The sequence below is a fragment of the Ranitomeya variabilis genome, chromosome 3, assembly GCF_051348905.1.
Source record: "Ranitomeya variabilis isolate aRanVar5 chromosome 3, aRanVar5.hap1, whole genome shotgun sequence".
NCBI lineage: Eukaryota > Metazoa > Chordata > Amphibia > Anura > Dendrobatidae > Ranitomeya > Ranitomeya variabilis.
In genome coordinates, this window is record NC_135234.1 from 768,377,589 (window position 1) to 768,665,946 (window position 288,358).

At 46.5% G+C, this 288,358-nt stretch overlaps 3 protein-coding genes, 1 long non-coding RNA gene and 1 other non-coding gene across 11 annotated transcripts; all 5 read right to left on the bottom strand.

Annotated features, from left to right (window-relative positions):
- Window positions 1-14,722: 14,722 nt before the first annotated feature.
- LOC143817818 (odorant receptor 131-2-like) lies at window positions 14,723-15,888 on the bottom strand. Its single transcript, XM_077299283.1, has one exon. The coding sequence runs from the start codon at window positions 15,662-15,664 to the stop codon at window positions 14,723-14,725; it is 942 nt and encodes a 313-aa protein (XP_077155398.1). The 5' UTR covers window positions 15,665-15,888.
- Window positions 15,889-95,108: 79,220 nt separating this feature from the next.
- LOC143817819 (piwi-like protein 1) lies at window positions 95,109-187,808 on the bottom strand (the record flags this gene model as incomplete). The annotated part of the gene is made up of 19 exons (XM_077299284.1): window positions 95,109-95,435; window positions 95,514-95,661; window positions 97,606-97,731; window positions 105,813-105,969; window positions 106,177-106,247; window positions 106,549-106,652; window positions 132,681-132,881; window positions 132,962-133,034; window positions 133,118-133,305; window positions 134,037-134,151; window positions 134,839-134,956; window positions 135,834-135,954; window positions 151,826-151,937; window positions 158,492-158,689; window positions 159,195-159,275; window positions 163,144-163,265; window positions 163,484-163,695; window positions 175,427-175,552; window positions 187,589-187,808. Coding segments are annotated over 19 exons (2,610 nt in total), but the record flags the coding sequence as incomplete, so codon positions are not given.
- A 69-nt stretch (window positions 187,809-187,877) lies between these two features.
- LOC143817418 (uncharacterized) lies at window positions 187,878-196,882 on the bottom strand. Of its 6 annotated transcripts, none has more exons than XR_013224140.1 (4): window positions 196,638-196,882; window positions 188,946-189,110; window positions 188,198-188,284; window positions 187,878-188,003 (listed from the first exon to the last, which is right to left on the bottom strand). It is a non-coding gene; the product is annotated as an uncharacterized LOC143817418 (long non-coding RNA). The 6 variants fall into 6 exon arrangements; XR_013224141.1 differs by lacking the exon at window positions 196,638-196,882 and adding an exon at window positions 196,332-196,591; XR_013224143.1 differs by lacking the exon at window positions 196,638-196,882 and adding an exon at window positions 196,206-196,226.
- Window positions 195,514-195,620, bottom strand: LOC143764016 (U6 spliceosomal RNA). The gene has a single exon (XR_013213004.1). It is a non-coding gene; the product is annotated as a U6 spliceosomal RNA (small nuclear RNA).
- An 18,132-nt stretch (window positions 196,883-215,014) lies between the features above and the next one.
- On the bottom strand, window positions 215,015-219,940 carry LOC143817419 (uncharacterized). Of its 2 annotated transcripts, XM_077298812.1 has the most exons (6): window positions 219,769-219,940; window positions 218,801-218,957; window positions 217,479-217,603; window positions 217,263-217,397; window positions 216,414-216,588; window positions 215,015-215,999 (listed from the first exon to the last, which is right to left on the bottom strand). In XM_077298812.1, exons 5-6 carry the CDS (start codon window positions 216,481-216,483, stop codon window positions 215,104-215,106), a joined length of 966 nt encoding a protein of 321 aa, XP_077154927.1. In that variant the 5' UTR covers window positions 216,484-216,588; window positions 217,263-217,397; window positions 217,479-217,603; window positions 218,801-218,957; window positions 219,769-219,940; the 3' UTR covers window positions 215,015-215,103. The 2 variants fall into 2 exon arrangements, with proteins under 2 accessions (XP_077154927.1, XP_077154928.1); XM_077298813.1 differs by lacking the exon at window positions 218,801-218,957.
- Between the last annotated feature and the right edge of the window lie 68,418 nt (window positions 219,941-288,358).

Genomic DNA, 288,358 nt, shown 5'->3' on the forward strand with positions numbered 1-288,358 from the left:
TACGTAATAAAATTAATTTTTTTGTCTGAAAGGGGATGTCCAGGCTTGAGGTCAATGTCAGACTTTTGAATCCTAACAGCAACAGCAGTGTGCGCTGTGAAGATTCTCCAGTGTCGATAGCGGGTGGGTGGTCAGGTGCTGACTAGATGAGCGCGTCCTTGCTCAATGCAAGCGTACTGAGCGAGAGCGAACACGTCTAGTTGGAATGTTGCTGGGAGTATGCAAATCGTATACTCGAAGTCGCATGAGCGCCCCCTGCCGACACTGGAGAATCATCACAGCCCTTTCCACCCTGATATATATATATGAGTCGCCCGCCAGGGCCGTGGGGTACTCGGTACCGGGTCCGGTACTTAAATGGGATGTCACGGTGGCTGCAACCCGGTCCGTGGCCCTGGGTGCCCATTTCAGTAGGGAACATTTCGGATTTTGCAATCATTTTTCAAGCTGGTGTTATAAAGTATTCTAATTTACTGAGATAATGATTTTTGGGTTTTCATTGGCTGTAATCCATAATCATCAACATTAACAGAAATAAACCCGTGAAATAGATCACTCTGTGTGTAATGACTCTATAGAATATATGAGTATCACTTTTTGTATTGAAGAACTGAAATATAGTTACTTTTTGATAATATTCTAATTTAGTGAGAAGCAGTTGTAGATATCAGGATGGGGGATATATACACCAGGATAAGGAACATCGACCAGGCCAGGATGGGTTATATGCATATGTCCCTTATCCTGGGTCCCATTCTGGTACATATGTCCTCCATTCTGATGTTCTTTCATGTATCAAAAAAAACCCTAATTCTACCCACCTTCTCTCCTCTCCCTCGCCGTGCGGCGTCCTCTTCTGAAGCGGGCAGCTGATCTCAATGTGCAAGCGACAGGAGCACATGACGTCTCTGCCATGCGCCCACAGTCATGTGCACACTGAAGTCAGCTGCTGGCCTTTGATTGGCCGGCAGTATGTATTGCCGGCATGGACCCAACGGGTCTCTGTGCAGCAAAACACCCAAAGTATTTGCTGGCATCAGCTGGCCTGGTGGTGACCTCTGTGAAAAGGATCGGACTGGGCCACCAGAGAACCGGAGGATTTTCCGGTGGACCCAGGCCCTGACACCTTCTGGCATGCAGGGCCAACAGCTGCCTAGGGCCCCCACTGCTCCAGGGGCCCCCAGGCAGTGGGGTGTTGCTAATAACGGCACACCACGCAGCTGCCATGGGGCCCCCGGTGCCAGTGGAGCAGCAGCGGGTGGCAGGAAGCCTAAGCCTGTTCCAACTACTAAAGTGAAATGAATATTCACGCTTCTCCACGCCCCCATGGGCATGGAGAGAAGTGACTTCATTTCACTTTAATAGGGGGTAGTGTTTGCCGCAGGCTGCAGCTAACACTGCCAGCTATCAGGGCCCCTGCTCCCACAGGGACCCTCAGCCCATGCGGCTGCTATGGGGCCATAAGCCAGGAGCTGCAGTTTCCTGGAAATGTCACTAGCAGAGATGTAGCTAGGACCTGGCAGCTGTCTGCGAGCGATGCTTCTGTCATGTCACTGACCCAATGCTGTGCCTGCAAAAGAGGAGACAATCCTGTCTTCTGTCCCCGTGTGCCTGCAGCAGACACAGCAGTGAAGAAGCAGCAGACACAAGGGGACTCGGAGGAAGCAGCCAGAGCAGAGCACACAGGCACTTCTACTACTACTACTACTACTACTACTGCTGGTGCTGGTGCTGGTGCTGGTGGTTTCATTTTTGCTCTCACTGCTGAAATTACCTGAATCTAGGAGGAGAAGGGAAGGACATGATATGACTGCTAGATAAGAAGAGGGGCAGACAGAGGGGGCTTAGCCTGATACAAGAGGGGCGCCGGCTGCTCCTCACTGCAGAGTGGGAGAGGGAGATCCCGGCCGGGACTGCGGGGCAAAGTGTCCAAATCAAGACTGTCCTGCTGTATCCGGGACGGTTGGGAGCTATAGTATAACCCTTAAAAACCTGTTAAAAATTTTAGGCTGTGTGCACACATCGCAGATTTGGTGCATTTTTATCTCTTTTTTCGGCGAGGATTTGTCACAAAACCTGATGCCAGCAAAGTGAATTAGAAACCTGACGCGTCCTGCACACGTTATGTATTGTTGACTTGGAAATTTGGTGCAGAAAATAATCTGCTGAATGTTAATTCTCTGTGCGTTTTTTTAACTTCACTCAAATCAATTAAAAACGCACAGAAAAATGTATGAGAAAACCACCGTCCCCATCCAGGTAGTCACCCAAATCAGTGTATAGGTCAGAATGAGGATGAAGACGTGTGATCTACATGGTAACCCCCCCCCCCCCCCCGGTAGTCAATAAAGACAAATCACGTCCAGAGAATCCAGACAACCTACAGGAGAGGTGAAGGGGTTGTCCACATGAAATGATCACTTTTCGTGAGTAGGGTCCATAATACACCCATTGAAGGGTCTCTAGCTACTAGGACTCCAGTCAACCAGCTGTGGACAGAGATCTGATCTCCCTGCAGCACCTCCACAGGGGACGCAGAGTATTGCATGGTGGGCAGTAATATCAATAACCTGTCTATGTCATATATATACATTTTTTGGGTCCTCAATATTTTTAAGAAATGAGTAGAATCTAGACTTTTCAGCCAACAAATACTGTACATGAATAAAGGAACCTGCTGATAGTTTCCATTCTCTGCCAGCACCTCCCACTTACCATACGTCCAGTCCTGTAATCCTCTTTCCATCTGATGATAATCACTTCCGGACTCCACATATTTATACCCTTCCGGCTCTCAGGAGCGCTCTGAATCCTTCACACCCAAATAACCACACTGCACAGAATCCAGTCCAAAGGGACCTGAGCTGCGGTGATAATAAAGTCTGGAAATATCCTGTATATAATTATATATCTACAGCCGGTATAACCTGGGCATCTCCTGTATATAATTATATATGTACAGCCGGTATAACCTGGGCATCTCCTGTATATAATTATATATGTACAGCCGGTATAACATGGGCATCTCCTGTATATATTTATATATGTACAGCTGGTATAACCTGGGCATCTCCTGTATATAATTATATATGTACAGCTGGTATAACCTGGGCATCTCCTGTATATAATTATATATCTACAGCCGGTATAACCTGGGCATCTCCTGTATATAATTATATATGTACAGCCGGTATAACCTGGGCATCTCCTGTATATAATTATATATGTACAGCCGGTATAACATGGGCATCTCCTGTATATATTTATATATGTACAGCTGGTATAACCTGGGCATCTCCTGTATATAATTATATATGTACAGCTGGTATAACCTGGGCATCTCCTGTATATAATTATATATGTACAGCTGGTATAATCTGGACATCTCCTGTATATAATTATATATGTACAGCCGGTATAACCTGGGCATCTCCTGTATATAATTATATATGTACAGCCGGTATAACCTGGGTATCTCCTGTATATAATTATACTGTATATGTACAGCCTGTATAACCTGGGCATCTCCTGTATATAATTATATATGTACAGCCGGTATAACCTGGGCATCTCCTGTATATAATTATATATGTACAGCCGGTATAGCCTGGGCATCTCCTGTATATAATTATATATTTACAGCCGGTATAATCTGGGTATATCCTGTATATAATAATATATGTCCAGCTGGTATAACCTGGGCATCTCCTGTATATAATTATATATGTACAGCTGGTATAACCTGGGCATCTCCTGTATATAATTATATATGTACAGCTGGTATAACCTGGGCATCTCCTGTATATAATTATATATGTACAGCCGGTATAACCTGGGCATCTCCTGTATATAATTATATATGTACAGCCGGTATAATCTGGGTATATCCTGTATATAATAATATATGTCCAGCTGGTATAACCTGGGCATCTCCTGTATATAATTATATATGTACAGCCGGTATAACCTGGGCATCTCCTGTATATAATTATATATGTACAGCCGGTATAATCTGGGTATATCCTGTATATAATAATATATGTCCAGCTGGTATAACCTGGGCATCTCCTGTATATAATTATATATGTACAGCTGGTATAATCTGGGCATCTCCTGTATATAATTATATATGTACAGCTAGTATAATCTGGGTATCTCCTGTATATAATAATATATGTACAGCTGGTATAACCTGGGTGTAACGGGGTCTACCAAGCTGGGGTACCTCTTTCAGTACCAACCTGTGTTTCAGGAGGTCCACTGTGCTTTTGCTGGAGTCTGAATGAAGGACGCTGGCTGGAATTCCTTGATTACATGAGAGCATATAAAAGTTCACTGCTTCTCTAAGTATTTCTAGTCTGACAACACTTTATTCACAGGACACAGAATATATCACGCAGATATAGAGGGCAGGCCAATAGAAAAGCGGCAGGCCAGACATACAATACAATAGCCGCAGGGGGCCGGAGACTGCCGACATTTACTGTGGGAATTACAAAGGTGGGGAGGACAGAAGGGGGATATCTTGTCCCCTCTGCCCAGGGGCACAGCCTGTGGGCTGATGCATCTCACATGGAACCGATTATACATACATATAACTGCACACATATTCTGGGTGCTGAGTGGTTCCGTAACACGTAACATGGCTCCACTTTTCAGCGACGCGATCGGCATACACAGTCTGATCCTTAACGGATCGGTTTGGGGATGACCGAAGTTCATGGGGTTGGTACAAGTTCCGTTTGTCGACTTAGTCCATCGGCGTTACCGTTTTGTTTGCCGGGTCTGTAGTGGATGGTGAAGTCCAGAGGTTGTAGGGCTAAACTCCACCGCAGTAATCTGGCGTTGTCTCCGGAGACCCGATTAAGCCAGACTAGGGGATTATGGCCCGTTAGGAGGGAAAACTGTCATCCATACAAATATGGTTGCAACTTTTTGAGTGCCCATACTACCGCCAGGCACTCCTTCTTGATGGCCGCATAGCTTACTTCACGGGGCAGTAGTTTCCGACTCAGGTAAGCTACCGGGTGTTCTTGGCCGTCCGGCCAGACTTGGCTCAGTACTACCCCCAATCCAAACATAGAAGCGTCTCTGTGAACAAGGAAATGTTTAGTTGGATCGGGTGCGGCCAATACAGGGGTATTGGTCAGGGCGTCCTTTAGCTGGCGGAAGGCTTCCTCACACTCTGGGGTCCAGGTTACCTGGCGGGGTTTGTTCTTACGGGTCAGATCAGTGAGGGGCTTTGCTACGCTGCTGTAATTGGGAACGAATTTCCTGTAATACCCCGCTGTCCCTAGAAACACCATGACCTGGGTTTTAGTGTGAGGGGTGGGCCATTTGGCTATGGCCTCAATCTTGGCTGGTTCTGGTCTCTGTTTCTCACTTCCCACCCAATGCCCTAAATACTGAACCTCTGCTTTGCCCACGTGACCCTTGTTTGGGATCAGGGTGATTCCAGCCTTGTGGATCCTGTCCAATACTGTCTCTAGGTGATTTAGATGCTCTTCCCATGTTGCGCTGTAGATGGCGATGTCGTCCAGATAGGCACAAGCACAGTCCTGGAGACCATCCAGAAGCCGGTCAGCCAGCCTCTGGAAGGTCGCCGGGGCAGTCTTCATCCCGAATGGCATAACTCGAAACTGGAATAAGCCAAACGGGGTGACAAATGCCAACTTGGGAATAGCGTCAGGACTAAGGGGAATCTGCCAGTAGCCTTTGCATAGATCGATGGTGGTCAAATACTTTGCCCCCGCCAGCCGGTCTAACAACTCATCCACACGCAGCATGGGATACGCATCCGTCACTGTTTTCTCATTGAGCTTACGATAGTCTACACAAAACCGTGTAGTCCCATCCTTCTTGGGCACTAACACTACGAGGGATGCCCAGGGACTATCTGACTTTCCAATGACCCCTAAACGCAACATCTCTTGTATCTCTTGTCGCATCCCTTCTCGTACAGACTCAGGGACGCGGAAGGGGGGTTGTCGCAGGGGGGTCTAATCCCGGGTCCCAACCTTGTGTTGTGCCAGGCGAGTGTAACCTGGTTTCCCCGAAAACATCCTCTGTCGCTGCCTCAACAACTCCTCCACCTTCTGTCTCTCCCGGGGCCTAGGTCTTCACCCAAGTGTACCTGGTCCCATGTTTTAGACTGAGTCCTTTCCCCTAAAACATCAGGCAAGGGAAGTCCGGCTAAATCCTCTGCTTCAGGTGCACAGATGGCCACTACCTCTTCAGGGCGCTCCCGGTAGGGCTTCAGCATATTCACGTGGAACATGCGGATAACCCTGGGGTCATCACAATCGGCGACATTACAGGTTGTGTTGGCTATTTTCCCCACTACCTGGTAGGGCCCCTGCCATGCAGCTTGGAACTTGTTCTGCCTGGTGGGCTCTAACACCAGGACCTTCTGTCCTATTTCCAAAGTGCGCTCTCTGGCCCTCCGATCGTACCATACGCGCTGGCGCCACTGGGCCACCTGCATGTTCCCATGTACAACTTGGGTCAGCTCCTGTAGGTGGTCCCAGAATTCCAGCACATAGGGTACAATAGGTACCCCTTCTATGAGGCCCTCCCCTTCCCAGTGTTCTAGCACTAAGTCTAGGGGTCCCCTTACCCGTCTCCCATATAGCAGTTCGAACGGGGAGAACCCCGTGGATTCTTGGGGCATCTCCCGATAGGCAAGCAGGAGGTGAGGCAAGAATTTCTCCCAGTCCCTGTAGGTCCTGGTAAAAGTCCCAATGAGTTGTTTTAACGTCCTGTTAAAGCGTTCACACAACCCATTGGTTTGCAGGTGGTACGGGGCACTTCTAATGGACTTTACGCCGCACAGCTTCCACAGTTGGTTGGTCACCTCTGCTGTAAACTGGGTACCCTTGTCCGAGATAATCTCCCGGGGAAATCCAACCTGTGAGAAAACCTGGAGCAGGGCAGCCGCCACCGTCTCTGCCAGTATGTTAGGTAACGCAACCACCTCTGGATACCGTGTGGCATAATCTACCACTGTCAATATATACCTTTTCTGACGGACTGGGTTTGGCTAATGGCCCTATCAGATCGACTGCTACTCGGCTAAATGGTTCCTCCACAATGGGGAGGGGGCGTAATTTGGCCTTGCATCGATCTCCCCTCTTGCCAATGCACTGGCAATTGTCACAGGTCTGGTAGTAGTGACGAACATCATAGGTTACCCCCGGCCAAAAGAAGTTTTGTGTCAGACGATGCCTGGTGCGACTGACGCCGAAGTGCCCGGCCAAGGGTATGTCATGAGAGATTCGCAGTAACTCCTGCCTATACTTCTTGGGAACTACCAGTTGTCGTTTTATAGTGGGGCTTGTCCCTGTGTGGTGCTGCTCTGTGATCCGGTAGAGGAGTCCCTGCTTCCATATAAACTGTTCCCCTTCCAGTACCCCTCTCCCCTCTTGTGCCTTCCCACGATATCCCTCCAATGAAGGATCCTCAAGTAACTCCCTCTTAAATTCATCTGGGGTGGCCCAAGAAATGTGCCTGGCTATGGGAATACGTGTAGGGCTGGGATGTCTTACCTGAGCCTCTTCTGAGTGTGATTCCGCCTCCGCAGCTCGAGCTTGTCTCCGGGTGGTTACAGGATATGTCTCAGCCAGAGGGGCAACCAAGAAGGCACACAACATGGGCCCCAAGTCATTTCCCAGCAAGACGTCTGCAGGCAAATCCTCCATCAAGCCGACCTCAACAAGGCCATCCCCGACTCCCCAGTTCAGGTGAATCCTAGCAGTGGGCAGTCGATGTATGGCTCCCCCTGCTACACGGACTGCCACTGTCCGGTCCATCTTCTCTTGGTCCTGAACGAGATGAGGCTTCACAAGGGTCAAAGTTGCCCCTGAATCTCTTAGTCCCTGCGTACGTTTCCCATTAACCCACACGATCTGTCGATGCTGTTGTTGATTATCTGCCCAGGCTGCCTGCACGGGGTCCACTTCACTCAGCACTTCCTCCATCTCTTCCCCCCCTTGGTTAGTCGTAGCCCCCAATGTTGGGTCAGCTTCGCCTTGGTAGCAGTGTACAGCGGCCCGGCTGAAGGTAGCTGTTCCCACCTTTGGCCACTGGGTATACTGAGTCCGGTTGGGACATTGTCTTTGCAGGTGGCCCAGCTGACGGCAGGTGTGGCATCATGCCCCAGGGGAACTGTGGTAGGCCGGGTTTCTAGCTGGTCCCCTTACAATCTTCGGTGGTTTGGGGCCCTCCAGGTCTGTGGGCGGACCCCTAGTGACCATCTTTGATCCGGACAACTGAGGCCTCCTGGCATCATGATGTTCATCGGCCAGACGAGCGGCTTCCTCAAGAGTCGTTGGCCGCCTGTCGCGAAGCCATTCCTGTGTCTCGGGGGTTAGTCCATTAAAGAATCGTTCTAACAAGACGAGCTGGAGGACATCCTCCTTAGTGGTTGCTTGGCTCCCTTGTACCCACTGTAGCTGTGACCGCCATAATTTACAGGCCCATTCAGCGTGGGTATCGATTACTCATTTTATAAGTCCGCGGAACTTTTGGCGGTATGCCTCTGGTGTCAGCGCATACCGGGCCAAGATCACTTCTTTGATCTGCTCATAGTCCATACAGTCCTCATCAGGTACCGTGCGATAGGTGTCCGCTGCCCAGCCTGTCAGCTTGCTGGCCAGAATCTGAACCCATTCCTCCGGCTTCATTTGATGAAGGGCACCCTGCCGCTCAAAGTCCTGCAGAAAGCCATCAATGTCTTCCTCTGCCTCCCCCAACTGTCGGAAGGCATTATACTGGATCTTTTTGTGGCTTACTGTTGAAGGTACCTGGTCGGAGGGCAGAGCTTCCCCTGCTCCCTGACTCTCCTCTCTCCGCTCTGCCATCTCCATCTTGGCCAGCTCCACTTTGGTCCGCTCTGCCATCTCCATCTTGGCTAGCTCTATCCTGGTCCGCTCGGCCATCTTTTCCTTCAGATCAGTACGCACATCAGCCATCACCTCTCGTATGATCTCTACTGCAGAGTTTGGGCCATAGAACGCCAGTCTGTTCTTTACCTCCCTCTGGAATTCAGTCTCCTCCACGTTCACATTGGAGGGCGCTGCACTGTCGTGTTCCATGATGGCTGCTATCAAATCCGCTTTTGTCTTGTTGCTGGCGATTAACCCTCGGGCTTCCACCAGATCTTTTAATGTAGTCCTCTTTAACTTCTGGTAGTTGTTTTCCATTCATTCCTTTCCTCCTGTAGAAGGGGTATCATATCCCGCTGTCTGCCACCAGTGTAACGGGGTCTACTGAGCTGGGGTACCTCTTTCAGTACCACCCCGTGTTTCAGGAGGTCCACTGTGCTTTTGCTGGAGTCTGAATGAAGGACGCTGGCTGGAATTCCTTGATTACATGGGCGCATATAAAAGTTCACTGCTTCTCCAAGTATTTCCAGTCTGACAACACTTTATTCACAGGACACAGAATATATCACACAGATACAGAGGGCAGGCCAATAGAAAAGCGTCAGGCATACATTACAATAGCCGCAGGGGGCCGGAGACTGCCGATATTTACTGTGGGAATTACAAAGGTGGGGGAGGACAGAAGGGGGATATCTTGTCCCCTCTGCCCAGGGGCGCAGCCTGTGGGCTGATGCATCTCACATGGAACCTATTATACATACATATAACTGCACACATATTCTGGGTGCTGAGTGGTTCCGTAACACTGGGCATCTCCTGTATATAATTATATATGCACAGCTGGTATAACCTGGGCATCTTCTGTATATAATTATATATATACAGCCGGTTTAGCCTGGGAATCTCCTGTATATAATAATATTTGTACAGCTGGTATAACCTGGGTATCTCCTGTACATAATTTTCTATGTACAGCTGGTATAACCTGGGCATGTCTTATATATCTTACAACCTGGAATTTCACTTGGTTTTTTAGGGATTTCATCAGTTCATGTAAAGATACTAAAGAATAGTGGATGAGATTGATAGTAAAGTGTCAGTCTATTCTTTGCTGACAACACCATCTATGTAAGATACTAAAATCTGACCTTGACGTTACAATATTACAGAACGATCTGGATAAGACGTCTGATTGGCAAACAATGTTTAATGTAGATAAATGTAGAGTAATGCACCCAGGACAGAGTAATCCTATGGCTGCAACTACATTAGATGGGAGGATACTCGGGACTACAGATGAGCAAATATTTCAGTGTTTAGTTCGGATTACGATCGCTGAATTTGCAATATTCACTGATTAATTAGTAGAATATTCGCCCAACATAGCCGAACGCCATTCATGACAATGGGAAGAAAGAACAAACGCACAACAAAACAACACCTCATAACGGCCCCAAATGCTGCCAACACACATCACATGAGGGACAGACACCAGGAAAGTGGCCTCAATTCACCCACAGCACAGATCGTAGGATGGCTCTGCAGCAATCAGCCAGGCATGAGGTATTGGGGTCTGGGACAGCATTTACAGCTTTCAATTGAACGTCACAGTAAGACAAGGTGGGTGTAGACCTCCTGTGCTGGGAGCCTGATACCAAATGGAACACCTCTACCTGCTTTCATGCTGAGCCACACTCAGGTGGCACAAATATCAGTTTTGTAGACTGCCATTGTCAGAAAAATCTAAGGACAGTAACAGGGCTAGTTGAGTCCAAGGAATTGGAGGCCTGACGGTCTCGGAGGCCTACTGCTACAGGCAACACGCATGAAGGAGACACAACCAGGAGTGTTCACATTTCCAAAAATTATTGGCAAACACCACAAAAGTGGCATCAATTTCACCACAGTAGAATTAGTATAATAGGGACCGACAGGTCTTCTACTACTCCCAATCCAACAGATGGACACCCATGGCAGACATAGATTTAGTCAAGGAAGGTGTGACGTTGTCGGCAACATGCTGGTGTAGTACACACACAGCTTTCTTAGAAAAGTAATGGCGACTGGGCAATTGGTACTGGGGGACTGCGACGGCCATCAGCTTTCGAAAACCGTCTGTATCTGCAAGGAAAAAAGGCAGCATTTCTGTGGCCAACAGACTGGAGATGGTGGAGTTCAACCTCCTAGCTTTGTCATGTATAGGAGGAAACAATCTTTTACGTGACCACAACTGGGAACCATGGGCTGGCTGCACTGCTGAGACGGGGTGGAGTATTGTGAACCAGACAAGCTGCTGGACTATGAGAGAGGTGCAGAAGGAGATGTTACTGTGGATTGAGAAACTAGTGGTGTGCTCATTCTCTGAGATCGGTCAAAAACAGCAGGTATGTCTGCTTCCGTTACAGCTGAAGGCGGCCTTTCAGTCAGCATGACTGGAGAGGGTAAAGAACCCGAGGTTCTGCGGTCGAAGACCTGCATCTCAATAGTTGGCACAGTAACAGAGCAGGAGGAAGAAGCAGCAGATGCGATTGATGGGGTGGCTGATGGTTGTTGAGGTCTGCTCATCTGCATTTTTGCGCAGTGGGATTCCCACAGTAACACATGTAGATTGCGCATGTGAAAGTTCATACATGTACTAGTCAAATTATATTGCACTTTTTACCTCTACTCAGTTATTTTTTTTGCAAAGCTGGCAGATTACGTGAGTTGGCTCATCCTTTGCAGTGTCAAAAAAGTCCCAGGCTAGACAACCTTTGCCACCCCTGTGAGCTGCAGACCCGTGGACACTGCTGGTCACAGAAACAGTTGTGGCTGAGGATGCATTGCTCGTTGTGGCTGCATCACTACGTGTCAGTGACATATGGCGCAACATAACCTCCTCATCTTCCTCCTCAGATGACCTACTCAGTTGTGTGCCTCTATGTTCACACCAACGGGATCTAACACCTCATCATCATCATCCTTTCTGTTATCACATTCCTCACCCTAGGATTTGCCCTCCTACTCTTCCTACCCTGACAGCAAAGTACAGTCCTCAGGAGCCTCAGATATCTGAGTCTCATCAGGATCATCTCCCCCCAGGGGTTAACATCTGATGATGAGGATCAGGATAGCGTTCAGACCCTACTTCGTCCTGCCCAGGATCCAAGCTAAAAAAAAAAGTTGTGCAGATTTCCTCCTCTTGACTCTGTGAAGCTTTTGAGTACATTTCTGATGACCATGGCATAGAATGTGTGAAAAAGCTCTTCAGACCACCGTCTGTGGTTCTGTACAGTCAGTTGTACAGTTGGAGAGCTGGGACACAGAGGGGAGCAAGGGAATTTGGGTGCCACCTCTGTGGACTGTACTGGGTGTGATGTTGAGGTGGAGGATGAGGAGAAAAGGCCACTTGAAGCTGCGATTGCTATCTACTCCAGCACATGGTCTTTCAGGGCCTCATCAACAAGGCGTACCACTGTGCATCTGCCAAAGAAAGGTAGTGAAGTAGCCCGTCCTGTAACAGAAGTTGTCAGATGTCTTTGCACAGGACGTGACGTTGGTTCACTAGTGTTTTCACTAACCTTACCATCTACCCCACATACATCTTGAACACCAAGCCTAATTCCCCTTCAACAACAGCCTCGCTTTTTCCAAGTCATGAAAAATAGATTTTAAACTCTGCACCACCTCTGCAAACAGCTGAATTTCAGTGACAGTAAATTACAAGGTGATATAAGGCGTGATGTATCGTGTTACTCACAGAAGAAAGAATTGTTTGAGTGTGGATGAGGCCTGTATGACAATGAAGATATGCTACAAAGAATTTGAAAGTCAGATGTCCCCTACTGTATGACGTTAGGAACACAAGAATTTTTTGGTGGTCTCTGGATCAGGTATCTATAACACACTAGATGCTACAAACTATTTGAAAGTCAGGTCCCCTACTGTATGACGTTTAGCAACAGAAAAACATTTTTGGTTATCTGCATGAAATCTGCAGACAGCTTAATTTACTACCCAACAACAAAGTGTGATACAGTGGGCTTTTTCCAACAGAAAAATTGTAATTTTTTTTTTAATGTGCCTTAGGTCTGCAGACAGTTTCATATCACCACAGCACTAAATGACAAGGTGGGATACAGCGGGCTGTATCACATTTAGCTAGTGAAATAACATTTATTAGAATGCTATACTCGTGCATGGAGCACACTAGAAGCAGTGCACAACACACTTGTAGGACATGTTCCCTGCTGGCTTTGTCTGTGGACCTCAGTAATGACAATAAAAAATAAAAATGCTGGAAGGTAAATTTAACAGCCACACCGGACACCATCTAGCTACACTATGTGACTGATATAGAACCGCCTAGCTAACTAGCTACAATCTTGCTGCTTATAGTGCCAGCGTCAGGAGCAGCCTCTCTGCGCTGTTACAGTGTAAAAATGGCGCTAAAACAAGATGTCCGCTATTTATATGGAGAAGGACATGTGATTTCAGCAGCCTATGACACAAGCCGTTGTGTCTGGACATTGTGGATGTTCCTGCGCCATGATTGGCTAGCCACAAAGTGCACACATAAAGTTAGGAGAAAAAACAAACAACTATTTACAAGAATGCCGCGCCTCTGAGCTCTGCAACCCCCCTCCCTCATCAAACACGTGCCAAACACTCATGATACAACACCATTATCGGTGCAAAAGTGGTGAAAATACTTTTGTGTCAACGCAAATATTTTCCTGTACTTTTACCAAATGTTACCGTGTTTCCAATCACAAAACTGAATGTGCCATATTCGTGCCGAATTTATGTTTTGTGATCGTTTTCCGAACAATTTCGGACTACGGAACAGGAGAAGGACGGGGGATTCTGGTTACAAGTAAGCTGAGCAGCAGTACTCAATGACAGACAGCAGCCGCAAAAGCAAACAAGATATTAGTACTATATGTATAAAAAGAGAGATAAAATCCCTCCACCCCAATGTATTATTACCCTTTTACAAATAACTGGTGAGGCCACATCTAGAATATGGGATCCAGTTTTGGGCTCCACATTTTAAATAGGAGATTCAGAAGTTAGAGTCAGTTCAAAGGTGTCAACTAGATTATTACAAGGATGGAGGCCGCTCATAGGATGAAAGGTTGGAAAAGTTGAACTTGTTTAGCTTAGTAAAAAAGACACCTCAGAGGGGATGACATTTACATGTATAAATATATGTGTGGTCAGTACAGAGGACGACGCATGACTTATTCCTTCCAAGGACCACAGTAAGGACCAAGGGGCACTCATTACGGGTGGAAGGAAGATAAATAGGAAAGGGTTCTTTACTGTAGATCAGTCAGACTGTGGAATGCCGACCACAAGCGGTAGTAATGGCCGACACTATAACAGCTTTTATGCAAGGGCTGGACAATATCCTCAATACACATAACATTGCAAGGTATAGATAATTTAGTGACAAAATGAACAATTGCTGGAGAAAGGGAGAACTTGATGGACTTGATGGACCGATGTCGTTTTTCAACCTATGTAACTATGAAGCATGCCTACAGCAGTAAACCTTGGTTCTCTTTTTCTTGTGAAGCAAACAAATAGGACAAAACAGCTGAAAACATCAGTGTGCATAACTATTCACCCCCTTAAAGTCTGTACTGAATTTATCCATTAAAAGGACCACTTCTGTGTACTGGCTGGATTTTGGCCTTCCTGTAGATCAGAACGTGCTCGATCAGAAGAAAGACTCCAACAAGGAGCCATCAACATCTTGCAAACCACATTTAAGGGAGTTTTTGGTAGAAATCCTTTATTTGACTATGGAAAAATCACCACAATCTCCACTTTATAATCAATATTGCCTTTTAGTTTTAAGACTTTCTAAAAGACATCTTCAGCCTGTTGCACAAAAAATATTTTTTCATGTTACTAGAGAACAGCTCATCCCTTATACCGTATATCAAAGGACTAATAAGCCTCGGAAGACACATGAAAAAGCAAAAATTGATGACGGCCAGCAGTACTATATTATCTAAGAACTGCATTTCCACAATTCTGTAGGTAAGAGACGTCATGCACAGCAGGAGCTGAAACGCGTGGAGTATGATGGTTTTCCCAGCTTTGGAGGCTGAGGCTTTACCGGAGTTCATCTTCACAGCCACCATCATGATCTTGGCATAGGTGAATATAATGATTAGACCAGCCAGGGAAAAAGTAAAAGCATTTGAAAAAACTCGAATAATTTCCTGTGCCGGGGTGAATCCGAGATTTATTCGGCCACATTTTAAATAAAGTAGGAAATAGGCTCTCTCAACTGAAAAGATGAGAATAATGACGTCCACAATGTGGGGAATCAGGACTATGGTCCACATGACCAAAATAGCGATACCGCACCTGTGCACTGTGCAGAACTCTCCGTGTCTTAGCGGGTAGCATATGGCTATGTAGCGCTCCAAGGACATGGCTGCCAGGTTGAATGGCGTGACCTTCAGAGTCGTCGAAGACATGATGACGAGAATGTAACAGAAGGGCACGGGAAAAGTGATTGGATAAAAGTAAAACGCAAAGAGAAAAATTCCAAGAGCGAGATACACAGTGTCATTAATAAGCATGTGGGCAAACAGGACATAGCGGGCACTTTCCCGAGCACTCGGACTCTTGAGGAAGATGCTCAACATCACAGCTATGAAATACAAGAAGAAAAAGAAGCAGAGGAACGTCGGGATAAAAACACTTGTTCTCAGGACCTCTAGGTTCATACTCAGCTGGGAAGACACTTTGGTTGAATTTGCTTGACTACTTGTGAAATTCATCTGAAATTCAGAAAAAAAAGAAATAAAATGAAAAAAAAAAAAAACAATACAAAAAGTTTGGAAAAATAAAAAGCATTCATAGTATAAAACAATTCTATAAATAATTCAAGGACAAGGTGTTTTGTGTTGGGCATAAGTATGAAGAAGAGTTTATGGAGGGAAACAAAGACGGACATACCATTGGTGCAACCTGTGCAGCCGCACAGGGACCCAAAAGGTATGAGGGCCACTATCACCTCAAAAGCATAGTGATGAGTTATTGTACTGTTAGTGGACCCTATATGGTTCTGCTGTCTCCCCTGGTTGGAGCCTTCTTCACTTGTGCTGATTATTCCTAACTTTACTGATGGATGCGCACAGCAGACTGTAAAAAGTGAAGAGTCCAGTTGAGAAGACTTTTGGAGACCTGATGTGGAGGAACGCAACTATTATATGTAAAGAGTCAGCATTGCTTTAACTTTTATTTCATAAATCAATAGTACGCATGCAAATATGCAACTTTGTAAATTATCTTATCAGAGAACTCCGCTTCTTTCTCCTCCTGGACTGATCCTTTGCTCACAATTCAGGGGTAAAATCTGTACTTAGGAAAGACAGACGTTCACATTACTGTGATAGTAGATGATCCTTGGTTCTTAAAAGATTCTACGTAGAGGGGAGGGGGAGGAGACGCTGACATTTTACTGCAAGTTCTCCTGAAACAAGTTACATTTCAACTTTTAGGAGAACTAGGAGCAGAATGTCAGTGTTTCCTCTAGCTCCTCCCTTCTCCTCATCCCCTTCCCTTCCATAGAATCTTATAGGCAGCAAATGTCATGTCCAATCTCAAGTTCTCCCGAAACAACAGTTACATTTCAATTTTTTTTCCTTTTTTTAAACATAGATTTTAAAGTGTAACTGTCATTTCAGGAAAACTTGCAGCAGAATGTCAGTGTCTCCTCTAGCTCCTCCATTTTCCTCCCCCTATCACTCCATAGAATCTTAAAGGCAGCAACTCTCTTGTCCGATCTCAAGTTCTCCTGAAATGACAGTTACAGTTAACTGTCATTTCAGGAGAACTTGCAGCAGAATGTCAGGGTCTCCTCCAGCTCTTCCCTTCTCTCCTCTCCTCTAGAATCTTATAGGCAGCAACTGTCAACAGCTACAGTATCTCAGTATTGTGCACATCTCTCTTCACGGAATATACATTTTACAGCTTTTACCCTTGTACTGAGATTGAAAGATCAGTCCAGGAGGAGAAAGAAGCAGATTTCTCTGAAAAGATAAATGACAAAGTTACTTATTTTCATGTGTACTATTGATTTATGAGAAACAAACAAATTAAAACAAGTTATTTTTTAATGGATCAGTAATAATATTTAAACTACTCATCTCAAAGACAAAGAAGAAAGATGAAGGGTACTGAGCACGATGCTGGACACGCTCAGAGACTGATATGAATGGCAACTCATTCTGCAGTGATACATAGAGGCTGCTGAAACCAAACGTTGTCGTTCTCTTCTATCACTTTTATTATTCTGCAGTGATAAATAGAGGCTGCTGAAACCAAACATTATCACTCTGTTATATCTGTTTTATAATTCTTCAGTGATACATAGAGGCTGCTGAAACCAAACATTGTCATTCTGTTCTATTATTTTTGTTCCTTCCTTTTTCCATTCCAAAATTTAAAAATGTCAGACTTGCAGTTTGTCCGGAGCCCAGTTTCACATTGTTCCCTGTATTTCTGCTGTCTCTAGTATCACAGGTGAGGACCTACGTGCTTTGTTAAAGGGATTTCCTCTCTCTTCTGCCTAAATGTGGAGACTTCTTGCTGTATGCAGAGGGATGTCCCATGAATTAGAACAGATGAGCTGTGCATCTGTACATCGGATGGTTCTCTCTGCAACTGTCCCATACATCACCCATTTGGGTGGAATGGATAAGTGATGGAGAATCCCTTAAAGAAATGTTCTACTGGAATAAAATAAAGTATGCAGACAGGACAGGTGTTAGGGCAGCCATCTAATCAACAGGATGAGTTAAAAAAATAACCTGTCCACCGGATAATTGTCTCATGTATCAGTGCTGGAGAAGTTTGCATTGGTCTTTTTTCAACTGAATATTTTTATATAAATTGGTTTCCTGAAAAAAAAAAAGAAAACACAGTCTTACCTTCATATGATGAACAATCACATTTTGTGAAACCTTCACGCACATTTATATCCGCTTCCAACAACAACAAAAAAGTTTGAAAGCTGAAAAAAAATCGAAACTTTTTCAATGTTTCCCTGATAAGAAAAAAATACAAACTAAAACTTTCCGTCCACATTGCGTCTTCACCAGTGTTTAGGGTCGTCCGCCTTTTGGGACTTTTTTTTTATTAAATGCATGGATTTGGGGATAACAATCATTTTTGCAATTGGGTTTCCATAAACATGTTGCACCTTTTGGCTGTTACAGACTCTTTGTGTCCCTGCACTTCTAACTTTGATGTGGTTTACGGTCCTAAATCGGATGAAAAGAGCCATAGAAGAAGACTAATCAAATAAAGCTGCAAAGTCCTCCATCAGATTGTCATGGCGAGCTGACTGACGAATTCTCAGTTAACTCATTGCAATAGACAGTGCAACCAGAGGCTGCAAAAAGTAAAAGGTGCAAAATGTTTACAGAAGCGCAATTGCAAAAAAATATATTTTTAGCCCTAATTACATGCAATTAAGTTAAAAAAAAATGTCATGTCCCCAAAGGTGAACACCCCCTTTAAGCTGGCGATACACTTTAAATAGTTGTCAGACGTTCCCCAATAAGGGGCTTTGGTAAATACTTTTAACAATTCACAATCCAAAAGGCAAAATAAAAGTTTTTCTTTTGTAGAATGATTCTTGTTTATCTTGTTATAGTGGATACAAAATGTCTGTGCCGCCTCTTCACACTCACCGCATCTCAGATCAGCAGTCACATCCCATGACTCAAGTCTATACACACATATATACATACATATACACATATATATATATACCCTCCCTGCTCTGAGGGCCGCTCCAAATCTCTTCCCACCCGGGTAATCACACTGCACAACGTCAAGCCCAGTGGGACCTGAACTGCATTCATTATACCCTTGTGATTCAGTCATTGACCTGATACCTATAATTATGAGCTAGAACGTTTGCCAAGTGTGACTTCTATATATACAGTACTGCGCAAACCTTTTAGACATGTTTGAAAAAAATGCTGCAAAATAAGAATTCTTTAAAAAATACAAGTCTGAATAGTTTATCAATTAACAAAATGCAAAGAGAAATCTAAATAAAATCAATACTTGCAGACCGCCCGTTACCTCCATCATCAGTATCTGGTGACCGCAATCACCTCCATCATTTGTTTTTGTCACTTTTTTAACGTTTGGCCACAATTCTTCCATGAACGCCACTTCTGGCCAGACTTCTCCAAACAGTAGACAAGTGTAGCTGGTTCCCACTGGTTGTTGCCGGTTCTGAGTTGATGGCGCTGCTGTGCATCTTCCCATGTTTTAGGGAAGTAACATGATGCGCTTCATCTGCTGCACTAAGTTTCATTAGCTGACCACTACGTATACAGTCGTTAATGTTGCCCATTTCTTATTGCTTCTTCAAACGAGTTTGTGAGAACCAGTCACTTGTATACAACAACACAGACTAACACAGAAATGGAGTATAGCCATAGGTATAACCAGTGGGTGAGGAAAGTATTCATACCCTCTGTGTGTCATTGCAGCCATTTGGTCAATTCAAAAAAGTTATTTTTTTCTCATTAATCTACACTCTGCACCCCATCTTTACTGAAAAGATAACAGTAACGTGGAAATTTTAGCAAATTTATTGAAAAAGAAAAAACTGAAATGTCACATGGTCATAAGTCTTCAGCCCCTTTGCTCAGTACTGATAGAAGCCCCTTTTGAGCTAGTACAGCCATGAGTCTTCTTGGGAATGATGCAACAAGTTTTTCACCCCTGGATTTGGGGATCCTCGGCCATTCTTCCTTGCAGATCCTCTCCAGTTCCGTCAGGTTGGATGGTGAACGTTGGTGGACGCCATTTTCAGGTCTCTCCAGAGATGCTCCATTGGGTTTAGGGCTCTGGCTGGGCCGGTCAAGAATGGTCACAGAGTTGTTCTGAAGCCGCTCCTTTGTTATTTTTGCTGTGTGCTTAGGGTCATTGTCTTTTTGGAATGTCAAGTTCCCATAGGCAGCCCATCTTATAATGTCCCCATAGACAGCCCCTCTTATAATGTCCCCATAGACAGCCCCTCTTATAATGTCCCCATAGACAGCCCCTCTTATAATGTCCCCATAGACAGCCCCTCTTATAATGTCCCCATAGACAGCCCCTCTTATAATTTCCCCATAGACAGCCCCTCTTATAATTTCCCCATAGACAGCCCCTCTTATAATGTCCCCATAGACAGCCCCTCTTATAATTTCCCCATAGACAGCCCCTCTTATTATGTCCCCATAGACAGCCCCTCTTATAATGTCCCCATAGACAGCCCCTCTTATAATTTCCCCATAGACAGCCCCTCTTATAATTTCCCCATAGACAGCCCCTCTTATAATGTCCCCATAGACAGCCCCTCTTATAATTTCCCCATAGACAGCCCCTCTTATAATGTCCCCATAGGCAGCCCCTCTTATAATGTCCCCATAGACAGCCCCTCTTATAATGTCGCCATAGGCAGCCCCTCTTATAATGTCCCCATAGACAGCCCCTCTTATAATGTCCCCATAGACAGCCCCTCTTATAATGTCCCCATAGACAGCCCCTCTTATAATGTCCCCATAGACAGCCCCTCTTATAATGTCCCCATAGACAGCCCCTCTTATAATTTCCCCATAGACAGCCCCTCTTATAATTTCCCCATAGACAGCCCCTCTTATAATTTCCCCATAGACAGCCCCTCTTATAATGTCCCCATAGACAGCCCCTCTTATAATTTCCCCATAGACAGCCCCTCTTATTATGTCCCCATAGGCAGCCCCTCTTATAATGTCGCCATAGACAGCCCCTCTTATAATGTCCCCATAGACAGCCCCTCTTATAATGTCCCCATAGACAGCCCCTCTTATAATGTCGCCATAGGCAGCCCCTCTTATAATGTCCCCATAGACAGCCCCTCTTATAATGTCCCCATAGACAGCCCCTCTTATAATGTCCCCATAGACAGCCCCTCTAATAATGTCCCCATAGCTAGCCCCTCTTATAATGTCCCCATAGACAGCCCCTCTTATAATGTCCCTATAGCCATCTCCTTATGTCCTCTTATCCAGCCCCTCGTGTGATGCCTCCACAGCCCCTCTTGTCTCCATACCCAGCTCCTCTTGGAATGTCCTCACCGGCCCTAGGTATAGTAACCTCCATTCTTTACAAAAATAATGAAAAAATATAAGAAAAAGCTTATACTCACCTAATCCCGGCTCACTGACCAGCGCAGCTCTGTCTCCAGATGTAACTACAATTGAGTGTGGGGACTGAACAATGGCCGGGGTACAAGCAGAGAGAGGGGTGAGCGGTGTCAGTGACTGACACTGCTACCCTGTGTGACCGCACCCTAGCCATAGCTCTGCTGAATGCCTGCGGCTGGAAGAAGGTGATGGGCAGAGGCAGGGATTCAGCAATTTCAGTTTTTTTTTTCCAAAATGAGCCCCCTCATGTAAGCAGGAGGTAGCGCCCTGGGCAGATGCCGACCCCTCGTCCCTGCCCTGCCTGTGGCGTCAATATGATCACTGAAGCCCTAGATTAATTAAGAGGTGTAGTTTGCAAAATGAGGTTCTGCTGTTCTGGCACCTCAGGGGCTCTGACAACGTGACATGGCACCCTCAAACCAGTGCAGCAAAATCTGTACTACAATATGGCGTTATTTCACTTCTGAGCTTTGTATTCTGCCTCAAAAGTCATTTTCAACCACATATGGGGTATTGGCGTACTCAGGAGAAATTTCACAATAAATTCTATTGTCCATTTTCTCCTGTTACCCTTGTGAAAATGAAAAAATAAGGGGCTAAAAAACATTTTTGTGGGAAAAATGTATTTTTTCATTTTCGAAGCTCAACATTATAAAATTCTGTGTAGCATCTGTGGGATCAAAGTGGTCACCACACCGCTAGATAAGTTCCTTGAGGGGTGTAGTTTCCAAAATGGGGTCACGTGTGGGGGTTTCCACTGCTTAGGCCCATCAGGGGCTCTGAATACTTGACATGGCACTATCTATTCCAGAAAATGTTTCCCTCCAAAAGTCAATTAGCGCTTCCTCCCTTACGAGTCCTGCCACGCAGTAGTTGTCCACCACATATGGGGTATCGACATACTCAGGAGAAATTTTACAGCAAATTGTATGGTTCATTTTCTTCTGTCATCCATGTAAAAATGAAAAATTGAGGACAAATTAACATTTCTGTAGGAAAAAAATAAAATGTTAATTTTTCCTTCCATATTGCATTAATTCCTGTGAAGCACTTGATGGGTTCAGTTTTTAGAATGTTGTCACTCTTATTTTTTTCTGGCTGATAGGCCCCTCAAAGTCACTTCATATGTGATGTGGTCTGTATAAAAAATAATTTTGTAAATTTTGTAGGAAAAGTATGAAATTGTTGATTAACTTTTAACCCTTCTAACTTCCTAACAGCAAAAATTATGTTTCAAAAATTGTGCTGATGTAAGATAGACATGTGGGAAATGTTATTTATAAATTATTTTGTACAGCATGACTAACTAGTTTAAGGATATAAAAATTTAAATTGCAAAATTTAAATTTTCACCAAAATTCTGATGTATCCAGAAATAAACGCTAAAAATTTTTACCTAAATTTACTACTAACATAAATTACAATGTGTCATGAAAAAGCATTCTCAGAATCACTGATTCGTTGCAGCATTCCAGAGTTATTACCTAATAAAGTGACAGTGGTCAGAATTGTACAATTTTGCCTGGTTCTAGTGATGTATTCACATTGTGATGATAGTTCTGATGCTGTATTCACACCTAAACCATCATCACTACATGAATACATCAGTACAAGCAAACATCACCAGAACCATCGACAGCACGTAAAAATGGCACAAGAACCATCAGTAATTAATAGGTCACTAAAATCACCATCATTACATGAATACATCACAAAACCACTGTCAGTAAATACATACAAAATCAGACCACCATCAGTACATGTATACATCACCAAGCTTCGTACAGCAATCAGTTGTAATGTCGGAAGTCAGGCCCATATACATTTGTATCTCAGAATCTACAACTCCAAGTATGTCCTTAACAACAGTAAGTAGATGCTGGGAGTTGTTGTTATCAGTCATTATCAGACTGTGGACCATACAGGAACCACCATACTGATGAGACATAGTCAGTATAAATAAGTAAACACTTACACCAGGTACCTTGATTACAGGTACAGGCAGGGTCCGGCCAGCTTGGAAGCAAGGTCAGAGTCCCCTTTACCAGGTGGAGTTGAAAGCCTTCCTACTAGCACTGTGGTGTAGTCCCTTGCTGCCTGTGGCTTCTGTCAAGGTCCTCACTGTTTTCTCTGTCCTTCTTAAAGGTGGGACACTAACCCGAATGGCATGTGGCTCAAGCCTTTTTACAGGGACTCTATCACGACCTGGGCTCTATGCGCTACTGTGTCTCCTGGGTATTATGGCGGACAGGTGACGTGTAGCCTGTTTCTGCTGTGCCTCTTAGAGTTGGAAACAACCTTGGTCTTCTGGCTACCGGTATCTGCACTCTGCAAGGAGGTAGCTGAGTCGCAGCTATTCTCCCCAGCTCTTTACTCTCCTGTGTTCCGCTCTCCTGCACACTCACTACAAGCTGTTCTTCATTCTGTGTTATCTCTGTCCAGGAGCTGCAGCACTTTCTCGTGGCTGCACGGCCCCTTTGCTTCCTTCTCCTCTGTCTCTCTGACAGGAACTAACTCACTTTCACTCCAGACCAGAATATATATATATAGGGGAGCCACCCACAAGCTGGATCAGAGCTCCCCCTTCTGGCCTGGAGTGTGAACATGTTGTATGCTTGTGTTTACCTGATAAAGAAGATCTTCCCTTGCTTCCAAGAGTGACATCACTCTCCCTGTGAGGAAAGCAAAGCCGCGGTAAGAACCAGGACCCTGTGGTTTTACAGTATAACCACCCTTCTGTCTGACATTATCAGCTATAACATCCCCAGTGTCTGCCATTTTAAATTATAACCACCACACCTTTGGCCCCTATAAACCATGGCCTACACCATGGGGGTCCCCTCTACACAGTTTTCTCTTACACTCTATAACTCCATACTGTCCCCCCACCATGCTAACCACTCTCCATTCTGTGCCCCATTGCACTCTGCCCCATCTCCATATTCATACTGTGCCCATTTCACACTATATCCTCAGCCAGCCAACTATGTTGTTCTCTCCAAACTGTGCCCCCTTCTCACACTGTCCTCCTACACAGTATGTCAGTCACCAAAGCCACCCATATGTAATGTGCCCAAGAGCGGTTGTCGCGACTGAACTGCTGTCCGATTATGCTCTGTGTTGTGAATTTGGATTCTGGGCTCCCCCGGTGGCCGCTTGTGGAATTGGACTTGTCATCCTCTTTCCTGTTTCACCTGGTTCCATCAGTAGTGGGTGTCGCTATTTAAGCTCATTTCTCTGGTGGTTTCTTGCCGGTCAACAATGTTATCTGATGCCTCTCAGTGCTTGTTCCTGCTTCTAGACAACTACTAGATAAGTTGGACTTTTGTCCATGTTTTGTTTTGCCTATTTGTTCCAGTTCACAGCTGAAGTTTTGTTACTGTGTCTGGAAAGCTCTCGTTGATCAGGGATTGCTACTCTGGCGTTATGAGTTAATGCCAGAGTTTAAGGTAATCTCTGGATGGTGTTTTGTTAGTGTTTTTCTGCTGACCATGAAAGTTTACTATCTGTCTTCTGCTATCTAGTAAGCGGACCTCAAATTTGCTAAGACTATTTTCCTGCTGCGTTTGTTGTTTCATCTGAACTCACCGTCATTATATGTGGGGGGCTACTGTCTTCTTTGGAATATTTCTCTAGAGGTGAGCCAGGTCTTATATTTCCCTCTGCTAGCTATTTAGGTCTTAGGCCAGAGCTGGGCATCTAGCGATAAATAGGAAATGCTACCTGGCTATTTCTAGTTGCGCGGCAGGCTTAGTTCATGGTCAGTATAGTTCCATCTTCCGAGAGCTTGTCCCTCTATAGGCTTGCTATGATCTCTGCCTGCAGAGATCATGACAGTTTGACCGGCCAATAAAGTGTTAAAGACCCAGGTTGAGAAAGGAGAGTTATTAGAAGTCTGCTGGAATTTTTTTTTTTTTTTTTTTTTCCTCCAGTCTGCCTTGCTGCAGTCTTTTTTCTCTCTCTCCTCCTAATCTCTGTATGGCTCTGTGTGCACCTGACAATAATGGATCTTCAGAGTGTAACTGCGGGTTTGAATAATCTCATCACGAAAGTACAAAATTTACAAGATTTTGTGGTACATGCTCCGGTATCTGAGCCGAGAATTCCTTTGCCGGAGTTCTTCACAGGGAATAGAGCTAGCTTCCAGAATTTCCGAAATAATTGTAAGCTTTATTTGTCCCTGAAGTCTCGTTCAGCTGGAGACCCTGCTCAGCAGGTTAGGATTGTGATTTCCTTGCTCAGGGGTGACCCTCAAGATTGGGCCTTCTCATTGCCAGCAGGGGATCCTGCGTTGCGCGATGTGGATGCGTTTTTTCTGGCCTTGGGCTTGCTTTATAAGGAACCTCATTTGGAACTTCAGGCAGAAAAAACTTTGATGGCACTATCTCAGGGGCAAGACGAAGCTGAAGTTTACTGCCAAAAATTCCGTAAATGGTCTGTGCTTACTCAGTGGAATGAGTGCGCCTTGGCGGCAACTTTCAGAGAAGGTCTCTCTGATGCCGTTAAGGATGTTATGGTGGGGTTCCCTGTGCCTGCAGGTCTGAATGAGTCAATGACAATGGCTATTCAGATTGATAGGCGTCTGCGGGAGCGCAAACCGGTGCACCATCTGGCGGTGTCTATGGAAAAGACGCCAGAAAGTATGCAGTGTGATAGAATTCTGTCCAGGAGCGAGCGACAGAATTTTAGACGGAAGAATGGATTGTGTTTCTATTGTGGGGATTCTACTCATGTTATATCAGCATGCTCTAGGCGTACAAAGAAGCTTGATAAGTCTGTTTCCATTGGCACCATTCAGTCTAAGTTTATTTTGTCTGTAACCCTGATTTGCTCTTTGTCATCCATTGCCACGGACGCCTATGTTGACTCTGGCGCCGCTCTGAGTCTTATGGATTGGTCCTTTGCCAATCGTTGTGGTTTTGATTTAGAGCCTTTGGAGACTCTTATTCCTCTGAAGGGGATTGACTCCACCCCATTGGCTAATAATAAACCACAATACTGGACACAAGTAACCATGCGTATCAATCCGGATCACCAGGAGATTATTCGTTTCCTGGTGCTGTATAATTTACATGACGATTTGGTACTGGGATTGCCATGGTTGCAGTCTCACAATCCAGTCTTGGACTGGAGAGCAATGTCTGTGTTGAGCTGGGGATGTAAGGGTATTCATGGGGACTTACCTTTGGTTTCTATTTCTTCGTCCATTCCCTCTGAAGTCCCTGAGTTCCTCTCTGATTATCAAGACGTCTTTGACGAACCCAAGCTTGGGTCGTTACCTCCGCACCGTGAGTGCGATTGTGCCATAGATTTGATACCGGGTTGTAAATATCCAAAGGGTCGTTTGTTTAATCTGTCTGTGCCGGAACATGCTGCTATGCGGGAATATATAAAGGAGTCTTTGGAAAAGGGACATATTCGTCCATCTTCTTCTCCCTTGGGAGCTGGGTTTTTCTTTGTCTCAAAAAAAGACGGCTCTTTGAGACCATGTATTGATTATCGGCTTCTGAATAAGATCACTGTTAAGTATCAATACCCATTGCCATTGCTTACTGATTTGTTTGCTCGTATAGAGGGGGCTAAGTGGTTCTCTAAAATTGATCTTCGTGGGGCGTATAATTTGGTGCGGATCAGGCAGGGGGATGAGTGGAAGACCGCATTTAATACGCCCGAGGGCCACTTTGAGTATTTGGTCATGCCTTTTGGTCTTTCTAATGCCCCTTCAGTTTTCCAGTCTTTTATGCATGATATTTTCCGCGATTTTCTGGATAAATTTATGATAATATATCTGGATGATATTCTGATTTTTTCTGATGACTGGGACTCTCATGTCCAGCAGGTCAGGAGAGTTTTTCAGGTTCTGCGGTCTAATTCTTTATGTGTGAAGGGGTCTAAGTGCGTTTTTGGGGTCCAGAAAATTTCCTTTTTGGGGTATATTTTTTCTCCCTCTTCCATTGAGATGGATCCCGTCAAGGTGCAAGCTATTTGTGACTGGACTCAGCCCTCCTCTCTTAAGGGTCTTCAGAGATTTTTGGGCTTTGCCAACTTTTACCGCCGATTTATTGCTGGTTTTTCGGATGTCGTTAAACCACTGACTGATTTGACCAGACAAGGCGCTGATGTTGCTAATTGGTCCCCTCATGCTGTAGAGGCCTTTCAGGAGCTTAAGCACCGTTTTGCCTCTGCCCCTGTGTTGCGTCAGCCTGATGTGAATCTGCCTTTTCAGGTTGAGGTTGACGCTTCGGAGATCGGAGCTGGGGCAGTGTTGTCGCAGAAAGGTTCCGACTGCTCCGTCATTAGGCCTTGTGCCTTCTTTTCTCGCAAATTTTCGCCCGCAGAGCGGAATTATGATGTTGGGAATCGGGAGCTTTTGGCCATGAAGTGGGCGTTTGAGGAGTGGCGCCATTGGCTCGAGGGGGCTAGGCATCAGGTGGTGGTATTGACTGACCACAAAAATTTGATTTATCTTGAGACTGCCAGGCGCCTGAATCCTAGACAGGCGCGCTGGTCTTTATTTTTTTCTCGCTTTAATTTTGTGGTGTCATACCTACCGGGTTCTAAGAATGTTAAGGCAGATGCCCTTTCTAGGAGTTTTGACCCGGACTCTCCTGGTAATTCTGAACCCACAGGTATCCTTAGGGAGGGAGTAATTTTGTCGGCCGTTTCTCCTGATCTGCGGCGGTCCTTGCAAGAGTTTCAGGCGGATAGACCGGATCGTTGTCCGCCTGATAGACTGTTTGTTCCGGATGATTGGACCAGTAGAGTCATCTCTGAGGTACATTCTTCTGCATTGGCAGGTCATCCCGGAATTTTTGGTACCAGGGATTTGGTGGCAAGATCCTTCTGGTGGCCTTCCCTGTCACGAGATGTGCGAGTCTTTGTGCAGTCATGTGACATTTGTGCTCGGGCCAAGTCTTGTAGTTCTCGGGCTAGCGGACTGCTGTTGCCCTTGCCTATTCCTAAGAGGCCTTGGACACACATCTCGATGGATTTTATTTCAGATCTGCCTGTTTCCCAGAAGATGTCTGTCATCTGGGTGGTCTGTGACCGTTTCTCTAAAATGGTCCATTTGGTTCCTCTGCCCAAGTTGCCTTCTTCTTCTGAGTTGGTTCCTCTGTTTTTTCAGAATGTTGTCCGATTGCACGGTATTCCTGAGAATATCGTTTCTGACAGAGGTACCCAATTTGTGTCTAGATTTTGGCGGGCATTCTGTGCTAGGATGGGCATAGATTTGTCTTTTTCATCTGCTTTTCACCCTCAGACTAATGGCCAGACCGAGCGGACTAATCAGACCCTGGAGACATATCTGAGGTGTTTTGTCTCTGCTGACCAGGATGATTGGGTTGCTTTTTTGCCATTGGCGGAGTTCGCCCTCAATAATCGGGCCAGCTCTTCCACCTTGGTGTCCCCGTTTTTCTGTAATTCGGGGTTTCACCCTCGATTTTCCTCCGGTCAGGTGGAATCCTCGGATTGTCCTGGAGTGGATGCGGTGGTGGAGAGATTGCATCACATCTGGGGGCAGGTTATGGACAATTTGAAGTTGTCCCAGGAGAAGACTCAGCGTTTTGCCAACCGTCATCGTCGTGTTGGTTCTCGGCTTTGTGTTGGAGATTTGGTGTGGTTGTCTTCTCGTTTTGTCCCTATGAGGGTCTCTTCTCCTAAGTTTAAACCTCGGTTCATCGGCCCTTATAGAATATTGGAGATTCTTAATCCTGTTTCTTTCCGTTTGGACCTCCCTGCGTCCTTTTCCATTCATAACGTTTTTCATCGGTCGTTATTGCGCAGGTATGAGGTACCTGTTGTACCTTCAGTTGAGCCTCCTGCTCCGGTGTTGGTTGAGGGTGAGTTGGAGTACGTTGTGGAGAAAATTTTGGACTCTCGTGTTTCCAGACGGAGACTCCAGTATCTGGTCAACTGGAAGGGTTACGGCCAGGAGGATAATTCTTGGGTCAATGCATCTGATGTTCATGCTTCTGATCTTGTTCGTGCCTTCCATAGGGCTCATCCTGGTCGCCCTGGTGGATCTGGTGAGGGTTCGGTGCCCCCTCCTTGAGGGGGGGGTACTGTTGTGAATTTGGATTCTGGGCTCCCCCGGTGGCCGCTTGTGGAATTGGACTTGTCATCCTCTTTCCTGTTTCACCTGGTTCCATCAGTAGTGGGTGTCGCTATTTAAGCTCATTTCTCTGGTGGTTTCTTGCCGGTCAACAATGTTATCTGATGCCTCTCAGTGCTTGTTCCTGCTTCTAGACAACTACTAGATAAGTTGGACTTTTGTCCATGTTTTGTTTTGCCTATTTGTTCCAGTTCACAGCTGAAGTTTTGTTACTGTGTCTGGAAAGCTCTCGTTGATCAGGGATTGCTACTCTGGCGTTATGAGTTAATGCCAGAGTTTAAGGTAATCTCTGGATGGTGTTTTGTTAGTGTTTTTCTGCTGACCATGAAAGTTTACTATCTGTCTTCTGCTATCTAGTAAGCGGACCTCAAATTTGCTAAGACTATTTTCCTGCTGCGTTTGTTGTTTCATCTGAACTCACCGTCATTATATGTGGGGGGCTACTGTCTTCTTTGGAATATTTCTCTAGAGGTGAGCCAGGTCTTATATTTCCCTCTGCTAGCTATTTAGGTCTTAGGCCAGAGCTGGGCATCTAGCGATAAATAGGAAATGCTACCTGGCTATTTCTAGTTGCGCGGCAGGCTTAGTTCATGGTCAGTATAGTTCCATCTTCCGAGAGCTTGTCCCTCTATAGGCTTGCTATGATCTCTGCCTGCAGAGATCATGACAGCTCTGGCACTTTACAGAAAAGTGGTGTAGCAGCTTCATTGTGCTGTAGGGTGTGGGGTACCTCAAACTCACTTGTAGGCCGCAGGTCTACACTGCTTCCAGGCTTCCGTCCTTAGGAGCCGCCACACACAATGCAAGGGCCACCTGGTTCTGCAACTGTCAAACTTTTACTAAACAGTCCAAGTTCAACAGGTGGATACAGGTGGGATAGACTTCCTTTCTCCTTAGTACAACTCCTCTTCTGTTCTGCCACTTGTTCATTATGGGATACCCCGAAGCCCACTGACTCCATCAGCCTCAGAGATTTGTTGTCCACTCCGTCAGTGAACCTGGGACCAGCCACCTGTACCCCATGTATCTCCATGTCCACTGACTTTGTGACGTCGGAAGACCAGGCCCGCTCCATGCTACTGGCCCAAGCCCTGGGCTCCACCAGACGCTGTTGGAATGTCCATCTGGGATCTCCATTTAGCCTCCCACTGCCTTGAACGTTTGGTCCATGCTACCCCCAGCAGCAATGCTGCCCTTCCATCTGATCTTGAACTCCACTATACACTTCTCTAGCTGACACAGAACTTCCTCTAACCAGGAAGTACCCCCCTTTTATCAGCACTAGTGCCCACCCACTGGTCTAATGCTATCCTTAACCATTTCTTATTTTCTATGCTAAACTATTATCCTTATTCTATACCCTATGCTGCCCTATCCTTAGCTTATACCATATATACTGTACATTACCATGGTACACACGTTACTATTACAAATAAAATCGCACAACGATATTCACATAGCACGTCAGTTGTCTTCAAGGGTAAGAACAGGGTAAGGCAGTCCTCATCCCTACAGCCCCAATATACACTATGATGCCCATCATAGTTTTCCATTATATAGTATTATGATCCTCACAGCACCCCATACAGTAAAATGGCCTCACAGACCCTTATATACAGTATAATGTCCCCAACAGCACCCCACACTGTATATCCATCACAGCCCCCTATACAGTATGGTAACACAACCCCCAATATAAGGTCCCCAACAGCATCCAATACAGTATGGTCAGCCTCTCATTATGCCCCGAAAGCCCCCTTCTAATGTCCCCATAGCTAGCCCCTCTTATAATGTCCCCATAGACAGCCCTTTATGTCTCCATAGCCAGTCCCACTTAAAATGTCCCCATAGCCAGCTCCTTTTGTCCCCATAGCTAGCCCCTCTTATAATGTCCCCATAGACAGCCCCTCTTATAATGTCCCTATAGCCATCTCCTTATGTCCTCTTATCCAGCCCCTCGTGTGATGCCTCCACAGCCCCTCTTGTCTCTCCATACCCAGCTCCTCTTGGAATGTCCTCACCGGCCCTAGGTATAATAACCTCCATTCTTTATGAAAATAGTGAAAAAATATAAGAAAAAGCTTATACTCACCTAATCCCGGCTCACTGTCCAGCGCAGCTCTGTCTCCAGATGTAACTACAATTGAGTGTGGGGACTGAACAATGGCCGGGGTACAAGCAGAGAGAGGGGTGAGCGCTGTCAGTGACTGACATTGCTACCCTGTGTGACCGCACCCTAGCCATAGCTCTGCTGAATGCCTGCGGCTGGAAGAAGGTGATGGGCAGAGGCAGGGATTCAGCAATTTCAGTTGTTTTTTTTTTTCAAAATGAGCCCCCTCATGTAAGCTGGAGGTAGCGCCCTGGGCAGATGCCGACCCCTCATCCCTGCCCTGCCTGTGGCATCAATATGATCACTGAAGCCCTAGATGAATTAATTAAGAGGTGTAGTTTGCAAAATGAGGTTCTGCTGTTCTGGCACCTCAGGGGCTCTGACAACGTGACATGGCACCTTCAAACCAGTGCAGCAAAATCTGCACTACAATATGGCGTTATTTCACTTCTGAGCTTTGTATTCTGCCTCAAAAGTCATTTTCAACCACATATGGGGTATTGGCGTACTCAGGAGAAATTTCACAATAAATTCTATTGTCCATTTTCTCCTGTTACCCTTGTGAAAAAGAAAAAATAAGGGGCTAAAAAACATTTTTGTGGCAAAAATGTATTTTTTCATTTTCGAAGCTCAACATTATAAAATTCTGTAGCATCTGTGAGATCAAGGTGGTCACCACACCGCTAGATAAGTTCCTTGAGGGGTGTAGTTCCAAAATGGGGTCACGTGTGGGGGGTTTCCACTGCTTATGCACATCAGGGGCTCTGAATACTTGACATGGCACTATCTATTCCAGAAAATGTTTCCCTCTAAAAGTCATATAGCGCTTCCTCCCTTACGAGTCCTGCCGCGCAGTAGTTGTCCACCACATATGGGGTATCAACATTACCAGGAGAAATTTTACAACAAATTTTCTGGTTGATTTTCTTCTGTTATCCTTGTAAAAAAATGTAAAATTGAGGACAAATGTACATTTCTGTGGGAAAACTTTATTTTTTCCTTCCATATTGCATTAATTCCTGTGAAGCACTTGATGGCTTCAGTTTTTAGAATGGTGTCACTCTTATTTTTTTCTGGCTGATAGGCCCCTCAAAGTCACTTCAAATGTGATGTGGTCCGTATAAAAAATAGTTTTGTAAATTTTGTTGGAAAAGTATGAAATTGTTGATTAACTTTTAACCCTTCTAACTTCCTAACAGCAAAAATTATGTTTCAAAAATTGTGCTGATGTAAAGTAGACATATGGGAAATGTTATTTATAAGTTATTTTGTACAGCATGACTAACTAGTTTAAGGATATAAAAATGTAAATTGCAAAATTTAATTTTCACCAAGATTCTGATGTATCCAGAAATAAACGCTAAAAATTTTTACCTAAATTTACTACTAACATAAATTACAATGTGTCATGAAAAAGCATTCTCAGAATCACTGATTCGTTGCAGCATTCCAGAGATATTACCTGATAAAGTGACAGTGGTCAGAATTGTACAATTTTGCCTGGTCAAGAAGGTGAAGACAGGTTTTGGGGTGAAGGGGTTAGTGTCCGTTATTATGCTCTGGGGTCTGAAATATGTAAAAAGAAAAATCCTTATGCTCACCTCGCTGCTCATCTCTCCTGTCCCTCTGCTTGTTACCGCCACTCGTCCGGTCATCGTCATATCTTCTGATTTCCCACCATCATATGTAAATCCTGTGAGCGGCAGGGATTAGAATATGCAACTTTGACCGGACAGGTGATGGTAAGGAGCGGAGGGCCCGGACAAGTGAGTGATTAAGTGAGTTTAAGGATTTTTTTTTACTTTTGATGGCCCTGTACAATTTAGAGAAATGGCAACCAGCAGCTGCCACTTTGTTGAATCCACATGGAAGCAAATTACAAAATAAATTCCACAAATTTTGTAAAATTCTAGTAGAATTCAACTCCAGTCTAATTTATGGACAGATCTCTAGTACTTGTCACTTTAGTAAATGGCCCAGTAGGATACAACGATACTATCTAATTATCCAAATTTGAATTTCTTGCCCCCTTAACCGGTTGTGTTTATGTTGGAGACATAAGGTGGGACGTACAATTGTCCCTTGATTTGAGATTGATGATATGTTAACAAAATAACATAAATATAATAAAATATAATAATAATATTTATTTTACTCGTTTCAATCTTTGATTCCTTTGATTGATCTTCGCCTGTTCAGTGTCTGCACATAGTAATCTCTACTGTTGTGATTTATGGGAGACTCTTCATTAATCTGATGTAAAAAAATTCTACATCTCCTGCAATGGACCAGATTGGTCATTAAATCTATGGAAATGGTGACGTATTATTCTCGCACCCCTCCAATCTATTCTAAACTTTGCTGCCCGACTAATCCACCTGTCCCCCGCTATTCCCCGGCCTCTCCTCTCTGTCAATTCCTTCACTGGCTGCCCATTGCCCAGAGACTCCAGTACAAAAGCCTAACCATGACGTACAAAACCATCCACAACCTGTCTCCTCCATACATCTGTGACCTCGTCTCCCGGTACTTACCTACACGCAACCTCTGATCCTCACAAGATCTCCTTCTCTACTCCCTTCTTATCTCCTCTTCCCACAATCGTATACAAGATTTCTCTCGCGTATCACCCCTACTCTGGAACCCTCTACCACAACACATCAGACTCTCGCCTACCATCGAAATCTTCAAAAAGAGCCTGAAGACCCACCTCTTCCGACAAGCCTACAACCTGCAGTAACCACCGATCAACCAAAACGCTGCATGACCAGCTCTATCCTCGCCTACTGTATTCTCACCCATCCCTTGTAGATTGTGAGCCTTCGCGGGCAGGGTCCTCTCTCCTCCTGTACCAGTTATGACTTGTATTGTTTAAGAATATTGTACTTGTTTTTATTATGTATACCCCTCCTCACATGTAAAGCGCCATGGAATAAATGGCGCTATAACAATAAATAATAATGATAATAGTATTACATTTTTTTAAAAATGTTGTATTTCTTGTAGAAACTTCTCCACTACAGTCGCCTTGGCTGAATAATCAACCAACCTTTCCCCACAGATCTTGTCAAAACCTTTGTAAATATCCTTATCATTACATTTAAATACAAGTTAATTATTCAAACATTTTAATCAGTAATTTTTGAAATCCAAATTAATCTTTTTATTGAGAGAAAGGAAGCTACAAGAGAATTTATGATGTCCGTAAATTTATAAAAGTTCTTAGATGTTTACAAAGCACAATTCGCTTGATGTATTTGAGGAAGGTTTCATCCCGGAAGCCGTAGATTAAGGGGCTGATGAACCTTGGAAGACACATGAAGAAGAAAAAATTGATCAATGGTAACATAAAGAAGAATTGTCTCAGGTATGTTTCGGTCAGGTTATAGGAGAAGGATGTTAAAGAAAGCAAGAGCTGAACTGCGTGGAGCATGACAGTTTTACCAGCCTTGGAAGCCACGGAATTTCCAGAGTTTATTTTCTTAGCGACCAACATGATCTTGATGTAGGTGAAGATGATGACCAACCCCACCAAAGAAAAACTCAAGCCTTGGATAACAGACCTCAAGGTACTCTGAGCTTCAATCTTCATAAATTCAGATTTTGTGCAGAGACAGTAAAGAGAGAAGTAGTCATTCTTTACGTAGAGGCACAAAATCATGAAATCAGCCAAGTTAGGCATTATCCCAATTACCCAAATGGCCACAATGGTCACAATTGTCTTCTGGCGGGTGCACCAATCTGTGTGTCGTAACGGAAAACAGATGGCCACATAACGTTCCAAAGACATCACTGCCAGGTTGTATGGTGCAATCTTAAAGGCCAAAGAAGTTATGGTCACTGCTATATAGCAAATGGGCACAGGGAAGTAAACTAGATATATTATGCTGAAGAAGAGAAGGAGTCCTGTGCTTGTGTAGATGGTGTCACTGATCAACATGTGGGCAAAAAGGATGTAGCGGGGCTCCTCGTGCATGTGGGAGGTGGTGAAATACACGCTCAGCATGATGACCATAAAGCAGAGGAACAGGATGAAGGAGACCAGCAACAATGTTAGTAATGACAAGTAGAGGATGTTAGAGTTAAACAACGCAATTTTCAATGCCAGGGCAGAAATACTAGAGTTTACCATCACGGAGCAGCCTCGAATGTAGGCTAAAAGAGAAAAAAACAGTTATCAGGGAAGTAAAGTAAACATGTCTACACTGAATGTTGGTGAGACACATCCTCATACAACTTAGATGGTTTAAATATTTATTAATCATTAAGGAAAATGGAGGAAGGAAACCTGTCCTGATGTTGAAGCCAACCTTCTCTCCTGTAATGGTTATGAAAGTTATGAAAATACAGAACTAGGCTGATGGGAACTGGTGATGCCAACCTTGTGAAAGTTGTGAAAGTTCCAAGTTCTATTGTGGTGTCTGGCATCATGGACCAGTGGTGGGGACTACATTGATTTTGATCATAATTGTCTACCTTTCCAGAAGATCTAAAAGACTTATAGAATATGGATTTCTCCAGAAGCCTGGAAAGACAAATTCATAGAAATGGCTGATATAATCAGTGATCACCAACTTCTGCCCAACTAAACATTTTACCTGCCCTGGTCTCTGCAGGAAAAGGTCAGCACCAGGTCTGACCTGTAAGCAAACACAAGTAGATAGTCATTTATCTCTTCCTGCATAGAGGAGTATGGTCTCATGTGCACCGTTGTTTGGGACTTGCTCTATTTATGGGCGCAATCTCTCAAATGCCCTTTATTTTAGACCCTATAGTGCAGCGTCAACATCGGAGTAGGAGTCAATAGAATTGCTGTGGACAAGTCAGAAAAGAAGTCACTAGATAAGGTCTTCAAATCAAGGAATATTTCACTGATGATGAAGACACGGCTCATACATAGTCTGGTATTTTCTTTAGTAACATATGGATGTGAAACCTAGACGATAAAGGAACAAGACAGAAGAAGAATCGATACCTCTGAAATGTGGTGCTGGAGAAGGATGTTATCAGTACCATGGAGGGTATGAAGAACAAACTAAACAATTTTGGAACAAATCAAGGCAGACAAGTTACTCTAAGCAAGGATCACCAGGTTATGACTTACCTGGACACATCATACAAAGAGAGCAATCACGAGAGAAGGACATCATGGTCGGAAGAATAGAAGGAACAAGGCAAAGAGGAAAACCAGCAAACCGATGGCTTGTTACTATCAAGATAATGGTGGACAGGACCCTGGTGGACCTATCTAGGCTTGGATAATATTGATCTTCCAACAGATTGTTTATCCATCAAGTAGCCATTGCTTGAGATTGAGCTGATTCTGTTAAAGGGAACCTGTCAAGTCACTTCAAGCATCTAAACTGTCCCCTGATGGTTTTTAGTGATGTAATGCGCATCACTAACGCTTGTTCAATTTAAAGCAGTGCTGTCATGAGGTCCATAAAGCACTTTGTATAGTTATATGGTACCTGCTCATTTAGTCACAGGGGTGTGCTTCATTTCCTATTCAGTCACGGGAGGCGTCGTCCACTCAACTTGATTGATTTCCCTGGTTGCACCGCCGTCACTGGAATCCCGCGCTTGTGTGGTGGTTGGAGCCATTCTTGTGCAATGTCGAGTGGACAGCTGTGCTTGTGCAGTGTGTAGTGTGGAGCTGGCCGTGCTTGCGCAGTGTCGAGCAGGGAGCCGTGTGTGCGCAGTGGCGTAGGGAGCCAAAAATGTGCCGTGACGTGACGAGAAGGTCCCCGCTACACACTGCGCAAACATGACTGGCTCCACGCTACACACTGTGCAAGTGTGGCTGCCCACTCAACACTGCGCAAGTGCGACTCCAAGTGCCACGTTACGCAAGCGCAGGATTCCAATGACGTTGGCACAACCAGGGAAAACAATCAAATTGAGTGGACGGCGACACCCATGATTGAACAAAAAATGAAGTACTCCCCTGTAATTAAACAAGCATATAACTATATAAAGTGCTTTTTGGACAACATTGCAGCACCGTTTTTAATTAAAAAAATTTGCATCACTAACAACGTACTGGGTACAGTTTAGATGCTTGAAATAACACGACAGATTCCCTTTCAATAATAAAGTGCAGGTTCTAACGGAAGGTCCACCAATTCCATCATTTCAATCGAGCAGCAATCGAGGGTGGATACTATCACTTCATTTTCCCTTTGGAGGAATCTTGAGGAATTTTTACTTGTATGTTTGCTATAATTTTTAGGTTTTTTTTTTGCATAAACCAGAAGGGAGGAGATGGAAGCTACATTCTGAATAGATCCTGAAGCCATGTGTGTGGATGATTGTACCGCAAGTACATTGTATCACGTCAGTCATTCATAATCACTGTATTGTCAGTGTGTATCTCTGTCTGTCACCCCCTGGTCCTGAGGTCTCACCTGTGCAGGTAACAGCTCTGTGTACCCCGGATTCTCTCCTGTGTGTCACACATACCACTATATATACCTGTCTGCTCCCTGTAGGACCGACCACAAGGCAATCAGTAGATGATGACATTCTGCTGTAGGATTTACAAATGGCCACAAATGACATTAACTTTGCATTTAGCATTTATTTCCCCAGGGGTCGCGAAGCATAATGAATAAGAAGAAATAAAGAATAATGACAATTCAAGGTTCACTTTCTTCTTTATTGTAACTTAAACTGAAGAAATATACAGTATATTAGGAAAAATTAATTAAAAATAATAAAATATAATATATAAGGCTACATTCACATGTGCGTTGTGCGCCGCAGCGTCGGCGCCGCAACGCACAACGCAAACAAAAACGCAGCAAAACGCATGCACAACGCTGCGTTTTGCGCCGCATGCGTCCTTTTTTTCATTGATTTTGGACACAGCAAAAATGCAACTTGCTGCGTCCTCTGCGCCCGGATGCGGGCGCCGCAGGGACGCATGCGGCGCAAAACGCAAGTGCGACGCATGTCCATGCGCCCCCATGTTAAATATAGGGGCGCATGACGCATGCGGCGACGCTGCGGTGCCGACCGCAAATGTGAACGTAGCCTAAGTTATTCCCACAATAACAATATTTTTTACAACCCACGGTATCTGCATGACAGCTGTTAATATACAGTCAGGGCCAGACCTGATGGAGATGCCGGTCCAGCCATTACCCTTTTCGTGCCTTTTTCACAATGAACTACTTCTACATCCTTTTGGATCTACTTTTCATTTCATTCCAATTTCCTTAACCAGTAGTTGCCAAGGCTCAGGGTTTTGCTCCAGTCTTTATTCTGTTAATAGCTGTGGCGGAGCACAGAGACACCCACTCTCTGCTCCTTCATTTGCTTCTTCCGGCCTATGGCCTGCTGGATGCTAGCTCTGTACAGGGAATGACGTCACTGCATCATGTCACCTGAGCCATCTCACTGCGAGACAAGACAGAGATGATGACAGAGGCTGCGGTGGTTGGGCCACAAGAATTAAGGGAGTATAAGTTTTCTTTATCTTTCTTATATTACCGGGCCTGGGAGTTGGATGGTGGGGTATAACAATGTATGGGGGGGGGGGGGTTAAGGAGGTGATCGTATTGTATGGGGGCCTATGGAGGACCTTATACTGTATGGGAGCTATGGAGGACATCATACTGCATGGGGGGCTGTGGACGACATCATTCTGTATGGGGGATTGTTATGACCCCAATGGCGAGGGTCTCAGAGGAATGTGGAAGTCTGAGGAATACAAAAAACCAGCTCATAGGGCAGTGGTAACTGGATTGACCATATATCTACTCCTAACGCCAACCCTAGAAGTAGCCGGGGATCATTCCTACGATGATTCTAGATGACACGCTCCAGCCGGAGAATCTAGCTACCCCTAGTAGAGGAAAACAAAGACCTTTCTTGCCTCCAGAGAAATGGACCCCAAAGCTGGATAGAAGCCCCCCACAAATAATAACGGTGAGGTAAGAGGAAATGACAAACACAGAAATGAATCAGATTTAGCACAGAGAGGCCCGCTAACTAATAGCAGAAAAAGGAAAGGGAACTTATATGGTCAACGAAAACCCTATTAAAATCCACACTGGAAATTCAAGAACCCCCGAACCGTCTAACGGTCCGGGGGGAGAACACCAGCCCCCCTAGAGCTTCCAGCAAAGGTCAGATGCTGACCAGGAACAAGCTGGACAAAAATGCAAAAACCAAAACAAATAGCAAAAGCAAAAAGTAGACTTAGCTGATATTTTCTGGAACCAGGATCAGTAGACAAGAGCACAGAAGACTAGCTCTGATAACTACGTTGCCAGGCACAGAACTGAAGGTCCAGGGAGCTTATATAGCTACACCCTAAACTAACGATCTCAGGTGCGGATAAAAGGAATGACAGAAAAACCAGAGTCAAAAAACTAGTAACCACTAGAGGGAGCAAAAAGCAAAATCACAACAGTACCCCCCCCTTAGTGAGGGGTCACCGAACCCTCACCACGACCACCAGGGCGATCAGGATGAGCGGCATGAAAGGCACGAACTAAATCGGCCGCATGAACATCAGAGGCGACCACCCAGGAATTATCCTCCTGACCATAGCCCTTCCACTTGACCAAGTACTGAAGCCTCCGCCTGGAGAGGCGAGAATCCAAGATCTTCTCCACCACGTACTCCAACTCGCCCTCAACCAACACCGGAGCAGGAGGCTCAGCAGAAGGAACTACAGGCACAATGTACCGCCGCAACAAGGACCTATGAAATACATTGTGAATGGCAAATGACACAGGAAGATCCAGACGAAAAGATACAGGATTAAGGATTTCCAATATCTTGTAAGGCCCAATAAAACGAGGTTTAAATTTGGGAGAGGAGACCTTCATAGGAACAAAGCGGGAAGAAAGCCATACCAAATCCCCAACGCGTAGTCGGGGACCTACACCGCGGCGGCGGTTGGCAAAGCGCTGAGCCTTCTCCTGTGACAATTTCAAGTTGTCCACCACATGATTCCAGATCCGCTGCAACCTATCCACCACAGAATCCACCCCAGGACAGTCAGAAGGTTCCACATGACCCGAAGAAAAGCGAGGATGGAAACCAGAGTTGCAGAAAAAAGGCGAAACCAAGGTGGCGGAACTAGCCCGATTATTAAGTGCAAACTCAGCCAACGGTAAGAATGTCACCCAATCGTCCTGATCAGCAGAGACAAAACACCTCAAATAAGCCTCCAAAGTCTGATTGGTTCGCTCCGTCTGTCCATTAGTCTGAGGATGGAAAGCAGACGAAAACGACAAATCAATGCCCATCCTACCACAAAAGGATCGCCAGAACCTGGAAACGAACTGGGATCCTCTGTCAGACACAATATTCTCAGGGATGCCGTGCAAACGAACCACATTCTGGAAAAACACAGGAACCAGATCGGAAGAGGAAGGCAGCTTAGGCAAAGGAACCAAATGGACCATCTTGGAGAAGCGATCACATATCACCCAGATAACGGACATGCCCTGAGATAGCGGAAGATCAGAAATGAAATCCATGGAGATATGTGTCCAAGGTCTCTTCGGGACAGGCAAGGGCAAGAGCAACCCGCTGGCACGAGAACAGCAAGGCTTAGCTCGAGCACAAATCCCACAGGACTGCACAAATGACCGCACATCCCTTGACAAGGAAGGCCACCAAAAGGACCTGGCCACCAGATCTCTGGTGCCAAAAATTCCCGGGTGACCTGCCAACACCGAGGAATGAACCTCGGAAATGACTCTGCTGGTCCACTTATCCGGGACAAACAGTCTGTCAGATGGACAAGACTCAGGCCTATCAGCCTGAAATCTCTGCAACACACGTCGCAGATCCGGAGAAATAGCTGACAAGATAACTCCATCTTTAAGAATACCAACAGGGTCAGCGACTCCAGGAGCATCAGGCACAAAGCTCCTAGAAAGAGCATCGGCCTTCACATTCTTTGATCCTGGTAAATACGAGACAACAAAATCAAAGCGGGAGAAAAACAATGACCAGCGGGCCTGTCTCGGATTAAGGCGTTTAGCAGACTCGAGATACATCAGATTTTTGTGATCAGTCAGGACCACAACACGATGCTTAGCACCCTCGAGCCAATGACGCCACTCCTCAAATGCCCATTTCATGGCCAACAACTCCCGATTGCCCACATCATAATTTCGCTCAGCAGGCGAAAACTTCCTAGAGAAAAAGGCACAAGGTTTCATAACAGAGCAACCAGGGCCTCTCTGCGACAAAACGGCCCCTGCTCCAATCTCTGAAGCATCCACCTCAACCTGAAAGGGAAGCGAGACATCAGGCTGGCACAAAACAGGCGCCGAAGTAAACCGGCGTTTCAACTCCTGGAAAGCCTCCACGGCAGCAGGAGCCCAGTTAGCTACATCGGAGCCCTTCTTGGTCATATCCGTCAAAGGTTTCACAATGCTAGAAAAATTAGCGATAAAACGACGGTAGAAGTTAGCGAAGCCCAAGAACTTCTGAAGACTCTTAACCGACGAGGGCTGAGTCCAATCAAGAATAGCTCGGACCTTGACTGGGTCCATCTCCACAGCAGAAGGGGAAAAAATGAACCCCAAAAAGGGAACCTTCTGTACACCAAAGAGACATTTAGAGCCCTTGACAAACAAAGAATTTTCACGCAAAATTTTAAAGACCAACCTGACCTGCTCCACATGCGAATCCCAATTATCAGAAAAAACCAAAATATCATCCAGATAAACAATCAAAAATGTATCCAGATACTTCCGGAACATGTCATGCATAAAGGACTGAAAAACTGAAGGCGCATTGGAGAGCCCAAAAGGCATCACCAAGTACTCAAAATGACCTTCGGGCGTATTGAATGCGGTTTTCCATTCATCACCTTGTTTAATGCGCACAAGGTTGTACGCACCACGAAGGTCTATCTTGGTGAACCACTTGGCACCTTTAATCCGGGCAAACAAGTCAGACAACAGCGGTAAAGGATACTGAAATTTGACAGTGATCTTATTTAAAAGCCGATAATCAATACAGGGTCTCAAAGATCCGTCTTTTTTTGCCACAAAAAAGAATCCCGCACCAAGAGGGGAAGAAGACGGACGAATATGTCCTTTCTCCAGAGACTCCTTGATATATGAACGCATAGCGGTATGCTCAGGTACCGACAGATTAAACAGTCTTCCCTTAGGAAATTTACTGCCTGGTATCAAATCTATAGCACAGTCACAGTCCCTATGAGGAGGCAATGCACTGGATTCAGACTCACTGAAGACATCCTGATAATCAGATAAATACTCCGGAACTTCCGAAGGCGTAGAAGAAGCAATAGACACAGGCAGGGAATCCCCATGAATACCACGACAGCCCCAACTTGAGACTGACATAGCCTTCCAGTCCAGGACTGGATTATGGGTCTGTAACCATGGCAGCCCCAAAACAACCAAATCATGCATTTTATGCAAAACCAGGAAACGTATCACCTCGCGGTGTTCAGGAGTCATGCACATGGTAACCTGAGTCCAATACTGCGGTTTATTTGCTGCCAATGGCGTAGCATCAATACCCCTAAGAGGAATAGGATTTTCCAATGGTTCAAGAGTAAAACCACAGCGCTTAGCAAATGAGAGATCCATAAGACTCAGGGCAGCACCTGAATCTACAAACGCCATGACAGGATAAGATGACAGTGAGCAAATCAGAGTTACAGACAGAATAAATTTAGGTTGCAAATTACCAATGGTGACAGGACTAACAACCTTAGCTATACGTTTAGAGCATGCTGAGATAACATGTGTAGAGTCACCACAGTAGTAGCACAAGCCATTCCGGCGTCTATGAATTTTCCGCTCATTTCTAGTCAGGATTCTATCACATTGCATTAAATCAGGTGTCTGTTCAGACAACACCATGAGGGAATTTGCGGTTTTTCTATCACATTGCACCGAGTTAGGTGTCTGTTCAGACAACACCATGAGGGAATTTGCGGTTTTGCGCTCCCGCAACCGCCGGTCAATTTGAATAGCCAGTGCCATAGTATCATTCAGACCTGTGGGAATGGGAAATCCCACCATAACATTTTTAATGGCTTCAGAAAGGCCATTTCTGAAATTAGCGGCCAGTGCACACTCGTTCCAATGTGTCAGCACGGACCACTTCCGAAATTTTTGGCAATACACTTCAGCCTCGTCCTGCCCCTGCGACATAGCCAGCAAGGCCTTTTCTGCCTGAATCTCAAGATTGGGTTCCTCATAAAGCAAACCGAGCGCCAGAAAAAACGCATCAATATCAGCCAATGCCGGATCTCCTGGCGCCAGCGAAAAAGCCCAATCCTGAGGGTCGCCCCGTAAGAACGAAATAACAATTTTTACTTGTTGAGCAGAGTCTCCAGATGAACAGGGTCTCAGGGACAAAAATAATTTACAATTATTCACGAAATTTCTAAACTTAAATCTGTCACCGGAAAACAGTTCAGGAATCGGTATTTTAGGTTCAGACCTAGGATTTCTGATAACATAGTCTTGTATGCCCTGCACACGAGTAGCCAGCTGGTCCACACTTGTAATCAAGGTCTGGACATTCATGTCTGCAGCAAGCATAGCCACTCTGAGGTAAAGGGGAAGAAGGAAGAAGAGAGAAAAAAAAAAAAAACTCAGAATCTTCTTTCTTATAATCCCTCTTTTGCAATGCACTAAACATTTAATACTGGCCTGGCAAACTGTTATGACCCCAATGGCGAGGGTCTCAGAGGAATGTGGAAGTCTGAGGAATACAAAAAACCAGCTCATAGGGCAGTGGTAACTGGATTGACCATATATCTACTCCTAACGCCAACCCTAGAAGTAGCCGGGGATCATTCCTACGATGATTCTAGATGACACGCTCCAGCCGGAGAATCTAGCTACCCCTAGTAGAGGAAAACAAAGACCTTTCTTGCCTCCAGAGAAATGGACCCCAAAGCTGGATAGAAGCCCCCCACAAATAATAACGGTGAGGTAAGAGGAAATGACAAACACAGAAATGAATCAGATTTAGCACAGAGAGGCCCGCTAACTAATAGCAGAAAAAGGAAAGGGAACTTATATGGTCAACGAAAACCCTATTAAAATCCACACTGGAAATTCAAGAACCCCCGAACCGTCTAACGGTCCGGGGGGAGAACACCAGCCCCCCTAGAGCTTCCAGCAAAGGTCAGATGCTGACCAGGAACAAGCTGGACAAAAATGCAAAAACCAAAACAAATAGCAAAAGCAAAAAGTAGACTTAGCTGATATTTTCTGGAACCAGGATCAGTAGACAAGAGCACAGAAGACTAGCTCTGATAACTACGTTGCCAGGCACAGAACTGAAGGTCCAGGGAGCTTATATAGCTACACCCTAAACTAACGATCTCAGGTGCGGATAAAAGGAATGACAGAAAAACCAGAGTCAAAAAACTAGTAACCACTAGAGGGAGCAAAAAGCAAAATCACAACAGGGGATATAGAGGACTTCATACTGTATGGGGGGCTCTGGAGGATATCATACTGTACGGGGACTATGAAAGACATCATACTGTATGGTGGGCTTTCCAGGACATCATACCGTATGGGGGGCTATAGAGGAAAACATACTAAATGAGGGTCCATGGTGGACATTATAGTGTATGAGAGACCATAGTGGACATTGTACTGTATGGAGACTGTGTAGGACATTATACTGTATGGGGGACTGCACTGGACATCATCCAGTATGAAGACTGTGGAGAACATTATGCTGTGTGGGACTATGGAGGACATAATACTATATGGGGGCTGTGGACTGCCTCATACTGTGTGGGGCTATGGAGGACATCATACTGTATGGGGACTGTGATGGATATTATATTGTACAGGAGGCTGTGCTGGACATTATACTGTATGGGGGTTAGGGAGAACATACTGTATGGGGACTGTGGGGAATATTATACTGTATGGGGTTATAGAGCACATTATACTGTATGGGGACTGTGATAGAAATCTTATATGTATGGGGGGCTATGATGGACATCATACTGTAGAGTGGGTAATGGAGGACATCATACTGTATGGGTACTGTGATGGAAATCATACTGTGCGGGGGGCTGTGATGGACACATCATACTATGGGGGAGGGGGAGGACTTAATGGGCTTTATATATGGAACAGATGTTTGGAAGGTATAATTTACCATATCCTCTGTAAATATAACAGAGGAAAAAGAGGCAAAGGCAAAATTATATAATGTTAAAATAATTTATTAAACATAAATAAGAAATAAAATTAAGCAAATTAATTTCACAAAACGCCTATTCTCCCTTAAGCATCCTCTAAAATGTAATAATGCCCCCCAAAATGTAATACTGGCCACTGAGTGCCCCCAAAATGTAATAATCCCCCCTAAGTACCCACCTTAAAATGTGACTGCTCACTTGGTGCACCACAAAAGTAATAATGACACTTGAGCACTCCACAAAATGTAATAATGCACTCAGTGCCCTACCTAAACTGTGGTACTTCTCCCTTAGTGCCTTTTTTAAAAGAAATAATGCCAGAGAAAAAAAAATATTCACCTAAAATCATGACATCATCTTGCTGCCTGGTCCTGTGTGTACCCCTGCTGTCCTGTAGGCCGAGAGCGTCATGCAGGCTTCGGCCTACAAGACGGAGCACAGTAGAGCTCTACTCTAATACTGCTCTGCTACTGGCTTTATTTGTTCAGAGAACGCTGATACAGCTGATAGTGGCCCTCGCCCAGGGATTCCCGTAGGCCTAACTCTGGGAGTAGACATAGAGCAGCTGCCCACTCTGCCCAGCTGGTAGCTTCTGCTTGTGCCCCAACTGTCATGGACCTATCACTCTGTGAGGGCTTTGTGAGACTGGTCAGATCCATAAAAGACTCCAGGGGATTGTGGTGTTGTTGTCAGACAGTGACATCCCTTTCTTCTGTGCCCATTGGTGCCCAACAATGACGATCAGACTTATCATCGATCATGTGATTTAACACTGTAGAGCAGTTGCCTGTGCCTCCCCTTGTTTCCTAGCTCCAGTGCTCTCCACAGGTCCCCGAGCACTTCCCTCCAGCTGTGCCTCCTGTGACTTGTGACTCACCAAAAGGTTATTGGGTGTGTAAAGTAATAATGTCTCCATGCCTGCACCTCCCACCGCCCCATTGTGTCACCCCAGTTCTCACCCTCCTCTGCCAGCTCATGTCCACTGCTCCCTCTGTCACTGCCCAGTAGGAACTGAACCAGTAGGTTTGGTTGTTAGTGATATGATCATCAGGATTGAGCAACCATGGAAATCTCCGAAAAATGTATTTGACCCCTTCAAACATCTATATATATCAAACGTCCAATCACCACCTCAAAATAATCATAATTTACCATATCCTCTGTAAATATAACAGAGGAAAAACAGGCAAAGGTAAAATTATGCAATGTTAAAATAATTAGTTTATTAAACATAAATAGGAAATAAAATTAAGCAAAGGAATTTCACAAAACGCATAAAGCTGGGGGTAAAACAAGGGCCAGAGCCCATAGAAACAAGGCAGCGGTGTAACCCACAAACACTGTTCTTATAAAAATAATAATACATATCAATACCATATATTGTTTGCCCGATAATGGTCAGTAAATGTGCCCAGTGCTAATCCTATAAATCACTAACATAATAGGGGCCCCTATGGAGGAAGCCAATATGGCGACACGGCGCTGTCGGGGTGGCTGAGGGGTATCCAGGACCGGGACTTATACCTATGTAAGTAATATGGCTTTTACAGGACAGCAGGGGCACACACAGGACCTTAGCGTCCCAGCGCAGGCAGCGAGATGATGTCATCATTTCAGGTGAATATTTTTTTTTCTCTGACATTATTTCTTTTAAAAAAAGGCACTAATGGAGAAGTACCACAGTTTAGGATGGGCACTCAGTGGCCATTATTACATTTTGGGGGGTATTATTACATTTTAGAGGATACTCAAGGGAAATTATAACATTTTGGGAGGCACTAAGGCAGCATTACCACATTTTAGATTAGGCACTGAAGTGGCAGTATTACATTTTAGGAGGCACTCACAGGGCAGTATTACATTTTGGGGGCACTCAGAGGGCAGTGTTACAATTTGGGGCCATCCAGGGGGACATTATCACATTTTAGGCGGCACTCAGAGGGCAGTATTACAGTTTGGGTGGTACTGAGGGACAGGGCTGGCGTTAGGGGGACGGACACTGGACAATTGCCTTGGGCCCTCAGCAGGAGCCACACTGATAATAGCATTAGAACAATTATAAAAAATAAAAAACTACACATATTTGGTATCGCTGCATTCATAAAAGTCAGTTCTACCAAAATATGGGCAAATGAATCTGATCTGTAAATGGTATAACAAGGAAAAAACGCCAGAATTACATTTTTTTGGCAGCCGCAACATTGCAATAAAGTGCGATAAGAGGAGATTAAAACATCATATCTGCCCCAAAATTATATCAGTAAAAACGTCAGCTCAGGGAGAAAAAAAATAAGTCCTCACATAGGTCCAGATTGTGAAGAATGGATTACGAGTCTCAGAAAATAGCGAGAAAAGCACATTTTCTTTTACAAATTTCAGATTTGTAAATTTCAGTAACAAAAAGCCTATGAAAACATTCTTTTTCTAACTCTCCAGTTTATAAAACATATTTTATTAAACATTTTTAGGTGATTTATAATTAATATAGGAGTCCTGTCACTGCGTCAGAATCCTCATCTCCTGGTCAGAGTATAAGTGGTTAGAAAGAGCGTCTCTATCTGGAGGGGCCATCTTCTATGAGACAGACAGCCCAGTGACGTGAATGGATGTGTGTGTGTCTGTGTGTGTGGTTTAACCTAGAATGTATGGACTCTTGGTGGTATATATATATGTGAAGATATATATCGGCAGGATGGGGAGTTTGTGTAGAAATAGATGATGACGGTGCTGGAAATGTGAAGTCAAATGTGTCTGTGTTGCAATCTCTGTGATACCAATCATGGCTGGAAGAAGAAGTCTTCGTGGTGGTCTGGGCCAGATGCAAAATAAGTGAAAAGTGAAAGAAGGAAAGTCACCTGTCATTATCTATAACTGTGCGGTAATATCTTATACCGTCTGCAGAGCTGGTACCTTCCTATGGTCACTGTATGGCGGTAATATCGGTCTTAGTGATTGTTATACAGTAACAGCATTGTCCTCCATTAGAACTAGGCTCTATCTTCATCATTATAAGTGTTTCATCCTGTATGAGAATCCCTACCTATGTCTCTGGGTACAGGACAATGACTAATGCTAGCACCAAGTCTAACCCTAGCCCTTTCCCCAACCCTAGTCCTAACCCTAGTCTTGGCCCCAAGCTCATTGGAAGTCATGGTCCAGTTCCGGCCCCCGGTGTGATCATCACTGCCATAGAAAGGTCTCATCTAACATTTCACATCGTACTTTACAAATCTATGATAAGGAACACGAGGGAAGGAAACTCTAAATGAGCTGCTACCCCGAGGGATGCGCGCTCCACGTCTCCCCTCCGGTATTCATTAGGATAACTGCCGCTAATGACAATATTTTCTCCATTATTCTCGCACTGATGAGCCGCGAATTATCTCCAGTCACTGAGCAGTAAACAACACGTTTCATCAAGATGTAAGAGGTGCGAGCGGCCCGGGGCCAAGAGGGAAAACAACGGCCTCAGGAAAGAAGCTCATCTGCTTATGGTGACGTCTCCTGACCCCGGAGAGATCCTATTAATTAGCACAAAGGCTTCTACAAGAAACGCACAATTACAGGAGCCAAGTAATGATGGTGATTAGTAGAAGATGAAAGATCGAAATTAACAAAAAGTAATAAAAAAAATAATAAAATAAATGACAATGAAATGAGTGACGCTCCAAGTACATTTAGAAACAGGGACGTAGCGTTTCCTTTACATATTCGGGCTCCTTTTCCATCATATCTCTATGACGTTTTGTTTAATGTAAGAAGAATTGTTTTATAATCACCATTTCTGGATGACAAATACAATAATGTTTAGTTTCTATTTTTTTATATAGTTTTTGCATTTCATGCCAGGCAGTCCAATAATTTTATTGTTTGCGCTTTTGCAACTGAAGGAATATCTTATATGTGTCGCTATTTTTGTTTTTACAAAATCTAAGCATAGCAAACTTTTTATACTCACATTTATAGTATTCTTTTTTAAGGATTTTGTTTATTGTTTTTCATTCATTTAATTTAGTTTTTGAGTTTTTTTTTATAATTCTTTTCCCATATCCCCTTTAAGTGATACATTTTTATTCTTAATACATTTATTATTGTTTTATTATTATTATTTCTACCATTAGTAGTGTTATTATACTTTTTTATGCTGGCACATTATACTTTGTGTCACAATGTCATGTTGCCAATAGAATAATGAAAGCCCATCACATGGGCTTTGGAATTTGGCAGTCTCCATCGCCCAATTACCCCCAACCAAGGAATTTAGAATGAAATCCAAGGGTCCCAAAAGATAGACCTGAAATAGGAACCATGCTATGGGCTCTTTGCTGCCTTTAACTCGTTGGATTTCCAGGATCACATTGCAGGGGCTCAATGTGTTGCCCGAGGACTCTCACCCAATCTAACCACTCAAGTGCCTCCACATCTAAGGGATTAAAACCTGCTCCAACCACTGCATTTACCAGGCTGAGCTTCTGCAGGACATATACAGCAGATATCAGGAAAAGTGGAAGTAAAAAGTGACTCCCAAGCTGACGGGCCCCATATCATTCTCACGGTCTGCCCCCATTGGCGGTACAACACTGTTTTCTCGTGAGAGTAGGCAGGAGACTGAATTGATCAGGCGATGGCCCCTATTCAATAACTATTCAATAACTTATGCCATTTCATAATGGTGGGAACCCCCAAATAGAAAAAATAACACCCTTTTTTCCTAACATTACAGATCTGTTCTTATGTGAAATTAAGTATCTGGTCTTCATTAGTGTTGAGCATTCCGATACCGCAAGTATCGGGTATCGGCCGATATTTGTGGTATCGGAATTCCGATACCGAGTTCCGATATTTTTGTGATATCGGAAATCGGAATCGGAAGTTCCAAGTGTATGGTTCCCAGGGTCTGGAGGAGAGGAGACTCTCGTTCCTAAGAATGCAGTGTGTAGGGCCTGCGATGACGTCGCGGCTTGTGATTGGTCGCGTGAGCGGTCACATGAGTGGTCACGCAACCAATCACAAGCCGCGACGTCATCGAAGGTCCTTCACCTGCTCATTCTTAGGAACGGAGGCTGCCGGTTAACACCGCTAAGGTCCAGGGGCCGCCGGACGGGTGAGTATATCCATATTTTTTATTTTTATTCTTTATTTTACACATGAATATGGATCCCAGGGCCTGAAGGAGAGTTTCCTCTCCTTCAGACCCTGGGAACCATAAAGGATACCTTCCGATACTTGTGTCCCATTGACTTGCATTGGTATCGGGTATCGGTATCGGCGATATCCGATATTTTTCGGATATCGGCCGATACAATCCGATACCGATACTTTCAAGTATCGGAAGGTATCGCTCAACACTAGTCTTCATTTCTTGGAGCACAAAGATTTTCCTGAAATTGAGCTTTGAAAAAAAAAGTGGCTAAATACATCAGGACTCAACAACTTTTCAACATTAGTAACTTTACTTAAATAATCCCCGACTTTGCCCACTTTAAAGATCACAAACAGGTTTCCCCAGCCATAATAACACATCTCACCAGGTGTCTTTCCCCCCACATTATGAATACTTTTATCTCCAGGTTCTCCTGTAAGTCAACAATGAAAGTGTCCAAACCTATTTTGGTCAGCTCCATCAAATGTTCCCAAAATAATCCAAAGGCATGACCCACTATTGTCCAGTGCAAAACTGCTACATCCCCAAGAGGCCAAAGCCAAGGAATCGGTCTCTGCCATAGGGTCCTTGCCTGCCACCATTTCTGGTGGACTGTCAGATAAAACCTGGGCAAGTCCTACGTGATCTGCCAAATCTCCCCTCATAGCTATTTCACTTCTTCCTTCTGAGAAACTTGCCCAAGTGAAGATCAAGAATTTTTGGAGTGCCCAATTTACAAGCCAATCTCATCACTTTGGACACTACGCCATTTCATTTCACACCATGATAGCCGCATTAGCGCACACCCAGCACCAATGTCCCCATTGCAGCGTTCCTTTGCGACCAGTTCGGAAATGAATGTCCTAATATCCAAATGGTAAATGGAAAAATACTTGATAAATGGGGCGAAGATGAAAAAAATGGACAAGGAAGAGTCACAAACTGTGGGATTAATTATGGTTTGTGCCTACTGGTGAGTCGGTGTCCACATCTTTCATACAGTAGATGAGTCTTTGTCCCGATACTGAACCAAGGGGCTTCATATGTGGCACTTTCTCAGAAGGCATTGTAATATGGCGCTGTGATATAGCCATGAGTGAGGTACTCATCTTTCAGACCTTTACATGAAGATGAGGTCCTGGCTGGGTGTGTCAACTTGTGCTGTGAAGCCATTATCCCTGTGCAGGTTGCATTATGCCGGTGACTACAGCTGGCCAGGACAAGGTCTTGTAAGGTTCAGTGATGGAGATAACCACTTTACACAAACAGTCTTTTACTGAACAATTACTTAGTGCGTTTTATCAACAACAAATAGTAGGTAATAAGCTTCATGGTTGTTTCTTTAGCATTATGCAGAAGTGAACACTTTTACTTCACATATGATGTTACGCTGCCTCTCTCCAGCATTCTTCTAGTTCTCACTATTGCCCTACAAACAATCTCAGGAGCTTCCATCTTCCTCTATAACCCTGCGGCCCCCACACAGCTGCTCTCAGTACTCGGCTGACTAATGGGGACCTCGCAGGGTGGGATGCGACGGTACGCTCCATCAGTCCAGTCAGCCAGTCAACTCCTCAGTCCAGTCAGCAAGAGTCAGACTCCATCCCATTACAATGCGTCTCTCTTCTCCGTAGGAGTGTTTGTGTCCCAACATGGCGGCCACTTGGTATAGACACTTTATTACTTCAATGCCATGTAAATTCTCTTCCATTTGGTCTCCTTCACTGGTCTCTCGTTACCTCTCTGCTCTAAGACTCCACACTGTCCCGCTCTAAGCTTTAGTCCATGTCCTTTCTTTCCATTGTTATTGAATCTCCTGCCTGTAATCGGGCTTCTCACTGTGTATTTATTCTCCTTGGAATCTTACTGTCACTCAGGTCTCCCTCTTGCCACACGAACACCCATTACATGCGGATCTGCCAACCATCAGGCCTGAGGTCTGCTACATGTCCAAGCTGGGCCCTGTCTGACATTCTATCAGGAAATTCCCCACTGCCTTCCTACATAACCCCTCCATCCTGGGCTAGTCACAACCATTAACTCTGTCTCTCCCGGCTATCTACCTTTTGCTGGGCAGAGCACGATTCTATTACTAAGGATGCATTAAACCTACAAACATCATAATGTATTACATCACCTTATACAGCACAACTCAACCACTGAGGACTCTCAATTCTAAATATTTTTCTATCTACTGGCTAACACGGTACCAAGATATATTTCTGTCCTGTAACATCACACTTGTTACTCAAGGGGGAACATGGCAGTATGTCCATCTCCTTACAGTATGAATCCACAAATCTGTGACTATGCCACTCAAAAAGTTAAAATCAAATGAACCAGCAGCAAGCAGCACTACCTCCTCTTAGAGCAGCACATGGGCACATTGTATGGCCAACGGGTGGCCAATGCGCTAATTGAGTAATGCAGCTAGTAGCTGCTTTGTCATCTCGTTCGCGGCCACCAGTTCTTATGCAGAGCGCAGCTTTTAAGAAGAGACTGTCGTCTGCTGCTGCGCTCTGCATAGACAAAAATCTAAATGGCAGAGGCTGGGCAAGTCAGTATTGAATCGTGTGCTCTGCTGTGCTGCATTGAGCTCTTCCAATTTTCTGTTTCTTCTCTCACTTGTAATTTTGAGAAAGGATAGACGGAAGTCTGTTGGGTGAGACCCCCAAATTTAAAATGGTGTCCCCCAATGATACATTTTTCATTTTATCACATTTTTTTTCAACCCTTTCTATGGTTAGAATGACGGTTAGAGCTAGAATTAAGACCAATCTTAGGGATAGGGTTAGAGCTAGGATTAGGACTAGAGCTATTGTTAGGGCTTGGGTTAGAGCTAGGGTTAGGACTAGAGTTATTGTTAGGGCTAGGGTTAGAGCTAGGGTTAGGACTAGAGCTATTGATAGGGCTAGGGTTAGAGCTAGGGTTAGGACTAGAGCTATTGCTATGGCTAGGTTAGAGCTAGGGTTAGGACTAGAGCAATTATTAGCGCTAGGGTTAGAGCTAGGGTTAAGACTAGAGCTATTGTTAGGGTTAGGGTTAGGACTAGAGCTATTGTTAGGGATAGGGTTAGAGCTAGGATTAGGACTAGAGCTATTGTTAGGGCTAGGGTTAGAGCTAGGGTTAGGACTAGAGCTATTGTTAGGGCTTGGGTTAGAGCTAGGGTTAGGACTACAGCTATTGTTAGGGCTTGGGTTAGAGCTAGGGTTAGGACTAGAGCTATTGTTAGGGCTAGGGTTAGAGCTAGGGTTAGGACTAGAGCTATTGTTAGGGATAGGGTTAGAGCTAGGATTAGGACTAGAGCTATTGTTAGGGCTTGGGTTAGAGCTAGGGTTAGGACTAGAGCTATTGTTAGGGCTTGGGTTAGAGCTAGGGTTAGGACTAGAGCTATTGTTAGGGCTGGGGTTAGAGCTAGGGTTAGGACTAGAGCTATTGATAGGGCTAGGGTTAGAGCTAGGGTTAGGACTAGAGCTATTGCCATGGCTAGGTTAGAGCTAGGGTTAGGACTAGAGCAATTATTAGCGCTAGGGTTAGAGCTAGGGTTAGGACTAGAGCTATTGTTAGGGCTAGGGTTAGGACTAGAGCTATTGTTAGGGATAGGGTTAAAGCTAGGATTAGGACTAGAGCTATTGTTAGGGCTAGTGTTAGAGCTAGGGTTAGGACTAGAGCTATTGTTAGGGCTAGTGTTAGAGCTAGGGTTAGGACTAGAGCTATTGTTAGGGCTAGGGTTAGAGCTAGGATTAGGACTAGAGCTATTGTTAGGGCTAGGGTTAGAGCTAGGATTAGGACTAGAGCTATTGTTAGGGCTAGGGTTAGAGCTAGGGTTAGGACTAGAGCTATTGTTAGGGCTAGGGTTAGAGCTAGGGTTAGGACTAGAGCTATTGTTAGGGCTAGGGTTAGAGCTAGGATTAGGACTAGAGCTATTGTTAGGGCTAGGGATAGAGCTAGGGTTAGGGCTAGAGCTATTGTTAGGGCTAGGGTTAGAGCTAGGGTTAGGACTAGAGCTATTGTTAGGGCTAGGGTTAGAACTATGCTAAGGATCAGTGTTAAGGCTTGGATTAAAATTAGGATTAGGATTATAGCTAGGGTTAGGACTAGGGCTAGTGTTAGGGCTAGGGTAAAAGCAATGGTAAGTACCAGTTCAAGGGCTAGGGCTACAGGTAAGACTATGGCTAGGTTTAGGACTAGTGTTAGCGCTAGGGCTAGAGCTAGGGTTAAGACTTTTTGTAGGGTCACGGTTAGAGCTAGGGTTTGGAATAGGACTAAGGATAAATCTAGTGTTAGTACGACGACTAGTGTTAGGGCTAGATGGTTAGTCATAGCTTGGATTAGGATAATTGCTAGGGTTAGGAGTAGTTTTAGGGCTAGGCTCGGGGCTAAATTTTACAGTAAGAGCTAAGGAAAGGTCTATGAACAGGTTTAATTAGACAACAGGTTTACAACTAGGGAAATAAAAAGTTACATAAAAGCACACAAAAATATAATGGAAATGAAAAAGGAAACACATATTATAACAATGTGTAACTTATAATTTTTAACATTTTATAGCGTATCTCAGCAAAAAGGCACAGGGCCAAAGGGCAAAACATAATTATCACATCCGTATTTTTTTAATATCAAGAAATTAAAAACCAGGCACAAACCTGCAGTCAAAAAGAAAACTACCAACACTGAGAGCACTGGCAATAATGAAAATAACCAAATGCGAGAAAAAAGGGTAATAGAACCTAAATAAGAGGCCACTAAGTAGCACAATTGCTTGTTTTGTTGGGGGACCCAGACATGATTAATTTCTGGATGCTGAGTGTAGAGATCAAGCCACGGCACTCACCATCGATTGCAATCATTTTTCTCTATTGGAGGGACAGTCCAATTAAAATAACAGCATCCCGACTATGGCCATTTCGTCTTGAGCCTTGAGAAAGCATCAGAGGAAGGTGCTACTTGTCCTCTCCATTTTATGCCTGTATCACACTGTCTATGCAATAATGAAAATGGATTTTAATATAAGGTGAGTGCCGTGGCTTGATCTCCACACGTGGCTTACTATGGAGTTATTCTTTCAGCATTGACCACTGCCAAGGTATGAAGGTCTGCCAGACCATAGTAAGTAGTCTAGACCATTTGCTCCTCTTTTTGGATTTATCTGGGCACTATAAAAGACTATTTATCTCAACAATTTGCATCTGGGAGACACATGGATTTTAGGATGCAGAAAAAAATCAGCAAGAAGACGGAGATCTGTTAGGGAGGTGAATGCTTTGCTAGGAAGACACTTTTTGGTGGAATAAGGGTTGTCATTTTCCATGTCTCTTTATTTGGGTATCACGTATTGGTATGTACAACCAGGTGATGTTAAGAATGGGGGCAGATACAGGCAGAAAAGGGCCCCTGTGAAAGAACAGTCTATGGCCCCTTTCCAGCCCAATAGTTCATCATAATGCACAATTCCACCTTCTTTGGAGGTAGAAATGGGCCATTGTACGGCTGAACAAGTTGCACTAATGATATGTCCATCCCTGCTTGAGAGGCATCTGAATATACTGGTGCTGTTCTTTAATGACGTCTCGCCTTATACTCCATTCACATCCAAAGCTGCTTTCAAAATTCAGCCTGTACGATCCCAGCTTGTTCCAGTGAAGGCAACAACTTGTTGGCTGGGGAGTCATAAGCGCCAGTCAGCAGTATTATGATTGTAGCTCTGGATGTTACTGAAATATGCTAGGGTACAACAAATGGTTTAAAAAATTAAAAAGTGGCACTCACCATCCATAAAAAATTACTATTTTGTGAAATCATAAAATTGATTGGGCCCTGTAGAAGCATTATCACACGCAAATCTACAGTCATCCACAAAGTATCCTGATTTCTCCACTGGCATGGTTTATTGATGTCACAATAAAGTAATTTTTTATGGATGGTGAGTGCCACATTTTCCATTGTTTAAAGCATTTATTATAATCATCTACAATTGAGTTGAGCACCTCGGTATCCACTTCAGGCATTCGGTGTGTCCGATGTGTAGCACTGCGGGTGTTCTGTTAATGCCAAACTTTCTCTTTTTTTGTCATATAATAAGGTGTAAGATATTTATAATACAAGTTTAAAAAAAGGAAATTAAAATCAAAGTTCTGGAATCTTTCCTACCGGTTCTTAGATTTTGAAATCTTCTGGACCAGAAAGAAGAAAGAAGAGAATTTATGTTGTCCATAATTTTGTTCTTAGATCTTTACAACGCACAATTCTCTTGACGTATTTGAGGAAGGTTTCATCCCAGAAGCCATAGATTAAGGGGCTGATGATACTTGGAAGACACATGACGAAGAAAAAATTGATGAATGGTAAAATAAGAAAGTATTTTCTCAGGTATGTTTCCATCAGATTGTAGGAGAACGCCGCTAAACAAAGGAGAAGCTGGAAGGCATGGAGCATGACCGTTTTACCAGCCTTAGAGGCCATCGGTTTTCCCAAGTCAACTCTTAAGAGCGATGAACATTATCTTGACGTAAGTCAAGATGATGATCAACCCCACAAATGAAAAACTCAAGATATCAGTCAATATTCTCAAGGTATTTTGAGATGTGTTCTTTAGAAAGGCCAATCTTGTGCAGAGACAGTAAAGAGAGAAGTAGTAGTTATTCTGGACAGAGACGCACAAAATCATGAAATCTGCCACGTTGGGTATTATCCCAATTATCCAAATGGCCACAATGGTGAGAATTGTCTTCTGTCAGGTGCACCATTCTGTGTGTCATAGCGGGAAACAGATGGACACATAACACTGGTCTACAAAAAAAATAAAAAAAATTCTGGCATGGACTTTAAGAACAGTTTTAGACTAATTTGAGGGTGCTGAATTCAAATCTGATCTTATAATTTCTCTATCACATCACGTTTTTGTGCTACAGGTATATAGCCCATTTTCAAGAATTCCATGATAAATATAAGTAGTGTATGAAAAGTGCCGGTTTTTACGCTTCACTAAGGTAAATTTAGTTTTCATTTAGTCTCCCAAAAAATGTGAGAATATCTTTGTTTTCTTTGAACATGCATAATTCCCATTTGTTATGATAACACCCTTGTTTTCTGTGCTACTGGGACAGTAGAGCTACAGCAGAGCATTGGATGAAAACTGAATGGCCTCAGCGACAGAGTTTGGCATCTGGCGATAAGAATGTCATCCATGATCCTCTAGTGGATAGGAAGGACATTGTCTTTCCTCCCATACACATAAAACTTGGATTGATGAAGCAGCTCATCAAAGCTCTCAATAACAGTGGAGAATGCTTTAACTATATATGTTCAACTTTTCCTGGTTTTAGTGAAGAGAAGAAAGGGGCTAGAATATTTGATGGACCTCAAATAAGAACACTTATGAGTAGGGTTGAGCGACTTTTACTTTTTTAGGATCGAGTCGGGTTTCGTGAAACCCGACTTTGTCAAAAGTCGAGTCGAGTGAAATCGGCCGATTATCGCGCAAAGTAGGGGATCGACCGAAACACAAAACCCAATGTAAGTCAATGGGGGAGCAAAGTCGGCAGTGAGTGGAGGACAGGAAAACACCTACAGTGCCCATTTTAATGTCAAAAACATCAATTCGTGTCACTTAAGCTTGTGAATCTTAATTGACCTTATAATAATAGTTAGGCATTGAAAATTGGGGGTCATTTGGCTAAAGTTGTGGGGGGATAGGGCTGGCTCAAGTTTTTCGTGGGCCCAGGAAACATGGACTACGTCACGGCGGTGGAGCAGGGAGAGGTCAGTATTTCAACTTTGCAAGTGCTGTAATCCTGAGCAAGCAGAGGGGGCCCACTCGTTCGCATTGGCACTGGCACAGGGCCCCTCAAAGTACGGCGTTGTGTTTGACGGCGGGGGCGCCTCCCACCGGCAGAGACACTTTTGCGTACTATGAGGGGCCCTGTGACAGTGATGTCGCCAACGAGTATGCCCTCCCCACCTGATGAAGGAACCTGCACTTTCATCTGCGCCTTCCTCTTTGTCCCTGTGTAAGGTGGTATAGTATGCGGGAAGGGGAACCTGACTTTCAGCAGGGTCAGATTCTGGCTGTGTAGAGTGCAAGGGGAATGTAGTTGTCTGGGTCAATGTACCAGCAGACTCATGTAGCACTGGCTGGGCAATGGGCAGGATGAGGAGGAAACACAGATATAGGCCCAAATAATAAAGTGGGCTAAATGCAGTTCAAAATTGGTAACAGGACTAACCAGGCGGTATTGCTTTGTTCAGTGGAGGACAACTGTAATGAGAGGCAGACACAGTAGGCCCAAATAATAAAGTTGGCCAAATAAAGTTCAAAATTGGTAACAGGAGTAAACAGGCGGCACTGCTTTGTTCAGTGGAGGAGAACAGCAAGGAGCGGCAGACACCGTTAGTAGGCCCCAACCAAACTAGTAGGCCAAATGCAGTTTAAAATTTGTAAATATAGGCTGAAAGCCTGAAGATTGAAGCTCAGCTTTGTACAGTGGAGGAGAACACCAAAGAGTGGCAGACACCGTTAGTAGGGCCCAACCAAACTAGTAGGCCAAATGCAGTTTGATATCTGATATAAGCCGAAAGCCTGAAGATTGAAGCTCAGCTTTGTACAGTGGAGGAGAACACCAAGGAGTGGCAGACACCGTTAGTAGGGCCCAACCAAACTAGTAGGGCCCAACCAAACTAGTAGGGCAAATGCAGTTTAATATCAGATATAGGCCGAAAGCCTGAAGATTGAAGCTCAGCTTTGTACAGTGGAGGAGAACACCAAGTAGTGGCAGACACCGTTAGTAGGGCCCAACCAAACTAGTAGGCCAAATGCAGTTTAATATCCGATATAGGCCGAAAGCCTGAAGATTGAAGCTCAGCTTTGTACAGTGGAGGAGAACACCAAGGAGTGGCAGACACCGTTAGTAGGGCCCAACCAAACTAGTAGGCCAAATGCAGTTTAAAATTTGTAAATATAGGCCAAAAGCCTGAAGATTGAAGCTCAGCTTTGTACAGTGGAGGAGAACACCAAGGAGTGGCAGACACCATTAGTAGGGCCCAACCAAACTAGTAGGCCAAATGCAGTTTAATATCTGATATAAGCCGAAAGCCTGAAGATGGAAGCTCAGCTTTGTACAGTGGAGGAGAACACCAAGGAGTGGCAGACACCATTAGTAGGGCACAACCAAACTAGTAGGCCAAATGCAGTTTAATATCTGATATAGGCCGAAAGCCTGAAGATTGAAGCTCAGCTTTGTACAGTGGAGGAGAACACCAAGGAACGGCAGACACTGTTAGTAGGCCCCAACCAAACTAGTAGGCCAAATGCAGTTTCATATTAAAAATGTAGGTCGAAAGCCTGAAGATTGAAGCTCAGGAAAAAAAACCTGGAGAACACCAAGGAGCGGCAGACATCGTTAGTAGGCCCAACCAAACTAGTATCCCAACTGCAGTTTCATGTTTAAAATAAATGCCGAAAGCCTGAAGATTGAAGCTCAGAAAAAAAAAACAGGAGAACACCAAGGAGCGGCAGACACCGTTAGTAGGCCCAACCAAACTAGTATCCCAAATGCAGTTTCATATTTAAAATCTAGGCCGAAAGCCTGAAGATTGAAGCTCAGGAAAAAAAAACAGGAGAACACCAAGGAGCGGCAGACACTGTTAGTAGGCCCAACCAAACTAGTATCCCAAATGCAGTTTCATATTAAAAATGTAGGTCGAAAGCCTGAAGATTGAAGCTCAGGAAAAAAAACCTGGAGAACACCAAGGAGCGGCAGACACTGTTAGTAGGCCCAACCAAACTAGTATCCCAAATGCAGTTTCATATTAAAAATGTAGGTCGAAAGCCTGAAGATTGAAGCTCAGGAATAAAAACCAGGAGAACACCAAGGAGCGGCAGACACCGTTAGTAGGGCCCAACCAAACTATTAGGCAAAATGCAGTTTAATTTCTGATATAGGCCGAAAGCCTGAAGATTGAAGCTCAGCTTTGTACAGTGGAGGAGAACACCAAGGAGCGGCAGACACCGTTAGTAGGCCCATCCAAACTAGTATCTCAAATGCAGTTTCATATTAAAAATGTAGGTCGAAAGCCTGAAGATTGAAGCTCAGGAAAAAAAACCTGGAGAACACCAAGGAGCGGCAGACACTGTTAGTAGGCCCAACCAAACTGGTATCCCAAATGCAGTTTCATATTAAAAATGTAGGTCGAAAGCCTGAAGATTGAAGCTCAGGAAAAAAAAACAGGAGAACACCAAGGAGCGGCAGACACCGTTAGTAGGGCCCAACCAAACTATTAGGCCAAATGCAGTTTAATTTCTGATATAGGCCGAAAGCCTGAAGATTGAAGCTCAGCTTTGTACAGTGGAGGAGAACACCAAGGAGCGGCAGACACCGTTAGTAGGCCCAACCAAACTAGTATCCCAAATGCAGTTTCATATTTAAAATATAGGCCGAAAGCCTGAAGATTGAAGCTCAGGAAAAAAAACCTGGAGAACACCAAGGAGCGGCAGACACCGTTAGTAGGCCCAACCAAACTAGTAGCCCCAGTGCAGTTTTCAAATTCCTATAGGCTGAAAACCTGACAATTGAAGCTCAGCTTTTTTCAGAGGAGGACAGCTGTATTGAGTGGCGCAGACAGACACAGGTAGTAGGCCTTAAACAAAAATGTTGGCTCTCCGCAGTTTAAAAAAGGTTACAGGGGTACACAGGCAGCATTGGTGTGGTCAGCGGAGGACAATTGGAAGGAGTGGCGCAGACTTACTAGGCCTAAAGTTAAAAAAAATAGGCTCTATGCAGGTTTAAATAGGTTACAGGGGTACACAGTCAGCATTGGTGTGGTCAGCGGAGGACGATTACAAGGAGGGACCGCAGACAGACTTCCTAGGCCCAAAATAATAAAATAGGCTCTATGCAGCTTCCATTATGTGGCAGGGGTACACAGGCAGCATTGGTGTGGTCAGCGGAGGACAATTGGAAGGAGTGGAGCAGACTTACTAGGCCTAAAATAAAAAAGTAGGCTATATGCAGGTTTAAATAGGTTACAGGGGTACACAGTCAGCATTGGTGTGGTCAGGGGAGGATGATTGCAAGGAGGGACCGCAGACAGACTTACTAGGCCTAAAATAAAAAAGTAGGCTCTATGCAGGTTTAAATAGGTTACAGGGGTACACAGGCAGCATTGGTGTGGTCAGCAGAGGACGATTGCAAGGAGGGACCGCAGACAGACTTACTAGGCCTAAAATAAAAAAGTAGGCTCTATGCAGGTTTAAATAGGTTACAGGGGTACACAGACAGCATTGGTGTGGTCAGCGGAGGACGATTGCAAGGAGGGACCGCAGACAGACTTACTAGGCCTAAAGTAAAAAAGTAGGCTCTATGCAGGTTTAAATAGGTTACAGGGGTAACCAGACAGACTTACTAGGCCTAAAATAAGGCCTAAAATAGGCCTAAAATAAAAAAGTAGGCCCTATGCAGGTTTAAATAGGTTACAGGGGTACACAGGCAGCATTGGTGTGGTCAGCGGAGGACGATTGCAAGGAGGGACCGCAGACAGACTTACTAGGCCTAAAATGAAAAAAAAAGTAGGCTCTATGCAGGTTTAAATAGGTTACAGGGGTACACAGGCAGCATTGGTGTGGTCAGCGGAGGACGATTGCAAGGAGGGACCGCAGACAGACTTACTAGGCCTAAAATAAAAAAGTAGGCTCTATGCAGGTTTAAATAGGTTACAGGGGTACACAGGCAGCATTGGTGTGGTCAGCGGAGGAGGATTGCAAGGAGGGACCGCAGACAGACTTACTAGGCCTAAAATAAAAAAGTAGGCTCTATGCAGGTTTACATAGGTTACAGGGGTACACAGGCAGCATTGGTGTGGTCAGCGGAGGAGGATTGCAAGGAGGGACCGCAGACAGACTTACTAGGCCTAAAGTAAAAAAGTAGGCTCTATGCAGGTTTACATAGGTTACAGGGGTACACAGGCAGCATTGGTGTGGTCAGCAGAGGACGATTGCAAGGAGGGACCGCAGACAAACTTACTAGGCCTAAAATAAAAAAGTAGGCTCTATGCAGGTTTACATAGGTTACAGGGGTACACAGGCAGCATTGGTGTGGTCAGCGGAGGACGATTGCACCGAGGGGCAGACAGTGACACAGTTAGTAGGGCCAAAAAAGTAATAGGCAAAATGCAGTTAAAAATAGGTTACAGGAGTACGCAGGCAGCCTAGCTTTGTTCAGTGGAGGACAACTGTAAGGAGTGTCTGACACTGTTAGTAGGCCAAAATAATAAAGTGAGGTTAATGTCTGGCCAAAAAAAAATTTCACAAATAAACAGGTGGCATACCTAGGTACAGGGGTGGGCTCCTCTGCTGACTTGCAGACAGTGGTAGTTGGCGCAAAGTATTAACTGGTGTAAATGGAGGACAGGGCCCCAGAATATTTTTACTAGCATCAATCATGTCAACAAATTGGTATTGGCAGTGCCATTGAAGGATTTAACAGCACAGACTAAACAGTGGTGGAGTAGTGAGAGGTAATTTTGCAAGTGGTAGAGCACTGTTTGTGCTGGGGGGAACACTCTCTCGTGGGTGGCGGTACTGGCCCAGGGCCCCTCATGTTACGACGGTGTGTCTGACGTTGGGTGTGCACCACCACCGCCAGAGACACTTCATTGTACTATGAGGGACCCTGTGCCAGTGCCGTCGCCCAAAAGTGGGCACACCCACCTGTTCAGCCAAACGGCACTCGCACGGGTGCTTGCGCCAAGTGGTGACCACGACCCCGTGGGGGGAGTCAGCCCATTTAGGGAGGTGTAAAAATGGCCTATGGTGGACATACAGCAGCTGCAAATGGAGAAATTGGAGCAGTCAGTAAGACGAGTCCAAAAGCAAGACCTTTTTACAGGAAAGCTAGGTATCAGCAGGGAATGGTGGGGCGAAATAATTAGAAATCCATGATTGGTTCATTTTAATGAAGGTTAGATCATCAACATTTTGGGTAGCCAGACGAGTCCTTTTTTCGGTCAGTATTGAACCAGCAGCACTGAATACTCATTCTGATAGCACACTAGCAGCTGGGCAAGCAAGCTCCTGTAATGCATATTCTGCCAATTCAGGCCAGGTGTCTATTTTAGATGCCCAGTATTCAAATGGGAATGACGTGAGAGGGAGAACATCGATAAGGGAGGAAAAATAGTTAGTAACCATACTGGACAAATGTTGTCTCCTGTCACTTTGAATTGATGCTGCAGTACCTGTCGTGTCTGCGGTCATTGCAAAATCACTCCACAACCTGGTCATAAAACCCCTCTGTCCAACGCCACTTCTGATTTGTGCACCTCTAACACCTCTGCCATGTTGCCCCCTGCAGCTCGTGTGAGAACCATCACTTCCGCTGTGTGCTGGGAATGCCTGAAACAAGCGGTCTACAAGAGTTGCTTGTTTGGTAGCCAATATTTGCTCAAGGTTCTCATGTGGCATGATATTTTGCAATTTCCCTTTATAGCATGGATCCAGGAGGCAGGCCAACCAGTAATCGTCATCGGTCATCATTTTGATAATGCGGGGGTCCCTTTTTAGGATACGCAAGGCACAATCCGCCATGTGGCCCAATGTTCCAGGTGTCAATTCACTGCTTGTGCTGGGTTGAGGAGCACTTTCTGGCAAATCAACATCACTTGTCTCCCTCAAAAACCCTGTACCTGACCTTGCAATGCCATCAGTTTCTATTGCCCCCTGAGAAGCTTCCTCCTCCCATAAATATTCATCCCCATCATCCTCCTTGTCCTCCTCCTCTTCGTCCGCCACCTCGTCCAGGAGACTTCTCTGAGTAGACAATGGCTGACTGTCATCAAGGCTTCCCTCTTCCTCGGCTGCAGACGCCTGCTCCTTTATGTGCATCAAACTTTGCATCAGCAGACGCATTAGGGGGATGCTCATGCTTATGATGGCGTCGTCTGCACTAACCAGGCGTGTGCATTCCTCAAAACACTGAAGGACTTGACACAGGTCTTGTAGCTTCGACCACTGCACACCTGACAACTCCATGTCTGCCATCCAACTGCCTGCCCGTGTATGTGTATCCTCCCACAAATACATAACAGCACGCCTCTGTTCGCACAGCCTCTGAAGCATGTGCAGTGTGGAGTTCCACCTTGTTGCAACATCGATTATTAGGCGGTGCTGGGGAAGCTTCAAAGATCGCTGATGGTTCTGCATACGGCTGGAGTGTACGGGCGAACGGCGGATGTGCGAGCAAAGTCTTCGCACCTTCAGGAGCAGGGCGGGTAACCCTGGATAACTTTTCAGGAAGCACTGCACCACCAGGTTCAAGGTGTGAGCCAGGCAAGGAATGTGTTTCAGTTGTGAAAGGGCTATGGCAGCCATAAAATTCCTTCCGTTATCACTGACTACCTTGCCTGCCTCAAGATGTACACTGCCCAGCCATGACTGAGTTTCTTGCTGCAAGAACTCGGACAGAACTTCCGCGGTGTGTCTGTTGTTGCCCAAACACTGCATTTCCAACACAGCCTGCTGACGCTTACCACTATGTCATGATCTCCATGGCCAGAGAACTTAGCAAGCCTATATAGGAACAAGCTCTTGGAAGATGGTAACTGTACTGACCATGAACTAAACCTACCGCACAACTAGAAGTAGCCAGGTAGCATGTCCTACTTTTTATCCCTATATGCCCAGCGCCGGCCGGAGAACTAAATAATGCTAGCAGAGGGAAATATAAGACCTGACTCACCTCTAGAGAAATGCCCAAAAAGGAGACAGAGGCCCCCCACATATATTGGCGGTGATTTAAGATGAAATAACAAACGCAGCAGGAAAATAGTTTTAGCAAATTTGAGGTCCGCTTTCTAGATAGCAGAAGACAGAAAGCACACTTTCATGGTCAGTAGAAAACCCTAACAAAACACCATCCAGAAATTACTTTAGGACTCTGGCATTAACTCATAATACCAGAGTGGCAATTCCTGATCAACAAGAGCTTTCCAGACACAGTAACGAAACTGCAGCTGTGAACTGGAACCAAAATACAAAAACAAACAAGGACAAAAGTCCAACTTATCTAGTAGATGTCTGGGAGCAGGAACAAGCACAGAGAGGCTTCTGATAACATTGTTGACCGGCAAGCAACTAACAAAGAAGCCAGGTTATATAGCGACACCCAGATCTGATGAGAACAGGTGAACAGGGAAGATGATGACACAAGTTCAATTCCACCAGTAGCCACCGGGGGAGCCCAGAATCCAAATTCACAACAGTACCCCCCCCTCAAGGAGGGGGCACCGAACCCTCACCAGAACCACCAGGGCGATCAGGATGGGCCCTATGAAAGGCACGAACCAGATCGGAGGCATGAACATCAGATGCAGTGACCCAAAAATTATCCTCCTGGCCGTATCCCTTCCACTTGACCAGATACTGGAGTCTCCGTCTGGAAACACGGGAGTCTAGGATTTTCTCCACAACGTACTCCAACTCACCCTCAACCAACACCGGAGCAGGAGGCTCAACGGAAGGCACAACCGGTGCCTCATACCTGCGCAATAACGACCGATGAAAAACGTTATGAATAGAAAAGGATGCAGGGAGGTCTAAACGGAAGGAAACAGGGTTAAGAATCTCCAATATTTTATACGGACCGATGAACCGAGGCTTAAACTTAGGAGAAGAGACCCTCATAGGGACAAAACGAGAAGACAACCACACCAAATCTCCAACACGAAGCCGAGGACCAACACGACGGTGACGGTTGGCAAAAAGCTGAGTCTTCTCCTTGGACAACTTCAAATTGTCCATCACCTGCCCCCAGATATGATGCAATCTCTCCACCACCGCATCCACTCCAGGACAATCCGAAGATTCCACCTGACCGGAGGAAAATCGAGGATGGAACCCCGAATTACAGAAAAACGGGGACACCAAGGTGGCAGAGCTGGCCCGATTATTGAGGGCGAACTCCGCCAATGGCAAAAAAGCAACCCAATCATCCTGGTCAGCAGACACAAAACACCTCAGATATGTCTCCAGGGTCTGATTAGTCCGCTCGGTCTGGCCATTAGTCTGAGGGTGAAAAGCAGACGAAAAAGACAAATCTATGCCCATCCTAGCACAGAATGCCCGCCAAAATCTAGACACAAATTGGGTTCCTCTGTCAGAAACGATATTCTCAGGAATACCATGCAAACGAACAACATTTTGAAAAAACAGGGGAACCAACTCGGAAGAAGAAGGCAATTTGGGCAGGGGAACCAAATGGACCATCTTAGAAAAACGGTCACACACGACCCAGATGACAGACATCTTCTGGGAAACAGGCAGATCTGAAATAAAATCCATCGAGATGTGCGTCCAAGGCCTCTTAGGAATAGGCAAGGGCAACAATAATCCACTAGCCCGAGAACAACAAGGCTTGGCCCGAGCACAAACGTCACAAGACTGCACAAAGCCTCGCACATCTCGTGACAGGGAAGGCCACCAGAAGGATCTTGCCACCAAATCCCTGGTACCAAAAATTCCAGGATGACCTGCCAATGCAGAAGAATGCACCTCAGAGATGACTCTACTGGTCCAATCATCAGGAACAAACAGCCTATCAGGCGGACAACGATCCGGTCTATCCGCCTGAAACTCCTGCAAGGCCAGCCGCAGGTCTGGAGAAACGGCTGACAAAATAACTCCATCCTTAAGGATACCTGTGGGCTCAGAGTTGCCGGGTGAATCAGGCTCAAAACTCCTAGAAAGGGCATCCGCCTTAACATTCTTAGAACCCGGCAGGTACGACACCACAAAATCAAACCGAGAAAAAAATAATGACCAGCGCGCCTGTCTAGGATTCAGGCGCCTGGCGGTCAAGATAAATCAAATTTTTGTGGTCAGTCAATACCACCACCTGATGTCTGGCCCCCTCAAGCCAATGGCGCCACTCCTCAAACGCCCACTTCATGGCCAAAAGCTCCCGATTCCCAACATCATAATTCCGCTCAGCGGGCGAAAATTTACGGGAAAAGAAGGCACAAGGCCTCATCACGGAGCAGTCAGAACTTTTCTGCGACAACACTGCCCCAGCTCCGATCTCAGAAGCGTTGACCTCAACCTGAAAAGGAAGAGCCACATCAGGCTGACGCAACACAGGGGCAGAAGAAAAACGGCGCTTAAGCTCCTGAAAGGCCTCCACAGCATCAGGGGACCAATTAGCAACATCAGCACCCTGTCTAGTCAAATCGGTCAATGGCTTAACGACATCCGAAAAACCAGAAATAAATCGACGATAAAAGTTGGCAAAGCCCAAAAATTTCTGAAGACTTTTAAGAGAAGAGGGCTGCGTCCAATCACAAATAGCTTGAACCTTGACAGGATCCATCTCAATGGAAGAGGGAGAAAAAATATATCCCAAAAAGGAAATTCTCTGAACCCCAAAAACGCACTTAGAACCCTTGACACACAGAGAATTAGACCGCAAAACCTGAAAAACCCTCTTGACTTGCTGGACATGAGAGTCCCAGTCATCCGAAAAAATCAGAATATCATCCAGATACACTATCATGAATTTATCCAAAAAATCGCGGAAAATATCATGCATAAAGGACTGGAAGACTGAAGGGGCATTAGAAAGACCAAAAGGCATCACCAAATACTCAAAGTGGCCCTCGGGCGTATTAAATGCGGTTTTCCACTCATCCCCCTGCCTGATCCGCACCAAATTATACGCCCCACGGAGATCAATCTTAGAGAACCACTTGGCCCCCTTTATGCGAGCAAACAAATCAGTCAGCAACGGCAATGGGTATTGATATTTAACCGTGATTTTATTCAAAAGCCGATAATCAATACATGGTCTCAAAGAGCCGTCTTTTTTTGACACAAAGAAAAAACCGGCTCCTAAGGGAGATGACGATGGACGAATATGTCCCTTTTCCAAGGACTCCTTTATATATTCTCGCATAGCAGCATGTTCAGGCACAGACAGATTAAATAAACGACCCTTTGGGTATTTACTACCCGGAATTAAATCTATAGCACAATCGCACTCACGGTGCGGAGGTAGTGAACCCAGCTTGGGTTCTTCAAAGACGTCACGATAATCAGACAGGAACTCAGGGATTTCAGAGGGAATAGATGATGAAATGGAGACCAAAGGTACGTCCCCATGAGTCCCCCTACATCCCCAGCTCAACACAGACATAGCTCTCCAGTCAAGGACTGGGTTGTGAGACTGCAGCCATGGCAATCCTAGCACCAAATCATCATGTAGATTATACCGCACCAGAAAACGAATAATCTCCTGGTGATCCGGATTAATACGCATAGTTACTTGTGTCCAGTATTGTGGTTTATTATTAGCCAATGGGGTGGAGTCAATCCCCTTCAGAGGAATAAGAGTCTCCAAAGGCTCTAAATCATACCCACAACGATTGGCAAAGGACCAATCCATAAGACTCAAAGCGGCGCCAGAGTCGATATAGGCGTCCGTGGTAATAGATGACAAAGAGCAAATCAGGGTCACAGACAAAATAAATTTAGACTGTAAAGTGCCAATGGAAACGGATTTATCAAGCTTTTTAGTACGCTTAGAGCATGCTGATATAACATGAGTAGAATCCCCACAATAGAAACACAACCCATTTTTCCGTCTAAAATTCTGCCGCTCGCTTCTGGACAGAATTCTATCACACTGCATACTTTCTGGCGTCTTCTCAGTGGACACCGCCAGATGGTGCACTGGTTTGCGCTCCCGCAGACGCCTATCGATCTGAATGGCCATTGTCATGGACTCATTCAGACCCGCAGGCACAGGGAACCCCACCATAACATCCTTAATGGCATCAGAGAGACCCTCTCTGAAAGTAGCCGCCACGGCACACTCATTCCACTGAGTAAGCACAGACCATTTACGGAATCTTTGGCAGTAAATTTCAGCTTCATCTTGCCCCTGCGATAGGGACATCAAAGTTTTTTCTGCCTGAAGTTCCAAATGAGGTTCCTCATAAAGCAACCCCAAGGCCAGAAAAAACGCATCCACATTGCGCAACGCAGGATCCCCTGGTGCCAATGAAAAAGCCCAGTCTTGAGGGTCGCCGCGGAGCAAGGAAATCACAATCCCAACCTGCTGTGCAGGGTCTCCAGCAGAACGAGATCTCAGGGACAAAAATAACTTGCAATTATTTCTAAAATTCTGAAAGCCAGATCTATTCCCCGAGAAAAATTCCGGCAAAGGAATTCTCGGCTCCGATACCGGAGCATGAACAACAAAATCTTGCAAACTTTGTACTTTCGTGGCGAGATTATTCAAACCTGCAGTTACACTCTGAAGATCCATTATAAACAGGTGAACACAGAGCCATTCAAAGATTAGAAGGAGAGAGAAAAAAAAGAAAGACTGCAGCATAGACAGACTGGCAAGTGATCCAATTAAGAGCACACAAAAAAAAAAAAAACTCTCAGCAGACTTCTTATTCCTCTCCTTTCTCAGCCAAGGATTTTAACCCTTTAGTGGGCCGGTCAAACTGTCATGATCTCCATGGCCAGAGAACTTAGCAAGCCTATATAGGAACAAGCTCTTGGAAGATGGTAACTGTACTGACCATGAACTAAACCTACCGCACAACTAGAAGTAGCCAGGTAGCATGTCCTACTTTTTATCCCTATATGCCCAGCGCCGGCCGGAGAACTAAATAATGCTAGCAGAGGGAAATATAAGACCTGACTCACCTCTAGAGAAATGCCCAAAAAGGAGACAGAGGCCCCCCACATATATTGGCGGTGATTTAAGATGAAATAACAAACCCAGCAGGAAAATAGTTTTAGCAAATTTGAGGTCCGCTTTCTAGATAGCAGAAGACAGAAAGCACACTTTCATGGTCAGTAGAAAACCCTAACAAAACACCATCCAGAAATTACTTTAGGACTCTGGCATTAACTCATAATACCAGAGTGGCAATTCCTGATCAACAAGAGCTTTCCAGACACAGTAACGAAACTGCAGCTGTGAACTGGAACCAAAATACAAAAACAAACAAGGACAAAAGTCCAACTTATCTAGTAGATGTCTGGGAGCAGGAACAAGCACAGAGAGGCTTCTGATAACATTGTTGACCGGCAAGCAACTAACAAAGAAGCCAGGTTATATAGCGACACCCAGATCTGATGAGAACAGGTGAACAGGGAAGATGATGACACAAGTTCAATTCCACCAGTAGCCACCGGGGGAGCCCAGAATCCAAATTCACAACACCACTAGCTGTTCCATAATGGGACACCTCGTGTGCAACACTGGCAGCTGCGGATGGAGTGGTCGTGCGACTGCGGTCTGTGGACGAGCTCTTGCTTCTGCTGGAGGATGAGGAGGAGGAGGGGTGGCGAACGCCTACAGCCAACTGTTTCCTAGACCGTGGGCTAGGCAGAACTGTCCCAATATGGCTGTCTCCTGTGGACCCTGCATCCACCACATTAACCCAGTGTGCCGTGATGGACACGTAACGTCTCTGGCCATGCCTACTGGTCTATGCATCTGTTGTGAGGTGCACTTTTCTACTGACAGATTGCCTGAGTGCATGGACAATACGGTCTTTGACATGCTGGTGGAGGGCTGGGATGGCTTTTCTCGCAAAGAAGTGTCGACTGAGTAGGTCATAGCGTGGTACTGCGTAGGCCATCAGGGCTTTGAAAGCTTCGCTTTCAACCAACCGGTAGGGCATCATCTCTAACGAGATTAGTCTAGCAATGTGGGCATTCAAACCCTGTGTACACAGATGAGAGGATGAGTACTTTCTTTTCCTAACGAGAGTCTCTTGTAGGGTGAGCTGGACTGGAGAGCTGCATTTGGTGGAACTAGCGGGAATGGTGGTGGTGGACACGGCAGACTGAGAGAGGGTTGGTGATGGTATTCTTGCTGTTGGCCTACATACAGTGTTTCCTACCAAGAACCTGGTGATTCCCTGACTGCTTTGGCCTTGCAACGATACCTCCACATTTGCTGCAGGTGGTGTCATAAATGGTGGGCTTACAGTGAGGGAAGGAATGTAGCGTTGCTGACTAGCTTCATTGTGAGCGGGTGCAAAAACGTTACGGGACGTTTGGTAGTTAGTCCAGGCTTGCAAGTGCATGGTGGTTAAATGTCTACGCATGCAAGTTGTATTTAAATTTTTGACATTCTGACCTCTGCTAAAGGTCCTTGAGCATTTCTTACAGATCACTTTGCACTGATCATTCGGATCTTGGTTAAAAAATTGCCAGATTGCACTCTTCCTACTATCGAATACCTTTCCAGGCATTGCACACTGTACTACTTTAACCGGATGGCCACGCTGTCCTACAACTGTTTTTGGTTTTGACACACGTTTTTGGCCAGATACGGGCCTGCCAGATGAACGCTGTTGCGATGTTGATACCTGCTGCGGCTCCTCCTCCTCCGCTTCAGAGCTACTGCCAGCGGCACCCTGTTCCCCCAATGGCTGCCAATCGGGGTCAACAACTGGGTCATCTATCACATCTTCTTCTATGTCCTGTGCACCTTCCTCTCGGTCACCGTGTAAGCCGGTGCTATAGCGTTCGGGATGGGGCACCATAGTCTCATCAGGGTCAGATTCTGGCTCAGTACACTGCAAGGGCAATGTTGTGATCTGAGTCAATGGAACAGCATAATAATCTAGCTGTGGCTGTGCATCTGTGCACTCCATGTCCGATTCATCCTGTAATGGGCATGGCCTGTTAACAAATTCCCTTTCTAACCCAGGCACGGTATGTGTAAAGAGCTCCATGGAGTAACCTGTTGTGTCGCCTGACGCATCCTTCACTGTTGTTCTGGGTGAAGGACACAAGGAAGCGACTTGCTCCTGACCGGGAGCATCAACTGACGACGCGCTGCTTTTAAATTTTGCACTTTCCGAAGAGGAGTCGAAATAGCTAGAGGCAGAGTCAGCAAGGAAAGCCGAAACTTTTTCCTGCTGCTCCGGCTTTAAAAGTGGTTTTCCTACTCCCAGAAAAGGGAGTGTTCGAGGTCTTGTGTAGCCAGACGAAGATGCTGGCTCAACAACTCGAGACTTAGGTGCTATATTGCTTTTCCCACGACCACCACCACTACCATCATTACCAGCTGGCAATGACCGCCCACGGCCACAACCTCTTCCACCTGACTTCCTCATTCTTGGAAAAATGTAACCAAACTAACAACCGTTATGTGGTACTGTAAAACCAGGTAGAAGGTGTACATAAACTTGTTGTGAATTTAAATTTCCCTTAATAGGTGTGGGAGACTGCTGGGAAAATCAGGCCCACTGTATTACACTACACAGTTTCAGTGTCAGAAAGTGGCTGACAGATATGCCACTAACAGGACTGACACAGATGCACTTAGTGGCAATATAAATCTCCTTTTTTATGTGTGGGAGAATGCCGGAAAAAATCAGGCCCACTGTATTACACTACACAGTTTCAGTGGCAGAAAGTGGCTGGCAGATAGGCCACAAACAGGACTGACGCAGATGCACTCAGTGGCAATATAAAACTCCCTTTTTTATGTGTTGGAGAATGCAGGAAAATCAGGCCCACTGTATTACACTACACAGTTTCAGTGTCAGAAAGTGGCTGGCAGATAGGCCACAAACAGGACTGACGCAGATGCACTCAGTGGCAATATAAATCTACCTTTTTTATGTGTGGGAGAATGCAGGAAAAAATCAGGCCCACTGTATTACACTACACAGTTTCAGTGGCAGAAAGTGGCTGGCAGATATGCCACAAACAGGACTGACGCAGATGCACTCAGTGGCAATATAAATCTCCCTTTTTTATGTGTGGGAGAATGCAGAAAAATCAGGCCCACTGTATTACACTACACTGTTTGAGTGGCAGAAAGTGGCTGGCAGATATACCACAAACAGGACTGACACAGATGCACTCAGTGGCAATATAAAACTCCCTTTTTTATGTGTGGGAGACAGCAGAAAAATCAGGCCCACTGTATTACACTACACAGTTTCAGTGGCAGAAAGTGGCTGACAGATATGCCACAAACAGGACTGACAAAGATGCACTCAGTGGCAATATAAATCTCCCTTTTTTATGTGTGGGAGAATGCAGGAAAAAATCAGGCCCACTGTATTACACTACACAGTTTGAGTGGCAGAAAGTGGCTGGCAGATATACCACAAACAGGACTGACGCAGATGTACTCAGTGGCAATATAAAACTCTCTTTTTTATGTGTGGGATAATGCAGAAAAATCAGGCCCACTGTATTACACTACACAGTTTCAGTGTCAGAAAGTGGCTGGCAGATATGCCACAAACAGGACTGATGCAGATGCACTCAGTGGCAATATAAAACTCCCTTTTTTATGTGTGGGAGACAGCAGAAAAATCAGGCCCACTGTATTACACTACAGTTTCAGTGGCAGAAAGTGGCTGACAGATATGCCATGAAAGGACTGACGCAGATGCACTCAGTGGCAATATAAAACTCCCTTTTTATGTGTGAGAGAATGCAGGAAAAAATCAGGCCCACTGTATTACACTACACAGTTTGATTGGCAGAAAGTGGCTGGCAGATATATAAAAAAATACAAGGGCTGTAGTAGAATTTCAATCTCTCTACAATGATCAAAGGACAAGTATGGCAGCAATAAAAAGGACTGCTGCACACAAGAGTGTGGACAAAGAAACAAGAGAACTGTGCAGAAAGAAGCAACAGGATTTTTGCTTTGAAAAAAGCAGTTGGTTTGCACAGCGGCGTACAAACAGCAATGCAGCTATCAGGGAGCCTTAGAATGCACCAAAAAAAAAATGTCCCTGCAAAGAAAAGGTGGTGTTGGACAGTGGAAATCGCTACAGCACAAGCGGTTTGGGGGTTAATCTTTCCTCCCTAACAATATCCCTGCTTCAGACGAAGCTACAGCAACCTCTCCCTATGCTCAGATCGGCAGCAGTAATATGATGGTCGGCGTGCATGCCCCTTTATAGACCCTGTGACGCCGCAGAAAGCAAGCCAATCACTGCCATGCCCTTCTCTAAGATGGTGGGGACCGAGACCTATGTCATCACGCTGCCCACACTCTGCGTCCACCTTCATTGGCTGAGAAATGGCACTGAAAGCGTCATATGAAACGCGACTTTGGCGCAAAGATCGCCGACCGCATGGCCGATCCCACACTGGGATTGGCTCGGGTTTCACGAAACCCGACTTTACCGAAAGTCGGCGATTTATGAAATTGACCGATCCGTTTCGCTCAACCCTACTTATGAGAGACCGAAATGTTATCACATCAATGAATGAGACAGAAGAAAGAGCTTGGAATGCATTTTGTAATGTGGTGCAGAATTTTCTAGGGAATAAGAAAGCAGACAACTATGAAGAGATTGTGGAAGAGCTACTAATGAGTCTGCGAAATGTTGGATGTAGAATGAGTATCAAGATTCACTATTTACACAGCCAATTGGACTTTTTTCCAGAAAACCTTGGGGATGTGAGCGAGGAACAAGGGGAGCATTTTCATCAGGACATTAAAACAATGGAAGAACGGTATCAAAGCCGGTGGGACTCACATATGATGGCTGACTATAGCTGGAGCTTGATGAGAGACAACCCAGACGCTGCACATCACAGATCAGCCAAGAAAAGAAAGTTCAAATAACTGCCATTTGTCATTCATCTGTGTGCCATATATATGTGTTCTTATATTTTGCAGTTTAATTTTGTAAGTATATTTGACTTGCTGTACATAGACTTTGTAATCTTTGTTATTCCTTGATTAAAAATATACAATGTAGTATCGAAAATCATGTGTTTTTATCATAAAACATTAGATGGGAGAAATTTTCATCAAAAATTTAAAATCTCGAAATCCTGATGTGACAGCCATGAACGGAGTTCATATTCGTAATCAGCAGCCAAAATTGACTTAAAATATGTTTTAAAACATTTTGCCAGAAAAATTGCGTTGACCAGTGTAATGTTCCAAGGACGAAAGAAGAAGAAGACTAGATATGTTGTGCTGACAAAGAGTCCCATGACGATGTGGATGGTGTCACTGATCAGCATGTGGGCAAAAAGGATATAACGGGGCTCCTGGTGACTTTGGGAGGTGGTGAAATACACGCTCAACATGATGACCATGAAGCAGAAAAAAATTATAAACGAGACTAGAAGCAGAATTACTAAGGTCAAGTCAAGTCAAGTACACAATGTCCGAGCTGAGCGTCTCAGGCATCACATCATATGTTCAATTCAGCATCACTGTGAAACCTGAAGTCTAGAGGAAAATCGGAGAAAAGTCCTTTCTATCATGACCTAAAAATATAAAAATGATCTTGAAAGCCAGGTTTTAGGCAAGTCCTACCCTGCTATAGAAGAAGACTCTACTGCTAATGTTGGGCTCAAGTTGATAATTTTTCTTTCAAGCTATGGGATTTAGACGTTAGGTAAGAAGGAAGAGGAAACACAGTTCCCAAATCTTCTGTCCTACTCTTCCAAACACTTATGAAAGTTGAGACTCTACTGAATGGAGGACAGTCGAGTCATGGACCACCAGTCGTAATTTCTTAATTCTTGCCGTACCCATTTTTTCCTTTCATGATGCTCAGGAAATGAGGGGGATTTTTAAGTACCTTAGAATGGCACGTACATGACTACATCAGTGTAATTTCTGCCAAACATAACATCTTCCCAGCCCTGATCTTTATCGATAATATTTAACACCGGAAATTGAGGTAACTGTGAGCAAAAACTTGATGTGCACTAACATATCTGTGTGGGTTTTTTTTTTTTTGACTATAGCATTGTGTATGTGGGTTTTGTGTGTCAGGCACTATTTTACAGGAACCGTGTATGAGGATAGCCTCTGATTGAGTGCGCTCTCTCTCAGGCACTGTGTATGAGGATAGCCTCTGATTGGATGCGCTCTCTCTCCTCACTGTCTATGAGGGTAGCCTCTGATTGGATACGCTAACTCTCAGGCAGTGTGTATGAGGATAGCCTCTGATTGGATGCGCTCTCTCTCATCACTGTCTATGAGGATAGCCTCTGATTGGATACGCTAACTCTCAGGCACTGTGTATGAGGATAGCCTCTGATTGGATGCACTCTCTTCAGGCATTGTGTATGAGGATAGCCCCTGATTGGGTGCGCTTGCTCTCAGGCACTGTGTATGATGATAGCTTCTGATTAGATATGTTCACTCTCAGGCACTGTGTATAGGGGTAGCCTCTGATTGGATGTGGTCACTCACTCTCTCAGGCACTGTGAATGAGGATAGCTACTGATTAGATGCACTCACTCTCATAGATTATGATGAGGATAGCCTCTGATTGGGTGCGCTCACTCTCAGGCACTGTGTATGAGGATAGCCTCTGATTGGGTGTGCTTTCTCAGGCACTGTGAATAAGGATAGCCTCTGATTTGATACGCTCTCAGGCACTGTGAATGAGGATAGCCTCTGATTAGATGCGCTCAATCCTGCACTGTGTATTAGGATAGCCTCTGATTGGATGTGCTCTCTCTCAGGCACTGTTGTGAGGATAGCCTCTGATTGGATGCACTCTCTCTCAGGCACTGTGTATGAGGATAGTCTCTGCTTGGATATGCTCTCTCTCAGGCACTGTGTATGAGGATAGCCTCTGTTTGGATATGCTCTTTCTCAGGCACTGCGAATAATAATAATAATAATTTTTATTTATATAGCACCAACATATTCCGCAGCACTTTACAATTAAGCAGGGACATGTACAAACAATAAATTCGGTACAAGTTAAGACAATTTAAACAGTGACATAAGGAGGGAGGTCCTGCCCGCAAGCTTACAATCTACAAGGAAATGGGGGGACACAATAGGTGAAAAGTGCTTGTTATTTCTGGCAATTATAATAAATAGCGATTTTCATATAAAGCTGCATGATCCGGTCATCAGCCCGCGTGCTTAAGTGCAATAGTCAAGTATCAAGTGCAGTTATCATGTGCATGGAGGGTGTGGAGACAGATGAATAGTAGGGTGCGGATTCAGAATAATATTTGGAAGGAGGGAACAGGGCAAAGTTAGTTTACCGAGTAGTTGATGTGGTAGGCTTGTTTGAAGAGATGGGTTTTCAAAGCGCGCTTGAATAGGTCAGGGCTAGGTATCAGTCTGATCCTCTGGGGAAGTGCATTCCAGAGAGCTGGCGCAGCACGAGAGAAGTCTTGGAGACGGAGGTGCGAGGTTCGGATTACAGGGGATGTTAATCTTAGGTCATTTGTAGAACGGAGGGCACGTGTAGGGCGATAGACAGAGATGAGAGAGGAGATATAAGGCGGTGCAGAACTGTGGAGAGCTTTGTGGGTGAGAGAAATGAGTTTGCAGTGGACCCTGTAGCGAATTGGTAGCCAGTGTAATGACTGGCACAAGATAGAGGCATCGGTGAAGCGGTTGGACAGAAATATGACCCTGGCTGCAGCATTCAAGATGGATTGGAGAGGAGAAAGTTTGGTAAGAGGGAGACCGATCAGAAGAGAGTTGCAGTAGTCCAGACGAGAATGAATAAGAGCGACAGTAAGGCTGGAGTCACACTTGGCGTAAGACAATACGCCACGTATTATACGTCCGTACTACGGCCGTAATACGGAAAAATGTTCCCAAAATATTGATCCGTAGTCAGGGTGTTTCAGCGTATTTTGCGCATGGCATCCTCCGTATGTAATCCGTATGGCATCCGTACTGCGAGATTTTCGCGCAGGCTTGCAAAACCGACATCTAATGGATTTATGTGCTCAAATGTTCGGGAAAACATATATACAGAGTATATATATATATATATATATATATATATACAGTGGGGCAAAAAAGTATTTAGTCATTCAGCAATAGTGCAAGTTCCACCACTTAAAAAGATGAGAGGCGTCTGTAATTTACATCATAGGTAGACCTCAACTATGGGAGACAAACTGAGAAACAAAAATCCAGAAAATCACATTGTCTGTTTTTTTATCATTTTATTTGCATATTATGGTGGAAAATAAGTATTTGGTCAGAAACAAAATTTCATCTCAATACTTTGTAATATATCCTTTGTTGGCAATGACAGAGGTCAAACGTTTTCTGTAAGTCTTCACAAGGTTGCCACACACTGTTGTTGGTATGTTGGCCCATTCCTCCATGCAGATCTCCTCTAGAGCAGTGATGTTTTTGGCTATTCGCTTGGCAACACGGACTTTCAACTCCCTCCAAAGGTTTTCTATAGGGTTGAGATCTGGAGACTGGCTAGGCCACTCCAGGACCTTGAAATGCTTCTTACGAAGCCACTCCTTCGTTGCCCTGGCGGTGTGCTTTGGATCATTGTCATGTTGAAAGACCCAGCCACGTTTCATCTTCAATGCCCTTGCTGATGGAAGGAGGTTTGCACTCAAAATCTCACGATACATGGCCCCATTCATTCTTTCATGTACCCGGATCAGTCGTCCTGGCCCCTTTGCAGAGAAACAGCCCCAAAGCATGATGTTTCCACCACCATGCTTTACAGTAGGTATGGTGTTTGATGGATGCAACTCAGTATTCTTTTTCCTCCAAACACGACAAGTTGTGTTTCTTCCAAACAGTTCCAGTTTGGTTTCATCAGACCATAGGACATTCTCCCAAAACTCCTCTGGATCATCCAAATGCTCTCTAGCAAACTTCAGACGGGCCCGGACATGTACTGGCTTAAGCAGTGGGACACGTCTGGCACTGCAGGATCTGAGTCCATGGTGGCGTAGTGTGTTACTTATGGTAGGCCTTGTTACATTGGTCCCAGCTCTCTGCAATTCATTCACTAGGTCCCCCCGCGTGGTTCTGAGATTTTTGCTCACCGTTCTTGTGATCATTCTGACCCCACGGGGTGGGATTTTGCGTGGAACCCCAGATCGAGGGAGATTATCAGTGGTCTTGAATGTCTTCTATTTTCTAATTATTGCTCCCACTGTTGATTTCTTCACTCCAAGCTGGTTGGCTATTGCAGATTCAGTCTTCCCAGCCTGGTGCAGGGCTACAATTTTGTTTCTGGTGTCCTTTGACAGCTCTTTGGTCTTCACCATAGTGGAGTTTGGAGTCAGACTGTTTGAGGGTGTGCACAGGTGTCTTTGTATACTGATAACAAGTTTAAACAGGTGCCATTACTACAGGTAATGAGTGGAGGAAAGAGGAGACTCTTAAAGAAGAAGTTACAGGTCTGTGAGAGCCAGAAATCTTGATTGTTTGTTTCTGACCAAATACTTATTTTCCACCATAATATGCAAATAAAATGATAAAAAAACAGACGATGTGATTTTCTGGATTTTTATTTCTCAGTTTGTCTCCCATAGTTGAGGTCTACCTATGATGTAAATTACAGACGCCTCTCATCTTTTTAAGTGGTGGAACTTGCACTATTGCTGAATGACTAAATACTTTTTTGCCCCACTGTATATATATGTCATTGAGACACATATATATATAGTCTGTATTTAGATTTCATTCAGCGCGATATCTGTGAACAGCCGGTAATTCAATTGCCGGCTTTTCATTTCTCCTGCACAAACCCGACAGGATATGAGACATGATTACATACAGTAAACCATCTCATATCCCCTTTTTTTTTGCATATTGTTAGTAGTGTGTATGTGCAAAATTTCAGCGCTGTAGCTGCTAAAATAAAGGGTTAAATGGTGGAAAAAATTGGCGTGGGCTCCCGCGCAATTTTCTCCGCCAGAATGGTAAAGCCACTGACTGAGGGCAGATATTAATAGCCAGGTGAGGGTTCATGGTTATTGCCCCCCCCCGTGGCTACAAACATCTGCCCCCAGCCACCCCAGAAAAGGCACATCTAGAAGATGCGCCTATTCTGGCACTTGGCCTCTCTCTTCCCACTCCCGTGTAGCGGTGGGATATGGGGTAATGAAGGGTTAATGCCACCTTGCTATTGTAAGGTGACATTAAGCCAGATTAATAATGGAGAGGCGTCAATTATGACACCTATCCATTATTAATCCAATTGTTTGAAAGGGTTAAAAAAACACACACACACACACATGATTTAAAAGTATTTTAATGAAATAAACACAGCGGTTGTTGTAATAATTTATTGCTCTCTCAATCCATTTCCAGGCCCTCGCTTGGCAAAATAATAAACGCACAAGATACATACCTTCTGCTGAAACGTCACGTCCCACGAGGTAATCCATCTGAAGGGGTTAACTAATATTACAGGCACGAGCTGCGATAAACCACTCGCTCGTGCCTGTAATCCCCGGGTGCTGAAAGGAAAGCAGGATCTGTACTTACATTGAGTCGCGGTGAGGCGCCCTCTGGTGGATGTTCTCATGAACTGCAGCCTGGGAACTTTTTCCCACGCTCCAGGTCATATGAGGACATCCACCAGGGGGCGCATCACCGCGACTGAAGGAAATGTAGGTCAATGACCTACATTTCATTCATTCGCCGGGGAATTACAGGCACCAGCGAGTGGTTTATCGCAGCTCGTGCCTGTAATATTAGTTAACCCCTTCAGATGGATTACATCGTGGGAAGTGATCGGACATCAGAAGGTATGTATCTTGTGCATTTATTATTTTGCCAAGCGAGGGCCTGGAAATGGATTGAGAGAACAATAAATTATTACAACAACCGCTGTGTTTATTTCATTAAAATCCTTTTTAATCGTGTGTGTGTGTGTTTTTTAACCCTTTCCTACAATTGGATTAATAATGGATAGGTGTCATAATTGACGCCTCTCCATTATTAACCTGGCTTAATGTCACCTTACAATAGCAAGGTGACATTAACCCTTCATTACCCCATATCCCACCGCTACAGGGAGTGGGAAGAGAGTGGCCAAGTGCCAGAATAGGCGCATCTTCCAGATGTGCCTTTTCTGGGCTGGCTGGGGCAGATGTTTTTAGCCACGGGGGGGGGGGGGCAATAACCATGGACCCTCTCCTGGCTATTAATATCTGCCCTCAGTCACTGGCTTTACCATTCTAGCGGAGAAAATTGCGCGGGAGCCCACGCCAATTTTTTCCGCCATTTAACCCTTTATTTCAGCAGCTACAGCGCTGAAATTTTGCACATACACACTACTAACATTAGTAGTGTGGAATCTGCAAAAAAAAAAGGGGATATGAGATGGTTTACTGTATGAAAACCATGTCTCATATCCTGTCGGGTTTGTGCAGGAGAAATGAAAAGCCGGCAATTGAATTACCGACTTTTCACTAACACCGCTGCGTATTTCTCGCAAGTCACACTGCTGGTCCGTGTGGAATCCGTATTTTTCTCGCCCCCATAGACTTTCATTGGCGATTTTTTTGCGCAATATGCTGACAAACGCAGCATGCTGCGATTTTGTACGGCCGTAGAAAGCCGTATAATACTGAACCGTAATATACGGCTAATAGGAGCAGCCCCATTGAGAATAATTGTGCCGTATGTTATGCGAGTTTTACGGACGTAGTTTCTGCGCTCTTACGTCCGTAAAACTCGCATGTGTGACCCCGGCCTAAGAGTCTTAGCAGTTTCAAATGTGAGAAAAGGTCGGATTCTGGAGATGTTTTTAAGATGCAGGTGGCAAGAGCGAGTGAGTGATCGGATATAGGGAGTAAAGGAAAGTTCAGTGTCGAATATGCCCCCATGACAGCGGGCATGCTGCTGCGAATGAGGATAGTCTTTGATTATATTCACTCTCTCAGGCACTGTGTGTATGGGGACATAATTTGATTAGGTGTGCTCTTTCGTAGGCACTGTTCAAAGCAGTGTTCCCCAACTCCGGCTCTCGAGAGCCACCAACAGGTCATGTTTTCAGGATTTTCTTTATATTACACAGGTGATGTGATTCTTGGTCGTTCAGCTGATGCAAGTATCACCTGTGTAAAATAAAGAAAATCCTGAAAACATGACCTGTTGGTGACTTTTGAGGACCGGAGTTGGGGAACACTGGTTTAAAGGGTTACTCTATTATAATTACTGCATATGGGAACACTCTTCCCATCACTGAGTATGAGGTACCCATCCCCGTCTCTATGTATATAAACACTTTCACAGTCATTGTGTATGGCACAGTTGTGACATGTTTCTATTATACTTTTTCTCTGATTATTCCACTCCTGATTTTGGCTTACAAAAGCTGATATAAAATACTGACCAAATACTGAATGTGTGAATGTGACCTAAGTGAGAGGTTTGTGTGAAGTCCAGGTTCAAGCTGCAGTGGGCTGGAGCCACGTGAAGTACATGTCATTCTAGCAGCATGAGGTCGCACGAAATTTCCTATTTTCCTATGGATCTTCCTGTAACATCCTGGGTTTACAGCCTGACCTAGAAACAAAGAGAGAGGGGAGCGCACATGAATGGTATCAGCCGGGAAAAGAATGCAGAAAGGACATAGACCTACTCACCGAAGACAGTTATGCTGGACAAGCATAACAATGTGGAATGGCTCAGAAGGATTCCTAGTCCTGTACGACAGATGAACGGCAGCTCCCAGACCTCAACACGGAAGACGCAGGGCAATGATGGACGATTGAAGTCCGGAGATGTGCCGGTGAGAAGGAGACTCCGAGTACTGCGTCCCACATGATCAATGACCTTCCGGTCACGTGGTGGAAGGTCCTGGAGCAGTGAAGGGTGATTTGGCTTGTCAACTGCAGCTCCCACCGCGGTCCCTCAAGGAGGAAGCAGCAATGCAAATAAAAAGAATATAGCGGTCTAGATGGAGCGCTGATGACAGAGGCCACCGGAGCACAGATTTAGCGGTTTAAAATCTTTTATCAGTGATTAAATATTTTAAACCCATAAATCTGTGCTCCGGTGGCCTCTGTCATCAGCGCTCCATCTAGACAGCTATATTCTTTTTTTTTACAGCCTGACCTAGGCACTGAGGAGTGTGCCTTCATCCCTTCCATAAGGAGGGAGCCAGTCGGAGAACCACATGAGGGAAGCGTAGTGGATCTCTTGATGGCTGTGGGGCCGGATGGGTAATCTGAGGTTGCTGTGCCCGATACTGCATGATAAAGACTTTGTATCTGACCTGTCCAATAAAGTTGAATTTATAATGACCCAGGTGTCCTCTGATGTGTGCAGGTGATCCTGGACCTAAGGACATGGATGCAGTGGAGGCCTCCAGCTGGAAAGTGAGTGCACTGCACAACATCGATGGACTGGGACACTGTTTATTTGTGAGGTGCCAAGGTGTGAAGAAGCAGCAGCTCGCCCCGGGCACCTTACACTATGGTAGTATTAAGCGTAGGACAGTAGGTTTTATGGTACTGGTATTTAGCTTCGGTACAGAATGTCATTTCTGAAGTTTATGGCAATGGTGGCAGGGCAGTTTTTACAGATCGTGCTGCCCTAGGATAAGCCAATTATCATCAGGCAATGATGATGATGCACGGCATCCTGTGAGACCCTCATACAACAGTCAGACATGAAAGGGGGCTCTGCTGTCTCACCACATGGATGGATAGCTGGTATCGGAGGAACCATGAACAGTGTTCGGGAAAACATCTAGTCTTCTGGCCATAAGTGAACATGAAGTGTTATTGAGGAGCAAGACAATAATCTGAAGAACACGTCTATACGGGAAAAAATGAGAACAAAAACTTGTTCCTTTACAGTTGTTGTGGAAGGACCTGAATTGCAAAGAAAAAATCTCTTCATGTCTGATTCACAGCAGTTCAGTACCTCAGGTTCAGATGCTCTTGCTACCATGTGACAGAGCGGCCGGTAGTGCAGAGCTCAGATACCAGCGTGGTCCAGTATTAGAAGCCTGTTATGAACTGGTGGTTTAGGAGCAACATGGGACGTGCTCTGGAGGAGGTGGTACCTGTACTGACCGCAGTTCCTGAGCTTAACACAACACTAGAAGTAGCCGTGGGATGTTCCTGTCACTCCCTAGACACCTCGTCACAGCCGGAGGACTAACTACCCCTAGAGACAGAAACAGGAAAGCTATCTTGCCTCAGAGAAAATTCCCAAAGGATAAGCAGCCCCCCACAAATATTGACTGTGAGTGGAAAGGGAAATGACATACGCAGAATGAAACCAGGATGTAGCAAAGGAGGCCAGTCTAGCTAGATAGATAGAACAGGACGGAATACTGTGCGGTCAGTATTAAAAACTAGAAAAATCCACCACAGAGTTTACAAAAATCTCCACACCTGACTAAAGGTGTGGAGGGTAAATCTGCTTCCCAGAGCTTCCAGCTTACTTGAATAAATCCATACTGACAAGCTGGACAAGAAAAAACATAGAAAGTGCAGAACGATTAAGTCCACAACAAGTGAACTGCAAAAGAACAAAGCAAGAACTTATCTTTGCTGAACAGGTCAGAATATCAGGGAAATCCAAGCAGAGATGTGAATCCAAGCAGGAACCATTGACAAGTGGCACAGGCTGAAGGATAGAACCAGGTTAAATAGCCGAGCCAGAAAAACAATCAGTGGAAGCAGCTGCTGACTGCTAAATCCAAGGAGCAGCAGTACCACTTAAAACCACCGGAGGGAGCCCAAGAGCAGAATTCACAAAAGTGCTACTTACAACCACCGGAGGGAGCCCAAGAGCGGAATTCACAACAGTACCCCCCCCTTGAGGAGGGGACACCGAACCCACACCAGAGCCCCCGGGCCGATCAGGACGAGCCAAGTGAAAAGCACGAACCAAATCGGCGGCATGGACATCGGAGGCAACAACCAAAGAATTATCCTCCTGGCCATAACCCTTCCACTTGACAAGATACTGAAGCCTCCGCCTCGAAAAACGAGAATCCAAAATTTTCTCAAGCACATATTCCAACTCCCCCTCAACCAACACCGGAGCAGGAGGATCAACCGAGGGAACAACGGGCACCACATATCTCCGCAACAAAGATCTATGGAAAACATTGTGGATGGCAAAAGAGGCTGGAAGGGCTAAACGAAAAGACACCGGATTGATAATCTCAGAAATCTTATAAGGACCAATAAACCGAGGCTTGAACTTAGGGGAGGAAACCTTCATAGGAACATGACGAGAAGATAACCAGACTAAATCCCCCACCCGAAGCCGGGGACCAACACACCGACGGCGGTTAGCAAAACGCTGAGCCTTTTCCTGAGACAACGTCAAATTGTCTACCACATGAGTCCAAATCTGCTGCAACCTGTCCATCACAGAATCCACACCAGGACAATCAGAAGGCTCAACCTGCCCTGAAGAAAAACGAGGATGGAAACCAAAATTACAAAAGAAAGGCGAAACCAAAGTAGCCGAACTGGCCCGATTATTAAGGGCAAACTCGGCCAACGGCAAGAAAGCCACCCAATCATCCTGATCAGCAGACACAAAGCATCTCAAATAGGTTTCCAAGGTTTGGTTAGTTCGCTCAGTTTGGCCATTTGTCTGAGGATGGTGTCGGGGTCGTAACGACAATAAATCCTCATTCACCAGTCATTCCAAATTATAGTGTGAGCGCAGAACATCTGGTACCAATTAAAATGACTCAGGCACGCAGCTGATTCAATTTTAGCTGATGTCCTGCATCCACCTCGGCGAGGAGCAGTACAGCAACTGAACTTTATTTTCCAAATACACAGTACTAAAAAGGAATGCAATAGGTGGGGTTTAAGCAGTATACGTCTAGTGTTCAATCCCTTTCTCCGATTCGTCAGAACGTCTCCCGGTGGTTACTTCTTTCTTCACATTCCTGAGTTATCTTTTCAGGAGAAATGAAACTTAACCCTTCAGATTCTAAACTGAAGTGAAGAATGAACACTGGCAGCCATCTTTAATACAGTTACATTTGCATTAGCAAGGGAAAACTTATTGTTTCACAGTATAAGATATATAAAAGTACAAAAGGTATATAAGAAAATATATTTTCACCTTGACAATGGAACGCCGAAGAAAAAGACAAATTAATGCCCATCTTAGCACAAAAGGCCCGCCAAAACCTGGAAACAAACTGGGAACCTCTGTCAGACACAATATTCTCTGGAATGCCATGCAAACGAACCACATGCTGAAAAAATAATGGAACCAAATCAGAGGAGGAAGGCAATTTAGGCAAAGGTACCAAATGGACCATTTTAGAGAACCGGTCACAAACCACCCAGATAACAGACATCCTCTGGGACACAGGTAGATCCGAAATAAAATCCATGGAAATATGCGTCCAAGGCCTCTCCGGGACAGGCAAAGGCAAAAGCAACCCACTAGCGCGGGAACAGCAAGGCTTAGCCCGGGCACAAGTCCCACAGGACTGCACAAAAGAACGCACATCCCGCGACAAGGAAGGTCACCAAAAGGACCTAGCAACCAAATCTCTGGTACCAAAAATCCCAGGATGACCGGCCAACACAGAACAATGGACCTCAGAAATTACCTTACTTGTCCATCTATCAGGAACAAACAGCTTCCCCACAGGACAGCGGTCAGGTTTATCAGCCTGAAATTCCTGAAGCGCCCGCCGCAAATCAGGGGAGATGGCAGACAGAATCACCCCTTCCCTAAGAATGCCAACCGGCTCAAGGACTCCAGGAGAATCAGGCAAAAAACTCCTAGAGAGGGCATCCGCTTTAACATTCTTAGATCCTGGAAGATATGAGACCACAAAATCAAAACGGGAGAAAACAGGGACCACCGAGCCTGTCTAGGGTTCAGCCGCTTGGCCGACTCGAGGTAAATCAGATTCTTATGATCGGTCAAGACCACAATGCGGTGCTTGGCTCCCTCAAGCCAATATCGCCACTCCTCAAATGACCACTTCATAGCCAACAACTCCCGATTGCCGACATCATGATTGCGTTCCGCAGGCGAAAACTTTCGGGAAAAGAAGGCACATGGCTTCATCAAGGAACCATCAGAATTCCTCTGTGACAAAACGGCCCCTGCCCCAATCTCAGAAGCGTCAACCTCAACCTGAAAAGGAAGAGAAACATCCGGCTGACGCAAGACAGGGGCAGAAGTAAATCGGCGTTTAAGCTCCTGAAAGGCCTCAACAGCCTCAGAGGACCAATTAGTCACATCAGCACCTTTCTTCGTCAAATCGGTCAGGGGTTTAACCACACTAGAGAAGTTGGCAATGAAATGGCGATAAAAATTAGCAAAGCCCAAAAATTTCTGAAGGCTCTTCACAGATGTGGGTTGAATCCAGTCATGAATGGCTTGGACCTTAACAGGATCCATTTCTATAGACGAAGGAGAAAAAATAAACCCCCAAAAAGAGACCTTCTGAACTCCAAATAGGCACTTAGACCCCTTCACAAATCGTGATAATGCTCTAAGGATCTGGAATACCATCCTGACCTGCTTCACACGAGACTCCCAATCATTGGAAAAAATCAAAATATCATCCATATACACAATCAAGAATTTGTCAAGATAATTGCGGAAAATATCATGCATAAAGGACTGAAATACAGAAGGAGCATTAGAAAGCCCGAAAGGCATCACCAGGTATTCAAAATGGCCTTCGGGCGTATTAAATGCGTTTTCCATTCGTCACCCTGTTTAATACGAACAAGATTATATGCCCCTCTTAGGTCAATCTTGGTAAACCAACTAGCCCCCTTAATCCAAGCAAACAAATCAGAGAGCAAAGGTAAAGGGTATTGGAATTTGACCGTGATCTTATTAAGAAGGCGATAATCAATACAGGGTCTCAAGGAGCCATCCTTCTTGGCAACAAAAAAGAATCCCGCTCCCAATGGTGACGAAGACGGCCGAATATGCCCCTTCTCTAAAGACTCCTTTACATAGCTCCGCATGGCGGTATGTTCAGGCACAGACAGGTTGAAAAGTCGGCCCTTAGGGAACTTACAGCCAGGAATCAAGTCAATAGCACAATCACAGTCCCTATGTGGAGGAAGGGACCTGGACTTGGGCTCATCAAATACATCCTGGAAATCTGACAAAAATTCAGGAACATCAGAAGAGGGGGAAGAGGAAATTGACATTAAAGGAACGTCACTATGTACCCCTTGACAACCCCAACTAGTCACAGACATCGATTTCCAATCCAGCACTGGATTGTGTACTTGTAACCATGGAAAACCCAGTACAACAACATCATGTAAATTATGCAACACCAGAAAACGGCAATCTTCCTGATGTGCTGGAGCCATGCACATAGTCAGCTGAGTCCAATACTGAGGTTTATTCTTGGCCAACGGTGTAGCATCAATACCCCTTAAGGGTATGGGACTCTGCAAAGGCTGCAAAGAAAACCACAGCGCCTAGCGAATTCTAAGTCCATTAAGTTCAGGGCAGCGCCTGAATCCACAAATGCCATGACAGAAAAAGATGACAATGAGCAAATCAGGGTCACAGACAGGAGAAACTTAGGCTGTACAGTACTAATGGTAACAGATCTAGCGACCCTCTTAATACGCTTAGGGCAATCAGAGATAGCATGAGCAGAATCCCCACAGTAAAAACACAGCCCATTCTGACGTCTGTATCCCCTCTGTTCCGCTCTAGTCAGAATCCTATCACATTGCATAGGCTCAGGACTCTGTTCAGAGGATGCTGCCATATGGTGCACCACTTTGCGCTCACGCAGGCGCCGATCGATCTGAATGGCTAGAGAGATAGATTCGCTCAGACCAACAGGCGTGGGGAACCCCACCATAACATCTTTAAGGGCTTCAGAAAGACCCTTTCTGAAAATTGCTGCCAGAGCGTCCTCATTCCATTTAGTGAGCACAGACCATTTTCTAAATTTCTGGCAGTATAATTCTGCCGCTTCCTGACCCTGACACAGGGCCAACAGTGTTTTCTCAGCATGCTCTACAGAGTTAGGTTCGTCATACAATAATCCAAGCGATTGAAAAAATGCATCTACATTAAGCAATGCCGGATCCCCTGACTCAAGGGAGAATGCCCAGTCCTGAGGGTCACCACATAGCAGAGAAATAACTATTTTAACTTGCTGAGTGGGGTCACCAGAGGAACGGGGTTTCAGAGCAAAAAACAATTTGCGGTTATTTTTAAAGTTCAAAAACTTAGATCTATCCCCGTAAAACAAATCTGGAGTAGGAATTCTAGGCTCTAAGGCCGGAGTCTGAACAACATAATCTTGAATACTCTGTACTCTTGCAGCAAGCTGATCCACACGAGAAAACAACCCCTGAATATCCATGCCCGCATCCAAATCCTGAATCACCCAGAGATTAAGATGAAGGAAAAAGACAAAACAGACTAAAGAAAAAAAAATGGCTCAGAAATCTTTTTCTTTTCCTTCTTTTGAGATGCATTCAGCTCATTTTTGGCCAGTTGTACTGTTATGGTCTGGTGATTAAGGAGCGACATGCGACTAGCTCTGAGCAGGTGGTAACTATACCGACCGCAGTTCCTGATCTTAACAGACACTAGCAGTAGCCGTGGGATGTTCCTGTCACTCCCTGGACACCTCGTCACAGCCGGAGAACTAGCTACCCCTAAAGGTAGAAGCAGGAAAGCTATCTTGCCTCAGAGAGAATCCCCAAAGGATAAACAGCCCCCCACAAATAATGACTGTGAGTGGAGAAGGAAATGACATACGTAGTATGAAACAAGATTTAGCAAAGGAGGCCACTACTAGCTAGAAAGAATTAGTACAGGACAGAACACTGTGCGGTCAGTAATAAAAACTAGAAAAAGTCCACTGCAGAGAAATGCAAAAATCTCCACACCTGACTAAAGGTGTGGAGGGCAAACTCTGCTGCCCAGAGCTTCCAGCTTAGCTGACTAGATACATACTGATAAACTGGACAAATGAGCAAAACATAGAAAGTGCTAAACAACAAAGTCCACAACAAGTGAACTGCAAAAAGACAAGCAAGGACTTAGCTTTGCTGAAATGGTCAGTGACAGGGGAATCCTCAGAGAGCCATGACTCCAAGCTCAACAATTGACAACTGGCATTGAATTAGGGAAAAGGCCAGACTAATATAGCAGAGCCAGAAGGATGATCAGTGAAAACAGCTGCTGATGCTAAATCCAAGAAGCAGCCATACCACTCAAAACCACAGGAGGGAGCCCAAGAGCAGAACTCACAAAAATGCTACTTATAACCACCGGAGGGAGCCCAAGAGCGGAATTCACAACAGGTTCCGTAACATGTAACAGGCGAGTTCATCCTTTACTGAAGCTCTGGCAAGTCCAGGTCCAAGGCAATATCCGATCCATATTCAGAGTCTTGTTCTGAGCAAATCCTTGGGGAGTGAGATCATGAAATGAAAACTTCCGTTTCCCAGAATACTTGCGGCCCCTGCTAGCCGACGGCTCCCATGTAGGAGGGACCATGTATATCAGTCCTGCGATCACTCCGAGCCACAGAGGGATCAAGGAGGGATTCAATCTGTTGGTCAGAGAAGCAATGGGTTGCGGCAGTGACAAAGTCCACTGAGGGAACTAGGTACTCTGGGATAAACTGGGATCAGCTACGGAGGGCTCCTGAGCTCATTTAGGGTGACCAGCTTCGGATTGGTCATGCGCCTTTAAGACCAGGGAATACTGGCCATGTGTCTTTAAGACCAGGGAACACTGGTCATGTGCCTTTAAGACCAGGGAACACTGGTCTTGTGCCTCTAAGACCAGGGAATACTGGACATGCGCTTTTAGGACCAGGTAATACTGGTCATGTGCCTTTAAGACCAGGGAACACTGGTCTTGTGCCTTTAAGACCAGGGAACACTGGTCATACCATGTTGCAGTCATTGTGCCCCTTTAATGCAAAGTCGTCGCCCCTGTGTGAGCCGGCCGGGTGGACTAAGATGGCCACCGGGAGTTGCAGAGGTGATAAAATCTCGCAGAGAGCGAGAAGCACCGATTCGGGGGCGGAGCCACAGGCACGAGGGCGGAGCCTCGAGACTTTCATGAATAGGGCCCAAGCCGGGGCCTAAATTTCTGCAGCCGGCGGGAGCGAAACCAGCGGTTGAAGTGACGGACGTTGTAGTGGCCGAGAAAACTGAGCGCTTCTGTGTCAGGCGAGAAATGCCAGAAAAGCGGGCAGAGCCACCTTGGGGCACCATAGTGCGCTTCCGGGGTGCGGCCTACACAACGGCCGAAGCCGGGGGGTTAAATTTTTGCAGCCGGCTGGAACGTTGCCTCAGGGAGGTGGGCCACAGGGAAACCTGAGACTGCCTGTGAGCATGTGAATATCCCGCTGCAGAGGCCCACCGCTGACAGGATCCACAGGATCCCGGCATGGAGCCGCCGCAGATGACTGCAGGTCGGGTATTGCAGCGTGGACGGTGCAGGGATAGAGGGGTAAACTTTAATCCATCATCCCTTTGTTAGGGAGGTGGAGAGGAACTGTCCGCCTCCTTGTACCATCTGCTTTAACAGTGGTGGCTGCTCGGACGCCATAGAGGGGGGCCTCTGTACATCCACAGAGTTCAGTCCCCGGGTGGACAGGGCCAGTTGTCCGGTTATAGGCCTGGCTCCAGGAGAGGATACATGGAGGCGACACTCCATGTGGTCGACTGCTGCTGGTGTCGGGAGATCGGGACTGTGAAGGAACCGTCGCCCCTGAAGTGAGCTCAGGCATGGCTCTCCATGTCACAGGAGAGGGTACGGGTAGGTATACTCGCCGAGCTCACCTGATGATTTGGGGGAGATCAGAACCTTGAAAGGATCCGTCGCCCCCTTCACTCTGTTACTTAAAGGGCCACTGTCACCCCCCTCCAGCCGTTATAAACTAAAAGAGCCACCTTGTGCAGCAGTAATGCTGCAGTCTAACAAGGTGGCTCTTTTAGTTTTTGATTCAGTTATTTCCTCAATAAAGCGTTTTAAAGTTTGTACAAAATAACCTGTCCTTAGACCTGGAGGCGGTCCGAAGCTTCCTCGGTGAATCTCCCAACGGCCGTCACTCTTCTTTTCTGGGGATGTGGTCGCCGCCCCGAGCGCTGTTTCTTCTTAAATCCGGTGCCTGCGCTGTGCGTGCCTGCCTGGGGCAGGCGCAGTCTTCATTGTCCTTCATCGCTCAGATGCAGGGTGCCTGACTGCGCCTGTGCGGGCAGTGCGGCCACCCTGTTGCTGAATCCCCGCCCCGCACTGTGTTATTCATTATGCACAGTGCGGGGCTGGGGTTCCCGGGTATGCGCACTGCGCTGATCAGACGCTCCCCTGGTCCCCCGCCTTCCAGCGGTGCCGTAATATACAGGTTTCCTTGCCAGCGTTTGGAATGAAGCAGCCACAAATAACAACGCTGGAAGGCGGGGGAGCTGGGGGAGCGTCTGAGCTGGGGGAGCGTCTGAACAGCGCAGTGCGCAAGCCCAGGATCCCCAGCCCCGCACTGTGCATAATGAATAACACTGCGGGGCAGGGATTCAGCAACAGGGTGGCCGCACTGCCCGCACAGCCGCAGTCAGGCACCCTGGATCTGACCTATGACGGACAATGAAGACTGCGCCTGCCCCAGGCAGGCACGCACAGCGCAGGCGCCAGATTTAAGAAGAAACAGAGCGAAGGGGGCGGCGACCACATCCCCAGAAGAGAAGAGTGACGGCCGTTGGGAGATTCACCGAGGAAGCTTCGGACCGCCTCCAGGTCTGAGGACAGGTTATTTTGTACAAACTTTAAAACGCTTTATTGAGGGAATAACTGAATCAAAAACTAAAAGAGCCACCTTGTTAGACTGCAACATTACTGCTGCACAAGGTGGCTCTTTTAGTTTATAACGGCTGGAGGGGGGTGACAGTGGCCCTTTAAAAAATAAAAATGTACAGAAAAGTAAAAAATAAAATAAAAACGTTAGGGTCTGAACCAGACCCATGTGCCTCCTACGGACACTAAGCAAGAACTGGTTAGCTGGGAGCCAGCAGGAGGGTGTATACTGCAGGGGAGGAGCTGAGAGCCAGCAGGAGGGTGTATACTGCAGGGGAGGAGCTGAGAGCCAGCAGAAGGGTGTATACTGCAGGGGAGGAGCTGAGAGCCAGCAGGAGGGTGTATACTGCAGGGGAGGAGCTGAGAGCCAGCAGGAGGGTGTATACTGCAGGGGAGGAGCTGAGAGCCAGCAGAAGGGTGTATACTGCAGGGGAGGAGCTGAGAGCCAGCAGGAGGGTGTATACTGCAGGGGAGGAGCTGAGAGCCAGCAGGAGGGTGTATACTGCAGGGGAGGAGCTGAGAGCCAGCAGGAGGGTGTATACTGCAGGGGAGGAGCTGAGAGCCAGCAGAAGGGTGTATACTGCAGGGGAGGAGCTGAGAGCCAGCAGGAGGGTGTATACTGCAGGGGAGGAGCTGAGAGCCAGCAGGAGGGTGTATACTGTAGGGGAGGAGCTGAGAGCCAGCAGGAGGGTGTATACTGCAGGGGAGGAGCTGAGAGCCAGCAGGAGGGTGTATACTGTAGGGGAGGAGCTGAGAGCCAGCAGGAGGGTGTATACTGCAGGGGAGGAGCTGAGAGCCAGCAGGAGGGTGTATACTGTAGGGGAGGAGCTGAGAGCCAGCAGGAGGGTGTATACTGCAGGGGAGGAGCTGAGAGCCAGCAGGAGGGTGTATACTGCAGGGGAGGAGCTGAGAGCCAGCAGGAGGGTGTATACTGCAGGGGAGGAGCTGAGAGCCAGCAGGAGGGTGTATACTGCAGGGGAGGAGCTGAGAGCCAGCAGGAGGGTGTATACTGCAGGGGAGGAGCTGAGAGCCAGCAGGAGGGTGTATACTGCAGGGGAGGAGCTGAGAGCCAGCAGGAGGGTGTATACTGCAGGGGAGGAGCTGAGAGCCAGCAGGAGGGTGTACACTGCAGGGGAGGAGCTGAGAGCCAGCAGGAGGGTGTATACTGCAGGGGAGGAGCTGAGAGCCAGCAGGAGGGTGTATACTGCAGGGGAGGAGCTGAGAGCCAGCAGGAGGGTGTATACTGTAGGGGAGGAGCTGAGAGCCAGCAGGAGGGTGTATACTGCAGGGGAGGAGCTGAGAGCCAGCAGGAGGGTGTATACTGTAGGGGAGGAGCTGAGAGCCAGCAGGAGGGTGTATACTGCAGGGGAGGAGCTGAGAGCCAGCAGGAGGGTGTATACTGCAGGGGAGGAGCTGAGAGCCAGCAGGAGGGTGTATACTGCAGGGGAGGAGCTGAGAGCCAGCAGGAGGGTGTATACTGCAGGGGAGGAGCTGAGAGCCAGCAGGAGGGTGTATACTGTAGGGGAGGAGCTGAGAGCCAGCAGGAGGGTGTATACTGCAGGGGAGGAGCTGAGAGCCAGCAGGAGGGTGTACACTGCAGGGGAGGAGCTGAGAGCCAGCAGGAGGGTGTATACTGCAAGGGAGGAGCAAACTTTCTTTGTATCACTTAGTGTCAGCCTCCTACTGGCAGCAGCATACACCCACGGTCTGTGTCCCCCAATGAGGCGAAGGAGAAAGTCTGATTTTGAATGGATGCCTAGAAATGTTGGATCAGCTCTAAAGAAGCCACTTTGCTCTTACAAAAAGGCAAGTATTGTGCACCCTGGCTCTTCCGATACCGAAGGATGGAGGATTTCTCTTTGGCTGAAAGATGGAAGATTTTATTGGAACAACCTAGCTCCTCTGCAAAATTAGCAGAAAAATCTCAAGTCTAATAAACATCGGATGATTGAGAAGCCAGAACATAACTATTTTATTAAACCTTTTGTCAACATTAACCAATATAATTTCTAATTAATAAAATAAAAGTAAAGAAAATAAATATATACGACAGCTACAATTTGGTAGCTGCTACTTTTGGCTTTTCCAACTCTGCCAATTTTTTCAAAAACTTCAATTCAAACCAGACACTTGAACAATCCTCAGCCCTGCACAATTTCTACAGGTAGTACAGGAGACTGGACAGAGAATTGTGGGGTTCTCTGTGGATGCTTTGCCCGACCAGGAAGGCCAGCTTGTGGGCGTACTGACACGGTGCTGGAACTCTGATGACACCCTAAGAGGAAAAAAAACAACAGTGAACAGGCAGGACTCTTGAAGTCCCTTCTCCAGTAATCTCCCAGTAACTACGTACAGGCCAGTTATAGTACTGGTGGCAGAGCTTGTAGGTCAGGCGCTGCATGTGGTCGGGCTTCAGGCCTCCGGTGTCGTACACAACGTTGTAATGTGTGGGGGAGACGGTCCCTTGTCTCACAGACTGGCTGATGATGAAGAAGTCATACCTGGGCGGAAGCAGACAACACGGGCGTTAATGGTTTATAGACGATGGTGTCAGCCATCGCTAATCTATCGAGAGCAACCTGGCAACTCTAAGGGTACTGTCACACAGTACCATTTTGATCGCTACGACGGTACGATTCGTGACGTTCTAGCGATATCATTACGATATCGCAGTGTCTGACACGCAGCAGCGATCAGGGATCCTGCTGAGAATCGTACGTCGTAGCAGATCGTATGGAACTTTCTTTCGTCACTTGATCACCCGCTGACATCGCTGGATCGTTGTGTGTGACAGCGATCCAGCGATGTGTTCGCTTGTAACCAGGGTAAACATCGGGTAACTAAGCGCAGGGCCGCGCTTAGTAACCCGATGTTTACCGTGGTTACCAGCGTAAACGTTAAAAAAACAAACAGTACATACTTACATTCCGGTGTCTGTCCTCTGGCGTCTCAGCTTCTCTGCACTGTGAGCGTCGGCCAGCCAGAAAGCGAGCACAGCTGTGCTTTCCGGCTATGGCGCTTACACAGTGCAGAGAAGCTGAGACGCCAGAGGACAGACACCGGAATGTAAGTATGTACTGTTTGTTTTTTTTACGTTTACGCTGGTAACCACGGTAAACATCGGGTTACTAAGCGCGGCCCTGCGCTTAGTTACCCGATGTTTACCCTGGTTACCCGGGGACTTCGGCATCGCTCCAGCGCCGTGATTGCAACGTGTGACCGCAGTCTACGACGCTGGAGCGATAATCATACAATCGCTGCGACGTCACGGATCGTGCCGTCGTAGCGATCAAAATGGTACTGTGTGACAGTACCCTAAGACCCAAAACAAACACAATAAATACCTGCTGTAAATAAAAGGCGTAGTGGATATAGAGAACATCGGGTGCTTCGTCAACACCATCCTGAACTTGAGCACACCTTGACGTTGCTGGGATGGCTTTCACTTTTCTTTTATAAAATCAGTGTTTATTAAATACCCAGTGTTATCCATATGCACGAATGCTTCTACTTACAGCAAGATATTGTCTTTGTTCTGTATTGATGGCCCGTGTGAACATGCTCCTAGTTTCCATACATACTGACTTGTACTCCATTTCTTTCAGTTTAACCTGACAACTATGGAAACTCAGGAAAGTCCGTGAACAATGGATTTGGCTAAGCTTTTTGTGGTTGCCCTAAAGTCCATGCCTCCTCTGAGCAAGTTCTGTTCCGGAGACTTTACAGAAGAAGTATGGATTAATTGCTGAGAGCATCGGTCAGATCGCTGCTGGCCACTTTATTAAAGGGGATGTCCAGTATATGTTATATTAAGATTGGGCCCAAAGGTGTCTTATAGGTCAAAAAGATACAAGAGCCCCACCACTTCTTTGTAACGCTGCCTGTGTCCTCCCATCCCTGAGAGTCTCCACACTTCTTCCAGCAAGGAACACAAAGTGACCGCTGCAGCCAGTTAGTGATGACTGATGCCCTTCAGCGATCACATTCTGTCTCAGCAGGAAGAGGATTGATCTGTATCACAGAGGAATGTCAGGGGTCCGGTAGGGGGCTTTTTTTCATTTAAGACCCCCCCCATTGGCTAATTTTTATTTTTACATGTAATAGACAACCCCTTTAAGATACTGAGCACACTATGTTTGAGCCTCCCGACCAAGGAGTCCATAGGAACAGAGATCTATGGAAATATTTAAAACGTCGGGGAGTTTACAGTAAAATACCTCCTAGTGTCCACTTTCCCTTGATCTGGATTAAAGGGGGTGTCTGAAATCAGAAACCAGCACTACTCTTTATGTGGCAGTGTCTGGTATTGCAGCTCATCCTCATTTACTTGACTGCCAGACATCTCCCAGTGTGGGGTCTGAAGTAAGGTGGGGGTCTCCCAGGAGTCACACTTCAGACATTACTAGTCCTCCCTCCATACTTATTCTGGGCACATATGTACTAACCATTCAGGTCTGGTGACTTCACTATCAACGATTGTTCCCGGTGGTGGATTCTGGAGCCGGCCGCCCATATTGGCAAAGAATCTGGCATTTATTCTTTTCTTCACCACCACCACGGTTAGTCTTGGGCTAAAAAAACAAAACAAAAAAACAAAACAAAAAAAAATTTCTTTGATTGATGAGAAGCATCTACAAAAACCAAAAACACAGCAGAAGTGAGCAGAGCGGCTCACATTAACTTGCCAATGTGATCATGGACGTTCTCCTAAAACTGATCTAATGGGAACGATGGCAACTACAAACCGGCTTCTTAAAGAGGAATTCCATAATTGGATTTTGTTTTGTTGCTGTTCAACATGATTCTTCAGGTCAGTACAATTATGGTGATAGCAAACTTGTAAGGTTTTTTATGTATACTTTAGTGGTTAAAAACTGGGTATTTTTGTGTACTCACCGTAAAATCCTTTTCTCCGAGCCAATCATTGGGGGACACAGACCATGGGTGTATGCTTCTGCCACTAGGAGGCTGACACCAAGTTAATACAAAGAAAGTTAGCTTCTCCCCTGCAGTATACACCCTCGTGCTGGCTCCCAGAGAACCAGTTCAGTGCAAAAGCAGTAGGAGAACATTAATAATACATAAGAGTACAACAACATGTCAAAAAAAGAAACAAGCACAAGCCATTAGGCTAACAGGTTGGGTGCTGTGTCCCCCAATGAGTGGCTCGGGGAAAAGGATTTTATGGTGAGTACACAAAAAGCTCTGTTTCTCCTTAGCCTAGTTGGGGGATACAGGACCATGGAACGTCCCAAAGCAGTCACTGGGTGGGAAACAACAACCGAAAACATCAGGCTTCACGTAACAACTGTCTAGATGTGTGCCACCACAGCCTGCAGAATTTTTCCCCGCATACTACTAATAATCTTTATATAGCGCCAACATATTCTGCAGCGCTTTACAGCTTAACAGTTTCAAACACAACAGTCATAAGTAACAACATTAACAAGACAATAATTAAAGCAAATCAGCCAAAGTTTGAGTATGACCCATTATAGTGCTTCGAGAAAGTATGTAGGCTGGATCAAGTTGCGGCTTTACAGACCTGCTCCACCAATGCCGAATGGCCCAAGAAGCACCCACTGACCGAGTGGAGTGTGCTCTGATGCCCGTTGGGATAGGCTTACCTCTGATGCTGTAGGACTCCTGAATGATGGAACGAATCCATGTAGCCATCATTGCCTTCGAAACGGCTAGACCCTTCCTGTGACCCTCAGGAACACGAACAAGAAATCCGACCTTTGGAAGGACACCATCCTCGAGATATACCTTCTCAGAGCTCTGACTACATCCAGAGTATGGAAAGCCTTTTCCATCATGTGGACTGGAGTCGGACAAAATGAAAGAAGAACAGCGTCCTCATTAAGTTGAAAGGATGAGACAACCTTGGGCAAAAAGGATAGGGACGGCCTGAGGACAACCTTGTCCAGATGGAAAATAAGGAAAGGCGCCCGACAGGACAGAGCAGCTAGCTCCGAAACCCGCCTTACTGATGTGATTGAAACAAGAAAAACAACTTCCAGGATAGCAAGGTGAGCAAAATGTCCTGAAGCGGTTCAAAAGGAGCTTCCTGTAAGACTAAAAGGACAAAGTTAAGGTCCCATAGGTCTAAAGGCATGCGATAGGGGGGGGGGAAGCACATGTGTAACCCTCTAAATGAATGTCTTCACCTGAGGTATTGTTGCAATCCTTCGTTGGAATAAGACCGATAAGGCGGATATCTGGCCCTTGACCGAGCCGAGCGCCAGGCCTGAGACCAGGCCGTTCTGTAGGAGCTCCAAAATGGTGGGAATAGAGAAGAGGAGGGGGAAGACTTCCACGAGCCTTGAACCAAGCAAAACATGTCTTCCAGGTACGGTGATAAATGTGTACCGACGCAGGCTTACAAGCACTGATCATTGTGGACGTGACCCGTTGTAAAAAACCAGCCTGGGCCAGAATCCAGGATTCATCGGCCAAGTCGTTAAACACAGGGCCGCCGTGTTCTGGTGGTGAATCAGTCCCTGGGAGAGCAGATCTGAACGAACCAGCAGTTGCCAGGGTACATCGGCGACGAGGCACACCAACTCTGCGAAACACAACCGGCATGGCCAATCCGAAGCGACCAGGATCACTGGAACCCCTTCCGCCTTGAACTTCCAGATGACTCTCGGAAGAAGCGGCAGCGGGGGAAAAACGTACAGAAAACGGAACTGGCGCCACAAAAGAACCAGAGCACCCGCTCCTATGGCTCTTGGAACTCAAGACAGAGCTAAAAACCTGGAGACTTTGACGTTCAGTCTGGACGCCATCAGATCCACATCCGGGGTCCCCCAAAAAAGACAGATATGTTGGAAGTTCCCACTCCCCCGAGGCGAGACCCTGGCGGCTGAGGAAGTCTGCCGCCCAGTTTTCCAAGCCTGGTATGTGCACTGCTGAGAATGCGAGTTACTACACACATGGCCTCCCTGCTGCGGGTATCCCCTTGATGCTTGATGTATGCCACAGCCGTGGTGTTGTCCGATCGAATTCGGATTGGGTGACCAGCTAGGAGATAATGAAACTGCAGTAGCGCTAGCCATATCGCTCGGATTTCCAAGACATTGATTGGCAGTTTCGATTACTGAGATGACCAGCAGCCCTGAGCGGTGTGGTGACAAAAAACTGCTCCCCAGCCCAGAAGACTGGCATCTGTAGTCACCACTAGCCATTGGACCGGCAAAAAGGATTTTCCCTGGTTGAGGGAAGAACTCAATGTCCACCCTCTGAGAGTTTGCCTGACCTGCGGGGATAGGCGGCACCGGCAGTCGAGGAAGAAAGGGTTCCTGTCCCAAGCGGCTAGAAGAGCATGCTGTAGGGGCCGGAGGTGCATCTGTGCTAAAGGAACCGCTTCCAATGCTGTCACCATTTTCTAGAGTACCCTCATCGCAAAGGGGATGGAATGAGGGGATAACTGAAAAAGTGTGGGGGGCTCCTTGCTGAAGGGCTAGGACCTTGTCTTGAGGGAGAATCACCAACCCTCGCGAGGTGTCCAGGGTCATGCCTCAAAAGGGGATATCTGCTGAGCTGGAACGGGGGAAGACTTGGCTAAGTTTATCAGCCAACCTAGACGAGAAAGAGTATCTCAAGTGATACGAACGGACTCCGTGCAGTCGTGGAAAGACGGACCCTTGACCAAGAGTTCGTCCAGACAGGGCAGGACGACCAGGCCCCGAGAGTGCAGAATGGACATGACAGCCGCCCTGTGAAAACCCTGGGAGTAGTAGCGAGGCCGAAGGGCAAGGCTGTGAATTGAAAATGCTGTTCGCGAATGGTGAAACGCAGGAACTTTTGGGGGTGGGGGAATCGGGATGTCCAGGTAAGCATATCGAATAATTGATGGATGCTAGAAACTCCCCTTTTTCACTTGAGGTTATGACCGAACGAAGAGACTCCATGTGGAAATGACGGACCTTGACAAACTTGTTTAGAAGTTTGAGGTCTAGTATGGGTCTCACTTTTCTGTCCTTTCTTGGGACAACTACCGTATATACTCGAGTGTAAGCCGAGATTTTCAGCCCAAATTTTTGGGGTGAAAGTGCCCCTCTCGGCTTATACTCGAGTCACGGTCAGCGGGTGAGGGGGAGAGAGGATTGTCGCATACTCACCTAGTCCCGGCGCTCCTGACGCTGTCCCTGCCTGTCACACTGTCGTCGGGTGCCGCAGCTCTTCCCCTGTTCAGCAGTCACGTGGGACCGCTCATTAAAGTTATGAATATGGACTCCACTCCCATAGGGGTGGAGCCGCATATTCATTTCTCTAATCAGCGGTGCCAGTGACCGCTGACAGAGGAAGAGGCTGCGGCACCCGAAGACAGTGTGACAGGCAGGGACAGCGTCAGGAGCGCCGGGACTAGGTGAGTATTTTATATTCACCTGTCCACGTTCCAACCGCCGGGCGCCGCTCTGTCTTCCCGTCCTCTGGCTCTGACTGTTCAGGTCAGAGGGCGCGATGACGCATATAGTGTGCGCGCCACCCTCTGCCTGAACAGTCAGTGCAGAGAGACGCCGGGACGCTGAGGAGCTGCAAGCAAGAGAGGTGAGTATGTGTTTTTTTTTTTTTTTTATTGCAGCAGCAGCGTTATATATGGCACAGATTTATATGGCACATCTATGGGGCAACAATGAACAGTGCAGAGCATATATGGCACAGCTTTATAAGGAGCATCTATGGGGCAATAATGAACAGTGCAGAGCATATATGGCACAGCTTTATAAGGAGCATCTATGGGGCCATAATGAACGGTGCAGAGCATTGTATATGGGGCACAGATTTATATGGAGCATCTATGGGGCCATAATGAACGGTGCAGAGCATTATATGTGGCACAGCTTTATGTGGAGCATCTATGGGGCAATAATCAACGGTATGGAGCATTATATATGGCACAGCTTTATATGGAACCTCCTTTGGGGCAATAATGAACGGTATGGAGCATCTGTTTTTATTTTTGAAATTCACCGGTAGCTGCTGTATTTTCCACCCTAGGCTTATACTCGAGTCCATAAGTTTTCCCAGTTTTTTGTGGCAAAATTAGGGGGGGGTCGGCTTATACTCGGGTCGGCTTATACTCGAGTATATACGGTAATAGGTTGGAGTAGAATCCCTCAAACCTTTTGTTTCCCGGCACCGGAACAATGACGCCATTGCGGCGCAAAGAGTCTATGGCTCGGGAAAGAGTCTTTGCCCTTGATGCTGGAAGTTGGGAAGGAAAGAAACGAGTCGGGGGATTCGAAGAAAAATCGATTTTGTATCCGGAACACACCAGGTCTGTGACCCATTCGTCGTGAACGACTGAGAGCCAGACCTGGTGAAACAGAAGTAGGTGACCGCTTACCCTGCTGGTGTCGACTGGATAACCCCATGAGTCATTGGGAGGAAAATCTGTGGGACCTAGTTCCCTTAAATCCAGACTGTTTGGTCTGGCCCTTCCATTACTGATTGGACCTAAAGGATGCCTGGGGTCCTCTGTTCGCGCGAGGAGAGCGTCCTGATCCTGAAGAGGTAGTGGGATTGGACCAATCCGGATTGGCGAGAAAGGATCGGAAACGGATTTGTTGTTGACGCCGAAAAGGACACCTAAGCCTCTGCTGGGGAAGAAATTTGCTCTTTCCTCCCGTACCGTCCGAGATAAGCTGATCCAGTTTCTTTCCAAACAAACACCCACACTAGTAAGGAAGAGATGTCAGACTTTTTTGATGCAGAATCTGCCTTCCATTCTCTGAGCCATAAAGATCTTCTGATCGTGATGGCATTTGCCGCCGATAGAGTCGCACAGTTGGCCACATCCAAAGAAGCGTGTACCAGGTAATCTCCTGCCTGAGAAATATGGCTAGCCAGCTGCGCTGCTCCTGGAGGAAGATTACTGCTCTGAATAGAATTAGCCAAGGTCTCCGACAAAGAAACCATTGCTTTACCTACCCACACGGCAGCGAAGGAAGGATATAGAGCCGCACCTGAGACATCGAAGACAGATCGAGCCAAATTTTCTATCTGGTAGTCTGTGGGATTTTTAATAGATGATCTGTCCGGCAGGGATAGAAGGGTTTTGGATGCCAGGTGAGAGACTGGCGGGTCTACTGCAGGGGACTTGGCCCAATCCTTTCTGAGATCTGCTGAGAAAGGGTACTTCGCCTCAAGCGGTTTTTGTCTTGTAAAGCACTTATCCGGTCCCTCCCTGTGTAGATTAACTATATCCCGAAACTCCGGGTGAATGGTTAATGGTCTATGAGGACGCTTAGCTTATTTGAAGCACACAGCGTGATCCGGCACAGAGCTGGAGTCTTAATCAACCTCCAGATTTTGGTTGACGGCCTCAGAGAATCAACAGTCCTCTGAAAGTCTGGCGAAACGGGATCTAAGGAGACGTCCGATTCATACTCAGAATAGAGTTCACTACCAACATTTGTTGAGGGAGAACGAGAAATGGAGCTCAGAGACGCCATGGCACGTGAGTGTACGTGGGACGTACTGCGGATCAATTTCCTAGACGCTTGTACATTTCTAGATTGTGTGCTGCCCCTGCTAGCCCGAGAAAAAAAAAAATCCTCCTCCAAGATGGCGCCATCTGTGCATGTGCAGTGGCAGCTATCGGATCTCCTCTATAGACACAAATAGATGCTACTGCGCAGGTGCCATTTTAAAATGGATTTTTTTTTGAGGGATCAGTGATCTGTCAGCAGTCTGCATTATGAATACCTAATCAGACCACCAGATGAAGCCCCCCACCCCTGGGCACGAGCAGATCATTCACTCAAAACTGAAAATGAAGATTCCACAACAACCACAAGACGGATTCCATCACCAGCGGCACTTTAAGCCCCTTCCTGGGTCCCTGTAAGGACACAAGGAACGGTCTTTCCTCCAGGCCTCTGTAACAGACAGTTATCTTCTAAAAAATACCAGAACGAGGGTGCCACCCTAGATCGAGAAAATAATTTTTCATATAGAACTAACAAATATGGCTACATAGCGTGGAATATGATAGTAATAGTGGTGATGATAATAATAATAATACTAGTAGTACCGCTATGTAGTGTGATAGTATCTGTTAAGGGAGCAAGACTGTCCTTCACTATTAATCGGGAAAATTAGCCAAAGAAAAAAACAGAAATAAAAAAACCAGAGTAGTTAATATAAAATCATGAAGATTTTATTAAGTAATAATACATCAGATTTATAACATGAATAGAGCAAATGCAATAGAAAATAATATTTAAAATGTATAAAGGGCGCACCTAACCATTAGAAATTCTATATTTAGCAGTTGCCACATATAACGTGCAAAAGACGTAGTAAAAAATAGTAAAAAAAATATAAATGTATAAAAAAATAATTTAATAACCACTAATGGGCACCGCTGACACAGTGATCTCATGCAGAAAATGCTAGTGTGCAAACAGTGTGCAAGCCAAAGTACATATGCAAGAGAGTTGAAATAGTAATTAGGCTGAACTGTACAAAAATACCACTAGGTGTCGCTGTTGATAACAGAAAGTGTTGGCACACGGGAAAAGAGATTGATAGTAATAAGAAAACATAATGCGGTCATGATAGACATGTACTTACTATGCTCTTAAGATCCCGGTTTCCTGGATGGTGCCCTCCCCAACGCGCGTTTCGGCATGCTGCCTTCGTCAGGCGCCATCCAGGAAATTGGGATCTTAAGAGCATAGTAAGTACATGTCTATCATGACCGCATTATGTTTTCTTATTACTATCAATCTCTTTTCCCGTGTGCCAACACTTGCTGTTATCAACAGCGACACCTAGTGGTATTTTTGTACAGTTCAGCCTAATTACTATTTCAACTCTCTTGCATATGTACTTTGGCTTGCACACTGTTTGCACACTAGCATTTTCCGCATGAGATCACTGTGTCAGCGGTGCCCATTAGTGGTTATCACATTTTTTATGCATTTATATTTTTTTTTTACTATTTTTTACCACGTCTTTTGCACGTTATATGTGGCAACTACTAAATATAGAATTTCTAATGGTTTGGTGCGCCCTTTATACATTTTAAATATTATTTTCTATTGCATTTGCTCTATTCATGTTATAAATCTGATGTATTATTACTTAATAACATTTTCATGATTTTATATTAACTACTCTGGACTTTTTGATTGGGTTTTTTTTCCTCTGTTTTTTCTTTAGATATCTTCTAACTACACATCTTTTAACATCTGGAGTTTGAAGTTTCTCTTCCTTCTGATTATTTAGACTATAGAAGGATGATGGAACAAGGCTTTCCTTCCTTTTTAAAAAAAAAACAGTAGAGAAGTTTGGTGCCGCTGTAATCGTCCGGAGAATCTTATTGTCAGGTCATTTCACTGCACACGGTACGTTGTAAAACAAACAAACAAAAAGAAAACTACAAAATTATGGCAGAATTTTTTTTTTCCCACCATTTTCCCCCCACTAGGAATTACTTTCCGATTCATCAGTACATTTTATGGTAAAATGAATGGCGTCATTCAACACTACAACTCATCCCGCAATGAACAAGTCCTCGTACGGATATATTGATGGAGAAATTAAAAAAAGGGTTTTGTTGTTTTTTTAATACTAAAAGTACAAAAATTAAAATTGTGTCAGGAACCATAAGGGTTAGGGGCCACCTCTGCCGCACCTGTAATTCTGTTTAGCAGACTTGATGCAATCAATGAACTGTGGGATCTCGTAGTTCACTAAGGTCTTGAGCTGCCCGTCGCCTACTCCGTCTCTGTAGATGATGATGCGCTGCGGCAGGTTTCCTTCGTTAGTCTTGGTCCATGCGTGCAGCGCCGCTAAAGAGAAAGAAAGGACATAAAGACAGAAAAAAATCATAATGGCATCGTGATACCAGTAAATAAGGCAGCCCACAGGCGCACTGAAATTCTGCTATAGGCCACAGACATCGGATCGGTGGGGATCAGACACCCCTGCATCAGATGTGTGCAGCGCCGTATACGTGTTTGTTCTGCACATTTGGAACTTTTTATTATATTTTTTACCTTGCATACAAACTTTTAGGCCATCGACAATCTCTTGTCTCTGATCCTGGACGACGCATCGGGAAAACCAGCTAAAATAGAAAGGTCAGAGGTTACTTAGGGCTCACTCAGAATAAGGCCGCCATCTCATAGGCTGCTATGGGCCTACAAGACATCAGGGGCACAATGGCATCAGTGCCGGCCCACTCTGGGGTGCGGGGCTGAGGGGCACGGAGGCTGTAGACCGTGGGGGCAATTAGTTTATTCTGGGGGCTGCGTACAATGGTGGCTGTATCCGGAGGGGGCGCTCAGGGTCCTTGCTCCAGTTCTCTGCATTAGCCGGAGTGAGGAGCCAGCAATGTATGAGGAACCCGGACGTGGCGGATACATTACCGAGTCATTTGCTTGTTCGTGCTCGCGACAAAGCCAGCAATAGATCTCCTCCCCTGCAGGGTGTCGTGGTAGCAATCAATCCCAATAATTATTGCTTTATCCAGCTGAGGAAAAAAAAAAAAAATATGTGTATTATGTAAATATATATATATATATATATATATATATATATATATATATATATCTTGAGAAAGGCTCAGGTGGAGACGAAACGTCGCCCAGAACAGTGGGTTGATAAAACGTTCCACATTTTCATTGAAGGAATTGAACTTTTATTTTGAAAATATATTGGTCAGCGACCAGCTGATTGGTCAGCGACGGGCACAGTCCGGCCGCGAATTCGCCCCTCCATACTCCCCTCCAGTCAGTGCTCACACAATGGCTGCATTACACCGTGTTATGCCGCTGTGTAACGCAGTCCATTAACACTGCTATTAACCCTGTGTACCTATGGGGCATCAATAGTAAAAAGATCTAATGTTAAAAAAAAAAAATAAATTATATACTCACCTTCTGGTGCCTTTGCCGCTCCTCACGACGCTCCGGGCCATGCACTGCGCTCTCGCGAGATGATGACGTAGCGGTCTTATGAGACCGCTACGTCATCATCTCACGAGACCACAATGCATTCTTGGGACCTGAGGGTCGCGAGGAGCATCACTAAATTAGAATTCAGTAGGTGCATGTGCATCATTTGTATTGCGTTCGGACCATAAGCAGTGCTGGCTTCTCCCCTTATTTTTCTTTAGCATCGCTAAACGCCTGGCCTGGATCCGGGGGCCGCCGGAAGGTGAGTATATAACTATTTTTTATTTTAGTTCTTTTTTTTTTTTTTTTTTTTTAAACAGGGATATGGTGCCCACATTGCTATATGCTACTTGGCTGTGGTATATTTCTCTGCTGTAATTGTGCATCACGAATCGTGGTATGTGTTAAAGAGGAGGGCCCACTGAGACTCTTTCGCCCGGGGCTCTCAAAAACCTGGAGCCGGCCCTGGCTTCACTGATTGGTCACGTCCGGCCGCCCGCGAATTGGGGCGGAATTTGTACCACGCTTCGCTAATTGGTCGCGCCCGGCCGAATCCTGTGTATAAATTGCATTATTCTGAAAACTTCATAAATAAACTACATACATATTCTAGAATACCCGATGCGTTTGAATCGGGCCACCATCTAATGTGTATATATCTCTATATATCTAAAGACAGAGAGAGAGAGAGAGAGAGAGAGAGAGAAAAAAAAGCCAACCAGCACTCCTAATGTGAACACGTGCAAAGTTGCAAACTGCATCATATAGATAAAAAAAACACAGCCGCACATGTGCATGACTCATGTACTGCTGTGTAATATATATATATGTATATATATATATATATATATATATATATATATATACATATATATATATATATATACATACACACACACACACATACAAACACATACATATATACACAGTACAGGCCAAAAGTTTGGACACACCTTCTCATTTAAAGATTTTTCTGTATTTTCATGACTATGAAAATTGTAAATTCACACCGAAGGCATCAAAACTATGAATTAACACATGTGGAATTATTTACTTAACAAAAAAAGTGTGAAATAACTGAAATTATGTCTTATATTCTAGGTTCTTCAAAGTAGCCACCTTTTGCTTTGATGACTGCTTTGCACACTCTTGGCATTCTCTTGATGAGCTTCAAGAGGTAGTCACCGGGAATGGTTTTCACTTCACAGGTGTGCCCTGTCAGGTTTAATAAGTGGGATTTCTTGCCTTATAAATGGGGTTGGGACCATCAGTTGTGTTGCGCAGAAGTCTGGTGGATACACAGCTGATAGTCCTACTGAATAGACTGTTAGAATTTGTATTATGGCAAGAAAAAAGCAGCTAAGTAAAGAAAAACAAGTGGCCATCATTACTTTAAGAAATGAAGGTCAGTCAGTCTGAAAAATTGGGAAAACTTTGAAAGTGTCCCCAAGTGCAGTGGCAAAAACCATCAAGCGCTACAAAGAAACTGTCTCATATGAGGACCGCCCCAGGAAAGGAAGACCAAGAGTCACCTCTGCTTCTGAGGATAAGTTTATCCGAGTCACCAGCCTCAGAAATCGCAGGTTAAAAGCAGTTCAGATTAGAGACCAGGTCAATGCCACACAGAGTTCTATCAGCAGACACATCTCTACAACAACTGTTAAGAGGAGACTTTGTGCAGCAGGCCTTCATGGTAAAATAGCTGCTAGGAAACCACTGCTAAGGACAGGCAACAAGCAGAAGAGACTTGTTTGGGCTAAAGAACACAAGGAATGGACATTAGACCAGTGGAAATCTGTGCTTTGGTCTGATGAGTCCAAATTTGAGATCTTTGGTTCCAACCACCGTGTCTTTGTGCGACGCAGAAAAGGTGAACGGATGGACTCTACATGCCTGGTTCCCACTGTGAAGCATGGAGGAGGAGGTGTGATGGTGTGGGGGGGCTTTGCTGGTGACACTGTTGGGGATTTATTCAAAATTGAAGGCATACTGAACCAGCATGGCTACCACAGCATCTTGCAGCGGCATGCTATTCCATCCGGTTTGCGTTTAGTTGGACCATCATTTATTTTTAAACAAGACAATGACCCCAAACACACCTCCAGGCTGTGTAAGGGCTATTTGTCCAAGAAGGAGAGTGATGGGGTGCTACGCCAGATGACCTGGCCTCCACAGTCACCAGACCGGAATCCAATCGAGATGGTTTGGGGTGAGCTGGACCGCAGAGTGAAGGCAAAAGGGCCAACAAGTGCTAAGCATCTCTGGGAACTCCTTCAAGATTGTTGGAAGACCATTCCCGGTGACTACCTCTTGAAGCTCATCAAGAGAATGCCAAGAGTGTGCAAAGCAGTCATCAAAGCAAAAGGTGGCTACTTTGAAGAACCTAGAATATAAGACATAATTTCAGTTGTTTCACGCTTTTTTGTTAAGTATATAATTCCACATGTGTTAATTCATAGTTTTGATGCCTTCAGTGTGAATGTACAATTTTCATAGACATGAAAATACAGAAAAATCTTTAAATGAGGTGTGTCCAAACTTTTGGTCTGTACTGTGTATATATATATATATATATATATATATATATATATATATATATATATATATATATATATATATATATATATATATATATATATATATATATATATATATAATCTAGATACATTATATAATGGCAATAATGTAACATTATTTAATGTAACTGTCTTGAAAAGTTGCAGGTCGCACCCAGGTGTTAATGTGTATTTTCCTGAGACAAGTAGACTTCTGTCTCTAACCTCACCAGGGGGTCCTGCTGGAGGCCAAGAAGAAAGGTAACATTTGATATCTCCTAGCTCTTGAAAGAGATGTTAACTACGGCCTGATAGTATCTCTGTGACAGCTGTTACACAAAGGATCTCAAGAGAAAAGAATATATTGATTGGGGGGGCGCGGCCGTGGACCAATCAACATACAAGCAATTATGATATTAACCTGAGGGGCTGGTCTAGAAACCTGACCTCCAGACCAAAGCTATAAATTAGACCTGTATACCTAAAAAACGTGTTCACATGTGAGGGCAGCCTGAGACGCTCATGTGTTCCACCAACTCCATTCACCCCCCCTTCCTCAGGGAGCACAAAGCAAACTACCAGTTAGATGATTTCTGTAAGTTTTCTCCTGTTTATTTTTATACTGTTTAGCATAAGTTGTCTTTATTATCATATTTTTATACCTTTTCTTACTGTAAGCACTGAACCTTTTTTGTATTAAAGTATAAAACTTTAACAAGTTGAACCTTGAATGTTCTAAAAGAATCCATAGCCTAAGGTGTGTGAGCCTTATGAGTGGTAGTATTAATATTTCCGAGACTCATCGCCCGTGTGTTCGATGAGTGGTGGCAGCATGTATGAGCGGGTGTGTGTCCTGGGTCTGTGTGTGATTTATGCTCCCATTAGAGCATAGGACAGAGGTTGAATGCTGGACTGAGAGTGGGGAGACAGATTAACCCTTGCAGGCACAGCCCAAGTCACGTGCTGAGAGCGGGCACGTGACGAATTAGTTACACTGTGAAGGGTTAAACTAAGAAAAATTAAAGGCTTCATTTTGTGCTTTTCGACTCCATTTTGCTGTTTTGAGATAAATTCTGTTACTAGGCTAAAGTTCATTGTTGTTATGAGACCTTGACAATTTGAAAATCACTGACTCAACCATGAAGGGTCACTCCAGATCCTCCCTCAACAGCTTGGCGCCCAAAAGTGGGGTCCCCAAACAGGGACGCCTCTGCCCCCCGGAGGACAACAAGACAAAGGACCCTCGGACCAGACACAGGCACTGGAAAATTGGGACTGATCATCCCCCACAACAACCACGGTGAGTTGGCAGTTATACTGTTCAGACTGACTGGTGTGGTTTTCCTGTGTTTGTTGCTGCAAAGAGGATGTGAGGTTGTCCCCGATGGTGGGGTGATTCTTTGGTGGAATCATATAGAGGTGTAGTTCCGTTGGGGGCCCAGTGTTCGAACCGTACCTCATAAGGGACGGACACTCCGGATTGACCAGTGATTGTAACGCTCTTTTTAGTCAAAATATCCTGAAATCTTGATCACTGTTAGAATCAGGCATGGTGAGGTGATGGAAGATTGGGTAGGATACGTACCTCAGGAATATATACATTGCGTGCAGAACTATTAGGCAAGTTATATTTTGATCACATGATACTTTTTATACATGTTGTCCTACTCCAAGCTGTTCAGGCTTGAGAGCCAACTACAAATTAAGTAAATCAGGTGATGTGCATCTCTGTAATGAGGAGGGGTGTTGTCTAATTACATCAACGCCCTATATTAGGTGTGCTTAATTATTAGGCAACTTCCTTTCCTTTGGCAAAATGGATCAGAAGAGAGATTTGACGGGCTCTGAAAAGTCCGAAATTGTGAGATGTCTTGCAGAGGTATGCAGCGGTCTTGAAATTGCCAAACTTTTGAAGCGTGATCACCGAACAATCAAGCGTTTCATGGCAAATAGCCAACAGCATCGCAATAAGCGTGTTGGGCAAAAAAGGCGCAAAATAACTGCCCATGAATTGAGAAAAATCAAGCTTGAAGCTGCCAAGATGCCATTTGCCACCAGTTTTGCCATATTTCAGAGCTGCAACGTTACTGGAGTAACAAAAAGTACAAGGTGTGCGATACTCAGGGACATGGCCAAGGTAAGGAAGGCTGAAAACGACCACCTGTGAACAAGAAAAAAGAAATGTCAAGACTGGGCCAAGAAATATCTTAAGACCGATGGGGCCATAAGATCAACATGTTAGGGCATGTTAGGTTAGGCTATGGGTTGAACTAGATGGACTTAAAGTCTTCCTTCAACCTTAATAACTATGATACTATGACTTTTCAAAGGTTTTATGGACTGATGAAATGAGAGTGACTCTTGATGGACCAGATGGATGGGCCAGAGGCTGGATCAGTAAAGGGCAGAGAGCTCCACTCCGACTCAGACGCCAGCAAGGTGGAGGTGGGGTACTGGTATGGGCTGGTATCATCAAAGATGAACTTGTGGGACCTTTTCAGGTTGAGGATGGAGTGAAGCTCAACTCCCAGACCTACTGCCAGTTTCTGGAAGACAACTTCTTCAAGCAGTGGTACAGGAAGAAGTCGGTATCGTTCAAGAAAAACATGATTTTCATGCAGGACAATGCTCCATCACATGCCTCCATCTACTCCACAGCGTGGCTGGCCAGTAAAGGTCTCAAAGAAGAAAAAATAATGACATGGCCCCCTTGTTCACCTGATCTGAACCCCATAGGGAACCTGTGGTCCCTCATAAAATGTGAGATCTACAGGGAGGTAAAACAGTGCACCTCTCGGAGCAGTGTCTGGAGGCTGTGGTGGCTGCTGCACGCAATGTTGGTCGTAAACAGATCAAGCAACTGACAGAATCTATGGATGGAAGGCTGCTGAGTGTCATCATAAAGAAAGGGGGCTATATTAGTCACTCATTTTTAGAGGTTTTGTTTTTGCATGTCAGAAATGTTTATTTCTAAATTTTGTGCAGTGATATTGTTTTTTCTGGTGAAAATAAACAAGTGAGATGGGGATATATTTGGTTTTTATTAAGTTGCCTAATAATTCTGCACAGTAATAGTTATCTGCACAAACAGATATCCTCCTAAGATAGCTAAAACTATAAGGCCATGTTCACACAGTGCGTTTTTTACCGCGGAACCGCGGCGGTTTTGCCGCTGCGGTTCCGCAGCTGTTTTCCATGCAGGGTACAGTACACTGTACCCTATGGAAAACAGGACACACTGTGCACATGGTCCGGAAATTTAAAAAAAAAGCCGTGCTGAATAGCTCCCGGAAAAAAGAAGGAGCATGTCAATTCTTCTTCCTGAACCGCAGCGGTTCTGCACCCATAGACCTCCATTGTGAGGTCAAAATCGCAGTAAAACACGCAGATCAAAAATATATCTGCGTGTTTTACTGCGGTTTGATGTGCAGAACCGCTGCTGCAGGAAGTGCGGGGGAGCGGGCGGAAGTGCGGGGCCGGAAGTGCGTGGGCGGAGAGACATGGAGGCATACCGTCGCATGGGGATCGTGTCGGCCGTTTGATTGATTTGGTATATGTGTGTGTGTGTGTGTGTGTGTGTGTATGTGTGTGTATGTGTGTGTATGTGTGTGTGTGTGTGTGTGTGTGTGTGTGTGTGTGTGTGTGTGTGTGCGTGCGCGCGCGCGTGTCCCCATGCGACGATAGTGCCTCCATTGTGCTAAGTCGCCGTATGGACTACTCCTCCCATCCGGTATTAGGATGGGAGAGTTGTCCCTGTGTCCGGCGACTTAGCACAATAGTAAAGTTACACAAAACACCTACACACAATACACATACATGACACACAGTACAGTACATACAACACATAACATAGAGTATATACTCACCAACAGCACACTTGTAGGCGAAGCCCTCGATCCTCCAGGAAAAAATCACAAAATAATAAACCAAATCCATACTCCCTGTCCGCAGAATCCATAAAACGAGTGTCCCACGCCGATCGGCTGCTCTCCGGCAATACACTGCCAGGAGCGAAGCTCCTAGCAGTGTATCGCGTACTGTCCCGGAGCTCAATGACTCCGGCGTCTCGGTTAACAGCAGTACAGCTGCGTTGAACTTTCCCACGCAGCACTGCCGTTAAGCGAGAGAGCCGGGGTCAATGACCGCCGGTAAACTCGCGCATGCGCAGTGACACACCGACAGGAACTATGGCTCCTGTCAGTGTGTTGCTGCATCCGTGGAGAGCAGACATATCTCTGGATGTGTCTGTTCTCCATGGAAAATCTTCGTGGGATACGTGGCACTTAAATACGTGGCACTTAAATACGTGACACGTGTCACTTATACGTGATACGTGTCACTTAAATACGTGGCACGTGGCACTGAAATACGTGGCACGTGGCACTTAAATACGTGGCACTGAAATACGTGATACGTGGCACTTAAATACGTGGCACTTAAATACGTGATACGTGGCACTGAAATACGTGGCACTGAAATACGTGGCACTGAAATACGTGGCACTGAAATACGTGGCACTGAAATACGTGGCACTGAAATACGTGGCACGTGGCACTGAAATACGTGGCACGTGGCACTGAAATACGTGGCACGTGGCACTGAAATACATGGCACGTGGCACTGAAATACGTGGCACTGAAATACGTGGCACTGAAATACGTGGCATGTGGCACTGAAATACGTGGCACTTAAATACGTGGCACTGAAATACGTGGCACTTAAATACGTGGCACGTGGCACTTAAATACGTGGCACGTGGCACTTAAATACGTGGCACGTGGCACTTAAATACGTGGCACGTGGCACTTAAATACGTGGCACGTGGCACTTAAATACGTGGCACGTATCACGTGGCACTGAAATACGTGATACGTGGCACTTAGGCTATGTTCACATTTGCGTTGTGCGCCGCAGCGTCGGCGCCGCAACACACAACGCAAAGTAAAACGCAGCAAAACGCATGCACAACGCTGCGTTTTGCGCCGCATGCGTCCTTTTTTCGATTGATTTTGGACGCAGCAAAAATGCAACTTGCTGCGTCCTCTGCGCCCGGATGCGTGCGCTGCAGTGACGCATGCGGCGCAAAACGCGGAGCGCTGTCATTCAAAACACGTCCACTCATTTTGGTGTTTAGTCCCAAAATGGAGGATGGAAGAAGAAAAGGGTTGGACAAGGAAATGACATCATTTTTTTTTCCCCCCCCCCCCCACTGCAGTAAACTTTATTTCTGTCAAACACAGACAATCTGCAGACAAAACTGCATCAAAAAACGCACTAAAAAACGCACTAAAAAACGCACCAAAAACGCACCAAAAACGCACCAAAAAACGCACCTGCGTTTTCTGCAGAGACCTGCAGTTTCAGTCAGGAAAAAAAAAGGATGGAAATCCTGAACGTGTGAACATAGCCTAAAAGCCCCACTCCAACTTCCAAAAATATTAAGCTTTGATATTTACGAGTCTTTTGGGCTGATTGAGAACATAGGTGTTGATCAATAATAAAAATAATCCTCTAAAATACAACTTGCCTAATAATTCTACAATATAATATATACCGTATATACTCGAGTATAAGCTGAGATTTTCAGCCCACTTTTTTGGGCTGAAATTGCCCCTCTCGGCTTATACTCGAGTCATACCCGGGGGTCGGCAGGGGAGGGGGAGCGGGGGCTGTCTAAAAATACTCACCTAGTCCAGGCGTGGTCCCTGCAGGTCCCTGTCTTCCCCAGCGCCGGCAGCAGCAGCTTCAGCGTCTTCCTGCACTGAGCGGTCACATGGTCCCGCTCATTACAGTAAATGAATATTCGGCTCCACCTCCCATAGGGGTGGAGCCGCATAGTCATTACTGTAATCAGCGGGACCATGTGACCGCTGAGTACAGGATGAAGCGCTGCAGCGTCGGGGAAGCGGGATCTACACAGCGGCAGGACCAGGTGAGTATACGGGGAGGGGAGCGCTGCGCGATAGTCACCTGCTCCTCGTTCCGGGCGCCGATCTGTCTCCAGCAGTGACGCTGAGGTCAGAGGGCGCGGTGACGCGGTCAGTGCGCGCCCTCTGCTGAACGTCAGTGCTGGAGACAGATCGGCGCCCGGAACGAGGAGCAGGTGACTATTGAAAGTGCCGGGGGCCTGAGCGACGGAGAGGTGAGTATGTGATTTATTATTTTATCGCAGCAAATGGGGCAAGTGTCTGTATGGAGCATCTATGGGGCCATAACGTTCCTGCAGCACTATATGGGGCCATAACGTACCTGCAGCACTATATGGGGCCATAACATTCCTGCAGCACTATATGGGGCCATAACATTCCTGGAGCACTATATGGGGCCATAACATTCCTGGAGCACTATATGGGGCCATAACATTCCTGGAGCACTATATGGGGCCATAACATTCCTGGAGCACTATATGGGGCCATAACATTCCTGGAGCACTATATGGGGCCATAACATTCCTGCAGCACTATATGGGGCCATAACATTCCTGCAGCACTATATGGGGCCATAACATTCCTGCAGCACTATATGGGGCCATAACATTCCTGGAGCACTATATGGGGCCATAACATTCCTGCAGCACTATATGGGGCCATAACATTCCTGCAGCACTATATGGGGCCCTAACATTCCTGCAGCACTATATGGGGCCATAACATTCCTGCAGCACTATATGGGGCCATAACATTCCTGCAGCACTATATGGGGCCCTAACATTCCTGCAGCACTATATGGGGGCCCTAACATTCCTGCAGCACTATATGGGGCCATAACATTCCTGCAGCACTATATGGGGGCCCTAACATTCCTGCAGCACTATATGGGGACCATAACGTTCCTGCAGCACTATATGGGGCCATAACATTCCTGCAGCACTATATGGGGGCCATAACGTTCCTGCAGCACTATATGGGGCCATAACATTCCTGCAGCACTATATGGGGGCCCTAACATTCCTGCAGCACTATATGGGGACCATAACGTTCCTGCAGCACTATATGGGGCCATAACATTCCTGCAGCACTATATGGGGGCCATAACGTTCCTGCAGCACTATATGGGGCCATAACATTCCTGCAGCACTATATGGGGCCATAACGTTTCTGCAGCACTATATAGGGGCATAATGTTTGTGCAGCACTATATGGGGCAAGTGTCTGTATGGGGCCATAAATAACGTTTGTAGGGCACTACGGCATATGGGGCAAGTGTCTGTATGGAGCATCTTATAGGGCCATAACATTTGTGCAGCACTATAAGGGGCAAATATCTTTATAGAGCATCTTATGGGGCCATAATCAGCATTTGTGCAGCATTATATTGGGCAAATGTGTCTGTAGAGCATCTTATGGGGCCATTATTAACCTTTATGCAGGATTATATGGGGCATATTTTAATATGGAGCATCTTATGGGGCCATAATGAACAGTATGGAGCATTATATGGGGCTCCTGATTCAATATGGATATTCAAAGACACTTAACCTACTGATGTCTCAATTAATTTTACTTTTATTGGTATCTATTCTTACTTTTGACATTTACCGGTAGCTGCTGCATTTTCCCCCCTAGGCTTATACTCGAGTCAATAAGTTTTCCCAGTTTTTTGTGGCAAAATTAGGGGGGTCGGCTTATACTCGAGTATATATATATATATATATATATATATATATATATATATATATATATATATATATATATATATATATATATACACAATATATATACACACATATACATATATATATATACATATATATTTTTCAGCTGAAGAGCGCATAGTAAATATCTGTGGTTAGTTATAGCACCTCACTTCTCTTATTTTCCCATCACGCCTCTCATTTTCTCCCTTACACCCCTCATTTTCCCCCTCACTCCTCTCATTCCCCCCTAACACTTGTCATTTCGACCTCACATCTGTCATTTTCCGATCACTCCACTATTTTCCCTCACTCCTTTTCATTTTCACCTCACACCTCTCATTTTCACCTCACACCTCTCATTTTCACCTCAGTATATACATGTTTGTCATCTCCCTTATATATAGTATACACCTGTATGTCTTCTCCTGTATATAGTATATACCTGTATGTCATCTCCCCTGTATATAGCATATACCTGCTGTGTGTCATCTCCCCTGTATATAGTATATACCTGTATGTCATCTCCTCCTATATATAGTATATACCTGTATGTAATCTCCTCCTGTATATAGTATATACCTGTGTGTCATCTCACCTATATATAGTATATATCTGTGTGTCATCTCCTCCTGTATATAGTATATACCTGTATGTCATCTCCTCCTATACATAGCATATACCTGTATGTCATCTCCTCCTGTTTATACTATATACCTGTAGGTAATCTGCTCCTGTATATAGTATATACCTGTGTGTCATCTCCTCCTGTATATAGTATATACCTGTATGTCATCTCCTCCTGTATGTAGTATGTACCTGTATGTCATCTCCTCCTGTATGTAGTATGTACCTGTAGGTCATCTCCTCCTCTATATAGTATATACCTGTGTGTCATCTCCTCCTGTATATAGTATATACCTGTGTGTCATCTCCTCCTGTATATAGTATATACCTGTGTGTCATCTCTCCTGTATATAGTATATACCTGTCATCTCCTCTTGCATATAGTATATACCTGTGTGTTATCTCTCCTGTATATAGTATATACCTGTGTGTCATCTCCTCCTGTATATAGTATATACCTGTGTCAGCTCCTCCTGTATATAGTTTATACCTGTGTGTAATCTCCCCTGTATATAGTATATACCTGTGTGTCATCTCCTCCTGTATATCGTATATATCTGTGTCATCTCCTCCTGTATTAGACCTCGTTCACACGTTATTTGCTCAGTATTTTTACCTCAGTATTTGTAAGCTAAATTGGCAGCCTGATAAAATCCCCAGCCAACAGGAAGCCCTCCCCCCTGGCAGTATATATTAGCTCACACATACACATAATAGACAGGTCATGTGACTGACAGCTGCCGTATTTCCTATATGGTACAGTTGTTGCTCTTGTAGTTTGTCTGCTTATTAATCAGATTTTTATTTTTGAAGGATACTACCAGACTTGTGTGTGTTTTAGGGCGAGTTTCATGTGTCAAGTTGTGTGTGTTGAGTTGCGTGTGGCGACATGCATGTAGCAACTTTTGTGAGATGAGTTTTGTGTGGCGACATGCGTGTAGCAACTTTTTGTGTGTCGAGTTGCATGTGACAGGTTAGTGTAGCAAGTTGTGTGCAGCAAGTTTTGCGCATGGCGAGTTTTGCGCGTGGCAACTTTTATGTGTGGTGCGTTTTGAGTATGTGCAAGTTTTGTGTGTTGCAACTTTTGTGCATGTGGCAATTTTTCCGCGTGTGCAAGTTTTGTGTGTGGCGAGTTTTCCATGAGGTGAGTTTTGCACGTGTGGCGAGTTTTGCGTGAGCCTAGTTTTGCATGTGGCGAGTATTGCGCGTGGCGAGTTTTGAGCGGCGACTTTTGTGTTTCGACTTTTATGTGGCGAGGTTGGTGTATGTGTGGTGAAATGTGTGCTGAGGGTGATATGTGTTCAAGTACGTGGTAGTGTGTGGCGCATTTTCTGTGTGTGTTCATATCCCCGTGTGTGGTGAGTATTCCATGTCGGGGCCCCACCTTAGCAACTGTACGGTACATACTCTTTGGCGCCATCGCTCTCACTCTTTAAGTCCCCCTTGTTCACATCTGGCAGCTGTCAATTTGCCTCCAACACTTTTCCTTTCACTTTTTCCCCCATTATGTAGATAGGGGCAAAATTGTTTGGCGAATTGGAACGTGCGGGGTTAAGGTTTCGCCTCACAACATAGCCTATGACGCTCTCAGGGTCCAGACGTGTGACTATGGAAAATTTTGTGGCTGTAGCTGCGATGGGGCAGATGCCAATCCCAGACATACACACATACATACACACATACATACACACATTCAGCTTTATATATTAGATAGATAGATAGATAGATAGATAGATAGATAGATAGATAGAGATATCTATCTCCAGAGGTGTCCGGAGGGCTAGTCTGAGACACCCTCCTCCTTTCACTGAGTACAGCGTTGAATTTTGTGGGGTACAGATAGACCCGGTTGAACAGACTGAACGGCAGCTCCAGTACCGTGCACAACTGATGTAAGGATATTTAGATCTAAAGGAGAATCATGTTTCCGTGGAAGAAAAAGAACAGTTTGGATTTGTGTGATGAAGGTTTTGTAGAAATTAATTAAAGTCTGAGAACTGCTGCATTCTGTTTCTGTGTGAAAGACAGAAAATTTCTAAAAGTCTGATGGGAGGGGCAGTCTAACAGCTGCGTGATTGCTTCTGAGTTTCTCCGTTCTGTGTTGAGGAATTCTGTGAGTTCTTATCTCCCGATAAAATCTCGGATGGGAGGGGGCATGTAACTGCACTCAAGATTCTCTGTATATTCTTCTGTCCTTGGTGTAGTACGCGCTGGTAGATCTGTGTTTTGTTTAAAGCAACAGTACTGTATTGAAGTAGAAAGACATATTGTAAGTTGAAGTTGGAAGTAAAATATGGTGCGTAGTTTTAGAAGGAAACTTGTAAGTGATTCACCTGCTTCAAGTTGAGTGATTGATATATAGCAAATTGAGGATCAACAGAGGAAGTGAGTTCTGATTGTTTCTGTTATTGTTACGTTGAAAAAGGAAAGCCGTCTACTACTATGACAAAGACTGGATGTTTTGTGGTGCAAGAAGGAACTGAGAAAGTGACTGAGATTAACGTGCCAGAGAGACAAACAATTAAAAATGATGATTTGGGACAGGGGGGCTCCCTGTTAGATGATATGGCCCCTCCCCAGGAAATCAAGCCTCTCCTCCCGACTAAGCGCCGTGCCCCTCAATCCCAAAGCACCAATATATCCTGGGTTGCCAAAATCCAGTGCGCCCCCACCCTATGATCCTGCCGGGTGGATTTGTGATGTATGCGGAGTTACTAATCCTCAGTGGAGAGAGGTCTGTTACAATTGTGGAGCAAGAAGACCCGGAGTTGTAGCCCCACCTTTCCCTTGCTAAACGCTGACGGCACTTATCAGCCACCGCCAGTCCCTGCTATGCCTAGTATTGCTAGCGGTTAGAAGTATCCACCCCCTCCTACTTTAGTCACCCGCTCAGAGACAGGATACACAGGAGGAGATAGAAGATTTCCAGGAAATGTATTCCAATGTTATTCCTGGACCCCACCGTCATGATGTGCTCTTTAGAATAGGGACAGGGGATCTTAACAACATGTTGGGGCTATAGTGAATGCCGCAGACAACCAACTCCGCCATGCTGGAGGACTGGCTGCAATAATTTCACAGAAAGGCAGACCCATGATACAGGAAGAATCTAATTCATATATACAAACTTATGGCCAGGTAGAAACAAGACAGGTCGCAGCAACCAGAGCAGGACAAATGCCGTGTCAATATGTAATACATGCAGTGGGACCACAATATAATCTACCGACATTCCTAGGTCCCAACAATTACTTACTGAGGCTGTCCAGAACGCAATCCTGTATGCCTCCTCTGTCCCTTCCCCCAGTACGATGCCTCAACGTACAATGGCCATACTATTAATCTCTGCCGGTATCTTTCAATATCCCAGGAAGGATGCCGCCATGGTCATAGTATCAGCAATAGAGCGGTGTATACAGGAAAACCCCATAAAATTGGAGGAGGTCCGATTTGTCCTCGACAGCCACATAACGGCCCATCAGGCAATACAATCTGTAATTGTAACAGAGCCTCCTGCCCCGCTTCTGCAGCAGATGCCTCTTGTGCCCGTACTACCGCCACCTCCTCCTGCCCCCGAGTCAGTAATATCTTTGAAGAAGATGATGTGAAAGCTACTCCTGACAGGCCAAAGTAAACTCCCTTTTCCCCATCCCAAATAAACACCCTTTGCATCCAGTTACCCAATCCAGAAACCTCCCCATGGCCTTTTATAGGCAAATGGCAGCGAATCGAGAGATTTATTCCACTTCCCGAAGAGATCTGTTACACTTGCTCCAAGTGAAGGCTGAGGAGGGGTATCTTCCAATTATTGAGGGTGGCATAACCTATAATGTGAATTTGGACGGGGAACATATGAGTGGTGTTGATATCTGCAATGCTTTAAAAGTTTGGGCACAAGATAGATTAGCGGACCAAGCTACCTCCCTCACAGATGTCACACAGGACAAGGAGCAGACTGCCGAGAAGTTTTATGGGCGTCTTAAGGTAGTGTTTAAAGATTTGGGATTCTCACTGTATAATAAAGCCCATTCACATCTTTTTGTGGCAGCTTTAATGTCCGGCCTCAAATCTGAATTGAAAGAGACAATAATGTCAGTCAGACCTGATATCGAGACTTCCACTCCGGATGATGCATTGAAAATAGTAAAAAGTTTTCAGAAGAATTTAGCCCGCTCTGCATCAGCATGGAAATCAAAGGTTATACCAGTAGCCACAGCGATTCCTGCTCCAACCTCAGCCCCCACCCCAGCTACAAGGACGCAGCTGTTCCTTATCAGTGGCCCACACAACAGACTCCAGCTCCTGCCCTCCTCCCCTACACAAATTCAGTTCCCTACTCCAATATCCCTTTTAACCCTATGTCTGGGAAGCTCACTCCCCAGCCCTGCCGTGCCAATTCTCGCTTGAAGTGCTGGCGCTGAGGCCGGCCTGGTCACTTTCAGAGAGATTGTCATACCCATGCTGACAGTTGCTACCTTCAGGTTCCCCCTTCCACCCATAACCTGAATACTGGGAACTCTGGGGGATACTCTGGTTTCAGATAGCCTCAAAATCCTGATAATCGCCCATACTGAAGAGATGGCAGACCCAATAAACATACTATTACAAAACCCATCCCTGTGGGACCTTTCCCTGAGGTCACGGCCCAGTTCATAATCTCTCCCACATGTCTGGTAAATTTACTGGGGGCAGATTTATTATCACAGTTCCGCTCCAGAATACAATTCCAAGATGATGGTCAGATGGTTCTTACGTTACATAACCCTTAAGCAGATGAACACAATGAGATCTGTATCCTACATGCCCTTCCCATGGTAATGATGGCCCTGATAGGCCCAGATCACCCCCAATAATGTCTGTAGAACCAGTAAAAGGGTTTCTCAAACCTGGTGCCCCTTTTCTGAAAGTCCATCAATACCCTTTGAAACATGATCAGGAGCGGGGCCTCAAGGGCCAAATACAAACGTTACTCGATAATGGTGCCCTGGTACCTTGTGTTTCCCCATGTAACACTCCCTTGTTTCCCGTTAAGAAAAAGACCCCACCCGGCCAACCCCCTGTGTACCGGCTGGTACAAGATCTACGGGCAGTTAATGCAGCTACTGTTCTGTAAACACCTGTGGTGCCTAATCCATATTCTTGTGTCCCAGATACCTCAGAATGCTGCTTGGTTCAGTCATCGACCTTGCCAATGCCTTCTTCAGCATTCCATTACACCCAGATTGCCAGTTTGTTTGCATTCACTTATCAGGGACGACAATTGACGTGGACAGTTATGCCACATGGGGCCCAAAACAGTCCCAATCAGTTTGCAAAAAATATGGGCGAGTGTCTTTTTCCCTGGCAGTTAGATCATCGCTATGTCACGCTGCTCCAGTATGTGGATGAGGTTTTGTTGTGTGCACGAACAGAGCAGGAAGCCATTGCTGCCACTGTTCCCCTCCTCAAGTATCTGGCAGATCTGAACTGTCGGGTTTCGGCCTCGAAACTTCAGTTCTGCCTTGGTCAATTGATATTTTTGGGTAACTGTCTCCTTCAGGGTGTCAAGACACCTCACAAAAGAAAGAAAAATAGCCGTCAGCTCCCTTCCTTTTCCAAAAGATGAGACTGAACTCCAGCATTTTCTTGGACTATGTACTTATTGTAGTCAGTGGATACCGGACGCATCCCGCATAATGCAACCCCTCTACAATGCCCTGAAAGACGGTATATGAACTATAAGGAAAGATCAACGGTTTGTATGGAAAGCCTTTATCGTGCCTTCTCTGAATTAAAGCGGCTTATTGCTTCCGCCCCTGCCTTGGGCATCCTGGACTATACTCGACCGTTCCATTTGTATGTGCCTGAGAATGAAGGACACGCAGCAGGGGTACGTACTCACACAGTCGCATGGCAATAGACAACGGCCTGTGGGCTATTATTCAGCCCGCCTCGACCCCGTGGCCCGGGCATCACCAAGTTGCATAAGGGCAGTTCACGCCACTCACTCGTTGCTTGACAAGACTGCAGACATAATTCTTGGACATGAGACGCACATTTTTGCCCCACATGATATTGCGGCAATACTGACACTCCAACAGCCAAAACATTTGACTGTACGACGACACTTGCGGCTGCAGTGTTCACTCCTTTTGCCTGACTAAATTCAACCCCGCTACTTTACTGCCTGTCCCCAAGAAGGATGGCAGTGATGAGTATTACCTCCAACATGACTGTTCCCAACTCCTGACTGAAGAGATAGCTTCCAAAATCCACTTCCAAATCCTGATCTGGTGTTATACACGGATGGTTCAAGATATGCTGATGAGTTTGGCAGATTCCACAACGGATACGCTGTTACTACGGAAGATACTGTAGCGCACGGAGCTGCACTCCCTCCCTCACAGTCAGCACAAGAAGCAGAACTTCAGGCTCTGTCTACTGCATGTGTTCTGGCCAAAGACAGGAGGGCTAATATATACACGGACTCACAGTATACATTTGGTATTGCTCATGATTTCGGAGCTCTATGGGCCAATCGAGGGTTTATTACTACCGCCGGGACTCCAGTGAAGAATTCTGAAACTGTTAAAACCCTCATGGACTCATTCAAATTACCTACCCAGGTGGCCATTATCAAAGTTAAGGCGCACGGTCCTAGGAACAGTCCACAGACTGTCGGCAACGCCTTTGCGGATATGCAAGCAAAAGCTGCTGCTCTCCTACCCGTTGAACCGACCATACCAACTATGGTGACCACACGCTCAGCGTAAACAGTTACAAGAAACACTGACTCTACAGGAACCTGATGATCCATGACAGATGGAGGTTTTCTGTCGGACCCCACAAGACCGCTTAATGATGATGCAGAGAATGTCCCCATAGGAAGAAGTGAAGCAGTGGAAGGCTGATGGAGCATGTACGGACAATGGTCTCTGGAAAAACAGGATTTTTGGTTGCTTACCGTAAAATCTGTTTCTCGGAGCCTCCATTGAGGTGACACAGGAACCATGGGTGTATGCTGCTGCCACTATGCACAAAAAAAAGTTAGCTCCTCCTCTGCAGTGTACACCCCACCGACTGGCATACACTTCAGTTAGTGAGAAAGCAGTAGGAGATAAATAACAAGGTTGAAAACCATAACCACAAACATGAGAACTGAAAAAGTGAGAACAGTCATAGACCATAGAACAAGAGAAGCTGAATAACATGGGAGGGTGCTGTGTCCCCCAATGGAAGCTCCAAGAAACAGATTTTACGGTAAGCAACCAAAAATCCTGTTTTCTCTATAGCCTCTCATTGGGGGACACAGGAACCATGGGACGTCCAAAAGCAGCCCCTGGGGTGGGAAAAACAGACTTCCATCAGGTCAGAGGACTCGCCACTGCCGCCTGCAAAATCCTTATGCCTAGGCTGGAAAACCCTCAGAACGTCCAGTACCAGATTTAAATCCCATGAATCCACAGGGGCCCTGTACGGAGGGACAGCATGGGCCACTCCTTGAAGGAAGGTCTTAACCTGTGGCCGAGAAGATAAAGTTTTCTGACAAAGGATGGAGAGCGCAGAAACCTGGCCCTTCAGGGAACTAAGAGCAAGGCCCGAATCCAATCCTGCCTGAAGGAAGGCCAAAACGGAGGGCAGGGAAAAGGACATAGGTGAAACGGAGTTGGACTCGCACCAACGGAAATAAGCCTTCCAGGTACGGTAGTAAATCCTGGAAGAAGAAGGCTTTCTAGCCTGGATCATGGTGTGAATCACTCGGTCCGAGAGGCCGGACGCTCTTAGAACTGAGAGACCGAGAATTCGGGTGCCAGATCGGACCTGTCTGGAAGGCGCCAAGGGGCGTCCGCGAGAAGATTGATGATGTCCGCGAACCAAGTTCTCCTGGGCCAATCCGGGGCGATCAGAATGCACGGCACCCCTTCCGCTTTGATCTTTTTCAACAGCTTGGGAAGGGCAGGGGTGGGAACAGATAGGGCAGCACGAACTGCGACCAAGGAATGGCCAGAGCTTCGAAGCCCACCGCGAGGGGGTCGCGAGACCTGGAGACGAACCGAGGAAGCTTCTTGTTCATTCAGGACGCAGTGAGGTCCACGTCCGGAGTCCCCCATCAAAGACAAATCTGATGGAAAACCTCCGGATGCAAGGACCGTTCCCCTGCCGCGAGACAGGAAGTCGGCAGCCCAACTGTCCACACCGGGGATATGCACCGTGGATATCACCGGAACCGTTGCCTCTGCCAGAGGAGGATCTTGGATACCTCGGCCAAGGCCAAGGAGCTCCGAGTCCCCCCGATGGTTGACATATGCCACCGCCGTGGCATTGTCCGTCTGGATTCGGATTGGTAGACCACTGAGCATCCTTTCCCAGTGACGAAGGGACAGAAAGATGGCCCGAATCTCGAGGACATTGATGGGCAGAGTTGACTCCTGCGCCGACCAACGACCCTGAACAGTCAGGTGGTGAAACACAGCACCCCAGCCGAGCAGGCTGGCGTCCGTTGTCACCACTTGCCAGTGAACTGGAAGGAAGGACCTGCCCTGGGACATGAGAGGTGATGTCAGCCACCAGTCGAGAGACCGTTTGACCCAGGGAGAGAGTCGGATCGGACGATCCAGGGAGAAGACAGACCTGTCCCACTGATACAGAATGGCTTGCTGAAAGGGTTGCGAATGAAATTGGGCAAAGGGAATCACTTCCAATGTTGCCACCATCCTCCCCAGAACCTTCAAGTCCGATTGGAAGGAGGGAGGCCGAGGACCCTGGAGCAAGCGTATGTCCCGACGAAGGATGGATCTCTTGTCTTCGGGAAGACAGACTTTGGTCTGACAAGTGTCGAAGAGCATGCCCAGAAAGATGATGCGCTGAGAAGGAATAAGGCAGGACTTCTTCCGGTTGACCAGCCACCCGAAACGGGCTAGGGTGTCGAGAACGATGGACAGGCTTTCGTGAGCCTGAGAGAAGGACGGAGACTTGATGAGGATGTCGTCGAGGTATGGAAACAGAACCAGGCCTCTGACCCTCAAGATGGCCATCAGCGCCGCCATAATCTTCGTGAAAACTCTTGGGGCGGTTGCAAGACCGAACGGTAGGGCGACGAACTGAAAATGTTCCTGGAGCACCGCAAAGCGCAGGAATCGGTGATGTCCCGGGAATAATCGGGACATGGAGGTAGGCGTCCTGAATATCTATGGAACACGGAAATTCCTGAGCCTCCATGAAAGCAATTACCGAACGAAGGGATTCCATCCTGAAGTGCTTCAGACGAACTCTCTTGTTCAGTAATTTGAGATCCAGAATGGGACAAACCTTGCACTCTTTGTTCGGTACCACAAAAAGGTTTGAATAGAAACCTGTGAACCGTTCTTTTTCTGGAACGGGAAAGATTACCCCGGCTTTGAGGAGAGAAGCGATGGCTGCGAAGAAACCCGGAACTAGAGCGGGGTCTCTTGGAGGTCGGGATTCGAAGAAATGATCCCGGGGTCGTGAAACGAACTCTATTCTGTATCCCGAGGATACAACTTCCCTGACCCATGCGTCCTCTACTGATGAGATCCAGACGTCCCTGAAGAAGAGGAGACGACCGCCCAGCCTGGGAGGTGTGCTGGGGTCTTGCCGAGAGTCATGCCGAGGTGGATCTTCCAGTCCTGGACCGGGAGGATCTACCCTGGGAGTAGCGAGGATGCCAGGAAGGAGTGGGCCTAAAGGATACTGTCTTCTTCTCCTGACATGCCTGTGGCCTCTGTTGCTGCTGGGGAAAGGAGTTTGACGCCGCGAAGCGACGAAAAGGCAGAAAAGACCGAAATTGATGTCTGGGAGGAGGATGATGAGGTTTAGCCTGGGGAAGAAGAGAACTTGTGCCCCGGGTGGCGTCCTTAACGATTTGGTCCAGCTTAGAACCAAAGAGACGTGACCCCTGAAAAGGCAGGCTGGTAAGGGACTTTTTGGAAGACAAATCCGCCTGCCAGGCCTTAAGCCAAACGGTCCGGCGGATGGCAACCGCATTGCTGGATGCCTGAGCCACACAAGACGCGGCATCCAGGGAGGCTGAGACCAGATATTCACCTGCGTGAGAAATCTGGTTGGCAAGTTCCGCCAGCTGTCCGGGCGGCGCCCTCTTCAGAATGCCCCAACGGAGTTGTTTGGTCCATTTGGATATGGATTTTGAAACCCAAGTGGAAGCAAAGGCCGGGCAAAGACTAGCTGAGGCCGCTTCAAAGGCTGACTTCGCGAAAGATTCTATGACCCTATCGTTAGAATCCTTCAGAGATGCTCCGCCAGACAGTGGAAGGACCGTGTTGGTGGACAGTCTGGAAACTGGGGGATCCACCGAAGGAGAAGCAGTCCAATTAGCGGTGAGCTCCGGAGAAAAGGGATATAAAACGCCAAGTCGCTTTCCTCTCTGAAAGCGTCTGGTCGGGTTCTCTCTTTCTCTGGTCATAATCTCCTCGAATTCCGGGTGAGGAGTGAAAAACTTGGAAGGTGGTTTAGCCCGTCTAAACGAAACCGCCTGATCTGCGGGTTCCATAGAGGACTCCTTGATGCCACAGGTTTGATTTATCGCTCCAATGAGATTTTGAACCATATCCCTCATGGTAGCGATTTGGTTCGAATCCAGCTCTGAAACATCCTCCGAACGCCTCGCCTACTCAGGGGAGGAGGACGACTGGGGGGGGGGGGGGGGGAAGTCAACGGCAGAGAAGGACCGTGTGGCGAGATGGAGCAAGAGGACTCAGACCGGCGTTCCTGTCTGGACCTTTTGCGGCTTATAATGGAGGGCTCCGACGGAGGTTCCTGCGACCCGCTGGCTACTGCGGGGGTCTGCAGGGGTAATCGATCCAGCATGGACATCAGAGTTTGGGACACCCGAGTTAGATCCGCTAACGATTGTGACAGAGAGGAGGCCCAGCTAGGGGTGGGGGTATCACTCAAGCGGAGCAGCCGGGGGATCCTGGGCGGTGGGAACAATCGGGTTGCTGCAGGTCTGAGAGTGGGGAGGACTGACCTGAGGGAAGTTTGCAGTTACAGGACGAACATGCAAAGTATCTGACTAAGGCAGAAGAAGCGGAGGAAGAGGTAGGAGGACGAGAGCGGCCTCCCTCAGAGGTAGACATTTTGAAAGGTCCCTGAAGAAAATGCCAGAGGGTTAGGGGACAGGGGGGCAGAGGGGAGTGTCAGTCTGCAGTGCAGAGCTACTCACGGCAGACGAAAAAACGGATTACAGGTGGAGGAAGCTGCCCGGCTTGCGGGTGCACCTCCGGAGAAACGTTGAGCTCCTGCTGCAATCTGAACCGCAGATGGTGACCGCTGAAAGGGCGCAGGAATGTGCGCTCTGGAAGGGACATAGCGCGATGTGTGGCACCAAGCAGTGGCGTAGAGGGGGGGCGGAGACAGCCGTGCACCCAGGAGCACCAAGATGGCGCCGGTGGGCGGAGAGCGCAGGACAGATTGTAGGGCGGGACAAAGCCCGCCCGATGAAGGCGGAAGTGGTCAGAGCGCGCCACTGGAAGTAGGCCCGGGCAGAAGCCGGGGCCTAAATTAGAGGCTGGTGACCGCCGGAAGAAAGAGCCGCGGCGCCGCAGTTAGAAAAGTGGCGTGGCAGCTTGCCAAGGCTGTCACGCTGGAGAGGATAGAGCAGCCGCCGTGAAACCCGCGGCGCCGGAGCAGTGCGCCGCAGGGAGAAGCGGCGCAGCAGCCTGTCAGGGCTGTCGCGCTGGAGAAGGTAGTGTGGTCCCATAAATACCGCGGCACCGGAGCAGTGCGCAACAGGAAGAAGCGGCACGACAGCCTGTCAGGGCTGTCCCACTGGAGAAGGTGGAGTGGCCGCCGTAGGAAGCGGCGCGGCAGCCTGTAAAGGCCCCGCGCTGGAATAGAAGGCAGAGAGGCCGCAGCTGCCGCATGGGAAGAAAGAAATGTGGCTGCCTGCAATTCCGGGTCGTGCTGCTGCAATCTGGGTGCAAGCGACGACCAGGTATGCTGGGAGCCCTAGAAACCCCCCCCCGCCTTGAAAGATCTGGGATGGGGAAATACTCACCTCAAACATCCCACGCCAATACTAACCTGAAGAGGAATGAGACGTCCAGGGAGCTGATGGACGTCCTCGTCTCCGCAACCGACAGGCTCTGGTGAGCGAGTGGGTGGGGGACGGAGGCAGGACCGGTCTTCTGAGCACGCTTGTGTGCTAGGATCATGGTCCTGCTGAGGGATCTAGGGATCTATGAGGATACGGGGTGGCAGTACACGCCGTACTCATAGTCCGTATTGTGGGACTACAGGTGTGACTGTTCACCCTGTATCCCTCCGGAAAACCTGAAAGAAAACGACGCACATGGAGGTAGATAAGGGTCTAATGAAAGACCCGTGTCCACCTCCTACTGACACTAAGCTAAACTGAAGTGTATAATGCCAGTCGGTGGGGTGTACACTGCAGAGGAGGAGCTAACGTTTTTTGTGCATAGTGTCAGCCTCCTAGTGGCAGCAGCATACACCCACGGTTCCTGTGTCCCCCAATGAGAGGCTATAGAGAAAAGGACCAACTTGTGTGTCTCCCTAAGCGGAGGTACCCTGCTATTGCCACGTGGGCACATGGACCCACACCAGACCTGGTACAAAAATTCTACTGGGCTCCAGGTATTTCCTGACAGCACTCAACCGTGCATGTAATATCTGTCAGACCTGCAATCCCGGTCAACTTCAACGTGTACCCCCGAAGCATCTTGCTAAGCCCGACTATCTTTTCCAAAGGCTCCAGGTGAACCACATCACGTAGCCCAAGTCTGGAAGGTATGAATATTGTCTGGTGGTTGTCGACATGTTCTCCAGTTGGCCGGAAGCATTCCCCGTTACCAACATGACTGCAAAAACTACAGCAAAGAAACTGGTGATAGAAGTCATATGCAGATATGGTGTTCCAGAACTCGTTGAAAGTGACCAAGGCCCGGCCTTTTCTTCTCATGTGTATCAGGAGGTTCTGACAATGCTTGGATCCACTGTAGCCCTCCATACTCCGTACCATCCACAATCCAGTGGGAAAGTTGAGAGGCTGAATGGCACACTGAAGGGACAATTGACCAAAATGATGCAGGAGACGGCTCCATGGCCAGAGCTCCTACCCATTGTACTGTACCACATTCGTACTACCCCTAAGGCAAAACATGGCCTGTCCCCATATGAGATATTGTTTGGTGCTAGGTCCCCAGTTGCAAATTTCCGGCCTCAGTAGTTATCAGAAGAAACTGACCGTGCTGTTCAATATGTTATTCAGCTTAGTAAAACCCTTGCTAACACCGATGCTCTAGTTTCTTCTTCCCTTACAGATTCAGCAGAAACCGATATTTGTTACAACTTGAAGCCTGGTGATTTTGTGGTCGTGAAAAGGCATGTCAGAAAACACGGACGGGAACCCTTGTATGACGGTCCTTATCAAGTCCTCCTCATTACTCCTATGTCAGTAAAGCTGGAAGGGAGACCGACGTGGATTCACGCATCGCACTGCAAGCTGGTTAAACAGACTAGTGGCAGATAATGGGGCATAATACTTAATACTACTGTTGCTGTCCAAAACCAACTCATCATAGTCACTAATCAACATACTGTAGTACTGGATTACTTAACAGCAGCACAGGGTGGTATGTGTCTGGTTATTGGACCCGCTTGCGGTCATCATACAGATCCCAATAGCACTATGAAGTTAACGTTAGAAGACATTCAAAGACTCAGAGATCAATATGATAAAGACAATGACCGTAATATGGACAGTTGGTGGGCAGACACCTTCTCCTTTCTTAATCCAGCCAATTGGTTTAAGGGACTTGGGGGCTGGATAGCTGGAATCTTGCAAAGTTTGTTACACATCGCTGCCTTTATCCTTGTCATGTATGTAATACTAAAACTTGTTCTTTGGTGTATTTCTGTATGTATTAGGAAATTCTGCACTAGAACAACTAATGATGATACCAAAAGCGTTGCCACCCCTGCTCTTCTCTACAACAATTTCACAAAGTTACCTGATGAAGATGCTGAAGCCAAGCGTATGGCTACCTTCAAAAGACCTCCTCCACCGTCATCAAAAATTGTTATCCGTAAATTGTAGCATACAGGGGGGACGGGTGCGCCGCAACAGCCATGGCTGGTAACATGGCACCAGTCATGTGAAGACCTTACCCATCGAGCTTATAGCTCGGGATATTACCTCTGATGCTACATATTAGTTAACAAAATGTATCTAGGGAGGAATGTGAAGGGTTAAACCAAGATCAAAATTAAAGCAGGCTTTATTTTGTGCTTTTCGACTCCATTTTGCTGTTTTGAGATAAATTCTGTTACTAGGCTAAAGTTCATCGTTGTTATGAGAGCTTGATTGTTCTAGTTTGAACAAGAGCACGAGAGTGAAGGTGTATTGTTCTACGAGACCTTGACGTACAGGCTGTTCCTGCATTCTTATAGGTTAAGAAAACTGTGAGCGTGTTCTTATGTTGATTGGTTGAAGTAGAACTTGCTAAAATTATGAAAAGTGCAACACAATAAACGGGATTAGGGATTTGACGTTGATCCCCCCAAACAGAGACATGTCTCCGTCTTGTTATGCTCAGTTGCTGGCAACGCCCTGTGGATCAATTTGAAAATCACTGAGTCAACCATGAAGGGTCACTCCAGATCCTCCCTCAACAACACCACGGAGAAGAGATCCGTGACAACTGGATTTTACTGTGCATGCATTATTGGTACTGCCACATAGAGGGGTCAAGGTTCCCTGCTCCTCGCCACATGGGGGGAGAGGAGACCATGTATAGGTGTAAGGACACACGTACCGGCATCTCCACTGTCCACAGCTCTCCTCCTAACTTGCAGTTCATCTGTAAGGCGATTTTGGTGCAGACGGAGAGGACAGTCTGGGGTTTGCTCAAGGTCCTGGCGACGACGCACTGGCTGGGGATGGGGAAGTCCACGCACAGGTGCTTCTTGATGGCGTCGTACTTCATCTTATTAATGCTGGACAGGATACAGACGACCTGGAGTGCAGAGACAGATCATAGGGACATTTCGGACATTCTTGCTGGTCACGTCTCCACCCAGTCCAATATCTACCCACCATCTCGGTGTGGTCTGTAATGTTCTGCTGGAAGGCCTGTAAATATCCTCCCACAGTGTCCTCGACTTCAACCCTTTAGAAAAGATAAAAAGAAAACGTATGGTGTAAGACCCACACTGTGCGAGCCCCTCGGCTGAGCCCCCCCCCGAGCCTCACAGCACCGCCTGGTTCATCTTGATGCGCATTTGCTGTGTGATCTTGAACAAGTTCTGCAGGAGAGCGTTCGCCGCGTCGTAATTTCTCCGGGTGTAAAAGAGCAGCCAATTATTCAGATCTCGGGGGCTGATCAGGACGGCACCCCTCAACTCTCGCGACCAGTCAGCAAACTGTGGATTATATTCTGCCTGCAAATAATCCGAAATCACAAAATTACACCTCAGTGCAGGATCTCCGGAGGTCGTCACCCAGATTCTCAGCAGCCTGAGTTACACAACAGGTCTGTGCAAAGTAGTGGGCAACCAAGTGTCAACCTGGCTTAGAGACAAGAAAGCTGGTGGGGAAGGCTTGGCCAAGGGCAGTCTGTGTCGGACTCCCAAACAGCCTCTGAAAAAGGTGAAACATGAGTCAAAAGAAGGAAAGAATCCAGGCTGCAGCTCAAGAAGACCCCACAAAGCACTATTGGGTCCTGGAATATTATCCAAACAAAAAAACAAAAAAAAACCTACTCAAAATTTTTTTATACAAACGCCTCCTGAAATGTAACGTGCATTTTATATCACAGCTAATTGGGGAAAAAAAAAAATCAAGTCATCACTCGGATCAATGTAAAACATAAAATAGAAAAGGTGAAAAAGTCTAAAAAAAAAAAAAGTGTTATATTTTCCCTGCAGAATTGTTTCCAGGCCATTGTATAACACTGCGGACACTGTAGAAATTATACCCTTTTTCCTTGTAGTCACGTTCAGTGCAATTTAATTTTTATCCTACAAAACTACATCTCATCCTGCAAAATACAAGCCCTCCTATGGCGATGAAGATGAAAATAATATAAAAAAAATATAAATAAATAAATAAGTAAGTAGTGGAGAGGGAATGGGAATGTGTTGTGGTGCGTTCACTCTACCTAAATACTCACAGATCTGTCTCTTTGCAGGATTTTTTCCGGAGGTGCGATTCTCCCTTCGAACTGTAGGAGTTCGGTATCGAAATTCAGCCCCCAGTCACGTAGCTCTTTCTGAACGCTCTCGTCCCTAAAGACAGGAGAAAAATAATCCCCGGACTCATCACTACTGGGTGGGGAAAGGAAGGAGCCCAATGTCTTAAGTGCTGGTGCTCTATTGGCACTGTATCTATCTTTAGAACAGGACCCCACCGTCAGGAATGGAGAAGTGGCCATTACGTCTATTGGATCCAGATGAGACTATCCAGCAGCTTTAGGGACCACAAGAGCTGCCTTTCCCCAGTATATGGCTTTACCATCTCAGAATGTGTTTCGCCGTTTCTTCTTCTGGAGGTGTGGTTCCCCGGAGGAAGCAACGGCGAAACATGTATTGGGTTACGTAAGCATCAAACTGTGGTCACACATCTCTTGTTATGCGGTCTTATTTTTCTCTCATTACGCAAGGTATCCCTCGTGTTTGTAGTCAAGTAGCGAGCAAAGCAATAGAGGAATGTCTCCGATCTACTGCTGTAATCAGGCTGAAGGGTCAACATCTCAGAAATTCCAGCTTATATGAGCTGTTCAGTCATGTGCCAATCATACTGAGAGCTGAGGCCGCTATCAGGAGCCTCCGTACTGAGTCACTCACAGCCTCGATGGGGAACCAATTTTGAAACTACAGCAAACCCAAGACATGGCTTCTAACCAAACTCACCTTGCCCAATAAAAGGCCCAGGTCAGAGGCAGACGGCCCTTACCAGCCACTGTGGCTACTTACTTGTGTATGTAATTCAGGAACTTCCCAACCTGCCGCTCCCTCTGGTCTGGTGGTAAGCGAGTGTGAACGGCCAGGTCTTTCATGACGTTGAAGTCGTTTCTCATTCTGTCGGTCAGACCTGTGTTATAAAGATGAAGTGGCAAGAGATGAGAATACAAGCAGCTGCCTCCTGGTGAGGAGCCATGGGGGGCATTACTGGGACCGGCGCATTTCAGGAGGGGATCCCTAGCGATCTGCAAGATACCAGCCATACAGCGGACAGGGCAGACCAAATCAGGGTTTGTTTTTCTTAAACAGGGTAAAATGTGCGGGGGGGGGGGGGGGAATAAGAATTTTTTTTCTTCTTTTTTTAAATATTTAATGTATGTATAAAAACGTCTTCCTTTAATTTTCTACGTTATTTTGAAGTTTATTCGGGGACTTCAACCTCCAATCATTTGTGCTACACCACAGTACTGCAGCATATTGTGATAATTCCACGGCAGGAAGCTACAGGGATCGAGGACGAGCATGCGCACCGTTTAATGCTGCTATCGGAGATTGACAGCGGCATTTAAATGGTTAACAGCAGCAACAGGAACTCAAACAGGACGGCCACGACTGTCAGAGACAGGTGCTGGCTATATGATCTAGCACAGCTCCTCATTCCCCTCCTCATGTGAAGACCCTTCCCAGGACATCCATTTGTGGGAAGGCATTAATATTGCATTTGCGACCGTTCCCACCACCTTCTTGAGCTTTACTTTAGGCTGTTCTCACACCTATGACATTATTGGTCGGTGAACACCCTGCGATATCCAGACCTTATATATGTCTACGGTCAGCTGAGGCCAAGACCGGAGGTCCGCAGCCAGTACGGACAGAGCAGTCAGCACTTGGACCAATGTTGGACACAGATCCAGCCTTATAGCTATTTAGCCACCATTTACAATCACAGAGGTAACTGTGGCGTAGTCAGCAAGCTCTGCTAGTAACCTGCCAGGGACTGCGCTCACCTGTTAGGTTACATAACTCTGGCACCAGTACGATGGCTCCGTTTTCGGCTCCCGGCTTGGGCCTCCGGGGGATGTTCACGATTAGCGGCTGGCTCATGTCCTCCACTTGTTCATTGTATTGCTGAGGGCGATGCAAAATAAACAGCAGGACGACTCAGTTATCAGAGCTTTGTCCAAGTCACCAGCAAATAATAAAAGATCACCCATAAGCAAAATTCTTTTAAAAAAAAGAAGTTTAAAAACTCGCTCTATCGCTTCATTTTCAGCTCCTATTGCAACTGTGCACCCAGCCAGGACAGCACAGCTCCATGCAAGATGTAGTGGGGATATTTGAGCCGAATCGAAGAGAAGATGATTTTGGGTGCTTACCGTAAAATATTTTTCTCTGAGCCTTCTGTGGAGAAACGGGGAGGAGGGGTGGGGATGGGAGGTCAGCAGGTGCCCTGATCCACTAGCCAAAACACATGAATACCCAAGATGGTGCAAATTACAGAGTCTCACCTTTCTGCCGATTCACCGGGATCAAGATTAAAGCAGCTGGGACTTCCAGCTTCCAGGACAGACTACCCCCACCTGTGGCACGCACAGAAAGGAGGTATTGACAAGCTTAGGAAGATGACAGTCCATTGAGGCAGAAGGCCAGTTGACCAGAGGGTCACAACCTGGCTTCTCCGAAAATCTCCATTGAGCCAGGTGACTGGTGGGTCCCATTACTTGCTTTCATAAACGTATCCATGGAGCTCAGGTGACCGGTGGGTCCAAATCCTGACTAACCCAAACGTATCCATGGTTCAGCGATAGTGAATGGAGCAGATCTGCATTCTTTCAGCGGGGGCCGGGGTCCTCTAAGCTGACATCCAGAAGAATGTCAAATCTGTGTCCCTCGTGATGGAGCCATGATGTCCTGGCTGCTGTCCTGTAGAGAGTTTCTGGTTCTTCGGATCTCTTGGCTGTCTGGATGTATATCTGTTTACGAAGATATATCTTATAGAGGCGCTTATGTCCTCTTTATAGTTAACAACTGTCCTTCAAACATCCAGAGGTAAAGGGGAAGAATGGTGACATGGTCAACTCGCATTGTTTAATTATTTCATCTATTTGCACAGTTTTTCCTCCTGTTTTGCAAGTCAACAAGCCAGCTGGCCTGGACAATGTGTAATCAACATTTCAGCAAACATTATTGTTCAATTATTATGCGCCTATAGTTGCCCAGGATAACAGCACAATACGTTACATCAAGTTTCAACTTACAAGTCAGTATTACAGGATAATGTTACCAAAAGTCTGTTTTATTGACGAACCAGAAAGAAAAATTCAAAAGTCAACATGTAGATAACAGTCAGTGACTCCTGGCTAACTGAAAATAGGGATTTTTGTGTACTCACCGTAAAATCCTTTTCTCCGAGCCAATCATTGGGGTACACAGACCATGGGTGTTATGCTGCTGCCACTAGGAGGACACCAAGTTGAAACAAAAAGTTAGCTCCTCCTCTGCAATACACACCCTCCTGCTGGCTCCCAGAGAACCAGTTCGGTGCAAAAGCAGTAGGAGGTCATAAACTTCATATCAGATTAAAGAAAAACCAAGCGCAATCCAAAAGATTAACAGGGTGGGTGCTGTGTCCCCCAATGATTGGCTCGGAGAAAGATTTTACGGTTAGTACACAAAAATCCCTATTTCCCCTACGCCTCATTGGGGGACACAGACCATGGGATGCATGTAGGATAGCTGCGGAGACACCATCACGTGTTTATCAACGCAAGCAGTGAATAGCCAGACCTTTCCCCGGGAAGGAACAACCACGGGAAGGGCAGCATCCAATAAAGGAAAACATCCAATACAGGAAAACCACCTATGCCAAGCATGGTATCCATCCACAGACAGCTGTTTCGGGGTGTTTGCCCCTCATCAGTGTGGAGTAGGAATCGGGCTATTAGGAGCAGTGCCTAGTAAAAGGCTGTAAAGGCACAGATGATTATAGCTTTTCTGCTATATCGCGCTGAAGTAAAATATTATATATATATATATATATATATATATATATATATATATATATATATATATATATATATATATATATATATATATATATATATATATATATATATATATATATATATATATATATATATATATATATATACACACACACACACACGAAACCCGACTTTGGAGTGAAGATCGCCGACCCGATCCCGGGAGGCCGCTGTCACACTTCTCAGTATGCGTTTCAAAAACGCAAACGCAGGAAAAAACGCATGTAAACGCGTCAAAACGCCGCGGTTTTTTTTACCGCATGAGAAAACGCATGCGTCTAAAAAACGCAGCATTTGCACGCGTTTACATGCGTTTTTTTCACCACCTGCGTTTGCGTTTTTAAACGCAAATGTGAAACTAGCCTTACAGATTGGAAGTAATTCTGCGCTGGAATAAAACAGATAAGGACAAGATCTGGCCTTTGAGAGAGGGAGGGAAAGAGAGAGAAAAAAAAAAAGCTGAGCGCCAAATCTGATTCCAGACCAGTCTGGAGAATTTCCCAAATTGGAGGGAACAGAGAAGACATGAGGACGTCCTGACAAAAAACGGCCGCTGGCAGAGCAGATTTAGATGATCCGGCCGTCGCCATAGGACATCGACGACTATCTGCACTCAATCTGCATATCACGCCAAGTGTGTCCTAACCTGGGCGATCAGGTAGACCTGAGCAGAGGGGATTCCAGTAATCCTTAAGACTCTCGGAAGTAAATTAAAGCGGGAAAAAAAAGCACGTGCTGAAGATGAAGCCGCGGAGAGACTCGTGTATGCTCCTTGATGGTCTATAGATCCCAAGACCGAGCTCTGAAGTGGAATACCTTGGCGCGCAATCTTGAAGCCATCCGATCCACGCCCGGAGTCCTTAAATGAATACATTTCTGTCGAAAGGCCTTCCATTGTCCCAAGGCGAGACCTTGAAAGCTACGAAAAAACTGCCGCCTGGGATATGGACTGCTGAAATTACTGAGCGGTTCCTATCTGCCCATTGGGCAATATGGGCTACCTCATGCATGGCCACCCTGCTGTGGGTAACCCCTTTAATGACTGATACATGCAACAGCTGTGGCTTTATCGGATAGAATTCGGATGGGGTGACTCGGCAGGAGATATTGGAACTGTTGCAGGGCTATCCTGATTGCTAGGATTTCCCAGACATTAATCGGAAGGCTCGACTCCCGAGTTGATCAGCGCCCCTGAGCCATGAGGTGCCTAAGACTACTCCCCAGTCAAGGAGACTGACATCGGTAGACACCACTAGCCATTAAACCGGGAGAAAATATTTCCTCTGGAAGAGAGAAGGCCTCAATGTCCATCACCCGAGAGGCTGCCTGATCCGCCGGAGCATGCAGCATCGGTGATCAAGGAAGAAAACAGGTTCATGCTGCAGGGGACGGAGAGTCAGCTGAACGAAAAAGACCATTTCCATTGCTGTCACCATTTTGCCCCAGTGGCGTCACAGCAAACCAGATAGAATGATGGAGTGAGTAGTTAAGTGCGTGGGCTCTGTGTTAGAAAAGGCTCTGACTTTGTGTTGAGGGGGAATCACTAACCCTCGGAGGCATCCAGGGTCATTCCTTAAAAGGATATCCACTGGGCTGGAACGAGGGGAGCCTGTATACATTTATCCACGAGCTCAGGGGAGGAAGAGTATCGCCAGAGATGCAAAGACCCCTGATGAGAAGGTCGTCTGAGTAGGGCAGAAAGATCATGCCTCGAAGGTCATGACGGCTGTCATGTCCATCTTGCACTCTCGAGAGCACGATGTGAACTGAAAATGCTGTTTGGGAATGGCGAAGCACAGGATTGTTTAGAGAGGGGAAATTCGAACATGTAGGAAAAAACATCCCGTTGTCGATGGATGTTAGACGCGTCCCTCTTATCGACGAGTGACCATGATCCTTTGGTAGGATCTGATGCCAAGACTTCAGATTGCAAGACTGTAGTACTAACCACTGAAACAACGTGCTGCATTAGAGATGGATGAATTATCCCAGTCAGGCTGGTGAAGACCCTGACTGATAGAGGAAGGATAATGAAGGGATTGTATCGCTGTGGTCAGTGATGCCATGGTCTGCGTCAGCGACAAAGACCACACTGGGGGAGGGGGGAAGTATAGTGTAGTCTAGATTCCAGCCTCAGTAAAATGAGGCTGCAAGACAGAATACCCCATGACCTGTTAATCTCATGAATCCTTTGCAGGAATAAACAACCGTGCCTCAGGGTTAGAGCACTTACCCAGGGCTGTTGCCCAATGGTGCTGCAGGTCTGATAAACTAAGGTGGGATTTTGATCCGAGGACCCCATACAGCCAAAGTACTGAGCGAACGTCAAACAGATTAGAGTAGAACACCTTGAGCCCCTCGTAAATCTATGGTGTCCGAAAAAGGATTTTTTTTTTTTTTTTTGCACACAGAGTCCGTTATCTATTCAATGAGCCATAAAAAAAAAGAAACACCTTCTGAACGTGATGGCATCCGCCGCGGATAGTGCAGCGCAGCTAGCCGCCTCCAAAAAGGCGACCAGGATACCATGGCTTTAGCTACCCCTGCCGCGGCATACGATGGATAGTGCTGAACCAGAGGTCTCAAAGACGGAGCGAGTCAGTCTCTGACAGTCTGTGGGTGATGATCCATCCGGCCAGGATAGGATTCTGAACACCGAAACGAATACTGGTGGGTTCACCGCAGGAGATTCAGCTCAATCTTTCCACAGATCAAAACAGGGGCGTACCACGCCTCAAGAGGGTGCTGACCCTTCAGACGTTTAACAGGTTGCTCTCAGCGCTGGTTAAGTATAACCCAGACCTCCGGGTGAATGGTAAACGCTGTTATGAGAGCGATTAGTCCTCTTGAAGGGCACTGTGTGTTCTGGGACAGAGCCGCAATCCTCGTCAACCTTTAGAGTCTGATTGATGGGCTCAATAAGAGAGTCCCTCATTTTCTGGAACTCTGGTGAGTGCAGATCCGGGAAACAATTCAAACTTAGTCTCGTTCTGCAAATCACTGGTGAGGGAGAGCGAGAAACAGAGCTCACGGACGCCAAGGCCCGAGATTGCTTGGGTAACTGTACCACGGATCCAATTTCTAGACGCTTGTACGGTTCTAGAATGCTTGGGGCCCCTGCTAGCCTATGACTCCAGTGTAGGAGAGGATCCAGTTATATCAGACCTGCTAAACGCTCCGATCCACAGAGGAATTAAATCTCTTTTGGCCAGACAAGCCACGGATTGCTTCATTGACGAAGCCCCTCAGGGGAACTAGGTACACTGGCATTGGGGCGATGGAGGGCTCCTGAACGCATTTGAGGTTTTGCAAGTTGGATAAAACTAATAGTCTTACTGGACCCTTTGGGAGCTTGGACCGTGACGTCATGGCGCCTTTAAGGAAACTGCATGCAGAGTCGTTTTAAACTGTCGCCCCTGTGAGTTGGCCCCAGAAATGCGTCCTCGCTGCCAGAGTAAGCCCCCCTGCCAGCGTCGCCGCAGACCGCCTGTCCAGTGCCACTGCTGGTCTAGGACCATGGTACAGGGAGAAAGGGGTCACCCTCAATCCGCCATCCTTTTAATAGGGAGGTAGAGAGGGACTTACACCTCGGACGAAGCCGGGGACTACATTTTTGCGACCAGCGCGTTACCTCAGGTGTTAAGCTGTCAGTTCCGGAGGATTCAGCTTACCCAGGTCCTGCTCTTGTGTCCCCAGAGAAGGTGTCGGTGTCCTCACGGCTCGCAGCGCTTCTGTCAGCGATGCTGTTACTGTCACCGCTGTCAGGAGGCCGGCTCCGTTCCTGAGGTGTAGAAAGATGGCCACCAAGAGCAGGAGGGGCGCCTCTCGTTTAGGACGAGAAGCGTCAGAAGTGTAGGTAGCGCCGGCTGCGGTGGGCGGAGCCATGAAAAACACGGCCTGGGCCGGCTAGAAGCTGGGGACTAAATTTGTGAAGCCTGCCAGAAATGAACGCCGCCCACAGCGCAAACAGATAGATGAATAAAGCGGTGTAAAACTCCGCTGGACGCCGTGACACCGCTCCCCCAGGGACCAGGACCCCGTCTATGCGACCAGATGGTGCCAGCCGCAGTCATTCTCACATTTTGAGGTGATGTAGCAGAGCTGGTGCAGATCTGTTGCATTGTGGCTGGTCTTTGGATTCTCCCCCCCCACCCCCATAGTCAGGGGGGTGGAGAGGGACTTTCTGCCTCCTTCCACCATCCGCTTTCAGTCAGTGGTGATGCAGAGGGGGCTGCACGGATGCCATAGTGGGCCCTCTGTTGTCCATGGAACAGGGCAGAATGTCCGGCATTAGGCCTGGCTCCAGGAGAGGATACATAGAGGCGACACTATGTGCTAGCCTTTTGCTGGTGTGGGGAGATCGGGACCGTGAAGGAACCGTCGCCCCTGAAGTGAGCTCAGGCACCCCACGTCGCAGGAGAAGGTACGGGGAGGAACTCTCCGCGTTCTCGCCTGTTGATTCGGGGGAGATCGGAGCCTTGAAAGGAACAGTCACCCCCTTCACTCCGTTAATTAAAAAATAAAAGTTTACAGAAAAGTAAAAATTAAATAAGAACGTTGGGGTTTGAACCAGACCCAAGTGCCTCCTACAGACACTAAGCAAGAACTGGTTCTCTGGGAGCCAGCAGGAGGGTGTATACTGCAGGGGAGGAGAGAACTCTGTTTCAACTTAGTGTCCTCCTAGTGGCAGCAGCATAACACCCACGGTCTGTGTCCCCCAATGAGGTGAAGGAGAAATAAAGGTCTGGTTAATTAAGATAAAATGTTGGGTCGTGACTCCTTTATTGGGAGACACAGGAAAGCATGGCTGTATGCTGCTGCCACTGGGTGGCTGACACTAGGCAGAAAAAAAGGCCAACTCCTCCCCATCAGGCTACACCCACCCAGAGAACTAACCAGTTTTGGTTAGTGTCCAAGGAAGTCAGACACGGGTCCATGTTCAGACCAGTCTCTACCATCTTTTGTTTTACTAACAGTTTCCCTTTTTCTTTCAGATACACCTTGTAACAGTGTGTAAATTCTCACAGTTTCCCAACTAGGGGACAGATAGAACAGTGTGGCGGCATCCACATCGTCCCCTCTCTAGTCTGAGAGGCGAGACCCTATTCCCCCTAACACTTCACAAGTGTCTCGGGGCGGCTCGTGGTGGAGTGTCCTGCCTTTCGGCCCCAGTGTCCCCCCCTAGCCTCCCTCCCATCATCCATGGTTGGCACCTTCTGGGACCATGACTGTGTGGGAGGGAAGACGTACCCATTCCAGCGACCCCCTCACCCAGGAATTCCTGATGCAGTCTTCAAAACAATGAAGTAGGAGTCGGGACCACATCTGGAACCAGTTACCTCTCCCTTCCAGTCACTTCATGGCGGCGAGGGCTCCACAGGACCAAAAGGAAAATGTTGATAAAAGATGTGGCACAGGCGCCCTACTGCTGGATAGCGCCCCAGTTTATTCCCGTCCCTTCTTGGCCTTTTTTTTCTTCTTTTTTTTTTCAAGATAGACACCCGTTTATTTTTGTCCGACAAAGCAATTTCCACATTTAGGCCCCAGCTTCAGCCTAGTTCCATTCTCCGATTAGGCCACGCAAGTTAGCCAGAGTGGCGGAAACTTCCTCGTTTCTTTTTTTTTTTTTTTCCCAGCTAATCACGGAAGTTTTTACTGTCTCTCCAGTGCGGGCTCACGACAATGGCCACAGAACATCTGTTTCCAACACCGTAGAGTTTATGGACATATCATTCCCATACCATAGAGACTACAGGACATGTCTCCCCAGGGAGTTTATGGGTTAAGTTTATGTCTCCCCTCACACTAAGACTATTAGTGTCTTTATGGAATTGGTCCTTGCATTGACTGCAGGAACCCAAACATGAAAGTCTCTCAGGAACCCCCCACCGCCAGGGATAACAGCGTACCCCCCTCCTCCAAGTAGGTTTCCTCCCGATCTCTCGTAGTAGAGACCTGACCAAGGTATCTTAGTCGTTGGCAGAGGTCTCCACACATCTGACTGATTAATCCTCCGTCCCTGCAGCTCTGATCATTTCCCTACAAGTTTCAGAAGCATGCAGTCATGACAGACCTCACATAGGCCCAGGAAGCGAGCACAATCCAGCTCCACGTCTGGATCCCCTCTGCTCCATCATCATCCATTTACAGGAACTGGAGGCTTTTTGCCAATAAGAGTGGGCAGCTTTACCATCTGAGAAAATAAAGAACCTCATCCACAACTACCACAAAAGACTTCAAGCTATCATTGATGTTAGAGGGGGCAACACACAGTAATAAGAAATGGGGTATGTGAACTTTTGGTCAGGGTCATTTGGATGTTTTGTGTTGTCATCATGATTTAAAAAGAGAAACCACAGTCTCACAGTAAATGGCTTCACCCAACCACTGACCATGAGTGGAGGAAAAGTTTTGGTGTCATCATTCATATTCTCTGAAAAAAGGCCAAGAAACACCGGATTACGTACCGGTAATGCTCTTTTATAGAGCCACGACAGCACCCACTGAGAGAGGGGATCCGCCCCCAGGAACAGGAAACCCTACGGAGAGATAAAAGGGGCAGTCCCCCTCGCTCCCACAGTTTGGGTTACAGAGATTGCGATGAACCGCCCACCAGTATTAGTAGGCAATTCTATATTATCATTTTATCTTAACTACTAATATTTACAAGAACCAATCACCCTTATCCGTGCTCATATGCAAACTAATATATAAGGGAGGGAAGTGAAGGGGTGCTGTCGTGGCTCTATAAAAGAGCATTACCGGTACGTAATCCGGTGTTTTCTCTTCGCCACGACAGCACCCACTGAGAGACTTTCAGAGATAGTTATTTGGGGGGGATTATCGTGTTAAGAACTGATCTACCGAAACACAGGTCAGTGGAGGCAGATAAATCTAGTCTATAGTGACTATAGAAGGTAGTAGGAGACGACCAGGTTGCGGCCTTACATATGAGTTCTATTGGAACCTCTGCTCGTTCAGCCCAAGATGATGCTACCGCCCGGGTGGAGTGTGCCTTTACAGTCTCAGGTGGATCTTCCCCTTTAGACGAATAGGCCAGGTATATCGCCTCCCGAATCCATCGGGATAATGTGCCTTTCGTAACACCAGCTCCTTTCCTTTGACCCTGGAAGGAAACAAAGAGCCCTGCTCTTCCTCCAGGGACTAGTCCTGTCTAGATAGGTTATCACAGCCCTTCTCACATCTAAAGTATGGTACTTCTCTTCTTCCTGATTTGTAGGGTTATTATAGAAGGTAGGAAGCAGAATTTCTTGAGATCTATGGAATTTAGTACACATTTTAGGCAAGTAGGAAGGGTCCGTCTTTAGGACAATCCTATCTGGCAATATTGACATAAATGGAGGATCTACTGATAGTGCTTGTATGTCACTGACCCTTCTTGCCGATACTAAGGCGACAAGAAGAGCAGTTTTGAGGGAGACATGTTTAATGTGAGCAGAATGTAGAGGCTCAAATGGGTGATCTGTTAAGGCTTCAAGGACCAGATTAACATCCCAAGGAGGTGAGTGGGGAATATGGACTGGTTCCGTTCTCTGGCAGGCTGAAATGAATCTGGATACCCACCTATCTCCCGCAACGTTGTGACTATACAAAGCCCCTAGCGCAGAAACTTGCACTCTTAAGGTGTTAACTGAAAGGCCTAAATCACGTCCTCTTTGGAGAAATTCAAGAATAAGAGACTGGAATTTCCTTTGACAGGGCTGAGGGATAGAGGCTTAAAAATTTTTTCCATACTTTTACATAGATCGATGTAGTGGATCTTTTCCTACTCAGCAATAGGGTATCAATTACTTTATCAGAGAAGCCCCTTAGTTTTAACAGCTGCCTCTCAAATCCCAGGCTGTCAACCGTAGACCCTTCACATGAGGGTGGTTGAAGGGCCCCTGGAAAAGCAGATCTTGATTCTCTGGGAGAATCCATGGATCCGAGATGGACATGGCTCTGAGCAGGGAAAACCATGGTCTCTTTGGCCAGAACGGGGCAATTAAGATTATATTCGCTCTGTCCTCGCTTATCTTCCTGATTACTGTTGGAAGAAGAATCATCGGGGGAAAGGCATATGCTTTCCGAAACGTCCACGGAATCTGGAGTGCGTCGAGGACATCGGGGTTGTCGGTTCGGAACATTGAGGCGAATGTTTTTACTTGCCTGTTGTCTCTTGTAGCAAAGAGATCTATGTCGGGTATTCCCCATTTTACAGTTATCATTTTGAATATCCAATGATTTAACACCCACTCCCCCTGATGGAGGGTATGACTGAGGAAGTCTGCTTTTGCATTGTCTATCCCTCGGACATGTAGTGCTGATAAGGACAGAAGATGATTTTCGGCTATAGTCAAGATGTTTTCGGTTATAGACATGAGAGTGCCTGATCTCGTTCCGCCTTGATGGTTGACGTAAGCCACTGATGTCATGTTGTCTGAGAGTACCCTGGTATGTGTTCCGTGCAACTGTGGGAGGAATTCACATAGGGCATGATAGATGGCTTTTAGTTCTTTTTGATTAGACGAGTCGTCCAATTCCGTAACCGACCACAGCCCCTGGACAACCTGGTCCCCCAAGTGTGCCCCCCAACCATGAGGGCTGGCATCTGTAAATATTATGTTTGAGGGTTTAACCTCCCAGGGAACCCCGCTAACTAGATGATCTGGTTGTAGCCACCAGGTTAGGGATTGGATTACGTCATTAGAAAGGGAAATTTTACCATCTAATCGCCCTTGTAATTTTATCTCCTCATGTAAAATTGTATACTGTAAGCACCTTGAGTGGAACTGGGCCCATGGAACCGCTGGGATACATGACGTGAAGGAGCCAAGTAAGGACATGCCTTCCCGGAGGGAGATTATAGGTTTATCTAGTATAGACTGGACTTTATTCCTAACTGTTATTTGTTTAGATTCCGGGAGAAAACATTTTTGACTTACGGAATCTAATATAATTCCCAAAAATACCTGCCGAGTTGTCGGGATCAGCCTAGATTTTTCCCAATTTATTAACCATCCTAAGTTCTGCAAGGATGAAATCATATGACATAATCTTTGCTGACATTGTGAGGGGGATCTTCCCACTACTAGAAGGTCGTCTAAGTATGGGATTATGAGGGTGTCTTTTAATCTTAGATAAGACATGACCTCTGACATTAGTTTAGTGAATACCCTTGGAGCAATTGATAGTCCGAAGGGCATTGCCGTATACTGAAAGTGCCGTATACATCCATTCAATACAACCGCTACGCGGAGAAACTGCTGATGTTCTTTAAAGATTGGTAGATGGTAATACGCATCTTTCAAGTCCAGAACCGCCATAAAGCAATGGGGAAACAGGAGTTTTACGGTGGATCGAATAGATTCCATTTTAAAGATCTGATTTTCTAAGAAGGTGTTCAGTTTTTTAAGATTTATGATGGTTCTGAATGATCCATCAGGTTTTGTAATCAAAAATAGCGGGGAATAGAACCCTTTCCCCTCCTGAAGAAATGGAACCTCCACCAAAACTCCTTTGGATAGAAGATTCATTACTTCTTGCTGTAATGCCTCCTGTTGGGACTGTGACTTTAAAGAAGTCAATAGAAATGAGTCCGAAGGGACTCGGGCAAATTTTAACTTTAAGCCAGAGGTGACGAGACTATTCGCCCAAACGTTCGATGTTATTCTTCTCCATTGGTTTGAGAAGGAGGATAATCTACCTCCCACAGGTAGATCTGCTCTAACGGGGCTTGTCTTCAGTTTTAAAAGGGCGCTTCCCAAAGAATGCACCCCTTTGTTTGGTGTCTCTAGGGGTCCAGCGATCTTGGTTTTTAAAATCTTTTCTTTTACTAAATATGGGCTTCCGGAACGCTTTCCTATAGAATGGAAGGTAATTATTATTAGGGAAGCCCTTCTTTCTTTCTCCCGCTTTAGTTAAGATTTCGTCCAGTTTGGTACCAAACAGGTACTCACCCTGACATGGGAGGCCACATAATTTGGACTTCGTCTGGGGATCGCCTTTCCAGCCCTTAAGCCATAGGGCTCTACGTGCCGCATTTGTGAGACCTGCCGATTTGGCCGCCAAACGTATAGAGTCGGCAGATGAATCTGCCAGAAAAGCTGTAGCCCCTCTAATTAAGGGTATAGAGGACAACAGTTTGTCTCTAGAAAGACCACTTTTAAGTCCTTCCTCTAAGTCACTCAGCCAGACCAACATGGACCTAGCGGTGCATGTAGCAGAGATAGATGGCCTAAAGGCTCCCGTACACGACTCCCAGGCTCTTTTTAATAGTGAGTCGGCTTTACGGTCTAACGGGTCCTGTAATGAGCCTGAATCCTCCACAGGCAGCAAAGATTTTTTGGATGTGGATGCTACCGCAGCGTCCACTTTTGGCGCTTTTGTCCATGTCGAAAACTCTTCATCATTGAAGGGATACCGTCTTTTTGAGGATGGAGGCAATCCTCTTTGGCCCTGGCTTTCCCACTCTTTTTTGACTAAAGATTTTATCGCTGCTATCACCGGAAAAGAGGGCCTTTTCTTTTCTGATAGACCGGCAAACATAATATCCTGCTGTGTCTTAGGGACTTTAGAATCCTCAATGCCCATGGTATTACAAGCGGACCTGACAAAGTTGTCAATACTATCAGTGGGAAAGCACGTATCCTGTTCCTCATCTGAGGAGACATATTCGTGGGACAGGTCAGAGTCCGCTTTCTCCCTATCCGAAGATGGGTCAGATATAGGGGATTCATATCCTCTTTTACTTTTGGCACGCGGTTCTTTATCAGAACCCTGTAAGGCTTGTAACTCTTGTCTAATCATGAGTCTGATGTCCTCTGATTTAATTGAGGCTTCCTCCCGCAAGGTAGACGCAATACATGATTTACAAAGTCTCTTTTTGTAACTATCCGGGAGGGGCTGGAGACATAACGCACACTGTTTGTGCTTCGTTTTTTCAGTTTTCTTTCCCTAGGTCATAGAAGGAAAGGGAACACCAGTCAGCCTATGAGGGTAGATGCACACTCACCCCAGTGAAGCTTTTACGGTACCGATTGACGAGGAGATTTAGGTGGAGAACCGGCTTTTTTCCTGGAGGATCCGCTCTGTTTAGAGCGACTGCTGCTGCCCCGTGTACGTGGGGTAGATGCGGTGTCTTCTACAGAAAGCATCGCAGGGTTCTGCGATGAATCCATTGTGGACACCGGGTGCTTGTGCCGGCGTCCTTTTACATGGGGGCCGCCATCTTCTTCCGGTTGAACCCGGAAGTGCTAATCACTTCCGGGTCGCGGCCATACTGTATGCACCACCTCCTCCCTCACCCCGGAGTTTACTTCTGGACTCCCGGGGAAATAGTGGAGCTCCACGCTGCATGAGCGCTCACCAAAGCGCAGCGCTTACTTCACCCCGGCGCTTGGTCCTGCAGACTGTCCGGGTGGATTTCCATGAGCCAGGAACCCCTGCAGTTCTGGCCTCATGGTGTCTGCCAGCAGAGGGGGGAAGCTGAGAAGAGGACCCCCGACGCTGCATCCAGCTCTGGAGCCCTTGCCGTCCTCACAGGTAAACTGCGCAAGCGGCATCCAGGCTAGGCATCCTCTTCTCCATGGATTCCCATAGGAACAGGAAACCAAACTGTGGGAGCGAGGGGGACCGCCCCTTTTATCTCTCCGTAGGGTTTCCTGTTCCTAGGGGCGGATTCCCCTCTCTCAGTGGGTGCTGTCGTGGCGAAGAGAAAATAAAAAATTCTGCTGGTGTGCAAACTTCTGAGCACAACTGTATCACTGGTTTCACATTCCTGCATTCAGGTATTCGCCTTTTTCCATCCTTCCAGGGCCGTCACCTATCTCGTACTGTGACGGACCGACTGTTTCCATATGCCTCAAGATGAAGCATCTGATGCCGCAGCCTGGGCCCACCATACTAGGCAAGGACCTCATTAAGGCTGTGTCTCTTGATGAATCTCATTCGCCGAGAGAACTTTGCCTATCAGGACGTGAGAGCCCGTCCTTAAGCTGGTTCTTTTCTGCTTACAACGTGACCAGTAGTTTCCATCTCCAGAGACAGGGAAGGATCTTCTCTTCAGAGCCTTCCCTTCAGACGAGCGGTTGTTACTACTCCCTTGTAGATGTTATCACGCCTATTTCACCTGTGTGTGGAATTTTACCATGGAAAGACCTTGGCGAAGAGTCTTCGGTCCTTCTAGTGATATTGTCTCTTCGGTGTCCATCTCCCTGCCTCTTCCCCTCTTCTTCAGCGTGTTCACCAAATTCAGTTGACATTGAAACAACTCTTGCCTTTCATTGCAAGGAACACGATGGTCCGTCCCCAGATCGTACCCTAGTTTCTCCCCCCTTGGGCGAAGCAAATCTGACCGGGAGGAGCCAATACCTTTGCCTATCGGTGGTAGGCTGTGTCCATGGATACTTTTACTCAGCTAGCAGAGCTGTATACAAGGAGCTTACAGCCCAGGGACACTTTTAAAGACCAAGAATCTTCCCTTCGACCAACCCTTCGAAGTTCAGGGTCCACCTTATCTGCACGAGCCGTGACTTATATCCAGAGCGGAACACTGAACAAGACAATCTGGTGTTCTTTGAACTGAACTCAATGTTCCTTTTCTCAGTCCTGCTCATCTCATGGGCCCTTCTTCATCCTCCAGATTTCTCAGCCCCTTAGTTTGCGTCAGGACACAGAGGCAGCAGACTATAAGGCCGCTGGGTCTCTCCAACCAGGGTGTTTAACTAAATCATAGCAAGGTGTCCACCGTTTTCCCACCAGGGCAGCACGGTGGGTCAGTGGACAGCACTGCAGCCTTGCAGCGCTGGGGTTCTGGATTCAATTCCACCAAGGACAACATCTGCAAGGAGTTTGTATGTTCTCTCCGGGTTTGCGTGGGTACCTCCGGGTTCCTCTCACATTCCAAAGACATACTGATAGGGAATTTAGATTGTGAGCCCCATCGGGGACAGCGATGATGTGTGCAAACTGTAAAGCGCTGCGGAATATGTTAGCGCTATATAAAAATAAAGATTATTATTATTATATGTCTGGTTGCAAAGGGTCCTGAGCCTGGTTGCACTCCTTCCTTGTAAAGCCGTTACCTCCCTTCCTTCTCTAGGCATTTCATACTTTTTTCCTCCCATCGTCTATTTTCAATCAGGATCTTGCCAGGAACCGAGTGAGGTAAAGACCTATTCCACTTAGGATCACAACAGTGGGAGTTTCATGGGCTGTTGGGTCACTTCCTCGTCTTCAGTCCACACCTTCTCCTAGTGCTACACGGTTCTCGTCTATTCTTTAGCGTTCACAAATCTGGATTAGGGACGTCCCTCCTGCAGCAGTGGACCAACCTTACATTTTTGAGTACCTGTCTCTTCCCCACACTAAGGACTGCTTTATGATGTCCTATGGTTTACGGTGTCCCCCAATGAAGCGATGGAGAAAAGAAGATTTTGGGTACCTTCCGTAAAATCTTTTTCTCTGAGCCTTCATTGGGGGACACGACACCCGCTCCCTGTTTGAGCCATTGTAGGTTCAATTTAGGGTAATCTACTTTAACCCCTTTCCCACAGTTTTCTCCCATACTGGTTGGTTCTCTCCCAGCTGGTGGCTATATACTGCTGGGGAGGAGTAAGCTTGATTCTGCATAGTGTCAGCAGCTTACACTCATGGTTTCCTGTGTCCCCAAAAGAAGGTTCCGAGAAACAGATTTTACGGCAAGTATCCAAAATCTTTCTTTGTACACAGTCGCTACGGGAGCTGAAAACAGCAAATCGTTGTTGGTGTCAGGTGTCCACCAACTCCAAGGATAAATCAGCAATACGAGTTGTGGACAATCCAAGGTTTGTTTTTTTTACAGAATTTTTTTCTCAATTGTATTTAACAACGAAATTAAAAAAGAAAAACAAAACAGGTTTCCTGAGGTTTCGCACTCAAGGCTCCCAGTTCTCATTATTTCCAGCAGGTCTTACGTTCTTATAGTAGTCCACAAAGCTGATCTCGCTTCCGTCTGCCTTCTTGAAGGTGGACGCAGGAGTCATGTTCCAGGCGATCTCATCTATACGGTAGGTTTTATTGTTGTACCTGCACAAAAAGCAGCGTTGATCAGTGAAATTAAAAATTCAGTACAGAGTAAGTGATCAAACAAATCGCAATTTCACGCTCTTTAGGAGAAAAAAAAAAAAAAAAAATTGTATATAAAATATTAAAAATATTCTAAAAAAAAAAAAAAAAAAATTCTAATATGATCACGTTTTCCTAGGTCAAAAATACAGAATTTAAAAAAAATAAAATAAGATCAAAAAAAAAAAAAAAAATGATTTAAAGGGCCACTGTCACCCCCCTCCAGCCGTTATAAACTAAAAGAGCCACCTTGTGCAGCAGTAATGCTGCGTTTTAACAAGGTGGCTCTTTTAGTTTTAGGTTCAAGTATACCCCAAATAAAGCGTTTTTATACTTAGCCACAATTCCTGTCTCTAGCCAGGTAGGCGGGTCCTCACTCCCCAGCTTGACCAGCTCCTCTGCTGTCACTCCAATCTTCCTGCGCTTTTGGCGCCACCCCCTCAGCGCTGTTATTGGTTCAAAACCGGTGCCTGCCCAGTGTACTGCTGTGCTGCGCAGACGCAGTAAGCTCTGGCCGTCTGACGGTCCAGCCAGGCTTGCACACTGTGCCTGCGCGGGCATTGCGGCCAGCCACCTTTGGAATCCCCGCCCCGCACTGTGAATAATGCATAACACAGTGCGGGGCTGGGATTCCAAAGGTGGCTGGCCGCAATGCCCGCGCAGGCGCAGTGTGCAAGTCTGGCTGGAACGTCAGACGGCCAGAGCTTACTGCGTCTGCGCAGCACAGCAGTACACTGGGCAGGCGCCGGTTTTGAACCGATAACAGTGCTGAGGGGGTGGCGCCGAAAGCGCAGGAAGATTGGAGTGACGGCAGAGGAGCTGGTCAAGCTGGGGAGTGAGGACCCGCCTACCTGGCTAGAGACAGGAATTGTGGCTAAGTATAAAAACGCTTTATTTGGGGTATACTTGAACCTAAAACTAAAAGAGCCACCTTGTTAGAATGCAGCATTAATGCTGCACAAGGTGGCTCTTTTAGTTTATAACGGCTGGAGGGGGGTGACAGTGGCCCTTTAACGCTGTAAAGTAAAAGAAAATAATGGCAGAACTGCTGATTTTTAGTAGATCCAAGGTTCCTAAAAATACAATATGTGAAGAAACCATTGTATGTACCTCAAAGTGGCATTGACAAAAACTACAGCTCGCCACACAAAAAAGGAGATTTTTTGTGTACTCACCGTAAAATCTTTTTCTCCGAGCCAATCATTGGGGGACACAGGACCATGGGTGTTATGCTGCTTGCCACTAGGAGGACACTAAGTAAACACAAAGAGTTAACTCCTCCGCTGCAGTATACACCCCTTGACTGGCCAGAAACGACTCAGTTCGGTAGTAAAGCAGTAGGAGTAAAACCAAGACATGTAAACTATGTCCAAAACTAAGGAACAAAATACCAACAACAACCAGCCAAAAGGCTAACAGGGCGGGTGCCGTGTCCCCCAATGATTGGCTCGGAGAAAAAGATTTTACGGTGAGTACACAAAAAAAAATCTCCTTTTCTCCTACGCCTCATTGGGGGACACAGGACCATGGGACGTCCTAAAGCAGTCCCTGGGTGGGGAGCAATTGCACTGCTAAAAAACCCCATGTACCACTGGCTTACTGAGGTACCGCTGTCTGCAGAATACGCCTGCCGAGGGCAGCGTCTGCCGAAGCCTGGGTATGGATGTGATAGTGCTTCGTGAAGGTATGCAGACTGGACCAAGTCGCAGCTTTACAAAGCTATTGTGCAGACGCCTGGTGCCGAATGGCCCAAGAAGCGCCGACCGACTGAGTCAAATGCGCCGTAATCCCTGCTGGGACAGGGGTGTTCCTGACGCGATAAGATTCCTGAATGGTGGAACGAATCCATTTGGCAAGAGTGACTTTCGAGGCAGGTAGACCTTTCCTGTGTCCTTCCTGAAGCACGAACAGGACATCCGACTTACGGAAGGGAGCCGTGCGAGAGATGTACCGCCGAAGGGCTCTAACCACATCCAGAGTATGGAGAGCCTTCTCAATACAATGGGTTGGTGCCGGACAGAATGACGGCAAGACAATATCCTCATTTACATGAAAGGAGACGACCTTCGGTAGGAAGGAAGGAGAGTTTCTCAGAACTACCTTGTCTGAGTGAAAAATCAAGAAGGGGGCGGCAAGAGAGCCGCCAACTCAGAAACCCTCCTGATTGACGTAATCGCCACGAGAAAGACCACCTTCCATGAAAGGAGGGTGAGAGAAATGTCCTGCAATGGTTCGAAAGGGGCCTCCTGAAGAACTCCGAGAACCAAGTTAAGATCCCATGACGCCAAAGGCATTCTATAGGGAGAAACCACTCGGGAGACTCCTTGGATGAACGTCTTAACGGACAGTTTGGAAGCGATCTTCCGTTGGAAAAGGACGGACAACGCGGACAGCGAGCTTAGGGCAAGGCCTGAGTCTAGACCGGATTGGAGAAACGCCAGAATGGACGGAATGGAAAAGACCAAGGGAGAACGTCCATGGGTATGGCACCATGAAAAGAAGATGCGCCAGGTACGATGATAAATGCGCATGGATACGGGTTTCATAGCGCGAATCATGGTAGAAGAAACCCCTGGAGAGAATCCGGCTTGGGCTAAAATCCAGGATTCAAACGGCCACGCCGTCAAAGACAGGGCCCCGGAGTTCTGGTGGTAAAACGGGCCCTGTGAAAGGTGGTCCGTGCGATCTGGAAGGCGCCAGGGGGTGTCGTTGACCATTTGGACGAGTTCCGCGTACCATGCTCGGCGCGACCAGTCGGGCGCGACGAGAATCACCGGTCTCCCCTCTGCTCTGATCTTCTTGATGACTCTCGGAAGCAGAGGAAGAGGCAGAAATATGTATGGCAGCTGGAACCGATGCCACGACAGGACCAGGGCATCTGCCCCGTCGGCGCAAGGATCGCGGGAACGAGCAATGAACTGGGGAACCTGGTTGTTGAACTTCGAGGCCATGAGATCCACATCCCGCGTCCCCCAGCGAAGGCAAATCTGCTGGAAGACTTCCGGATGGAGGGACCACTCGCCCGAGGCAAGACCTTGGCGACTGAGGAAGTCCGCTTCCCAATTCTCCACGCCCGGTATGTGGATTGCCGAAATGAGCGAGTGATTGGTCTCGGCCCAGCGCAGGATGTGGGAGACTTCGAGCATGGCTGCCCTGCTGCGGGTTCCCCCTTGTCGGTTGATGTACGCCACAGCCGTGGCGTTGTCGGATTGTATTCTGATGGGATGGCCTGCGAGAAGGTGGTGAAAGTTGCGTAAGGCAAGAGTGATTGCTCGAATTTCCAAGATATTGATTGGGAGACACGACTCCCTTGTGGACCAACGACCCTGTGCCGTGTGGTGATTGAAAACTGCGCCCCAACCCAAGAGGCTGGCATCGGTGGTTACCACTAACCAAAGCACAGGAAGAAAGGACTTCCCTTGGTTCAGGGAGGACTGTAACGTCTACCACCTGAGGGTCTGCCTGACTGGCGGGGGCAGGCGAAAACAACGGTCGAGGGAATTCGGGCTCCTGTCCCAGGCTAACAGGAGCGCCTGTTGCAAAGGGCGGAGATGGAACGGCTTCCATTGCCGCAACCATTTTTCCCAGGATGCGCATAGTGAAGCGAATGGAGTGAGGGACTGGGCGGGAGAGCTTGCGCGCTCCCTGTTGTAAGGATAAAACCTTCTCTGGAGGGAGAATGACCAACCCGCGGGAAGAGTCCAGAATCATGCCGAGGAAGCAGATTTGCTGAGCCGGCACTGGAGATGATTTCTCGAAGTTGATTTTCCAACCCAGGTGAGAAAGAGAATCCACGGTGATGCTGACAGACTCCTCGCAGGCGGACTGGGACGGACCTTTGATTAATAGGTCGTCTAGATAGGGTAGGACTACCACTCCCCGAGCGTGAAGAATGGCCATGACAGCCGCCATGACCTTTGTGAAGACTCTGGGGGCGGTGGCAAGTCCGAAGGGCAAGGCCACAAACTGGAAGTGTTCTCCTTGGACTGCGAAGCACAGGAACTGCTGATGAGGAGGAAAAATTGGAATGTGTAGATAAGCATCCTTGATATCTATAGATGCAAGGAACTCTCCTTTTTCCAGGGACGCGACAACAGAACGAAGCGAGTCCATCCTGAAGTGTAGGACCCGTACGAACTTGTTCAGCAGTTTGAGGTCCAGTATGGGCCGTAGAGTCCCGTCCTTCTTTGGGACCATGAAAAGGTTGGAGTAAAACCCCTTGAACCTTTGGTCTCGAGGGACCGGAGCGATGACCCCGTCCCTTTGAAGCGCCTGTATGGCCTGAAAGAGATGTGACGCCTTTGATTTGGGGGGAGAAGACTGGAAGAAACGCGGAGGGGGGATGGAAGAAAACTCGATTTTGTATCCGGAGGACACGAGCTCTCTGACCCACTGGTCGTGAACGACCGAGAGCCAATTCTGACGGAACGAAAGAAGGCGTCCGCCTACTCTGTCTGTGTCCGTCGGACACGCCAACGAGTCATTGTGTGGAAGGTTTAAGGGATGTGGACGGCTTAGGGGCAGACGGTCTCGGTTTCCAGGAACGGTTTGGTCTGTATGAGACCTGGGATGTTCTGTTGTCCCGTCGTCCCGAACCCGGGGAAGAGGAGGACCAACCGGAGTTGTTACGAAAGGACCGGAATCGAAACTGCTGTTGATTCCTAAAAGGCCGGGCCGGTTTTTGCTGGGGAAGAAATTTACTCTTCCCTCCGGTAGCGTCAGAAATTATTTGGTCTAGTTTCTCCCCGAATAAATGACCCGCTTGGTAAGGTAGAGAAGTCAGCGACTTCTTAGAAGCAAAATCTGCTCGCCAATCGCGGAGCCATAAGGCCCTCCTGATGGAATTGGCGTTTGCCGCTGCTTGCGCTGCGCAATTCGCCGCATCTATGGAAGCGTTAACCACGAAATCTCCGGCCTGAGCTATCTGGCTAGCTAGTCTGGCCGCCTCTGGGGGAAGAGTACTGCCGTGGACGGAAGAGGTTAACACATCTGCCCAGGCCACCATAGCCTTAGCTACCCAGGTAGCTACAAAGGATGGAAGAAGAGCTGCTCCTGAGACTTCAAAGACTGAGCGAGCCAAATAATCAATTTGACGGTCAGAGGGATTTTTGACTGATGAACCATCTGACAGGGATAAGACCGTTTTGGATGCGAGTCGCGGTACGGCCGGATCCACAGAAGGAGAGAAAAGCAACTCCTTGACCAGATCCTTAGAGAAAGGATATTTAGCTTCCGTGGCTTTCTGAGCCGTGAAGCGCTTCTCAGGGTGCTCCCTGTGTTTTTGGATAAGGTTCTGAAACTCAGGGTGATTAGCAAATATCTTTTGGACGCGTTTAGTCCTTTTAAAAGATACGACGTGTTCCTGAGAGGAAGCAGATTCGTCGTCCACCATTAACGTTTTGTTGACTGCCTCAATAAGGGAGTCAAGGGTCTCCTGACTAACAGAGGAGTCTTGGGTTAAAGATTCCTCCGACTCATATACCGAGTCCCGTACGCTGCGACCCTCAGGGGAGGGAGAGCGAGAAGATCTTTGAAGGAGAGGAAAAATTAAACACAAATGAAAACTGCTCATCATTAAGCGTCAATTACATAAATTTGGTTCCAAAAGTGAAGGAACAGAATGTACCCAGGTGATCCGTTTCCTTCTAGAGGCGCCGGTGCCCACAGAGCGGCCGAGTACGAGGCACATGGCGGCTCTTAGGCTTCTTTCACACTTCCGTTTTTACAATCTGAACAGGATCCGTCAAAATGTTGAAATGACGGATCCTGTGCAGATTGTATATAACGGGTGCACTGGGCCTGTTTTTCCTGACTGACCCGTCGAAGCTATGTGCACTTGTTGTGTATGAGTCTTCGCAGCGGTTTTCCGCTGCAAAAAACGCATACACAAAACCTAGGTTAAAAATTATTAAAAGTAATAATAATAATAATAATAAAAAAAAAAAATAAATAAAATAATAAAAAAAAAAAATCGCAATACTCTTTACCTTCCGGCATCCCGCGCAGCGTTACGGATGCTCGTGATGCTCCCGGCAGCTGGCGTTCCCAATAATGCCTTGCGTGCAATGACCTCTACATAGGCAGCATCAATAGTAAAAAGAGAGAGAGAGCGAGAAAGAGAATTTCCCTGACTGGAAATTCTTCCACGCATGCTCAGTTTTCAAAAGACGGCACAGTCGCTGGATTCCTGCTTTTCACAGTCAGTGACGGATCCTGCACCCATAGGCTTTCATTATAGCCAACGCCGGACAGTGCAGGACCTGTCACTGAGCGATATTCCGACGTGCAGAAAAAACGTTCCTCTGAATGTTTTCTCCGCTCGACGGACAGCGATTTTCCGACGGATCCAGTGCACGACGGATGAAACGGATGGCCATCCATTACAATTTGTCACTAATACAAGTCTATGGGAAAAAACAGGATCCAGTAGAAAAATTAGCTGGATCCTGTTTTTTTTTCAAAAATCAACGGATTTCAACAGGAGAGAAAAGACGGAAGTGTGAAAGAGGCCTTACTTGGTGAGGACGATCTGTCCGATCAGCTCCTTGCAGCAGGCGTCCTGGAACCTCTGAGGGCCACACGATGAGTACAGGCTGCTCATGATGTCGTGCACAGTCTCGTTCCTGAGGACTTTATGGCTGACATCAATGCTCAACATGATGCTGGACTCATACTGGAGGATGGAGGTGGAAAACCCCGGCCAGATGGAGAGTCTGATGGGAGAGAAGACAGGACGGAGGGTGAAGATGGAGGAGAAAAGTAACAGCATCAGTGTGTACAGACACCTACAGGCAACAGCAGGGAGCCAGCAAACAGCAGAAGGATTCTGTGCCTACATACATTACTTATCCTCCAGAGCTGCACTCTCTATTCTGCTGGTGCAGTCACCGTGTACATACATTACATTACTGATCATGAGTTACATCCTGTATTATATTCCAGAGCTGCACTCACTATTCTGCTGGTGCAGTCACTGTGTACATACATTACATTACTGATCCTGAGTTACATCCTGTATTATACTCCAGAGCTGCACTCACTATTCTGCTGGTGCAGTCACTGTGTACATACATTACATTACTGATCCAGAGTTACATCCTGTATTATACTCCAGAGCTGCACTCACTATTCTGCTGGTGCAGTCCCTGTGTACATACATTACATGCTCCCATGAGTACAGCATGGTCAGTCCCATGTAAACCCTGCTCTGCTGGTTACCGGTGGGCTCGGACTTCGGTGGCGTCGCTCGGGTTGTAGTAGTTGCGTCCTATCTGCTTCAGGTCCATGATCTTCAGGAGTCTGGGGGGAGAGAACAGGCGCTGTCAGCTCTGCAGGTGGAGGACGTGTGTGATCCCAGCAGTGGGCGAGGGGATGTGGGATCCACTGGAAGATGTGACTGAGGTTTTATCATTTTGGGGAACAGACAACAAATAATTCAGGGTTTTTCTTCTTTTTGCTTTACAAAGTGTAACGCAGGAAATGAATCACTTTAGATTTTCACAGATCAGACTTTCCTGGATGTGGCGATAACAAATAGGATTTTTTTAGTGTTCATCATTAATGATGGGAAAGGCGGTCAGATCAGAAGATTAGAGATTTTATGTTTTTTATATGTAGATTTCTATTGTGGCTTTGTGTTTAATATTCTTCATCCGAGACCAGAACTTGTCAGTATTGCCGTATAGAGCAAACGTCACGGCCTCCTATAAAGCCCAGAGGTGCGGACACGGCGTCTAGTGCCACCCTGCAGCCGTGTCACGGAGGGGCCGCTCTGCACCTGGAGGCCCCCCAGTCAGGAATGTGCAGCTCAAATGCAGGTCAGCGATTGTCTGCAGCATGTACGGTGTTAAACAGCGATCAGAGCAGAACGTTTTTAATGATACCACTTTTGTGCAGATATGTTCTTTTGATCGCCCGTTTTTGCATTTTAATGCAATGTCACGGCGACCAAAAAAATGTAATTCTGGCGCTTCAAATTTTTTTCCTCGCTACGCCGTTTAGCGATCAGGTTAATGCTTTTTATTTTTATTCATAGATTGGTCGATTATGAACGCGGCGATACCAAATATGTGTAGGTTTGATTTTTTTTTTTTATTGTTTTATTTTGGATGGGGCGAAAGGGGGGTACCAAATATGTGTAGGTTTGATTTTTTTTTTTTATTGTTTTATTTTGGATGGGGCGAAAGGGGGGTGATTTAAACTTTTATTATTTTTAAAAACATTTTTTTTTTTTTTTTACTTTTGCCATGCTTCAATAGCCTAGAAGCTGGCACCACTCGATCACCTCTGCTACATAGCAGCGATCATCAGATCTCTCCTATGTAGCTGAATTCCAGGCTTGCTATGAGCGCTGACCACAGGGGGGCACTCACAGCAGGCCGGCATCAGTAACCATAGAGGTCTCCAAGATCTCTATGGTTACTATGCAGAAGCATCGCTGACCCCCGATCATGTGACGGGGACGGCGATGAGCGCATTTCCGGCCGCGCGGCCGGAAGCGGTAGTTAAATGCCGCTGTCACAGCGGCATTTAACAGGTTAATAGCGGCGGGTGAATCGCGATTTCACCCGCCGCTATTGCGCGCACATGTCAGCTGTACAAAACAGCTGACATGTCCCGGCTTTGATGCGGGCTCAGCGCCAGAGCCCACATCAAAGCAGGGGACCAGACATGCGCCGTACTAGTACGGGGCACGTCGGGAAGGGGTTAAAGGGGTATTCCCATCTCCAAGATCCTACACCAATATGGAGCAGAAGAAAAAATTATTATTAACCCTTTTCTGACCTCGGACAGGATAGTACGTCTGAGGTCAGATCCCCGGCTTTGATGCAGGGCTCCGGCGCTGAGCCCACCTCAAAGCCGCGACATGTCAGCTGTTTTGAACAGCTGACATGTGCGCGCAATAGCGGCGAGTGGAATAACAATTCACCCGCCACTATTAACTAGTTAAATGCCGCTGTCAAACGCTGACAGCGGCATTTAACTACCGCTTCCAGCTGCGCGGCCAGAAATGCGCTCATCGCCGACCCCGTCACATGATCGGGGGTCAGCGATGCGTCGGCATAGCAACCAGAGGTCTCCTTGAGACCTCTATGGTAACTGATGCTGGCTTGCTGTGAGCGCCCCCCTGTGGTCGGCGCTCATAGCAAGCCTGGAATTCAGCTACATAGGAGCGATCTGATGATCGCTGATATATAGCAGAGCCGATCGTGTTGTGCCTGCTTCTAGCCTCCCATGGAGACTATTGAAGCATGGCAAAAGTAAAAAAAAAAAAAAGTTTTTTAAAAAAATGAAATAATAATAATAAAAAAAATAAATAATATATTAAAGTTTAAGGCTACGTTCACATTTGCGTTGTGCGCCGCAGCGTCGGGCGCCGCAGCGTCGCCGCATGCATCATGCGCCCCTATATTTAACATGGGGGCGCATGGACATGCGTCGCACTTGCGTTTTGCGCCGCATGCGTCACTGCGGCGCACGCGTCCGGGCTCAGAGGACGCAGCAAGTTGCATTTTTGCTGCGTCCAAAATCAATGAAAAAAAGGACGCATGCGGCGCAAAACGCAGCGTTGTGCATGCGTTTTTGTTTGCGTTGTGCATTGCGGCGCCGACGCAAATGTGAACGTAGCCTAAATCACCCCCTTTCGCCCCATTCAAAATAAAACAAAAATAAAATCAAACCTACACATATTTGGTATCTCCGCGTTTAGAATCGCCCGATCAATAAATCAATAAAAAAAAGCATTAACCTGATCGCTAAACGGCGTAGCAAGAAAAAAAATTTGAAACGCCAAAATTACTTTCTTTTGGTCGCAGCAATATTGCATTAAAATGCAATAACAGGCGATCAAAAGAACGTGTCTGCACCAAAATGGCATCACTAAAAACGTCAGCTCGGTGCGCAAAAAATAAGCCCTCACCCGACCCCAGATCATGAAAAATGGAGATGCTACAGATATCGGAAAATGGTGCAATTTTTGGGGTTTTTTTTTTTTTTTAGCAAAGTGTGGAATTTTTTTTTCACCCAGACACGTTTGGTGTCTATGAACTCATAATGACCTGGAGAATCATAATGGCAGGGCAGTTTTAGCATTTAGTGAAGCTAAATATTTGCAGTTATTTGCAATTTCACCGCAGTTGGAATTTTTTTTCCCATATTCTAGTACACGTCATGGTAAAACCAATGGTATCATTCAAAAGTACAACTTATCCCGCAAAAAATAAGCCCTCATATGTCCATATTGATGGAAAAATTAAAAAATAAAAAAAGTTATGGCTCTGAGAAGGAGGGGAGCGAAAAACGAGCACGGAAAAACGGAAAACCCCAAAGTCATGAAGGGGTTAACAGCGAATACCTCCAATTAGATATGTAGTGTAGTTCTTCTGATTCACCGTGTTGCTCATGTGCAGGGCATTAAGCTTAGGTATCCATGGTTTCAACCACTAACAACTGTCACTATATAAGTGGTCATAACCATGGAAACCTAAGCTTACTGCCAAGCACTGCACATGGGGTAAGCAACACAGCAAATTAGAAGAACTGTACTACATTTGTAATTGGAGATATTTGCTAATTTTATTATTACACCTACTACATATTGGGATAAAATCTTGGAGATGGGAAGACCCCTTTAAAAGGGGTTGTCGAGGATTAGAAGAACATGGCTGCTTTCTTTCATCCCCAAACATGAAGTGTGCGTGGTAACGCAGCTCCAGTCACTTCAATGGAGTTGGCGTGCAATACGACCCATGGTCAGGAGTGGCGCTGTTCCTGAAATAAAGCAGACATGTTTTTCTAACCCTGGACAACCCTTTAACAGTATTATAAATGGAGCGTGAAAGGTGGGGGCCTGGTTTAAGATTTTCCATTGGGGCCAAGGAGCCTAAAGTTTCAGTCTTGCAGGAGAGCCTCCAGATACAGGACAGTTTGCTGATCGGTTCACACCATTACTGTAAAAGGAACACTCCCAAATTATCATGTTACCCCCTCGTCTGACTGCTGGAGAGGAGGTCCAGCATGAACACCTCGGCTCCATTCAAAACGGGTTCTGCAGCGTCCAAATTTGGGATGGTGTGAGGTCCCAATGGTCGGGGAAAGGGGGAGTAACCTAAAATTTTGGGATTAACCCTTTAAAGCCGATAATTTTACAGTCCTACATCACTCTGACCTTCGGAAAATGATGTTGTAGAAATGGAAGCAGGTGGGCGAGGTCGGTGGAAGCTCGTTGGTCAGGGTGATTGTTATCCGCACGTTCTCTCCATTTCGAGTTTGGCTGAACACCTCGGTGACCTTCAAAAACAAACAAAAAAAAATCCAAAACCATCAAATGCAATCACCGTTACGTCAACTACCAGAGAGGAGTGAAAGGACAGATATTGGTGATCAGAAAGGTCATCAATGTCAGATCAAACATGGTCCCAAGTGACCCACGAGGCCTTGTCTGGTTACACGCGGCACCTCCATCACTGCCCTCCATCGATGACCCGCTGTCCTTGGAACAACTTTACCTTATTCAGTCTTTTTGGTAAAAACAACACAGTTCCATCAAACGCCCGGGCCTTCCCGATGGTTTCTTCGTGCTGGTACAGGAGGGCATACCGCAAACGCTTGGACTCCATGGCGGGGTTGAAGTCAACGTGATACTGGTACAGGGCCCACTGTGGTCGGGACACCAGCTTGATGTGGTTGGTCACAAGAGAAATGAGGGTTCCAGAGGAGCCTGCCGATATTAGGGGAGATGGTTATATTTTACCCATTTGAACCAGTCACGGAAGACGACGTGATCAGGCTCTTCTCGCCCTACTACTTGCAACAGTGACCCTATTCCCTCATCTCCTCCAGTCCCTTTCCCTGGCTGTCACCACTCACCTAACAAAAATATTCAACCCTCCCTCTCTCCCGGTATCTTTCCCTCCTCATTTACACACGCCAGTATACTTCCATTACCTAAAAAAAACATCCATTGACAAACTGTGCTACCAACTATAGACCTGTCCCTAATCTCCCTTCATCTCTAAACTCCTGGAACGCCTGGTCCACTCCCGTGCAATCCGCTATCTCTCAGATCACTCTTCTGGACCCTCTACAATGCGGCTTCCTCTCTATACACTCTACTGAAAAGTCTCTAATGATCTACTAACAGCTAAATCTAATGGTCTCTGCTCCCTGCCGATCTCCTGGATCTCTCTGCAGCATGTGACTGTGGATCATCAGCTCCTCCTCACTATGCTCCGCTCTATCGGGCTCAAGGACACCGTTCTCTCCTGGTTCTCCTCCCATCTCTGACCGCTCCGTCACTATCTTTTGCTGGCTCCTTCTCCTCCTCCTTTCATCTTCCCCTTACTGTTGGGGTTCCTCAAGGATCAGTCCTAGGCTAGTTCTCATTGTACACCACCCCTATTGGACAATCACGCCTGCATTATTACATAACACCAGTGATTGTCTTTCACTATCTCCAACATCATGTCCTCCCTCTATCTGAAACTAAACCTGTCAAAAACAGAACCCCTTGCGTTTCCTCCATCTGCGAACCTACCTATGCCCGACATTGCCATTTCCGTGTGTGGTTCTGTCAAGGTGAAAATGTATTTTCTTATATACCTTTGTATTTTTATATATATATTTATACTCTTTTTGTACTTTTATATCATATACTGTGAAACAATAAGTTTTTCCTATCTGCTAGCTAATGCAAATGTAATTGTATTAAAGATGGCCGCTAGTGTTCATTCTTCATTTTAGTCCAGCGTCCGAAGAGTTAACTTTAATTTCTTCAGAAACGAAAGTTAAGGAATGAGAAGAAAAGGAGGATCCACCAGAAGACGTCAGAACAAATCAGAAAGACTGAATGCTAGCTTAAACCCCGCCTAATGCACGCCTTCCCCTAACACTCAATATAGTATTGTGTATCTTAGAATAAAGCCAGTTGGTGTGACCTGCAGACATGTGTGGATGCACGGGGCATTAACTAAGTTTGAACCAGCTACCTGTCTGATTTATTCTTATCCGGTACCAGATGCCCTGCACACATATTAATTTGGAATGACTGGTGAAGGAAGGGTATATTGTCGTTTTACGACCCCGACAATTTTGGCGCGATCAACGTGGGGCGTGGCCAGCGATCCGAGACCCCCTGGACCCATGCCTGGATGTCTGTGGATGATACCCGTAGTGGCTGACCTCGAGGACTGATCACCCTCTTCACACGGTAAGTGGCGATCATATACACTGTATGTGTCACACTTGCTAGTGTCTCAGCCGTTATTGGTTTGTCTGTGGTCTCCTTGGGTCTGGGGAGTGACCGATCGAGTGGTGAGATCGAATGCGATCCTGTGCCACGCTCTGAACCAGCAACTGAGAGACGTCGCATCCTGTGCGATCTCTGTACACCACACCTTCTCCACCAGTCATTGTACTCCGTTCAACCACCCTGCCCGTGACTATTGTCTAGTAGTGAAGTGGAGTGAAAGATTGAGCTACTTGTAGAGTGTGGGGCGGCTTAGAGAAAGGGACAGGAGACGCAGCCTCTGTGATATTGTGCAGGCAGGTAAATAAGGCGTTCCGTGAGGGGACCACCTGTCTAGTTAGGTAACCTAAGACGTTCCGTGAGGGGACCACCTATATTTTTGTGGAGGGGTCTCATTAGGAGGCTGCCTCCCGACTGTTTGGGATATCGTGGCAGGATAGTCTGTTAATCACTGTGTTCAGGTTAGGGACAGGAAACATTGAGCGCGAGGCTCTTTTCCTAGTACGTCGAACGTGAGGCTCCGTACTGTGGAACACAGTGTTGAAGATCGCTGCCAGTGGTTTTACTGCAGAAAATCATAGTATCCTGGGAGCCAAGCTGCGTATCTTAAAGTAGAAGTCCGTACCCCACAAGTTAGATGAGGATGTCGTGGAAGTCAAGACAATGGTCACGGGAGGGCAAGAGACAGTCAAGAAGCTTATCTGCGAGTTGCAGCGAGGCTTAAAGAACAAAGGATGAAAATAGGTTGATGGAGAGGAAGGATCAGATAATATAGAACCCGTATTTGGTTATAAAATGCCTTTGAACTGTGATCTTACAGATTGTAAAATGGCCGCCGTGCCACTGATGATGAAAATGCAGTCCCAGTCAGCGCCCTGTAATGGCGGCGGAAAGAGATCTCCAGAAGCGTAGGTGTGTCCTGTTTGTGTTGTGCAGAATCCAACCTGGGTGGAGACCTGCCTTGTGTGTGCGTATGTGCCATCCTTGGGGCTCCGCCCAGACCACGGAGGATTATAGGAAAGTATTGTTGAAATTAAGTCTGGAAACTGCTGCAGTTTGTGACTGTAGAAGATACGGAGCTTTGTATCAGTGTTGCGTAGTGTACTAGATGGGAGGGGCTGTGTGAGCCGCTGCGCGACCCGTTTGCAATTTTTCCCCTCGGCGCTGCGGGCTAGAGGGATGGGGGGGGGGGTGCAGGCCATGTATTGCATTCCAAAGTTTTCTCTGTCCTTGGTTTAGTAAAGACAAGGGTTAAATCACTAGCTGTAATCATTCTTGCTCGCTCACTAGCCCCCACCTTTGCAGTTGCGAGGTCAGTGTTTCTTATCTCTATGTAATAGATCTCAGTTTCTGCCTCCTATTGTACATGCAAGTCCAGCTTCACACTCCAATACGCCTTTAACCCTGTATAGGAATCTAACTCCCTCCAAGCTTCATCATGTCAATTCTCAGATCAAGAGCTTGTTTTAATTAGAGTAGATGACAGACCCAATAAATATACTTTTATAAAACCTATCCCTGTGGGACCTTTCCCTGAAGTTACTGTTCAGTTCGTAATCTTTTCTATATGTTCGGTAAATTTACTGGGGGCAGATTTATTATTACAGTTCTGCTCCAGGATATAATTCCAAGATGATGGTCCTGATAGACCCAGATTCTCCCCCAATAATGCCTGTAGAACCAGTAAAAGTGTTTCTCAAACCTGGTGCCCCTTTTTCTAAAGTCCATCAATACCCTTTGAAATATGATCAGGAGCAGTATCTCAAGGGGTAAATACAAATGTTATTCGATAATGGTGCCCTGATACCCTGTGTTTCCCCATGTAACACGCCCTTGTTTCCTGTTGAGAAAAAAAAAAAAAAGACCCCACCCGGCCAACCCCCTGTGTACCGGCTGGTACAAGATCTACAGACAGTTAATGCAGTTACTGTTCCAGAAACTCCGGTGGTGCCTAAGCCACATACTCTTTTGTCCCAGATATCTCAGGATGCTGCTTGGTTCATAGTTATCGATCTTGCCAATGTCTTCTTCAGCATTCCATTACACCCAGATTGCCAGTTCTGTTTACATTCATTTATCAGGGATGACAATTGACGTGGACAGTTATGCCAAAGGGGGGCCAGTCATAGCCCAAGAGTGTCAGGCCTACCTTGCCACTTATGGCCCCTTGCAACCAGGAGAGACTATGGCCACCCCACACGATGTATATAGTATCCTTAACCAAGTACAACCTGGCCACATGTCCATGGCTGGACAGCTGCGACTTCGGTGTGCTATTCTCATGCCTACTAATGTGACTTTGAAAAGGTGCACTGTCCTGAACCCCGCTACTTTTCTCCTGGTTCCCCTGGATCCAAAGGGGGGAGGAGTAGGTGACATATAGGTGACATGAAAAAAGGACACTCTTTTTCTTTCTAGAATGGATCCAGAGGAACAAGATTAGGTTTCCAAATTACATGATTGTCTAGAATTGATGTCTCAGGAAACGGCTGGTCTCTAGTGTGCCTATTCTAATGCTGATTTTGAGCTTTTTGTAGATGGATCCCGTCACCAAGATGACCAAGGACGCTTCTGTACCAGATATGCTGTGGTCTCAGAACATGAGGTAATCAAGGCAGAGTCAATGCGAGCTCATATGTCTGCACAAGAAGCAGAGCTCAAGGCGCTTACAGAAGCAGAGCAAACTAGCAGAAGGTAAGACTGTAAATATCTACACTGATTCCAGGTATGCTTTTGGCATTACACACGGTTACGGGCCTATCTGGAGAGCCAGGGCCTTCCTGACAGCAAATGGCCACCCCTTTAAACGTGCTGAGGCAGTCCAGCAACTTATGAATGCACTACAGCTTCCCACCCAAGCAGGCATCATAAAGGTAAAGGCACATACAAAGGCACTGGTGGACGGACAAAGGGTAATGCACTGGCAGACCAGGCTGCCAAGAAAGCAGCAAGCACTCCTGTGGCCTCTCAAGTACATCACCTAGACACCCCACCATCTCCACTTGTGTTGAAAGACATCTTAGCCCGGTTACAAGAACAGGCAAGTAAGGAGGAGAAAGATAGGTGGCAAAAGATAGGGGCTTGCTCTGATACCGTCACTGGACTATGGGGGAGGGGTGAAAAGGTCTGCCTACCACAGGTACTGTACCCAATGATGGCACAGGTTCTGCACGAGAATGTGCACCACTCGAAGACGGCCATGTGTGACACCCTACAGAAACAATGGATTGCCCACCGGGTTTTCCACCTGCGCAGAAAGGCAGGTACAGAGCTGCATGATATGTGCCACACATAATCAGGGTAGGACAGTGAAAACCCCATCCAAACACACTCCCCGGCCCTTTACCAAATCCAGAGACTGCAGATTGATTATATTCAGTTGCCTAGGGTAAGGACGTATGAGTATGTGTTGGTCTGCATTGATTTATTTTCAGGTTGGCCAGAAGCCTACCCAGTTGCCAAAGCTACGGCTAAGACAACAGCGAAGAAACTGATGGCTGAGATCATATGCAGGTATGGAGTTCCTGAAGTCATTGAAAGCGATCGGGGTACCCATTTTACTGGAGAGATCATGTCAGAGGTAATGGCAGCACTGGGGGTAAGTCAAGCATTGCATACTCCATACCATCCGCAGAGTAGTGGAAGAGTGGAAAGACTAAATGGAACTCTTAAGCTTAAAATCCAGAAGACAATGGCAGAGACTGGTAAACCATGGACAGAATGCCTTCCTCTAGCTTTGTTTTCAGTAAGATATACCCCAAACAGGAAGACAGGACTGTCACCGTATGAGATTCTGTTTGGCAGGGGCCCCAATCTTGAATGTTTCTTTCCACAACAGTTGCAGCTCAAGTACCAGGACTTGACTAGCTATGTGCAGGCCTTACATGGACACCTTGCCAAAGTGCATTTAACCGTTTTCAGTTCTTTTCCAGACCCAGACAAGGTTCCTGGACACCATCCCTTTGTGCCAGGAGACCTGGTGTATGTGAAAAAGTTTGTGCGCAGAGATTGTCTCCAGCCGAGATTTGAAGGACCTCACACGGTGATCCTGGTCACCCCCCACTGCAGTAAAACTTGAAGGAAAGAGCACCTGGATCCACGCCTCACACTGCAAAAGAGACCGAACCAGTGTTTAATCACAGAAGTGACTGAAGGGAAATGTTGCTGTTGTTTTTGATCCTGGAACTGAGGGCTATCCTCGCCCCTACCTCTTCGGCCCCTATTGCAAAAATAAGAATCCTGGCCCCACTATTCTCTGGGTAAACCTGACAGCCCCGGTGAATATCTGGCGATTTGATTTCTGTGATGTAGTCAAGTGCTCCAAGACTGATGGTAGAGGGAATTATCCAGTTTTATATGTGTGTTACCAGAAATGACAATGATAATTGTTATTATTGGACAGATGCTGCCTGGAATACAGGGGATGATTGGGGATATAAACCTAGCGAAGCCATGTTCCCTAAGGATAGAGCGGGTAGGAGTCTTCGTGAGAGAATGCATCTAACAGCCCTTCTGCAACCACCTAGAGGCTGTAAATGGGGTAAAAGTTGTCACCCCCTCCTCCTGAATCTTGAAAACCCCCAATCTGCTGATCTGCAGACGTTTGTACTAGGAAGGCATTATAATTATGTATTTAGTAGTGGATACTATGGGAATTTAGGCCATATACAGCTCCAGGATATTAGTTTCAGACCAACCAAGGCCCCTGTTACCAGTATACCTAAAACAGGCCCAAGTGAGCGTTTGCAAAGTGTAGTTAATGAAGTGATACCCATTCCAAGTCTCAGTTGGCAAGAGGTTTTCTCCATATAAACACAAACCGCCCCAAGGAAAAACCTATGGTTAGAATGGGTGAGATACAATGTAAAAGTTCAGAATATCTCTGTAGGATGTATTGCTTGTGCTGCTGCGAATATACACCTATACACACATGCATTGCTTTTCCCTGATGACAACACCACTGCCTGTGTCATGAATCTGTTGAAAGGTTTGAAGCCCACTGATTGCCCAGATTATGTCCTACTAATTCATGAGAAACCCAAACTTAAGGTCCCAGGAGAAGTAACCGTATTAGCTGACAATTACACCTGCTATAATTCCCACGACACCACAGGTACACCAGTAGGGATCTTCGAGACAGGTTTCTGCAAAGAGAACAGTTCTCTAGATACTGATTTGCTAATTAAACATACACAATATATGTACACCAAAGATACCTGATGAACCTACCAGAAAGAGGAGAAGTCTCGATCAGCTCCACATGAGTTGTGAAGAAGATCCACTGATATATATTAATGCCATTGGAGTGCCAAAGGGGGGTGCCTGACCAGTTTAAAGCCCAGAACCAGATTTATGCCGGCATTGCTTCTATAATCCCACAGGTGCAGATTAATAAAAATGTTGAATGGATCAAATATATATATATACTACAGTGAACAAAGATTTGTCAATTATAGCTGTGATGCCTTTAAGGGTATAGTTGAGGATTTGGGCCCTAACACTTGTATGACCCGTGCTGCAACCCGACCTAAGAGTATTACACTGAATCCTGTCCAGACAAGATCACATGTAGTGACATAAGAAGCTGACACAGGATTGTGGTTGGCGGATAGTGGGGACATTAACTTTTAGGAGTAGGCTGACAGTAATCCTTTTGGGAAGGAGCTGTAGACCAGCATGTCATGTCGCCCCCACCACCAGAGAACCAACCACATCAGGTAGGGTAAGACAGATACAGGAGTATTATCCCTGGAGGCCCTCTGACTAGCTAGCTATGCAAAAACAATTGGCTGACCCTGAGAACCAACCTTTCTCATTTTACAAACAAATAATGACAATATGATGGATGTATAAGTGCACCTGGGCAGGCCTAGGTAGTTAGTGAAAGCAACTCCGACTGGCACCTTCCTCAATCAAGAAGTAGACCCACCAGAGTACGATGGTACTGATCCAAGGGAGATCCCTAAGTATGTCCCCCTCAAGAGAGTAGACAGAACCCCCCATTCTCAGATGATGCTAAGAGATTTAGTTTAGGGACAGTGGGAGAACTCCATGTGAGGTTAGTGAAGGGTTCAGCTGCCTGGAGGCCTCTCGCTAGGGGAGAGTTTCTGAGGTGTCTGGATGAAGAAATCCATCTCCCCTTTTCCCATCACATGGACAGTCTCAAAGGATCTTTCTTTAAGGGAAAAACTTAGTGTTTAGGGGGGATTGTCAAGGTGAAAATGTATTTTCTTATATACCTTTGTATTTTTATATATATATTTATATTCTTTTTGTACTTTTATATCATATACTGTGAAACAATAAGTTTTTCCTATCTGCTAGCTAATGCAAATGTAATTGTATTAAAGATGGCCGCTAGTGTTCATTCTTCATTTTAGTCCAGCGTCCGAAGAGTTAACTTTCATTTCTTCAGAAACGAAAGTTAAGGAATGAGAAGAAAAGGAGGATCCACCAGAAGACGTCAGAACAAATCAGAAAGACTGAATGCTAGCTTAAACCCCGCCTAATGCACGCCTTCCCCTAACACTCAATATAGTATTGTGTATCTTAGAATAAAGCCAGTTGGTGTGACCTGCAGACATGTGTGGATGCACGGGGCATTAACTAAGTTTGAACCAGCTACCTGTCTGATTTATTCTTATCCGGTACCAGATGCCCTGCACACATATTAATTTGGAATGACTGGTGAAGGAAGGGTATATTGTCGTTTTACGACCCCGACAGTTCCACCATTACACTCCCCAGCAACATGCCCGCTGTCTTGGGGTCATAATTGATTCATATCTTTCATTCACCCCCCACATCACTGGCTCGCTCTTGTCATCTACACAAAAACATTTCTAGAATTCGACCTTTTACTTTCAACTCGTATTCATTCTCGTCTGGACTATTGTAACGCTCTACTAATCGGCCTCCCTCTTACTAAACTCTCCCCTCTCCAATCTGTCTTGAATGTAGCAGCCAGGATCATATTCCTCACCAGCCGTTACACCGATGCCTCTACCTTGTGCCAGTCGTTGCACTGGTTACCCATCCGCTACAGAGCTCAATATAACTTATCACTCGCACCCACAAAGCGCTCCATGGCTCAGCACCACCCTACATCTCCTCCCTGGTCTCAGTCCACCACCCTACCCGTGCCCTCCGTTCTGCTAATGACCTGAGGCCAACATCCTCAATAATCAGAACCTCCCACTCCCGTCTCCAAGTCTTCTCACTACCCAGGATAATACGATTAATCCCCAATACCCACAGTTTTAGGCCATGTTCACACAGTGCGTTTTTTACCGCGGAACCGCGGCGGTTTTGCCGCTGCGGTTCCGCAGCTGTTTTCCATGCAGGGTACAGTACACTGTACCCTATGGAAAACAGGACACACTGTGCACATGGTCCGGAAATTTAAAAAAAAAGCCGTGCTGAATAGCTCCCGGAAAAAAGAAGGAGCATGTCAATTCTTCTTCCTGAACCGCAGCGGTTCTGCACCCATAGACCTCCATTGTGAGGTCAAAATCGCAGTAAAACACGCAGATCAAAAATATATCTGCGGGTTTTACTGCGGTTTGTGGTGCAGAACCGCTGCAGCCGGAAGTGCGGGGAAGCCGGCGGAAGTGCGGGGCCGGAAGTGCGTGGGCGGAGAGACATGGAGGCATACCGTCGCATGGGGATCGTGTCGGCCGTTTGATTGATTTGGTGTGTGTGTGTGTGTGTGTGTGTGTGTGTGTGTGTGTGTGTGTGTGTGTGTGTGTGTGTGTGTGTGTGTGTGTGTGTGCGCGCGTGTCCCCATGCGACGATAGTGCCTCCATTGTGCTAAGTCGCCGTATGGACTACTACTCCCATCCGGTATTAGGATGGGAGAGTTGTCCCTGTGTCCGGCGACTTAGCACAATAGTAAAGTTACACAAAACACCTACACACAATACACATACATGACACACAGTACAGTACATACAACACATAACAGAGTATATACTCACCAACAGCACACTTGTAGGCGAAGCCCTCGATCCTCCAGGAAAAAATCACAAAATAATAAACCAAATCCATACTCCCTGTCCGCAGAATCCATAAAACGAGTGTCCCACGCCGATCGGCTGCTCTCCGGCGATACACTGCCAGGAGCGAAGCTCCTAGCAGTGTATCGGGTGCTGTCCCGGAGCTCAATGACTCCGGCGTCTCGGTTAACAGCAGTACAGCTGCGTTGAACTTTCCCACGCAGCACTGCCGTTAAGCGAGAGAGCCGGGGTCAATGACCGCCGGTAAACTCGCGCATGCGCAGTGACACACCGACAGGAACTATGGCTCCTGTCAGTGTGTTGCTGCATCCGTGGAGAGCAGACATATCTCTGGATGTGTCTGTTCTCCATGGAAAATCTTCGTGGGATACGTGGCACTGAAATACGTGGCACGTGGCACTGAAATACGTGGCACGTGGCACTGAAATACGTGGCACTTAAATACGTGGCACTGAAATACGTGGCACGTGGCACTTAAATACGTGGCACGTGGCACTTAAATAGGTGGCACGTGGCACTTAAATACGTGGCACTTAAATACGTGGCACGTGGCACTTAAATACGTGGCACGTGGCACTTAAATACGTGGCACGTGGCACTTAAATACGTGCCACGTATCACGTGGCACTGAAATACGTGATACGTGGCACTTAGGCTATGTTCACATTTGCGTTGTGCGCCGCAGCGTCGGCGCCGCAACACACAACGCAAAGTAAAACGCAGCAAAACGCATGCACAACGCTGCGTTTTGCGCCGCATGCGTCCTTTTTTCGATTGATTTTGGACGCAGCAAAAATGCAACTTGCTGCGTCCTCTGCGCCCGGATGCGTGCGCTGCAGTGACGCATGCGGCGCAAAACGCGGAGCGCTGTCATTCAAAACACGTCCACTCATTTTGGTGTTTAGTCCCAAAATGGAGGATGGAAGAAGAAAAGGGTTGGACAAGGAAATGACATCATTTCTTTTTTTTTTTTCCCCCCCCACTGCAGTAAACTTTATTTCTGTCAAACACAGACAATCTGCAGACAAAACTGCATCAAAAAACGCACTAAAAAACGCACTAAAAAACGCACCAAAAACGCACCTGCGTTTTCTGCAGAGACCTGCAGTTTCAGTCAGGAAAAAAAAAAGGATGGAAATCCTGAACGTGTGAACATAGCCTGAAGCGTGCCATAAAAGTGCATTTCTTCAGACTGGCCTACCGCCTCAACTCATTTTTTAACTATCACTGTGTTGCTCATTCAACATTTTCTTCATAACCAGGTTCCTCGCATCATGTTCTCACACGCTTTATGCATTTAATAGCCTCTGTGTCTGTACGGTTACATATTCTGGCTGATAACCGGTTCATGCAGCTTAACAAGAACACCCGATTTCTTACACTATGGCTGGTCCGAACAATGAAAGCAATTGTCACCATTCACCTCTCCTGTCTCCCCTATTTCCTCAGACTGTAGCTTGCGAGCAGCAGGGCCCTCTCTCCTCTTGGTGTCTGTTGTTTATGTGACTGTTAGGTTGTAATGTTTATTATCTGTACAATTTCCCCTGTAAAATGTAAAGTGCTGTGGAATATGTTGGGGCTATAGAAAGAAAATATTTTTGCATTTCTCAGTCCATTCAGTTGCTTTCTTAAGACACCTAATCTGGCTGTTCGCACAAATGTCATCATGTGAAGCCTGTTCCTCACCGCTGCTCTAATCTGATTGCAGTGGCGACACCACTTCAATAGCGCACATCACCGCTGCAGTCAATCATGTAGATGGCAGGAGCTGCCGTGCCCAGTGATTGGCTGCAGCAGTGATGTGCGCTTTTGATGTGGTGTCACTGCTACAGCAGAAAAGCAAATAGGAGCAGCGGCAGAGAACAGGCGGAGGACCGGGGTAAGATGAGTACTGCTTGCCTTTTCCTTTCTATCTTTTGGGGCCCCTTTTCCAGTAGTGTAAAAACCCCCGTCACCTCTATTGATTTCTCATTTCCAATTATTTGGCATAAAAAGACTCCAATCGCCCAGCGAGATTTGGGGACCAGAGACATGCATGTTTTAACCCTTCATGTGCAGCTTTTTGACTTGGTGATAACTAGATGACAAACCCAGGAGTTGTAGAGGTGGAAACATGTTTGTCATCCAGCTTTCCACAGAACAGCAAGAAACAACAAGATAAGTGGAAAAAGATTCGAGGACGCGATTACCTGCTTTCGATTTTTGGACGTGCTCGATAGTCTGCCGGGTGTTCACCCCGACGTCATGGAAGTCGCGCCTACGGCCGCCCCGTTCCCCGATAGACACTTCTGCAAGTCCGGCTGACACCTGCAGAACTAAGCGAAAGAAAAAGGTTTGTTAAACTATTAGCTACACAGGTCTCCCTTACACATACAGGGGGTCACAGGACAGAAAAGGGGCCCCCAATACTGCACAGTGGCGGCAGGAAGCATCCTGTGAGACTACACCAGGAGGCCTCTCATCCTAGCAATCAGTAGGGGCCCCACAGCCGGACCCCAGCATCCAGCAAGTTCTTACTTATCCTGTGAATAGGTGATCACTTCCCATATTTGGAATAACCTTTTATAGGATTGTCTGGGATTATAACCATACAATTATTATTTGTGGTTGAAATATTCAGCCTGTCCAGTTATGAAGCAGCACCGACTGTGAATCAATGTCTCCTGCTGATGTGCAAATGGAGCAACAGGCAAATAGGCAATTAGCAAGACAGCCCCTATAAAGGTGTGGTTCTGCAGGGCTGACCACAGACCATTTCTCTGTTCTCATCCTTTTTGGCAGCTTTGGACACTTTTGCATTTTGTCATTGCTCTCACCCTTTGAGGTACTGTACAGTAGCATGAGCCGGTGTCAACAACCCACAGAAGTGTCTCAGGTAGCGCAACTCATCCAGGATGGCACAGCAATGAGAGCTGTAGCAAGAAGGGTAGCTGGGTCTGAGCAGTGTCCAGAGCATGGAGCAGATACCAGGAGACAGGCCAGTACACCAGGAGATGTGGAGGGCATCAACCCACCAGCAGGACCGCTACCTCCTCCTTTGGGCAACGAGGAGCAAGGGGAACAGTGCTAGAGCCCTGCAAAATGACCTCCAGCAGGCCACTAACATCCATTTGTCTGCTCAAACTGTCATATACAGACTCCATGAGAGTGGTGGTATAGGGGCCCGGTGAATCCAGAAGTGGGTGTTGTGCTTACAGCCCAACACCATGCAGGGCTATTGACATTTGCCAGAGAACACCAAGATTAGCAGATGAGACATTGGTGCCCTGTGCTCTTCACGGACGAGAGCAGGTTCACATTGAGCACGTGACAGAGTCAAGAGGCACCGTGGAGAACGTTCTGCTGCCTGCAACATCCTCCAGGATGACTGTAACGGTGTAAGAAGGCATTTCTTTGGAGGGCCGCACAGCCCTCCATGTGCTCGCCAGAGATACCCTGACTGCTATTAGGTACCGGGAGGAGATCCTCAGACCCATTGTGAGACCATGTGGAGGTGTGCTGGGCCCTGGGTTCCTTCAGATGCAGAACAATGCCAGACCTCATGTGGCTGGAGTGTGTCAGCAGTTCCTGCAAGATGAAGGCATTGAAGCTATGGACTGGCCTGCCCATTCCCCTGACCAGAATCGAATCGAGCACATCTGGGACATCATGTCTTGTTCAGTCCACCAACACCATGTTACATCACAGACTGTCCAGGAGTTGACAGATGATTTAATCCAGGTCTGGGAGGAGATCCCTCAGGAGAACATCTGCCACATCATCAGCAGCATGCCCAGGCATTATAAGAAGGTCATACAGGCACGTGGAGGTCACACACACTACTGAGCATCACTTCATTGTCATGAGGCATTTCCACTGAAGTTGGATCAACCTGTAATTTGATTTTCCACTTTGATTTTGAGCTTCATTCTAAATCCAGACCTCCATGGGATATTAGTTGTGATTTACGATGGTAATTTTTAGGTTTTATTGTTTTCAATGCATTTCACCATGTAATGAAAAAGATTTGTAACTGGAATATTTCATTCAGTGATATCTGGGATATGGTGCTTTAGTGTCCCCTTATTTTTTTTGAGCATTGTACATACCATATATCTTTTTACAAATTATTTAAAGCCACAAAAATAATATATATATGCACATACTATACACATAATAATTATAAATATATTGTATCATATTTGTGGTTTGGGAAATTTTCAATAAAAAAAAGATTTTTTTTCCGAAAATGTTCAAACCACAAATATTTCTAAAAAACTTCATTTTTATAATACGATAAATAAAATAATGGTATTGCCCTATTCCTGAGATCTGTAGCTGGAGCTGTGCGAGGTCTTCCTTATTGTGGGGCGAACTTCTGTTTTTATTGGTACCATTTAGGGGTACGTACAACATCCGGATTCGTTTTTTTTCTTCCCCAAGTGGGAGATGACCAAAAGACGCTGATATATTGCAGAGACACCAGAAAAGCTTACACATATACATATGTATATCTATATTTTTGGGATGAGGACAATCTGCTCCCAGCACCACAGGGATTGCACCTGTATAAATGCAGCAATGAATTACAGCAGCATCTAAAAACTGTTCACACAGCAGTGATCAGAGCTGTCTCCGATCTCGGCTGTTAGAGGCTGGTGCCAGCTATGCAACACCGGTCCGCACACCTGCATCCCATATGAGGACTATCAGCACTTCCTAGGTCAGGATAGTGTTAAAGGGGGAACGGGAAATGTCACGATATGGTATGAAATATCATATAAGTTTAGTTCTGTTGCTAGCATGCTGTGGGTTAAAAAACCCCCTTCCCTTTCATTCAGCCAAGAGCTGCCTTGCCAATGTATGTGAGAGGGGAGTTTTATTGAAGAAAGGTATTTACGACTGGCATAGCTGCAAGGGAAATTGGTACTAGCAGGAACTGTTAGAGAAACTTCTAGAACCATGCGGTCCTTTGTTCTGTTATTGTGAGATATTAGACAAACTATTTGGGATAGTAGAATGATAAATACATATTCTTGATCTCCATCGAAGCATCTACCCATCACTCTAAACACAGTCGTCTAACTCCATCGGGGGAAGAAGTAGTGATTGCTCTGTACATAACAGGACATATTTGACCTCATTAGAAAGCCCACGGTAATCTGAGATGAATGCTGGGTATGATATGATTCTGACATGTCCTGTAGCGAAGATACCAGCATTAGATATCTTTAGGGGACATTTAGTTACACTGAAGAAAGAGGCGGGCGATCTCAACACAGCCCTTTCTGTGAGGTCACAGGCTGTAGGTTATAAAGTTGATGGCAGGCTTCCAGGGGGGGAGTTGTGAGTTTTTACCTGAAGCGACCAGACTGCGAGTGCCAATGCACTGGGATAGATGGAAAGCTCTCCTAGCCTGTTGCCTGCAAATGCAATGATCTGAGAATATGTGAGTGTTACCTTTTCTTCATTTAATCCTTTTATTTTTATAATTACCTTGTACATATTTGCAATTGTCTCATTTGTAACATCTTTGTAAAATATTTTGATAAACACTGCATAAACTTTATGGGTATATTATTTCATGCCAGTTATTTCTCCATGCTCTAAACCGTACCCTGTCTCTGAAGGGAATTACGCTACTGTTTGGGTTAGCTCCAGACCCGTTCAATTGGAGCTGGTGGCAGCGACCGTGTGCAGGCTTTTGGGGGTCACTGTAGCGACTGCGGCTTGATAATTATTGTTCCTGCCTGAGTGGGAGTAGTTATCGCGTTGCTGCAGTGCGCCCAATAGCCAGTACATAGCAGGCAGCCTTTCTGGCGAATAATCACCCTAGGTGCAGTACCTAATCTGACCTGACAAAAGGGGGGCGCCAGAGAGCTGCAAGGTTTAAGTGGAACTGTAAGCGGGATACACAAATCCCTGCAGTTCATGGTATATTGAAGAGCAGTGGGATACCTAAAACAAGCCCCTGCTGTAAACAAGAGGTCAATAGCCTCGTGTGTGTTTTTTTTTCATCACATTGTGGCAGTGGAGGGATAACTAGGATAAGCCCCCTGCACATGTGATAGCCGTCTGCTGGTCTAAAGTCACCCCAATCCGTGACATATTGTAGGCAGCGGCTAAGGGATCTTGACAGTCACGGTGTGAATCGTGACATATTGGTGGCAAGGCGGTGGGATATTAGAGCATTAGTGATTTGGTTTGAGCAATCATTCCTCTCACTAAAAACTTGCAGAAAGTTCTTGCGAGAACTCTGCGCAAATAAGTTTGGAGAAAGAACTCAGTGTTTATTAGTCTTGAGACAATTGTGTGTACTGGTAATTATCCCCTCCCTTTTTCTACGTTTTTCTATCCTATCTTTTATTTGGCAACCATGGTTGGGCTGGGAGAAGCCTTTTATGAGCAGCAGACCAGAGACACCCTTGTTGCCTTATGCAGGTCACAGCACATTGACTATGCAAGCAAAAACAAAAGCGAACTGGTCGCAGCCCTGATGCAATGGGAAGCCGCTCTAGACCACTAACAGAGCCCAGAAGCCGCAGATGCCAGCACAAGCGAACATGGTGCTGCAGCAGAGGTCCAACCACTGAATACGGGCCCTACTGGCAACCAAGGGGGCGCAGACCTCCTCCTGCAGCTGGCTCTGCAACAATGCTCCGCAGATGACCTGGACCGACATCTGCAGCTGATCCAGCAATACCAAGAGAGCTGAGCGAGAGGCCCAGGCCCAGCGAGCCGAGCGAGAGGCCCAGCGAGCCGAGCGAGAGGCCCAAGCGGAGAGGGAGTACCAGCTGCAGATGGCCCAACTACAAATGCAGGGGGGTCGTCCCAGTCCAGTCGTGAGCCCAGCAGCGCTCAGATACCGAAGCCCCGGCCTGACCACTTTCCTGTTATGGAAAAGGATGGGGACTTGGACACGTTTCTGCGGGCCTTTGAGAAAGCCTGCAGACAGTACCAGCTGCCTACACAAGAATGGGCACGGTACCTTACACCAGGGCTGAGAGGAAAAGCTCTGGAGGCGTTTGCTGCCCTCCCTCAAGAACAAGATGGTGACTATGAGGCCATCAAGCAGGCTCTGATAGCCAAGTACCAGCTTACACCCGAGGTGTACCGTAAAAAGTTTAGGACCCTCCAACGTGGCCCACACGACAGTTACAGTGATGTGGTGCATGGACTGGGGACCCACTTTGACCAGTGGACCCAAGGACTGGCAGTAACCACTTTTGCCCAGCTGCGAGACCTGATGATCAAAGACCAGTTCTTCCATCTTTGCCCAACTGAGGTGCGACAGTTCGTGATGGACCAAGAACCCAAAGACGTGACGAAAGCAGCGCAGATTGCCGATGCCTATGAGGCCAACCGTAGATCAGAAGTGCGGAAGCCAGTCACCTCCAGCTGGAGAGGGGGTAAGCCTGCATCCAACGCCAGTACCCCTGCCAGCCAACATACCAGAGGTCCTGTCCCCGTGGCCAACAGCACCAGACCTACCACCGAACTTCGCCAGTGTTACCACTGCCGGTAGACTGGACACCTCAGTCACCGATGTCCAGCCAAGCAGAAGAACCCCTCATCCCAGGCCCCAGGGCCTAATGCAGCAGTTCTTTTGGTGGGTGGTGTGGCTGGGAGGGTGTGTGACAACGTACAGCCCGTCACTGTGGGAGGTCGTGTTGCTACAGGCCTCAAGGACACCGGGGCTGAACAAACCCTCATCCGACCCGAACTGGCGGCCCCTGAAGAAATCATTCCGGGGAAAACCCTAACTGTCACTGGGATTGGGGGCATCAGCTGTCCCTTACCGATGGCCCGGGTTTTTATTGATTGGGGTGCTGGGAGCGGGGTGAAGGAAGTGGGGCTGTCTGATAATTTGCCCACTGATGTTTTGTTGGGGACTGATTTGGGGAGGTTGGTTGCATACTTCGTGGATGACCCTCCTCCCCAATCTACTAATGAGGGTAAAGTTAACCCTGGTGATGATGATGATGATGATGGGAAGTCGCATGTGTTACCTGACCATGCTTTATCTTGTAATATTGCATCTGATAACCATTTTTTCCCTAGGATTGATAGTGGAAATGTTGTACCTGTGCCAACTGTATCTGATAATGATGTTTCTATGAAAGTTGATGTGTCCATAGGTACAGGAGTGCTCAGCCCCGTCGCTCTGCGGAGTGAGACGGCTGAGGAACCCCTAGCAGGGGCAAGTGTCGGTGCTACGAGAAATGGGGAGATACATGGGAACCGTGAGGAAGGTGATGCCATGCAATTGACCAGTGCCACCGAGGAAGGTAACTGGCCCATAAGTAGCAATGCTCCTGAGGTAATGGGGGTGGACGGGGAGGTAGAACCCGTAGCAGCGTCGGCTGATGGGTCTGTAGAAACCCCCGGGGAGACAGCCTACGTAGCTGCTGTCACCCGCAGTCAGAGTGCCCGAAACGCAGATAACTGTCTGCCTTCCGGACCCTCCTCAGTCATCAGTGTGACTGAACCAGAGGTGGACCCAGAGCAGGTCCCAGAGGGCTCCCGTGGGGAAGGGACCCTGACGTCACTTCTGGCTTCCCCTAGCCAGGAGTTTCAGGCCGCTCTGCACGCAGATGCGAGCCTAGAGAGTTTGAGACAACTCGCCGGGACGTCATTCTCCGAAACTGATAAGGAGAAGGTGTTCTGGGAAGGAGGAAGGTTGTACCGGGAGACAGTACCCGGAGAATCACAAAAGGAGTGGTTGAGGGAAAGACAGCTGGTCGTCCCACAGCAATTCCGGGGTGAGTTGTTGCGGATTGCCCATGAGATCCCGCTAGCTGGACACTTGGGGATCAGCAAAACTAAGGCCCGGCTGTCTCAACACTTCTATTGGCCTAAGATGGGGACAGATGTGTCAAACTACTGCCGCTCCTGTGTCACCTGTCAAAGAGTGGGGAAGGCGGGGCCTGCTCTTAAGGCTCCCCTGATCCCTTTGCCAGTGATAGAGGAGCCTTTCCAGAGGATTGCGGTGGACATTGTGGGCCCGCTGGCCGTCTCCAGCAGCTCTGGAAAGCGATTTATTCTTACTGTGGTAGACTACGCTACCCGGTACCCAGAGGCAGTAGCTCTGTCATCAACTAGGGCAGATAAGGTGGCGGATGCCCTGTTGGCCATCTTTTCACGTGTAGGATTTCCCAGGGAAATGCTTACTGATCGAGGGACCCAATTTATGTCTCACCTAATGGAGGCTCTCTGTAAGAAAATGCAGGTGAAGCACCTGGTATCGAGTGCGTATCACCCACAGACCAATGGCTTGTGTGAACACTTCAATGGTACCCTCAAACAGATGCTACGCATGCTGGTTGAGACACAAGGGCGCGCCTGGAGCGGTACCTCCCACACCTGCTATTCGCTTACCGAGAGGTTCCGCAGGCCTCGACGGGGTTCTCCCCCTTCGAGCTCCTGTACGGCAGGCGAGTCCGGGGACCCCTTGGGTTGGTAAGAGAATCCTGGGAAGAGGAGCCGAACCCTTCTGAAGTGTCCATAGTGGAGTATGTCATGCGCTTCCGTGACAAGATGCAGACCTTGACGCAGTTGGTGCATGACAACATGACGCAGGCTCAGGCTGATCAGAAGCACTGGTACGACCAGAACGCCCGGGAGCGGACCTACCACGTGGGTCAAAAGGTGTGGGTGCTGGTTCCTGTACCAACGGATAAGCTTCAGGCAGCCTGGGAGGGCCCGTACGTCGTCCACCAACAGCTCAACCCGGTCACCTACGTGGTCACGCTTGACCACACTCGGGGTAGGCGAAAGGCCTTTCACGTCAACATGATGAAGGCTCATCACGAACGTGAACCTTTCGTCCTACCGGTCTGCAGCGCACCCGAAGACGGGGAGGAAGACACCCTCCTGGACATGCTGGCCCAAGCCAAGGCCCGTGGGTCCATTGAGGACGTGGAGGTAAGCGCCTCGCTAGATGAACCACAGCGGTTGCAGTTGCAAACCACACTGGAACCCTTCCGGGTCGTGTTCTCCAACCGGCCTGGAAGGACTGAGTTAGCGGTCCACGAGGTGGACACCGGGAATCACGCCCCACTACGGCGAACACCCTATCGAATCTCTGACCAGGTGCAGCAGATTATGCGCCAGGAGATCGATGAGATGTTACAGCTGGGGGTGATTCGACGGTCAAAGAGCGCGTGGGCCTCACCGGTAGTTCTCGTGCCAAAGAAGGACCGGACCACCCGGTTCTGCGTGGACTACAGGGGGCTCAACGCCATTACAGCCTCTGACGCGCACCCAATGCCGCGCATCGAGGAGCTGCTTGAGAAGTTAGCTGGCGCAAAATACCTGACAATAATGGATCTGAGTCGCGGATACTGGCAGATTCCCCTGAGCCCCGAGGCGCAGGAGAAGTCCGCCTTTATCACACCCTTTGGACTGTACGAGTCCACGGTCATGCCCTTCGGCATGAAGAATGCCCCTGCCACTTTCCAGCGGATGGTCAATCTCCTGCTTCAGGGACTGGAGAAGTATGCTGTGGCGTACTTAGATGACATTGCCATCTTCAGTCCCTCCTGGGATGAACACCTGCAGCATCTCGAGGAGGTGCTCGGGCGAATTCACCGAGCAGGACTGACTATCAAGCCGGGAAAGTGCCAGATGGGCATGAGGGAGGTTCACTACCTGGGGCACCGGGTAGGCGGAAACACCCTAAAACCAGAGCCTGACAAAGTGGGCGTGATCGTGAACTGGCCCACTCCCAGGACCAAGAAACATGTGATGTCCTTCCTGGGCACTGCAGGGTACTATAGGCGCTTCGTGCAGCACTATAGTAGCCTGGCAAAACCTTTGACGGACCTCACCAGGAAGAAGCTACCCCACATCGTCAACTGGACAGATGGCTGTGAGGGGGCCTTCCAGGCGTTGAAAACAGCACTGTGCAACGCCCCTGTGTTGAAAGCAGTCGACAGCAGTCGACCGTTCTTGGTACAGACCGACGCCAGCGAGTTTGGCCTTGGTGCTGTGCTCAGCCAGGTTGACTCGGAGGACCAAGAGCACCCCGTGTTGTACCTGAGCCGGAAACTTTTGCCGAGGGAAGTGGCCTACTCCACCATCGAGAAGGAGTGCCTGGCCATAGTCTGGGCCCTGCAGCGCTTGCAGCCCTACTTGTACGGTCGCACCTTCACGGTGGTGACCGACCACAACCCTCTGCGCTGGCTAAGCACCATGTGTGGAACCAACGGCAGGTTGCTACGCTGGAGCCTTGCCCTTCAGCAATTTGACTTCACCATTGAACACAAAGCGGGCAGGGAGCATGGGAATGCAGATGGACTGTCCCGCCAGGGTGAACCCACGGAGGTGCGCATGGAGGTATACCGAGAGGTTCTGCCGCCGTAGCGCACGCAAAAAGGGGGAGGTGTCACGATATGGTATGAAATATCATATAAGTTTAGTTCTGTTGCTAGCATGCTGTGGGTTAAAAAACCCCCTTCCCTTTCATTCAGCCAAGAGCTGCCTTGCCAATGTATGTGAGAGGGGAGTTTTATTGAAGAAAGGTATTTACGACTGGCATAGCTGCAAGGGAAATTGGTACTAGCAGGAACTGTTAGAGAAACTTCTAGAACCATGCGGTCCTTTGTTCTGTTATTGTGAGATATTAGACAAACTATTTGGGATAGTAGAATGATAAATACATATTCTTGATCTCCATCGAAACATCTACCCATCACTCTAAACACAGTCGTCTAACTCCATCGGGGGAAGAAGTAGTGATTGCTCTGTACATAACAGGACATATTTGATCTCATTAGAAAGCCCACGGTAATCTGAGATGAATGCTGGGTATGATATGATTCTGACATGTCCTGTAGCGAAGATACCAGCATTAGATATCTTTAGGGGACATTTAGTTACACTGAAGAAAGAGGCGGGCGATCTCAACACAGCCCTTTCTGTGAGGTCACAGGCTGTAGGTTATAAAGTTGATGGCAGGCTTCCAGGGGGGGAGTTGTGAGTTTTTACCTGAAGCGACCAGACTGCGAGTGCCAATGCACTGGGATAGATGGAAAGCTCTCCTAGCCTGTTGCCTGCAAATGCAATGATCTGAGAATATGTGAGTGTTACCTTTTCTTCATTTAATCCTTTTATTTTTATAATTACCTTGTACATATTTGCAATTGTCTCATTTGTAACATCTTTGTAAAATATTTTGATAAACACTGCATAAACTTTATGGGTATATTATTTCATGCCAGTTATTTCTCCATGCTCTAAACCGTACCCTGTCTCTGAAGGGAATTACGCTACTGTTTGGGTTAGCTCCAGACCCGTTCAATCGGAGCTGGTGGCAGCGACCGTGTGCAGGCTTTTGGGGGTCACTGTAGCGACTGCGGCTTGATAATTATTGTTCCTGCCTGAGTGGGAGTAGTTATCGCGTTGCTGCAGTGCGCCCAATAGCCAGTACATAGCAGGCAGCCTTTCTGGCGAATAATCACCCTAGGTGCAGTACCTAATCTGACCTGACAAAAGGGGGGCGCCAGAGAGCTGCAAGGTTTAAGTGGAACTGTAAGCGGGATACACAAATCCCTGCAGTTCATGGTATATTGAAGAGCAGTGGGATACCTAAAATAAGCCCCTGCTGTAAACAAGAGGTCAATAGCCTTGTGTGTGTTTTTTTTTCATCACATTGTGGCAGTGGAGGGATAACTAGGATAAGCCCCCCTGCACATGTGATAGCCGTCTGCTGGTCTAAAGTCACCCCAATCCGTGACATATTGTAGGCAGCGGCTAAGGGATCTTGACAGTCACGGTGTGAATCGTGACAGGAAAAAAAAAAGATATAAAAATAAACAAAGAAAAGCCCGCACAACTCAGTGGTGATATTCCCCGTCATCCTGCAGCTAAATCTCAGCCACCATCCATGTGATGACTGCAGACAATCACTGGCCTCAGTAGTGAAGCTTACATGTACACCACGTAACTGCTGTGGCCAGTGATTGGCTGCATCGGTCCCGTAAATGATGCACATCATCTATTCCACTTATGTTTTGCGGGATTTTGAGGTTTTGTAATATTTTGCCCTTGCACATTCCTAAAATCACGGTGTCATGAATATGTACGCCTACACAGCTCTGCTACATCTCTTTGGCTTTGTACTAGCAGGCTCCAGCCCTGATCCCCCCTTCACAGCTGCGTATGTAAGTCCACTTCTCCCTCTCCCCTGCTGTTCAGCTGTAATGTGTGAAACCAGTGTGCTAGCAGTCTCGCTGGTTACTTTTATGGCGCTGAACTGGTTGAAAGCAGCCTACAGCCTCATGGCCATCTCTTTATCTAGTACAGTGTTCATTTTAAGACCAAATATAATGGCATTGATTAAGTGGGGTAGGGGGAATCTTACATTTTTGGAATGTGCATCAGTAGAGCTACCCTCCCATGAGTTTTCAAAGCTCAGTGCCTAGCAGAACCTGAGAAATGCATTACTGCTTACTCAAGTCACATAGCCAAGTCATGTTTGGACTTAAATGAACGGCAATCTCATGCTTGGGAGAATGACTGTTTTGGCGCCCTTCTACGAGGTTCCCACCCTGAGTTATGGCCGATGTAACGTTTTTCATAACTTCCAGAAGGGAGTGCATGTCATAGCTTCGCCCAATCAGTGTGGTCATGAAGCACAGGGCATAACATTGACCAGCTGAGTTGAGAGGTGGTCTTTTGCCTAGGAAGCCTGCTACAGGAGGCTCAGCAACCAGCCTGATGCATTGGGATGTCACTTCCTTCGCCCCATGGCAGCCATGATATGCGTGAACTGTAAGTGCTTTTCATCCTTAATCCTTTTTATTTTGTAATCGTTCTGTACATACTATAATTGCCTCATCTTGTAATATCGTTTTTATACTCTTTGTAAACACTGCCTAATCTTTCTTGGAGTAAAAGATATAATATTTACTTGTGTTGTTCTCCTTGCTCTAAACGTACCCCTAGTCCTCCAACCTAAGCCATTGCTACTGATCAGGTCAGAAGCCAACCCACTATTAATCATAGTAATAGGAGCTGGTGGCAGCGAAGCGTTTTGAGCTTGTTGAGCAAAGCGGGCAGTGACGGAAAGGGTCTTATAAGTTGATTTCCTGCCTGTGACTGGGAATAGGTATAACGCCCTCACTGCAGCGTGCCCGATAGTCAGTACACGAGCAGGCAGCCTTTCTGGTGACTAATTATCCTAGGTGTAGTTCCCTGACTAACCTGAGGGTAAGGGGGGGGCAAAGAGCTGCAAGTTCCAAACCGGAACTGGGATATAAATAAATCCCTGATGAAGAACTGGGGGCAACCAAACACCTCCGATTCATGACACACGGACAAGCCTCTCAGTCAGATTTCGCACTTAACCCTGGAACATTAAGGACACTTACCCTCGGGCGCTGGTCTCTCTGCTGCCGCTGCCGGCGGGCCTCTCTGGCGCCCTCTTCCGACCAACAAAGGCTCAGGTGCTGGCTGCTGAGGTCTGACTGCTGCTGGCCGGGGGTCTTGGGGCTGCTGTGGTCCGAGTGCCGGCCAGGATTGAGGCTGCTGTGCTCTCACTGCTGGCCGGGGGCCTTGGGGCTGCGGTGGTCTGACTGCTGCCCAGGCGCCTTAGGGCTGCGGTGGTCTGACTGCTGCCCAGGCGCCTTGGGGCTGCGGTGGTCTGACTGCTGGCTGGGGTCCTTGGGGCTGCGGTGGTCTGACTGCTGGCTGGGGTCCTTGGGGCTGCGGTGGTCTGACTGCTGGCTGGGGTCCTTGGGGCTGCGGTGGTCTGACTGTTGGCTGGGGTCCTTGGGTCTGCTGTACCTGTAAATTCGAGAGTTATTCAATAATATAGTAAGGAAAAAAAAAATTGGACCCAGATTCCCATAATTCTGCTGCCTCTGCAGGATTAGAGAACAATGCAATGCATTGTGGGAAAAAAAGAAACCGCTTGAAGCGCCTCCATTATGAAAAAGCAGCAGGAATTACTAAAAGGGTTAATGAGTGGGGTACAAAACCTGTCCAGGTGGTCTTTGTGGGGCCTGCTCCTGCCCACGAGCTCGGCCGCGGGCCCGGGATCTGGCTCGTCCGCTCATCTTTTACTTCTGCAAAGGAAGCAGATTTCAATATATAAATGGAAAAAAAAAAAAAAATCTATCTATCTATCTATCTATCTATATATATATATATATATATATATATACATACACACACACATATATTTTTCACCCTGAAAAACTGTGCATCTGTGACTGTGAAAAAAAGGTGCATCATCCTACTCATTACAAGACTGAGTGCCGGCTCACTGAGGGATTACAGGATAGCTGCCTATTGAAGGCTATGCGGAGATCAGCGAGAGGCCCGTCTTCTAGTAAGTGTTTAGTCTCACCCTAGTTGGACTCACAGCTATATTGCTCAGTATTGCTCTATAATTTACTCCATGCTGCTGCTTTCTAGTGTTTAATCTCACCTAATAGCTGGATTTCCAGGTATATGGCTCTGTACAATGACCTCCATCTTGCTGTCTAGTAACTGCTTCAACTCACCACAGAGCTGGATTTCCAGCTACACAGCTCTATTACATCTTTTAGGCTGAAGATCCTGTCTTGTAATTGTTTAATCTTACCCCAAATCTGGATTCACAGATACGAGGGGCGTTCATTAAAGATTTTCCCTGACCCACTTCTATTTATCACAGGACGATGACACTGCACATGTGTAATGATACAAGTCTCTGTAGATTTTGTGCCAATTTGCCACTCAGACCTGATAACGGTGTTGATGTTACAGGTGCTGGAGTGGTGTGAAGTTTGATAATGGACCCAGTGGATTCCGAGCCGTCATCAAGTTCCTTTATTGAAAGGCCGCACACCAAAGAGACGTTCGATGAGATGAAAGGTGATGATTCCCATCATATTACGTAGTCAAGAACTGCAATAAACACATGAAAACAGGATTGTTGAAAGGAAATTCAAAACTCGTGTAACATATTATCCCTTTTAAAAAGATTTTTAAATTTTTATTAATGATATATTAAAAATACCACTTCCCAGTGAAAACGAAAAAAAAAAAATTGATAATATACAGATCTACTGGGTGCACCTGCCCTCAACCAATGACACTACGCTCCCCTACTATCCCTACCTAACAGTGGAGGTTGGCACCCCGATAGATAATTTGGCGCCCCCACTCCGCGACGGCTGGTAACCTACTGGCCCTATTAAGGACCTAGCCGGCTAAAGGAGGGAAAACATGGAGCAATTGGCAGAAATGAAGAAAGCGTAGGAGAGCTAAACTGAGGTGCACACCAGTATTATAAACTTTCCTTATCAAAGCCCAGAATTTGGGACAATGACACTACCATGGACATATACTTAAAACATGTAAGACATTACACACATGAATAAATATTGTTTTTATCTTTAGATAAATATGTCAGTTCTATTGCACAGCCTAAACAAATAAACAGCTATGTGCATAGAGGGTAGAAAATCAGCAGGAAAGACATAAATGCCAAATGACCTGGTTCGGTCCAAATTTAAGCCTGTGCATAACAGCACTCCCCTGTCAGCATTGGGTTAAATCAGATCATGTCTCAACACTGTGGTACACCTGAGACCATTTTCCATTACCCGTATATACAAAAATAGCCAGGGGTAAGTATCTATGTTTACACACAATGCAGTGGACCAATAAATGATTTTAGAGGCAGCCAGTAACAAGGGGTATTGTCCCCCACACAAAAACACTTAGCTGTCCACGATACGCCCCAATGGGTGTAAACATAGATACTTACCCCTGGCTATTTTTGTATATACGGGTAATGGAAAATGGTCTCAGGTGTACCACAGTGTTGAGACATGATCTGATTTAACCCAATGCTGACAGGGGAGTGCTGTTATGCACAGGCTTAAATTTGGACCGAACCAGGTCATTTGGCATTTATGTCTTTCCTGCTGATTTTCTACCCTCTATGCACATAGCTGTTTATTTGTTTAGGCTGTGCAATAGAACTGACATATTTATCTAAAGATAAAAACAATATTTATTCATGTGTGTAATGTCTTACATGTTTTAAGTATATGTCCATGGTAGTGTCATTGTCCCAAATTCTGGGCTTTGATAAAGAAAGTTTATAATACTGGTGTGCACCTCAGTTTAGCTCTCCTACGCTTTCTTCATTTCTGCCAATTGCTCCATGTTTTCCCTCCTTTAGCCGGCTAGGTCCTTAATAGGGCCAGTAGGTTATCAGCCGTCGCGGAGTGGGGGCGCCAAATTATCTATCAGGGTGCCAACCTCCACTGTTAGGTAGGGATAGTAGGGGAGCGTAGTGTCATTGGTTGAGGGCAGGTGCACCCAGTAGATCTGTATATTATCAATTTTTTTTTTTTCGTTTTCACTGGGAAGTGGTATTTTTAATATATCATTAATAAAAATTTAAAAATCTTTTTAAAAGGGATAATATGTTACACGTAGTCAAGAACTGGCATCGTCAATTCAGATGTGGTCGGGCTTCGGTGCAAACAGCTCCAATTCCAGGGCGACCCCACTTTGCTATTGATGAACACATCATCCAGCAAGTGGAGGGCGCCCTTTTGGAAAATCGCCGCATAACCATTCGCCACCTAGCCCAAAATGTCAAGATTAGTGTGGTGTCCATGGAAAAAATCATCCAAGACCATCTTCACATACATAAGGTATCTGCTCGCTGGGTTCCCCGGCTGTTCACACCTTTCCAGAAGCAGGAACGAGTCTAACGCTCTCAGGCTTTATTGACAATGTGCCGTGGAGGCCAGGAGGATTTTATCAACAGATTGATTACACAGGATGAAAGCTGGATCCATCACTAGGATCCTGAGACTAAAGTCCAGTAGATGTAATGGAAGCATCATGACTCACCTCCAAAGAAGGCACGTGCCCAACCCTTGGCAGGCAAGGTCATGCTCACAGTATTTGGGACCAGCACAGAGTAGTATTGATGGATTCTCTAGCAAAGGGTACCATGATCACTGGGGAATACTGTGCTTCACTGCTGCGGAAATTGCAGGAGGCCATCAAAACCAAGAGCCGTGGAATGCTCACCGAAGATGTCAGCTTTTTGCAAGACAATGCACCAGTTCACAACACGCGATCCTGTGGCCTAAAATTCTACGACATCCCTTTATTCACCAGACTTCCACCTCTTTCCAACAATTAAGTTATCCAGATAATGAGACTCTGATTTCCGAAGTCACAACGTGTCTTTTGGAGCAACCTGTTGACTTTTACAAGCGAGGTGTGCACAGTTGCTTAACCCCTTAACGACCGTCTATACGCCTTTTGAACAGCGCTGAGAAATAAGGTTATAGCGCTTCCCAGTTTTGGAAAATCTCTAGGGTCTCTGCTACCGGGGGTAGCTGATACTCCGGAGAACATGATTAGGGTCGGTTTATTCTCCGATTAATGGCAAAAAAAAAAAGGCAGATTTTCCATTTATTTCTCTCTCCTCTATGATCTAACACATCAGAGGAGAGAGAAATGGGATCCGCCCCTGGTACCTCGGGCTCCGGCACCCGCCCCTCATCATCTTCTTCCAGGAAAAAAGATTTCTCCTATTGTTTCATTTTGATCACTGTGATAGACCCCATCACATGATCAAAACAGGGATTTTTGTGTACTCACCGTAAAATCCTTTTTTCCGAGCCACTCATTGGGCGACACAGGACCGTGGGTGTTATGCTGCTACCACTAGGAGGCTGACACTAAGTGAATACAAAAAAAGCTAGCTCCTCCTCTACAATATACACCACCCACTGGCTCCAGCCCAAACCAGTTTAGTGACCAAGCAGTAGGATTATTATCATCAAGAATAGGTACATCATGTTAAATCAGAAAAACAATAGCAGCCTTCAGTCCAACACCGTGGGTGCTGTGTCCCCCAATGAGTGGCTCGGAGAAAAGGTTTTTTACGAGGAGTACATAAAAATCCCCGTTTCTCCTTCGCCACATTGGAGGACACAGGGCCGTCGGAAGTTCCAAAGCAGTCCCTGGGTGGGAAATAACAGAGTAAACTCCCAGCATCTATGGACATCATAATGCTTTGAGAAAGTGTGCAGGCTAGACCAGGTCGCCACTTTACAAACCTGCTCCGCAGACTCTTGATGCCGAATGGCCCATGAAGCACCTACCGACCGAGTGGAGTGTGCCTTGATCCCCGCATTAAGCTTCTCGAATAGCCGACCGAATCCATGTGGCTATTCCTGACTTAGAAGCGGTCGATCCCTTCCGGTGCCCCTTCGAGAGCACGAACAGGGCGTCCGTCTGGCAAAAAGGCACCGTCTTAGACACGTACCTTCTGAGAGCCCTCACAAGATCCGAAGAGTGGAAAGCTTTCTCCACACGATGCACCGGTGCTGGGCAAAACGAGGGTAGGACAATATCCTTGATAAGGTGAAACAGCTACACCACTTTTGGAAGGAAGGGCAGGGACAACCTGAGGACTACCTTGTGTCTGAAGTCAGAAAAGGCGCTTGGCAGGAGAGAGCAACTAGCTCCGAGATCCTTCTGATTGATGTTACCGTGACTAGGAAGGCGACCTTCCATGAGAGGTAGGAGAGACAACCTGTAACGGTTCGAAGGGAGATTCCTATAGGACACCTAGGACCAAGTTAAGGTCCCAGGCGTCTAAGGGCGCTATGTAGAGGTACCACACAAGAGACTCCCAGAAAGAAAGTTCTCACCTGCGGTTTGGAAGAGACTTTATTCTGAAACAATAAGGACAAGGCAGACCCACCCTTTGAGGGAGCTCGGCGCTAGGCCCGAGTACAGACCGGACTGAAGGAATTCAAAAAAGGCTTTCCAGGTCCGATGATAGATGCGTACTAACACCAGCTTCTGATGCGTACTGACACCGGCTTCAGAGCATTAATCATGGTGGAAACTACCTCATGGGAGAAACCAGCTACGGTTAGGACCCAGGAGTCAACGGCCAAGCCCACAAACTCAGGGCCCTGAGTTCTGGTGTCAAACGGGCCCTGGAAAGGCAGGTCTGGTCGATCTGGTGATTGCAAAGGGATGTCTGACAAGCTGCACTAATTCTGCGTACCACGCTCGGCGTGGCCAGTCAGGAGCAACTGGGATCACCGGTACTCCCTCTGCTTTGATCTTCCTGAAGGCCTTCGGAATCAAAAGCAATGGGGGAAAACATGTAGGGAAGACTAAACTGACTCCACGGAAGGACGAGCGCGTCCACCCGATGGCTCTCAGGTCCCGTAATCGAGCTACAAACTCAAGCATCTTGGCATTCAGATCCACGTCTGGTGTCCTCTAGTGAAGATAGGTCTGCTGGAAAATTTCCGGATTAAGAGACCACTCTCCCGAGGGCAGGCCTTGACAGCTGAGGAAGTCCGCAGCCCAGTTTTCCATGCTCAGGAGTTAACAGCCGAGATAACGGAGTGGTTTCTATTGGCCTAGTGAAGGATGTGTTCCACCTCGCGCTTTGCTGCAGATGACCCCTCTGTAAGCCATGGCCATGGCATTGTCTGATTGAATTCGGATGGGACAGCCTGTCAGGAGACGATGGAACCGCCGCAGGAACAGCCAGATCGCTCGGATCTCCAGCACATACAGTAGATGGGAAGAGAACACTCCTCTGAGGAGACCATTTACCCTGGGCAGTATGTTGACGAGGGAGAAGAGGCTCCTGTCACATGCGTCCAAAGCGCATGTTGTCCCTCATGCCAAGGCGGATGGAACGAACAGATGGTTGACAAAGTGCTCAGGCCACTTGCTGAAGGGCTAGCAAGACGACCAGGCCCTGAGAATGTAGACTGGACATGACTGCCGCCATGACCTTTGAGCATACCCTGGGGGCGGTAGCAAGGCCGAAGGGCAAGGCTAAACTGAAAATGTTCTTCGCGGATGGCGAAGTGCAGGAACCCTTGGAGAGAGGGAGACTCCATCCTCAAATGCCGTACTCTGACAGAATTGTTCAGAAGCTTTAGGTCCAGGATGGCCCTGGCTGTACCATCCTCTTTTGGGACCACAAATAGATTCGACTAGAAACCCTTGAACTTCTCATTTCCCGGAACCGGGGTAATGACCCAGTCTTGCGGAGTGACTCAAAATGGGAAATGCTGGTCGTGAATGGCGAAGCGCAGGAATCTCTAGTGGCGGATGAAAGATCGGGATATGTAGGTAAGCATCTTGGATGTCGATGGATGCCAAAAAAACATTCCCTCTTCCATAGAAGCGAAGACTGAATGCAGAGATTCCATGCGAAAATGACAAACCTTGACAAACTTGTTTAGAAGTTTGAGGTCTTGTAAAATACGGACAGCCAGGCCTGACTGAATAGAAGTAGGCGGCCGCCCACCCTGCCGGTGTCGACCAGACGATGCCAGGAGTCAGCGGCGGAAAATCTCTGAGACCTAGATCCCTTAGATCTCAACTGTTTAGGGCAAGACCAGTGTCGACTAGGTCTGTAGGAGACTTGAGAACCTATGTCCCTGTGTGGGGGAGTGCCCTGACCCGGGGAAGGTAGCGACGGTGGACCAGCCCGGGTTGGAGCAAAGGGATCGGAAACGAAATTGTTGATGTCTCCGAAAAAGACACCTAAGCCTCTGCTGGGGAAGAAATTTACTCTTTCCTCCCGTGGCATCAGAAATAAGCTGATCCATGTTCTTACCAAATAGGCGACCACTCTGGAAAGGCAGAGATATCAAGGACTTTTTTTTTTTATGCAGAGTCCACTTTCCACTCTCTGAGCATAATGCTCTGCTGATCGTGACTGCGTTCGCTGCCAATAGAGCAGAACAGCCAGCTGCAACCAAAATGCGTGTACCAGGTAATGTCCAGGCCACAAAATTTGACTGCTTCAGAGGAGATAATTACCGCTCTGAATGGATTTGGCCAGGGTATCTGCCCAGAAGACTATCGCCTTAGAAACCCATTCTGCAGCGACTGAAGGGCAGAGGGCCGAGCCTGAGGCCTCAAAAAACAGAGCGAGCCTGGTGTTCCATCTGATGGTCTGTGGGATTTTTAAAGGATGACCCATCCGTTACGGATAAAAGGGTCTTGGATGCCAGGCGAGAAACTGGAGGGTCTACAACAGGGGATTCAGCTCAATCCTTCCCCGGCACAGCCGAAAAAGGATATTTCGCTTCGAGAGACTTTTGTCCTGTGAAGCGTTTGTCCGGTCGCTCCCTGTAACGATTGCGTATGGCCGTAAACTCAGGGTGGACTGCAAAAGTCTTATGGGGGTGTTTAGTCCTCTTAAAGGATGCAGCTTGATCCGGAACGGAATCAGATTTCTCTTCAATGTGTCAGATTGACCTCCTCCATCAGCGAATCCACCATTTTTATGGAACGCTTCACGAATTTGCGTGTCAACCTTGCGCAGGGGCCATGATAATCTTCTCTGTATCGTTCCAATTTTAGTATATGTGCTGCCTATGCGAGCACCTGGAAGTCTTGTGAATCCAAGTCCAAGGGGCCGCCCGATTCGTACTCAGAATCGCGGTAGTTACTGACCCCTGGGGAGGGAGAGCGAGAAGCGTAACTCGCCAACAAGAATGCACGTGAACGCTCTGGGGACGTGCTGCTGATCCTTTTCCTAGACACCGGTAGGTTTCTAGAGGGCTGACACCTACTGATCGACTGCTCCCATAGGGAGAGGATCCATTTATGTCAGACCTGCGCATACTCCGACCCCTGGAGGGATCGTGGAGGGACTCAATCACTTTGGCCAGAGAAGCCATGGATTGTGACAGTGTCGTAGCCCACTCAGGGGGGCTCGGTACACTGGGCTTGGTGGTGGCGGAGGCTCCTGAGGTAATTTGGGGGGTCACAGGCCTTGCAGAAGTCTGAGCCTAAGGAAACACAGACTGGCAAGGAGGTACATGAAGTGAAGGGCTGCAATAGCCTAGTGAGCCTGTATAGATGCTTTAGGTCGGGACATTGTACCCTTCTGTGTGTCCCCTGTAGGACACTTCTGCAGTGAGAGGGTTACAGCAGGAGGAGGAGGGTGGTCCAGAGAAGCCCCCTCACCCAGACCCTGTGTCCCCACTGTAGCTGTGAGCCTCCCCAGACAGTGCCGACGCCTGCGGGAGCTGCTCCCGACAAATTACCTCAGAGACCAGACAAATTACCTCACTCAGAGACCAGACAAATTACCTCAGAGACCAACTGCCAGTGTGTGCCCAGAGGGGCCGCGGGAGAAGGGAAGATGGCCGCCGAGATTACAAGAGGCGCTTCTCGTCCTGTACGAGAAGCGCCAGAAAGGTGGGCGGAGCCGCTGGGACACGTCACAGCGGGGGCGGAGTTACAGAATGCGGCCTAGCAGAGAACCGAAGCTGGGGACTAAATTTATCGGCGCCGGTACCAGAAGGGCCAGGCAGCGCCACCACCATCAGGAAAAGCCCCCTCTATCCAGCGCCGCCCCAGACCGCCTGCCCAGAGCCCTCCAGCCCCGGAACTTACCCGGAGAAGCTGCCGGGGGGCAGGTGCCAGCGATATGCGGCGGGTACGTGTCCTCCTGATGCCGCTGCTGCTCTTGGACGTGCACGGATAAAGGGATCAGCCTCGGTCCACCACCCCTTTAACCCCTTCCCGACCTGTGACACAGCGTAGGCGTCATGAAAGTCAATCCGCCCTGTGACGCCTGTGCTGTGTCACAGAATGATCGCGTCCCTGCAGGCCGGGGAAAGGGTTAACGACAGGGGGAGGGGGAGGGGTGCTACAGGCCCCCCCCCCCCCTTCGTGGCTACGATCGCTCTGATTGGCTGTTGAAAGTGCAACAGCCAATCAGCAATCTGTAATATTTCACCTATGAAAATTGGTGAAATATTACAATCCAGCCATGGCCGATACTGCAATAGCTGGAGACCCCGATCTGCCCCCCACCGACTGACGGCGGCGATCTGCAGCCGCCGTCAGTGTTCCCTACCCCTCCGTCCTGTCCTCAGCACTTAGGGTTGCACTTAGGGCTAGGGTTGCACTTAGGGCTAGGGTTACAATTAGGGTTAGAATTAGGGCTAGGGTTGGAATTAGGGCTAGGGTTGCACTTAGGGCTAGAATTAGGGCTAGGGTTGGAATTAGGGCTAGAATTAGGGCTAGGGTTGGAATTAGGGTTAGGTTTGCACTTAGGGCTAGGGTTGCACTTAGGGTTAGGGTTGCACTTAGGGCTAGGGTTACAATTAGGGTTAGAATTAGGGCTAGGGTTGGAATTAGGGTTAGAATTAGGCTATGTGCACACGGTGCGGATTTGGCTGCGGATTCGTATCAGTTTTCCATCAGGTTTACAGTACCACGTAAACCTATGGAAAACCAAATCCGCTGTGCCCATGGTGCGGAAAATACAGCGCAGAAACACTGCGTTGTATTTTCCACAGCATGTCAATTCTTTGTGCGGATTCCGCAGCGTTTTACACCTGCTCCATAATAGGAATCCGCAGGTGAAATCCGCACAAAAAACACTGGAAATCCGCGGTAAATCCGCAGGTAAAACGCAGTGCCTTTTACCTGCCGATTTTTCAAAAACGGTGCGAAAAATCCGCACACAAATCCGCAACGTGGGCACATAGCCTTAGGGTTGGAGTAAGGGTTAAGACTAGGTTAGGGGTGTGTTGGGGTTAGGGTTGTGGTTAGGGGCGTGTTGGGGTTAGTGTTTGAGTTAGAATTGAGGGGTTTCCACTGTTTAGGCACATCAGGGGGTCTCCAAATGCGACATGGCGCCACCATTAATTCCAGCCAATCTTGCATTGAAAAAGTCAAATGGTGCTCTCTCCCTTCCGAGCCCCGACATGCGCCCAAACAGTGGTTCCCCCCACATATAGGGTATCAGCGTACTCAGGAGAAACTGGACAACAACTCTTGGGGTCAAATTTCTCCTGTTACCCTTGGGAAAATAAAAAAATGCTGGCTAAATAATCATTTTTGAGAAAATAAAAATTATTTTTTATTTTCCTGGCTCTGCGTTATAAACTTCTGTGAAGCACTTGGGGGTTTAAAGTGCTCACTATGCATCTAGATTAGTTCCTTGGGAGGTCTAGTTTCCAAAATGGGGTCACTTGTGCGGGAGCTCCAATGTTTAGGCACACAGGGGCTCTCCAAACGCGACATGGTGTCCGCTAATGATTGGAGCTAATTTTACATTCAAAAAGTCAAATGGCGCTCCTTCCCTTCCGAGCCTTGCCGTGCGCCCAAACAGTGGTTTACCCCCACATGTGAGGTATCAGCGTACTCAGGAGAAATTGTACAATAACTTTCGTGGTCCAGTTTCTCCTTTTACCCTTGGGAAAATAAAAAAAATTGTTGCTAAAAGATCATTTTTGTGACTAAAAAGTTAAATGTTCATTTTTTCCTTCCATGTTGCTTCTGCTGCTGTGAGACACCTGAAGGGTTAATAAACGTCTTGAATGTGGTTTTAAGCATCTTGAGGGGTGCAGTTTTTAGAATGGTGTCACTTTACCACTCTGGCGGTGAAAATTGCGCGGTAGCCCACGCCAATTTTTTCCGCCATTTAACCCTTTATTTTACAAGCTACAGCACCCAAATTTTGCACATACACACTAGTAACATTAGTAGTGTGGAATATGCAAAAAAAAGACATGAGATGGTTTACTGTATGTAATCATGTCTCATATCCTGTCGGGTTTGGGAAGGAGAAATGAAAAGCTGGCAATTGAATTACGGGCTTTCCTCTAAGGGTACGTGTCCACGATCAGGATGGCCGGCGGTATCGTCGGAGCAGCAAACCCGCTCGGCGCTAAGCCCCGCCCCCTTCTGGGACGCGATGATGCCGGATGTGTTCATTGCACACATCCGGGATCATCGCACCCCTCGCATAGCGCCCTGTGTTATTCCTTGCGGTGGCGCAGCGTCGCCGCAAGGAACACGGACATGCTGCGATCTTAAAAGACGCGCAGCATGTCTGGAGTCGCAGGGCCGCCGTGTGCGTGTTTTCACGCATAGTGGACACGGGATTTTAAAAAATCCCCTCCACTATGCTGGAACATCTGGACGCTGCGTGTTTGACGCTGCGGCCCCACGCAGCATCAAACACGCAGCGTTTCCTGAACGTGGACACGCACCCTAACACCGCTGCGTATTTCTCACAAGTCATACGTGTGGAATCCGTATTTTTCTCGCCCCCATAGACTTTCATTGGCGCAATACGGTGACAAACGCAGCATGCTGGGATTTTTTATGCCTGTAACATACCGTATATTACGGATGCGTAATATACGGCAGATAGGAGCTGGGCCATAGAGATTCATTGGGCCGTGTGCAATGTGTATTTTACGGACGTAGTTTATGCTCATACGTCCGTAAAACTCGCTAGTGTGACGCCGGCCATAGTCAGTAGCACAGAGCGGTATAACTCAGCACTTATTTACTTACTCCTGTGACCATTTCATTGTACTCCAGCGCGTGCGCACTATGCACAGCGTGCACGCTGTCAGGCAGCCCTGAGCGGATGACGTATGTCCGCTCTGAGACGCCGGCGCATGCGCAGTAGGACGCACGCCGGGCTCGGCGTGTACAATGAGGATTGCACATACTCCATGGGGGAATCTGGCTCAGGCACAGCTGTTCATGGTAATGTAAACTGATTATTTCCTATTTAAACATTAGGCTGGCAATGCGGTTACTACCCCGGACGAAGCCACAAGTCTGGCGACACGCGTTGGGTCTCCGCAGCCCGCACTTTCACTTATTAGGGTCCTCATGCTCACATGATTCTGCCCATGGCTGGCCACGGAAGGGTTATTATTTAAGGCAGGTTTGCCGCTTATGCACCTCATTCTCTCCAGTCGCCAGGTTCACTGTTGGGTGTGTAGTGGACAGTATTACATGTCCTTCTTGGTGGCAGTACTGGCCCTATCTGCTTAGGAGTTACATCTGGATGTTCCTTTTATAGTGTATTTTTCGTCATTTAACCCTCCGTTATTTCCTCCTGGCTTCATCTTAGCTGATGTGTGCTGTTATGTCACTTGGCATCTGCTTATTGGTTTGTCATTTGCGCAGGCACTCGGGCGAGCCGCACTCATGTTACAGACTTGATGGTCATGCTGTCTATATAGCTATTGTCATCGGTGGGCATGTTCACTTTGTACCCCTCAGTTATGTGCGGGCTTTTCTGCCTTATTAGGGGCCGTTGTGTGTACGGGGTTTCTTTGTATCTCCCCTTTTTTTATATGGTTTTAATGTGTGTGCTTTGCCTTCTGTGTATTTTGTGAAATAAAGCTGTGTTCTATCATGCTATTCTTATTTATGTGGTGATTCCCGGTTATGAGGCCTACCTTTTATCTCTTTACATTATTACAGGGACGAAACACGGCGCCACAGAGACGAAACACGGCGCCACAGAGACGAAACACGGCGCCACAGAGACGAAACACGGCGCCACAGAGACGAAACACGGCGCCACAGAGACGAAACACGGCGCCACAGAGACGAAACATGGCGCAAAGAAGAAACACGGCGCCACAGAGACGAAACACAGCGCCACAGAGACGAAACACGGCGCCACAGAGACGAAACACGGCGCCACAGAGACGAAACACGGCGCCACAGAGACGAAACACGGCGCCACAGAGACGAAACACGGCGCCACAGAGACGAAACATGGCGCAAAGAAGAAACACGGCGCCACAGAGACGAAACACAGCGCCACAGAGACGAAACACGGCGCCACAGAGACGAAACACGGCGCCACAGAGATGAAACACAGGAAAAACCAGATGAAACAACACCGGCAGGGTCACTAAACGGTTAACAGTGCGGAGGAAGAGTCCGGTCTAGACGGTTACCAGCACCGGCAGCCGCCAGCACCACGTGACACCAAACGGAGCTCAGCCTGACATAAACACTTTACAGGCACTAAATACTGAACAGTAGTACTATGAGATCCTGAGACTTGTAGTTCTACAGCGCTGCCGACATAGACCACGAGGGATAACCACAGACGCCACCATGAGCTCCTCAGCGTCCACAAACCACACAAACTACTGTGTGCGCATGCGCCAACCGCTCCGCAGAGTCCGCGCCGAACCACCGTGACGCAACACTAAATTGGCTTTTCGCTTAACGCACATGCGCTGAACGTGACGGAGGCTGCAGAGCGGCCATGTTTGAGTCGGGACATTTGGGACTGAAAATGTCATCGCAATAAAATATATCGATCTTCTCTCCAAATATCTAATCATGGGACCGATTCACAGAAGGGAAAGAACGTTCATTTTGTTACTTTTACAGGTTATCTGCCCATAAACAACATGGACAGTGAGCAGTGAGGCGCTGGCAGATTCTAGTCTGCGGAGGACACTGTTATGGGGGATCTGTGGAGGACACTGTTATGGGGGATCTGTGGAGGACACTGTTATGGGGGATCTGTGGAGGACACTGTTATGGGGGTCTGTGGAGGACACTGTTATGGGGGTCTGTGGAGGACACTGTTATGGGGGATCTGCGGAGGACGCTGTTATGGGGGTCTGCAGAGGACGCACTGTTATGGGGGTCTGTGGACGACGCACTGTTATGGGGGATCTGCGGAGGACGCACTGTTATGGGGGATCTGTGGAGGACACTGTTATGGAGGTCTGCGGAGTATGCACTGTTATGGGGGATCTGCGGAGGACGCTGTTATGGGGGGTCTGCGGAGGACACTGTTATGGGGGATCTGCGGAGGACACTGTTATGGGGGATCTGCGGAGGACGCACTGTTATGGGGGATCTGTGGAGGACACTGTTATGGGGGATCTGTGGAGGACATTGTTATGGGGGTCTGTGGAGGACACTGTTATGGGGGATCTGCGGAGGACGCTGTTATGGGGGTCTGCAGAGGACGCACTGTTATGGGGGTCTGTGGATGACGCACTGTTATGGGGGGTCTGCGGAGGACACTTATGGGGGATCTGCGGAGGACGCACTGTTATGGGGGGTCTGCGGAGGACACTTATGGGGGATCTGCGGAGGACGCACTGTTATGGGGGATCTGTGGAGGACACTGTTATGGAGGTCTGCGGAGTATGCACTGTTATAGGGGATCTGCGGAGGACACTGTTATGGGGGGTCTGCAGAGGACACTGTTATGGGGGATCTGCGGAGGACGCTGTTATGGGGGTCTGTGGAGGGCGCACTGTCATGGGGGGTCTGTGGAGGACACTGTTATGGGGGGTCTGCGGAGGACGCACTGTTATGGGGGGGATCTGTGGAGGACACTCTTATGGGGGGTCTGCGGAGGACACTGTTATGGGGGTCTGTGGAGGACGCACTGTTATGGGGGTCTGTGGAGGACACTGTTATGGGGGGTCTGCGGAGGACACTGTTATGGGGGTCTGTGGAGGATGCACTGTTATGGGGATCTGTGGAGGATGCACTGTTATGGGGGGTCTGTGGGTTATGCACTGTTATGAGGGTCTGTGGAGGACGCACTGTTATGGGGGGTTTGTGGGTGAAGCTATTATGGGGGTCCGTACATTATCAGGCCGCAGTGATTGTTCTCTGTTGTCCTCAGATATCGGGATATTTGAGCTGCAGGAGGTGACGAGAGTCGTGGATTGGTCGGGGGACACCGGTGGGTACATCCTGTCACCTCCTGTACCGGGGGTCTCGCCTGTTACCTGTGGGCTGTGTACAGCTCTGGAAAAAATTAAGAGACCACCACATCAAATCCCTGTCACCTGTCATGGCCGCCCAATCTCCAGACCTGAACCCCACTGAAAACCTCTGGAATGTAATCAGGAGGATGACGGATGGTCACAGCCATCAAACACAGAAGAACGGCTGACATTATTCTACCAGGAGCAGAGTGATAGACTGGAGGAAAGCTGCCGAGACGCAGGAAAGCTGAGATTACAAATCATGGTTATTCCACCAAATATTGATTTCTGATCTCTTCCGGAGGTAAAACATTAGTATTGTTGTTTCTAAATGATTAGGAACTTGTTTTCTTTGCATTATTTGAGGTCTGAAATCACTGGGGTTTTACATTTTGACCATTTCTCCTTTTCAGGAAGAAAATACAAAATTTATTGCTGGGAATTTCGGAGACATGTTGTCAGAAGTTTATAGAATAAAAGAACAATTTACATTTTACTGAAAAATATAAAGAGAACAATCAGACAAACTGAACATTGTGCAGTGGTCTCTTAATTTTTGCCAGAGCTGTATATACATGACTGGTAAACCACAACTCCCATGCTGCTAGCACAACACTGCCCCTGGGCCTGCTGAGACTTGTAGTGCCTTGTCTACCGCAGTCAGTAGCTCCGTCCTGTTCTGTAGATTTCCGTCCGCCTTGGTTGCAGTTCGGAGGCCCCTTTATGCCGCACAGTGCGGGGTCCGCCGGTCTCTGCCTTACTGATGCTCTGTCCTGCAGGTCTCTGTATCGCGGGGTCCTCGGGGGGCCGGAGACACGAGATCCTGCAGCTGCTCTTCCCGCAGAAGCTCCTGGAGCAGCAGGACCAGGTAACGGGCGGCGGCTGCAGCGGCTCCGGGGGCTTCAGGGGTTTCGGTCTTGGCTCTTTCTTTTTTATCTTTCTACTCTTTATAAAAGGAAACTTACTGGGGTCTTCCGGACCCCTGATCACTGGTTGGTCCATGCCGGAATCTGTGACCCCAGTTTTTTATTTTGGCGCTAAGGACGCAGCTGAGACCACAAGTGAGCGCAGTAGACTTTGACTTCAGCCGCTCCTCCGGACCCCGATTTTGGGCCAGGGAACAATAGGTGGGGGTCCGATCAGTGACGCCTGCGCTGTGTAACTAGCAGGACCCTGGAGCGGCGCTTGTTAGGACACCACCTGCCCACCCACCACGTGATCGCGGGGTCCGATGGTTTGCCATCATGGACGGAGCCGAATAAATGCCGCCATACTAGTGATCCCCCCTATAGGAGAAGTGATCAGAGGGGACGAAAACACAGGAAAAAGTTATAGAGAAAAAGATCGGAAAAATATTAACCAAAAACAAAACCGAAGATCCTAAAGCAAAAATAAAGAAATAAAAAACGGTATCAAAATCTGGATCCATCCGTGTGTAATGATCTAATCTCGAGGTGACCGTCATAAAAATTGTCGTTTTTCGGTCCCGGAAAAGAAAAAGTGAAAAAATAAATAACTAAAAATCGTTTCTTTTTCCTGACTGTAGATGATGGTCTCTGCACTGAGCTGGACAATCCGGTCATTTCTCCGCACATTGATGGCTGTAAAAACAGAACGCAAACGTCAATGGCGGAATCACATTGTTATTTGCCCAAATGTGACATTTTTTTTTCGTTTTTCAGGATATTCTACTGTAACGTGAATGGGAGCAGTCACAAAAGTACCGCTCCTCCCCAAAAATAAACTGCTATACAGCGATGGGGACAGAACAATAGAAGTGTCAGGGCTCGTGGGGAAAAAAGGTGAAGAAAAACTAAAAATTGGCTGTGACGGAAAATGGGTTCCATCTGTTCCTAAGACTGAGTCTGCATTCTCAATTATCACCACCAGGTGGCGGTGTTACTCTCTTACGTGTTTTCATTCATTTTAATACTACTAGCACTGACCAGCCCAAGTTACAGCAGTAGATAGTGTCGTACCCAGCTCTCCCAGTATCCTGCATGGGCTCCTCACATCCTGGTGATTACTGTATAGGAAAAATCAGTACTGTGAGATTCGTGGTCCATGTACGTGGGTCATCCGTTTGTCCGTGATTCACATCCGTGTGTCGTCTATGTGACACGTACCGTCACATGGGAAATTCAGTACAGTTCTTGCTTATCCCAGGCGCCGGCTGCTGACGGCAGCTCTCATCATTGTTGCCTGGTCTCTCTGAGATCAGCGCCACCAGGAGACCTGCTGTGTACATCTTGCGTAAAATTAAGAATGAAATACAAAAATGGCTTGGGGTCCCGTGTAATTATCATAACCAGCAGAGGGAAAGCCCACAGCTCGGGGCTGATGTTACTAATGTGGGAAAAGGGACAATATCCCAAAAGGTTCCCAGACTATTAACAACTCACAGCTGTCTGCTTAGCCTTTGAGGGACCACCTCACATTTGAAGTCAGTTTGAGGGTTCTATATGGCTGAAAATACCCAAAAGTGACACCATTCTAAAAACTACACCCCTTAGGGTATGTCCTGTTGTGAATTCTGTTTGTGGGCTCCCTCTGGTGGTTACTGATGGGACTGGCTGACTTCTGTCTTGTATTTCCAGTGCACCTGTTCCCATCAGGAAATGGGAGTTTCCTATATAACCTGGCTTCTCAGTCATTCTAGTGCCGGCTATCAATGTTACCAGAGTCCCTCTGTTGCTTGCTACCTGCTCCTAAGTCTGCTGAGTCAGCTAAGTTGGATCATTTGTATTTTTGTGTCTTTTGTCCAGCGTGCATTTATATGAATCTTGCTGCTGGAAGCTCTAGTGAACTGAAATGACCACTCCGGTGTCATGAGTTGATATCGGAGTTAAGGGAATTTCAGGATGGTATTTTGTAGGGTTTTGAGTTGACCGCGAAGTCCTCTTTTGTATTTTCTGCTATCTAGTTAGTGGGCCTCTCTTTGCTGAACCTGTATTCATACTACGTACGTGTTTTCCTCTCAACTAACCGTCATGTTGGGGGCTACTATCACTTTTGGGGTTTCCCTGGAGGCAAGCCAGGTCAGTGTTTTCCTCTATTAGGGGTAGCTAGATCTCCGGCTGGTGCGAGACATCTAGGGATAACACACAGGTATGTTCCCCGGCTATTGTTAGTTGTGCGTTAGGTTCAGCATCGCGGTCAGCTTAGTTTCCATCCTCCTAGAGCTAGTCCTGATTTTGACTATGTCCCTGCCATTGGGAATCATGACAGTATAGCCGGCCATTAATGTGTTAAAAGTATTGGCTGAAGAAAGAGAGAAAAGAAGTTCCTGACACCTTTTTTTTTTTTTTGCTCTGAAGTTCTGTCTAGCCATAATTGCAGTTTGCTGCTTTCCTCTCTTCTTAATCCCTGAATGGCTCAGGTCTCAGCTGTTGAGAAATGGATATCCAGAGTTTAGCTTCAAGTCTGAATAATCTTGCTTCTAAGGTGCAAAATATACAAGACTTTATCATACATGCCTCTATGTCTGAACCTAAGATTCCTATACCAGAGTTTTTTTCTGGAGATAGATCTCGTTTTTTGAATTTCAAGCACAATTGTAAATTGTATCTTTCACTGAGATCTCACTCCGCTGGAGACCCCGCTCAGCAGGTTAAGATTGTTATTTCCTTGTTGCGGGGTGACCCCCAGAATTGGGCATTTGCATTGGCGCCAGGGGACCCTGCGCTGCTCAATGTGGATGCGTTTTTTCTGGCGTTGGGGTTGCTCTATGAGGAACCTAATTTGGAGATTCAGGCTGAAAAAACCTTGATAGCCCTCTCTCAAGGGCATGATGAAGCTGAAATATATTGTCAAAAATTTCGAAAGTGGTCTGTGCTTACTCAGTGGAATGAGTGCGCCCTGGCGGCGAATTTCAGAGAGGGTCTCTCTGACGCCGTTAAAGATGTCATGGTGGGGTTTCCTACGCCCACAGGTCTGAACGAGTCCATGACAATGGCTATTCAGATTGACCGGCGTTTACGGGAGCGCAAACCTGTGCACCATTTGGCGGTGTCCTCTGAGCAGACACCGGAGAATATGCAATGTGATAGAATTCTATCTAGAAGCGAACGGCAGAATTACAGGCGTAAAAATGGGTTGTGCTTCTATTGTGGTGATTCTGCTCATGTTATATCAGCATGCTCTAAACGCACAAAAAAGGTTGATAAATCTTTTGCAATTGGCACTTTGCAGTCTAAAGGTACCGTCACACTAGGCGAGGTTGCAGCGATATCGCCAGCGATCCGTGACGTTGCAGCGTCCTGCATAGCGTTATCGCTATGTTTGGCACGCAGCAGCGATCTGGATCCTGCTGGGATATCGCTGGTTGCAGGGAGAGTGGACGAACTTTCTTTTGTCGCAACTCTCCCGCTGACACCGCTGGATCGCCGTGTGTGACGCCGATCCAGCGATGTCTTCACTGGTATCCATGGTAAACATCGGGTTACTAAGCGCAGGGCCGCGCTTAGTAACCCGATATTTACCATGGATACCATGGTAAAAGTAAAAAAAAAAACACTACATACTCACCGTCTGTTGTCCGTCACGTCCCCTGGAGCTTGCCGTACTGACTGTCTCAGCGCCGTCCGGCCGTAAAGCAGAGCCCAGCGGTGAACCTGCAGTAACAGCGGTTCACCGCTGGGCACCGCTGTTACGGCCGGCCGGCGCTGAGACACAGTCAGTGCGGCAAGCGCCGAGGGACATGAAGGACGACAGAAGGTGCGTATGTAGTGTTTTTTTTTTTTTTACATGGGGACTTCGGCATCGCTGAAGACAGTTTCAGCGATGCCGAAGTCGCTTGGTCGCTGGAGAGAGCTGTCTGTGTGACAGCTCCCCAGCGACCACACAGCAACTTACCAGCGATCACGTCGCTGGTCGCGATCGCTGGTAAGTTGCTTAGTGTAACGGTACCTTAAGTTTATTTTGTCTGTGACTTTGATTTGTTCGTTATCTTCTATTACTGTGGATGCTTATGTGGATTCTGGCGCCTCCCTGAGTCTTATGGATTGGTCCTTTGCCAGGCGTTGTGGGTTCAGTCTAGAGCCTCTGGAAGTCCCTATCCCTTTGAAGGGTATTGACTCTACACCACTGGCTAGGAATAAACCACAATACTGGACACAAGTGACTATGTGTATGACTCCAGACCATCAGGAGGTGATTCGCTTCCTTGTGTTGTATAACTTGCATGATGTTTTAGTGCTTGGATTGCCATGGTTACAAACTCATAACCCAGTCCTTGACTGGAAAACAGTGTCTGTGGTAAGCTGGGGATGTCAGGGGGCTCATGGGGAGGTACCTTTGGTTTCCATTGCTTCATCTACTCCCTCTGAGGTTCCGGCATTTTTGTCTGACTACTGTGATGTTTTTGAGGAGCCTAAACTTAGTTCTTTCCCTCCTCACAGGGATTGCGATTGTGCTATAGATTTGATTCCTGGCAGCAAATTTCCTAATGGTCGCTTGTTCAATCTGTCAGTGCCTGAACATGCTGCTATGCGAGAGTATATTAAGGAGTCCTTGGAAAAGGGACATATCCGTCCGTCCTCGTCTCCTTTGGGAGCAGGTTTTTTTTTGTGGGTAAAAAAGATGGTTCCCTGAGGCCTTGTATTGATTATCGGCTGTTGAATAAGATTACAGTCAAATACCAGTATCCTTTGCCACTATTGACCGATTTGTTTGCTCGTATTAAAGGGGCAAGGTGGTTCTCTAAGATTGATCTTCGGGGTGCGTATAATTTGGTGCGGATTAAGCAGGGAGATGAGTGGAAAACTGCATTTAATACGCCCGAGGGCCATTTTGAGTATTTGGTAATGCCTTTTGGACTTTCTAATGCTCCTTCAGTCTTTCAGTCCTTTATGCACAATATTTTCCGTGAATATCTGGATAAATTTATGATTGTGTATTTGGACGATATTTTGATTTTTTCGGATGACTGGGAGTCGCATGTTTAACAGGTCAGAAAGGTTTTTCAGGTTTTGCGGGCCAATTCTTTGTTTGTGAAGGGTTCAAAGTGTATTTTTGGGGTTCAGAAGATCTCTTTTTTGGGGTACATTTTTTCTCCTTCTTCTATTGAGATGGATCCTGTCATGGTTCGGGCTATTTGTGATTGGACGCAGCCTACTTCTCTGAAGTGTCTTCAGAAATTCTTGGGCTTTGCTAATTTCTATCGTCGATTCATAACTGGTTTTTCGAGTGTTGCTAAGCCTCTGACTGATTTGACTAAGAAGGGTGCTGATGTTGCCAATTGGTCCTCTGCGGCTGTGGAGGCCTTTCGGGAGCTTAAGCGCCGCTTTTCTTCTGCCCCTGTGTTGCGCCAGCCTGATGTTTCACTCCCTTTTCAGGTCGAGGTTGATGCTTCCGAGATTGGAGCTGGGGCGGTTTTGTCGCAGAGAAGTTCCGATTGCTCAGTCATGAGACCATGTGCGTTCTTCTCTCGAAAATTTTCGCCCGCCGAGCGAAATTATGATGTTGGTAATCGGGAGCTCTTGGCTATGAAGTGGGCATGTGAGGAGTGGCGTCATTGGCTTGAGGGTGCCAGACATCAGGTGGTGGTCTTAACTGATCACAAGAATCTGATTTACCTTGAGTCTGCCAGGCCTCTGAATCCTAGACAGGCGCGCTGGTCGTTGTTTTTCTCTCGGTTTAATTTTGTGGTTTCATACCTGCCAGGTTCAAAAAATGTGAAGGCAGATGCCCTTTCTAGGAGTTTTGAGCCTGACTCCCCTGGTGATTCTGAGCCTACGGGTATCCTTAAGGATGGGGTGATATTGTCTGCTGTCTCCCCAGACTTGCGACGTGCTTTGCAGGAGTTTCAGGCGGATAGGCCTGATCGTTGTCCGCCTGGGAGACTGTTTGTTCCAGATGAGTGGACCAGTAGAGTCATCTCGGAGGTTCATTCTTCTGTGTTGGCAGGCCACCCTGGAATCTTTGGTACCAGAGAATTGGTGGCCAGGTCCTTCTGGTGGCCTTCCCTGTCTCGGGATGTGCGTGCTTTTGTACAGTCTTGTGATGTTTGTGCTCGGGCCAAGCCTTGCTGTTCTCGTGCTAGTGGATTGTTGTTGTCCTTGCCTATTCCGAAGAGACCTTGGACGCACATCTCTATGGACTTTATTTCGGATCTCCCGGTTTCTCAGAAAATGTCCGTCATTTGGGTGGTGTGTGACCGTTTTTCTAAAATGGTTCATTTGGTACACTTGCCCAAGTTGCCTTCTTCATCGGAGTTGGTTCCTTTGTTTTTCCAGAATGTGGTTCATTTACATGGTATCCCGGAAAACATCGTTTCTGACAGGGGATCCCAATTTGTGTCTAGATTCTGGCGGGCGTTCTGTGCCAGGATGGGCATTGATTTGTCTTTTTCGTCTGCATTCCATCCTCAGACGAATGGCCAGACGGAGCGTACTAATCAGACCTTGGAGACTTATTTGAGGTGTTTTGTGTCTGCTGATCAGGATGATTGGGTCGCCTTTTTGCCGTTGGCAGAGTTTGCCCTCAATAATCGGGCTAGTTCTGCCACTCTGGTTTCTCCTTTCTTTTGCAATTCAGGGTTTCACCCTCGTTTTTCATCTGGCCAGGTGGAATCTTCGGATTGCCCTGGAGTGGACACTATGGTGGATAGACTGCACCGGATCTGGAGTCATGTGGTGGACAATTTGAAGTTGTCCCAGGAGAAGACTCAGCAGTTTGCTAATCGTCGTCGTCGTGTGGGTTATCGTCTTCGTGTTGGGGACTTGGTGTGGTTGTCTTCTCGTTTTGTCCCTATGAAGGTCTCTTCTCCTAAGTTTAAACCTCGGTTCATAGGTCCTTATAAGATTTTGGAGATTCTTAATCCTGTATCTTTTCGTTTGGACCTACCAGCATCTTTCACTATTCATAATGTCTTCCATCGGTCGTTGTTGCGGAGGTACGAGGTACCGGTTGTTCCTTCTGTTGAGCCTCCTGCTCCTGTGCTGGTGGAGGGTGAATTGGAGTATGTTGTGGAGAAGATTTTGGACTCTCGCGTTTCCAGACGGAGACTTCAATATTTGGTTAAATGGAAGGGATATGGTCAGGAAGATAATTCTTGGGTAACTGCCTCTGATGTTCATGCCTCTGATTTGGTCCGCGCCTTTCATAGGGCTCATCCAGATCGCCCTGGTGGTTCTCATGAGGGTTCGGTGCCCCCTCCTTAAGGGGGGGGTACTGTTGTGAATTCTGTTTGTGGGCTCCCTCTGGTGGTTACTGATGGGACTGGCTGACTTCTGTCTTGTATTTCCAGTGCACCTGTTCCCATCAGGAAATGGGAGTTTCCTATATAACCTGGCTTCTCAGTCATTCTAGTGCCGGCTATCAATGTTACCAGAGTCCCTCTGTTGCTTGCTACCTGCTCCTAAGTCTGCTGAGTCAGCTAAGTTGGATCATTTGTATTTTTGTGTCTGTTTTGTCCAGCGTGCATTTATATGAATCTTGCTGCTGGAAGCTCTAGTGAACTGAAATGACCACTCCGGTGTCATGAGTTGATATCGGAGTTAAGGGAATTTCAGGATGGTATTTTGTAGGGTTTTGAGTTGACCGCGAAGTCCTCTTTTGTATTTTCTGCTATCTAGTTAGTGGGCCTCTCTTTGCTGAACCTGTATTCATACTACGTACGTGTTTTCCTCTCAACTAACCGTCATTATATGTTGGGGGCTACTATCACTTTTGGGGTTTCCCTGGAGGCAAGCCAGGTCTGTGTTTTTCTCTATTAGGGGTAGCTAGATCTCCGGCTGGTGCGAGACATCTAGGGATAACTCGCAGGTATGTTCCCCGGCTATTGTTAGTTGTGCGTTAGGTTCAGCATCGCGGTCAGCTTAGTTTCCATCCTCCTAGAGCTAGTCCTGATTTTGACTATGTCCCTGCCATTGGGAATCATGACAGTGTCCACGTTCAGGATTGCATCAGGAGATCGGTGGCGGTGTGGGGGGGCAGATCGGGGTCTCCCGAGCAGTATTATTACAAAGCTCCGCTCCCCCTCCCCTGCCGACCCTTGGGTATGACTCGAGTATAAGCCGAGAGGGTTACTTTCAGCCAAAAAAAGTGGGCTGGAAATCTCGGCTTATACTCGAGTATATACGGTAATTTCATCTTTTAGATTTTCAAAATTACTTAAAGGACAACTGGCTGATGCCAAGGTTTGTGCACCCTTGGATATATGTGTGCTCAGATAACTTTGACCCAGGTTTCAGACCTTAATTAGCCTGTTAAGGTTATGGCTTCTTCACTATAATTGTTAGGAAAGGCCGATGATGGAAATTTCCCAGCTTTATAAAAACCCAGCCTCCTCTAACCAAAAAACAGCAGCTTTGAATTCTTCTAAGCGGCTGCCTAGCATTCTGAAAAGGAAAATGGTGGAGCCCACAAAGCAGGAGAAGGCTATAAGAAGATAGAAAAGCGTTTCCATGTTGCCTTTTCCTCATTTAGTAATGTAGTTAAAAAATGGCAGTTACCAGAAACAGTGGAGGTCAAGATAAGGTCTGGAAGACCAAGGAAAATGTAATCAAGAGCTGCTCATAGGATTGGTAGAGAAGCAAATCAGAACTCCCACTTGGCTGCAAAAGACCTTCAGAAAGATTGAGCAGACTCTGGAGTTGTGGTACATTGTTCTACTGTTCAGAGACACCTGCACAAATATGACCTTCATGGAAGAGTCATCAGAGGAAAACCTCTCCTGCATCCAATCAATGGAATTCAGCTTTAGAAGTCTGCAAAGAACATCTAAACAAGCCTGATGCATTTTGGAAACAAGTCCTGTGGACCGATGAGGATAAAATAGAACTGTGTGGCCACAATGATAAAAGGTGGAGAAAAAAGGGCACAGAATGTCAGGAAAATAACATCTCGCCAACCATTAAGCATGGGGGAGGATCATTCTTTGCACTGTGTTGCAGCCAATAGCTTGGGGAAAATTTCAAGGGTAGAGTGAAGAATGGATTCAATGAAATTTCAACAAATTTTTGAAAAAAACATCTGTAAAAAAGCTGAAGGTGAAAAGAGGAAGAGGATGGCTGCTACATATGGAGAATGGTCCTAAACACACGTCACAATCCACAATAGACCTGAAAAGGGGCAAACTGAAGGTTTTACAATGGCCCTCACAGTCCCCTGATCTCAGCATCATTGAAAATCTGTGGCGAAACCTCAAAATAGCAGAGGAAGCAAAACGCCCCAGGAATCTCACAGAACTGGAGGAATTCTCCAAGGAAGAACGGAGGAAAATCCCTCACACAAGAACTGAAAGACTCGTGTCTGGATACAGAAAGCGTTTACAGGCTGATACTTGTACTAACCATGCAGGGTGCACAAACTTTTTCATCTGCTCATTTTCCTTTTTATAATTTTTAAAATGTAAACGATGAAAATAATATATATTTTTATTGCCTAAAACACCAAGGAGAGGCGTCATCTGTAACTTTAGGCCTTTTACAGATCATTTCATCTTCAGCTCTCTTCACTGTTCACAATAACAGTGATTCTGGCCAGCAGGGGATAAACGGTTACATGCCACTGTAGATGTGAGTGGAGCATAATGTGTGAATTTACAGACTGCAGCTCTGGAGGTGGCTGGAGTATATGCATATTTTCAGTGGATGCAGCTCTGGAGGTGGCTGGAGTATATGAATATTTTCTGTGGATGCAGCTCTGGAGGTGGCTGGAGTATATGAATATTATCTGTGGATGCAGCTCTGGTGGTGGCTGGAGTATATGAATATTTTCAGTGGATGCAGCTCTGGAGGTGACTGGAGTGTGTGCTGCTCTGGGGGGACTGCAGGTTTTTCTGTAGAGCAGACTCCCCTCGGCAGGAGACTTCCTCGCAGGAGCCGCCCTGGAGAAGTGGGACCGTGTCACCTGCACGCAGCCCTTCAACAAGCAGGAGCAGTTCGGTCTGTCGTTCATCCGCGTCCTCTCCACCCCGGATGAAGAGGATGAGGAGCGGCTCGAAGGCTCTGGGGTACGTCGTGTGGTGTAGGAAGGACGACCCGGCTACTTCCCTCATTAATGACATCATGGAACTACATCTCCCAGCATGCCTTTTGTTTCCAGAGGGGCTGACACATCTGACCCCGGATGATGGATCTCCCTCCGTAGGAGGAGACTGAATCCACTGCAGGGGACTGTAGATGCAGCGGCGCCCCTCCGTTGTGCTCTCGGCAGCATAATGCACCCGCCATAGGCAGACTCTAAAGTGTAATGCACCCCCCGTAGTCAGACTCCATAGTATAATGCACCCCCCATAGGCAGACTCTATAGTATAATGTACCTCCCATAAGGAGACTATAGTATAATGCAGCCCCTAATATAATGCACCCCCATAGGCAGCCTCTATAGCATAATGCACCCGCCATAGGCAGCCTCTATAGGCAGACTCTATAGTATAATGCACCCCCATAGGCCGACTCAGTAGTATAATGCATCCCCCATAGGCAGACTCTATAGTATAATGCAGACTCTATAGTGTAAGGCAGCCCCTAATATAATGCCCCCCCCATAGGCAGCCTCTATAGTATAATGTAGGCCCATAGGCAGCCTCTATAGTATAATGCACCCCCACAGGCAGCCTTTATAGTATAATGCAGCCCCAAACGCAGCCTTTATAGTATAATGCATCCCATAGGCAGCCTCTATAATATAATGCACCGCCACAGGCAGCCTCTATAGTATAATTCAGCCCCTAATATAATGCACCTCCAAAGGCAGCTTCTATAATATAATGCACCCCCTAGTATAATGTAATATAATGCTCCCCCATAGGCAGCCTCTATAGTATAACGCAGCCTCTTTAGTATAATGCAGCCCCTAATATAATGCACCCCCATAGGCAGCCTCTATAGTGTAATGCAGCCCCTAATATAATGCACCCCCATAGGCAGCCTCTATAGTGTAATGCAGCCCCATATATATGGACACTCACGTGCAGCATAGTAAATCAGATTAGAAGTATTACAATAGATTTAGTGCTTGATTTGAAATTGGAGCAAACTGTCCACAGATTTAATAGAGGTGTTGCCCCAGAAATTGCAGAACGGATTATGGCAAGTATGGGGACCACTAGAGCTAAATGGATTCTGTAATGCAGTGGCGGACATATCACCGATGCAGTTTAGAAAATTCCGGAAATGATGCATAAATAGGTAAAAAGTAGTTGCATCGTGTGACTGTTCCTCTATAAATGTATCAATATGGCAGTACACGAAGAAACTCCTGGTAACATAGAAAACTGAAAAAATGGAGTGCTGACTTCATAAGTATAAAAAACATACATTTTATTTAGTAAAAATCATTAATAAAGGAAATAAATATATATAGGGGATGGGTACACGAGCACATGTTGGGATTTATGCTCTTCTCTGTCTGTTCTGTTGGAAACAGTTTTGGCGGCAGTAAGGACAGTAGCGGTTTTGGCGGAGCCATGGTGTAATGCAGCTCTGATGAAAAAGATGTCGGCAGGGCAGCACAATAAGCTGCTCACCTACTTCATAATCACCTAGGCATATGGCACAAGAAGGAATCTCCTCCTGGCCTGTGGCGCTCCTGGTAGGAAGGCGTTCTATTTGCCGTATCCTTGTCATTCCTCTCCGCCGTCCTCTCCTCCGCAGGGGTGCAGCCTGCGGTGGTGTTGTATCCTCATCTGAATCTAATCCGGCCTGATTCTCAGCATCTGTGCCGACGGATGGTGGAATAAAATTTGGCTGAGGATCGGCCCCGGAGGTGGTTGCCGCTTCATTTCCACCACTCCTGTTATTGCTGCTGCTCGGTAGTGACGCATCAGCAGAACTGTGACGGTCAGGGAGCGTGGTCGGTGGTAAAGCCTCTGCAGGCCTGAGATTGTCAGGGAGCGTGGTCGGTGGTAAAGCTTCCGCAGGCCTGAGATTGTCAGGGAGCGTGGTTGGTGGTAAAGCCTCCGCAGGCCTGAGATTGTCAGGGCGCGTGGTCGGTGGTAAAGCTTCCGCAGGCCTGAGATTGTCAGGGAGCGTGGTCGGTGGTAAAGCTTCCGCAGGCCTGAGATTGTCAGGGCGCGTGGTCGGTGGTAAAGGCTCAGGAGAGATGGGACGGTCAGGTAGCGGCCTATGTGGCGAACGGCTCCTGTGTCTGGTCTCCTCTCGTACTGAGCGCCTAGATGGGTCTCTAACTCTTCTTCTTCTCTCTGGAGAAGGTAAATAATCTCTGTCATCTTCAATCCTTCCTCCTCTTGTCTGAGACGACCTGAGTCTTCCGATCACAGGGCTCTGATCTGAAGGGAAAAACTCATGTATTATAATGACAGAAAATATCATAAATGACAGGTACAAATGTGTCTATCATCTATTATCTATCTATTATCTATCTATTATTTCTCTATAACTTTTTACTGGGCCGGGACACCGCTCTGCACACACCCAAGAATAATCTAAGCATGTTGACCCCTGTTGTGAGCGATGTGTGCTGGTCTGAGGGTCCGGACCCCACCGATCGTCACTACTACAATACCCAGAGTTATTAGTTTAGTTCCCCGTCTAACATTGTCCCCAGTATACAGGCAGAAATATTTCTAACTCCTCTTATGGAAAGAACTAGAGAGTGGAACCTGTTGTTACTGGGGTGACGACAAAAAGACCCCGGTATAATCCCCCCACACACACCCCTTACATTGTAAAGGTTCACTTACTTCGGTTTTCTGGCCGGTTCATCCATGCAATGTTGTCCATGATCAGCTGCCTCAATTCCCGAGAACTCATGGTTTCTCCTCAAAAGTGTTCAGTAAAGTTCTCTTCCGGCGAACAATAGTCGCAGATCTCACAGCGCAGAGCAACACGCAGAAGTCACTCAGTGCGCGAGAAGTCCTGCAAAATAATCCACAAATGGAAAAAAGTTATAGGACAATAAACCGCAAAAGCCAAAAAGTAGTGACCATAAGTAGTATGGAAGGACGAGAAGATGAAGCCGCAAAACATCGAGAAAGTGTTTACATGGGAACTGCCCGGCAACAAACTGTATAAATCACTAGTATAAGTGATTATAAGAAACTTTGTAACATATGATATCAGAGAAATCGTCTTTAATCTATTCTTATGGGTCAATTCCTCCCCTTTCCCGTCTCCTGAGCTCATTAACTCTGAATAACCTCCTGTAATCCCTCTTGCTCTGCACAGAGATTTCACAAGTTAGGAGGCAGAGGAGGAGCACTGCCAGGAGGAAGCACAGAATCATTGTCCTGCAGGATTCTAGCAGGTATATTAGCTTAGACCAGAGCTGGATTCACAGCTGCAATGCTCAGTACTGATATATACTTTCCTCCATGGCTCTGTGCTGCCTAAGGAAAGAGGTAAAATACTTTTTTTGCGGGAGACACTGATTCAAAGACAAATGCAAATTAGAGATAGTGACTGTAGGGTGAAAATTGTAGAACAATACAAAATACCATACAAGCCATATAATGGCCGGAAATGGCGCTATTCCTCACATCATGGTCACACATTGCAACTTAGACTTAAATGTTACAGAAAAGTATCGTTACCTTCTAACTACTTTACTCTTCTTGTAAATCCAAGAAATGTGATGTCACTAGTAGTGCTACAGAATTCAGCTGGGATCTTAGTAATCGACAGGGATCTTCTTGTCAAGATTTCAGCTCTGTAGTCGTTTATCAACCCTAAAAGGAACAATAGATCGGTCAGATTTTATTCTTTTATTTTTAGGCAGGAAATGTTTGTTATGACCTCAGAATACTTACAGTAATATCTGGTGAATTCCCGATGGAAATAAGATTCCTAATCCAGAACAAAGTTTACACTTGGAGTTTTCAACGCTCAACAAGTAAAACTTTGAGAACCTTCCAGCAGTAGAGTATTATTCCACCTGTAGTATAAGGAACAGATGAGTTTTTACCATTTTATTCCTCAGTTCTGTGTGTAGAGCCCGGGTCGGACTGGCCATGGGCGTGGGGAGCAGTGAATATTCATTTCTCTTTAGCAGCGGGCACAGACTTTAGCCGCAGCAGTCGGCTCCTTCCTCCTGTCGCCTGCTGCTCCACCGCTGCTGCCCCCAGCATGTGCCGCATTCAACTGTATCCGCATCATAGGTGCAATAATAGAGGAGAGGGCATCAGATGATACTCCCTGCTCCATCATTGCCCTCTGCCTCTGACACAGCCGGTGCGCGATGACGTCACCTCATACTGTGTGCCGGGCAGATGGCAGTGCAGCTGCTGAGACTGGAGCAGAGTCTGGAACCGCAGGGGAATGAGGAGGAGAGGTGAGGATTGTGGGATATATATATATATATATATATATATATATATATATATATATATATATATCAGTTAGTACTGGTGGCCATAAGACTGTAGGACTGTGGGGCTGTATTATATTCTATGGAGAGGCTACATTATATTCTATGGAGGGGCTGCATTATATTATATGAGGGGGCTACATTATATTCTATGGGAGTTTGCATTATACCCTATGAAGGGGCAGCATTTTACTCTATGGGGGGCTGCATTATAGTATTTGAGGGGGCTACATTATATTCTTTAAGGGGACTGCATTATACCCTATGAAGGGGCTGCATTTTACTCTATGAGGGGGCTGCATTATTCTATTTGAGGGCTGCATTATATTCTACGAGGGGGCTACATTATTTTATTTAAGGGGGCTACATTATACTCTATGGGAGGGGATGCATTATACTCTATGAGGGGGCTGCATTATATTTTATGAGGGGAGCTACATATTTTATGAGGGGGGGGCTACATTATACTCTGACACAAGTTTTATTTCAGATCTAAACCAAATAATTTTCAGCTTTAGGCCACGTTCACATGCTCAGTATTTGGTCAGTATTTTCCAGCAGTAAGAAATGCTTTAATGGCCATCAGACACCCGACAATCAGCCAACAAGTAGCCGAATGATAGTGGTTAAATTCGGGAGGTTGTCAGGTGCAATTCTGGCCTAACTCAGTGGTTAGTGCCGACAGCCGTGGTCCGGCCTCCTCCACTTATCTAATTAGTGTAAGAAGATGGACCCCGGCGGTGGCTCCTCCGCCATTATACTCACTCTACAGATGTCCGGCTCTGCGGGTCCTGTGCACGCTGACGTTCTCTTCTCAGCTTATGTAGGTGGTGACTGACGTCCCCTCTGTGGTCCTGGACCAGACAGCCAGGAGCTGACGTCCCCTCTGTGGTCCTGGACCAGACAGAGTCAGGAGGGAGATCTGAAGGGGAGGAGAAAACATTGGAGCCATATTACACAGTGCTATAATCCCTGGTGCAGCCCGCCCTGCCCCATACAAGTAGAGCGCTGGCTGCCATTATTATTACTACTATTTATTAATAAAGGAAATCTCCCCTCGTCCCCCTGTAAATTGCTGGACACTGATATTTGCTCCCTGGTTTTCTCGCGGCCATTCCTACTCTTATATCCGGTCACTGAGGACTGGATTTGTTTCATGAATTGTAAATAAAAATATTCATGAAAATGTTTTTTCTGTTGTATTGTGCCGTGATTTGTGCCGGACGAGTTACTCATCAAAACATCGCATGTTCCCCATCATGGTATCAGTAAAAACGACAGCTCAGGGTGCAAAAAATAATCCTTCACCCAACCCCAAATCACGAAAAAAGAAACCGCTACGGGTGTCAGAAAATGGCAACAAATGCAAAAAGTGTTTTCATACAAAATTCAAGAATACATGAAAAAATAATGAGAAGAAAGCTTCTAGTTAGAACCTGAAGACCCACCTCTTCCGACAAGCCTACAACCTGCAGTAACCACCGATCGACCAAACCCCTGCATGACCAGCTCTATCCTCGCCTACTGTATCCTCACCCATCCCTTGTAGATTGTGAGCCCTCGCGGGCAGGGTCCTCTCTCCTCCTGTACCAGTTGTGACTTGTATTGTTCAAGACTATTGCACTTGTTTTTATTATGTATACCCCTCCTCACATGTAAAACGCCATGGAAAAAATGGCGCTATAACAATAAATAATAATAGTTTCATAAATAACAACACAAAATAGACTTACCTCCAGATGTAGAAGTCCTCAGTCAGTGATCTTCAGGAAAATCCAGAAGTATTAATTCGCTAATACAGAAGTTTTCCTCTATTCAAGTAAATCGCTAATCTCACAAGGAGAAGATCTAGGTACAGTGTTGTCAGCAGACAGACATATACCAAGTCTGAGCCAGTGAGATGGAACGGAGGGTTTTTAAGGTTCCGCTCTATTGTGACATCATCACTCACCTGTGTGACATCACTGCCCGCTTCCATATAAGGTAAGAGATGATGTCACAATGCAGCGGAATAACCAATACTTTTTCTCTCACTATCTGCCCCTTATAAAGCAGCTGATAATGATGGAGGCACAAATAGGGATGAATGAAATAACATCCTGGCGGTTTCCAGGTGTTAGATTACAGCCGGTGGTTACAGAGGTTTGGCTGAGCGTTTCCCATTTCCAATTCTCATCATATGACATTATAACACATTTACTCTTTTCTGACAGTTTCTTTTATCTTCTCATTCTCTGTATAAAGATACATTGAACTATATAATCTGATGCTCAGGATAAAGTCTTCAAGCATTTGGTGTCATTATTGGATTTTCTCACATTTCCACTGATAGGGGGCAGTGTTCTGGGAATTGTGTCATCATGTGATTCCAGGCCGACCATCACCAGGACCTCATGTCCTCATACAGTCTATTGGATGAATGATAACATTAGTCAAAGGGGCATTTCCATGATAGAAGTGATGACAGGACATGTGCTAATATGTTTGTAAAACGATCGACAAACACAAATTCGGCACAAATGTGGCACATTCGGATTTGTGATCGGTAATAATTGTGTTGCCACTAAAGTATTTTAAAGTAGATGATAAATAGATAGATAGATAAAAAGCCTGCAATTCATGTGCTGCATACAGTAAAATCACAGAGTGACAGGTTAGAATAGATATACAGTATACACATAGATATATAGATGTCAGTGACACACACAGATATATGTATAAATATTATATAGATAGAAGAAAAGTCGGTAATTCAGCAGCCACGTACTCTAAAATGACACCGGGACCCGACAGTCTAGAAGAGATGGATTACACACATAGATACAGATATATGGGTTATACACACAGCACGGTGGCGCAGTTGATAGCACAGCAGCCTTGCAGCGCTGGAGTCCTGGGTTCAAGCCCTCAAGACAACATCTGCAAAGAGTTTGTATGTTCTCTCCGTGTTTCCATGGGTTTCCTCCGGGTACTCCAGTTTCCTCCCACATTCCAAAGACATACTGATAAGGAATTTAGATTGTAACAGGGACAGTGACGATAATGTGTGCAAACCTGTAAAGCGCTGTGGAATATGTTAGCGCTATATAAAGATATAAAAATATATTTATAAAAAATAAAGATTATTTATTACACATAGAATAGATAGATATATAGATGTCAGTGACATATACAATTAGTACAGTGTGTGTGCAGCTTTCTGTACATGTTGTGAGGGGTTGACACACTCCGCTGCTTTCCCAGGTAGACAGAGGAAACGTTCTGGTAGATGATCACCTGCTGGTTTATTGTGGATAGCATAAACCTTGGCGGGTTCAGCAAAATAAACCGAGCCTTGCTGGCATAAAGGTAAAACAAAGAAAACACAGCCCATATGAGTCCTTTCCCTGCAGGATTCCCCTGCAGTTGACCCGCACAGTTGGAGTTCCTGCTCTCCCAAGAGACACTGCCTGATTCTCGTTACCAGGTATATAACATCCCATGTGAGTTCGTCCATGCGGGACATTGGGTACGCGTCAACACTGGACACCTCATTGAGCCTGCAGTAGTCATTACAAAATCGCTACTCGCCATTGGGCTTCGATACGAGGACGATGGGACTTGACCAGCTACTTCTTGATTCCTCTATCACCCCGAGGTCCAGCATTCTCTTCACCTCCTTGCAGATTATCTCCTGGTGTGGTTCGGGGATTCTGTAGGGTTTGAGGTTTACCCTTACATGTGGGTTTACCATTACATTACTGTAATAATTGTATATGTCACTGACATCTCCGGTACCGTTTTTTTCAGGTACCGGAAATATTAGGACTAGTGATGAGCGAGCAGAAAATGCTCGGGTGCTTGTTGCTCGTGTCGAGCAGATTGGAATGCTTGGGTGCTCAACATGAGCAACGAGCCCAATATAAGCCTAGAAAACCTGAGTTTTTTTGCCGTGACACCCCCCCTCCCCCCGGAGGTCTTTTCCGGGAATCAGAAATCTATGGGAACAGTTCTCAAATTACACGGGAACATAATGGGGAAGACCCCTAGAAGCATTTCTGACTCCCAGGTCACTGTTGTGAACAATGTTGTCAGAGTCTTACGCCACTTTTACAGGCGCACATGAAAACATACAAAAATGAAACCAAAATGGATTTTCCTGGGAAATATGTTGAGGTACATCCTTTCCAGGGTAACGACTTGTATATTAGGCAAAATAAATAACCCAAAACAAAAATGTTCCTCCACCACTTGAGCTATGTTCACACGCAGCGTTTTTGATGAATTTTTCATTTTTGCATTCACTGGGAAATGTTATTGTCTCCATAGACAATATGGAGAGGAGTCTGTTGTGAATTTCGCTCTTGGGCTCCCTCCGGTGGCTGTAAGTGGCACTTTTGTGAGTTCTGCTCTTGGGCTCCCTCCGGTGGTTTTGAGTGGAACTGCTGCTCCTTGGATTTAGCAGTCAGCAGCTGCTTCCACTGATCGTCTTTCTGACTCGGCTATTTAACCTGGCTCTATCCTTCAGCCTGGGCCAGTTGTCAATGGTTCCTGGTTGGATCCACATCTCTGCTTGGATTTCCCTGATATTCTTACCAGTTCAGCAAAGATAAGTCCTTGCTTGTTCTTTTGCTGTCCACATATTGTGGACTTAATCATTCAGCTCTTTCTATGTTTTTTCTTGTCCAGCTTGTCAGTATGGATTTATTCAGTTAAGCTGGAAGCTCTGGAAAGCAGATTTACCCTCCACACCTTTAGTCAGGTGTGGAGATTTTTGTAAACTCTGTGGTGGATTTTATTTCGGATCTTCCTGTTTCCCAGAAGATGTCTGTTATCTGGGTGGGCCAGTTGTACAACCACCGGAGGGAGCCCAAGAGCAGAACTCACAAAAGTGCCACTTACAACCACCGGAGGGAGCCCAAGAGCGGAATTCACAACAGGAGTCTTCTGCTCACTGAGCAGACGCTCAATGGGATAGATGAGGGGGGAATGGTAGGATGGAGCTGCAGGACAGTGAAGTAGCAAGCTGGGTGACAGTTAGGAAGCGGGGTAGAGGGAAGAGTGTCAGGGAGGCTAGTCCTGATCTGGCACACCCCAATAAGTTTGCTAAGTTGGCAGATGAGGGGGGTGCCAGTACAGTTGTAGCACTGCTGCAGCCAGGGATGTCATCTGAAAGCCGGAGGAGTGACTGCTCCAGTAAGGGGGGAAATAGGAGAGCAGGGCAGGCCAGACAGGTGCTGGTAGTGGGGGACTCAATTATTAGGGGAACAGATAGGGCAATCTGTCACAAAGACAGGGATCGTTGGACGGTGTGCTGCCTACCTGGCACTCGAGTCCAACACATCGCTGATCAGGTGGACAGATTACTGGGAGAGGCTGGTGAGGACCCAGCGGTCATGGTGCACATTGGCACAAATGACAAAGTTAGAGGTAAGTGGAAGGTCATTAAAGACGATTTCAGGGAATTAGGCTGCAAGCTTAAAGCACGGACCTCCAATGTGGTATTTTCCAAAGTACTGCCTGTACCACGTGCCACGCCAGAGAGGCAACGGGAGATTAGGGAGGTTAATAAGTGGCTCAAGGATTGGTGTAGGAAGGAGGGGTTTGGGTTCCTACAGAACTGGGCCAACTTCTCAGTGGGCTACAGGCTCTACGCTAGGGACGGGCTGCACCTCACTGGGGAAGGTGCAGCTGTGCTGGGGGAGAAAATGGCTAGAAGGTTGGAGGAGTGTTTAAACTAGGGATTGGGGGAGGGTATTCATTTTATAGGAGGGGAAGATAGTGCAGATAGAGACCTGGGCACAAATAAGGAAGTTGGGGGTGGCATGGAAGGTGGGGTTAGAACAGTTAATAATTTAAGAAAGAATAGAGGTACAGAGAGGAACATCAAGTGCATGTATACTAATGCCAGAAGCTTTGCCAACAACATGGAGAAAGTAGAACTAATGTTGTTGGAGCATAATTATGACATGGTGGGGATATCTGAGACATGGCTGGATGAGAGCCATGACTGGGCTGTTAAGTTGCAGGGCTATAGTCTGTTCAGAAATGACCGTACATATAAGCGATGGGGTGGGGTGTGTCTGTATGTAAAATCGTCCTTAAAACCCATCCGGCGTGATAATATAGGTGAATCTAATGAAAATGTAGAGTCTCTGTGGGTGGAGATAAGGGGAGGGGGAAAAAATAATAAATTACTGATAGGGGTTTGTTATAAATCTCCAAAAATAATGGAAGCAATGGAGAATATCCTCGTAAAGCAAATAGATGAAGCTGCGACTCAAGGAGAAGTCATTATTATGGGGGACTTCAACTACCCTGAAATAGATTGGGGAACAGAAACCTGCAGTTCCAGTAAAGGTGATCGGGGTCTGACAACTATGAGAGACAATTACCTTTCACAACTGGTTCAGGACCCAACAAGAAGGGGGGCACTGCTAGACCTAATATTAACCAACAGGCCAGACCGCATATCAAATATAAGGGTTGGGGGTCACTTGGGGAATAGTGATCACAAAATAATAAGTTTTCATGTATTCTTTAATAAGATGGGTAGTAGGGGGGTGACAAGGACACTAAACTTCAGGAGGGCAAATTTCCAACGGATAAGAGAGGATCTTGGTGCAATTAACTGGGATGATATCCTGAGTAGTGTTGAGCATTCCGATACCGCAAGTATTGGGTATCGGCCGATATTTGCTGTATCGGAATTCCGATACCGAGATCCGATACTTTTGTGGTATTGGGAATCGGAAGTTCCCAGTGTATGGTTCCCAGGGTCTAAAGGAGAGGAAACTCTCCTTCAGGCCCTGGGATCCATATCCATGTAAAAAATAAAGAATTAAAATAAAAAATAGGGATATACTCACCCTCTGACGTGCCCTGGTAGTAACCGGCAGGCTGCTTTGCTTAAAATGAGCGCGTTCAGCACCTTCCATGACGTCACGGCTTCTGATTGGTCACGTGCCGCTCATGTGACCGCCAGGCGACCAATCACAAGCCGTGACGTCATTCTCAGGTCCTAAATTCCTAATTCTAGGAATTTAGGACCTGAGAATGACGTCACGGCTTGTTATTGGTCGCCTGGCGGTCACATGAGCGGCAGGCACGCGACCAATCAGAAGCCGTGACGTCATGGAATGTGCTGAACGCGCTCATTTTAAGCAAAGAAGGCTGCCGGTTACCAGCGGTGATGTCCAGGGGCCTCCGGACAGGTGAGTATATCAATATTTTTTATTTTAATTCTTTATTTTACACAGTAATATGGATCCCAGGGCCTGAAGGAGAGTTTCCTCTCCTTCAGACCCTGGGAACCATCAGGATACTGTCCGATACTTGGTGTCCCATTGACTTGCATGGGTATCGGAATCGGCGAGATCCGATACTTTGCCGGTATTGGCCGATACTTTCCGATACCGATACTTTCAAGTATCGGACGGTATCGCTCAACACTAATCCTGAGACATAAAAATACACAAAGAAAATGGGAGACGTTTATTAGCATTTTGGATAGGACCTGTGCACAGTATATACCGTATGGGAATAAACATACTAGAAATAGGAGGAAACCAATATGGCTAAATAGAGCTGTAAGGGGCGCAATAAGTGACAAAAAGAAAGCATTTAGAGAATTAAAGGAAGTAGGTAGTGAGGAGGCATTAAATAAATACAGAAAATTAAATAAATTCTGTAAAAAGCAAATCAAGGCAGCAAAGATTGAGACAGAGAGACTCATTGCCAGAGAGAGTAAAAATAATCCCAAAATATTCTTTAACTACATAAATAGTAAGAAACTAAAAAATGAAAGTGTTGGCCCCCTTAAAAATAGTCTGGGGGAAATGGTGGATGAGGATGAGGAAAAAGCCAATATGCTAAATGACTTTTTTCATCAGTATTAACACAAGAAAATCCCATGGCGACAATATGATCAGTGATAACAAAAATTCCCCATTAAATGTCACCTGCTTAACCCAGCAGGAAGTACGGCGGCGTCTAAAAATCACTAAAATGGACAAATCTCCGGGCCCGGATGGGATACACCCCCGAGTACTGCAGGAACTAAGTGCAGTCATTGATAGACCATTATTTTTAATCTTTAAAGACTCCATAATAACAGGGTCTGTACCACAGGACTGGCGTATAGCAAATGTGGTGCCAATATTCAAAAAGGGGACAAAAACTGAACTCGGAAATTATAGGCCAGTAAGCTTAACCTCTACTGTGGGTAAAATCCTGGAGGGCATTCTAAGGCTATGTGCACACTTTGCGGTGTGCTCTGCGGGTTCCCCCGCAGCGGAATTGATAAATCTGCAGGGCAAACCCGCTGCGGTTATCCCTGCAGATTTATCGCGGTTTGTTCCGCGGTTTCCGCTGCGGGTTTCCGCCTATACTATTGATGCTGCATGTGCAGCAATATGCAGCATCAATAGTATAATGTTAAAATTAAAAAATTGGCTATACTCACCCTCTCTGACGTCCCGATCTCCTCGGCGCTGCACTCGGCGGTCCGCTTCCAAAGATGCTGTGCCGAGAAGGACCCTTCGTGACATCACGGTCATGTGACCGCGGCGTCATCACGGTCATGTGACCGCGACATCACCGCAGGTCCTGTTCGCACATCAACCCAGACCGGACGCCGCGGGCAGCGCTGAGAGGTGAGTATAGCATTATTTTTTATTTTAATTCTTTTTTTTACACCCAAATATGGTTCCCAGGGCCTGGAGGAGAGTCTCCTCTCCTCCACCCTGGGTACCACCCGCACATTATCCGCTTACTTCCCGCAACGTGGGCACAGCCCCATGCGGGAAGTAAGCGGTTCAATGCTTTCCTATGGGTGCAGAATCGCAGCGATTCTGCACAAAGAAGTGACATGCTGCGGGTTGTAAACCGCTGCGTTTCTGCGCGTTTTTTCCCGCAGCATGTGCACTGCGGTTTGCGGTTTCCATAGGGTTTACATGTTAATGTAAACGCTATGGAAACTGCTGCGGACCCGCAGCATCAAAATCGCGGCGGTTCCGCGGTACAAACCGCAAAGTGTGAACATGGCCTAAGGGATGCTATACTGGAGTATCTGAGGAGGAATAACCTCATGACCCAGTATCAGCACGGGTTTACTAGGGACCGTTCATGTCAGACTAATCTGATCAGCTTCTATGAAGAGGTAAGTTCCGGACTGGACCAAGGGAACCCAGTGGACGTAGTGTATATGGACTTTTCAAAAGCTTTTAAAACGGTGCCACACAAAAGGTTGATACATAAAATGAGAATAATGGGGATAGGGGAAAATATGTGTAAGTGGGTTGAGAGCTGGCTCAGGGATAGGAAACAAAGGGTGGTTATTAATGGAGCACACTCGGACTGGGTCGCGGTTAGCAGTGGGGTACCACAGGGGTCAGTATTGGGCCCTCTTCTTTTTAACATTTATTAATGACCTTGTAGGGGGCATTCAGAGTAGAATTTCAATATTCGCAGATGACACTAAACTCTGCAGGGTAATCAATACAGAGGAGGACAATTTTATATTACAGGCTGATTTATGTAAACTAGAAGCTTGGGCTGATAAATGGCAAATGAGCTTTAATGGGGATAAATGTAAGGTCATGCACTTGGGTAGAAGTAATAAGATGTATAACTATGTGCTTAATTCTAAAACTCTGGGCAAAACCGTCAATGAAAAAGACCTGGGTGTATGGGTGGATGACAAACTCATATTCAGTGGCCAGTGTCAGGCAGCTGCTACAAAGACAAATAAAATAATGGGATGCATTAAAAGAGGCATAGATGCTCATGAGGAGAACATCATTTTACCTCTATACAAGTCACTAGTGCGACCACACTTAGAATACTGTGCACAGTTCTGGTCTCCGGTGTATAAGAAAGACATAGCTGAACTGGAGCGGGTGCAGAGAAGAGCGACCAAGGTTATTAGAGGACTGGGGGGTCTGCAATACCAAGATAGGTTATTACACTTGGGGCTGTTTAGTTTGGAAAAACGAAGACTAAGGGGTGATCTTATGTTAATGTATAAATATATGAGGGGACAGTACAAAGACCTTTCTGATGATCTTTTTAATCACAGACCTGAGACAGGGACAAGGGGGCATCCTCTACGTCTGGAGGAAAGAAGGTTTAAGCATAATAACAGACGCGGATTCTTCCTCTGGATCAACATGTTAGAGCATTTTAGGTTAGGCTATGGGTTGGACTAGATGGACTTAAAGTCTTCATTCAACCTTAATAACTATGTAACTATGTAACCTTAGCTGGCCATGTGGTGTGTGACACATCATCAGACACATCCCGTTTCAGTTATGAAGGTGGGACTGTTAAAGGAGGAGGGCCATTAGGCGGACTTTAATCTTCTTAAAGGGACAGCAGTTTGTCCTCCCTATTCTTAGAGAGCCATCAGCTGGCTGGGCTTTGTTGTTCCCATTATTAAACAGTGTGTCTCCTGTACTATTATTGACTGTGCATTGAATGCAAGGCATGACTCAAATTTAGGCGCACCTCAATAACCCATTGAACAGACATCCTGGAAGGCCACATGAAACCAAAGTTCCCATTCTTATTTATTTGGTACTGCCATACTGTTTGCCCATGCATTGAATGCAAGGCCTGGTCTGCCCCAAAGTTTATCGCACCCCAAAAACAGTTTGAATAGACATGGTGGATGGCCACATGAAACCAAAGTTCCCATTATTACATTTTTTTTACTTTCCTACAGTTTGCCCATGAATTGAATGCAAGGCCTGCTCCAATTTGGGACGCACCCCAGTATCCCAAAAAACAGACGTCCTGGAAGGCCCCATGAAACCAACGTTCCCATTATTAGAAAGTTGGTACTCTCATGCTGTTTGCCTATGCAGTGAATTGCAGTGTTGAGCCTGAAGAACCTGCATTGGAGAATGTCAGTGTAGAGGCTGAAGAACTGGCAGTGGAGAATTGCATTGTTGAAGCTGACAACCAACAAAGTTCACATTATTAGGAAGTGAGTCTCCCATTCTGTTTGCCAATGCATTTAATCCAAGGTCTGGCCTGCACCAAAGTTACAGGAACCACCAAAACAATTTGAAGAGACGTGGTGCATGGCCACATGAAACCAAAGTTCCCATTATTATGATTTCTCTAGTCCCGTACAATTTGCCCATGAAGTGAATGCAAAGCCTGCTCCAAATTTGGATGCACCCCAATAACCCAAAAAACTGACGTCCTGGAAGGCCACATGAAACCAAAGTTCCCATTTTTCTTAATTTGCTACTCCCATAATGTTAGCCTATGCATTGAATGCAAGGACTGCCCTGCCCCAAAGTTACACCCCAATAACCCTTTGAACCGACACAGTGGATGGCCACATGACGCCAAAGTTCCCATTATTAGGAAGCTGGTACTCCCATACTGTTTGACTATGCAGTGAATTGCAGTGTTAAGCCTGAAGAACCTGCATTGGAGAATTTCAGAGTTGAGGATGAAGACCCAAAAGTGGAGAATTGCATTGTTGAAGCAGCGTAACAAACCCCTACAGTTCCAATTATTAGGAACTGGGTCTCTCATACTGTTTGGCTATGCAGTGAATGCCAGACCTGCTCCAAATTTGCATGCACCCCAATCCCCCTAGGATGAAACGTGGAGGAGGGATTCATAAAAAAAAATGTGCCCCTGGGGGGTACACATCAATATGCTGTGTAAATATATTTTTTACGGGCATCATAAACACCCTTTAACACAATGTCCAATGAGAAAAAGTATCGTGCCCACACTGCTGCCTTATGCGATCATCTTACGGTGGGCCTTGTAAAGCTGCTCCAGTATAACTACCCACTCATCCATGCAAGGGCACTCCGGGTGCACAGCCAAAAAAGTACATAACATTCCAATGAAAAAAAGAAAAGAAAAACTGTAAACATTTTTTTTATGGGCATCAAAAACACCCTTTAACACAATAACGTGGCTGTTCCATCACAGACTACGATCACCATGGTGATATAGTGGTGGTGGGTAGGGTTGAGCGAAATGGGTCAGCCATTTTCTGAAGTCGCCGACTTTTGGCAAAGTCGGGTTTCATGAAACCCGACCCGACCCCTGTGTGGGGTCGGCCATGAGGTCGGCGATCTTCTGAATCTGGTATCGGAACTCCGATACCGAGTTCCGATATGTTTGCGATATCGGAAATCGGTATCAGAATCCACATTTAAGTGTAAAATAAAGAATTAAAATAAAAAATATTGATATACTCACCTCTCCGACGCAGCCTGGACCTTACAGCTGGTAACCGGCAGCCTTCTTTGCTTAAAATGAGCGCGTTCAGGGCCTTACATGACGTCACGGCTTGTGATTGGTCGCGGCCGTCCATGTGACCGCCACGCGACCAATCACAAGCCGTGACATAATTTTCAGGTCCTAAATTCCTAATTCTAGGAATTTAGGACCTGAGAATTACGTCACGGCTTGTGATTGGTCGCTTGGCGTTTACATGGGCGGCCGCGACCAATCACAAGCCGTGACGTCATGTAAGGCCCTGAACGCGCTCATTTTAAACAAAGAAGGCTGCCGGTTACCAGTGGTAAGGTCCAGGCTGCGTCGGAGAGGTGAGTATATCAATATTTTTTATTTTAATTCTTTATTTTACACATTAATATGGATCCCAGGGCCTGAAGGAGAGTTTCCTCTCCTTCAGACTCTGGGAACCATAGTATCCCATTGCACTGCATTGGGTTTCGTGTTTCGGCTGACCCCGACATTTTTATAGGATCGGCCGATTTCACTCGACCCGACTTTTGAGAAAGTCGGGTTTCGTGAAACCCGACCCGATCCTATAAAAATAAAAGTCGCTCAACCCTAGTGGTGGGTGATGAGGATGAAGAGAAGGAGAATGACAACAGAAAAAAAGTTGAAATCACGAAGTGTACTGTATACCCATGTTTGGGTGTAAAGAGGTGCATGGTAATAGCGTTAACAAAAAAGACACTGTATTGGAGGTTATGTTTGGCTGATATCGCTCAGTGGTGTACAGAAATCTGGCACAATCCATCCCTTGTTCATTTTTATAAGAGTCAGCCTGTCAGCATTTTCAGTTGACAGGCGGACGTGCTTATCAGTTATAATTCCCCCAGCGGCACTTAATACCCACTCTGACAAAATGCTAGTGGCAGGGCAGGCCAGGACCTCCAAGGCATTCATAGCCAGTTCATGCCACGTGTCCAGCCTGGATACCCAATAATTATAAGGCATGGAGGTATCACGGAGGACTTTGGTTTGGTCAGCAAGGTACTCCCTCAGCATCTTCCAAAACTTTGCACTTCTTGTGAGAGTACCCCGTGCCTCAGGGCCTATACGATGTGGGGTCTGAGAAAACTCCCAGAACTTGAGCTGGATTGGAGTTGTGTCTCTTTCGCCTGTCGTCCTTGGTTGTGCAACGAACTGTGATGTCTGCTGCCAGCGTTTTCAGATGGGAATTTTTTAAATAATTCCGCAACAAGAGCCCTCTGGTCCTGCACCATTTTAGTACACCTGTCTGACTCTGGAATATGAGATAGAAAGTTTTCTTTGTAGTGTGGGTCTAGAAGTGTCACCAACCAGTAATGACTGCTACCCAAACTTTTGAGAAAGCAAGGGTCACGTGAATGGCAACGTAACATAAACTCAGCCATGTGTGCAAGACTGCTAACAGGCAAGACTTCCGTGTCTTCACCAAGAGGATGACTGAAAATTCTGTCCTCCTCCTTCCTGTCCTCAGGCCATCCATGCTGAACAGACGGTATGACAGCTGTGCTAGTAGTACTATCTATTGCATGAAAGTAGCTCCTGTTCTTCCTCCTCCTCTTCCTCATTGTCACCCTATCCACGTTGAGATGAGATGTGGGTGGGCTGTGTGTATTCACCATGTATGGTTCCTTGCTCCATCTCATCAATCTCCGACTGCAACGCATCTTCTTTGATAGTGAGCAGAGAGCATTTCAGAACAGAGAGAAGTGGGATGGTGATGCTAATTATTGTATCATCGCCGCTCACCATCTTGGTGGAGTCCTCAAAGTTTTGGAGGATGGTACATAAGTCTGACATCCATGTCCACTCCTGAGGTCTTATGTGTGGAGTCAAACAAACTGTCAGGTCCATTTCTTACTATTAGCCCGTATAAAAATTTAAAACTTGGGGCTGAAACAACATTTTAGTGGTAAAAATGTAATTAGTCTTTCTTCACTGCCCAAAGTTATTTTAATTCTGTGAGGCACATGTGGTGTCAATATGATCACTGCGCCCCTAGATGCATTCATCAAGTGTGTAGTTTGGAAACTTAAATGACTTCATTGGGGTTTCTGCTGTTCTGGCACCTCAGGGGCTCTGCCAATGTGACATGGCACCTGCAAACCATTCTAGTAAGATCTAAACTCTAATATGGCGCTTCTTCCCTTTGAACTTTGCACTGTGCCGGAAAAGTAGTTTTTGACCACATATGGGGTATCGGCGTACTCAGGACGAGTAACACAACAAATTCCACCATTCATTTTCTCCTATTATTCCTTTTGAAAATTAAAAACTTGTACCAAAAGAAAATTTTAGTGGAAAAAATGTTAACTTTCCATTTACTCAGCCTAATGTTATTCAATTCTGTGAATCAGCTGAAGGATAAAAATGCTCACTACACCCCTAGATGAATTCCTCAAGAGTGTTAGTTTCCAAAATGGAATCACTTGTGGGGTTTCTGCTGTTTTAATCTGTCAGGGGCTCGTCAAATGTGACATGGCATCCGCAATCTATTCCAGCCTAAATTGAGCTCCAGAATTCAGTTGGTGCTCCTTCCTTCCGAGACCTGGCGTGCGCCCAAACAGTAGTTTTCCAACACATACTGGGTATCAGTGTGCTCAGAATAAACTGCACCACAAATTGTATGGTCCATCTTATCCTGTTACTTTTGTGAAAATGAACAATTTGGGGCAAAACCAACACTTTTATGGCATAAGTTAATTTTTTTTCAATTTCGAGCCTCAACATTAGAAAATTCTATGAAGCACCTCTGGGTTCAAGGTGCTCACACCTTTAAATATGTTCCTTGAGGGGTATAGTTTACAAAATAAGCTGACTTATCAGGAGTTTCCACAGTTTATGCACATAAGGGGCTCTGCAAACACTCTTGATTCCAGCCAATTTTCTGTTCAAAAAGTTAAACGGTGCTCCTTCCGTTCCAAGCTTTGCCGTGCACCGAAACAGCAGTTTTCCACTACATATGGGGTATTGGCGTACTCAGGAGAAATGATACAGCAAATTCTGGGGTCCATTTTCTCCTTTTGCCCTTGTATAAATAAGTAATTTGGGTCAAAACCAACAATTTTATAAAGAAGAATAAAATGTTAATTTTTTTCCTTCTACATTGCTTTAATTCCTGTAAAGCACCTACAGGGTTAATAAACTTCTTGAACGTGATTTTGAGCACTTTGAGTGGTGCAGTTATTAAAATGGTGACACTTTTGGGTATTTTCTGTCACATAGGCCCCTCAAATTCAATTAAAAATGTGAGGTGGTCCAAGAAAAATTGCTTTTGTACATTTTGATGGAAAAATGAGAAATCGCTGATCAACCCCTTCTAACTTCCCAGCAAAAAAATATGTTTCATAAATGATGCAGATGTAAAATAGACATGTGGGAAATGTTAGTTATTAACTATTTTGTGTGACATATCTCTATTGCTTAAGGGCATAAGATTGTAAAACTTGAAAATTGCGAAAAGCTTAGAAACAAATAAAACCTTATACTTTCGCAAAAAAACGTATGCTAAACCTAAACAAAATATAGGCAACGGCCATGGCAGGGAGATAGAAAAAATAACAATATCTGGCAGTGCTGTTAGAAACCTTCAGTATTACCAAACACTAGTCACATTTGGCCTCTTTTACAAATTCTGGCAGTCAGGTTAGCGAGGAGAACGTGAAGGATGTGATGGCGTATGTGTGCTATTGCTCATCTTAAGCACAGCAGGATAATGTAGCCTCTGACAGCGACATCATCAACTGGAGTCAGCGTTTCTGCCGGGTTTACCTCCTCAGCCATCACATCGTTTAATGTTGTGCAGAGCAAAATGTCCAATCTGTTAATGACACCTGTTTCTTTTCTGTCCCAAAGTCCCCTAGCCAACAGCACCCTGGAGGTTGAGGAACATAATACACCAAAAAAATGTTCTTCTAGTTGAGATTTTGGAAGACATGATCAGTCAGCCTTTATTAGCAAATAGATCAATGGCTGCACTCAACTGTACTTAAGCAAGGAAATGTGCGATACATAAAATGTGAATAGCTTAATGGCTTGTGAAATCTATGAAAAAACACATGAGATGCTTAGCACAAGATTTGGCCAAAAAATGTGAGCCCATCCACCAAACATCAAGGTAATCTCAGATCGGATGGGTACCTGACCTGACTGCCTAGTGTGAACACTTACCTATGGCTAATTACATGGTAAAGCCTGCATTTATAGGAAGGTCAGAACCAACTGTGTTTGGATGTAGTTAAAATCACAGCATGGTGAATGCCCCGCCATAGGTAAGTGTTCACACTAGGCAGTCAAGTCAGGTACCCATCCGATCTGAGATTACCTTGATGTTTGGTGGATGGGCTCACATTTTTTGGCCAAATCTTGTGCTAAGCATCTCATGTGTTTTTTCATAGATTTCACAAGCCATTAAGCTATTCACATTTCATGTATCGCACATTTCCTTGCTTAAGTACAGTTGAGTGCAGCCATTGATCTATTTGCTATGTAAGACTTTTTTGGTTATGCACCAGTTCAGACTAGATTGCTGTTCAGTCAGTCAGCCTTTATTGTCAGAAAATGATATGGAGTAGATGGGCATGACAATTTTAATGCCAATCTGTTTTGAAGTGGTAGGGACACTGTCAGTGGTAGTCACACATGGACCCAGGGAGCACCTCCTAGTAGGAACGAGTTGGGAGGGGGGACGCTGGCCATTTCACACACACATATCCATCCTCTCCTCTTGATCATCTTCCTCGTAACCAGTCTGCTCCACACACTCCCTCCTCTATCACCAGTGCATTGTCAGTTCTCATTTTATGTGCCCAAGAAACATGCGCTCAATCGTTCAGTTACATGGAAATGGTACTCCCATATGTCCAAGTTCACTACAGTTGGTGCCAGGCCTCCTCTTGAGAAAGAATTGTGTGAACTCAGGCTCTATGGAAGATACATACCCGCCATCATTTATTGTACCAAAAAGCCTTCCCCACCAGGTTTGAGCACAAACAATTTTTTAGCCCAAATTTATTGTATTTTGTGGAGATAATGTTTTGATACAGCAAACTCATATTTAACCCCTTCCTAACATCAGACGTACTATCCCGTCGAGGTGGGGTGGGCCCCCATGACCGCCGACGGGATAGTACGTCATACGCGATCGGCCGCGCTCACGGGGGGAGCGCGGCCGATCGCGGCCGGGTGTCAGCTGCATATCGCAGCTGACATCCGGCACTATGTGCCAGGAGCGGTCACGGACCGCCCCCGGCACATTAACCCCCGGCACACCGCGATCAAACATGATCGCGATGTGCCGGCGGTGCAGGGAAGCATCGCGCAGGGAGGGGGCTCCCTGCGGGCTTCCCTGAGACCCCCGGAGCAACGCGATGTGATCGCGTTGCTGCGAGGGTCTTACCTCCCTCCCTGCCTGCTCCAGACCCGGATCCAAGATGGCCGCGGATCCGGGTCCTGCAGAGCAGGCACTGTGAAGCAGCCTGCACTTCTCGCAGATCGGTGATCTGTCAGAGTGCTATGCAAACTGGCAGATCACCGATCTGTATTGTCCCCCCCTGGGGCAAAGTAAAAAAGTAAAAAAAAAAATTTCCAAATGTGTAAAAAAAAAAAAAAAAAATATTCCAAAATAATGAAAAAAAATATATATATATTATTCCCATAAATACATTTCTTTATCTAAATAAAATAAAAAAAACAATAAAAGTACACATATTTAGTATCGCCGCGTCCGTAACGACCCGACCTATAAAACTGGCCCACTAGTTAACCCCTTCAGTAAACACCGTAAGAAAAAAAAAAAAAAAACGAGGCAAAAAACAACGCTTTATTACCATACCGCCGAACAAAAAGTGGAATAACACGCGATCAAAAAGACAGATATAAATAACCATGGTACCGCTGAAAGTGTCATCTTGTCCCGCAAATAACGAGCTGCCATACAGCATCATCAGCAAAAAAATAAAAAAGTTATAGTCCTGAGAATAAAGCGATACCAAAATAATTATTTTTTCTATAAAATAGTTTTTATCGTATAAAAGCGCCAAAACATAAAAAAGTGATATAAATGAGGTATCGCTGTAATCGTTCTGACCCGAAGAATAAAACTGCTTTATCCATTTTACCAAACGCAGAACGGTATAAACGCCTCCCCCAAAAGAAATTCATGAATAGCTGGTTTTTGGTCATTCTGCCTCACAAAAATCGGAATAAAAAGTGATAAAAAACGGTCACGTGTCCGAAAATGTTACCAATAAAAACGTCAACTCGTCCCGCAAAAAACAAGACCTCACATGACTCTGTGGACCAAAATGTGGAAAAATTATAGGTCTCAAAATGTGGAGACGCAAAAACTTTTTTGCTATAAAAAGCGTCTTTTAGGCTGGTTTCACACTTGCGTTTTTAGACGCATGCGTTTTTATAGAAAAACACAAGAAAACAAGAAAAAAAACAAAAAACCCTAACCCTAACCCTACCCCTAACCCTGCCCCTACCCCTAACCCTACCCTAACCTGAAATACGTGGCACTGAAATACGTGGCACTGAAATATACGTTTATATACGTGTATACGTATATAAGTGCCACGATATTTCAGTGGCCACGTATTTAAGTGCCACGTATTTAAGTGCCACGTATAACCACGTAATTATAGTATTTATCGTACGTGGCACTGAAATACGTGGCACTAAAATATCGTGGCACTGAAACACGTGGCACTGAAACACGTGGCACTGAAACACGTGGCACTGAAACACGTGGCACTTAAACACGTGGCACTTAAATACGTGGCACTTATGACTGTCAGAAAATGTTCATTAAACGGTTAGAGGTGAGGTTAGGGGTAGGGTTACCTGTCATGTTCTCAATGGCAAGTGAACATAGCATCAGCATATATAGGAACTAGCTCTTGGAAGATGGGAACTGAACTGACCATGAACTAAACCTACCGCACAACTAGCAGTGGCCGGGTAGCATTCCTACGTTTTAACCCTAGATGCCCAGCGCCAGCCGGAGGACTAAATAATGCTAGCAGAGGAAAATATTAGTCCTAGCTCACCTCTAGAGAAATACCCCGAAAGGAGACAGAGGCCCCCCACATGTATTGGCGGTGAATTAAGATGAAATAACAAACGTAGCATGAAAATAGGTTTAGAAAATTTGAGGTCCACTTACTAGATAGCAGAAGACAGAAAGGACACTTTCATGGTCAGCTGAAAACCCTATCAAAACACCATCCAGAAATTACTTTAAGACTCTGGCATTAACTCATAACACCAGAGTGGCAATTCCTGTTCACAAGAGCTTTCCAGACACAGTAACGAAACTACAGCTGTGAACTGGAACAAAAATGCAAAAACAAACATGGACAAAAGTCCAACTTATCTAGTAGTTGTCTAGGAGCAGGAACAAGCACAGAGAGGCTTCTGATAACATTGGTTGACCGGCAAGCAACTAACAGAGAAGCAAGGTTATATAGCGACTCCCACATCTTGATGGGAACAGGTGAACAGAGAAGATGATGACACAAGTTCAATTCCACCAGTAGCCACCGGGGGAGCCCAGAATCCAAATTCACAACAGTACCCCCCCCTCAAGGAGGGGGCACCGAACCCTCACCAGAACCACCAGGGCGATCAGGATGGGCCCTATGAAAGGCACGAACCAGATCGGAGGCATGAACATCAGAGGCAGTCACCCAAGAATTATCCTCCTGGCCGTATCCCTTCCACTTGACCAGATACTGGAGTCTCCGTCTGGAAACACGGGAGTCTAAGATTTTCTCCACAACGTACTCCAACTCACCCTCAACCAACACCGGAGCAGGAGGCTCAACGGAAGGCACAACCCGGTACCTCATACCTGCGCAATAATGACCGATGAAAAACGTTATGAATAGAAAAGGATGCAGGGAGGTCCAAACGGAAGGAAACAGGGTTAAGAATCTCCAATATCTTGTACGGGCCGATGAACCGAGGCTTAAACTTAGGAGAAGAGACCCTCATAGGGACAAAACGAGAAGACAACCACATCAAATCCCCAACACAAAGCCGAGGACCAACACGACGGCGGCGGTTGGCAAAAAGCTGAGTCTTCTCCTGGGACAACTTCAAATTGTCCACCACCTGCCCCCAAATCTGATGCAATCTCTCCACCACAGCATCTACTCCAGGACAATCCGAAGATTCCACCTGACCGGAGGAAAATCGAGGATGAAACCCCGAATTACAGAAAAACGGGGACACCAAGGTGGCAGAGCTGGCCCGATTATTGAGGGCGAACTCCGCCAACGGCAAAAAAGCAACCGAATCATCCTGGTCAGCAGACACAAAAAAAAAACAAAAAAACGGCTCCTAAGGGAGATGACGATGGACGAATATGTCCCTTTTCCAAGGACTCCTTTATATATTCTCGCATAGCAGCATGTTCAGGCACAGACAGATTAAATAAACGACCCTTTGGGTATTTACTACCCGGGATTAAATCTATGGCACAATCGCACTCTCGGTGCGGAGGTAGCGAACCAAGCTTGGGTTCTTCAAGGACGTCACGATATTCAGACAAGAACTCAGGAATCTCAGAGGGAATAGATGATGAAATGGAAACCAAAGGTACGTCCCCATGAGTCCCCTTACATCCCCAGCTCAACACAGACATAGCCCTCCAGTCGAGGACTGGGTTGTGAGATTGCAGCCATGGCAATCCTAGCACCAAAACATCATGTAGATTATACAGCACCAGAAAGCGAATAATCTCCTGGTGATCCGGATTAATACGCATAGTTACTTGTGTCCAGTATTGTGGTTTATTACTAGCCAATGGGGTGGAGTCAATCCCCTTCAGAGGAATAGGAGTCTCCAAAGGCTCTAAATCATACCCACAGCGTTTAGCAAAGGACCAATCCATAAGACTCAAAGCGGCGCCGGAGTCGATATAGGCGTCCGTGGTAATGGACGACAAAGAGCAAATCAGGGTCACAGATAGAATAAACTTAGACTGTAAAGTGCCAATGGAAACAGATTTGTCAAGCTTTTTAGTGCGCTTAGAGCATGCTGATATAACATGAGTAGAATCACCACAATAGAAACACAACCCATTTTTCCGTCTAAAATTCTGCCGCTCGCTTCTGGACAGAATTCTATCACACTGCATACTTTCTGGCGTCTTCTCAGTGGACACCGCCAGATGGTGCATTGGTTTGCGCTCCCGCAGACGCCTATCGATCTGAATAGCCATTGTCATGGACTCATTCAGACCCGCAGGCACAGGGAACCCCACCATAACATCCTTAATGGCATCAGAGAGACCCTCTCTGAAAGTCGCCGCCAGGGCGCACTCATTCCACTGAGTAAGCACAGACCATTTACGGAATCTTTGGCAGTAAATTTCAGCTTCATCTTGCCCCTGAGATAGGGACATCAAGGTTTTTTCTGCCTGCAGCTCCAAATGAGGTTCCTCATAAAGCAACCCCAAGGCCAGAAAAAACGCATCCACATTGAGCAACGCAGGATCCCCTGGTGTCAATGAAAAAGCCCAGTCTTGAGGGTCGCCCCGGAGCAAGGAAATCACAATCCTGACCTGCTGTGCAGGGTCTCCGGCAGAGCGAGACTTCAGGGACAAAAATAATTTGCAATTATTTCTAAAATTCTGAAAACCAGATCTATTCCCCGAGAAAAATTCCGGCAAAGGAACTCTCGGTTCAGACATAGGTGCATGAACAACAAAATCTTGCAAATTTTGTACCTTCGTGGCGAGATTATTCAAACCTGCAGTTACACTCTGAAGATCCATTATAAACAGGTGAACACAGAGCCATTCAAAGATTAGAAGGAGAGAAAGAAAAAAAAAAAGGCTGCAGCATAGACAGACTGGCAAGTGGTCCAATCAAGAGCACACTCAAAACTAGAGGAAAAAAAAAAAAATCTCAGCAGACTTCTTATTTCTCTCCTTTCTCAGCCAAGGATTTTAACCCTTTAGTGGGCCGGTCAAACTGTCATGTTCTCAATGGCAAGTGAACATAGCATCAGCATATATAGGAACTAGCTCTTGGAAGATGGGAACTGAACTGACCATGAACTAAACCTACCGCACAACTAGCAGTGGCCGGGTAGCATTCCTACGTTTTAACCCTAGATGCCCAGCGCCAGCCGGAGGACTAAATAATGCTAGCAGAGGAAAATATTAGTCCTAGCTCACCTCTAGAGAAATACCCCGAAAGGAGACAGAGGCCCCCCACATGTATTGGCGGTGAATTAAGATGAAATAACAAACGTAGCATGAAAATAGGTTTAGCAAATTTGAGGTCCACTTACTAGATAGCAGAAGACAGAAAGGACACTTTCATGGTCAGCTGAAAACCCTATCAAAACACCATCCAGAAATTACTTTAAGACTCTGGCATTAACTCATAACACCAGAGTGGCAATTCCTGTTCACAAGAGCTTTCCAGACACAGTAACGAAACTACAGCTGTGAACTGGAACAAAAATGCAAAAACAAACATGGACAAAAGTCCAACTTATCTAGTAGTTGTCTAGGAGCAGGAACAAGCACAGAGAGGCTTCTGATAACATTGGTTGACCGGCAAGCAACTAACAGAGAAGCAAGGTTATATAGCGACTCCCACATCTTGATGGGAACAGGTGAACAGAGAAGATGATGACACAAGTTCAATTCCACCAGTAGCCACCGGGGGAGCCCAGAATCCAAATTCACAACAGTTACCGTTGGGATTAGGGTTAGGGGTGTGTTTGGGTTAGGGTTTCAGGTAGAAATGGGGAGTTTCCACTGTTCAGGCACATCAGGGGCTCTCCAAACGCGACATGGCATCCAATCTCAATTCCAGCCAATTCTGCGTTGAAAAAGTAAAACACTGCTCCTTCCCTTCCGAGCTCTCCCGTGCATCCAAAAAGGGGTTTACCCCAACATATGGGGTATCAGAGTACTCGGGACAAATTGAACAACAACTTCTGGGGTCCAAGTTCTCTTGTTATCCTTGGGAAAATAAAAATTTGGGGGGCTAAAAATCATTTTTGTGGGGAAAAAAATATGTTTTATTTTCACGGCTCTGCGTTGTAAACTGTAGTGAAACACTTGGGGGTTCAAAGTTCTCACAACACATCTAGATAAGTTCCTTGGGAGGTCTAATTTCCAATATGGGGTCACTTGTGGGGGGTTTGTACTGTTTGGGTACATCAGGGGCTCTGCAAATGCAACGTGATGCCTGCAGACCAATCCATTTAAGTCTGCATTCCAAATGGCGCTCCTTCCCTTCCGAGCTCTGTCATGCGCCCAAACAGTGGTTCCCCCCCACATAGGGGGTATCAGCGTACTCAGGACAAATTGCACAACAACTTTTAGGGTCCAATTTATTCTGTTATCTTTGTAAAAATACAAAGCTGGGGGCTAAAAAATCATTTTTGTGAAAAAAAAAAATTTTTTTATTTTCACGGCTTTGCGTTACAAACTGTAGTGAAACACTTGGGGTTCAAAGTTCTCACAACACATCTAGATAAGTTCCTTGGGAGGTCTAATTTCCAATATGGGGTCACTTGTGGGGGGTTTGTACTGTTTGGGTACATCAGGGGCTCTGCAAATGCAACGTGATGCCTGCAGACCAATCCATTTAAGTCTGCATTCCAAATGGCGCTCCTTCCCTTCCGAGCTCTGTCATGCGCCCAAACAGTGGTTCCCCCCCCACATAGGGGGTATCAGCGTACTCAGGACAAATTGGACAACAACTTTTAGGGTCCAATTTATTCTGTTACCCTTGTAAAAATACAAAGCTGGGGGCTAAAAAATCATTTTTGTGAAAAAAAAAAGAATTTTTATTTTCACGGCTCTGCGTTATAATCTGTAGTGAAACACTTGGGGGTGCAAAGCTCTCAAAACACATCTAGATAAGTTCCTTAGGGGGTCTAATTTCCAAAATGGTGTCACTTGTGGGGGGTTTCAATGTTTAGGCACATCAGGGGCTCTCCAAACGCAACATGGCGTCCCATCTCAATTCCAGTCAATTTTGCATTGAAAAGTCAAATGGCGCTCCTTCCCTTCCAAGCTCTGCCATGCGCCCAAACAGTGGTTTACCCTCACATATGGGGTATCTGCGTACTCAGGACAAATTGTACAACATTTTTTGGGGTCCAATTTCTTCTCTTATTTTTGGGAAAATAAAAAATTGGGGGTGAAAAGATCATTTTTGCGAAAAAATATGATTTTTTATTTTTACGGCTCTGCATTATAAACTTCTGTGAAGCACTTGGTGGGTCAAAGTGCTCACCACACATCTAGATAAGTTCCTTAGGGGGTCTACTTTCCAAAATGGTGTCACTTGTAGGAGGTTTCAATGTTTAGGCACATCAGGGGCTCTCCAAACGCAACATGGCGTCCCATCTCAATTCCAGTCAATTTTGCATTGAAAAGTCAAATGGCGCTCCTTCCCTTCCAAGCTCTGCCATGCGCCCAAACAGTGGTTTACCCCAACATATGGGGTATCTGCGTACTCAGGACAAATTGCACAACATTTTTTGGGGTCCAATTTCTTCTCTTACCCTTGGGAAAATAAAAAATTGGGGGCGAAAAGATCATTTTTGTGAAAAAATATGATTTTTTATTTTTACGGCTCTGCATTATAAACTTCTATGAAGCACTTGGTGGGTCAAAGTGCTCACCACACATCTAGATAAGTTCCTTAGGGGGTCTACCTTCCAAAATGGTATCACTTGTAGGGGGTTTCAATGTTTAGGCACATCAGGGGCTCTCCAAACGCAACTTGGCGTCCCATCTCAATTCCAGTAAATTTTGCATTGAAAAGTCAAATGGCGCTCCTTTCCTTCCGAGCTCTGCCATGCGCCCAAACAGTGGTTTACCCCCACAAATGGGGTATCAGTGTACTCAGGACAAATTGTACAACAACTTTGGGGGTCCATTTTCTCATGTTACCCTTGGTAAAATAAAACAAATTGGAGCTGAAATAAATTTTGTGTGAAAAAAAAATTAAATGTTCATTTTTATTTAAACATTCCAAAAATTCCTGTGAAACACCTGAAGGGTTAATAAACTTCTTGAATGTGGTTTTGAGCACCTTGAGGGGTGAAGTTTTTAGAATGGTGTCACACTTGGGTATTTTCTATCATACAGACCCCTCAAAATGACTTCAAATGAGATGTGGTCCCTAAAAAAAAATGGTGTTGTAAAAATGAGAAATTTCTGGTCAACTTTTAACCCTTATAACTCCCTAACAAAAAAAAATTTTGGTTCCAAAATTGTGCTTATGTAAAGTAGACATGTGGGAAATGTTACTTATTAAGTATTTTGCGTGACATATGTCTGTGATTTAAGGGCATAAAAATTCAAAGTTGGAAAATTGCAAAATCTTCAAAATTTTCGCCAAATTTCCGTTTTTTTCACAAATAAACGCAAGTTATATCGAAGAAATTTTACCACTAACATGAAGTACAATATGTCACGAGAAAACAATGTCAGAATCGCCAAGATCCGTTGAAGCGTTCCAGAGTTATAACCTCATAAAGGGACAGTGGTCAGAATTGTAAAAATTGGCCCGGTCATTAACGTGCAAACCACCCTTGGGGGTGAAGGGGTTAATATCAAGCGATAATAACATGCTTGGTAAATTGCGCTGTCTACAATGATGCAGCAGGTGAGAGACTCGTCTTATGTTATCTGATGCTTGTCTATTGGGAACAAAACCCACCTGATCTCTATGTATTATGGTCCCCAGCCCCGAGTTTAACCGTTGAGATAAAATTTTAGCTAATATTTTAAGGTCTATGTTAATTAGAGATATTGGTCTGTAGTTGGACCATGCTAACTGATCAGAATTAGGCTTAGGTATCATAGACACAGCTGCTATCAACGATGCTTCTCCGGGTTTATTTCCGTCTCTCAAGGAATTAAAGTAATTAGTAAGATGGGGTATCAAGAGTGGGGCATATTTTTTATAGTATAGGGCTGTAAAACCGTCTGGGCCGGGTTTTTTATTGACTTTCAATTGTTGAATTGCTAGCTCTATGTCGTTGGAAGAAATAGGTTGGTTTAACAGGTCAATCAGACCTGGTCCCAGCGCCGGGAGCGGGACAGAGTCCAAGAAGGCATCCAGCTCACTGGAATGGACGGTTGAAGTGGCACTATATAGTTGTATTAATTTCTGCTGGAACAATTGAGTGATCTTCAGTGGGTTGGACGTGATTCCTGAAGGAGTACGTAGTCTTACTGGGGGGCGGGGTTGAGGTAAACATTTTAGCCGTCGCGCTAGGTTAGAATTATTTTTATTATTGAGGGCATAAAACCGTTGTTGGGACCAGCGTAAGGCTCGGTCAGCGTTTTCAGATAGACAGAGGTCAAGCTCAGTTCGGGCGTGAGTGAGATTTCTGTATACATCCGGGGATGGTGCATTTTTCAATTGAGTCTCAAGCACTGATACCCTATCTTCCAATTCAGCCTCTCTCGCAAGTCGTTCTTTCTTCCTACGGGAGGCTATTTGAATACACAGGCCTCTCAATACTGCCTTGTGCGCTTCCCACAAAAAAATCGGAGAAGAGGCTGACTGAAGATTGAGAGAAAAATATTCTTCTAAGTGGCTTTTTAATTTTAAAGCGATCTCAGGGTAGGAGAGCAGAGAGTCATTCAGGGTCCAATTAAATGTATATGGTTTAGGGTGCAGCGCGGAGCATATGAGCAAGATTGGGGAGTGGTCAGACCATGGGGTGGAAAGGATGGAAATGTTAGAGATGTTAGGAATGAAGGATGGGCAAATATGTGATCTATTCTAGTGTGGACTAGGTGTCGCGAGGAAAAATATGTATAATCCCTTTGAGAGGGGTGCAAGTCCCTCCATAGGTCTACCCACTGGTATTGGGAAAGGAGTTTATTAAGGGAGGACGAGTCCGTCAAAGGAAGTGGCGATGGGATAGGAAGAGATTGTGCAGTAGTTGACCTATCTAAATGGGGTTTGAGTATACAGTTAGAGTCACCGCAAAGTATTGTGGCTCCCTGGGCATGTTCGGTGATTAATTCGCATAATTTTGAGAAAAAGGCGGTTTGATGGGTGTTAGAGGCATAGTATGAGACGATGGTGACCAGTTCGTCTGAAATATTGCCTGTAACTATCAAGTAACGCCCCTCTTTATCAGCTACTGAGGATTTAAAGACGAAGAGAACGGACCTCTTAAAACAGATGGCCACACCTTTAGTTTTATTAGGGGCGGTGGCTAAATAATATAATGGGTAGGAAGCGGACAAGAACTTTGGATAAGAACTGGCCGAAAAGTGTGTCTCTTGGAGACAAACCACGTCAGCCCTTTGAGACCTATAATAGCGAAAGGCCTTGGTACGTTTGTGTGGAGAGTTCAAACCTCGTACGTTATGTGAAATGATCGTTAGCGGCATGGTAAAGAGATATGGGGATCGCCTATGTTAGCTATCACTCGTATTTTTGGGTTGGAAGTGAGGAAGTCCTCCCGACTCTGGCGAGGTAGATTGCTTTTACTCGGGTGTAAGATGGGGGAGGAGGATTGAGTAGTCGGGACATCACAAGTAAGGAGAGTTGGGTGCAACAGGGATATAAGGGTAACAAGAGAAACCATAACATTGGCTAAGCACAACGTGCTGAGCGGCAGTGTATAAGGACACTGTAGGGGCATAGGGACAGTTCAGGGACAACGCAATTTAGAGTACACCTAATAATTAGATGTACAGGAAGGGGGGGGTAGGTGGGGGAAAGCTGGGTATGTGAAACACCAATAAGGCCTAGCAGTATATCAGGACGTGTGTTGTCAACTATGCCAGACCTATAGGGGTGGTTATGAAGGGAGACCCTACAGCCGCAACAGCTCACCAAAACAATACATAGTGTGAGGTCAGTATCGATAACCTGAAAATAAAAATATAATACAGATAATATAACGAAGCATTGCAAGAAAAAGGGACCCTCTCAGGCATTCAAAGCTGGTGAAATAACATTTCGGAACCGAATTCCATGTAGGCGTCCAGTGAGGGCCTAAAACCGAAGAGTCCTAAATGAAAACTGTAAAACAATCTTAAACTATAAAATGAAGAGACACTAAGATGCTTCAACATTATTAACACCGACTTTCTGTCTGCTATAAAACAGCCAAGAAAATGAAAGGGAAAAAAGGAATATTGATACTAGAGGGTTCCAAGGCTGCAGATGTGAATTGACTAGGTGTATATCCAAGCTCCATGTAGAGCTATGGTAAACGCTGGATCTCAAGGGGGGTCCGATGAGACCTGCGGTTCAGGTCGTCTGTCCCCCGACCGTGGCATTGACGCAGATGGCATTGAGGCAGGTGAGGGGGGATTCATGAGCTGCAACTTGGCGAGGCAGCGGCTTGCTCCTTCCGGGGAAAGGACAGTATGGACCATCTCCCCGTGGGTGAACATCAGCTTAAAGGGGAATCCCCAGCGATACTTAATGTTTTTGGATCGTAAAACTTCCAAATATGGTCTCATTGCCCCTCTTTTCGCGATAGTAGTGGGGGCCAAGTCTGGGAACAGTTTGTAGGAATGCCCCTGGAAAACCAAAGAAGTAGAATTTCTAGCGGCCTGGAGAAGTTGATCTTTAGTTTTATAATAATGTAGCTTTAAAATTATGTCCCTCGGGGGGCCTTTAGGGTTTTTCCTGGTTAAGGCTCTGTGAATACAGTCCATCTCAAGGCGTTCAATGGAAATGCCCGGTAGGAGTTCCTGGAACAGGGCTGTAGCTGCAGATTGAAGATCTGTGATGGTTTCTGGCAGGCCTCTAATTCTAATATTGCCTCTACGAGCACGATTCTCGAAGTCCTCGAGCTTATTATTGAGGGTATAAATCTCCTCGTGAAGCGCCTCTATGTCTTTTTCATGGGTAGCAATGGTGGCGAGAGACGAATCCATTTTGTCCTCCAAGTCTGAGGTACGAGATCCCAGCTCCCTAATTTCCTTCGTTAAATCTTTAGTCAGTTTGTCAGACATTTTGGATAGTTCCGTATGTAAAATAGATTGAAATTGAGAGAGTAGAGCATTATGATCCGGAGCTGGGGTACTCGGAGTCCTGGTGGTAGAGGCTGGGATTGTTTCGGACTCTGCTCCGTCTATTATGGAGGAGTTGGAGGATTCGGACTGGGAAAGAGGTCCTGAAGGCATATTATCCTCCAGATCGGTCAGCGCCTGGAATCTATTGCTAGCATACCTAGGATTATTTTTGCACAGCTTAGTCATGGGAGCAGTTGGAGTGGATGGAGAACCACGGTTTTATACGACCAGCTTGAAGAAGTAGAGTCAAGGATGATGCATACTGTGCGTTGTCCCTTACTTGAGTTCAGGCCATTAGAGTGGCCTCAGAGAGGCCTAAAATTAGAGCACCACAGTCCATGTCGCCTGATAACGAAGTGTCAATAATGTCTGGAGAGCCGTCAGGGCTAGGGTTGTTGGGTCTGTGAAAGTGTTGTATGGGCAGAGGTTCACTACTGTTCTGGCCAGGGACCGCTGCACAGAACACTATGGCAGGACAATCTAATGATCAAAGCCCCACAAAATTTTCATGGAGGAGCTTAACTCCACTTTGATGTGCATATATGTTTGAGATTAGCACACATTTTTAGGAATGGACACTAGGTGTCGCCGTAGGGACATTAATGAGAGGAAAGAAACTGCAGAGCACCTTCCATAGTTATTATAACAAGAAAGTTTAAACACTATTTTCCCCTTTTTAAGTTCTGCCAAAGGAGAAGTTTGTCAGTAGAAGAGACAGCTTGAGCGGTATTAAGGGTTAAAAGAGAAACACTTCTCTGCCTGATTAGTGTTGTCTTGGTAACCGCAATATGTCGCTCCAGGTGATTTAATGTAATAAGCAAGTCAGTGCAGGAGCTCCTAACTAGTGCGACCAGACCGTAGTGTAGTCAGGCCTCGCCCCCCGTCCTAAGGACCTTTAGATGTCCAGCACAATGCGCATTATAGCGCTGTCCTAAATGGGTGAACTGGGTCTCAGGCTGAGTTTTTGCCACCCCGCAAGATGGCGGCTATTGGCGCCAAAAGAGGAGATCAGGGAGGAGAGCGTGTGGCGCCTCCAGGGACCTGCAGGCGCCGCAACCGGATGCCCCACCACGGGTACCGAACCGGCAGGTGAGTGACCACCGGGGGGGGCTGAAGCGGGGTCTCCCCGTTGGTGACCGGAGCCACAGTCTGCCTACCCTTTAGTGCAGTACTCCGGTGTTAAAGATGGCCGCCGCGTCTTCTGGTGGCTGCTGTCCACCCGTTCCAACGGCTCCACACTCACCGGATCCTCTCTGGGCAGCGCCGCGATTCCAAGCGTGCTCCCTCACGCCGGCCCCCTCACCGCTGCTCCTCTGTCACCGGAGCAGTGCGCTTCTGCCTCCGTGCTCCAGCCAACGGGCAGTGATGGCGGCTCGCGGTGGAAGCGTTCTGGCTCACGTCGGTAGCGGGCACCGGCAGGTGTGTCAGCCTGGATGTGTGTGGGATATTGTGGGCCTTTTAGTCCGGGTTCCGCTGGGTGAAAAAGTAGAATTCAACCTTAAATTCTGAAGGGGACCGAGGAGCACATCCAAGGCACGTCTGCTCGGCTCCTGGTCCCAGGGGGGGCCAAACATTTTTGAACAAGAAGGGGTTATCCTACCGTAGTAGTGGACAACCCCTTTAATGATTATATGTGAACAGAATGGCACCTGCTAAGAAGTTGTGGACACTTATATTGAAATAAAAAGGTCACCCTTGATACAGCATCCTTATATTCCAATATTCCACATGAGAAATTGTCACGTACCCACTTCTCAGCATGTAACTTGAGGTTGCGCCTGCAAGGGTTAATCTATCTACTCTGTCTCAGTCCAGCATTCAACTTCTGTCCCATGCTGCAATGTGAGCACAATTCACACCACGACAGTTCACACACGCTGCTCATACACGCTGCCACCACTCACCAAACACATGGGCCATGAGTCTCAGAAATACTTCTGCTGTCTGCCAATTATAAGGATCACACACTCTAAGGCTACTTTCAGACATAGCGCATTTTTGAGCGCTATTTTGCGGGCGCTTTTCAAAAATGCGCAATGTCATTTTCGTCTGCCGGCAAAGTGAATGAGAAATTCACTTTGCCGTTCAGACACACCGCAAAAAAACGCGGCGCTTTTGTCTGCAAACACGCCGGCGTAAAAAGAATTGACATGTCAATTCTTTACGCAGCGGCGTGTCTGCGTATCCCCATAGGGCCCCATATTACCCTCCACACACAGCGCTTTGTCCTGGGTGTCGGCGTCTTTGTACGGAGGGGTTGACACCCAGGACCGGACGTGACGTCGGACAAGAAGAGGGAAGCCCCCGCCCCCCAGTAACGCAGCATGGAGTCCTTCGTGGGGCTGCTGATCGAGACGGTAAAGGTGCCGTTACAAGCAACTTACCAGCGATCGCGACCAGCGACGTGATCGCTGGTAAGTTGCTGTGTGGTCGCTGGGGAGCTGTCACACAGACAGCTCTCTCCAGCGACCAAGCGACTTCGGCATCGCTGAAACTGTCTTCAGCGATGCCGAAGTCCCCATGTAAAAAAAACCAAAAAAAAAACCACTACATACGCACCTTCTGTCGTCCTTCATGTCCCTCGGCGCTTGCCGCACTGACTGTGTCTCAGCGCCGGCCGGCCGTAACAGCGGTGCCCAACGGTGAACCGCTGTTACTGCAGGTTCACCGCTGGGCTCTGCTTTACGGCCGGACGGCGCTGAGACAGTCAGTACGGCAAGCTCCAGGGGACGTGACGGACAACAGACGGTGAGTATGTAGTGTTTTTTTTTTACTTTTACCATGGTATCCATGGTAAATATCGGGTTACTAAGCGCGGCCCTGCGCTTAGTAACCCGATGTTTACCATGGATACCAGTGAAGACATGGCTGGATCGGCACTCAACTTAGGGTAAATCTCATGGGATTTAATAAAGAAACGTTTCGGCCAATCTGGCCTTCTTCAGTCAACGTATGCCTGTAAGGCTTGTAGTAAGTGGGGCAATATAAATTGCCAATGGTGGTGATCATAGAATATCACTATGAATAAACTCGCTGTGTCCGGCTCAATAAAGGCAAGAATGGGTCATCAGTGACCTGAGAGAAGAAGCTGCGGTACATCAGCGTGTACTGGACACCGCGTCGCCAGTACACGCTGGCTGACAAGCGGTGGACACCGCGTCGCCAGTACACGCTGGGCTGACAAGCGGTGGACACCGCGGTGTCCAGTACACGCTGATGTACCGCAGCTTCTTCTCTCAGGTCACTGATGACCCATTCTTGCCTTTATTGAGCCGGACACAGCGAGTTTATTCATAGTGATATTCTATGATCACCACCATTGGCAATTTATATTGCCCCACTTACTACAAGCCTTACAGGCATACGTTGACTGAAGAAGGCCAGATTGGCCGAAACGTTTCTTTATTAAATCCCATGAGATTTACCCTAAGTTGAGTGCCGGGTTCTACTTTATTGTTACATGGTGTGGGACCCTACCCGTGCACCTTTACTTGATAGTGCATACGGTTCTTTATTTCACATCGCTGGATCGGCGTCACACACGGCGATCCAGCGGTGTCAGCGGGAGAGTTGCGACGAAAGAAAGTTCGTCCACTCTCCCTGCAACCAGCGATATCCCAGCAGGATCCAGATCGCTGCTGCGTGCCAAACATAGCGATATCGCTATGCAGGACGCTGCAACGTCACGGATCGCTGGCGATAGTCATAAAGACAGGAAATGACCTCAATGACTCTTTTTTTTTTTCCCCTTTTTTTTTTTTTCAAACAAACTTTATTTTCAGTACACAATGCTGAAAAAAACGCAGCTGCAAAAAACGCAGCAAAAAACGCAGTGTGTGAAAGCAGCTGCGTTTTTTGCCTGCGTAAAAAAACGCAGGTAAGCAGCAGCAAAATACGCGCGCGTAAAAATACGCAGCAAATACGCTGTGTGTGAAAGTAGCCTAAGGCTATGGATTCTTAAGAGCATACAAGGTTCAGACTTATTAAAGTTTTAAGCTTTAATAGGAAAGGTACAGTGCTTACAATAAAAGATATACAAATATGGAAATTAAAAGTGAAATACAAATATGCAAAAACAGTTTTAAATTAAAAAGGAGAACTTACAGAAATATGGAACTTTGCAGTCTGGTATTCTGCCCCTGAGGGAGGTGAAATATGGAGCGGATCACACCAGCATGGCTGTCCCTTACTTGTGAACATCTTTCTATGTGTAAAGGCCTAATTTATAGAGTTAACTTGGATGTCAGATTTCTAGACCAGCCTCCCAGGTCACTATTCTAATCTTTGGTTTTTGGCTGGATACTGGCTATTTTCTAATGAATACATTATTTTCCTCTGAACACTCTTTGTGTACCATTCTTTCTCATAGTAAATAGAAATTGTCATGCTGCACTAGGTCCCATTTGGCATCTTCCTTTGAGGCATCAGAGGTGTTAAATGTTTCCAATTTTGTGTCTTCCCAAGAAGGCCCTCTGTGGTCTGAGAACAGAAAACTGCCTTTTCTCAGGATAGCATATATTATCACCTTGGTGAGACCTGCAATCTTCAAGACAGATGTTAATTAACTGCCAGCCACACATATACATATTTCACTACACCTCCCTCTTTATGAACATGCATGGAGTTGACTTACAGGTCAGCTCCTGAGAGCATATCTGGTTCCCCCCCACCTTGGTGAGATAAGACATCAGCATTGCCGTGATCGATCCCTTTCTTATGTTGAATGGTAAAATCATATTGCTGGAATATTAGGCTCCATCTAAGCAATTTCCCATTGTCCCCAACTACTCTTTTGAGCCAACTCCATAGGTTATGATGTTATCACAGTGAAGTTGAGGTATGGTTGCAGTTTCTGCAGAGCCCACACAATTGGTAAACATTCCTTTTCAATGGTGGCATAAGCCATTTCTCTTGGCAGGAGTTTCCTGCTTAGGTAGAGAATTGGGTGCTCCTCACCTTGCTTGCACTGTAGCTTGGTACAAACCTCCTATAGTAGCCAGCCATACCCAGGAAGGACAGTACCTGCTTCTCGGTTCGTGGGGTGGACCAGGCTGTAATGGCTTCTACCTTCCCTGGATCAGGTTTTAGCAGCCCTCCCCCCACCCGATGTCCGAGGAACCTGGCTACCTGACACTTCCCTGGCTTAACAGCTGCGTTAATCCTTTGCAACACCTGGGAAAGATGTACGAGGTGTTCATCCCAAGAATTACTTAAAAAATGGCTATATCATCGAGATTAGCAACGGCAAAGCCCTCAAATCCTTCCAGTTCCAGTAAGTGATTAAGCAACCTCTGGAAGGTGGCAGGGGCATTTTTCATACCAAATGGCATCACCAGAAACTCAAACAGCCCGAATGGCGTTATAAAGGCAGGCCTCTCCTGAGCTTCTCTGGTCAGAAGTATCTGCCAATATCCCCTACTTAGGTCCATGATGGTGAGGTACGATGCTTTAGCTAGCTGCTCTAACAGCTCGTCTATTCTCAACATGGGGTAGACCTCACATGTAGTCAATAGATTTAATTTCCTGTATTCTACACAGAACCGGGTAGTACGGTCCTTTTTCGGGACAAGGACCACAGGCGAGGCCCAGGCACGCTGGGATTTTTGTATTACCTCAAGGTTTAGCATCTCCTCTACCTGTTCCCTCATGTGTGCCTTCACCTCTGCTGACACCGGGTATGCAGACTGCTGTACTGGGGGATTAGTACCAGTGTCCACATGGTGAGTTGCTAAGTGCGTCCTCCCAGGCTCCCCTGTAAAGACTTCTGGGAACTCACTAAGCACCCCCATCAGCTCAGACCTCTGACTGTGGGATAGCTCAGGGTTAAACTCTGCTGACTCCAGGGACTCCATGTGCTAAGTCCCAGCCCCCAGATCTAGTAACAGATCAGCCTCCCATTCTTCAGGCTGGCTACAGACAGGTAAGACACAGGTCTCCCTGTCATGATGAGCCTTCAACATATTTACATGAAATACTTTCTGACGCTTTGCATGTTCATCTAGGGTCACCACATAATTAACATCATTTAGCCACTTATGTACAGTGTATGTGACACCCCATGGTCCTGGTCGTCACAGTGGCATTGCTTTCCTCACGGGGAGAGTGATGTCACGCTTGGAAGAGATGAAAGATCTCTTTTGTCAGGTAATCACACACAACATGTTCGTACTCCAGGCCAGATGGAGGAGCTCTGAACATGGATTGAGGGGAACTTCCCTGATATATTCTGGCTGGAGGGGAAGTTAGAGAACAGTCTGTCAGGAGGACAGGAAGAGAGCAGTCGGACAGTGAGTGTCAGCAAGACTGAAGGGTCCGTGTAGCCAGAGTCGCTACAGCTCCTGGAAAAAGAGAACAGAGAAGGAAAGGACAGCTTGTAGAAAGTGTGTCAGAGAGTAAAGCACAGGAGATTGATACCAGTGGAGCAGAGTAGTGATTTGGCTACCTCCCTGGCTGAGCGTAGAATTCTGGTAGCTGGTAGACCGAGGCTGTGTCAGTCTCTAAGAGGCATAGTGGAAACTGGCAGGACAGCTGGTCTTTAATTTACCTCGCCGCCATTATACTCAGGAGGCACAGTGGCATATAGAGCCCGGGTCATGATAGAGACCCTGTAAATAGGCTCGAGCCACCTGTCATACGGGTTTGTGTCCTAACCTTCATGGGGGACAGAGAGGAACTGCGAGGACCTTATCAGAAGCCATAGGCAGTAAGGGACTACAACACCACCACGCTTTGAAGAAGGCTTTTATCTCCACCAGGTAAAGGGGACTCTGGATTCGCTTCCAAGCTGGCCGGACCCTGCCTGTACCTGTGATCTGGTGCCCTGGACTGCGGTTTCCTGAAGCTTCAGTAAACCAGGTAAAGAGACTGCAAACCTGTGTCCTCGTTCTTTATTGCACCACTCACCATGTTCCATCTATACACCGGGAGCCCTGGGGACCTACTTCACCTGTGGGAAGTTACCCCATCTTTGCTGCCATAACATCACCACAGAGGACCCATTTAAGCAGTGTCGGTCCCTACTGACCGAATACCACAGGTGGTGTCACGAACACAACATAGGGACCAATACCCAAACCTTCTGCCCCTCCTCGTAGGCCCTCAGTCTGGCATTGCGGTCATACCAGACCTTCTGGTTGATTTGGGCCTGGGTCACGTCCTCATGGGCTAGGTTGCTCAGTTTTTGCATTCTTTCTCTGAGTCGCAGTATATATTCAACCACTGAGACTCCTGTAGTTTTGGGGTCACCCTCCCAACAGTCCTTAAACAAATCAAGTGGCCCCCTGACCCTCCTCCCATAAACCAGTTCAAAGGGGGGAAATCCTGTAGACCCCTGGGGTACCTCTCTGTACATAAAAAGCAGATGGGGAGGTACTGCTCCCAGTCTCTCCCTTCAGTCTCCACCAGCACTTTCAGGATTTGTTTTAATGTTCCATTAAAAAGCTTGCAGAGTCCGTTGGTTTGGGGATGATATGCGCTGGCCACAAAATGCTGCACTTGTGTTTTCTCGTAGAGGCTATCCATCAGACTGCACATGAATTGGGTTCCCTGATCGGTTAACATTTCCTTGGGGAACCCCACACAAGAGAAAACAGTCAGTAAAACATCCACCACTTTGTCTGCTCGGATGGAGGACAGTGCCACAGCTTCCAGGTATCGTGTAGCATAGTCCACCACTGTGATAATGAACATTTTGCCAGAGCTGCTAGGGATGGCAAGTGGCCCTATGATATCCACAGCCACTCACTGGAAAGGCTCATCTATCACTGGCAGTGGTATCAATGGAGCTTTCTGTATATTTCCGAACTTTCCAACTCTCTGACAAACTACATATGACCGACAGTAATTGGCAATATCTGTACCCATCTTGGGCCAATAGAAGTTATGTGTCAGTTGAGCTTTAGTCTTGTGTCAGTTGAGCTTTAGCCTTTTGTATTACAAAGTGTCCGGCCAGAGGAATTTTATGAGCAATTCTCAATAATTGTTCTCTGAATAGATAAGGAACAACCAGTCGCTTTTCACAGTCCCAAGATTCTGTAGTATCCGTGGGGAGTGTCTCTTTATACAGTCTGCCCTGGTCCCAGTATACTCTCTCTTTGTCAGAAGCAGTAGGGGGTCGGTCTGCAAGACATCAGAGCTTCTGCAGACTGACATGTGTCCTCAGGGCCTACTGGAGGCTCTGACTGTCAGTTTGCAGGCTCTGGCCTAGTGTGACTGCCAGGCCCTGGTCTGAAGCTGAGTCTTCAGTGTCGGTTATCAGGGACCTTGTTGGGTCTGCCATGTGAGGAGGTTCTGGGGCCACAGTATGGTCCTCCTGTTCTGGCAGTTCTGTCTGAGACTTATCCTCTAATCTCTGGAGTTGATTCTGAGCCGTAGCCTAACTCTAGGTCACAGCTGCCACATACGTTCATTCCTGTGCACCCCCATAGGCAGCCTCTATAGCATAATGCACCCCCATAGGCAGCCTCTGAAGTGTAATGTACTCCCCAGAGGCATCCTCTATAATCTAATGCACCCCTATAGGCAGACTCTATAATGTAATGCACCCCCATAGGCAGCCTCTATAGCATAATGTACCCCCATAGGCAGCCTCTGTAGCATAATGCTCCCCCATAGGCAGCCTCTATAGTGTCATGCACCCCCATAGGCATCCTCTATAATATAATGCACCCCCTTATCCACCCTCTGTAGTATAATACACCCCCAGAGCCACCCTCTGTAGTGTAATGTAGCCCCATAAACAAAATACTCACCTCTCTTCCTCCTGGTTCCTGCGCTGCTCCCGCTCATTTTTGACTGCAGGCGCCGAGTACTGGCATCATTGCAACCACTGTCAATGTCGGGGCCAGTGACATTAGATGCTGACAGGGGGATAATGGGAGAGGGAACGTAAAGCTCCCTCTCTTATTACTGCGGTCAGCTGTATCGGCATCCAGCTGATACAGCTGGCCCTGCGATGATGTGCGGGGGGCCCACTGCTGGCACAGGGCCCCCCACCTGCTCAGGGGCCCCACTGCGGCCGGGCGGCAGAGCAGTGAGATCAATTCTCCCTGCACTGCTGCAGAATGTAACTGTATCGGCGCGATGTGCACACCGATACAGTTCCAGTAGTGTAGTTCCGGGTGGGCCCCCTCAGAGCGTGGGACCTGGGGTGATGGCCCCCTCTGCCCCCTGGTAGCTGCGCTGCTGAACTTGGCCTTACACATTATATAGCTGCTGGATTCACGATGGATCCGATCCCTGACCCATATACAGGAACATTCCTGTGTTCTCTATGACAGAGCCGGGTTTGGATGACTTTTATCTAATGTGTATGAGGCCATAACCCCAATTATGTATTTATAAACGAAGCTACAAGTCGTCAGTCATTACCTCCATCCCGCTGGCATAGTGCTGATGCCTCTCATTTTGTGCCATTCAACCTCAGTCCTCAATCCTACGACACCAATAAATAATGGAATTCTCATATATTTCTTAATCGTTTTTTATTTATACATTCCAATCAGATTCATCTGATTTCCTTTTCTCACACTTCATATTCTGGATCTGATATCAGAGGAAGTTTTTGGTTCCTAAGGTTCGCGCTCAGGTGTAGTAGGCCATGTTAATGCTGGGTGGTGGTCAGAGCCCTGTGTAGGTACCCAAGGTCTCCTTCGTAGCCTTATGGTACATAGCGGATTGGTGCTGGAGCCGCTTCCAAGGCAGGTATGTCCGCCAGGAGTTGGATGGCTGCCATATCAGTTCCCAGATCAGTGAATAGAAGGTTTGATTTACAGAAGGTTTTTATGTTGTAAGAAAAGGAATAATAGTTGTTAGTGTCCTCTTTACAAGATGGGGATGGACACGAGCACATGTTGGGATTTAGGCTCTTCTCTGTCTGTTGTGTTGGAAACAGTTTTGGCGGCAGAGAGGACAGATGCGGTTTTCGTGGAGCCACAGAAAATGTCATAAATGACAGGTAGAAATCTATCTATCTATCTATCTATCTATCTATCTATCTATCTATCTATCTATCTATCTATCTATCTATCTATCTATCTGTCTGTCTATTATCTGTCTACCATCTATTATCTATCTATCTATCTATCTATCTATCTATCTATCTATCTATCTATCTATCTACCTATCTATTATCTATTATCTATCTATCTATTATCTGTCTACCATCTATTACACTGGTCAACAGCATTTTTGGTGCCAAAGATATTTCATCGAATTTAGGGTATTTTTGGGGTGCTGATTCTGAATATGTCATCAGTTTTGCCAGATTGGCTCAAGTTTTTGAGATTTTTGGTATCTTATTTATAGCACTTGTTGGTAAAAGCGACGCATCATCTCATTAATTTCTTTGGATTAGTACTTGAACTGAGCAGTTCTCAATATAGTTTTGTGTTAATTAGTGTTCTCAAAGTTTGTTCATAGCTTGATTTTTGCACTAACTTTATGTTGTTGTCTGTTTTCCAGTGAAAAGCATGAACTCATCAAGAAGAAGTTGTCTTAACGATCCAGACTCATTCTGTTACATTTGTGGTGAATACACACTGCCAAAACATAGAAGAAACATAACAGACTTCGTAAAAAAAGTGTATTTTGCCTATTTTGGGGTTCTGGTTGGGGACCAAGACAAGTTTTGGGCACCACACATAGTGTGCAAAGCATGTATCGAATTATTACGAAAATGGAGCAAAGGACAAAGAAAAAGCTTCAAATTTGGTGTTCCAATGGTGTGGAGAGAGCCAAAAAATCATCATGATGACTGTTATTTATGGTAAACACAGGTACAGGCACATCTTCACAATGAGGGACAGGCCTTCTTGCAGATTCCATGTTACTCCCATTTTCGTTTCTTATGCTTATTGAATCCTTGCACTTGCACTGCACAGAAATAACAGTCATCATGATGATTTTTTGGCTCTCTCCACACCATTGGAACACCAAATTTGAAGCTTTTTCTTTGTCCTTTGCTCCATTTTCGTAATAATTCGATACATGCTTTGCACACTATGTGTGGTGCCCAAAACTTGTCTTGGTCCCCAACCAGAACCCCAAAATAGGCAAAATACACTTTTTTTACGAAGTCTGTTATGTTTCTTCTATGTTTTGGCAGTGTGTATTCACCACAAATGTAACAGAATGAGTCTGGATCGTTAAGACAAGTTCTTCTTGATGAGTTCATGCTTTTCACTGGAAAACAGACAACAACATAAAGTTAGTGCAAAAATCAAGCTATGAACAAACTTTTAGAACACTAATTAACACAAAACTATATTGAGAACTGCTCAGTTCAAGTACTAATCCAAAGAAATTAATGAGATGATGCGTCGCATTTACCAACAAGTGCTATAAATAAGATACCAAAAATGTCAAAAACTTGAGCCAATCTGGCAAAACTGATGACATATTCAGAATCAGCACCCCAAAAATACCCCAAATTCATTAAAATATTTTGGACACCAGAAAAAAAATTTTTTTTTGTTGACCTGTGTTATCTATCTATCACAGATGACACAAGAAGGAATCTCCTCCTGGCCTGTGGCGCTCCTGGTAGGAAGGCGTTGGATTTGCCATATCCTTCTCATTCCTCTCTGCCATTTTCTTTTCTGCAAGAGTGCAACCTGAGCTCCTGGATGGATCTCTAGCTCTTCTTCTCTCTGGAGAAGGTACAAAATTTCTGTCATCTTCTGTAAGCCGCCTCCTCTCTATTTCCATCCTTCCTCCTCCTGTCTGGGAAGACCTGAGTTATCCGACCACAGGGCTCTGATCTAAAGAGAATAGTTGTATTACAATGTCAGAAAATGTCATAAATGACAGGTAGAAATGTATCTATCTATCTATTATCTATCTATAATCTATCTAGTATCTATCTATATTATCTATCTATTATCTAGAAGCCTCAGCAGAGCTAGGATGGTCAGTGAGCATGCTCGGTTGTGAAGACTCAGCAGAGCTGGGACGGTCAGTGAGCATGCTCGTTTGTGAAGACTCAGCAGAGCTAGGACGGTCAGTGAGCATGCTCGGTTGTGAAGACTCAGCAGAGCTGGGACGGTCAGTGAGCATGCTCGGTTGTGAAGACTCAGCAGAGCTGGGACGGTCAGTGAGCATGCTCGGTTGTGAAGACTCAGCAGAGCTAGGACGGTCAGTGAGCATGCTCGGTTGTGAAGACTCAGCAGAGCTAGGATGGTCAGTGAGCATGCTCGGTTGTGAAGACTCAGCAGAGCTGGGACGGTCAGTGAGCATGCTCGGTTGTGAAGACTCAGCAGAGCTGGGACGGTCAGTGAGCATGCTCGGTTGTGAAGACTCAGCAGAGCTAGGACGGTCAGTGAGCATGCTCGGTTGTGAAGACTCAGCAGAGCTAGGACGGTCAGTGAGCATGCTCGGTTGTGAAGACTCAGCAGAGCTGGGACGGTCAGTGAGCATGCTCGGTTGTGAAGACTCAGCAGAGCTAGGATGGTCAGTGAGCATGCTCGGTTGTGAAGACTCAGCAGAGCTAGGACGGTCAGTGAGCATGCTCGGTTGTGAAGACTCAGCAGAGCTAGGACGGTCAGTGAGCATGCTCGGTTGTGAAGACTCAGCAGAGCTAGGATGGTCAGTGAGCATGCTCGGTTGTGAAGACTCAGCAGAGCTGGGACGGTCAGTGATCATGCTCGGTTGTGAAGACTCAGCAGAGCTGGGACGGTCAGTGAGCATGCTCGGTTGTGAAGACTCAGCAGAGCTAGGACGGTCAGTGAGCATGCTCGGTTGTGAAGACTCAGCAGAGCTAGGATGGTCAGTGAGCATGCTCGGTTGTGAAGACTCAGCAGAGCTAGGGCGGTCAGGAAACATGCTCGGTGGTGAAGCCTCAGGAGAGCTGGGATGGTCAGAAAGCGGCTTATGTGGCGAACGGCTCCTGTATCTGGTCTCCTTTGGTACCGAGCTCCTGGATGGATCTCTAGCTCTTCTTCTCTCTGGAGGAGGTACAGAATCTCTGTCATATTTCTGTAAGCCGCCTCCTCACCATTTCTCTCCTTCCTCCTCCTGTCTGAGAAGACCTGAGTCTTCCAACCACGTGGCTCTGATCTAAAGAGAAAAGTCTGGATTCTGCTCGGACTCTAGTTTGTCTGTCCCGGATCCAACAGGAAAATATTGTGAGCAGAGCATTGGTGCAGAGGCTTTCCTCCTCTGGATTCTGTGAATCTATGGAGCAGACCTGTGATGCTTAAGGAATAAAATGTGTGACAGCTCTTCAGTATGGCCCATCTGTGGTTCCCCACAGTCAATGGGGTGATTGGAATTTTGTGAAACAAGGGTGATTTGGGTGCAATCTATGAGGATTGTACTGTGTGTGATGCTAAGGTGGAGGAAGAGGAGGAGAGGCGAATTGATGCAGCGCTTGCAATCCACTGGAAAGGGACTCAAGTAGACCTTCAGGTAACAGATATTATCAGTTGTCTTTGGATAGGACGAGACAGTGTTTGTTCAGTTGAGCTTTCATTAACAATATCACCTAACCCACGTACACGTCGAATACCAAGCCCATTCCCCCTTCCATCAGGACCACGCTTTTTCCCACTCATTTTGTATGTAGCCTTCCCCTCTAGTACCCTGCTGTTTAGCAACCTTAGGCTCACATCCGTCAGTCACCTGTCACTAAATGAACAATCACTATTTATTTTCTTAGATACTGTGATTGAACAATACTATTAGCCCTAACGATTTTGATTAGCAAATAGGGCCTCCTTGCTGAACCCCAATATTAGGCCTAACAATTTTGATTAGCCAATGGGGACTCCTGATTACTGACTACAACACAGTTTTTGCCCAAACAATTTTACATACGAAATGTGGACTCCTGCCTCCACAAAACTATTAGCAAAAACTAGATAGATGCTGGAAGATCGATTTCAAGCAGGAGATGATCCTGTCTAAGGCTACGTTCACATTTGCGTTGTGCGCCGCAGCGTCGGCGCCGCAGCGCACAACGCAAACAAAAACGCGGCAAAACGCATGCACAACGCTGCGTTTTGCGCCGCATGCGTCCTTTTTTTCATTGATTTCGGACGCAGCAAAAATGCAACTTGCTGCGTCCTCTGCGCCCCGACGCGGGCGCCGCAGGGACGCATGCGGCGCCAAACGCAAGTGCACCGCATGTACATGCGCCCCCATGTTAAATATAGGGGCGCATGATGCATGCGGCGCCGCTGCGGCGCCCGACGCTGCGGCGAGGACCGCAAATCTGAACGTAGCCTAACTTAATGGCAAGTTCACTTTCCGCAGCAGCAAGAGCGGCCTCTCTTCGCTGTTACACTGAGAAAATGGCCCCGGCAAAACAACATGTCAGCTTTGTATATGGAGGAAAACGTGACTTCGGTTTCTAATCACAGAAGCCCTTGTGTCATGACATTGTGGATGGTTTCTGGGCCCTTTGACTGCCGGAGTGTACACATATTAAGTTATTTAAAAAAATTACACTCAGCAGCTCCTCTGACTTAGATACACTCCTTCCCCTCGTAAAACACATCTCCCTGTCCCCCCACTTATCTTCATCACTATCCTAGACAAGTGAAATCAAAAGCATTAGTAGAAGTGCGATCATTTTACCGATCCATGGCCGAATTTTGCCAACTTTGAGGTAAAATGCTTGGAAAATTGAACACGAATCTGAATGTGCTACGTTCGTGTCGAACTTAAGATTGGCGAACGCTTTTCCATTCGCTGATCTCTAGTGGTGAGCTGTCCAATGGAAAAAGCTAACAATGTTCGTGACTAATCAGCTGAAGTTTCCAAGCTGCCTGATGATGATGATGATGATACACATGATGAGAACATTATACTGCCTCTGTAAAAATCCCTGGTTAGACTGCACATGGAGGACTGTGTCCAGTTTTGGGCACCGGTGCTCAGGAAGGATATAATGGAACTAGAGCAAGTACAAAGGAGGGTGTTGTGATGTTGGTTTTTGTGAATCTCCCCCGGTGGTCAATGGTGGTATTGAACTTGTGTTTTTCACCTTCTCTGTTCACCTGTTTCCATCAGGATGTGGGAGTTTTCTATTTAGCCTTGCTCCTCAGTCATTCCTATGCCGGCCATCAATGTAACCAGAAGCCTTTCTGTTGCATGTTCCTGCTTCTAGTCAACTATCAGCTAAGTTGGACTCTTGTCCCATGTTTGTTTTGCATTTTTGTTCCAGTTCTCAGTGATTGATTATTTCTGTGACTGGAAGCTCTTGTTGATCTGAAATTGCCACTCTGGTATCATGAGTTGATATTAGAGTCTTAAAGTAATTTCAGGATGGTTTTTTGTAAGGGTTTTCAGTTGACCGTGAAGTTCCCTTTTCTGTCTTCTTCTATCTAGTAAGCGGACCTCCCTTTGCTGAACCTATCATTATACTACGTTTGTCTATTTCCTCTGCATTCACCGACAATATATGTGGGGGGCTTCTGTCTGCCTTTGGGGTAAATCTTCTAGAGGTAAGCCAGGTCTGTACTTTCCTCTGCTAGGGTTATTTAGTCCTCCGGCTGGCGCTGGGCGTCTAGGGATAAAAACGTAGGCACGCTACCCGGCCACTGCTAGTTGTGCGATAGGTTTAGCTCACGGTCAGCTCGAGTTGCCATCTTCCAAGAGCTAGTCTGTATTTATGTTCTCTTGCCATTAGAGAACCATGACAGGAGGGCAACAAAATTAATAAAGGGGATGGGAGAACTACAATACCCAGAGTGATTAGCAAAATTAGGATTTTTTAGTCTAGGAAAAAGACAACTGGTGGGCAATCTAATAACCATGTATAAGTATATAAGGGGACAATACAAATATCCCTCCGAGGATCTGTTTATACCAAGGAAGGTGACGGTCACAAGGGGGCATTCTCTGCGTCTGGAGGAGAGAAGGTTTTTCCACCAACATAGAAGAGGATTCTTTACTATTAGGGCAGTGAGAATCTGGAATTCCTTGCCTGAGGAGGTGGTGATGGCGAACTCAGTCGAGGGGTTCAAGAGAGGCCTGGACGTCTTCCTGGAGCGTAACGATATAGTATCTTACAGTTATTAGGTTCTTTATAAGGACGGAGATCTGGGGATTTATTCTGACTAAATATAGGCTGAACTGGATGGACACATGGCTTTTTTTTGCTAACTATGTTACTATGCCTGATCATCTGGATCACCAGGATCCCGGAAATCTCATCTTTTATGCAGTTTGCCACGTTGGATTTACTGTCATTAATATTGGCGGTGTTGGTGTGGACGCCTGTTGGAGTCATGAAGGCTTCTCGTAACTTTACAGCAGATATGTTCTTGGACGCCTTGACCTTACATGGCTCAAAATAAAAATGTCTGTGTTTTTGACAACTTGCCAGGCATACGTTTTTTTGGTTGTCAATGTCCCTCTAGTTTTACAACCACAGTGGAACTCTGTGGCAATTGTAGGATATTTTCTATAGATCCTGTTCTAGTAATTACATTCTGCTTTTTAGGACAATAGAAGGGGTCGTTGTCCTCATTCGGCTTTTGTGACTTTTTTTGTTTTGAGATTAAATTGGATGTAGTTTTTGATCCCAATTGGGGGGACAAAAGCCATAGATGACTGGCAAATCGGAGACTGTTGTCCAATCCTGTATGTGATGGTATTTCCGCAGGCATTGGGATGTCCTTGACTCACCTCTCCAGCTGACCTGACATGACCAGATCCAGGGGCTTCAATTAAATCCATTTAGCATTCAGCGAGTTTGTTGTCACTTGAGAGTATATAACTCTTTTATTCCTATTTTTCTAAACTTGTATTATTAAATGGCCGAGAGGAACTTTTTAGAGCAGTGGTATAAAAAAAAATCAAATTTAAAAATAAATAATTATAAAGTAAAAATGAAAAAAAAGTTTGTTTTTGCTTCCATTTTTCGAGGCCCGTAACATTTTCGCTTCTTGGGATATAGGGCTGTGAGATATTTTTTTTTTGTGCCATGAGCTGACGTTTTACTGATATTATTTTGGGGTAGATATAATGTTTGGATCTCCTCTTTTGCGTTTTATTGCAGTGCGGCCAAAAAAAAACATAATTTTTTGCTATTTGCTTTTTTTTCTTCTTACGCCGTTTATAGAAGAAATTAATTTATTTTATATATTGACAGATCAGACTTTTACAAGCGCAGCGATAGCAAGTGTGTGTGTGTGTGTGTTTTGTTTTGTTTTTTATTTGTTTGATGTTCTAATAGGGGAGAATTTGAACTTTCGATTTCTATTTTTTTCATATTTTTACTTCTCCCTTCTCCCTTTTTTACTTTATTTAATAGTCCCTTTAGGGGACTTGAAACTGCGATCATTTGATTACTTGTGCTATACATAGCAGGGCATCAACACTGCTATGTGTAGTGAAAATCATGATGATCTATGAATGCTAACTAAAAGCCAGCTTTCATGGGAGTATTGTAATTACAGGCATGGGGGTCATCAACCGAACCAATCCATCGGTGCTCCGCCATCGCATCATGGGTGTGCCAGTGAGAGTATTGAATGACTCTCCTCCCTGTTGGTGCGTGCTAAATGCTGCTGTCAAAGCGACTATCGGAGGCACCCAATGACTGATTAAATCAGCTTTTTCATGATGTTGTCTGAGCATGCTCAGGTGCTAAATGATCGTCTTCGGCGTGCTCGAATAGTATGTTCGAGTCCCAGCGGCTGCATATTTCACAGCCTAACAAGCAGACAATCTCGGTATATGTTGTGGCTGTCGAACAGTCATGAGACATGCAGCCACGGGAACGCGAACATATTTTCGACTACACCGAAGACCCTCGGTTAGCACCGGAGCATCATAACACCTTATCCGAGCATGCTCGCTCATCACTAGTACACGTACACATCTGACTTAAAAGGAACCTGCCCGATGTGTTCATCATCTCCTGACTCCCCCTGTAAACACCCCCAAAATACTACTTGAATTGAACCCTTGCTGGATTTAAATGAGGGTGGTTGGTCTGTTGGGCGTCCTCACAGCGGCGTCTGTGCCTCCTCTCTGCTCCTCACGTCCATCCTCTTGCTTGGATTGATGTGGATGATGCGACCTACGTCACCAAAGTCTCGCACCTGCCCAGTAGCATCACCAGATTTGTGTAGAAAAAGAGGTATGTAAAGCCAAGAGGTCACCTACGGATATTAATATTTCACACATGAGCCAAAAACATACATTTAAAAAATGTAAATAAAATAACTAGAACAAAGGCCGAAAATAAGACTCCAGTCTCCCCCATCTGTCACTGTTTTGAATAAGAACCCGCTATAAATGATAAAAGCTGATCAGTCAGTAATGTCAACATAAATATCAGTATGATAAATGCTGGAATTGTGTAGCGTCCCCAAATGACCTGATAATGGGGTATAGTCCCATGGTTCAAGACCATAACCAACATCCTACCGACACAGTCCAAGAAGCCGATGATCAGTCCAAGAGGAAAATACGGTGTCAACCTATAAAGAGATCGGGGTAGAGACCCACACGTATCGCCACGAAAACTGTGGCTTCATCAGAGGCAAAAGGGAACAAGCTGAAGACATATGAAGTTCTGTTTATATGCATATAGATAGATAATAAATCAATTAAATTATTAGCAGCTATGGAAGACAAGGTCCATGTGCTCAGCCTCACTGAGCGTTTGTTCAAAAATGATATGTTACTAAAGCTACATGAACAGTGAAAGTGTGTGATGAAATGAAGTAATCATGTTTGCATCTGGGTACACTCATGACGCGTGCGCAGTCAATCTTCCAAAGCCTGTTCAGTGCGCTCATGTGTAAATCAGCATCTGTAAATCCTTGCTAAATCTTTGCACAGGCGTGAAAAGTAACAGATGCCGATTTATCCATGCCTCTTGGTTATCCATGCCTCTTGGTTATCCATGCCTCTTCGTTATCCATGCCTCTTGGTTATCCATGCCTCTTGGTTATCCATGCCTCTTGGTTATCCATGCCTCTTCGTTATCCATGCCTCTTCGTTATCCATGCCTCTTCGTTATCCATGCCTCTTCGTTATCCATGCCTCTTCGTTATCCATGCCTCTTGGTTATCCATGCCTCTTCGTTATCCATGCCTCTTCGTTATCCATGCCTCTTCGTTATCCATGCCTCTTGGTTATCCATGCCTCTTGGTTATCCATGCCTCTTGGTTATCCATGCCTCTTGGTTATCCATGCCTCTTCGTTATCCATGCCTCTTCGTTATCCATGCCTCTTCGTTATCCATGCCTCTTCGTTATCCATGCCTCTTGGTTATCCATGCCTCTTGGTTATCCATGCCTCTTCGTTATCCATGCCTCTTCGTTATCCATGCCTCTTTTTCTTTACACATTGTGCTTCTTCTGGTGTGTTCCCCCACTGTGGGCAGAGCAAAGGACATCACTGCTCGTGCACAAAAAACTTGTCATTCCAGCTCCAGTGGAAGTGCGCCTGCTCAGGCTGGTGATGTTACTGCGCAGCCGCAGCAATCAGAGCTGGAGGACGGTGATTAGGAGCAGAGAAGAGGCACAGACGCTGCAGTGAGGACGCACAGAGTGAATCGAAATAGTGAGGACTCCAGGAGTGAATTGAAATAGTATTTTGGGGGGGTCTACAGGGGAAGTTGGGAGATGAAGGATTAACACTTTTGTAGGAGCAGATAAAGGTGGTGGCATAGGTTGCGTTCACACGGTCAGTATTGGTCATTATTTCACATCAGTATTTATAAGACAAAACCAGGAGTGGAACAATTAGGGTATGTATCCATGTTCAGGATGGCCGGCGCTTTGGACGGAGTGGAAAACTCGCTCCGCCCAAAGCCCCGCCCCCTTCTGTGGACACAATGATTCCGGATGTGCATTGCACACATCCAGAATCATCGCACCCCACACATAGGGCCCTGTGTTTTACCTTGCGGCGGCGCTATGTCGCCACAAGGTAAACGGATATGCTGCGTTCTAAAAAGACGCGCCGCATGTCCGGAAACGCAGGGCCACCGGGTGCGTGTTCGCACACATAGTGGAGACGGGATTTCATAAAATCCCCTCCACTATGCTGTAACATCTGGACACTGCGGATTGAACACTGCGGCTCTATGCAGCGTTCAATCCGCAGCTATTCCGGATGTAATACGGCCCGTGGACACATACCATAAAAGTGAGATGATGCCATGAGCTTTACCTGTGTATAGAAACTTAATGATGTTTTGCAGCCAGTGACGTTACGTTTTATTAGACATAGGATTCATGAATCCACCTAGCGTAGGTGGTGGGTGATGAATACTCCCATCAGCCGCTCCAGCTGTCACTGTCGTTAGCAGCAGCAGGTGTAGGCTGATGGGAGTAGTAGTCCCATCAGCCACTGCTTGCTCTCGCTGTTATCAGTTGAATATAACTCATCATTTTCACCTGCTCGCGCCAATCACGGGCAGAGCAGGGGAGAATGATGAGTCATCTTCAGCACCCGGCGCCGGGGAACAGCGCTTACTGTAGCGCCTCTTCCCTGGAGCCCGTCTGTGTGGTACTGATGCGGCACATGGTTGCCACACATGTGCTGCAAGTATTGGACACTAACACTGTCATCTCTGGTACTGGAAAATAACGGACGTGTGAAACTTAGTCTGCGCTTTCTCCAAGGCTTTCTTTTTTTTTCTCCCCTCCTCTACTGTTCATCTCAGTCTCCATTTGCCTTTTTTTGTATGACCTCTGTGACCTACCAAACCTTTTTCTGTAAAGAATGTTGCAGTTCCATTGATGAAGGATCTACAGAAATTGCTGCAGATGGTGAACTAATTAAAAACCATGGAGGCTTAAATATAAAAAAAAAAACATAGCACCACATTTGGCGACAGGTTAGGTCTGGTATTGCAGATTAGCTCTATTTAAGTGAATGACCCGGAACTGCAATACCACACATGACCCATACATGGAGGTGGCGCTGTTTTTGTAGAAATTCTACCACTATTCAATTAAATCAGTAACTAAACAGTATGTGTCAAGCTGTAAAGGAAGTGTGGGGTCCGAGTGCATGCCAGCCCAGTGATATAAGATACTTATTCCAACTCCAGTATCGTTGATCCATTTGCTGTTTCGATTCACGATGGACTGCGGAGTGCAAGTCGGAGACATTTCTTTTTTCACATTGACACATCGGAACCTTCACTAATGAAATCTGAGACTACGGCTGATGAAGCTTCCTCTGCCCCTCTCCCAGCAGAAACTCCCAGCACTGAATACTTCCGGCCAGTGAGCAGCACCAGACACCTGGTCTCATACTGCCCGATACTGAGCACTCTCCATTAAGGTGACTTCGTCCTCAGCAGATCCTTTTTTCGTAGGGAAATCATGTTGGCCAGGGACAAGACCATGCATAAAAAAGACGGACCTGCCAACCGGATACACAGATTTCTAATAAATAAGTGTTATTATTTTAGTATCTCGTTCACATTGTTGAGGGATTGAAGGCTTCTGCTGCATTTTCTTTCTGTAACCGTCAGGCCATTTTTATGATTGGACCTGCAACTTGTAGGCGATCCTCAGTCTCAACAAGGAAGATTTAAGTCCCGGGGATGCAACATCTGGAAGAGCAGAGAATTCTGATCAAAGAACAGTATAACGATTGTCAGACCCCATTACAGATCCCTCAGGGGTGGGCACTCAGATTTTCTACTGTCCTGATTGGTGCATCCCTAACCAGATAGTTTTCTGTCTCTGTAGGGAATATATTGACTCCAAAAACTTTTTTCTTAGACTGTTCTTTTAAGAAATTGAGTAGATTTTATGCAGGTTTAAGGAGGTTTCCGATCATATGTAAAGTTTTAAGGGAAAAAATGTTGTTTTTTTTAAAAAAGTGTGTTTCTCCTTTCAAAGGGAACTGTAACATAAGTGTTAAACTATCCTATAAGAAGCAGCTCGTTCACAGATTCTCAGTTAACTCTATGCTAAATTTTCAATGAAACTCAATTGAAAAACAAAACAATTGAAAGCCCAAAATATATGCATTTAAAGAGAATTGGAAATCGGGATTTCTATACCCCAAACTAATTTCATGTATGTAAAGACGCGTTGCTGCTGAGAAAATCCTTACCTTGCAGATTTCTTTGTGCGAATATAGGATTTAATCAGGATTAAAGCCCCTTTACCTACATGCCACTAGTTAATGACAGGCTCCCTTTAAAGGAGAAAGAAGCCTTCAAATATTTTTTGGCTATCCCTTTAAATTTAGCATTGAGTTAACTGAGAATCCATCAGTAAGCGGCTTCTGATGGGAGAGTTTAACACTTACCTTCCGTCCTCTAAGCTCCTTTTGGCTGATTTATTTCAACAAAGTTCAGTCCAACCATCCTATAGTCATAAATTGGCTATAAAAAGCTCAGAAGGAGGAAGATAATAAGTTATAAACTCTCTTGCTATCAAGATTTTATTTTGTGCAGTTAAAGATGAATAATCTACTAGACAAAGACAAAAAGATAAGACAGAAAAATGACTGTAAAAAAAAAGTGTGGACCTAATTTACAAGAAAATATTGCGACCGCTCCAAGCACCAGGAAAACTTTACGCTACCTGAATTTTCGAGGACAACCAAATGCCCCTACGGAGCTCTCATGGGTAAAGCAGTAGCGACGACAGTAACCCTGGTGGTTTCCACATGTCCATAAGGAGAACTTCAGGTCCTTGCTGTTGCCAGCTGCAATAATAATGACTTTATTAAAGGGGAACTCCATCCACACTCTGATTTCTGTCACAGGATTAACAATGTTCCTAAGATACTGAGCCCTAGTACTAAAGCATCAGCCGCTCCATGTGCAAGTGTTGACAACCTGCCTGCCTCTCTACATAGTGTAAATCGATAGTAAGTTGTCACATCCTCGCCCCATTTCCCAGCATAACTGATTAGCAGGGTGTGAACTTTGAGTGGCAGAAACCTTATGTGTAATTGTTTTGTACCATCTGCATCCATTTCGAGAAGAGGACCCCGATGCGCGCTCTCAGTAATTGAGTGATGGACGCGTTTGAGCACATTTTTTCCATTGCTGTGAAAGTTCTGAAAATTGCTGAGTGAGAGCAAAGAAAGTGGCTAAAACTCTCGTGAGAAATATGTTCTACCACCCCCATAAATCAAGAAGTGGAGTTATCTGGCTTCCTTAAGAAGAAAACTTGTAAAAACATCCTAAAAAGTAGGCCGAGAAGCTCCTGGAACCATATGGACTCCAAAGCCACAATTTACGAGAAGTGCAATCTTCTTGAAATCTAGACCTAAAGCTAATTTTACAAACGACTCAAGGCTTGTGACCCAAAGGCTAATCTTTAAATGTAGTTTTGTCACCGAGCATTGAGAGGAGGAGGACTCTTGATGGATAAGTAGTTTATTAATGGATATGGAGTCCAAGTTTTAGAAATCTAGGAACCGAGAGTCCATCCAAGGTAGATGTTCTGAAGTGTCCTCCAGACATTCATTGCTGGTGTCTGACCATTCAATAAATGATGATCACAAAATGTAATTACTTTAAATCTGACTAGATGTTCTGCACAATAAATTCTGGTTAACGCAAACATATTTTCCAGTAATGGAATCATTTTGGAGGTCTTCCATATGTTTGAGGGTCATGACCCAATGTCAAGAAAAGCCTTAAGATCTCAAAGTTTAGCAGATGAGTGGAGAAAGTGATAGGAAGTGGATCTGTAGCTACAAGGGATGTGATACCAGTTTACACTGGACCTGTCACATGCCAAAAATTTGGAATTTTGTTGCCTGGTGTAAATGCCGCTGTTCTCCTGAATCCAGCATTGCTTTTCTTTCGTTCCTGCTCCTCTACGTTCCTGAGATGTGACCTCCTCTTTCATGCACACTTGGCCAAAAGACAAATTTATAGACAAGGAAGATGGGGCCGTATCTCGGGAACGGAGAGGAGCAGGAACAAAAGAAAAACATCGCCAGATTCAGGAAAACAGCAGCATTTATATGCTAGGTAACTAGGGTTGAGCGACACGGATCGGTCATTTTCATAAGTCGCCGACTTTTGGCAAAGTCGGGTTTCATGAAACCCGACCAGATCCCAGCGTGGGATCGGCCATGCGGTACACGATCTTCGCGCCAAAGTCGCGTTTCATATGATGCTTAAAGCGCCATTTCTCAGCCAATGAAGGTGCACGCAGAGTGTGGGCAGTGTGATGACATAGGTCCTGGTCTCCACCATCTTAGAGAAGGGCATGACAGTGATTGGCTTGCTTTCTGCGGCGTCACAGGGGCTATAAAGGGGCGTTCCCGCCGACCGCCATCTTACTGCTGCTGATCTGAGCATAGGGAGAGGTTGCTGCAGCTTCATCAGAAGCAGGGATAGCGTTAGGCAGGGTCCATTAACCCCAAAACCGCTTGTGCTGTAGCGATTTCCACTGTCCAACACCACCTTTTCTTTGCAGGGACAGTGGAGGCAAGATTTCTGTGCAACAGCTCTGTAGCTTATAAGGCTCCCTGATAGCTGCGTTGCTGTGTGTACGTCGCTGTGCAAACCAACTGCTTTTTTAAAAGCACAAATCCTGTTGCTCCTTCCTTTCTGCACAGCTATCTTGTTTGTTTGTCCTCATTTTTTGTGTGCAGCAGTCCTTTTTATTGCTGCCTGCCATACTTTTCAGAGATTATTGTAGGGAGATAGTGATTGTAGTACAGTCCCTTTCTTTTTTATATCTTCCAGCCACTTTCAGCGGGCCTGTATTTTTCTGCACTGTCCCACACCTAAAAAGGGAGATTTATATTGCCAATCAGTGCATCTGTGCCAGTGCTGTCTGTGGTATCTGTCATCCATTTTGTGCCACAGAAACTATACTGTGATATAGTGGGCCTGATTAAATCACTTGTCTCCGATATAAAAAAAAAATTAAAATAAAGGGAGAATAATCTTGCCAAATCTGTGCATCTGTGCCAGTGCTGTCTGTGGTATCTGTCATTCATATTTTGCCACAGAAACTATACTGTGATATAGTGGGCCTGATTAAATCCTGCATTCTCCCACACATAAAGAGTGAGATTTCTATTGCCAGTGTGTGCATCTGTGTGCGTCAGTCCTGTTCGTGGCATATCTGCCAGCCTCTTTCTGCCAAACAAACTGTGTAGTGTAATACAGTGGGCCTCATTTTTTCCAGCATTCTCCCACACATAAAAAAGGGAGATTTAAATTCACAACAAGTTTACGTACACCTTCTACCTGCTTGTACAGGACCACATAATGGTTGTTTGTTTGGTTAAATTTTTCCAAGAATGAGGAAGTCTGGTGGAAGAGGTCGTGGCCGTGGGCGGACATTGCTAGCTGGTAATGATGGTGGTGGTGGTGGTGGAGCATCTGGTGGTAGTGGGAAAAGCAAAATAGCACCTAAGGCTCAAGTTGTTGAGCCAGCGTCATCGTCTGGCTACACAAGGCCTCGAAGGCTCCCTTTTCTGGGAGTAGAAAAACTGCTTTTAAAGCCGGAGCAGCAGGAACAAGTTTTGGCTTTCATTGCTGACTCTGCCTCTAGCTCCTTCGCCTCCTCCTCGGAAAGTGCCAAATGTAAAAGCAGTCAGTGGATGTTCCCGGTCAGGGAAAGTCGCTTCTTTGTGTTCTTCACCCAGAACAACAGAGAAGGATGCTTCAGGTGACACAACAGGTTACTCCATGGAGCTCTTTACACATACCGTTCCTGGGTTGGAAAGGGAAATTGTTAACAGGCCATGCCCATTACAAGATGAATCGGACATGGAGTGCACAGATGCACAGCCAGATTATTATGCTGTTCCTTTGACTCAGATCAGAACATTGCCCTCGCAGTGTACTGATCCAGAATCTGACCCTGATGACACTATTAAGCCCCGTCACGAACGCTATAGCACCGGCTTACACGGTGACCCACAGGAAGATGCCCAGGACATAGAAGAGGCGGTCATAGATGACACAGTTGTTGACCCCGATTGGCAGCCATTGGGGGAACAGGGTGCAGGCGGCAGTAGCTCTGAAGCGGAGGAGGAGGAGCCGCAGGAGGCATCAACATCGCAACAGGTTCCATCTGGCAGGCCCGTATCTGGTCAAAAACGTGTGGCAAAACCAAAACCAGTTGTAGGACAGCGTGGCCATCCAGTTAAAGTAGCTCAGTGTGCAATGCCTGAAAAGGTATCCGATAGTAGGAAGAGTGCAGTCTGGTATTTTTTTTAACCAAGATCCGAATGATCAGTGCAAAGTGATCTGTAAGAAATGCTCAAGGACCTTTAGCAGAGGTCAGAATGTTAAAAATCTAAATACAAGCTGCATGCGTAGACATTTAACCACCATGCACTTGCAAGCCTGGACTAACTACCAAACGTCCCTTAACTTTGTAGCACCCTCTCACAATGAAGCTAGTCAGCAACGCTACATCCCTTCCCTCACTGTCAGCCCACCGTTTACCACACCACCTGCAGTAAATGTGGCGGTTTCGTCGCAAGGCCAAAGCCGTCAGGGAATCACCAGGTTCGTTGTTGTGAACTCTATTTTTGGGCTCCCTCTAGTGGTCACAAGCGGTACTGTGTAGTGTTGTCTTTCTGCAGGTTGGCTTCATCAGCTGGTTCGTTATCCTTGGTTGGTTTCCTATTTAGCTCACCTGGATACTCAGTTCCTTGCCTGCTATCAATGTATTCAGTGCTCTTCAGATTCCTTGTGACTACCTTGCTCCCATTCTCTCCAAGACAAGCTAAGTTCTTGTTTGTTCATTTTCTGATTATCAGCGTTCATCATGTTTTTTTGTCCAGCTTGCTAAAATGTGATTTCTTGCTTGCTGGTTGCTCTAGGGGACTGAGTTTTCCCCCCACACCGTTAGTTGGTGCGGGGGTTCTTGAAATCTCAGTGTGGATATTTTGTAAGGGTTTTTTACTGACCGCATAGACCCCTTATCTATTTTCTGCTATCTAGAATTAGTGGGCCTCTTTTGCTGAATCTGCTTTCACCCCTTTGTATGTGCCTTCCTCTTACCTCAACGTTATTATCTGTTGGGGGCTTCTATATCTTTGGGGATTATTTCTCTGGAGGCAAGAGAGGTCTTTCTTTCTCTCTAGGGGTAGTTAGTTCCTCAGGCTGGCTCGAGACGTCTAGGATTTTAGGCACGTTCACCGGCTACCTCTAGTGTGTTTGGATAGGTTCAGATTTGCGGTCAGTCCAGTTTACCACCTCCCTAGAGCTTGTCTTATGTTTCGCTACTTAGTTGGAGTAATTTGTGATCCTCAACCACTAAGGATCATAACAGTTCGTGGTAGGAAACACTGTACGTAGGGCAACAGCAAGAATACCATCACCAACACTCTCTCAGTCTGCCATGTCCACCGGCACCCCCGCTAGTTCCACCCTATGCAGTTCTCCAGTCCAGCTCACCCTACATGAGACTCTCATTAGGAAAAGGAAGTACTCATCCTCGCATCCGCGTACACAGGGTTTGAACGCCCACATTACTAGACTAATCTCGTTAGAGATGATGCCCTACCGGTTAGTTGAAACCGAAGCTTTCAAAGCCCTGATGGACTACGCTGTACCATGCTACGAGCTACCCAGTCGACACTTCTTTTCGAGAGAAGCCATCCCAGCCCTCCACAAGCATGTAAAAGACCGCATTGTCCATGCACTCAGGCAATCTGTGAGTAGAAAGGTGCACCTGACAACAGATGCATGGACCAGTAGGCATGGCCAGGGGCGTTACATCTCCATCACTGCACACTGGGTTAATGTGGTGGATGCAGGGTCCACAGGGGACAGCAATATTGGGACAGTTCTTCCTAGCCCACGGTCTAGGAAACAGTTGGCTGTAGGCGTTCATCCCCCTCCTCCTCCTCGTCCTCCAGCAGAAGCGAGAGCTCGTCCACAGACCGCAGTCGCACGACCAGTCAATCCGCAGCTGCCACTGTTATTATGGAACAGCTAGTGGCAAGCGTCAGCAGGCTGTATTGGCAATGAAGTGTTTGGGCGACAACAGACACACCGCGGAAGTTCTGTCCGAGTTCTTGCAGCAAGAAACTCAGTCATGGTTGGGCACTGTACATCTTGAGGCAGGCAAGGTAGTGAGTCATAACGGAAGGAACTTTATGGCTGCCATAGCCCTTTCACAACTGAAACACATTCCTTGCCTGGCTCACACCTTAAACCTGGTGGTGCAGTGCTTTCTGAATAGTTATCCGGGGTTACCCGACCTGCTCCTGAAAGTGCGCAGACTTTGCTCGCACATCCGCCGTTCGCCCGTACACTCCAGCCGTATGCAGAACCATCAGCAGTCTTTGCAACTTCCCCAGCATCGCCTAATCGTCGACGTTGCAACAAGGTGGAACTCCACACTGCACATGCTTCAGAGACTGTGCGAATAGAGGCGTGCTGTTATGTATTTGGGAGGATACACATACACGGGTAGGCAGTTGGATGGCAGACATGGAGTTGTCAGGTGTGCAGTGGTCGAAGCTACAAGACCTGTGTCAAGTCCTTCAGTGTTTTGAGGAATGCACACAGCTGGTTAGTGCAGACAACGCCATAATAAGCATGAGCATCCCACTAATGCGTCTGCTGATGCAAAGTTTGACGCACATTATGGAGCAGGCGTCTGCAGCCGAGGACGAGGGAAGCCTAGATGACAGTCAGCCATTGTCTGCTCAGGGAAGTCAACAGGACGAGGTGGCGGGCAAAGAGGAGGAGGACAAGGAGGATGATGGGGATGAGTATTTTTTGGATGAGGAAGCTTCTCAGGGGGCAACAGAAACTGCTGGCGTTGCAAGGCCGGGTTCTGGTTTTTTGAGGGAGACAAGTGACGTTGATTTGCCCGAAAGTGCTCCTCAACCCAGCACATGCACAGATTTGACAACTGGAACATTGGCACACATGGCAGATTATGCCTTGCGTATCCTCAAAAGGGACCCACGCATTATAAAAATGATGACCGATGACGATTACTGGTTGGCCTGCCTCCTTGATCCTCGCTATAAAGGCAAATTGCAAAATATCATGCCACATGAGAACCTTGAACAAATATTGGCAACCAAACAAGCAACTCTTGTAGACCGTTTGATTCAGGCATTCCCAGCACACAGCGCCGGTGATGGTCCTCACACGAGCTGCAGGGGGCAACAGGGCAGAGGTGTTAGAGGTGCACAAATCAGAAGTGGCGTAGGACAGAGGGGTTTTCTGACCAGGTTGTGGAGTGATTTCGCAATGACCGCAGACACAACAGGTACTGCAGCATCAATTCAAAGTGACAGGAGACATTTGTCCAGTATGGTTACTAACTATTTTTCCTCCATTATCGATGTTCTCCCTCAACCGTCATTCCCCTTTGATTACTGGGCATCCAAAATAGACACCTGGCCTGAATTGGCCGAATATGCATTGCAGGAGCTTGCTTGACCGAAAAAAGGACTTGTCTGGCTACCCAAAATGTTGATGATCTAACCTTGATTAAAATGAACCACTCATGGATTTCTAATTATTTTGCCCCACCTTTCCCGGCTGACACCTAGCTTTCCTGAAAAAAGGTCTTGCTTTGGGATTGGTGTTACAGACTGTTCCAATCTCTTAATTTGCAGCTGCTGTTTGTACAGCATACGACATGTTTACACCTCCCAAATGGCCTAACTCCCCCCACGGGGCCGTGGTCTCGCCACTTGGCGCAAGCACCCGTCAGAGTGCCGTTTGTCTGAAGAGGTGGGTGTGCCCACTTTTGGTCGACGGCACTGCCACTGGGTCCCTCATAGTACCATGAAGTGTCTCTGGCGGTGGTGGCGCGCACCCAACGTCAGACACACTGTTGTAACATGAGGGGCCCTGGTCCTGTACCGCCGGCCAAGAGAGAGTTTCCCCCCCCCCAGCTCAAACAGTGCTCTACCACTTGCAAAATTATCTCTCGCTGCTCCACCACTGTTTAGTCTATGCGCTGAAATCCTTCAATGCCTGGCACTGACAATAACAGTTTGTTGACATGTATGATGCTATTTAAAATAGGTAGGGGCCCTGTCCTACATTTACACCAGTAAATACTTTGTGCCAAATTACAATGTCTGAAAGTCAGCATAGGAGCACACCTCTGTACCTAAGTATGGCACCCTTTTTTTTTTTTGCGAGACATTAACATCTATTTAGTTTTTTGGAGTACTTACTGTCTGCGGTCCCTCCTTCCAATTGTCCTCCACCGAGCGCACCAATGCTGCCTGTGTACCCCTGCCACATAATGGAAGCTGCATATAGCCTATTTTTTTATTTTAGGCCTACTAAGTCTGTCTGCGGTCCCTCCTTTGAATTGTCCTCCGCTGAGCACACCAATGCTGCCTGTGTACCCCTGCCACATAATGGAAGCTGCATAGAGCCTATTTTGTTATTTTAGGCCTACTAAGTCTGTCTGCGGTCCCTCCTTCGAATTGTCCTCCGCTGAGCACACCAATGCTGCCTGTGTACCCCTGCCACATAATGGAAGCTGCATATAGCCTATTTTGTTATTTTTGGCCTACAAAGTCTGTCTGCGGTCCCTCCTTCCAATTGTCCTCCGCTGTACAAAGCTGAGCTTGAATCTTCAGGCTCTCATTAAGTAGTTGTTGTTAACCCCTTTCTGCCATCGGACGTACTATTCCGTCCATGTGGGGTGGGCCCTAATTCCCAAGGACGGAATAGTACGTCCAGCACGATCGGCCGCGCTCACGGGGGGAGCGCGGCCGATCGCGGTCGGGTGTCAGCTGCCTATCGCAGCTGACATCCGGCACTATGTGCCAGGAGCGGTCACGGACCGCCCCCGGCACATTAACCCCCGGCACACCGCGATCAAACATGATCGCGGTGTGCCGGCGGTACAGGGAAGCATCGCGCAGGGAGGGGGCTCCCTGCGGGCTTCCCATGAGACCCCCGGAGCAACGCGATGTGATCGCGTTGCTCCGGGGGTCTCCTACCTCCTATCCCTGCAGGCCCCGGATCCAAAATGGCCGCGGGGCTGCATCCGGGTCCTGCAGGGATCACTTCCGGGTGCCGAGCAGGCTGCAGATGAAAGCTGCAGCCTGCACGGCTGTAAGTGAGATCGGAGATCTCACAGAGTGCTGTGCACACTGTGAGATCAGCGATCTGTAATGTCCCCCCCTGGGACAAAGTAAAAAAGTAAAAAAAAAAATTCCCACATGTGTAAAAAAAAAAGAAAAAAAAAAAATTCCTAAATAAAGAAAAAAATATATATATTATTCCCATAAATACATTCCTTTAGGTAAATAAAAAAAAACAAACAATAAAAGTACACATATTTAGTATCGCCGCGTCCGTAACGACCCCACCTATAAAACTATATCACTAGTTAACCCCTTCAGTGAACACCGTAAAAAAAAAAAAAAAAAACGAGGCAAAAAACAACGCTTTATTCTCATACCGCCAAACAAAAAGTGCAATAACACGCGATCAAAAAGACTCATATAAATAACCATGGTACCGCTGCAAACGTCATCTTGTCCCGCAAAAAACGAACTGCCATATAGCATCATCAGCGAAAAAATAAAAAAGTTATAGTCCTCAGAATAAAGCGATGCCAAAATAATTATTTTTTCTATATAATAGTTTTTATCGTATAAAAGCGCCAAAACATAAAAAAATGATGTAAATGAGGTATCGCTGTAATCGTACTGACCCGACGAATAAAACTGCTTTATCAATTTTACCAAACGCAGAACGGTATAAACGCCTCCCCCAAAAGAAATTCATGAATAGCTGGTTTTTAATCATTCTGCCTCACAAAAATCGGAATAAAAAGCGATCAAAAAATCTCCCGTGACTGAACATGTTATCAATAAAAACGTCAACTCGTTCCGCAAAAAACAAGACCTCACATGACTCTGTGGACTCAAATATGGAAAAATTATAGCTCTCAAAATGTGGTAACGCAAAAAATATTTTTTGCAATAAAAAGCTTCTTTCAGTGTGTGACAGCTGCCAATCATAAAAATCCGCTAAAAAACCCGCTATAAAAGTAAATCAAACCCCCCTTCATCACCCCCTTAGTTAGGGAAAAATAAAAAAATTTAAAAAATGTATTTATTTCCATTTTGCCATTAGGGCTAGGGTTAGGGCTAGGGTTAGGGTTGGGGCTAGGGTTGGGGCTAGGGTTAGGGTTGGGGCTAGGGTTAGGGTTGGGGCTAGGGTTAGGGCTGGGGATAGGGTTAGGGCTGGGGATAGGGTTAGGGCTGGGGATAGGGTTAGGGCTGGGGATAGGGTTAGGGCTGGGGATAGGGTTAGGGCTGGGGCTAGGGTTGGGGCTAGGGTTAGGGTTGGGGCTAGGGTTAGGGTTGGGGCTAGGGTTAGGGTTAAGGCTACAGTTAGGGTTGGGGCTAAAGTTAGGGTTAAGGGTTGGGGCTAAAGTTAGGGTTTGGACTACATCTACGGTTGGGAATAGGGTTGGGATTAGGGTTAGGGGTGTGTCTGGGTTAGAGGTGTGGTTAGGGTTACCGTTGGGATTAGGGTTAGGGGTGTGTTTGGATTAGGGTTTCAGTTATAATTGGGGGGTTTCCACTGTTTAGGCAAATCAGGGGCTCTCCAAACGTGACATGGCGTCCGATTTCTATTCCAGCCAATTCTGCGTTGAAAAAGTAAAACAGTGCTCCTTCCCTTCCGAGCTCTCCCGTGCGCCCAAACAGGGGTTTACCCCAACATATGGGGTATCAGCATACTCTGAACACATTGGAGAACAACTTTTGGGGTCCAATTTCTCCTGTTACTCTTGGGAAAATACAAAACTGGAGGCTAAAAAATAATTTTTGTGGAAAAAAAATATTTTTTATTTCCATGGCTCTGCGTTATAAACTGTAGTGAAACAATTGGGGGTTCAAAGATCTCACAACACATCTAGATGAGTTCCTTAGGGGGTCTACTTTCCAAAATGGTGTCACTTGTGGTGGGTTTCTACTGTTTAGGTACATTAGGGCCTCTGCAAACGCAATCTGACGCCTGCAAACCATTCCATCTAAGTCTGCATTCCAAATGGCGCTCCTTCCCTTCCGAGCCCTCTTATGCGCCCAAACAGTGGTTCCCCCCCACATATGGGGTATCAGCGTACTCAGGACAAATTGGACAACAACATTTGGGGTCCAATTTCTCCTGTTACCCTTGGGAAAATACAAAACTGGGGGCTAAAAAATAATTTTGGGGTGAAAATTTTATTTTTTTCTTTTCACGGCTATGCGTTATAAACTGTAGTGAAACACTTGAGGGTTCAAAACTCTCACAACACATCTAGATGAGTTGCTTAGGGGGTCTACTTTCCAAAATGGTGTCACTTGTGGTTTTTTTTTTACTGTTTAGGTACATTAGGGTTCTGCAAACGCAATGTGACGCCTGCAGACCATTCCATCTAAGTCTGCATTCAAAATGGCGCTCCATCCCTTCCGAGCCCTCCCATGCACCCAAACAGTGGTTCCCCCCCACATATGGGGTATCAGCGTACTCAGGACAAATTGGACAACAATTTTTGGGGTCCAATTTCTCCTGTTACCCTCAGGAAAATACAAAACTGGGGGCTAAAAAATAATTTTTGTGGGAAAAAAATGTTTGTTTTATTTTTACGGCTCTGCATTATAAACTTCTGTGAAGCAGTTAGTGGGTCAAAGTACTCACTACACCTCTAGATAAGTTCCTTAGGGGGTTTACTTTCCAAAATGGTGTCACTTGTGGGGGGGTTTCAATGTTTAGGCACATCAGTGGCTCTCCAAACGCAACATGGCGTCCCATCTCAATTCCTGTAAATTTTGCAGTGAAAAGTCAAACGGCGCTCCTTCCCTTCCGAGCTCTCCCATGCGCCCAAACAGTGGTTTACCCCCACATATGGGGTATCAGCGTACTCAGGACAAATTGTACAACAACTTTTGGGGTCCAATTTCTTCTCTTACCCTTGGGAAAATAAAAAATTGGGGATGAAAAGATAATTTTTGTGAAAAAATATGATTTTTTATTTTTACGGTTCTGCATTATAAACTTCTGTGAAGCACTTGGTGAGTCAAAGTGCTCACCACACCTCTAGATAAGCTCCTTAGGGGGTCTACTTTCCAAAATGGTGTCACTTGTGGGGGGTTTCAATGTTTAGGCATATCAGGGGCTCTCCAAACGCAACATGGCGTCCCATCTCAATTCCAGTCAATTTTGCATTGAAAAGTCAAATGGCGCTCCTTCGCTTCCGAGCTCTGTCATGCGCCCAAACAGTGGTTTACCCCCACATATGGGGTATCGGCGTACTCAGGACAAATTGTACAACATCTTTTGGGGTCCATTTTCTCCTGTTACCCTTGGTAAAATAAAACAAATTGGAGCTGAAGTAAATTTTGTGTGAAAAAAAAGTTAAATGCTCATTTTTATTTAAACATTCCAAAAATACCTGTGAAACACCTGAAGGGTTAATAAACTTCTTGAATGTGGTTTTGAGCACCTTGAGGGGTGCAGTTTTTAGAATGGTGTCACACTTGGGTATTTTCTATCATATAGACCCCTCAAAATTACTTCAAATGAGATGTGGTCCCTAAAAAAAAAATGGTGTTGTGAAAATGAGAAATTGCTGGTCAAATTTTAACCCTTATAACTCCCTAACAAAAAAAAATTTTGGTTCCAAAATTGGGCTGATGTAAAGTAGACATGTGGGAAATGTTACTTATTAAGTATTTTGTGTGACATATCACTGTGATTTAATTGCATAAAAATTCAAAGTTGAAAAATTGCAAAATTTTCAAAATTTTCGCCAAATTTCAATTTTTTTCACAAATAAACGCAGGTAATATCAAAGAAATTTTACCACTATCATGAAGTACAATATGTCACGAGAAAACAATGTCAGAATCACCAGGATCCGTTGAAGCGTTCCAGAGTTCTAACCTCATAAAGGGACAGTGGTCAGAATTGTAAAAATTGGCCCGGTCCATAACGTGCAAACCACCCTTGGGGGTGAAGGGGTTAATATGTGTGGTTGGGGCCTACTAACGGTGTCCGCCGCTCCCTGGTGTTGTCCTCCACTGTACAAAGCTGAGCTTCAGTCTTCAGGCTCTCATTAAGTAGTTGTTGTTAATATGTGTGGTTGGGGCCTACTAACGGTGTCTGCCGCTCCAAGGTGTTCTCCAGGTTTACTTGCCTGAGCTTCAATCTTCAGGCTCTCATTAAGTAGTTGTTGTTAATATGTGTGGTTGGGGCCTACTAACGGTGTCTGCCGCTCCAAGGTGTTCTCCAGGTTTACTATCCTTAGCTTCAAATCTTCAGGCTCTCATTAAGTAGTTGTTGTTAATATGTGTGGTTGGGGCCTACTAACGGTGTCTGCCGCTCCCTGGTGTTGTCCTCCACTGTACAAAGCTGAGCTTCAATCTTCAGGCTCTCATTAAGTAGTTGTTAATATGTGTGGTTGGGGCCTACTAACGGTGTCTGACGCTCCCTGGTGTTGTCCTCCACTGTACAAAGCTGAGCTTCAATCTTCAGGCTCTCATTAAGTAGTTGTTGTTAATATGTGTGGTTGGGGCCTACTAACGGTGTCTGCCGCTGCTTTCTGTTCTCCACCGAACAGAGCTGAGGTTCAATCTTCAGGCTCTCATTAAGATGTTGTTTATATAACACGGCAGTTGGGCTACTATTTTGGTTGGGCCTAGTAACGGTGTCTGCCGCACCTTGGTGTTGTCCTGTGTTATTTTCCAGAGCTTCAATCTTCAGGCTTTCGGCCTTTATTTGTAATTAGTGTTGAGCGATACCTTCCGATATCGGAAAGTATCGGTATCGGAAAGTATCGGCCGATACCGTCAAAGTATCGGATCTAATCCGATACCGATACCCAATCCCAATGCAAGTCAATGGGACGAAAATATCGGAATTAAAATAAACCCTTTCTTAACTTGTAGGTTCATTCTACATGAAGGAAAACAACTAAGAATAATGTAGGATGTATTGGGGTAGGTGGCGGAGACATTAAAGGCACAGAGGTTTAGCCCAATCAAATAGAATAGCAGGATTTTTATTTTTTTTATGACGTTCGGCGTTAGAAAGATTTTGACTATGTTAATTTTTTATTTATTTTGTCAGATATTGATGTTTCACTACTTCCACGCCCTTCACCTTCTTTTTTACTTCTCCCACACTTTCTTCTTCATTATCCTCATCATCAGCTTCTTTGACATCAACTTCTTCACCTTATTCATCTTCTTCTTCATCTTCTACCTATTATTTTTTTGTTACATTGTTCATATTCTTTTTATTTAACTATTATCTTCTTCATATTCAACTTCTTCATCATATTCTTATTTGTGACAGGCATTCCCGTAGTTGTTATCTATAACAGTTTGAAGATTACACCTTCCGTTCTGCCTGTCACAAAAGAGTTACATTTGTCCGGGTTCAGTTTGGCCTGCAGCATCAGGCTTTATCCAGGGGCACCACGAGGAGGAACGGACTCACCCCCATACACTGCTTAGTCTTCTTCTGCTTATAATTTAGATAATATCTTTTGCTCTGATATTTAATCTTATGCTTAATGTTCTTCTGCTCTTTGTTCTGCAGCCTCTTGTTCTTCTGCTTCTCGGTCTTCCGGGTTGTCGTCTTTAGGGTCTTGAACTTGGAAATGTAGCAGAAGGTACAAGAAGGCTGAGAAAATGCCGAGAATCAGCAGACGGTACTGGAACCCGGATGGGTAGCCGAAGTTCCAAGAGCCAATGGAACTACCGAGGACCAGCTGACGTTACTGGAACCCGGTTACTAAGCAGGAGGTACCCGTGCCTGAAAGCACTACCAAGGACCACCTGACGTTGGTGGAACTCGGATACCCAGAGGGAGGCACCTAAGCCAAAGGCTCTGCCCGGAACCAGCTGACGGTACTGGAACCAGGATGGGGACCTATTCAAGCCTGTCTTCCTAGAGCCCCAACTAGCGGTGTTGGAGCAAAGGGTCAGCAGGGGGAGCAGAGTGTAGGCCGAAGCCTGCACTGGTGGCAGTTTTGGGTCTGTTGTGTCTGCGTGGCTGTTGCAGGACACGTTGCCGGCTACACAGCAGGGGAACAGCTGGCGGTGCTGAACCCCACTGACACATTGGCTGGTGTTTTTCTCTGTACAGCTAGCAGTACCGGGCCCCAACTGGCGGTGTTAGAGCCCAGGGTCAGCAGGAGCAGAGGGAGCAGAGTGTAGGCCGAAGCCTAATTGAACCAGTTTTAAAGGTAACCTTTAACCCCCCCTCAGGTGTTACAAACTAGAAGAGCCACAGCTTATGCAGCAGTAGTGCTGCACAAGTCAAAGGTTGCTCTTTTAATTTTTCTCCTTGCACACGCTGAATGAAACACGTATAACATTTAGCCCTTCATACAGTCAAACTGTGTTGGAGGCGGGAGTTCCCTTCGTAATGAGACGCAACACAGATGTCAAGAATCCCACCTTGGTGCTGGGCGCAGCCTCCTGAGCGTTGTTATTTGCTGTACAGGAGTCTGCGCTGTCGTTTTATCCCTTGGCCTTGCGCTGTTAGCGCTGCCCATCTTCTGACATCATTTCATGTCGGCCGGTGCGGTTCGCGATGCCCATGAATCCCAGCCTCGCAGTGTCTTTACATTGTTAAAACACTGCGGGGCTGGGATTCATGGCCTGGCGCAGTACATATGTTCGCCTCTCACACTCGGGTCCTTACACCTGCTTCAGACTGTGCGGCGTCAGCTGATCCCTTATCGCATGCCACGGCCTTGAAGCCGCACAGTCTGAAGAAGGCGGAAGGAGATGAGGGACAGGCGAACATATGCACTGCTCATGCCCATCAATCACACCCTCGCAGTCCAAATAAATAAGACACCGAGGGGCGTTTTGCGGGTCAGGGCGGCCGCAGAGGCGCAGCCAGCCAAACAATGATGCCAGAAGACAGGCAGCGCTACCAAGGGGGTTGCAGCGTGTCATTACAAAGGAAAGTCACACCTCAGGGACGGTTTAATGGTCACAGAGGACACATTTTAGACATGTACAGTTCCACGTGTGCAAGGAGAATAAGTTTATGAGCCACCTTGCACACATGCAGCATTACTGCTGTACAAGGTGGCTGTAAAACATACAAACACCTGGGGGAGGGGGGACAGGTTCCCTTCAATTTCAGTTCTTGTGTCTGCGTGGCTGTTGCAGGACACGTTGCCGGCTACACAGCAGGGGAACAGCTGGCGGTGCTGAACCCCACTGACACATTGGCTGGTGTTTTTCTCTGTGCAGCTAGCACATCTGGGCCCCAACTGGCGGTGTTAGAGCCCAGGGTCAAAAGGAGGAGGAGAGGGAGCAGAGTGTAGGCCGAAGCCTGCACTGGCGGCAGCTTTGGGTTTGTTGTGTCTGCGTGGCTGTTGCAGGACACGTTGCCGGCTACACAGCAGGGGAACAGCTGGCGGTGCTGAACCCCACTGACACATTGGCTGGTGTTTTTCTCTGTGCAGCTAGCAGTACCGGGCCCCAATTGGTGGTGTTAGAGCCCAGGGTCAGCAGGAGCAGAGGGAGCAGAGTGTAGGCCGAAGCCTAATTGAACCAATTTTAAAGGTAATCTTTAACCCCCCCTCAGGGGTTACAAAGTAGAAGAGCCACAGCTTATGCAGCAGTAGTGCTGCACAAGTCAAAGGTTGCTCTTTTAATTTTGCTCCTTGCACACGCTGAATGAAACACGTATAACATTTAGCCCTTTATACAGTCAAACTGTGTTGGAGGCGTGAGTTCCCTTCGTAATGAGATGCAGCACAGATGTCAAGAATCCCACCTTGGTGCTGGGCGCAGCCTCCTGAGCATTGTTATTTGCTGTACAGGAGTCTGCGCTGTCATTTTATCCCTTGGCCTTGCGCTGTTAGCGCTGCCCATCTTCTGACATCATTTCATGTCGGCCGGTGCGGTTCGCAATGCCCATGAATCCCAGCCCCGCAGTGTCTTTACATTGTTAAAACACTGCAGGGCTGGGATTCATGGCCTGGCGCAGTACATATGTTCGCTTCTCACACTCGGGTCCTTATGCAGCGCCCCAGAGTCCTGGTCGTTGCAGTGCTGTGGCTCCGCCACTAAGGGGAGCTATGGTGCGTCTGATGGCACTGAAGGAGTTCATCTGATCAGGTATCACAGACACCAATACATTTCACAGTCGGGCCTCCGGGGGGAGCTAAGGGTTCTATTCACTAGGCCACTCCCCACCATAGTGGGTAAACTGGGGGTCAGGCAGGAAGTTAGATCAGAAAGCTGACTGGGTTGGAACCAGGCAACACCTTGTGGCAGAGGGTGTTGTGGGGGAAGATACAGTAGGGTCTCTGTCAGGGGTGGGATCCTGACAGAGGCTTGGCAACTTGAACGAACGTAAAGGGACCGTGCCTGCTCAGCATAGCGGCGGTGCCCAAGGAAGGACTAGAAGCGAGATAGATTGTGCTGAGTGAGAAACGAGATCACGCAGAAGGAGAATACCAGTAGGGGTCGTGCTGTAAGACCGAGGCAACATCCTACTGAGGCGCACTACCGGTGGCCGGAACGCCGAGGGAGTATTATAACATTCAGCTTCAAGCAATACTTCAAACAGCGGCAGGACAGTCAGTCTAAGGCGGGCTGTCTAACTTAAATCACCTATGCAGTCTTGGGGGGCAACTTGTGGAGAGGGGCGACTCTAGGGTCCCGGAAGAGCTCCGAGCCTACCCGTCAAACGGGTGCCGTCCCAACCAGAACATCAGGGAGGGACGGAGGATTAGCAGAACATAATCTAATCGAGTTGTGAGGGAACTTAAGAAACAGACACAACAGTTGTGGGGACTTTCCGTAAGCACAGCAGGGAAGGACCACAACACATAGCGCAAGAAGGAAGGCACCGATTTCCACCTGTGAAGAGAACTCTGGAGGTGCCATTGGACCAGCCGGACTTGCACAGCCTGGTGAACCGTATTCTGGACTGAGGACCCAGAGATCTTCAGTAAAGAGGTAAAGAGACTGCAACCTGGTGTCCTCGTTATTTACCGCGACCTGCACCCCACAACTGCACCACCATCACCACCATTCGTATCTAACACCCAGCGCCCCACGGCAGGGTCACGGGCCGGGGCCTAGCCACCGTGACAACCCCCAGAGCAGAGACTCAGAGGCCCGGTACCGGGTATCCCCTCGGCCCTGCGGCGGTGGGGGCGCTACAACTTGGCGTCACGAACAGGATGTACTTAAGCCTGAAGAATCAGGTCATGTGTGCCTTGGAACTGTGATTTACTGTGCTTGGACTGTACTCTATTGCAAGGACTGTGCTGCGCCATTTGCCACCAAAATCTGCCGCCATTACAGCGCTGAGGAGAGCGCAGGAAGAGAAGAGGGGCGTGGAGTAGGCGTAGACAAGCTGGTGAGCGCGAAGGATAATGGCCGCCCAGTCTAAATATTTCTGTGTCCTGAGGACGTGTCCGTCAACAGCCGAGGTCCGCCTCCTGATCCTGTTTGGAGGGTGGAGACCATGGAGACGGGGCCGCCCACGAAAGAGACCGCGGGAAGAGGACACTGGAGGAAAAACGAAAATGGCGACGCCGGAGACCCCGCATGGGAATGATCAGACCTGGAGAGAGGTCAAACAGCCCGATGCAGCCCAAGATACGCCGTCACTGCGGGAGCTGACCCTTGCCGAGCCAACGATGGGCCAACCTCCCCGGCTGCTATCCGAGGAGTGCCTGGCCGCAGCCGAGGCCCGGCGGATAGCTTCCCGCTTAGAAGCCGAGGCCCGTGTGGTCGCTCGGCTGGGCCGACCAACGGAGGTCCGCTTGTCCCCAGTGTCCCCTGCCTCCTCCATCCAGGCCGCGGCAGAGTGTGAGCTGCGTGCCTCGGGCATGAGGCTTCTGCCAGAGGCCGAACATCTGCGGCGTCTCATGACAGCTTGGCGGGACAGACCCCAGCCTGCCGCCGTGGTGGATCTAACCCGTGTGGACGAAACCCCACTGTCCCACTGGGGTGTGGTGGTCTCCTTCAACTCCCGACATGGGAAGGGAGTCATCCAAGAAATCGGAGAGCCACTGCAGGTCCGCGTTGACCGGGAAGAAGTCGAGCTCTGTGGAGGAAGGTATGACGCCGACCTGGAGCCTGGCGATGCTGTGACCTACACCCGGTGGAGAAGGGAAGCGGGTGGAACAGGCTGGGTAGCTCGG

Bases quoted from the DNA above. Each gene is read 5' to 3' on its own strand.
- LOC143817419 (XM_077298813.1), bottom strand. From the start codon at position 216,483: ATGAGTTCTCGGGAATTGAGGCAGCTGATCATGGACAACATTGCATGG. The intron at 216,000-216,413 runs GTAAGTGAACCT...TTTTCCCTTCAG, and splicing joins GAACCGGCCAGAAAACCGAA to ATCAGAGCCCTGTGATCGGA.
- LOC143817818 (XM_077299283.1), bottom strand. From the start codon at position 15,664: ATGAATTTCACAAGTAGTCAAGCAAATTCAACCAAAGTGTCTTCCCAG.